The 288358-nt window shown below is 40.1% G+C and overlaps 2 protein-coding genes and 1 pseudogene across 5 annotated transcripts; 2 read left to right on the top strand and 1 right to left on the bottom strand.

Moving 5' to 3' along the window:
• Window positions 1–62470: 62470 nt before the first annotated feature.
• LOC126470208 (probable E3 ubiquitin-protein ligase MGRN1) lies at window positions 62471–230005 on the top strand. 4 transcript variants are annotated; one of them, XM_050097894.1, is made up of 14 exons: window positions 62471–62650; window positions 66991–67109; window positions 67352–67593; window positions 72695–72882; window positions 80883–81040; window positions 81404–81538; window positions 94000–94107; window positions 94577–94737; window positions 111682–111790; window positions 127635–127805; window positions 148673–148880; window positions 162467–162621; window positions 168762–168834; window positions 227065–227191. In XM_050097894.1, the coding sequence occupies exons 1-13, from the start codon at window positions 62563–62565 to the stop codon at window positions 168828–168830; spliced, it is 1911 nt and encodes a 636-aa protein (XP_049953851.1). In that variant the 5' UTR covers window positions 62471–62562; the 3' UTR covers window positions 168831–168834; window positions 227065–227191. The 4 variants fall into 4 exon arrangements, with proteins under 4 accessions (XP_049953851.1, XP_049953860.1, XP_049953843.1 ...); XM_050097903.1 differs by having other exon boundaries at window positions 168762–168841; window positions 227065–227176; XM_050097886.1 differs by lacking the exon at window positions 168762–168834 and having other exon boundaries at window positions 227065–230005.
• Window positions 102646–102763, top strand: LOC126419851 (5S ribosomal RNA; annotated as a pseudogene).
• Window positions 230006–266478: 36473 nt separating the features above from the next.
• LOC126470199 (60S ribosomal protein L10) lies at window positions 266479–287311 on the bottom strand. Its single transcript, XM_050097873.1, has 6 exons — window positions 287199–287311; window positions 287038–287066; window positions 284169–284367; window positions 283975–284081; window positions 266785–266947; window positions 266479–266697 (listed from the first exon to the last, which is right to left on the bottom strand). The coding sequence occupies exons 2-6, from the start codon at window positions 287058–287060 to the stop codon at window positions 266527–266529; spliced, it is 663 nt and encodes a 220-aa protein (XP_049953830.1). The 5' UTR covers window positions 287061–287066; window positions 287199–287311; the 3' UTR covers window positions 266479–266526.
• Between the last annotated feature and the right edge of the window lie 1047 nt (window positions 287312–288358).

Genomic DNA, 288358 nt, shown 5'->3' with positions numbered 1-288358 from the left:
TCATTTTGAAGCGCTGTGTGAAATACTGCTTCAAATGAACATTTTACATCAGATATTCTGCTGACTGCATACCTGGTAACTCCTGGGGTACTCTTGATGATGTTCGAAGCTGGTAGGCGACCATGTTGTGCTGGTGGATGCAACTGCCATTCTATATTCCCATTTTTAGAAAGAAAAGTCTCTACACTATTTTGTATGGGCTGTGGACTGTCGTAACTGTCATCGGAACACTCGCTTTCAGATGCATTGCTGATGTGATCTTCAAACTCAGAAAGTGATCCTTCATCTGGTGAGGCATTTACTATTTCTTCCAACTCACGATCATTCAATGGTCTCATCGCCATGGTGTCACAAGTCAAACTGGGCAGAAACAAAGCATTCCAATTATTGAGAACTGCCAATTATTATTTCCTGGGGAAAGCAACAAACAAGCCCATTGTTGTGAACGCATGGAGCTTTAGGTGATTGTTGAGAGTAAGTTGGAATGATGCAGTCACTATTCCCACACAACACAACAAAAATAATTTTCGCCATTTCCAGATTTTAGAAATAAATACGAGTTACACTAAACATATTTGTGTCGGGTCATTATGACCCGAACATTACATATGCAACTATTACAGTTGAAGCCCAAACTTCTTAAACTTTTTTAAAACCTTTTAAAACACATGCTGCTCATCCATTTTCAGACAAAGTCACAAAGTTTCATAAATATATATTGGTATTTACATAATGTAAAATAACGTTCATATTCGTTTCGGGTCATATAGACCCGAACAGAACAGCAGGGTTAAAGTAAAAGGCAAAACGCGTCTTGAACCAATAAAGTACACTGGATATAAAAAAAAACGTTTGCTACTTCCAAAGGAAATAATCAATAGCTATGATACTTAGCAAATTACATCTTATGACATACCAGCAAATTAGTCTCGGTTTAACTTCTCATTCCACATGCTATTAAATGCCGTTTAAAAAATTCATCTATCCCTTCTGAAAAACTGTGGTTACTTTCATATCTTGGTAGATAAACAGATTTTGGATATTTATCATGCGACGAAATACATGACTTTTTACAAGTTATCGTTTGCAAAAAAACGCGTTTCGATTTCTTGAACCGTTTACGAAATTTGCGGTTGATACAACCACATGGTTTACGACGAGCAGGACGAAGTATCGGTCGCGTCGCGAGCGATCCGCGCGCGGTCACCGCATAGCCCGTCCGCCGATATATCATTCAATATCTCGAGAACGGTGATAGCTATCGTTCTGCTCTCAGCTTTAGAAACAATTTCGATATGCTGACTAAATTTCATACGCAATAATGTATTACCTAAAATGAACTGTACGCAAAGTCCATGCAATGCGTTTTTACCTCTGCACACTCATTAAAATTTCGTGTAAAGGTTTACGTAAATGCGATACAGCAAGTAACCACGACGAATAACGAAAAGAAATTCGGTCCTTTATCGAGAGAAGATATCAGGATGTAACATGCCCAAGAATCAAATTTTTCTACCGAATAGTTTCCTTGGAATCGGATGATAAGTATTTCATAGCTGCCGCCGCGTCCGCGCCAGCGCTTCGGCGGAAGTTCGTGTGGCCCGGGGTGCCGTACCTGACGTCACGCTCAGCGCGTTCTGTGATTGGCGGCGCGCACCTGGAGCGCGGCACGCGGCAGCGGAAGCGGTTCGACGTGGTCAAACCGCGACGCAGAGCCCGCCGCGCCTTGCCGCTGACGCCGTTTCCATGGCAACCACGCCACTGACGCGCGGTTTTGACGCGCGGCAGCCCTAGTGGGAACCGGCCTTAACACAGATTAAGACCCGTGTGACTGCGGAGTTGCCAAATTGGCAACAGGAGGTCGTGCGGAGACTGTCTGCGTTGGAAAGCAATGTAAACAGTGTCGGACAGATCATGAATCCGACTCCGCGTACTGATTACTGTAATAACGCTGACGGTAGGCAGGGTGCGAGTGCGCAACCGCAACCTAATGCGAATTATGAGCACGAACAACATGCGATACCGTGCAGCGCACATCACGAAGTGATGAATGTCCCAGAATGTAGCAATCAGATGTGCAAAAAAGAGGACAATGTAATAAAACACAGGACATTCCAACCTTTCAATTGCGAAAACGAAATGTCCACCCTGTTGTATTTATTAAGAGCTTCAGGAATGTGTTTCCCAGGACATGGACAGAAAGACAAAGAATACAGTTCGTGGTCTCCTTTATTCAAGGTGACACGGTACTGTGGGCCACCGACGTGTCCGACAAATGTCTGACGATGTAACAGTTTGAAGGTGCATTCTTGCAAAAATTCTGGTCCGATAGTGTCCAAGAAAGACTACGAAAGGAGTTGTGCAGTCCAGAAATGTACAATCCTAAGATGGGAACGTTACGCAAATATTTTTAAAAGTATATAAACAAAACCAGGTACTGGGATGAGCCAATGTCCGATCGTGACATAGTCAGATTAATAAAAATGAAGTTGCCCAGTGAAATTAAAAGATATTTCATCAATGTGCCGAAATACGATATAGAACAATTCATGGAAATAGTGGATTCTGTTGACTTATTGATCGAAGATATGAAAACCGAAAACAAGTGGAACCATGCAGGCTGTAATCAACAAAAAGCCGATTACAATAGCAGCCACAGTAACGGTAGTAACTTAGTACCAAATGGTAACGGGAATAGGCAAGAGCACCGGCAACAGAATCAAGGCACAAACAATGGCAATGGTTATAACGGCAACGGTTATAATCGTCAAAATCGAAAGAGACATGATGATGGACGCACGAATAATGGATATAATGGTAACGGCAATCCGCAATGGCGGAACAACCGAAACCAGTGGCGTGGTAGTAATGAACCGACACCACAGTGGCAACAAAACACAGTGCCACAATGGAACGCCAACCCAGGTCCGTCACAGAACATGTCAGGGAGTTACAACCGACCACCACAAAACCAGAGCCAAACACAATATCAAAATACACCATCGGGGAGGCAGGGCGGCCAACCCAACAGTAGCAACAACAACAACCAGAACCACAATGTGAGGTTAGTGGAAGTGACAGACAACTGTCAACCCACTAATGCTCATCCGTTAAACTAAAGACAGCCACAATACGCTCTCCGTTGTTGGCTGCAGGATGGTGTAGTGAGGGCACATTCACGGATGACAGCCATAAACTTTGTATGCTGAGATACAATGAAGGAACAAAAATAGAAAAGGAACTTGTAGACATACCGCAGAAATGTAACCGAACCGACAAAAGTGTTGTGCAGGCTATATTGCAAGCAGATATGTACGGAGCACCAATACAGATAATAGTCGATACCGGTGCGTCAACCAATGTCATGAGTGCAAATTTTTACGAGTACTTGAGTCAAAATAATAGAATACCAGTATTGCCAGTGAAGAATTGTCGTGTAACAGGTGCAATAGGTGCACAATCTCATATCGTAAAGCACCAGGTGCAAGTCGAGTTTACGGTAGGAAACGAAGCAATGAAATGCTCGTTCCTAGTAGTTAAGGGATTAGGTGTTGCTTGCATCCTGGGGATGGAATTTTTACGCCAGAGGGACGCAAAAATCGACCTCTTGTGCGGGGAAATAAGCCTTATGAATGAGGGTAGACGGGTAATTTTGCCATTGTTGAGGACACGGGAAGTGCACGGTAAATATTGCCGGAACTTTCAGTCGAGATTCGAAGGAATACAGGTAATGAATTTATATTCTGACTTAAGTACAAGACAAGCATATTATAAAGAATTTATTACTGAAGATAAAGAGGAAAAAAGGAAACTGATAGCCATGAAAGTTAGGGAGTCAGAACATTTGACTGAAGCACAACAAAACGAATTGACTCAGCTACTTACAGATTATGAGAATGTGATTTCGGAAAAACCCGGTGTTATCGAGGGCTACACCTATAACATCGAATTGGTACCTCACGATACTTTCTGTCACGCAAACTACACCATCCCGTGGTCAAAGAAGGAGGCAGTTACGAAGGAAACAAGAAAAATACTTACAAAGACTTAAAGAAGTTTGCTCAGTAGAGCAACGTTTACATTTGTGTGTAGTAGGTTAAGTTTAGAGTGTATTTTTTTTTTGTGAGTAAATGTTCAGATTTTAGTGTAACATTTAAAGACAATGAGGCACACAAGATTAGTGCGATTCAATTTTGTAGATGTTAAGGAATAATAGTATTTTTAAACAATTGCATTTTGAAAAAAAAATGAACGTAGATTTAAGAATATTTTAAAAATTTCATGTTGAAAAATGATAAAAAAAAAATAAAAAAATTTCAATAGCTTGTAATGATGACAGAATTTTTCATTAGAGTGTCATGAATATTTTTGAACTGTAGTAGTAATGAAACTTATGAAAATTTAATATTATAATGTATATGTTGTTCCATGTATTTATGTCTATATCGATCTTGAAATATGCTTAATCATAATTTACTAAACAACATGAGTGCAGGGTGTACATCACGCAAGGTACCTCATGTGTTGTGGACAAGGTACAAACCAAATCAGTAAATGCGACTACCGCTAAGCACTGTTAAAATATATTGCCATCTGCTAAGGCAGAGATTTACACGAATTTATAGTGTAAACAAAAGTCACAAATCAAACACTAATCTAGGAACTTGCACGTTAGGCCTAGATTATAAAATGCGTACGATAATGCGAGAGGCAAAGTTTTGTAAAGTCGAGCCTGGCTCTGGAGGGCAAGTACGCAATGAGTGGGCAGACATGACATGGGGACTTACCTCAGATGAGACGGAAATACAATTGTATAGTCAAAAAAAAAAAAAAAATCTGAAGGCAAGTACGACTCTAAGTGGAAAATGAAAAGAGACAATTAGTGCGAGAGACTGGTAAAATCCAGCACGAGCCAAAATCCAGTTCAGACTGAATAAAATACATTAGTATTTGTGAACTAATCGAAACAGTTACTTTAAGCAGTGTGAAAAACTGTGAAGGTGAAACTGTGATATGGACAGTGAAGTGCTAGTATTGAACGTTCAACAGCGGTGAGGACGCCAAACGCCAATATTACGCACGAAAAACTGTGAATTTGCTTATAAATGTGAACTGTTAACGTGAAGTGAACCCACAGTCAATATTTTTGGGACAGACTGTAGTTTCAGTGAGCACAATAATGCGAGATTGGAATGCGATGCGTGGACTGTTGCAAAACAGCGACCGCAGAAACGGCGAATGTTTGTGCTAAGCTCGTACTGGGACACTCACCAGTGCCTGCGAGTGCGGCGAAAACATAAATAATTGTATCAAGACAAAAACTGACGTGTAATGGAAACAGTGGCGCAACAAAACTTCATTCACGGGAGAAGATCCATGTCATGTATTCTACAAGACAGTGCTAGCTTGACACTCGGAAACTGGCGAAAACTTAACAACTTCTGCCGCACTAATAAATGCTTCTTTCCCACTAGCGTAACCATCTGCAGCGGGAAACAAATATTACGTTGGTTGTGTGTATGTTTCATGTACTACGTCGGAGATGCGTAGCAGAGCTAACTCCTGCCAACAAGAGCGGGGGGCGAATATCATCCCACTCCGCCACGCTCGGGCGAGACAGAAGCGCATCACCAACGGTGCAGCCGATCAGCTGATTCTGACGTTCCGCGACGGCGAGAGACACGCTGGCGTCGAGCGGGCGTTGACCTCTCCGCAGCCGCCGCGACCGCCGAGCACCGAACACGCCAACCGACGCCGTCGCGAGCTCAACGTCGCGGCGTAGATCATCAACGACACCGCAATCAATTGTTATAATGACCTCATTTCTTTGCGTAGTGCAACAAAACATTATGTGCACATCCTGTACTCCAATGACATCCCAGAAACATTTAAGTGAAAGTGACCCAAGTAGTTAGTCTGTCGCTCCGCCGAGGTTTTCCCCAGGTTTCCCTACGGCCGCGCCAAATGGGGAGCGAACAGTTGACACCCCTGGGACTTCAAATATTCCGGACTAACTCGTGATTGTATATCTTTGAACACTGCGAAAGTTGCAACTCTAAAAAGAAGCAGCCAAAATGAAAGTAATTGTATTGTATGTCCTTTTGTACATGACTGTATACGTAACCAATTGTATATTATAATGTTATGTAGATAACTTCATCTGTATTACACTTTGTGTGCAACACACCTCAGTAATTACAACATACGATGTGACATATGTAAACTGTGAAAGAAAAATCTGCGTGTGGACACTGTGGACATGAAAGAGGAAATATTTATGTCAAAAAAAAAAAAAACACGAACATTTTTATGACATAAACATTTCGGGGGGCAATATAGCGTCCCCAGTGCCATATTACGAAAAGACTTAAAAACAATATTTATAAAGAAGACATTCATAATTTGTAAGAGATTTCTTTTTCATGTAGCCGTAAACTAATAATTTCTCTGTCCAAGTTTCAAATGCAAAGAAATAATTTATGACAAAATGATCTAAAGAGGTGACAAGATACACTCTTTTGTTAATTTTTTAGTCGTCTTCATTACTTCCTATCTTGTCTTTGTTGTATATAGACGGACATCTCTTGAGTGCTGGCAAATGTAAGCATATTTGTATGAGTTAAGCATATAATATACTGATTTAATATTATTGTGCACTTTTAATTTGTAAGAGGTGATCCCGATTTCATGTCCGCCTTCCTTGAATTAACCTGCATTCAAGTAATTCACAGCTCAACAATCGCAGCGGCCGATGCAGCCAACGACGCCATTACGTGGCGATGTTAACTTATGAAAATTTAGCGGAAGCGGAAAACTCGCCCGCTATTAGCATAATATTAATTTTTCTCCACAGCCGCACGAAGTTGCAGAAATACTTAGCTTTAAGATTCTTATTTTCAGTAACATAGCCGAGACCCAGAGCCAGGACTCTGACTACAATACAATGGTTAACGGAGGTAAGAAAAATACTCTCGCGCGTGTGTGGGCCGCAATTTTCATTAATAACTAAAGATTTCTTGCTTTAAAGTGAACTGACTAGCCGAGGAAATTAATATGAAAAGTTTATTACATTGTTCAACTTAAATATTTTTATTAAGGCCCACCACGTAAGTCGGCAACAATCAAAAAATAATAATAACAATAATAATATATACATTAAATTACGACGGCCGACGGACGCGAGATGGGGATGGAGTCATCAGGTAAGGATGGATTCTAAGAGCTTGCTGAACACCAAGGTGAGACATATAGGGCAGTAGGAAGAGGCATCAGACAGAGGCTTGTTAGGTTTGGGGAACATCAGGATATGGGAGATTTACCACAGATCAGTGTAGAAGTTGGTGGCAAGGATTATATTGTAGAGGGTGGCAAGGACTGCAAGGAAGGAGGGAGGGCAGTGTTTGTGGTGATGGTAGGTAGCATGGCTGTAGCCAGGGACAGTGTTACATTTAGTGCAGAGTGTCAGGATGATGTCTTGCGTAGTGATGGGACTGTTAAGTTCTGATGGTAGTGTGTGGCCCCAGTGCTGGAAGCTAGTAACAAGGGGAGGAGCGGAGGCATCCGTATGTTTGATGACATCAGGGAAGAGGGAATAATAAAATTGGGGATCATCTGGAATGAAAAAGACTTCACATAGGTGGGAGGCGAAGTGGTTGGCCTTACTGAGGTTGTCAGGAAAGGAACGGTCATCATGGAGGAGAGGGCATTGCGGGGTAGAACAATTCCCAGTAAGGTGTTGGAAAGCTGACCAATACTTGGAAGAGTTTATGGGGAGTGTGGCGTTGAGTTGTGTGCATGTCTGTCGCCAGGAATGGCGTTTCTTTGCAGTAAGCATATTACTGATGTGCCATTGTAATTGTTGGTGGCGAGTGAGAGTGTCCCAGTCGTGAGTGCAGAGGAAGGATCGGTAGATAATGCTGGCAGGGTCGCGATATCTAACATACCTCCACTTCTTCAATGGCGATTGATGGTGGAGACTTGCCATGAGTACATACAAATGATAATTTGCGCAACGGATATTTCAACGCTACTGAAGTCTCCCTGACACTTAAGAGGAGTACAGTATTTCATTAATTATGTAAATTGTCATGTGATAACCTACGCGTTTACTAATCTTATCCTGCGGATATGATACAGTATCAGGATAAGCAGACAAAATCCAGACCCCCTTTTAACGAATAAGTTATAAAATGTACACAAGATACAAGATTAAGTGGTACAGGAAAATACTATGTACTAAAGGATAAATGCCGTGATTTTAATACATTTATTCATCATAAAAACAATTTAAAGAAACTAAATAAGGATTACTAGTCTCAGGTTTTCCCTGTATTAATACTGGCTCTCAAACTGTCTGGCTGTGCCCTACAATGTACTCGCAATCTGTAATTAGGTGCGGAGTAACTGACATCCCCTGTGTACTAAACAGCAACGAGCAGTGTGAAGCCTCAGTGCAGAACGGAGTAGAACACGTGATTCACCAATGTAAAGTCACTTTCCCACACGCCGGTGCATAAGCAAGATCACCATAATAATCAGAAGCTGTAACCACAGAACTTCTTGCCTCAGCGAGATAATAGCAAAATTGTACTTCACCAAAATTACAGCCACAGACATCCATTGATTGCCGTGGACCTCCAAGAAGAATCTCGTGCTCCACAATCCTACGACCACTCTTTTTTCTTCACTCCTCTTTTCGCTGCTCAAACTCTTTTCTCCCCCTTAAATTTGGGTGGCGAATCATCTTTCCAGATGGCGCTCATTTCTGAATGCCGACCAGTCGCAGTTTAGAATCCAGATCGAAGTTTCTGGAAGTTCTTTCTATGTCCATAGGAAAGGATGCAGATATCTACTGCCATGTTTTTGGCCGACCAGGCCGCCTTCTCATGCCTGCCTGCCGGACACTCATTCCCGTTTTGCTGGTGGTCCAGCTCACAGGCGGGTCCCTTTATTAGCGCCGGAAGAGGGTGTGCCATCCTACTGTCCAAAGGAATGTGTGAGCTTCCTGTGTCCTTCTGTTCTACCACAAGTTTCACAGCTCTGCTTGTTCCCCATTTACCCAACATGCAGAAATTATAAAATAAATTAATTGTAATAGACGATGTCAGTCATACACATGTTTTTAATGAATGAGCACAAATTTCTCTTCTCTATCATTGAAGGGGCTTACTTACGTCATATTGGATGTGAATGCAGTTTGTAAGTTGTAAAATAACGCCACCTTACAATGTCATCTGGAGATTTGAGGGTAAGGTTGTGGCGTTCGACCTGGGTGTGTATGGAGTCCCAGTAGGCATACCAGTTGGCGCAGGAGTAATCAAGGACAAGTTTAGGAGGAATGTCAGGTCGAGGAATGGGGCGGGGATGGTGACATCAGAGATAGTGAGGAGGACAGGGGCGTGGTCACTGCCAATGAGGTCAAGGACTTCTGTGGTGATGCGCCCAAGGAGGTTGGGAGAGGCTAGGATCACGTGAAGAGTGGTGTTGGATTTGAGTCAGATGTGTTGTGGGAAGAGAACCAGGTCGGCCTGGATGTTTGCAATAAACCGATGCCACCACTGGAGGTTGGCAGGAGCACGGCTGTGGATCTTGAGGTCTGCAGCAATCATGTAGGTGGAGAAGGTGTGGTCAATGTGGGCTAGGGAATCGTACAGGATGGGAGTGCGAGAGCGGATGGAGATGTTGGCATGTGTGATGGTAAGGGTAGAGAAGAAGAGGCTGAGGGTGAGATGCTCGGCAGGATTGTTGAGGAGAGGCTGGAGCTGAACAGGGAGGTGTTTAAGGTGGCCAATAGCAACCCCTGCTATGCCAGAAGTGGTGGAGGGTTTAAGGGGCTGTGGAGTTGGAGAGATGGGGTTGGAGGAAGGTTCCACTTAGTATGAAGGCACTCACACGGTGTTGATTGAGGGTGTGGAGGAAGAGGTGTTTATGTGTGGGCAGGGAGAAGATATTATGGTAAAGGATACTGTGATGTTGTCGTGTCATGGTAGGGGAGATTTAGATGAGAGTGGTGATGGGGGCAAAGGTGAAGTGGGCCTGGTTGTGAGAGTTGGTGGCGTAGGTGGTGAAGTGAAAGAAGGAATTGGCAGTGAGGGCGATTTGGGAAAGGGTGTGGGCGCATTGGAAAGGGTGGATGCTTTGTAGGACAATGGTGAGAAAATGGATGATGTCCTCTGCAGAGGGCGGAGGGAGTTGTTGGGGTGGATGGGATTGTCTTCTGGATGGATGGGGATGGTGAGCTCTGGGGTGATGGGAGGAGGCTTTGCTTTGCATTTATATGAGTGGGTAGGGGGACTCATAATCGGCAGTGACAAGAACTTTATATTTAAGACATCCTTGGTAGTGGTAGGACTGGAGAGGAGAACAGGGAGGGGTCAACTTTGTGTTAAACATGAAGGCTTCCTCTGTAAGGAGGCAGTCAATGGAGGAGGAGGATTTGGTGAAGATTCTCCTAAGGCAAGTCCGCCCGGCATAATTAATGATGATATGGGCGAAGTGGATTTCAAGGATGGGGTGGGAACTGAGTTCCACCAGCACCTCAGTCCCTGTGACCATGTGATTAGCTTCATGATCACAGCAATGAAGGTCGGCAGATGATGGGGACATTGAGACTGTCGGGGAGAGGAGGGAGTGTGGAAGGGGTAAGGGTGACTCGTGGGCTAAAGTGGACATGTGGGATTTTTGAAAGGAGATCGATGTGGAAGGATGCATTAAGGGATTTAAAGAGGACCGAATCATTGTGAGGAATGATAAGGGAGATGGGGGCATTGGGGAAGTATTTATAGATGGCCAGGATGAGGGTGCTGGTGGCGAGGAATTGAGGGACAGGATTTGAGAGGCTGAAGGTATAGGTCAAAGGAGATGTAGTGGTGGGGGATGGAGTCATGTCCATGGTGGTGGGTGGATCGTGGGGATCAGGAGATTTCTTTGTGGATGGTGTGGTGGTAGGGTCAACATTAGGGCGTTTGGTAGGCTTCTTGGATAGGACAAATGGGAAATGGGGCTGGTGATGGGTTGGAGGAGTAGGTGTCAGGTGGCAGGTCCTCCCTGAGGGGCAAGTGAATCAGGGGGTGGGGTGTGGGTGTGGCAGGGACTGTGGTGCAGAGTACTGATATTCTTGCTGGCTGAGAGCCTGATGTAGGTGGTGTAGAGTGTGGCGGGAATTCCAAAGATGACGATGTGGTGGCAGCTAAAGGTGGGGCAGAGTTGGGGGAAGTGACGGCTGAAAACAGAACAGTAGTAGGGCGAACAGGGATGGAAGAGATAATGGGGGCGGGGTATGGTGATGAACTTCATGTGATGGTGGTTGGAGCAGCAGAAGGGGAGGTGGAAATGATGGAGGTGGTAGGTGGGCCATGTTGGTGGTGAGCAAGTGGGGTGTGAAGATGGCGACGGTTGTGATGGCGACAGCAGCACGGACGAGAAGCGTCGTCGGCGGCGGCGGCAGCGAAGACGGCAGTGGCGGCAGCGGCAGCGGTGACGAGGTAGACCTCAGTGAGGAGGGGCAGCGGCAGCTCGACCAGGGCGGGGTGGCAGCCCCTCTGACAGCCAGTGAAGGCAGTCTGGCGACTCCCTCCGGGCAGGGGCTCGTCGATGATGACAACAGGGGCGGCGGGTCGACACCTCGGCGACTCCTAGGAGTAGGTAGGCAGCAGCTCCTGTAGGTGACACTGGCAGTGATGAAGCGACGACAGTCTGTAAGATCACACAGGTACAATTATTCCCTGTAAACAAGTGGATCTGGATCGATGGTGCTGTTGTAAATCCATGCTACCTATATACAGGGGACATGAAACAATATCATCAGGGAGTGAAACAATCTTATAGCTATTTATGAGTTAATGGTCGCATCCTAGCTAACAGAAATGAGCGAAATGCATCGTATAATATTTTTTATGAGTGTAGTATTCTTTATCTTTCTTGAACACTGCATCTCAAGAAAAAGGTGTGGCCAGTCACTTCCAGTCTAGTCCATTTCTCGGTTAATAGGAGACAACGATCTTCTGTGAGTTTTGTGTGCCTATAAATGGATGGACTGGCATCTTAACAGGTAGACTAAATTTTCCATTTACATCTGTATGCATACTTCGCAAGCCATCATACAGAACGTGGCTGAGAGTGCCCTTACCAGTGCTGGTCACTTCCTTTCGTAGTCCACTCGCAAAAAGAGCGAGAGAAAAGAGACTGCCTATATGCCTCCATATGAGCGTTTTTTTTTATCTTATCTTTGTGGTCCTCACGCGAAATGTATGTTGGCAGCAGTGAAATCTGTCTGTAGGCAGCTTCAAATGTCTCTTTTCTAAATTGGTCGAAACGTACATTACCTTCCCTCCTCATGCTCCCATTTGTGTTCTCGAAACATCTACCCACTAGTTTGGTGGGAGGCTTTCTGGCAATCGTTCTTCCCGCGAACCATACGCGACTGGATCAGAAAAGGGAGGTAATGACAGTGGCACGTAAAGTGCCCTCCGCCACGCACCGTTGGGTGGCTTGCGGAGTATACATGTAGATGTGTAGATGTAGAACGCTTCTACAGGACTGTACTCTAAGAGAAACTCAGTTCGCGCAGGCTCAGAAACGTTTGGGATGGAGTGGTCGGCAAAGAGGTATATTGCTATTTTTCACTGGGTCAGCCTCTCTGGCACATCTCGAAAATACGTCTCAGAATGTTTCTGGTCGCAGGTGGGAGAAGAGGAAGCATACGGTTCAATATCCTGGTGTCTACCCCGGCGACATTTAAACGGTCAGTGCTCCTGAGAAGGATAGGACAACTTTGGCGCGTCTGGAATCGTTAAACAGCTGCCTGGCACAGTGAGCCGTGCCTTACCAGCCATGATCGGTACAGGCCTGACGTGCAGGTGCAGCTTTGTGACCTGGTGGCGGTGGTGGCAGCTATTCACATGCGAGCCAGTGGTGGCAGTGGGGACAGAGGCAGACGTGTTGCAGGGGCGGAGAAGAGAGTGAAACGTCCTACTGTCCCACATCATTTACCTCCACTAACATGACAAGGCAGTCGACAGACAGAACGTAATTAGTGTTGGATATCTTCAGGTAACTGACGATGCTTACCACCCATTTTGGTATCAGAGGAAGTGACTACCTAATCTGTGGGAAGTCTCCAGAGACGTCACAGGAGTGCTTCTAACAGTTACCTGGTGAGTGAAATACGACTGCAGGAAAGAAAATACTTACAACGCAAAGGTATTCTCTCGATTAATTTCATCAGTTGAGAGTATCCCAGATATCGTTCTCGAGTTGGAGCAGTAATCAGGTGGTTTTTCGTTGTGGCGATGTCTTTCAACGAAATTTCTAACTCCTCCCTACATGGGGAGAAAAGGCCAACGTAATAAAATCAACTATATTACCAAACTGAGAAACTGATACGTAGAATTAACCTGATATTTGCAGCTCCTCTGTGCTGTTATTTGGCTACGTTAAGAGACTTCATAGGTGGCGAGGCATCCTGTGACAGAGGTGGAGCACACACTTAGCACTCCGTCATGAGTTAAAATAGAGTTTAATATTCTAGCCCTGTGATGCATGAGGTAACACATATTAAGCTTATAAGAACAGGTTTTTGTAACACATGAGGGAATACTCAAAAGAAATATAGCCTATGCCATACTGTTGTACAGGATTTTCACACTAAGAATCAGCAAGTAACGATACTTAAGCGATGTGAAAACGAGTGTATGCTACGATTTCTTCTGTCTTCTAAAATAACGCACATGAAAGCGAGTAATTTGTATTTCGTATGAGGTGTATGGACAACAAAACCACCATCTCAGACTGTGTAAAGTGGATTTTTTATGTTGGGGAGTCTTCGCTGGGGTGGAATTGCAGTAAGACCTTTGTGTCCATGCCGCACACTGTACTAGGAGATAGCGATGCCGAGCTGCAGCCAGCGGCAAGCATGGTTGGAAGCCACAGCCTAGCATGTTGCGACTATGTACAAGCAGAGGCTCCACTGGTCGGCTGGTCGGCTCTTTAGGTACACTGATGGGTAGAGAGCTATCACAACCAGAAAAATTGCATACTAACTTACAGGAAGTAATTCACAACTATCAGAATATACGACGGCTGCACAAAAAAATTCGGAAGCGTAACACCAATAATTCATCGATATCAAATGATTAACCATAAATTTTCCTTTGTATGTGTCCTAATCTCTTTTACGGTATTTTTTTGATTACTATGCTAGTAATATGACAGTGTAAAGGTGTCAGAGTATTCATTGACAGCATAATGTTTTGAGACAAATACATCACCTTTCTTTCAAATAGAACATACCTCCATAATACGAATCTAACAGTATCACAGTGCTTCCAATACACTATCCACTGAATCATTTACATTGGTGCAACAGCCTCACACCTCTATGCATTATTCAGAGGTACTGTAAGAATAGCAGGGAAATACGGTACCAATCACAGCATTCTTCATTTTTACCCCCACGCGCTATTCGACAGTGGACCAACCATGATACTGCATTCCATCTAGAGCAAAGTATATCCACATTGATAATATGTAAATGGATAGTGATAGTTATTCATTTAGAAGCAAATGCAGTACTTAAGCACTTATCTAACTGTCGTACATCGAGAACCTATTAACTAACAAGAACAAGCCAGATCAAATCTATGTCAATGTTTCCCTCAGCTACAGGTTATCTTCAGTACCTCTTATACTTTGATTCGAATTGCAGTGCAGTGGTCTCTAGGTGACATGCCAATGCGTCTGGCCTCCTACACTGACACTTCTTAGTGGGCAGATTATACACCCCTTAAAAATCCACGAACATTAATTTGCACTTGATATATTCTTTTGCTTTAGCTCACCATCACTAGTAGGTAAATGAGGTTGCTCGTGCAGAGTGCATTGTTGCCAGATGTACCCAAGATGGTGGTGATGGTGTCATCCAAGATGGCGGCCTGTAGACTTCAACACCTGATGTCATACAAGATGGTGGTCATGACGTCAGCTGATGGCATGAGAACCATTATCCAACATGGTGGCCTTTGGCAGTAAAGTGCCATGCCCCATGCCAGAAGTTTGAATTTTGGTGGGAAATTGAATTGTTGGCTTCTATGGGTCACCTGGCAGTCCCCCACCCCCTTTTCCGACTTTTTGCATGATTACACGTTATCCTCTTGGAAAATGGGCGGGAATTTCGAATTTTGCAGGGCATTTTGTTCTAAGAGCTTACTCCTGCACCTGAAGAGAGACTGTTCACGATGTCATTTAATTCGAATATAGTTTGTTTGAATTTGTTTAAATTTGTTGAAATTTGTTTAAATTTACTATCCACCTACAGCATTAGTAGCTTACTGTGGTGATACCACCGCAAGAAGCTGAGATATCAGTGCTTGTTGAGCTGTCGGTGTGGAGGGAGCATGTGTTCAATTAGTGAAATGTTGGTGCCAGACAAGGAAAGTTTTAATAGCTGTATTACATGCATTCATTCAGCTGAGCAGTTCATCCACAGCTCATTGCATGAAGAATGGAAGCGAGCATTAATGCTTGACTTGATGAAGAGGATGAATACAGTCTTGCAAATAAATGCTTTGCATTGAGATGTATTAAAGATGCATTACACAGCACATGGAAACATCTGTCACTGCTGGAACTGGCTGTAATTTCTAAAACCTACATATAAGCTCCCACCACACTAGAGACAACTGCCTCCATCTTCATGATGACATCATGTGTTTTTCTCAGCTGCACATATGCCCGAGCTTCCTCATCCCCCCAGCAGTCAGGAGGGGAAAAATGGCAGGAAACGGACTCAGCCTGTTCTGTGCTGTTGGAGAGAGGAAGGAGTGTACTCTCTTGATTTTTGGAACAATTTATTTAAGGACGGCTTTCACATTGTTTATTTATTACACTGATACAAAACACTCATCCTGATGTGCTTGGGGTCACAATATACAGTTTACAGACCTGGAAACTACTCGTAAATAATGCAGTACACTGATGTGCAGAGACGCAAACAACTCTTAAATTACCGAAATAATCCAGTACACAGCATAGAGCATAGACACGTACAGACTACTCGTAGATCACCGAAATAATGCATGTGTAATGCTATGCAAACACACCCACAATGGTTAAACACCCGAAAATAATGCAGTGCACAATCACTCAGTGCACGTAAAAAACGCAACTTATCAGTGAGTCAACCCTGATTCTACTGGATGGAAAGCCTAAGTACACCTGCTAATACATGGAAACTGTCCAGATGCGGGAGGGAAGGTTACTTTAGTGTACTTGATTTATTTTGGTCGGGAAGCTAAAGCAAATATCGATCCTAAACACGTAATTAATCTCAAAGATCGGGCCTAATTACACAACTATATGCATAGCGCTACACAAGGACGGCATAAAATCGCAATACAGCAAAAAAACAAACGATACCATACAACTGGTGTTATCCTGCTAGGACAAAATTTCACAATACCACTCGAACCAATGACAGAAACACTCAAACTCTACCCTACACCTACGAGCTGGCGGGAAAAATGCTGGGGTGTAAGGTACTATCTTTGCTCTTTTTGGCGGGAAATATGTTCAGCTGACAAGATACTGCTGTCGAACAGAGAGGAGTTAATAATGCATATTAGCTGTAAGCATACAGCATCTATCGCTGTTTGACATCAGAGTTTGCTGCAGAGCCTACTAAAAATCACCCTACAGCCTAGGTAATCGAAGCCAATTCACGCAATCACAGCTGATAGAAAAAATGCGTCACAGTTCTAATTACACTTCGGAATTGTCGTGAAAAAACCAGCACTTGTAACGAACTGGTGATAATGCAGCACATGTACAGTAAAAAATCGTCATCCTAAAAGACTGCAGAGGAGGCGGTAGTTCCTCGATGAACGATCACAAACTGCCGAAGATCGAGGCCCTCTCTCCACCTACAGGGTGGGTGGACTGAGGGAGGTAGCTACTCCGCCAGCAGCCTCGCAACACGTTCTGGCCTCTGTCTGCCTTGAGACGGTGGTCCTTCGCCAACACAAAAGCAGGTTGTTGTTGTTGTGGTCTTCAGTCCTGAGACTGGTTTGATGCAGCTTTCCATGCTACTGCATCCTGTACAAGCCTCTTCATCTCCCAGTACCTACCGCAACCTACATCCTTCTCAATCTGCTTTGTGTATTCATCTCTTGGTCTCCCTCTACGATTTTTACCCTCCACGCTGCCCTCCAGTACCAAATTGGTGATCCCTTGATGCCTCAGAACATGTCCTACCAACCGATCCCTTCTTCTAGTCAAGTTGTGCCACAAACTTCTCTTTTCCCCAATCCTATTCAATACTTCCTCATTAGTTATGTGATCTGCCCATCTAATCTTCAGCATTCTTCTGTGGCACCATATTTCAAAAGCTTCTATTCTCCTCTTGTCCAAACTATTTATCGTCCATGTTTCACTTCCATAAAATGGAAATGTCGTGTGGCTAGGGCCTCCCGTCAGGTAGACTGTTCGCCTGGTGCAGGTCTTTCGATTTGACGCCACTTCGGCGACCTGCGCGTCGATGGGGACGAAATGATGATGATTAGGACAACACAACACCCAGTCCCTGAGCGGAGAAAATCTCCGACCCAGCCGGGAATCGAACCCGGGCCCTTACGATTGACAGTCTGTCACGCTGACCACTCAGCTACCGCGGCGGACACTTCCATACATGGCTACACTCCATATAAATACTTTCAGAAATGACTTCCTGACACTTAAATCTATACTCGATGTTAACAAATTTCTCTTCTTCAGAAACGCTTTCCTTGCCATTGCCAGTCTACATTTTATATCCTCTCTACTTCGACCATAATCAGTTATTTTGCTCCCCAAATAGCAAAACTCCTTTACTACTTTAAGTGTCTCATTTCCTAATCTAATTCCCTCAGCATCACCCGACTTAATTCGACTACATTCTATTATCCTCGTTTTGCTTTTGTTGATGTTCATCTTATATCCTCCTTTCAAGACACTATCCATTCCGTTCAACTGCTCTTGCAAGTCCTTTGCTGTCTCTGACAGAATTATAATGTCATCGGCGAACCTCAAAGTTTTTATTTCTTCACCATGGTTTTAATACCTACTCCGAATTTTTCTTTTGTTTCCTTCACTGCTTGCTCAATATACAGATTGAATAACATCGGGGATAGGCTACAGCCCTGTCTCACTCCCTTCCCAACCACTGCTTCCCTTTCATGCCCCTCAACTCTTATAACTGCCATCTGGTTTCTGTACAAATTGTAAATAGCCTTTTGCTCCTTGTATTTTACCCCTGCCACCTTCAGAATTTGAAAGAGAGTATTGCAGTCAACATTGTCAAAAGTTTTCTCTAAGTCTACAAATGCTAGAAACGTAGGTTTGCCCTTCCTTAATCTAGCTTCTGAGTCGTAGGGTCAGTATTGCCTCACGTGTTCCAACATTTCTACGGAGTCCAAACTGATCTTCCCCGAGGTCGGCTTCTACTAGTTTTTCCATTCTTCTGTAAAGAATTCGCGTTAGTATTTTGCAGCTGTGACTTATTAAACTGATAGTTCGGTAATTTTCACATCTGTCAACACCTGCTTTCTTTGGGATTGGAATTATTATATTCTTCTTGAAGTCTGAGGGTATTTCGCCTGTTTCATACATCTTGCTCACCAGATGGTAGTGTTTTGTCAGGACTGGCTCTCCCAAGGCCGTCAGTAGTCCTAATGGAATGTTGTCTACTCCGGGGGCCTTGTTTCGACTCAGGTCTTTCAGTGCTCTGTCAAACTCTTCACGTAGTATCGTATCTCCCATTTCATCTTCATCTACATCCTCTTCCATTTCCATAATATTGTCCTCAAGTACATCGCCCTTGTACAGACCTTCTTTATACTCCTCCCACCTCTCTGTTTTCCCTTATTTGCTTAGAACTGGGTTTCCATCTGAGCTCTTGATATTCATACAAGTGGTTCTCTTATCTCCAAAGCTCTCTTTAATTTTCCTGTAGGCAGTATCTGTCTTACACCTAGTGAGATAAGCCTCTACATCCTTACATTTGTCCTCTAGCCATGCCTGCTTAGCCATTTTGCACTTCCTGTCGATCTCATTTTTGAGACGTTTGTATTCATTTTTGCCTGCTTCATTTACTGCATTTTTATATTTTCTCCTTTCATCAATTAAATTCAATATATCTTCCGTTACCCAAGGATTTCTACCAGCCCTCGTCTTTTTAGCTACTTGATCGTCTGCTGCCTTCACTACTTCATCCCTCAGAGCTACCCATTCTTCTTCTACTGTATTTCTTTCCCCCATTCCTGTCAATTGTTCCCTTATGCTCTCCCTGCAACTCTGTACAACCTCTGGTTCTTTCAGTTTATCCACGTCCCATCTCCTTAAATTCCCACCTTTTTGCAGTTTCTTCAGTTTTAATCTACAGGTCATAACCAATAGATTGTGGTCAGAGTCCACATCTGCCCCTGGAAATGTGTTATAATTTAAAACCTGGTTCCTAAATCTCTGCCTTACCATTAGATAATCTATCTGAAACATGTCTTCCATGTATACAGCCTTCTTTTATGATTCTTGAACCAAGTGTTAGCTAGGATTAAGTTGTGCTCTGTGCAAAATTCTAACAAACGGCTTCCTCTTTCATTTCTTAGCCCCAATCCATATTCATCTACTACGTTTCCTTCTCTCCCTTTTCCTACTACCGAATTCCAGTCACCCATGACTATTAAATTTTCGTCACCCTTCACTATCTGAATAATTTCTTTTATTTCATCATACATTTCTTCAATTTCTTCGTCATCTGCAGAGCTAGTTGGCATATAAACCTGTACTGCTGTAGTAGGCGTGGGCTTCGTATCTACCTTTGCCATAATAATGCGTTCACTATGCTGTTTGTAGTAGCTTACCCGAATTCCTATTTTCCTATTCATTATTAAACCTACTCCTGCATTACCCCTATTTGATTTTGTGTTTATAACCCTGTATTCACCTGACCAGAATTCTTGTTCCTGCTACCACCGAACTTCACTAATTCCCACTATATCTAACTTTAGCCTATCCATTTCCCTTTTTAAATTTTCTAACCTACCTGCCCGATTAAGGGATCTGACATTCCACGCTCCGATACATAGAACGCCAGTTTACTTTCTCCTGATAACGACATACTCTTGAGTAGTCCCCACCCGGAGATCCGAATGGGGGACTATTTTACCTCCGGAATATTTTACCCAAGAGGACGCCATCATCACTTAACCATACAGTAAAGCTGCATGCCCTCGGGAAAAATTCGGCCATAGTTTCCCCTTGCTTTCAGCTGTTCGCAGTACCAGCACAGCAAGGCCGTTTTGGTTAGTGTTACAAGGCCACATCAATCAGTCATCTAGACTGTTGCCCTTGCAACTACTGATAAGGCTGCTGTCCCTCTTCAGGAACCACACGTTTGTCTGGCCTCTCAACAGATACCCCTCCGTTGTGGTTGCACCTACGGTACGGCTATCTGTATCGCTGAGGCACTCAAGCCTCCCCACCAACAGCAAGGTCCATGGTTCATGGGGGGAGGACAAAAGCAGGTATAGTTAACTAAACAATGGGAGATAAAAGAACGGCTGTCCCGAATACATCTTGGTCGTCTAAAGTATAGTGCCACAGCTGCCACTAATGGTTAGGGGGCGCACCTGTGGCGACGAGCTGCCACAGACTAGACAGGTCCTCAACGCCTCCAATAGGCCTCTCGTTCTGGGATGGAAAACACTTTTGTTTAACATCACTTAGGACGCTCCAACTGGGACCATGGGAGAGCCGCAGTCCCATAGAGAAATCGCCCACTGTTCTGTGCTGGACTATCTAACATCAACTCGACTCCTATAATAAAGCAACTATTAAAACATTCACGACGATAATAAATGTTCTCTTTCCACGAAAATAGACAAAGTCAATTTTCATTTAGTTTTTTGAGCAAAATCGGTATAGTTTTTTGCGTTCGACTGCACTCGCATCTCATTAATTTGTGTCGTCCAGCGAAGTTTGCCTCCACCGATCACAAATGATCAGCAGAGTCATACCCACCCTACGTAAAATAAAAAAAAAATAATAAAAAGACTTCGACTATTTTGATGCGAAAACTACCGATCACCACAGAATATCCTCGTTATTTCGAAATTAAATTGATCATAAGAGTCACTTTGCATGGCGAGTAATTTTTGGTTTTGTTTTTTCTGTAGTCGGATTACACTCACCAGGTAGGTCAACTGGGAATCCATCCAAGGAACACGATGTTCTTTTCGAGGAACACTATTGAGAAACGACATCTGAAGCTGACCACAGAGTCTTCAGGTACACACACGAGCCGCTGATAGTGTTGCGCTTTCTGGTAGAAATGCTGTCAGCGATTTGGAATCAAGCCTATCCATTCAACCACTTCATGCGTTGGATCCTGTAGAGACATCTTTTAATGATTACAGCCACTGGTGAATCATATTCGTGTCGCTCTCATATCTCGAAATGAGTCACTTTTTGTCTCTCAGGGAGCATTCTTGACTATCACCCAAACATATGTGGCTGTCCTATTAAATATACACATATTGGTTCATTGGAGCATGTGGATTGGAATCGATGTCGCTTCCACAGACCGGTGTAAAGATTCATCACCTGTACAGTAAGATGACCATATCCAACAAACTATCAATCACACGAGAGGGTTCCTGTATTGCTCCTTCATAAGCCGTTTAATACATCGTATTTTTTGACTGTAACACATGCAGTCAGTGTACACCGCCAAACACTTGGTTTTATCTACCATGACTTAAAGACCCATGTCTGCTGCTGCTAAACTGACATTAACACGCTTCGATCCTCTGGCTCTCACAGAAAACTGAGCATCTGTACAGCTACCACACCACAGGCTGGTAGAAATAAAACACGGAAACAATGTTCCCCATTGACAAAAATGTGGAAGACATTGAAACATAGGGAAACTGGAAGAGTCTGCGATATTGAACAGCACTTACAACAACTATTCGAAGGTGATTAACTCTACAGTTAATCTCATGTTCCAGTCTAAACGGTAACAGATGTCTCAGTACTCCGTTTCGAAAAGCATTGTTTGTTCATTTTGCAGTCATGTATATGATTACTGATCCAGTGTTGACCATCACCGGAAGGTGCTGTTCACAAAATGCATGAGATAGTACAAATAAAAAGAGGTACTGTTATCTTATTGGTGAAAAGAAAATGAAATAAAAAAAACATTTTACAGGTTACAGGTAATATATTTTACAGATTACAGGTACTATACTCTATTAACTCCTCTTTATTCCACACCAATATCTTGTCAGTTGAACATACTTCCTACCAAAAAGAACAAAGATTGTACCTTACACCCCGCCAGCTCGTAGGTGTGGGGTAGAGTCTGAGTGTTTCTGTCATTGTTTCGAGTGGTACTGCGAAATTTTTTCCCAGCAGGATAACACCCGTTGTATGGTAACTTCAGTTTTTGCTCTGTAGTGCGATTTTATGCCGTCCTTGTGCAGAGCTATGCATATACACTCCTGGAAATTGAAATAAGAACACCGTGAATTCATTGTCCCAGGAAGGGGAAACTTTATTGACACATTCCTGGGGTCAGATACATCACATGATCACACTGACAGAACCACAGGCACATAGACACAGGCAACAGAGCATGCACAATGTCGGCACTAGTACAGTGTATATCCACCTTTCGCAGCAATGCAGGCTGCTATTCTCCCATGGAGACGATCGTAGAGATGCTGGATGTAGTCCTGTGGAACGGCTTGCCATGCCATTTCCACCTGGCGCCTCAGTTGGATCAGCGTTCGTGCTGGACGTGCAGACCGCGTGAGACGACGCTTCATCCAGTCCCAAACATGCTCAATGGGGGACAGATCTTGCTGGCCAGGGTAGTTGACTTACACCTTCTAGAGCACGTTGGGTGGCACGGGATACATGCGGACGTGCATTGTCCTGTTGGAACAGCAAGTTCCCTTGCCGGTCTAGGAATGGTAGAACGATGGGTTCGATGACGGTTTGGATGTACCGTGCACTATTCAGTGTCCCCTCGACGATCACCAGTGGTGTACGGCCAGTGTAGGAGATCGCTCCCCACACCATGATGCCGGGTGTTGGCCCTGTGTGCCTCGGTCGTATGCAGTCCTGATTGTGGCGCTCACCTGCACGGCGCCAAACACGCATACGACCATCATTGGCACCAAGGCAGAAGCGACTCTCATCGCTGAAGACGACACGTCTCCATTCGTCCCTCCATTCACGCCTGTCGCGACACCACTGGAGGCGGGCTGCACGATGTTGGGGCGTGAGCGGAAGACGGCCTAACGGTGTGCGGGACCGTAGCCCAGCTTCATGGAGACGGTTGCGAATGGTCCTCGCCGATACCCCAGGAGCAACAGTGTCCCTAATTTGCTGGGAAGTGGCGGTGCGGTCCCCTGCGGCACTGCGTAGGATCCTACGGTCTTGGTGTGCATCCGTGCGTCGCTGCGGTCCGGTCCCAGGTCGACAGGCACGTGCACCTTCCGCCGACCACTGGCGACAACATCGATGTACTGTGGAGACCTCACGCCCCACGTGTTGAGCAATTCGGCGGTACGTCCACCCGGCCTCCCGCATGCCCACTATACGCCCTCGCTCAAAGTCCGTCAACTGCACATACGGTTCACGTCCACGCTGTCGCGGCATGCTACCAGTGTTAAAGACTGCGATGGAGCTCCGTAAGCCACGGCAAACTGGCTGACACTGACAGCGGCGGTGCACAAATGCTGCGCAGCTAGCGCCATTCGACGGCCAACACCGCGGTTCCTGGTGTGTCCGCTGTGCCGTGCGTGTGATCATTGCTTGTACAGCCCTCTCGCAGTGTCTGGAGCAAGTATGGTGGGTCTGACACACCGGTGTCAGTGTGTTCTTTTTTCCATTTCCAGGAGTGTAGTTGTGTAATTAGGCCTGATCATTGTGATTTATTACATAATTAGGATCGATATTTGCATCAGCTTCCCGACCAAAACAAATAAAGTACACTAAACTAACCTTCCCTCCCACATCTTGACAGTTTCCATGTATTAGCAGATGTACTTGAGCTTTCCATTCAATAGAATCAGGGTTTGAGTCACTGATAAGTTGCGTTTTTTATGTGCACTGAGTGATTGTGCACTGCATTATTTTCGGGTGTTTAACCATTGTGAGTGTGTTTACATAGCATTACACATGCATTATTTCTGTGATCCACGAGTAGTCTGCATGTCTGTATGCTGTGTACTGAACTCATGAACTAGCTCAGTTCTTTGGTCTGCTGGATCAGAGGCAGTTGTCTCTTGTGTGGTGGGAGCTTATATGTAGGTTTTAGAAATGACAGCCAGTTCCAGCAGAGAGATGTTTCCATGTGTTGTGTAATGCATCTTAGTGCAAAGCATTTATTTGCAGGACTGTATTATTCCTCTTCATGTAGTCAAGCATTAATGCCCGCTTCCATTCTTCATGCAATGAGCTGTGGATGCACTCCTCGGCCGAATGAGTGCGTGTAATACAGCTATTAAAACTCCCCTTATTTGGCACCAACATCTCACTAATTGAACACATGCTCCTTCCACACTAACAGCTCGACACGCACTGATATCTCAGCCTCTTGGGGTGGTAACACCACACTAAGCCTCTAATGCTATACGTAGATAATAAATTTAAACAAATTTAAACAAACTGTATTCGTTTTGAATGACTTCATGAGCAGTTTCTAGTGGGGGCAACACCATACTGACTCCCCTCAGCTGCAGGAGTAAGCTCTTAGAGCAAAATGCCTTCCAAAATTCGAAATTCCAGCCTATTTTCTAAGAGGATAACGCACCATCATACAAAAAGTCACAACGTTGAGGCAAGGAACTGCCAGGTGACTCGTAGAAGCACATAATTCAATTTCCCACCAAAATTCAAACTTCTCGTCAGGGGGCGTGGCATGGGGCATGAGACTTTCTCGTCAAAGGCCGCCATCTTGGATAATGGTAATCGCGTCATCAGCTGACGTCATGACCACCATCTTGTATGACATCATGTGTTGTTGCGAAGTCTCCAGGCCCCCATCTTGGATGACATCATCGCCGCCATCTTGGATACATCTGGCAACAATGCACTCTGCACCAGCAACTCTGTCTCCCTACTACTACTGACTTGTAAGTTCTTCGTGCTACATTAAAAGAAAACCGCTACAAGCTGCTATACAATGATTCACTGAGTGTAGATCGCACTAATATTATAGATTACCCTTGCATCCCAATCTCATACTATGATCGATTAGAGAAATGAGTGTCTATAGATTTGAATACATATGCTAACCCAGCAGTATGCGAGTCTTCTTTTCTAGAGGTTTTTTTTTTTAAACGTGTACTTAAGATGAAAAGATGTGGGTTCACCCGATTGGTGAACAGCAACTATGTACTTTCGAATTGGCCAGTCGATGTTACTGTGCAACGATACATATAATTTAACCACAAATGGATTTATGCATATTAATATCGAGATAGCAGCTTTGTTGTTGATAATTAGATCTCTCCCTTCTAGCAGTTCTTCTAGACGAGAGCGTTCGGGGATTTTAATTTTACCTTTTATTTCTTCCATGACACTGTTGTTTAAAGCACTCCACATCTTATTGTGTGTAAGCCAACGTTTCTTCTCCTACACATTCTTACGGAATTTCTGTGTAGAGCTTGAAGTTTACAAGTTTTGCAAATGGATGTCTGTCGCTAAGCACAATGGATACGAGGCTGCGTCTTAAGGTGGATTCACACTTGACGGAACGTCACCGTCACGTCACTCACATCAAAAGATTCTCATCTGTAGTTCAAACGGTGGCATTCACGCACGCCTTCAACGGAACGTCATCGACACGTCACGTCACGTCAGCAGCATGTCGGGGTTTCTCAGGAAGAATGTTTTGACGAGCCATTGACGGAGTCACGTGATATTTTCCTTTTGCTGCCTGCAAGTAGCACCCCCAAATATGTTTCATTTAGCTCAGCAAAACGGCCAACGTAGACGAACCTTAAGCAAACCATCAGCTTCTGCCATGGTGATATTGGACTCCTAATTCTTGAATTCTCTTCGTAATTTTTGCTTGTAGCCTGCTTAACAGACAAAAAAAAATGTTGTTTAGACAGTCTGAAATATTTACAGAACGATGACTCCTCCCCTTCCAGCTCGTTATAAAGAGTGTGGAACTCCACAGTCTCCATTTTTTAACAATTTTTTATGACACAGACTCTTTTTGCTCGCTGTTCCTGTTCCTCATTATCAAGTGCAACAACAATAATTGGAAACTGCTTTAAACTAAATTTCGGTGTTTTATGACGATCTACCATGAACTACGAAATAGCGCCTCCAGTGGGTATTTTATGAAGCAGTTGTAACGTCCGGACGCTCTTTCGATGTTGAAGTGTCGTGTAGTTAGCCGTGGGACTAAGGGGTCTTTTAACCTACTGTCCACTGCAACGACAGGCTTGGGTTTTGCAACAGTCATGACAAACATAGTAGTGTTGTTTGTGATTTCGGGGCCAGCAAATATCAGCTCAGTGGAAGAATAATCATAGGCATTGGTTGCAGGCGTTGAATGGTGGGAGGTGAGCGGTGATTCTTCTTGGCAGATGTGCTGATCGTGGTCTCTGCGCATGAGGTATTGCGGTACTCGCAAATTGTGCAAGTTGGGCAGAAAGCTGATTTAACCTGACCACCTATGCAGATCAGAAGGCGCGAAGTGTTTTGCACTGAACTGTTTGTTCCGCATGGGTGCTCATAATGTTAATGCATCTATCCGCTCAGCAAGTGTTGTCCATCTATAGCAAGGAGGGCCATGACTTCAGTGGCTGTCTTGGTCAAAGACAGAATAAAGCATCCTACGAAAATTGCCCTGTAGTGGTCACTACCGCCAGTTGGTGCCTGATCTCGTTGGGAAATGACGAGTGTTTCAGAGTGGAAACTACGCTGACTAATATGCTGTGCCCTAGCACTGCCAATTTAATATTTAAGGGCCAGTCAGGGGGCTGAGAAGCAGACTCTCCAAAGGGACTAAACAGGCAAGAGTTGACCGCAGCACATGAGCTACTAAATGCGTGCAAATATATCTAGTTCTGTGTAAGAGAGTTGAGCGCCTGCTTAACTGGTTGACATAAACGCAAGGCAGGGCTGATTTACTGGAGAATTCGCTCGATATCATCGGCACGACCCTCGGTAACTATATCGAAGCACTTGTATCCACACTTGTGTCCTTCACTTTCCAACCGCACGTCACTAAGACACAGGAGCGAAAGACTGCTTCGCACATGGATAGAACTTTCCTCTCCGCAACTTGACTGGGCTTGTTGAGAGGGGAAGGATAAGGTCAACCCTACCAAGTAAGGTACGTCGTACCGCGAGCACCCAGTAGAGTACCGTCCGCTAGCAAGACTGTTCAGCTCGCGTATCATGCACACAGTACCAACAACAGTGTTTCTGTGGAATACAGTACATAGAGTGCTGCTGTCTACACTCTGTTTCACACACATATTTAACATATTAAGTTCAGCTTTCACTTTCTGTTGTATAATTAATATTTAATTTTTAAATTTGTAATCTCGTTTATTAGCACTGATATGATCTCTTCAGCGTTCCCTTTGCTTCTAAGTGTTATCTGTAGTTTGAAGATGTCACATTTGTTCATATCCAGATTTTCTGCTTGGCGTTTCCATTAATACAGATATAGCGAAAAAAGCTCTAGAACTTTTGCATTTTGTGCACACGATACCTTTAACAGCACGCTTTTCACAGGAGCAGATGTTCGAGTCCTAAATTTCTTGCAAGCAGTCATAAGACAACGAGGCTCCTGCACAGATGTCCTCATTTACATGTTTTGTTCTTCTTGTCATATAAAAAACTCGAAATGCCATTTGGATTTTAAAAGGGATAAATCAATGTACAGTAATTCCCCAGTAATACTACTTTTATGGGACCAAGTGTAAACGATATTTTAGATTAGATCAAGGACATCAAAAAAATACTTGTGTAAGCACAGTGTAATTTATCTGCAAGACCAATATGTGGTTTTAAAAGCACATTGTAGCTATATTACTGTACCTCAGCTGTGTGGTAACCTCTGAACTCCTTCCATCTTTGAATCTGAAGAAGACATTTCACCAGTGGAACTGCCGTCTTCAACACTGATAAGTAGCTGATCAACACGATTTATGAAACCATGCAAGTGCTACATTTTGTCTTCTTCTCTTATTACACGTTGTTTTGCATCCCACCAGCATTTGGCCGTGACGTGCGACAGACCTTCGTTTATTAATTTAAGCATGTCTGGAAGCTTAAATGTTGCATTATTTCTTATGACGAATCCATTACCTTGGCTCCAAATAAATTCCATGTGGTTCAAACTGCAGTGGTACGGCGGTAAACTAATAAAATATGACCCACAGACTGCGTTATTTCATTTATTATGTACTGATCTACAACACGAGCTTCAACCTGTTTCAGCAAGTCTAGCTGAATCGCGGTAGGATCAACAAGTTCTCTCTTTCTCATCAGCCAATTTACAATGTCTTCCTGCTGTCAAGGTTTTTGTGGTCTTCACTCAACCTCAACACTGTGATATGAATCATTGTCCATAGTTATAGCACTGTTGGGCTCTATCTTGGGTAGAATATCTTTGAACCATTTTATGAGTATTTCACCATATATGTCTCCATGATTATCTCCAGTCTTTTTATTTTTTATTCAAAAATCAGTTCAGCACCTTCCACAAAACCGCAGTTACTTCCTATAAGCGCTATAATTGGCCTTTTTTCCTTTTCCCATCGAATTTTTTAACCTGTGGTAGAAGTGCAGCAAAAGCTTGTCTCATACCAGTCACTGTTTTGTCAGTCCACACTTCTTGCGTCACATGTCCTGCACTAACCCATGTTTCCTCAAGGTAACAAATCTTCCATTTCTCGCATCTGAACTGTTGAATCTGCCAAACATAAAGCCAGTAGTGGGCAATGGCGGTTGTACACCACTTTTGATATTAAACTGAAATGCAAATTAATTAAATTGTGACAGCTGATTGATTTATGACCTTAACCTATTGTTCAGCTAAGTGTTTTATGACTCTGCGATGTAGATACTTGACCCCCTGGGAATAATCTGTCCTTACAAAAAATCCTTCCCCTCTCCTTATAAAATTCAATTTGCAGGTGTTGGATCTTTCTTGCTCATCATTCTCTGCTGTATTGGAACATGTAGGTCTTGTAAAATTGATCGAAAAGAAATAATTAAATAGATGGATTTTTTCTTATTGCAAAAAGAATACCGTCAATGTATCTCACCACACGTAATTACACTGTTAACAATCTTTCACACCGACCGCAGAGAACTGTGTGCGCATGCCCTGAGAGCTACACCAAGCTGGCCACTTCGCAATTTTCTACAGGTGCATGCTGCATTATGCCCCCTCAGAGCACACAAATGCTGTCGGCCACAGCATACACCACCCACCTCACATGACACATTGACCGATGTCCCGCCAACCCACAAACAAAAGCTTCAGGTGGCAACAACTCTTTAATATCTGGTACCTGAGAAATTCCTCTTGAAACACATGCTCTCTTTCTCTCTCTCTCTCTCTGTCTCTCAAATGGTTACTTCCTGTTTGTGAGTGTGTCGACCAATCTGTTCAAACCTGTCGCCCAAGGTATACCCAAATACTGCAACCTGATTGTTCCTGTCAAATTAGTGGGCAGAGCTTGAGTCAATATAAACCCTACTCCTTCCACCCCCGGCCTCATTCTCCCATCGTTCGCTGGTGTCTCAGGTTGTTTTCTTGCTCGTGTGTGTGTGCTACCAGTTTATTTGGAAAAATGAAGCTATCAGTGGCATCAAGCAGTGGTGGCAATGCCAGTGGTGTCAAATGTCCGAGGCAATAGGAATTACCTGGTAAGTTAATATTCAAATCGGCAATTGCAACTTTTTCTTCGACTGAGAATTCTAGAGTACAGTATTGAATATATTTCACCTTATTGTTTCATTATACATCCACCAAATTTTGGAGAAAATGAATGCTGTGATGAATCAGCAGCAGCAGCTTCGCAAATAGTATAGACTTTTTCTTTGTATACGTAATATAATGATATTATTTAGTAGTCAGTCAGTGAGTCTGTTGTACATGATTTAGAAAATCAAAATCGGTAATTGTAACTTTTCACTAAGAATTTCGTAGTATTGAATACACGTCGTCTTATAGTTTCAGTATTTGGGCAACAAATAAATAGTGAGCTGGCTGCTGAAAGCCAGGAACAGCAGCAGCATCATCATCGGCATAGCAAGTGGTGCATATATTTTACTTATTTATAGTACTGTATATATGTAATACGTTGCTATTTGACAAAAATTTCATCATATATGTAATATGGTGCTTATTCTTTGTTGTTGTTGTTGTTGTTGTTGTTGTTGTAGTCGACTTCCTGGCAGAAGAAAATGATAGGGAGGGGTATGTGTTGAGGACAAGCAGGACCTATTGCAGATCTCCTGTACATTTAAATTCTAAAAAAAAAAGTTTCTGTTTTCGTATTTTTTCGAGTGTTTGTATTTTATTCTTAAAAAAAATTAATATGTGGTTTTAGGTGATATCAGTGAGATGGACAGATGGCTCTTCCACAATTCAGGAGAGGACGAAATGCCACAGTGGGTTGAGGAGATGGAGGAAAGCCTTTGTTGGTGTGAGGAGATACCGGATAACCTGAGAGAGATACCAAGGATCCAGAGTTAAATGGGTAATACATACTCACTCTGCTTATAAATAACTTCTTGTAGCACTTGGCGATGTCTGGAATGTTATACTTAATTTTAGTTGTTCTCTCTCTATTCTACAGTGGCTACGTTAGGGAACAATTTCCACAACAGACCTTGGCATGGGTAATGGATGCGGCGGCAGCAGCGCTGGCGGCGGCTTCTCCCACGACGATTAGCGGCGTCCTTGCCAACAAGGCATGCCTCACCAGTCCCCGCTTTGGCAAAGCTGGTTTCACCACCCGCAGTACCCATGTCATGGCGTATTTTGGAAGTTGTTCCCCTAACGCAGCCTTTGTAGAAGAGAGAGAGAACAACGAAAATGGAAGTACACCACGCCAAACATCGCCAGCTGCCGCAAGGAAGAAAAAATAAATAAATAAATAAAAATAAAAAACATGGGTGATACGAGGGTAATCCCAAAAGTAAGGTCTCCTATTTTTTTTATAAGCACATAGACCCGTTATTTCTACAATGGTTTACATCAGTTTACAGCTAGAACATTTAACTATTTTTCGACATAATCACCAATTACGTCGACGCATTTTTGTAGACGCTGTGGCAGTTTTTGTATGCCCATGTCTTACCAGCTCGCCGCCATACTGTTTAGAAAGTTATGAACCTCTCTTCTTTCACCTCGTCGTCGGAGCTGAATCGCTGGGACCGCAATTAACGCCGACAGGTACTGTGAGACTCTGAAAAAGCTCAAACGGGCAATTCAGAACCGGAGAAGAGGAATGTTGAGTAAGGGCGTACACATTGTCCATGACAACGCTCGCCCACACATCACTCGGCAAACCGTTGCTCCCCTGCAACAGTTTCAGTGGAACATAATCACCCACCCACGCTTTAGTTCTGACTTGGCACCCAGTGACTATCAGCTGTTCCCTAGGTTAAAAGAACATTTGGCCGGAAAGCGATTCAGCTCCGACGACGAGGTGAAAGAAGAGGTTCATAACTTTCTGAACAACATGGCGACGAGCTGGTAAGACATGGGCATACAAAAACAGCCACAGCGTTTACAAAAATGCACGTACAGAAATGGTGATTACGTCGAAAAATAGCTAAATGTTCAAGCTGTAAATTGATGCAAAGCATTGTAGAAATAAACAGGTCTATGTACTTATAAAAAATAGGAGACCTTACTTTTGGGATTACCCTCGTGTGTAAGCAGAGTGAGTATGTATTACCTATTTCACTCTGGTTCGTTGGTATCTCTCTCAGGTTATCCAGCATCTCCCCACGCCGACAAACGTTATCCTCCATCTCCTCCACCCACCGTGGTATTTTATCACCTAAAACCACATATTAATTTTTTAATAATAAAATATATATACAGACGCCAAAAACTGCGGGAAAAAATTGTCTTTTTTAGAATGTTAACGTGCAGAAGATCTGTAATGGCTCCCGCTTGTCCTTGGCAGATGCCCCTTCCTATTCATTTCCTGCATTCAAGAAATCCCAGCTCACCAATTACATATTGGCCATATACTGAAACAATTAGACGACATATATTCACTACTACAAGATTCTTGATGAAAAAGTTACATTTATCGATTTTGATTTTCGAAATCATGTACGACAGCAAAAACTCACTGACTGGCCACTAAATAGTATCAGTGTTTCACATATACAAAGGAAAAAATATGCTACTTACAATGCTGTTGCTGCTGCTGCTGCCGCTGGTGTACCTCAGCATGCATGTAATCCAAAATTTAGCGTATGTATGCTGAGACAGTATGACTAAATGTATTTAATACTGCTACTACGGAATTCTTAGTCGAAAAAAAAGTTGCAGCTGCCAATTTGAATGTTAACTTACCCGGTAATTTCCTTTGACTCGGGCACTTTCTGCCACTGGTATTGTCGCCACTGCTTGATGCCGCTGATCACTTCATTTTTCCGTGTAGACTTGCAGCTCACACATACGAGCAAGAAGACAATCTGAGAAACCGGCTTGTGATGGCAAAGTGAGGCCAGCCTTGGAGGGGGTTGGGTTTATATAGGCAAGCTCTGCCCCGCCAGTTTGGCGGGAATCAGTCAGACTGCCTTACTTGTATTCCACCTTTCTTTACGTGCACACATTACATTTGTCAACGAGACCCGTGTAAACTCCGATGTCATTGTTGCAAGTTCCTTTACCGGTAGCGTTGGATGTTTTTCCGACTACTTTTCAAGAACATTGAGAACTATCAGTTTTTCACTGCTTTTTAACGGTGTTCCCCTTCCATGTGGAGGGAAGGGCAGCGTGCTGCCATGATCTTCAGAAGTCATGCTGGGAGAGGTTCTTTGCACTCTCCCACCCTCCGGATGATTCTTAACAATAATTGACACAACTTAACGTTCCCGCATGGAAAGATCGCTATTTACAAACTGAGAAAAGGCTAGCAGTGCATTTTCACACATGAAAGTTGATTTTACCCTGCATACTCCATTTACACTCTAGTGTACAACACAGGGTGTCATTTCGATCAACATAAAAGGAATAACTTGGAGTGGAATGCAGCCTATGACCTAGTGAAGTCAATTACCAGACTATATCCACTACACAACCACAATTATGTAGATTTGGTGATATATGTATAAATACTGTACCACATATCTCAAGTTTATTAAAAAGGAGCTTAAACGTTTTGACATTTCATATTGAAAGGAGAAATAGAGAGTATTTACAAACTCAGCCAACGTGTGCCGATCAGAGCTAGCCATAACATCGTGCACAGAATTGTTCAGGGATAGCGACTGTACACCGAGATTTGAAATAAGAAATGCACGGCGTAAGCATATAGCATATTGATCGGCAAAAGTATTCCCGTCTGTTAGTGCTTAAGAACCCCTTAAAGTTTCATTAGCGGTAGCGTAACAAAATATCTAATACTTAACCAGGTTTTACTTTCAATGGTGTAACAATACCCATAAACGTGTGCTACGACCACTCACCAGTCGTCGCGCATACGTTTGTTTACATCAAGATCGTTCTTACGATGAATATACATATTGATCGTACACTTTTACTTTGCTCCTGTGTGGAGGCTGCTGGGAATGGAAGCTTGCAATGGGGCCAGCACACAGGCTCCTGAAGCAAGCCCCACCTCCTCCTCCCAGAGCAGACAGCTTGTAGCTTATAAAACAAACTAACAGGAAATTAACTAATGCGTTGCAGAAACAAAAGTTTGTGACGAGTTGCTAGGAGGACCAGGTACAGCCTTTTCGCTCATTTCTGTAAATAATATTGACAATCAGTATGCACAACACTGCATATGGATCAACACTATGTTCACAATGGTTGCTCATATTGTTATGTCACACTGTTATGTCATACTGTTACATAGCAAAGGTTGGCAACGAGTGTAAACATTCTGGAATGGCACGAAGTCAGACAACTTCCACAGACCACAAAGAGGCCAAATAAAAGTGTGTGACAGTACAGTAACTGTGGTGTCAAGTCTAGAACATGAGTTGTGTGTGTATTGTTGTAGCCAATTTCTATCACATTTCAACCAAAGCATGTTTTAAATGTACAGGGTGATTATTTTTTTTTAATTATGAATTTTGCCAGCTATGGACCGCATGCAACTTAAAACTTATGGTGTTTCTTTTTCTTCCGTTCTTCCCAGTACTTCTTCATTTTCTCGCCAACTGCTCGTCTCTGCTCATCTGTCCACACTCTCTTGGGTCGAGGTTTTGGCGCATCTTCTTCGTAGTTTGCGTTTTCTATAAGTAGCCTAAAGTTATTCCTGTCACGTATTATTTCTTCTGTAGCACCTATTTTGTTGGCGTCTTTCTTTACTGCTTCTATCCATCCTACGGTGTTTTTCAGCTTACTAACGTAATTAAAAATTTTCTTTGTAATTCGTGTTTCTTCCATTCTTTTTAAATGTCCATAAAATTTTAGCCGTCTCTTCCTCATTGTATCTGTGATCTTTTCTGTATTTTTGTATAGGTCTTCATTTCTCCTTTTAATCCACCTGTTTTCCTTGTTTTTCTCAGGACCTAGAATTTTTCTTGATATTTTTCTCTCTCTTTTTTCAAGTTCTCTTAATTCGCCTTTCTTATTCAATGTTAGGCACTCTGATCCATTTGTTGCTTGTGTCCTAATAACTGAATTATAATGTTTAATCTTTGCTTGTATGGATATTGATTTCTTGTTGTAGTAGTTTTGTGTTAATTTATATTCAAATTCCAACTTTTTTATTCTTTCTTTATTTGTTGTGTTATCCAGTCCATTGGCTTCGATCCACTCCCACAGGTATTTGAATCTTTCAACTCTTTTAATTTTTCCATACTTTGTTTTCATAAACTTTTCTGTATTATCTTTGTGTTCTATGTACTCGGTTTTTTCGTAGGATATTTTTAGCCCAGTCTTTTCAGCAACCTCGTGTAACATATCAAGCATAACTGTTGCGTCTGTTCGGTTTTCAGTTATCAATGCCATATCATCCGCAAAGGCTAAACATTTTACTTCAAATTTGTTCTTTCCTTGGCCCAAGCTTATACCCTTTGTGCCTCTGTTTTTTAATGTGTTTTCCCATGTTTTTACTACTTTATCTAAAACCAAGTTAAAGAGAATTGGGGACAGTCCGTCACCTTGTTGAACTCCTGTTTTGATTTTGAATGGTTCAGAAATTTCGCCTTGAAACTTAATTCTTGATGTTGTATCTGTGAGCGTTCGTTCAACAAGTCTTCTGGTGTTTTCATCTATCCCTGATTCATGAAGTATCTGGAATATTGTTTGTCTGTCAACTGAGTCGTAGGCCTTCTTGAAGTCTACGAAAGTAACTACTGTATTTTTATTTTGTATAGCTCTCACTCTCAAAATTGTTTTTAAATTAAGAATCTGTTCTGCACATGATCTACCTTTTCTAAATCCTGCTTGATAATCTCCTATATTAGGTCCTGCTTGTTCCTCTATTCTATTTAAAAGTGCTTTAGAAAGTAGTTTGCATGTCACTGGTAACAAGGATATGCCCCTGTAATTGTTGGTGTCTGTTTTATCTCCTTTTTTATGGAGAGGGCGGATCAATGCTTGTTTCCAGTCACTGGGTATGATTCCTTTTGTCCAAATGTCTTTAATTACTTTGTGAATTTTCTGATATGCGGATAAGCCCCCTAGTTTCCACATTTCTGCCACTATCCCATCCTCACCTGGTGCTTTGTTATTCTTCAATGCTTTGATAATCTTTTCTATTTCTTCTACTGTAGGTGGTTCCTACGGTGGATTTTCATGTTGTGGTTTTTGAAATTGTAACCTGTCATTAGGCTCCTCACAATTTAACAGATTTTCAAAGTATTCAGCTAAGATTTGGCAGTTCTCTTTATTGCTTAAAACCATTTTTCCATTTTTATCTTTAAAATGTAAACTTGGTGACTGGAATCCTGTTAAAAATTCTCTGAAAGTCTTATAGAAGTCTCTAGTGTTGTTCCTTTTGAAATCAGAATCCATTTCTTCTAATCTGTCTTTGTCATATTTTCTTTTCACTGATCTGATGATTTTTGCTGTCTTTTTCCTTTCTTCCTTAATCTCTTCCCAGTATTCGTGTTTCTTATTGCTGTTCCATTTTTTCCATGCCTTTAGTCGATTGTCAATTGCTTCATCACACAGCTCATTCCACCATCTGTGTTTTGGTATTCTTCGTGGCTGTCCCATTTCTTTAACTGACTCTATCATTGTTTCTTTAATTTCTTCCCAATTATCCATTTTTCTTGTGTTTAGTATATGACAGAATTTGTCCTGCTTTTGCAGGAGAAATTTAGTGTTTACTCTTGGAAATCTTCTTGGTTTTCGTTTAGGTTTGTTTGGTTGGAACATGGTCTTTATTTCTGTCAGATAATGATCTGAGTCTATGTTTAGGCCCTTCCTCACTCTGACATCCAAGATTTCCTTGTAGTTGCGAGTCGTTATTGCCACATGGTTCAACTGATATTCACCTTGATTTGGATTAGGTGATACCCACGTTTTTTTCTTTCTTGCAAGTTTCCTGAAACATGTCGACATTAATTTTAGATTAAACTGTCTACAAAAATCTATAAGTCTTTCCCCGTTTCTGTTGGCTCTTGCATGCGCTGGATAATCTCCAACTACTGATTTAAATTTTATTTCTTTGCCAACTTGTGCATTAAAGTCTCCCACTAAAATTTTTATATGTTCTTTTGGTAATATGGATGTTTCGTGTTCAAGCATTTCCCAGAAATCTTCCACTTTGTCAACATTTGTTCTGTTATGTTGGTTAATAGGTGCATGTGCATTTATAATAGTGTAGCGTTTATTGCCTGACTTGAACGTCAGAAATGAAATTCGTTCTGATGGGGAGCTAAAATTAGTTATTGATTCCGTAAGTTGCTGTTTGACCATAAATGCGGTCCCTAATATAGTCGTATTATTGGAATTTTTAATGGCTGGTTTTCCTTTGTAGATCCTGTATCCACCTGATTCAAATGCATTTTCATCCAGATATCTTGTTTCTTGAAGAGCTAATATAAGTATGTTGCGTTGATTGAGAGCGTCCGTTAGGTGTTTTAGTTTTCCAACTTTCATAAGTGTGTTGATATTCAGAGTCCCCAGTAGATGTTTTTTCTTGGGTCTTATCTTTGAAGAAGTACTCGGAAGCTCCGACTCTTCCTTACATGATGTTCTAGGCTCTCCAGAATCCAAAGGCCTAGTTGCACCGCCATGAATAGCGATGGAAGATTGGTTACTTCCTGGAGTAGTTTCCATTTTGAAATTTACCATCATGTCTTAGGTTAAAATTTGGTTTGGGGAAAGGTAGTTGAACCTTTCGATGATAAAAATTCAAGCATTTAGCTTAGAATTATAAGTGAGGCCGCCACTAACACGTGGGACAGGCGCCTTTTGCAGCCGCCCACTGTGGGAACAGACGCTACAGTCTGGTGCTTTTATACAAAAGCCTGCCTCTTCCGCCAGTTCCGCCGTTCTGATGATCTTCATCGCCGCCTTCACTGCCGTTGAGGTCTTCACCGTTTCCCTGGCTAGGGACCCTCACGAGGTACTATCACCCGGGCCAGGTGAACCAAGGTTTTTTAACGAGGTGTTACTCCTCCCCCTCCTCCTTTTTCAACCGGGCTTGGGACCGGCTTTGGCGGAGTTACAGGGTGATTATAATTAATGTTAAACATTAAACAGGGTGATTATAATTAATGTTAAACATTCAAACTGCTGTAGAAATAACACTACTGGTCAGAATGACGTCAAATTGCAACGGAATATTAACGGAGATGAGGAGAAACGTATCGCAGAAGAAAAATAAATATTTGCAAAATGTAGCATCATAATTTAGCAGTGGTCGACTACAAATGACAAATGAATAACACAACAATGTTACAAACTGTACTACTCAGTGTGCATGGGCGTACAGGTGTGATACTGTTAGTTACATAAGCCCATCAACCACAGCTAGGTCATATCACACTGGAAGGGAAAAATCGGTATTTAGTTGATCTGAGGCCAAAAACGGCATAAAAATCAGATCGGATTATTAATTTCCCTGTGACTGGTGCAAAACATGGTCAATATTTTTCCGGGTTCACGTTCATAATGTGTTGCGCAACGCGTGCCTTCAATGCCGCTAAGTTTGCAATCGGAACACTGAACAAAACATCTTTCAGATAGTCCCACAGCCAGAAGCCACATGGATTAAGATCAGGTGATCGCGACGGCCAGGCTGTAGGGAAACGCTGGTAATTTTACCATTTCCGAAATGGCGCTTCAGCGCCTGCTTAACTGGATTTGTAATGTGCGGAGGTGCGCCATCTTGCATAAAAATGATCCCATCCACACTGTTGGAGAGCTGGAATGACGTGGTTGGGCAAAAGACACTCATACCGCTTACCAGAGACGGTACAGGTAACAGGACCATAAGCACCTGTCTCTTCGAAAATACCCATGATAAATGATGCAGTAAACCCGCTCATCGCAATGACCTTTCCAGGATGAAGTGGTACTGGTTGATTTGCGTGTGACTTTTCCATTGCCCATATTCGACAATTCTTGTATTGACATATCCTGTCAGATGGAAGTGGGCTTCGTCTATCCGCAAAATCTCCCACGGCCAATCAGTGTCCACTTCCATGCGAGCAAGAAATTCTGAAGCAAAGGTCTCTGTTGCTGGCAGGGCAACAGGACGGTGCAGTAGTGCAATTCCTTAACTCAGCTCTCATGCTATTTCTAGCTTTATGTCTGATACTATTGACATTTATTAACACCATTTTCCCTTATTTATGACATAGGCACTATCCTTAAACCATTTTCTCGATTCATTAATTGTCTTACAAATTTTATACTGTGCATCATCTTCAATGCCTCTTTCTATAAGAATGATTGTGTCACTGGCAAAGAACAATGCATCTGATGTCACCTAGAATTTGACAAATCATTTTAATATACTAGGAATGACAGAGAACCTAACCTGAAATCCTAGGGCATACCATAACTAACTTCTCGTTATCTGAAAGATATTCCCTGTCTTTAGGGCAAATTTGTAGTCTTTGTTGTCTGTTAGAGGAATTAGACCAATTGTAGGCCAATCACAATATCCCTTAACAATCTAGTTTCATAAACAAAAAGTCATGGGTGAATAGATCAAACTCATTGGATTAATATGAGAATACCTCCCACCCCTCCACACTTAATGTATTCCTAACCAAGGCTCTTAGGACCTTTAACATGCACTGAAAGGTTGCTGGCTGTTTGATGTGTTTTGGCTAAAACCTTTTTTGAGTATTAGTCAATAATTTATTTTTATTCAGAAAATCAACTAGCCTTGTAGACATTACTCTTTCTACTACATTAGAAACATTTACTAGTTGCAACACTCAACTACAATTATTAGTAGCAGATATTTTCTCGTTTTAATGGAATGGATTTTATATGGATGGTTTTACTTTTGGAGCCGGCCGGAGTAGTTGAGCGGTTCTAGGCGCTACAGTCTGGAGCTACGTGACTGCTACAGATGAAGGTTCCAATCCTGCCTTGGGCATGGATGTGTGTGATGTCCTTAGGTTAGTTAGGTTTAAGTAGATCTAAGTTCTAGGGGACTGATGACCTCAGAAGTTAAGTCCCATAGTGCTCAGAGCCATTTGAACCGTTTTTGTTTTACTTTTAATGGAAACGTACCTGTCCTGAAAGAGGTATTACTGTCAGTAAGCTGAGAGTCTGTGCCAGTGAAATTGTGTTTGATTACCTTGTCTGGAATTTCATTAATGTCACTGGACATTTTACTTTTTAATTTATTAATAGCTTCTCTCACCTCACATTCTGCTTATGGATTCAGAAAAGTTTTCTTTTAATTAACTGACATTTTTTCATTGTTTAAATTTCATTCATTTTAATCAGCTTTTGTGGTATGTTTTCTCAATGAATATACTGGCAATCTACTTAGCATCTCCTGTTACCTTACCTTCACTTTTCTTCTTCTTGCTTCTTTTTCTTGTTGTGCCATCTAAGGCACCTGGGCGCCAGTTTCAATTCTTTCTTATTTGATATTCTTGCTTCTCCCTCCAATATTCTTTCATACTCTCACTACGTGTCCTTTTTCTCTCCTCAGACCATTTTGACCCTGTCTTCTGCTACTTCCTTCATTAGAATCCTTCCATTTTTAACACTTTCCTCTTAAAAGTTTCTCTTTCCATCTCATCTTTTACATTTGTATTGTCTTCTTTTCATGAAGATCTGGAAATTGTTGCTTAAAGTTCGGTTTTTCACAGTTCAAGGTATTTTCTTAGTGTTTCACAGTTCTGGGTATTACTTAGGCCTATTTTACCATTTTCATCTCTTTAGCAAATACTTGGAGTTTTTATAGCTATTTAGATGATTTTTAAATATTTGATAGACATTCTGGGAGCTATTTTTAACAGAGGTGTTTTGTATGAGAAGCAATTGTGACTTCTCAAAAGATTGTTTAGCATTATTTATTATTCCTATTGTTTCTTTACTTTGCATTTTAAATTCATCAAGGTGTTCATTCTTCCCAGAACATTCCAATTTTTTCCAATGTTTTGTTCTTCCTGCAACAATCTTTTCACAGGTGTCATTTGACTAGACTTTCTTCTTCATTTTTGTTGATCCAAACACATTCTTCGCTGCCCTATTGATTTATTTGTATAACCCTTTCCATTTCCCTGATGTAGCTATTTTAATTTCTTCTTGAAGATATTTAGTGCCTCTTTTGTGATGTTCAGCCTGTCTGTGTTATATATAATCAATTTTTGCTGTCTCTTTTGGTTTTTACTAGGAGGAAGTTTCAGTTTCCGTAGACAGGTAATGATCAGAGATAAATACAGTTTATTGTTACTTTTACATTCATGATTTCTTTAATATTACTTCGAGAAACAGCCACATGATATAATTGGAATTCCCATATTATCGTATTTGGAGTTATCCAGGTTTTTGCTTTTCTCATACATTTTTTAAATGAAGCTGACAGTAATACAGGCTGAAGATTCTCCTAGTACTTTTCGAAAAGTTTTATCCCTCCCTATTTTTGCGTTAAAATCCGCCAGTTATCACAATATTTGATTTTGGAATTTATGATATTTCGTCTTCCAAAATTCCCAGGAAGATTCCACTTTACTCGTATTTTTCTTATTGTCATCATTAATTGGAGCACAGCATTTAAGAAAGGTATACTGTTTATTTTTGCATTTCACTGTGGGACGAGATAGTCCTTCTGTACTGGATTTGAATTCTGTAACGTTATCTGCTGCATTTTGATGAGTATGGAAGGTGGTACCAAGTATTGACACTCCTTACATAATTTTTATTGCCGGTTTACCCTTAAAAATTCTGTGTTTGTTGGTTCCTGCAACATTTTCTTCAAAAAATCTTATTTCTTATACCACTAAAATTTGTATTTCATGTTTGACTATGAGAAATTTCAAGTTTTTTCTGCTTACCAATTTTTAGCAATGAGTTTGCATCCACAGTATCTGCCAAGAATTTCCTTTTGAACATGAGTTTGGAAGGATACCAAGGTTGCTCCAACTCATCCTTACTACAGATGCTGGTTCCCCCCACAATACTAGGCCCCAATGCATTGCACAAAGCAGTGGTGAATTCCTCTTTTGTGTTACCGTATGGGGTATTGCTTACTTTTAGCAGACTTTCCATTCTGCAGTTGAAATTGTACTTTGTACATTGCAGAAAATAAATTCTAGGATAAGATTGGATTATTAGTCTGAAATGATAATTTTTCATGGCTCTCTCCATTAGGTTCTTGTGCTCTTTCTGTCGTTGGGAACATTTAATTATGAAGTTATCGGTTTTAGTTTTGCATTTTCGCATTTTAATACTTAAAGCTACCAAATGGATTTTGTTTTGTTGCTTCCCCTGATGATGTAACGAATCGTTTTTTAGTCTTTTACCTGTCAGTAAAACTTTCCTTTAACATTTCTGTATCATCTAAGATATAGTTTTATTATTATATTCATTTTGGCTTGTCTGCTTATATTTCTAAGGGTGGCTACCGATTTTTATTACCTGATGTTACCATGAGGTTTTATTTCTCACTGACATATTTAGTAGGAATACCACATCATCGACACTGTACGTCATCACGATTTTTGTCTTTGTCCCAGTGCATCCATTCAGCATACTGTTAGAGATCTTGTTCATGTAATCATTAACAGTAAGTCGACCCACATGTACAACATTCAAAATAATGTGTAGCACACTTCACCTTATTAAGTTCTACCTCCTTCGAGTGAACACCACTCCTAACGTAGGTGCATAAGCCCCCTGCCACTCCCCTCACATTTATAAATTTCCTTGCAAAATCGACCTTTCAGGTTAAAGTCTGGTACGCTAAATTGGGTTTCCACAAGCATGAATTTCATACAGATGTATCCTCCCACCACTACACTTAACTGCACGTTGGTGTTTTCACGTGAAATGCTACTGATGCGACTTTCAAGATGGCGACAAGTGAAATTATTCAGAAGGGACGCTGACGAACAAAAATCAAGACACACAGATGCACGACATTAGAATGAGCATCTCAGAGGAATTATTTGGGTTCTTCCAATACACTAATAAGGGAATTATCTGTCAAGAACGACGTTTTGTTCGAAAACTATTCTCGATTGACTATGTCCAATTTTGAAATATTTTTGAGCCATATTTCTGGCTCTGTGCAAAGTCTAACACACATGTGTAAGATGTTGTGCAAGCTCACATTTATTTATAAGTTACTCTGAAATATCTGGCAACAAGAGTCACTGCTCTATATCTACTGTGTTTGGAACAGCACTGCTACTAAATTTTTATTTTATCTGCGACCGGAAAAAATGGTTTTTACCTCGACAGTTCACCTTTGGTTTTATTTTCACGGTTAGTACCAGCTGCTTGTTAGTACCAGGTGTTCAGAAATTAACTATGCAGTGCCATGTTGTGGTGTGCTAAGTAAAGACTGATGATATTGAAAATTATTAATGTAACATTTTCTATTGTTCAACGCATTTGAACCACATTTGACCAGGTATTTGTATTTGTTCACAGGTCTGCTTTGATTGAAGACATCATTGTGATCCAGGTCATCGTGCTGACGATTGAACAAAGAGTGTTTCTTGTGGAGAATGTGCACCAAAATGGACAAGTTTACCTCAGCAGTAGAAGGTGCATTTGCAGCGAAGTTCCCAGGAATGAGGATGCCTAACCACAATGCTGTAAGCAACCTCATCACCAAATTTCGAAAGACCGGAAGCATTCATAATGCTCCATAATCAGGCAGGCTCTCTACCAATATAAAGAACATTTCCTAATTTGTCTACTATGGATTATAAAATGACGCTAGATTTGCACACACACACACACACACACACACACACACACACACACACACATATATATATATATATATATATGTGTGTGTGTGTATGTTTGCATTACTACTGATGTATTACCATTGAGAAAAACAAAAACTCTCCTCCCTGGAAAAAGTTTTAGATTTATTCACAAAGATATCAAGTAGAATAAAAACAAAAAAACTTCACAAGTTCATATTTATTTCATACTATACCACAAAAAGTGCCTACATGTAATTTATGCACCGTTTACTTCCAACTGATAGTCTTTAAAACATTTGGTGCACAAAGACCAACGCTGCAACCTTTGCTCCACCATCTGCTTTCTTTCCTCATCCAGTTGACAATCCTCTTCTTTCTTCTGTCAGAGCAAACCTTGCAGTACCACGTGACATTAACCTTTTTGGTAGTGGGTGGTAAATTTCTCGAAAATGGCGAGCAAAATTTCTATTTCCATCTAGGCTAATGTTTGTGAAGCGGCGACATGTGGTATCACCGCTTACGGTCGTCAACATGCGGTGAACCGGCTTTATTGCCGTGCCCACGCACTATGTTCAAAAGGGGGGGGCTTGGTGACGGAATGACTACAGCAGTTTTGTCGTGACACATTTATTCTTTGGAAGACTTACACTACGTTACAAATGCAATGCACCATTTACGTTCGTCTGTACAGGCGTGTTGCCCTAGCGGTACGGCTCGATCACAGATCCCGGTGGGTGTATACTCCAATTATCAGCCGTGGCGCGATCGCGTGGACCGAGCGAGATAAAGGCCGCGTCGCCGAATGTCCAGTTCCTGGCGCGAGCGGAAGCGCCGCGATGTCCATGGAAGGGAGGACGGTACTGTCAAACGGAAGGGTGCACTCCGCGAAACGAGCGACTGCGTTTCAGACTGCGCGCACGCGTTTGCGGGGAGTCGCGTTGATTCGACGCACGTGGTCCGCGACGGCGAAGTCCGTGGAGAGGGGACGTGTGTCGCGTTGCGTTGACCGGCTCGCACTGTCCACTTGCTTTGTTCTGTGCGTCCGGTGCGCGACGCATCGTTGCCAAAATTCGGCGTAGCGGTATAGCTGCACTCGTGAATGCCGGGCATCGCTTACTTGCGTCGGTTGTGCCGTAGTTCAGCCCTTCGCGTGTTTGAATGGTGCGGCTGCCATATTTGGTGTTGGCTCCACTGACTGGATGTCTCTTGCTGCAGCTATTAATGCTAAACGACTTTTTTTATATATTCCACTAGTGATATTCACAGATGATATTAAGAAAAAGCCACAAAAAATTTTTTTCCACCATATCATTGATTTGCTTGTAAATAGGTAGTAGCTGTTTATTTTACGATCTATGACAATGTTTGGCTTTTTGTTCGTGTAAATCCTCCTTTAGAAGGCGCAGAAACCTCTTTGGTTGTAGTCTGATGTTTTGTGGAAAGAAAATATACATTACATTTATTTTTCCATTTGAGCATTAAAGCAGGTCGTTTCCTTACAATAAAAAAAATCTGCTTCGGCTTCCTTGTTTTGAAGCTTGTTGTTAGGCACTTCCTGTTCGTCTCCTGCTGCACCTAGTGGGCTGAATATGGATTACTACGATTACAGATTATACTGACAGTTGTGTAGTATATGGGCAAACACGTTTCAGCAAACGGAAAAGCTGCATCCATACGGAATACAGGCATCGCTCACACAGCCGATACATGTGCGCCTGTATAACATACAGCATAGCGCTGAATGTGTTAATGGACAGTTTACTATTTTGCCAGAAATTTCATTTAAATGCTGATTGAGAGGGCTACTATATTACTGTGTTAATTTAAAAGTGGTCAATCGCATGTACTAACTGATCCCACAAGTGAAATGAGAAACTAAAGACGTATCTATCAAGAAGGCATAAATAATTGTTTAAAAAATATTTAACAATAATCTGTTTTCATTAATCATGAGCATACTTGTGGAACAATGTTGGCTTATTTCATTGATGATCCAGTATTATTTATATTTGTTGTAAGTGATCTGAGTGTGACCAAATGTTTATGACGTTACCTTATTTAAGTTTTATAATAGTTAAGTATGGGAATTGATCGAGTTAAATCATGTCTGTACAACTTAAGAACAATGTATTTTTAGTGGGGACAACCTTCAGCCTATGGGAAAGCAGACGGTAGTGGAAGACTACTGGAGTAAAGTGGAGACTGGGACTTTCTGAATTAAGAGCTTGAGGGAGCTATTATGGGAAAACACATTTCTGGAAGAAAACAGACCTGCTTGTGGTAACGAGTGGTATCAGTCATGGAAGTATTTGGTTCTGGGCAAACAGCTCCTATCATACTGTAACTTCTGAAGGGATTTTATATTTCAAGGGGTCTGAATGTGATCAAGAGCAGGACTCTAACTTTTCCCACTTGTATTACAGAACTGAGGACAGACAGAGTATGAGATACTATTCCATGTATTTGCATATGGTAATTTGTAACTCATCATGTTGAATTGAGAACTGTTTCGAATTAGTAAATATTTCATGTACTGTGATTATGAAATGCACTTAGTTTTTGTTTATATTTGATAAGAATTTAGTCTGGAGATTTTGCTTCCATTCTTATGATGATCTGAGTGTAGCTTTACTGCATTTGACAAGAATATTTCCCCTCTGTATTTTAACTGAATATCATAGTATCACCCCCCTTTTATTTGAGATGCCCTTTCTTGAATAAACATTATTCCACATAATTCTCTGTCATCTGCATCAATCACAGACGTTAGAACAGAAGCATTGTTGTTAAATTATCCATTTTACTTTTATTTTGTGTTTCTGCGTATTTTATTAACCAGCAGTTCTAGCCAAAATGTAAAATATTTGACTGTAGAATCACAGCTGAATTAGCGGTGGTGCATGAAAGCAGGTATGCGTGGCTCGACCCTATGACTATACTGATCTATTGTTTTTAAACAGACCTGTGCATAGACAAAGTACATAAAGTACAGGTAACCACAAGTAAAGATGCAACTGCTTTGTTTGTATGTGATGCTGTTTAGAGGAGCAACAGTTGGTTAGTGTCGTGAGTTGTATGGCATATTGTATGGTGGCAAGCGAATTACTTTGTGACCCTTGCTTGTTTCCAATATGTCAGCTGTATTTGATTTCACAGCCGCTCTATTCTCCTGATCAGGGAGTGCAGAGCCTCCTTTGACATGCTATTACGTTGGATTTTTCTCTTCCACAGCAACTCCATCATGGATACCTTAATTCTATATCTCTTGGGCGTTTTGTTGTCTTGAATGTTTTGATACAATGCATCGTCCATGATTATTACAGAACAGGGCGGAAAATATGGTAACACAACACATTCAAACCATTTTTTGAAATTAGGAGAATTTATGCCAGCATGGTTGTCTCCCTGGATTGATCTGGCCCAGAATTTTAATTCTGCTTGCTTAATGAATCTATTTTTGGAACCAACACTTCCAACTAATGGTCGTTTGGAGACGCTTCCCTATGCAGTGACACCCACAACATCTTTTTTGTCAGTATTTGAAGCATGCTAAATTACTGTTCAAATAAAGTATTTCTCTGCCACCTCCCAAATATTTTTCGTTTTAACAAGGAATCTGGACTGCAAATGCTCAATGTCTCCATGTTCCAGTAATACAGTTCTCTTGTTTTCAGCCTTTCTCGAAACGAAACCAATGCACTTCCACAATTTTCTCATATAAGTACTACTTCATCTTCAGAAATATTCAAGAAGTGGCAGAAATTTTTGCTCACTGGTCATTATTTTCTGCACAGAGTACACCTTTTGTATTATATGATATTGAAATGTCTGTGTTATTCTGATTACAATGCAAAACACGTGAAATGAATGTGAAATTGCGAATAAGAACTACCATCAGCTGTAGGATGGAATGACGACAGTGAAAACTTGAACCAGACTGGAACTATAACTTGGATTTCCCGCTTATTGCGTGCGGTCGCCTTATCATTTGGCTATCCGTTCACGACTCACGGCCAGACCCCAGCTTCCATATGTCATCGACCATGCATCTACGACCTGTTCTCGTACTTCCATTATGTATATTACCGTACGGGTCAGACATTGTACTTGAAAGTCACTATTTAGTGAGTAGTAAGTAGTAATGATGTTCCATACTCTGAGGAGCATAGTGGCTGATGCGGGAGACCCACCCTGCTGACTAGGCGAGGTCCTAGCAGAGGTGGTTTGTCGTTGCGTTTCTCCGACCATAATGGGGATGAATGATGGTGCTGAAGACGACACAACACCACCTTGTCATATTGAGGCACAGAAAATCCCTGACCCCCGGGAATTGAACCCGGGACCCTATGTGCAGAAAGAAGGAACGCTACCGCAAGACCACAAGCTGCTGACATTTAGTGAGTATTTTGTACTAAACTAACTGTTATTACAATGTAAATCACCTATCTTCACGAGAGTGCAAAAGCTCGCACATCTCACCTGGCGTAGGGCTGCCAGCCTGTAGCATGACTGCACTCCAGTGCAAACTTGTTGATAACTCAAATATAAAAATTTCTGTGTGTGCATCTCGGATATATAGCATAACTTTTTCGTGAAAATGTTAGGACGAAATTATACTCATATATCGTATTATTATGTAATTTAATCATCAATCTCTTTAAGGGGAGACGGTGGCAGAAATAATGAAAAATTTACAAATTATTTTTATTTGCTTATTTGATAGTAAATATAATTGAGATTATTATCCCAAATTTTTTCCTTGAAATTCGAGCTACAAATGGCATAACAAAATTAAAACCCTTAATGCCAAGCCCGCTTTTCAGTGTACCAAATGGAGGAAAAAATTTATTGCAGAAATTGACCTGTGAACCTGGAAAATATAGATTTAGAAGGCTGTGACTTTTTGTATACATAACAGCAGTGTTGTAAAAAAGGCTGTGGATCCATTTTCTGGTTCAATCAGTGGGGTACAGAAGGCTGTGGAGTGTTGTAAACAAGTTTTGTGCTGTTCAGTGGAATTCGAGTGATGTTTGATTTATTTTGCATGGTAAAGTATTTAAAAAATATAGTAAGTCCCATATTACCAATATAAAGCGAAAAACTGACATTGAGGTTAGGGTCAGGCCTGCAGATGCAAACATTAACTTGTCTCCAAGTGCATCTAAAATAAAACTTGGAACAGGGATTGTGTCAGAAGAAACAAATCATGACAGAAATACAGGTTTCAGAATTGTGGATCTGGAAATGGTGGCAGAAGCTCTTAGAAAAGCCTGTAAGTGCTCTGTTTGTGGGAGAAACGAGGATTTGCTTGATGATGGAAAGAGAGAAGGTTTGGTTTGCACATTGCACATTTTGTGTCAAAACTGTGATGCTGACAGACCATTCAAGACATCAAAGGTCAGTAATAGAATCTATGAAGCCAATATGAGATTTGCTTATGGACTAAGATGTATAGGGATTGTAAGAGATGGTGGAAACGTTTTATGTGGTATTATTATGAACATGCCTGGTCCTCCCCTAAAATGTTCTGCTCTCTTCAATGCAGTTGCAGAAGGAAGTGAAGAGACCATGAAAATGGCAGTCCTGGAGGCAATTCAAGGAAACTGTGAAGCAACTAATAGCAACGATATAGCAGTTTCCTGTGACAGTTCCTGGATGAAGAGGGGGCATACTTCACTGCATGGAGTTTCAACAATCATTAGTGTCGACACTGGAAAAGTATTAGACTTAGAGGTGATGTCTAAATATTGTTCTGCATGTTCCTTGCACAAGAAATATATTGACGCAGGTAAAGAAACAGAATGGCAAGAAGCTCATAAACCTGTTTGTAGCAGAAATTATGCAGGCTCCAGTGGTAGGATGGAAGCTGCTGGTATAAAATTCATTTTCCACAGATCTTTGCAAAAGTATGGAGTAAGATACGTACAGTATTTAGGAGATGGAGACTCTAGTGCTTTCAAGAATGTAGTTGAAAGTCAGCCCTATGGAAAAGATTGCACTATTGAGAAACTGGAGTGCTTAGGCCATATTCAGAAGAGGATGGGTGGACTACTCTGAAGAGTTGTTGCAGACAATAAAGGCAAGTGACTAGAAGATGGGAAGCCACTGGGAGGTAAAAACAGACTAACAAAGAAGAGAATTGACAGCCTACAAGTCTATTATTGTGCTGCAATTACAAGTAATCTCACAAGCTTAGACAGTATAAGGAAAGCGTATGGGCCATTTGGTTTCATTACTTGTCGACAGACACTACACCTCAACATCGCCTCTGTTCTAATGAATGGTGCAAATTTTTGAAAAGTAAGGAAAGTGGGGAAGCTTATACCCATAAAAATAACCTTCCTTATGAGGCTTCAATGGCCATTAAACCAAATTTTGGAGCACTGGCTTCACCAGAACTGCTAGAAAAATGTCTGCATGGGGAAACACAGAACCCAAATGAAAGTTTCAATGCTCTGATTTGGAAAAGATGTCCAAAGACTGTGTTTGTTTCCAATTTGGTGGTGAAGATTTTTGCTTTGGAAGCTGCAGCAGTGTTTAATGATGGTAATGTGGCAAGACTTCACATTCTCAGCAAGTTGGGCTTTACACCTGGATTCTTTACTGAGCAGATACTGCAGATCATTGATAAGCAAAGAATCGCGAAGGCGGAGACTTCAGTCCAGAACATACAAAAAATTGCTAGGCAAAGGAGCAGAGAAGCTAAAAGAGCTGTAGAGGATGATGAGGAAGAAATGGAATATGAATATGGGCAGTTTTAGCTAAGGTATGATAGATTTTTTTTTTTTTTTTACATTTCATCCAAACTTTAAAATGATTTTTCTCCAATTTAAGGTTTTCTGCTTTCAGGAACACATATGTCAGAAACTACTGAAGGGATTGCAATAAAATTTGGAACACCTATTCTTTTACTTTGAAGCAATATTTAAATGGAACAAAATTTTAATCGAGATATTATACATAGTTTTGTGGTTGATAATATATTGAAAAGTTTGCTTGTAAAGAAGTTCGAATCCAAAATATCACAGAAAACAATAGCATTAATTTACCAAAAAGTTACTGCACTTAATTGTACACCTATTAGTGTAGATTATATTACCATTGAAAAAACTTGCCTTGAAATTATGAAAAAGTGTACCTTAAAGTAATAATGCAATAAAAAATTCAAAATTGTCTCACTGCATTAGATTGTTATTAAAAATTCTGAATTTAAAAAAATCATATTAGATCTCTGTACATAAGTGTGCAAAATTTCAATGGGATTGAACAAAAAATGGCAAAGATATGGATTTACAAAAATATCAGTGCAAGTCTGCCACTGTCTACCCTTAATCTAATGGGTACACAAAATAGTGTGCTGATACAGAATAGATAAATCAGAAATTTTGGCTGTCAGTGACCGCTGTATGCCCAATGGGCCATCTAGGTAACCGCTTTTCGAAACTTTTTCATTTCTTTTACAAGCTGATGTAGGTATCACATTTGCCTGGAATTCGACTTTTTAGGCTTTTTGGATTTATTTCAATGTGAGCTTTCCTTTGATATGAGATTTTCTATAATTCTGACCATATTTGCGAGTCATATGACACGAAATCTTTCATTATATGTTTCTTAATTTTCAATTTAATACCAATTTTCATTTATATTACGGTCAGTAGTTTTATTGTCTCACTTTGGGTCCTAGCAGAGCTCTGCAAGCTCTTCCCAAAAACATCCAAACAAATGTCCAAACTAAATGCCTTCCCATGCTACGCCAATTTATAATTTTACACAAATCTAATTCATTACAATTATGTGCATGCATCTACACCAGAACGATGACATCACAGACAGAACAAATACTATGCAATGAACAGAGGCAGACAAGACTTGTAGTTATTAGTGAATGAAATCTACCTGTATTTTGTCATAGGAGAAAGTTTGACTCATGTGCGAACAAACATTTAATTGTAACTTACATTGGCAATGAAACTGAATATATATATATATATATATATATATATATATATATATATATATATATATATATATATATATATGTGTGTGTGTGTGTGTGTGTGTGTGTGTGTGTTTGTGCTTGTGTGGGTGGGTGTGAATGTGTGTCTACAATTTTTATGAATATTTGACAAAATATATAAATATATTAATTGTTACAGAGTGAATGAGTAATTTGAACTGAATTAAGACCATTCACAATCATCTTGTACACAAGCTTCTCTAGGACTTCAGAAAGACTTGTCGGTATTGGAACTGTATGGTACTACTGATGTAATGATGTCTAAAACAACACAACTCTTGTGGGCTAATCTTACAATGTATCAATTTCACATGACTTGGCAGGTATTGTATGGTGGCAACAAAATTCTGTTCTGCCCATCTGAATGCTCAGTCAACAGATTTTTTTATCCTATGGATACAACCACAGTACAACACTAGTGCTCACAGTCCCATAAGTGGTCTACTGTTAACAGTGCATAGTTAGATAGCTGCTTAGACAGCCATTGGGGTGGTGAACTTACATGGATTTGGATATAACACGTATTCCTTTGAGTTACATCACAAACATAATAGTTCACTTACGTATATAAATACAAGGTGACAATTTCATTTATAAACAAATGGCAACCACTCACTGTTCACCGATTTTTATATAATATACTACAAGAAATTCGAAATAACTGTTCACAACTAAGCACAGCATATTACACTGACATGAGTGCGAATTGCAGTATTTCATTGTTTAGTGCTCCTGATTTTGAAGTGAAATGTATTTAAAATCAAATACTTTTTCTGGTATGTGGTACACTATATTATCACCATTAGTCTCATAGCTGATGCACAGACGAATTCTGATACCTAACTGCGTGGTGTTCTCGCCAACATCTGACCTGTTTTACAGCGTGACATAATCAAATGTTCTGAGCCTCATGTAGACCAGTACTCTCAAAAACAGCAGCAACTGAAAAAAAAGGAACTGTAAAGTCAATGAGGTATACTTTCTGAAAACGTAAGCACTATGATCTAAATTCCGTAATATAAAGCGTCTAAACATATCTAGGTATCTGTGAAAGGTAATATTGGTTCCCGTCTCGAATTTATACATGCAGTTCAGCGCTGTGCACCTCTTCACCATTTTTCCTCATAATGGCATACACTGCTATAAGTAGACAGCACAGTTACGACTAACAAATACTGTATCTGTGTCCTTATAAGCCACAATATACTTTAACTTACCAACTCTACAGAACAACAGTTACTTTTTTCTTTTTATTGTCTTCTAGCATACAAACTTTTTAGCCATCACAAATTAATGTACAGACACACATAACAAGGTAACATTTTTTCTTCGCCATACATACTGTTTAGGGCATACATTCATATGTTTTCAGATCAAAATTTTTGTAATCAGATTACGAAACAAAGTTGACTGCTAAATATTTATTTGTTAATTAAGTTCTTTAGTTAAGTTAAATTCATTTTAGATTTTTATGTCTTCTTTCTCTAGGAACTGGGATATGGCACCATATTGTAATACCTAATTGTAGAATCCATAATGAACACCCTTTTGTTGCAAAAAGAAATAGAAAAATCAGTCATCCTGACAATGATGACAGCTACTGACAACAAAATTTATACTCTTGACAGTTTGATTAACAGGAATGTTACGTAAATACTAATGCTTATCATAAAGAAAAGACTGAATGAAGGTATACCATATGATACAAAACAGAAACTTTAAAGAAAGAATGTAAAAAAATGTTATTTAGGAAGTTTTAAGACCAGGCCATAAATTGACCATAGATAACATTTATCCTAGAAGAGAGTTGCAGCCGCATCGAGCTGTAAGTTCGCTGTGACTACAATGTAACTCGGTAATGGAGGTGTTAACTTCACTTCTCTTTTGTACTCTTGCAATGTTAAGCGCTACTAGATTATTTTAAAACCGATCTGAGGTTTAAAAGTTTTATGGATGGAAGTATTAGCCAGAAGTCAGACTGAAGTAATATCATCTTTACCGTTTGGACAGATAGCAAGATAGCTCATATATGTGACAGAAAAATAATTTGTGTGATTGTTGATTTGTGATGAGAATTAACCTTCATGATACTTAATGGTCATGAACGTCAAAGGACACAGAAATAGACTGATCGCGGACATAAACTAAATTATTGGACTTGACTAGGAATCAGATAAATGCACGAAGAACTTACAATTGCGCTGTGTTGTCAGAAGTTTTCGCAAAGTCAGAAACGCTGATGCTAACAGACGCAATTCCCTGAATGAAAAATCGGTGTGTGTGCTCAGTGTATGGACAAATAATTACGAAGAACAATCAACTTTGCTTCCGGCCATCCTGATTTAGGTTTTCCGTGATTTCCCTAAATCACTCCAGGCAAATGCCGGGATAGTTCCTTTCAAAGGGCACGGCCAACTTCCTTCCCTGTCCTTCCCTAATCCGATAAGACCGATGACCTCACTGTCTGGTCTCCTTCTCCAAAACAACCGAACCCAACCAACCAACAATCAACTTTAATTCAGCTTTAATTCTTTGTGTCGCATACATCATTTAATGGACATTTAAATTGTATTTGTGAAATTAACTGATTCTTCGGATAACATAAAAGTGAAAAGTGATTTAGTGACAATTTAACTGCAAACAGCAATAAGTTTACACCCAAATACAACGCATTCTCAACATTGTTCAAGGGTATGTTATCTCTGGAATTACGTCATGTAGTTATTGAATACGCGACGTTGCGACCCTTTGACGACGGAATAATAATTAACAGCTCAATTCCCTAGCAAAAATCATGGTGTGAAATCGGTTGAGTGATAGATTGATGATTCAAGACATTATATTTTCAACGTTTGAATACCCATTCTCAAACTGGGCATAAGAACTGCAGTCAGCAAGTTCGCGTAGAATGAAAAGTCTGTCGCGAACACCCAAAGGACTTTTGGTTATCATTTCAGATCAAGGGAGTCATCGCGTTGTCGAATGGTGCAGTCGCTATATTTATAAGTGGAGAAGATCGATAGACATCGAACACCATTGCTTTAATTACAAGCAAGGGCGGCGCACACACTCCGGCGTGCTGCTCCATCAAGGTGTTGATATCAGTTCTGAGAGACAGTATCTGAAAAATAACCAAATCGCGCGAAGAGTTTATTTTTCTAATAGTTACCGATTGGCGTTGTCGTGATCGACGGACGCCGTTCCACGTAATCTCGACTGGGACAACCATCACCATCGAGCCGAGACAAAACGAGACGTCACAGTATGTACTCCTGCTTGTCTCCCAGAATTGGGATCGTGCAAAGCGGCTGGCTGTGACCAAGTCTTAAGAGCTCCTTTAAAAAGTTGATTCTGACTCTCTCTTAGCGTCTACAATGAAATAAGATGTGATTTACATCACCAATTGTTTCCTCTTCACATTGACAGTAGGGTGTCTCCGATACGCCGATTCTATGTAAGTGGGCAGTGAAAGGTCCATGAATGAGATGCATTCTCACAATAGACGTTATAATTTTCCTTGAATGTTTGAAGTTCGCAAACATGTCTGTCTTGGTATGAATGTCTGTATACGAGCTAGCTTTTACCTCTTTTTTGTTGACTTTCATTCCATTCTTCCTGCCATGAGAAAACCGCTTGTTTTATTTTTAGGAGGTATTCTGTGTATGGGAGTTTCATGTCCATAGGTCTTCCACTGTTAATCGCATCTCTCGCTAGTTGATCTGCTTTGTCATTGCATAGAATGCCGGAATGTGATTTGACCCATACAAATTCTATAATATGGCCAGTCTTCTTAGCTTTGTGATAGTGATCCAGTATGTCGAGGGTGTATTTACTAGCTTTTTTTCCAATTCCTGTAACTAATGGGTTTGAAAACGCTTTGAGAGTCAGTGATTATTACTGCCTAGGGTATTCTGAGAGATCTTGCATATTTTATTGCCTCTATAATAGCGAAAGTTTCAGCAAGAAATGTGGAAGCATCACCTAGTAGTTGAAACTTCCTTTCTTCTGCAGATTCTGGACAGAAGAAAGCACATCCGGTATGATTTTACGTCCCCATTTTTGAGACATCTGTATATAGTTTAAGATATCCTGCCCACTTTTCGGCCCGTGTGATGTACGTGAAAACTGCCCATATCCTTTTCCTTTGCTGCAATACACGACTTATGCTACAAGAATATCGTGATAAGAGCTGTAATAGTCATATAAGAACTTTGGAAGAAATTGACTTCGATATACTTTTTTTGGAGATATTTCCAGTCTTCTCACCGCTTGTAGATATAAAACTTCTGTTTCCTGACATTTCTGTTATTTCCCACTTGAGAGAGCCTTTCACACGTTTTTATCAGTGGATGTTTAGTATCAGCCATCCGCTGTAAGATTGTTCTGCGAATATGTTGAGGCATTTCTGATGCTTCCTGGAGAAGGGCGTTGGTGTGAAACATGCATAGCTCCGAGGCAGATGCGTAAGCTTCTGTACTGCAGTTTATCCAGTAGTGCTAGGTACCTGTTAGCAGCAGTGTGACAGACTGTGCATCCATAGTCTACACGGGAATGTATCAACGTGTAGTAGAGAGTGAGCAGAGAGTTTGGATGTGCCTCCAGCCACACTTTTGTAACTGATCTCATAAGATTCAATGCTTTTTCACATGTACTGACGACGGTTTGAATATGAGGTATCCAACTCATTCAGGAAACGAAGAGAACGCCAAGAAACATCACCCAGGATTTTAGTGGTATTTATGACTAGAAAGTCTTACTCTATTTAAGCAGCCTGGCATAGTTTGGTTCGTAAAAGGAACGAGTACCGATTTTTCTCCCGAAATCTGTAACCTACAGCTACGTAATGTTTGGCCCATTGTGCCCATCGCTTTTGATAATTCACACACAGCCTGATCCATTCCTTTGGTCGACACATACAAACAAATATCATCTGCATACTGGAGGATTTTAACTGGAAAAGGGATAATCCTCGCCAGCTCGTTAGTGTATAGTGCAAAGAGTAGGGGGCTGAGGATAGCTCCTTGTGGAACACCTGTTGTAAGACGACGTGGATCAATTAATTTATTTTGGAACTGAACCCATATGGGTCTTTGAGTGAGGAAAGTGCTGATTCCATAAATCAGTTCTACATCTACATCCATACCACGCAAGCCAATTGACGGTGTGTGGCGGAGGGTACCTTGAGTACCTCTATCGGTTCTCCCTTCTATTCCAGTCTTGTATTGTTTGTGGAAAGAAGGATTGTGGGTATGCCTCTGTGTGGGCTTTAATCTCTCTGATTTTATCCTCATGGTCTCTTCGTGACATATACTTAGGAGGGAGCAATATACTGCTTGACTCCTCGGTGAAGGTATGTTCTCGAAACTTTAACAAAAGCCCGTACCGAGCTACTGAGCGTCTCTCCTGCAGAGTCTTCCACTGGAGTTTATCTATCATCTCCGTAACGCTTTCATGATTACTAAATGATCCTGTAACAAAGCACACTGCTTTCCATTGGATCTTAGCTATCTCTTCTATCAACCCTATCTGGTACGGATCCCACACTGCTGAGCAGTATTGAAGCACTGGGCAAACAAGCGTACTGTAACCTACTTCCTTTGTTTTCGGATTGCATTTCCTTAGGATTCTTCCAGTGAATCTCAGTCTGGCATCTGCTTTATCGACGATCAACCTTACATGATCATTCCATTTTAAATCACTCCTACTGCATACTCCCAGATAATTTATGGAATTAACTGCTTCCAGTTGCTGACCTGCTGTATTGTAGCTAAATGATAAGGGATCTTTCTTTCTATGTATTCGCAGCACATTACACTTGTCTACATTGAGATTCAATTGCCATTCCCAGCACCATGTGCAATTCGCCGCAGATCCTCCTGCATTTCAGTACCATTTTCCATTGTTACAACCTCTCGATATACCACAGCATCATCTGCAAAAAGCCTTAGTGAACTTCCAACGTCATCCACAAGGTCATTTATGTATATTGTGAATAGCAACGGTCCTACGACACTCCCCTGCGGCACACCTGAAATCACTCTTACTTTGGAAGACTTCTCTCCATTGAGAACATGCTGCGTTCTGTTATGTAGGAACTCTTCAATCCAGTCACACAATTGGTCTGATAGTCCATATGCTCTTACTTTATTCATTAAACGACTGTGGGGAACTGTATAGAATGCCTTGCAGAAGAAACACTGCATCTACCTGGGAACCTGTGTCTATGGCCCTCTGAGTCTCGTGGACGAACAGCGCGAGCTGGGTTTCACACGATCCTCTTTTTTGAAACCCATGCTGATTCCTACAGAGTAGATTTCTAGTCTCCAGAAAAGTCATTATACTCGAACATAATACGTGTTCCAAAATTCTACAACTGATAGACCTTAGAGATATAGGTCTATAGTTCTGCACATCTGTTCGACGTCCCTTCTTGAAAACGGGGATGACCTGTGCCCTTTTCCAATCCTTTGGAACGCTACGCTCTTCTAGAGACCTACGGTACACCGCTGCAAGAAGGGGGGCAAGTTCCTTCGCTTACTCTGTGTATAATCGAACTGGTATCCCATCAGGTCCAACGGCCTATCCTCTTTTGAGCGATTTTAATCGTTTTTCTATCCCTCGATCGTCTATTTCGATTCTAACATTTTATCATCTGTGTGACAATCTAGAGAAGGAACTACAGTGCAGTCTTCCTCTGTGAAACAGCTTTGGAAAAAGACATTTAGTATTTCGCCCTTTAGTCTGTCATCCTCTGTTTCAGTTGTGGCAGGATTCCAATGGTTCCCAAGTCCCGTAGCAACACAGGTATAAGAACATTATCGTATGCTCCAACTATATGCATGAGTATAACTGTTATATTCTCTTTTCTTGTTGATGCATCATAGATCTCTGAGGTTAAGATATTTAAATTATCTGTTGTTCCCTTGCCTTTTCTAAACCCATACCGACTCTTGACTGGGTCTGATTTGATTCCATCATTCCAAGCGATTTTTTACCAAGTTTTCTAGAGTTTTGCCGATACAGCAAGAAAGAGAAATAGGTATATGGTTTGGCCTGCTCGTCATCCTTATGTGGTTTCAGTATGGGTACCATTACGTGAGTTGTCCAATCTTCTATTAGCGTGTCATTCATCCATATTTGGTTAAATATCTGGAACAGTTATTCTGAGTGCTATGTCTGAAAGATTTTCTATCATCTGATAGTGTATACCGTCCTTACTGGGTGTGGAAGTTACGCTCTTTTTAACGCCATTTATCGGTTCTTCATACGAAAGCGGTACCACGAACAGATGATTGTAATCCCGTTGCTCCGGGGGGCAATATGGCTGCTCGGCTGCAAAAGCTGGTGAGATTAAATTCACAAAGTCTTCAAGCCATGCGTCACTTAACGGCTGACGCATAGTGGAGTTTCTGTTTTTGAAAAATCTTAATTTCTCCCAAACATCAGTGAGACTAACATTGTTATTTAAAGATTCACAGAAATTTTGCCAGCTAGTATTCTTTTTACGGTCTTTTAACCACCTTCGAACTTTCGCTGCTATTTTCCGATATGGAATGAAGTTTTCTACATTTTGTTGTTTACAGAAGATACTGTACGCAAGTTTGCGCTGTGCTATGGCTCTAGAGCACTCTGGTGTACACTGGTCTGGGGGCAGTTACTTCAAAACGATGACTTACTTTTTTCTTGGAATGGAAATTGTTGCAGCGTCTTTAATAATTGAAATTAGCTGTTGATAGGCTTCTTTCGGAGCTAAAAATTGTTAAAAGATTGAAACTTCACCTGGACTGTTGCAATATACTTTGGCCAGTCAGTATCCTTTATTTTACACCTGCTGTTTCAGTAGATAATTTCTACTGTATTTATAGGTAAGTCTATTGTGATTTCCAGAGGGAAATGATCTGAGCCAAGAGGGTCTCGTTTGACCATCCACTATGATACATGGTTTAAGTCAACAGAGCACAATGTCAAATCGACGGTCGACGGTCATAGTAGGAGAAACATCTTTTAGAAGAATCAAATTGAACTTTTCAAAAAGTGTAACTAACTGTCTGCCATCCGCATCATCTATTACACAACCCGATAGTGAGTGGTGTGCGCTGAAGTCTGCACAAAGGAGAAATGGCGTTTGAAGCTGGGTTACAATCTGATCCAGTGAAAGATGTTGTATTTTACACTCAGGTGTTTTTTTGTTTAATGGTGAGGATTCCGAATGTGCCGTTAGGAGTGTAGATCACAGCAGCAACCACCTAGCATTCTGTTGTCCTAATAGTGATGTCCAATTTTTTAAACTTAACCGTCTCTCTAATCAAAATGGCTACTCCCCCTCCTTTTCCATCGTCTCTGTCGTTTCTGAGAACAGCATATCATTTGAATTGTATTCGTTGGGTTGGCTGAAACCAAGTTTCGCAAATACAAGCTCCCGATAAAGACTTTCTCTGTTCGAGATTGCTGACCGTGCATTCCAATAGAGTATTTTAAAAGCCATTGTCAGATTTGCACAAGTCTTCAACAGCATGATATATAAGAGCCTGTGTCGTTACCACGTCTGTTTCACTTTTAAGAGAAAGAATGTTGTGCGTAATTAAAGCACAAAGGCTGTTAATAGTAGTTTCTCGACCAGTATAAGATGTTGCCAGAGGAGTGGAAGGATATGGATTGTTTTGTATTGAGTTCTGAGGATCCTGAAATTCGTATAACATATCAGAATAACCCTGCTTGTATGAACTGCAAGTAAATGGTTTATTTTTGTAAGACCCGGGAGCTGGAACCGATATAACTGCATGCTTAGGTCCCTGTTGTAGCCCTTTGTCCGTCACGTTCAAACCTTTTTGTTTCTCACATATTTTAGGCCAGTCACTAGGAGAGAGCTCTCGTGTTGTAGAAACACCAGCAGTAGTCTGCCCAAGTGATGGTCGCAATGACGAGACGGCAGTTGCGTAAGGAGCGCCATAGGCTTTGCTGCTCTTTGCTTCCATGTGCTGCTGATATGTTGGGCAACAGTGATCCATAGCGAGGTAGTTTCCGTTGCAATGCAAACCCCTGGGCTCTCCGACATGTGAGCAGTGTGAGGTCTCATGTGCTCCCGTGCATTTGGCACAGCGGGCACTACTACGACATTGCAAACTTAAATGGAAATATCTAAGGCAATTGTGACATGGCAAAACTGACTGGACACATGGTACAAAAGGGCATCGCATACTGCACAAATATACATACTGGGGAAGTTGTTGAGATTTAAATGTTACAACACATTTCTGTGTGGGAAGTACTTTCAACTCTCCATTTTCTATTACTTTCTTTGTGAACCTTCATATGTCGATTACTAAAAATTTCGACTTTATTTCTACAAGGATGTCTTGGTGGGATAATGCAATATCAACATCACAGATAACTCTCCTTCTCTTTGTCAGAAAATTTGGAATATAAGCCACCATATTCTTCAGCCGAAAAACATCAAGCAACCGCAACCTGCCATGTTTTGGTTTCAATTTTATACCAGTTTCTACCAATAGCTGAGATATTAAATATGTCATTGGATGTAACTTTCCTACATTACCATTTTCTCCCTCTACAAAGACGACGTGAGAACCATGTCTGTTGATTGATATGTATTATCTTTGCTAGCATATTTTTTGTTACTAGGAAACGTGTTGTTTCCGTAAGAGGTACCGTTGTGGTCACCGAATTGTCCAAATTTTCACGACTAACATACTTTTGGGAAGCAGGCTGCTCATCGCAATTCCTGTCCCCTATATTTAAACTCAAGTTACTGTCTACCCCTAGAACTTCCACAGTGCATGCAACATTATCAACATCTACAATATCTACTTCCTCTTCAACATTACTACTGTGCTTTTCACTTGCCTTTGCCTTCTTCGGACCATTTGCTCAAATGGGTCAAAGGGCTCTGAACATTATGGGACTTAACGTCTGATGTCATCAGCCCCCCAGAACTCAGAACTACTTAAAACCTAACCTACCTAAGGATATCACACACATCCATGCCCGAGACAGGATTCGAACCTGCGACCGTAGTAGTCGCGCGGTTCCGGACTGAATCACCTAGAATTGCTCGGCCACAGCGGCCGGTGGAACATTTGCATCAGGAGCTGCTGCCTGTTGGTGTGATGGTGATCGGTGTCTTGCCTTTTGTCGCTGGGTGTTGTTTGTCAGACACTGCGACAAGCCAGCTGAACTTGGTGAATGTTGATCCATCTCCATCTGATCATTCTGAGGACAGTGATCTTGTGAGTACATATCGATGGCACCCAGTTGATGCTTATTTGTAATTAACACTGTTGAAGGAGGGTGCGACATGATAGTCTCGATGTTGTGACTCGTATGCAAAGCGATAGCCGACCCTTGGCCGGTGCCGACTGGGATTTCGTCATTAGTTTCCATTTTAAAAATAGCCGATGAGAGAAATCTCCCAGCGACGATGCTTTGAATCTCGTTGTGAACTATTTGTAGCTAAAATATCCAGTAGGTTACACTAAAAAAAACTTGATAACAGTTCAATGAAACACCTGATGGAATCCGTGCCAGCCACCGCTCGAAGCACAAACGACGGCACAGCGCGGCTGCCGTATCTGCATGCAACAATTTGTTGTTACCACTCGTCGAAAAGTTTTTCACTGCAAGCAACACTAGAGTCGAAGTGTTAATAATGAATCACCCTTTCTCAATATTCTTGAGAGCGATCGGAAAAACAGCGTTATTTATTTCGTTGCTAACCAAAGATCCAGAGCAACGAATAGAATGGCATACAGGCGGAGTGCACGCAGGTAGAAAATATACTGCGCAAGCATCGATTGTTATAACATCTTTGGTACAACCACAAATTATATTAACTTTGATTTACTGTTGACATAATTTGACGTTTTGGTATGCACAGTGGTATAACACATTGAAAATTTGTGTTTATTGTTTGTAGGGATATAGTTACAACAGTCGTGATGGGAGCATTTACGAGTAGACAACATGCAGGCGTTGAAGAAGTTGATATTGTATCGAATCACGCATATAAATACCCACCTAGATCAGGTGAAGTGAAAAATTACTTATCGTGATGAATGTGTACGAAACATCCACAAATAATCTGTTTGCGCTAACTTGTTGTCATGTTGATGTGCAATAGCAGGAGTTATTGTTAAAACCAGCTGTTAAGGTTTGAATCGCAGGTAGACAAATTATAGTGTAGACATGTGTTACGCTGTAGATTCAGAATGTGCATATACTACGTTGATGATTACTACCAGACTCCCGAAAATTTCGAATAATGTTACACTTATTGCCTTATATTTGGATGTGTGATCACGTTGCAGTTATCTCCAACTTTCCACTGTTTCAAGTAATTCTTTTCGATGCCGTATCGTTGACAGTACCATGTACTCCCTTATGTATCTTTCCCAGTATTGTGACGTTAAATTTGAATTCTTGTAGAGTTTGTCACGTGAACTTTGTTACTTGCACTTTGGCTTCAATTCAATGATTTGTTTTCAGCTAGATGAATTTTTCTGCAAAAAACGACTTTCTCTGCTATGCCACCATCATATCCTTTCCTCAAGTAGGTTGTCTTTTCAAGACATAAGAAAACACCTTCTCCACACTTTCCTTATTTATACAGTGGTAAATTAATATGACGCATTCGTTTTCACAGTGGGCTAATCCTTGAAATTATTCTGAAGGTGTTAACGAATTGAAACACTGTAGTGTTGCATTATGTTCAAAGTTAAATGAATTTGTTAGTTTATGAAGATATTCAAAAGTACAATGTAAATACTTTGACTTCATTGTGGTTGAATCAAGAAGATAACAGATCCTTGCCCATTACAGAATCCATCGGTTGACATGAGTCCTTGAACAGCCACCTTGTTACACAAAATCCGTTGCAATAAGTTGTTGTTGATATCTCAAATTTATCATGCTCACTAGGTATGGAGCCCAGTCAACACAGAATATAGAAGTACTCAGGACAACAGTGACAATTTTCTCATTAGAAATATATTTGATATAGATAACTAATGGGACACCCAGGAGCATTTAGGAGTTTCGGACAGACACACACTTTACAAATATATCTCCTCAGCCTCAAAATGATCAAATTAATAAAAAAGTCTATTAAAATCAAATTACATACCTACCATCCATGAAAAAACAATATTCACAAATAAACCAAATATTCCCTCCCTCCGAAACAAGCACTTGTACTTATCCCCCCCCCCCCACAAAAAAAAAGAAAACTGAAAATCTTCTTCTCCAGTAAAAAGCAATAACCAGAAAATATGTGAAAAACATAAAACTTCCTACTTCATAACTTTCCAACCAATAAATAACTGAATTATCAGTCACTTCCTTTCTAGTGGACACAAAACTACACAGATGAGAAGAAACAAAAATAATAAGTCAGATTGACAATAATGGTGGTTACCTTCCTAGATTCATGCAGTCCGGTTCCCTGCCTACCACCAATCACCATGGTTTGTCCCTCTGATAGTGCAATACAAAACTGTCACTGATACAGGAAGGACCCACTATAGTAATTTCCATAGGATCTCTACATTTTTGACATTTAGCACATCCCACAAGTACAGCATACTTCTGAGGGAAAGTTATGATGCTACGCATATCACACATCTGTTCTGTATTGAACAAGGTGGAGTGGTGGTTAGCAAATGACTTGAATTTGGGAGAACAGTGGTTCAAATCCCGTCTGGCCATCCAGTTTTAGGTTTTCCCTGATTTCCCTAAATTGCTCCAGGAAGATGCTGGGATGGTTCCTTTGAGAAAGGCACTGGCAATTGCCTTTCCCATCCTTTTGTAATCTGAGCTTGTGCTCCTTCTCAAATGACTGCATTCTTGATGGGACGTTAAACTCTAATCACCCTTCCTTCCTTCTCCCCCATCAACATATGGCTGTTAAATTTCACTGTTGGATCCACCACACAACCAGCACTCACAATAATGTTTTACAAATAACAACAGGGTCGTGATTCTTCTGAAAAACTTGGAATTATTAGAGAATTAGATTTTATCTGGAAAAATCATGGAAATGTTAGGGAATTTCAGGAATTTGATAAAATCACAGGGAATTCTGCATTTTTAATCTAGCATTGAAATTGGATTTTATTGAGTTTTGTAAATTATCAGTTATAAAAGTATTTATTATCTTGAAGTGTGTTAATTATATGAACATTATTCCACATAAATTATCAGTGTTTAAAAACTGCAGTCAAACTACTGCTTGTGGCTGGTATGTAGCTCAGCTGAGAGGAAAGAAAGGTCATCATTGTGGTATGATTCCCACCCCCTCTCAGCTCACCATTAATTAATCAGGATCTTCTTGACACAAGCTTCCTACTCTCAAGTGGTTTTCTTAGGGATATTCTCTCTCTCTCTCTCTCTCTCTCTCTCTCTCTCTCTCCCCCTCTCCCCCTCTCCCTCTCTCCCTCTCTCCCTCCCTCCCTCCCTCCCTCCCTCCCTCCCTCCCTCCCTCTCTCTCCCTCTCCCCCCCCTCCCCCCTGCTTCAGGTTTGAGTAGCCATCCTGAATAACTTCACTGACGTCAAAATTTATCACGAGAGTACCACTTCAAGCCATGCACCCGTGTCGAACCACCTTCTTCTCACATAGAAACTTACAAATACTGTCCATATATGATGTCATAGGCAACAGTATCGTTGTCATGGGCCAAAGCTGACTATCAATTTTGAAAGCTTCAAGTGACTCCTTGTTATTGTTGTTGAGCCATGTGTTGTCTTACTCTGCCATTAGCTATCAGTTTATCAGAAAAAGCTTTAATCGAGCATAGCAGATTTCTGGTTATGTTATTATTACGCTTCAGTGTCTTGATGTCTCCTTGGTACAGAAGCTTTGAAACGCTGTCACCGATGTGGTGTACATTTGCAAAGTATTTTTCTTTGTCTTTGCCACTTTTTATGCAAGTCCCATGTTGTTACCAAATGACTCCATTGCTCTGAAGCTTGACATAGCTTTTGTAATCCAGGTGGCAGACTAATAAATATGAAAGTCATAGAAATAACCGTATTAAAAAGAAAAAAGTCAAGACAAAAACAAGGCATTCCTCTCAAGCACTTATTTGTGTTTAACTTTATAGAAAATGTGCAATGGAGATGGCTACACTTCTAGAACTTGTTTTCCGTGCACTGTTCAAGCAGTGATATAAGTGTCAGTTCATGCTAGAATTTTGGAGTATGTTCATTGTTAGACATGAGATTTCGTTAAGCTAAACAACTTTTCTTCTGAAATTGCCATGTGAGTTTGTGTACTTCAGTTAAAGTAGCTTTGTGAATGGACATTCCAGTGGGTGATAGAAGCCAGAAATCAGTCAAACATAGCTCTTTTTCAGTTTCTACATGCTTGTTTTGTTCTTACATGCCGAGACTTTATAATTGAGTTGAGTTATACAAGGTAGAGGGGAAAAACATGACACAAGATGATTTATATCGATTGCATGAACATGTGGCATGCTGTGTACTAGCTAGCAACACTATTGCCTACCACTAATTTGTGTCAGTCATGAAGCTATTACATTGTAGGTAGAGGCTTCTACGTATAAACCATTGAACTTGTGTTTGGGATAAGTATCTGTTTGCATTTCTGGTTAAGATTTCCATGATTTTTGTAAATCAGTGAAGGTGAAAGCTGGCATAGTTCCTTTGGCAAGACTGCTTTACTATCTTTGTCCATCTAAGGAAGTGTTCCATTTGTAAAATTGATGGGCTGTAAACTCTGACACACTTTCCTCCCTTACTCTGCCAAAACTAACATATATTGCAATAGCTATGTGAAACTTAACTAGCCCATTTCACTCTGAATACCCAGAAGGCTATGGCTGATGAGAGTCAGGTAGACACAACAGACATTATGTACGGAACTTTGTTGTTTAGTGTACAAAAACAAGTGCATTTTCCTTGCACATACCTACAACTGTGTTTCTGCTGGAAAGTGAAGTATGAATTGATCATTGCACATATACTACAGTGGGCATTGACACATCAGCAGTCATTTTAACAATATCACAAACTGTTACAGTTACTAACAGAAAAATGCCTTAATCCTCTGTGATCATCAGACAAGACTTTTTGTGTGAGTGCTTATAAAAAGGAAATAAAATCAAATAAATGAGCTGATTGAGAATAAGAGGCTACTCATCTTACATGCCTTAATTTTACTTCTTCATTATTACCCTAAAATGTTCAAGGAGGCATCACAGTAAATTCGTAAACAATCCTGTAGTTTGTTCTTGCCCTAACCTTTCCCACATAACAGATTGTTTGTATGAAATGTGTTTATTCTCACTGGAAAGTTGACTTCATATATTGTTTTCAAAATTAGTTGTTTCTAATGAGCAATGTTTTGTAGGTAATTATTTTGGCAGTCACTTCATAATGGGTGGAGAAAGATTTGACACTCCTCAGCCAGAAGCTTATCTGTTTGGAGAAAATGCAGATTTGAATTTCCTTGGCAGCAAACCAACACCTGTAAGTAGGCCACTGTGTTAGGCAATCTCATACTTTTGTCAACTATTACTTTTTGCATGAGTGCTTATAACAAAGAAATAAAATGAAATAAATGATTTATTTGCTAAAATAGCCTGAAAAAATTGTTTTTAATGGTATTGATAACAATACTTGTTCTGTTCTTGTTTGGGCAACATCATATGTGTTGTAGTATTAATTGCACTATACTATATTGCCCATTAACAGAAATATTTGCTTTGTAGTTTCCATATCCACCTCCACAAGCCAATGAACCAACAAAAACTCTGAAGTGCTTGGTGAACATCCGCAAAGAATCTCTTCGATTTGTACGTTCTCCAGAAAGTATTGGTAAATGTGGGGATGTAGATATTGAAGCAGCAAAATCATCCCTTTTCAACATAGAATTTACTTTTGATTGTGATACAAGGTGTGCCATAACTATCTACTACTTCTGTACAGAAGAAGTAACACCAAATGGCATAGTGTGAGTACTTTGAGTATTTTGTCTTTCGTAATTAGGTACCCCTAACATTTATGTATGGCACATGCCAACAGAATTTTGTAATACATACTCATATTTTTCTGTACCAGCATTCCGTAATGAAAAAGAATTACTAACAAAACAGCTAGATCTAAATGTGCATAAAATTTATTTTATAACTGTACTGTCATATCAACATTGTTTATTGGTCAACATGAGTTGTTGTCTAGAAACAATAAGGTGAAAATGTGAAAGATAACAAACAATATTCAACAATAGCATTGAACACATATTGTAAGAAGTGAAAAGCACTATCAGAATCAGGTTATACCATAAATTGTCATACAAACAGACGGTCAGTAGAACACCATAGTGAATGACTGATGAATTAAACAAGCACACAAACATTTGGTTGGCCTTTTTACTATTTCAGGTGATCACGTGAGTGATCACATACTAGGGACAAAATGTGGCTGCTTTGGTATCAGCTGCAGAATGAAGACAACCCCTACACATCACCAGACGTGCCTTGTTGAGATGAGATGTACTCTTTTATATTGTTGATGGCTTTTATCACATGCTGCCCCATGCCTCCCTCCTCCAGAAAAGTTGAATCAGCATGAGTGGCGATAGTCGGGAAGTGATCACGGTGCCACAGAGGCGCCCAAGTTGTTGCTGGGATATTGATCACAAAATGAGGAGATTTTTAAAATGGTCTGTTTTGGTGTCTGTGCACATGATTACATTGTTGCTGGTACGAGATCACAGCTTAGAGCCAATAGCTGCAAGAGCTGTATCTTCTACAGCAGAGAGTGAAGGCTGTTGCATTTCTCTTTACAGTGCACATTTGATTTGTGCTCTGGTGTTGATGAGACCTGGGTAAAAAAAGCTTTTTTTAATGAACATTGTTTCATCAATGAAGAAGAGTCTCTTGTTGAGGGAGAAAAATTCAGTTATTTTTCCCCCTTGGCAGTTAAATAGCAACCAAGATAAAAAAAAAAATAAAATAAAGAGGTACTATGTAGTTCCTTGTAAATATCGTTTGACATGTTGGTATGTATATATTTTTTGTCCAAATAAATGTTGATGTTTTTAAATATTTGGACAGCATTTTTCATAGTCTTTCATTTCTCATTATAACCCTATGACTGACAGTGTCTGAAATTGAAATTGGGCCAAATGTCGAGAATGACTAAAGAAATCTGATGAGGCCAGATCAAATGATCTGGAGCCATCAACATTGGATCACCGAGTGGATACAGAGAAGACAAGCACTGAGGAAAAGGACAATTGGAGATGGCACTGCAGATAAAAAAACTCTAACAAGTAATCTAGAGAAAGAGAGAGAGAGACAACATGATACATAGTGAAAAATGAGACCAACAACCAATGGTGCATTGTGACAGTGAGGCAGTAGCAAAGCGAGTATACCACTGAGTTCCTTACATGCTGCACAATGGAACTTCTAAGGCAGCCGCGAGCTCCAGGTGGCTGGCAGAATGGCGTGTGACACTTCAGCTGCGTATGCTAGCGCTCACAGATGTAACATCTTCACTAAGCCAAAAGTCTCAGGTTAGCATATTAGATCCCTCCCCCCTAAAATGAACATGTAAGGCCAGAACATCCTGGATGATCTTTTGGAAGGTGAACTAGTGTGTACTTGGTGCCTTGGCACATAAACCTACTTGCTGGGTTGGTGTTCCAGCACTTACTCCCAGCGGCTGGTGTTAGAGACTGGAAACATCTGGCATCGTGCTGGGACACAACAATGTGGGCATCATCGGCTGTAGCTTATGAGAACACAGAAACCTCTGTCCAATGAAACTGCCCCTGGTTTCCTTGGGTGCAGGTTGTATCTGGGAGTTTGTGGGACTGGCAGTGATAGGCTTTCTACTTCAGGGTGTACCACTGGTGCTACTGCAGTTGTAGGCACAGACACGGTTTGTACATGGTGCTCCAAACCCTTTGGTGTGTCGACTCAACGTGAAGAGCTGCTTGTGAGTATTTATCACCATTGCTGGTGCCCCTATGTCCTTTGCTCTGTAAAATGTGCCTGACTGCTGTTTCTAATGGTATTGGTCCAAGTGCCGAATTGGGCTTGCCTGGAGCTGTGGGGCCAGGAGATGAATTAGCATTTGCAGTTGTCTCCCGTGGAAGAGCTCCATCAAGCTATAATCCTTGATAGGGGTGGTCCTGTAGGTGTTCAGGAACAGTGTGAGTGTGACTGTTGCAATGGTGGCTCCCACTGCATTCAAAGTTTGCTGTTCAAACATGCCACTATCCACTGCACAGCACCATTGGAGAATGGGTAAAATGGTGTTCTATGAAGGTGTTTCATATCATTTGATGTGCAGAATTATGTGAAAGCTTTTGCCATGAATGGGGGCCTATTGTCCGATATTGTATTTAGGGAAGCCCTTTGATGGCTAGAATCTGGACTAGGGTATATATTGTGGCTTTTGTTGTGGAGGGATTGTGCTTACCACATTTGAATATTTAGAATAGGTGGTGATGACTGTTAGCCACATAGAGCCCAGAAGTGTACAGTGCTTCCATAAATGATAACAGGATTTTGGAAATATCTAATTTTTATTATTTTTTTCTTAACATATTTCAAAAAAATTGTGAATATCAGTGTTACAATTTTAAGGCCCTTAATGCTGTATGCTTGAATTTAGGGTTACCAAAGGGGAGGTCATTTCTGAAACCAACCCATGCCAAATGAGTATAGCAAAGCATTTCTAATGTAAACTAGACAGACATGATCAACTGTCTTGATGAGGCATTATTTGTGTCAACTGTTATTTCAAACATATTTTGTTCTCTTCACAGTAAAATTTTATCGGTGACCTACATTGTTTTTGCTTCCGTGCATAATTTGGCCGTTACATTTGCAGTTCCTCTTATCATCATGATATCAGCTTGCATGTAAAATTTTGTTTCTGTTCATGAGAATAATGATTTTACCAACACGTGTGAACTTCTGTATTGCCTTAAACTGATACGGGCTGAGATGGCACAGTGCTTACAACACTGTACCTACATTTGAGAGAAGTGGGGACCATCTAGTTATAGGTTTCCTGTTGTTTTCCTAAGTCACATAAAGGTAATGCTGGGGTGGATCCTTTTGAAAGAACATAATCAGTCTCCTTCCCCATTCTTATCCAATCTTAACTTTTCGCCTGCCTCTAATAAATCAATCGTTGAAGGCATTTAATACCTGGTCTTCCTTCCTACTTAAAGATAGTCACCCCTGCATTTAATACAAATGCTCTAGAATGGTCTTATTACAACGACTCGCTCCTAGCACGTGTTTTCAGAGTTTGTAGGTGTATGTTTAAGAGTATATAAACATACTGTGGAGTGATACTGATTTGTCGTAACTTTCAGCTATTGCACCTGAAACATATTTATCACGTGTCAAACACTTGCAAAGAAGCATGCTTACTGGGAAGCAGTTCTTCGTACCAATATACACTCCTGGAAATTGAAATAAGAACACCGTGAATTCATTGTCCCAGGAAGGGGAAACTTTATTGACACATTCCTGGGGTCAGATACATCACATGATCACACTGACAGAACCACAGGCACATAGACACAGGCAACAGAGCATGCACAATGTTGGCACTAGTACAGTGTATATCCACCTTTCGCAGCAATGCAGGCTGCTATTCTCCCATGGAGACGATCGTAGAGATGCTGGATGTAGTCCTGTGGAACGGCTTGCCATGCCATTTCCACCTAGCGCCTCAGTTGGACCAGCGTTCGTGCTGGACGTGCAGACCGCGTGAGACGACGCTTCATCCAGTCCCAAACATGCTCAATGGGGGACAGATCCAGAGATCTTGCTGGCCAGGGTAGTTGACTTACACCTTCTAGAGCACGTTGGGTGGCACGGGATACATGCGGACGTGCATTGTCCTGTTGGAACAGCAAGTTCCCTTGCCGGTCTAGGAATGGTAGAACGATGGGTTCGATGACGGTTTGGATGTACCGTGCACTATTCAGTGTCCCCTCGACGATCACCAGTGGTGTACGGCCAGTGTAGGAGATCGCTCCCCACACCATGATGCCGGGTGTTGGCCCTGTGTGCCTCGGTCGTATGCAGTCCTGATTGTGGCGCTCACCTGCACGGCGCCAAACACGCATACGACCATCATTGGCACCAAGGCAGAAGCGACTCTCATCGCTGAAGACGACATGTCTCCATTCGTCCCTCCATTCACGCCTGTCGCGACACCACTGGAGGCGGGCTGCACGATGCTGGGGCGTGAGCGGAAGACGGCCTAACGGTGTGCGGGACCGTAGCCCAGCTTCATGGAGACGGTTGCGAATGGTCCTCGCCGATACCCCAGGAGCAACAGTGTCCCTAATTTGCTGGGAAGTGGCGGTGCGGTCCCCTACGGCACTGCGTAGGATCCTACGGTCTTGGCGTGCATCCGTGCGTCGCTGTGGTCCGGTCCGGTCCCAGGTCGACGGGCACGTGCACCTTCCGCCGACCACTGGCGACAACATCGATGTACTGTGGAGACCTCACACCCCACGTGTTGAGCAATTCGGCGGTACGTCCACCCGGCCTCCCGCATGCCCACTATACGCCCTCGCTCAAAGTCCGTCAACTGCACATACGGTTCACGTCCACGCTGTCGCGGCATGCTACCAGTGTTAAAGACTGCGATGGAGTTCCGTATGCCACGGCAAACTGGCTGACACAGACGGCGGCGGTGCACAAATGCTGCGCAGCTAGCGCCATTCGACGGCCAACACCGCGCTTCCTGGTGTATCCGCTGTGCCGTGCGTGTGATCATTGCTTGTACAGCCCTCTCGCAGTGTCCGGAGCAAGTATGGTGGGTCTGACACACCGGTGTCAATGTGTTCTTTTTTCCATTTCCAGGAGTGTAGAATGAAAAGTTTGTTTGAATTATAATATTGGACCATGTTAAATGAAATTAAATGTTTAAATTTAAAAAAAAATGTAATTCATTTGTAGATAGTACACTGTTATTTTTACATTTTGTGTCAGCTCAGTATGTTTGATTTTTCATACTTATTGAAGTGAAAAAAAATTAGTAAACATAAATGTCTGATATTATTTTTCCAGTTTTCATCCTCGGAACCCAGGAATGAATTCAGAAACATTTCATTACAAACGTGGAAGCAACCAATTGTTCAGCCAAGCAACTCATGTATTTGACCCCAGCTGTTATTCGGATGAAGAACTTACATACAACACTGACAAAGAAGTTATTCCAATTGCAATTCATTGTGTCGCAGAAGATGGGAGTGATGGTAATTACATAATACTTAACAAAATGTTATTTTAATATTGTAGGGAAGTTGACGCAAAAATGAAATATTTTAGGATTAAAGGCGACCACTCACTGAAAAGCAGAAGCATCAAATTGTTGACAGGTACATGAAAAAGATAGAAAACATGCTAGCTTTTGGAGTTATCCTTTGACTGGCTGGAGCAAAACAGACACACATATGCACGCATGTGCACACACACAGATATGCTTGTACATGGTGCCAGCTAAATTAATGGTGCCAATGCTACTTTGTAGCAGGTGGACTGGTTGTGGTGAGAGTAGAGTTGGGTGGGGTGGGTATAGGGACAGGGAAATGGGAGGCAGAGAGATGGACTGGGGTTGGACGGCTATTGGCTCGAAGGGAGACATCCAGGAGGATTGCGGGAGGGAGGGGAACAGCTATATGGGCTGACATAATCTTAGCAGCCAGTAGTAAGTGGCCCATGCTGAAGGCAGTGTGGGGATATGAATTGGGAGGGGCTGACAGGACAGAGGAAGGGGAAACTGTAGGGTGCAGGGTGTGGAGACAGCGGGTTACCTGAGATCGATGCCAGTACGATTATGGGAGTGGAGGATGTGTTGTAAGAATAATTCCCATCTGCACAGTTTAGAGAAGCTAGTTGCGGAGGGGATCTAGATGGCTTGGGTTGTGAAACAGCCATTGAAACTGAGCATGTTGTGCCACAACATGGTCAGCTTTTTTCTTGGGAAAAAAAATGGTTGTTTTATTAGTGTGAAACTGTCATTATCTGTCGTCTCCTTTAATTGGTTTTAGTAGTGTTACAGATGTATTTACTCAGTGGCATTTGTTGTTGTACTTGTTCCTAGATATGATAAGCAGACATCCATTTTGACACACTCCTCTTTCTAAGACAACATTTTGTGTGTAGCATTTCTTGTTTGTAGTTATTATGTCATCTAATTAACAACAATGGGCTTTCTTTCTGGTTTAGAAACATACGGGCTCATAAATTTATGTATTATCAATGTGGAAAGGAACTAAAAACTGTGCAGTACATGGGAATGAAAGCAGTGCTTTATATGAGTGGAGAAATTTTCTATTTCATCCCCTTATAAATTTCAATACAGGAATGAAATACAAGAAGATCAATAAGTATGTAATTGGTCCTGGTACAGCTATCCCTCAACTCTAAGCCTGGTTTGAGTACTGCAATAAACTGCTATTCTTTGTATGGCAAAAAAAGATCCCAGGTAGTTCAAAGTGGCCTTAGTTTCACATGCCTACCCCAACTAATCACACATCATGATTTTGTTTACTTTTCTATGACAACATCATAGTTACAGATGACTTTGGCTTTTAAGCAGTACTAATGATAGTCTTTTGCACCTCATACTTGAAAGCTGATACTCTAATTTCAGAGATCTTGTTTCATCAAATGGAGTATAGCCATGGTCCTATTGTAGGCAGTATGCCTTTGCCTTCTGAACTTTGAACTGACTTACCAGTTAGTTATAGAGAACTTCCAATTTAATGTAAATAATAGTGCAAGTTGAAATTTACCAGAAGTGAAGGAAGCAATTATTGAAAGAAAAAATTGTAGGACCAACTGTGGATTGAAACCTGGACTTCAGGATTCAGAGTTCAGTACCTTTAAGGAAAATTCGGATGAAAGTCTTACTTATTTTCCATTTTTTTTAACGAGTAGGAGCAGGAATAGGAGGAGGAGCAGGATGAGGAGAAGAAGAAGAAGGTGGCTATAGTAACTCCAAGCTCAAGTCTATATTTAATGCATCACGTCCATTGTATTTGTAAAATTACTAACATTTCACAATCATGAAAATCAAAAGTTAATATTAACAATATTATGAGAAGGAAAGTTGCTACTCACCATATAGTGGAGATTCACCCAACAGATAAAGACTTGCAAACAATACACAATATATATGACTACGGTCAAATCAGCTTAATGTGACTTTATCCAAACAGACTCTGTTGGTGCGTAGGAACAAGGGCTTTCACCATTTCAGTGTGGATCTCAAAGTTTCAGATCCACAACTGACCTATTTTTATGACTGGCATCTGCTGTCAAGGAGACTTTCATACTTTGTCAGCACATGATAGTGGTCTTCCTTGACATACGAAATGCACACAATTCAGCGCTGTGTCACCATCTGTTACGTTACCTGGATGGGGCTTCTAAGGCAGTCTACCAATTTTTGTTAAAAAATCCTGTACCTAGTAGGAGCTGGTACAGGATTCTTAGGGTTCAGTCTCTTCGCACTACTTTCTTCACATTTACTGTAAATCAAATTGGTGCCATTGCAGAATCAAATTTATTGCTGGAGTTGTCTGTCACTAACTCAGCAGAATGTCGTCTTCATGCAACCCTTCAGAAGACATGGGTATGGGTCAGTGATGATGATTATAGTTTTTTGTCCACAAAATTTACAGCTACATATGCATGAGTACTCTGCAAATCACACTTAAGTGCTTGGCCGAGGTTTCGTAGAACTTTTTAAGACTATATCTTTGCCACTCCACTCATGAATAGCACCTGTAAAAATAAACACCAAAATCTTTATTTAATATCCAGGATGGAAAGTAATTATTTGTGACTCTTTTTGTTGTGCTTATGTGCGACACATCATCTCCACCATATGCCGAGTAGCAACTTTTCGCAATATAGTTAAATATTTTATGTAGAAACAAAGATTTATCATGTTTTATTATAATGGTCATTTCTCCCAATATAGGTGGGAGTCTACAAATTATCATTGCATTCAGAGGAGAAAGTTGGGTGACTGATGTTTTGTGGAAAGATCTCACCGCAACGAAAAACGCCTTTGTTTTTTTGCCAACTTTCTTATCATGTCCACGACACTCTCTCCCCTAATACAAAAGAACTTTTTCAACATCCTCTGTTAATCGTATTTGGTAAGGATCGTATATCACTCAGCAGTATTCCAGAAGAGGGTGGATGAGTGTAGTGTAGGCAGTGTCTTTAGTAGATTTGTTGGATTTTCTAAGCATTCTACAGTAAAACAACAGTTTTTGATTCACCTTGCCCACAACATTTTCTGTGTGATGGTTCCAATTTAAGTTTTTCATAATCGTAATTTCCAAGTACTTGTTGAATCAACAACCTTTAAATTTATGTGATTTAAAGGATTTTTTTATTTACTATGTTGAGGAGCTCACACTTTTTTTGTTGTTTATTATCAGTGTGCCACTTTTTGTATCATAAAGGTATCTTGACTAAATAATTTTGATCTTCTGATGATTTTACTAGAGGGTAAACAAAAGCACATCTGCAAACAATCTAAGAGGTCTGCTCAGATTGTCTCCTGAATTGTTTATATAGATTAGAACCAGCAGAGAGCCCATAACATTTATTTGGGGAACTCCAGATATCACTTCTGTTTCACTAGATGACTTACTGTCCGTTACTGCAGACTGTGGCCTTACTGACAAGAAATCCAACCCTACACCTGGGACAATTCACCATAGCCACACAATTTGATTAGAAGCTGGTTGTGAGGAATGAAGCCAAAAACATTCTGGGAATCTAGAAGTACAGAATCAACTTGAGATACCCTGTTGATAACATTTATTACTTCTTGTGAATGAAGAGCCAGTTATGTTTCACAAGAATAATGTTTTATGAATCTGTTCTGACTATATGTCAATAGATCATTTTCTTTGAAGTATTTCATAATGTTCAAACACAGTATATGTTCCAAAATCCTACTGCAAATTGACGTCAGTTATATGAATCTATAATTCAGCACATTATTTCTATTTTCTTCCAAGTGCATCAATATGACCTGTGCAACTACTCAGTTTTTAGATGTAGAGCTTTTGTTGAGCAAGTGGTTATGTGTTACTGCTAAAAATGGAGCTATACCATTAGCATACTCCAGAAAGGACTTAATTGGCATACAGTCTGGCTCTTATGGTAGTTAGTCTCACTATGACTATCTTGTGGCCACTAATCCCTGCATCCATTATGACTCTTTACTCATGATTGCTTGTTGTTAACAGGCTAAATATCTCGTTACCATCATTTACACTTTCTGTGGGATCCTGAACTAATGGCTCAGAATAATGTTCATATAATTTCAGATGATGTTTTATTCCTACCATCTACATGCATTTTCACCAACATACCAAGGGTGGATTGAAGCTGTTAGCAACTGTCACTGCATGTTTCGGTACCTATTTGAAATAAGACTCAATTTTCTTTGAATATTTCAATTACAACAACATCTAGTTGGGAGGCTTGGTGAAAGGAACTCCCAGTCATGCACTTCTACAGACCTCAGTCCACCCACCCACAGGATGACCAATGTGTATAAATTAAACTCCCTATGGCTCCTTAGAAATGCTTTTAGGGAGCAGTCTGCGCAGGTTCTAGTAAAAGTCTCCTTGTGGAAGCTGGTATTCCACTAGTAAAGAGACACTTCCAACAACTCTTAAATTATGTTCTTAGGATTTATTATAGACTCTAATATCCCTGTTATGTACACTTTTCTGGATCCTCAACATCTTTAGTTGTTTGAATCATTTGAAAACAGTGAGAACAGTAACAATAATAGTAAAAGACATTCATCGGGAGCTCTTTTTCCTCTCACAATAACTAGTCTCTCTACCACACCAATGGAGCTCTCATCATGGTGTATTTCTCAACATGTAATATGAGTGGGCCTCCAGCATGGCATCAAGGTTCACATAAATCCTAATAATCATCACTATAGTTTCTGTTTAGTCCTCTGTGGCTGTGCAATCTTTAGCCTGATATATAGTGCTCTCTCCAAGGATGATGAGAAAGTCAGCTTTGCATTTATTGATACAAATGTTTGTGAACAACACTCCCTTTTCACGGTATGCAGTGTGCACAGTGAAATTAGTGATAGCACAAAGCGCTGTTACACACATAAAACTTCAGCCTGTCAAAAACATTCTCCAGTGCATTGACTCTCTTAGTAGTTTGAAGGTGACTGAAAATTACTCTCTTATTCATCTGTTGGTGTCCACCATTTCCAAACTTTTATATGACCTTGACAGTGCTGGAACCCCATGGTATTCCTCTGGACACTGGACCATATAGGCATTTCTGACAAGCCGGCCGTGGTGGCCGAGCGGTTCTAGGCGCTTCAGTCCGGAACCACGCGACTGCTACGGTTGCAGGTTCGAATCCTGCCTCGGCCATGGATGTGTGTGATGTCCTTAGGTTAGTTAGGTTTAAGTAGTTCTAAGTTCTAGGGGACTGATGACCACAGATGTTAAGTCCCATAGTGCTCAGAGCCATTTCTGACAATGGTTGTTCTGGTACATTAGGTAAGGAAGCCTCCTTGATGGACCTTTTGCCAACAAATTCCAAAAGCCAACTTATGGACACATATCAGACAGTGTATCGTACAAAAATGGGAAAAATAATGGGTGATCAACATCTGACTCAAAAAACTTCTAATGATAAAAGCTTCCATCATTGAAATGGAAGATGGCACTTTTCTCCTCTCAAACAGATGTAATCTTATGTGAAATCCCTATTGATTATACTTACCTCACATATGACTACATTCTGTGGCGAGAGAATCTTCCTCAGCACACCTGAGGAGTGACACTGATAGTCATCACATTGCATACCCATGTGCAGACTCACCTGAGGTACAGCGTACTTTGTATCTTTATGAGATACTGCTACAGGTCCTAGTTGATAGTATGGGAAAGTAGGTATTACTCCTTGATTTAATACTCTCATTTTTATAGTTGACTTACGGGGTGGAGTTGGGAAGGGGATCACTCCTGCTGCTTGTTTTAGCCCGTGGATGGTCCCGAAATAACTCTACCCAGGCCCAGACATAAACTCCAAATCTTACCTCCCAATACTTGAAATTTATGTATCCCTTATTTGTCCTTATCACTGATAATACACTTGTTGGTCACTGTCCTCACCCATCCAGCCCTTTCCCTGTTCCCATTCCAGCATTACACAGCTGTCATTCCACCACCACACCCATTCTTTTTGTTTCTCTTCTTTTCCACTACTACTCCCCTCCCCCTCCCCACCTCTCTGCTGCCCACAGCCTAAACTGCAGCACTTCGCTGTCTGCCATCCCCACCATACTATCCCTCCTCCTCCATGCTCCAGCATCCTCCTTACCCCCACCCAGTCACCACTCCCATCATGCACTGATGCTGCTGCTTGCAGTGTGGTTTTTAGTTGCCTGAGACTGCAGTCGTGTGTGTGAGTTGCATTTGCTTGAGAGAGAGAGAGAGAGAGAGAGAGAGAGAGAGAGTATTGTTGACAAAGCCCTTAATGGCTGAAAGCTATAATTGTGAGTGTTGTCTTTTTGTTGTGCCTATCTGCGACTCAGCATCTCCGCTATATGATGAGTAGCAACTTTGCTTCTCATAAAATTGTTACATTCCATCCTGGATTTTCCATTTTTTGAAGAACTTGTTCCATTCTTTTGGTGTCCTTTCCAGGTATTGCTACAGAGAGGGTAGTGGTGGGGTACATATTCCACACCAGCTCTTACGCTAGATTAATCTTTATCTTCTCTACCTTCATCTGTGCATGTCTTATGTCCTATTTATCAGTACCCTCAATCCACTGTTCTCAGTAAGTCATTTTTTGTGACAGTGTCACAACTCTAGACACAACTGTCTCTACACTTCTCATAAAACTCTCTTATTGGTTAATTGATTACGAGGATAAAAAGACTAATAGGTTGAGTCTTGAAAACCCCAGTCATCATCGTCGTCATCATCATCATCACTATGCAGATGACAGCAATAATTATGCATATAGTGATTTCCATCATGCTCATGACACTGCAGTATACAGAGAAATGCGTATGCTGGACTGTTGGACAATGTAGATGTTGTTTTGCTAGTGCATACCTTCTGTCTACTCCAGCTAACGGTCTTAAGTTAGTACATTTGACAGGTGATATAGTTGTAAAGGTGTTATGTGTTTGTGGTTGAGCAGCACAGTTCCTGTTTTGTCTCGCATGGAAACAGTATTGGCCAGGTTTTACCTTTTGATGTGATTACAGTAAAAGTTGAAATATCAGGTTTTCCTGAAAGAACAAAAAAATGCTTGTTCACTGTCTTTGTACTTCTTATATAAGAAGCACAACAGTTAACAAATGTGGATGGTGTAGACGATTTTTGGGAACTGATTTGCTACTTTTCTCATAAAAGTAGTAATTTAGGAACTTAATCTCTTCTCCAATTTTTAGTCTGGTTGTGTGATTTCTAGGTCTGTTTTGCTGGTCATAAAGTTTTGCTTATCACCTTGAAAAAATGAAGTTATGCAGTTAATTTTTTGTTTTTACTGGTATATAGTGAAATTTCTGTGACACAGTAGCATAGCATGCTACTAGAGGAACCAGAAAATAAAAAAAACCTTGTCCAAGAAAAGGAGTCGTGACAGTATTTGTTTCCTTAACAAACTCAAAACTATTTAATTACCATTTTTAACAGTCAAGACAGTAATAGTGATAGAGTACCTCTTGGGGAGGGGGGATACAACAACAACATGTATAATGATTACTAGTTACTCTAGTTATGGAATGTAAATATCTTTAAGATTGCTAGGCATACTCAAAGCAAACATTGAACTACGTTAATGTCAGCAAGAAAATGCAAGTTCTTGGGAGTTTAAAAGAAGCAGACTGAGATGCTATCAGTGGGAAGAATGATTGATTCATACTCACACTGGCAGGGATAAAAATTGTGTATCTGACTATATGAACTCACTGTTGCATTAGAGCAAAATTACTCTTTTCAAAATGTGTATATTATTATTTTCTTCTTAGCACTTATAATTTTAATATGTTGTATTTTGATAGATATGGAGTTCCAATGTCATTTTAGTAAGTTGAAGGGAATCATTCCAAATATTCACTGAGAGTTGTGTCCTTTCTGTGACATTTGTATTTCAGATGATAGCCAGGAATGTTATGTTATTGGACCCTGACTAACATTTCTCCTAAAATTTTGTTTTACAGAACCACATCAATCACACACGACAATAGCTGTTGTAGATCACCATTCAGATGGCACGTATGTTTTGAAAGCACTCAAGCAAAAGCTGTATGTTGATGGCCTATGTTACCTATTGCAAGAAATATATGGAATTGAAAACAAAAATAATGACACTGCAAAGGTCTGTATCATTGTTCACTGCTCAACTACAAGAATAAAATTATCTTTTTAAGATAAAAATTATACACACAGTTCATTATATCATATTTAATGTATATCAAAGAAATAAGTTTATTGCAAATACGTGATAAGATTAACAACTAGCAAATAGTAATGAGTAGTTTACTAATAGCAGTTAATAGTGGATGCTATGGAATGCTACAGTTAGACTTTTAATAAAATCTGCAATAGGAAGTATTTATGTCACTGTTTAGAAGGCAATAGATAATTCTTTTTATGTTAAGCTTTTTTTTTTTTTTTTTGGGGGGGGGGGGGGGCACTTAATACACTGTAATTTCATGGAAGTGGCACTTTATTCTTTCAGGCAGCTGGAGATGAAGACACAGAAGATAATGGATCTGAATGTGTAATATGTATGTGTGATGTTAGAGACACTTTAATCTTACCTTGTAGACATTTATGTCTTTGTAACTCTTGTGCAGATTCTCTTCGCTATCAGGTAAGTGCCCTCATACTTTAAATCAAGCCCAGAACTCATGAGATATTCCCTTCCAGCAAGTGCTTCCCTCTTCAAGTGTACTCGTGGTCTTGCCACAGCCATACTGGCCAACCACAAGGATGACTGCTAGTCATCATGAGCTGTGTCTAGTCCCTACACGTAAAAGGTGTAAGATATAAATTGCTAAAACCTTGATTTTTATTTAGTTATTTGTCTCAATGAGGCAAATCAATGAGATATTTAAATACTTACATTAGATTTATTTCACTTAGTACTGACAAGTTCTGAATTATCGATTTCACTCTGCATTGTAGTGAAACAAAGTTGATGCTCCAATGACGCATTGATCACTGCATTAGGCTGAAGAGATTTAATTGACTTAATCGATGAAAATGTACTTGCACAAATATATGTTGGTCCAAAAAAATATTGTGTTGTAAGAGCGAAGTTTGCGAGTTTCGGTTACCGATATTTTGGCATGACCAAAACTGCAACAGCTCTTTCTATTATCAATAGCATGAATTGGTCATTTTGTAAACCACACACTTCTTGAAGCTCACTTTTAACAATTCCAAGACTGGTTTTCATTGAATTGTTAACGAAAATGATACCCTGCTGTAGAAATTTAAAATGTTTAAAGTGACTATGAAACTCATTGAAGACATCATCAATAATGAAAGTAAATCTTGAAACTTTTTCTTCCATGTGTTCTCATTTCAGTTCAGAGTAACTCAGAAAATTGCAAATATTTTCCTTGTTTAGTTGCAAATTAAATTGTGTAAGTTTCCATTAATATCTATAAACATATCAGAAACAGTGCTTTCCTTTCCTCTGCAAATGCAAATTCAAATTATTAGATGACTTGTAAAATCTGTTAAAAATGCCAAGTTAATAAAAGAAAAGTGAAATCTGCTGCTTATTTTCAAATTTCTTAGTATCTGATTTGACTTCTTCACTCAAAAACTAGAAAAGCTCTTTTCTCTAAGTGCAAATAGTGAGCTGAACATGTTTGCGCGGTCAACCAACAAACTTTTGAATAATGAAGTATGTCTCCATAATCTGCGCCAACTTCTTTCACAAACTGTTTAAATTTTTGTTGAGGTAGTGATTGATTTTCTTCGCATATTGTATTGGTACTTTTTGTCACTTCGTTCACTGCGGCAAGTGTTCAGACACTTTTTGCACATAGTGTGCCCAGATGATCAATGTATTGAAAAGTTAAACAATTTATTCAGTTGTTTCTTAATTTACCAGTGAATCGTCTTAACTATGACCACAGCTGGTGCAGCATTGGCACAAATTGCAGAGCATTTTTTAAAACTACCAATTTTGTTAACAAACTTTGTAACAGTGTTAAAATTTCCAATTCACTGTATGAAATACTACAACTAGCCACAAGTGTTTTTTAAATGATTTTATTGTACTGTCAGTACACTATATGATCAAAAATATCTAGACACTCCCAAAAACATACGTTTTTCGTATTAGGTGCATTGTGCTGCCACTTACTGCCAGGTACTCCATATCAGTGACCTCAGTAGTCATTAGTAATCATGAGAGAGCAGAATGGGGCACTCTGTGGAACTCACAGACTTCAAACATGGTCAGGTGATTGGGTGTCACTTGTCATATGTCTGTACGCGAGATTTCCACACTCCTAGACATCCCTACGTCCACTGTTTCTGATGTGATAGTGAAGTGGAAATGTGAAGGGATACATACAGCACAAAAGTGTATAGGCCGACCTCGTCTGTTGACTGACAGAGACCACCGACAATTGAAGAGTGTCATAATGTGTAATAGGCAGACATCTATCTAGACCATCACACAGGAATTCCAAAATTGCACCAGGATTCACTGCAAATACTATGACAATTAGGCGGGAAGTGAGAAAACTTGGATTTCATGGTCGAGCTGCTACTCATAAGCCACACATCACGCCGGTAAAGGCCAAACGACGTCTCACTTGGTGTAAGGAGCATAAACATTGGATGATTGAACAGTGGAAAAACGTTGTGTGGAGTGACAAATCACGGTAAACAATGTGTCAATCTGATGGCACCGTGTGGGTATGTTGAATGCCCGGTGAACGTCATCTGCTAGTGTGTGTAGTGCCAACAGTAAAATTCGGAGGTGGTGGTGTTATGGTGTGGACATGTTTTTTATGGAGGGGGCTTGCACCCCATGTTGTTTTGCGTGTCACTATCACAGCACAGGCCTACATTGATATTTGAAGCACCTTTTTGCTTCCCATTGTTGAAGAGCTTTTTGGGGATGACGGTGGTATCTTTCAACACGACTGAGTACCTGTTTATAATGCACAGCCTGTGGCAGAGTGGCTATATGACAGTAACATCCCTGTAATGCACTGGCCTGCACAGAGTCCTAACCTGGATCCTAAGAACACCTTTGGGATGTTTTGGAATGCTGACTTCGTGCCAGGCCTCACCGATTGGCATTGATACCTCTCCTCAGTACAGCACTCCATGAAGAGCGGGCTGCCATTCCGCAAGAAACCTTCCAGCACCTTTTTGAACGTATGCTTGTGAGAGTGGAAGCTGTCATCAGGACTAAGGGTGGGCCAATACCATATTGAATTCCAGCATTACCAGTGGAGGGCGCCACAAACTTGTAAGCAATTTTCAGCCAGGTGTCCGGATACGTTTGATCACATAGTGTAGTTTTGGGCCTGAACCCATCATCAGATGGTAATGTTGACTTCATTGCAAGTTTTACAACTGTGTCTTCATAAAAAGCTCTCATTTATATCAGTCAGCTGAACTAAATCCAAGATGGATCAAAAACTTTCCAAACCTGTTGTACTTGGCAACATAGTGAAAGTGAGTAACTCTTCATGTACAGGAAAGTCGTCCATTATTTACTGAATAACAATTAGTAGTTATTTAGGATCTGCTTGATCATTACTCTTGTTTGTGCACGAAGAATAGTGCCAACAGTTTTCAATTAAATTATTTAGCTGTTTTTTTATGCTGTGTCCTATATCAAGAATTTTTTACTCTGTTACATGAAAAGGCAGCTGTTTTATAGTTGACATCATAACCAAATGCTTTTGCCATTTCTGCTGCTCATGCACGATTAAGCCATTGCTGAAACATTTCTTGAGCTTGCTAATTTGAAGCATACCACATAAAATGCAGTTAAAACTCCCTTGGTTCATTCAGCTCTTGTATCTCTATTTTTATGTTATCCATTAAAATGCAAAATTTGTTTTGAGAGTGATCCGTGTATTACTTCATGGACTGGAGAGAGATGTCCAGCAAGGCTACTACATTTGTTTTGACAGAAGCATTTTTTGTGTTTTAAACATGGTTTTTTTCTGGGAAGTGTGTACAAACAAGTACTTAATTTCCCACTCCTCATTGGAAACATGGCAATCAGTATTCTTCCTTTTCGACTTACTTAAGAACCACAATAGAAAAATAACCACAGTTATAACCAGAATTGAAACCAGATCGATAGGCACAGTAGTAACCATAGTATCAACCTGGGCAACAGCACAACAATAAGGAGAGTAAATGTGAATAAAACATTGAGAGAAACAGTGATGCCTCTTCAGAGTTGGACAGCAAGCGAAGGTATTAGAGCCCATGGTTTGAGGAAGCAGTTGAAGAGATACTGCCCCAATTGATTGCTGATAACAAAACTAACAGAAAGTTGTGGCCAGGCAGTGACGACATCATGCCAGTAGAGGTGGAGGGGGAAGTTTCTCTGGAGAGGAATGGCTCATGAGTCACACTTTGCCATATCTGCTTTACACTGAAGACCCCTGAAGTACTTGTCATGGTTTTCCTTGTTGTTTGAAGTAAACATTGAATTGCCTGATAAAGAATCTATTATTTGTGTAAAATATGTTCAGTAAGCGTGTTCAGCCCTCGTACTATTTGGAGATAAATGGATTTACCACTGCCGCATATTTTCCACAGTTACTAATTGCTTGAAATTATCTGTATACCTCAAATTGAAAAAAAAACTGTACAGGAATGTCATCTGTATTCTTGTAATAGTGCTACCATGGATGGAGCTTTTGTAGTATGCATTTCTACCACTAATGATGTGACAGACAACTCGTTGAGAATTCAGTCTGCCTATGGTATAACCCGAGATTTTTGTCTGCCCGTAGTGAATTTTTGACTGCAGTTCTTTTGTCCCACATGGGAAAATGATACAGAAATTTTTAAGACATTGAAAACTGTTTATAAGGATTACACTTCGGGAAAGCTGATGTGTACAAGTACTTTTCTTGTTTTAAAAATTGTTGACATATTGACTGATGGTAAACCTCATTTTGCACGTCCGTCGTCATTCCGGACAGACAAAAATGTTGGGAATGTTTCTGAACTTCTGATTGAAAACATATGACAGGAAGTTCAATGTGAAGTGAAATAAATTGAATTGCCTTGCAGCTCAATTTACTGAATTTTTATCAGAAGATTTGGTTTGAAAATGGTTGCTGCCAAATATGTGTCCAGGTTCTGATTGAACATTAAAAAGGGGATTAATTGGAAGTATGCTATGTTTTGATATAACAGTCCAAACTGAATGATTTGCCCAAAAAATTCTTGTCAAATGAAGTGGGACTTCAAGATTTGATTTCATCAGATAAGAGTTATGTGAATGTAATATATGAAAATAAATTCAACTCTTCAATCACCATTTTTAGAAATGGCACAATTTCTAGAAGATGAAAGTTGAATGTCTGAAACTGCTTTGCTGTCGTTGTTACACATCAGACCTTAACCAAATGAACATCATTTTTCAAGCATCAGTTGTTTTACACGAATAGTATCTGGAAATCCACTGTTTATATGTGGTCAACACTATATAGTGAAGTTATCCATAGTTTAGTAATGGTTTCAAAAGAAAGCGACTAGTTTCGTGATGGATGTTGGTGAACTTGGGTGGAGGGGGTGATTGTTCTAGAAGGTGTATTAAAAAAAAAATCTTACTCATGTGAATTAATGTGTGTGAGACTTCTTGGATACATCCAGTTACATAATATGCATTATGGAAAAAAGTGTGAAGCGATTTCACCTGTGCTCCAACATTTAGGGAACTGGGAGTAGCCATAAAACTTCTGAATGAGGAAAGAGAGATCTCTCTTCCTGGGCACAAAATTAGTATTTTGTCACTAATGTTTTGCCATCTGTACAGATTACAGGGTTGTTGCCAGTCAGTTAGGTTTTGCTAATTCAATGAATATATCAACATTTCTGTATCTCTTTCCTCCGAATAAAGTTAGAAGGCACAACAAAAAGACAACCAAACAAAGCTTCAAAGCTTTTGACTATACAGGCCTTCATCAGAAAACACACACACACACACACACACACACACACACACACACACACACACACACACAGAGGCTGTAGTCGTGTGTGTGTGTGTGTGTGTGTGTGTGTGTGTGTGTGTGTGTGTGTGTGTGTGTGTGTTTTGTATTTGTGTGTGTATGTGTGTTTGTATGTATGCTGTCTGTTCTGATGAAGCCCTGTTTGGTCAAAAGCTTTGCTTGATAGTCTTTTTGTTGTGCCTATCTGCATCTCTACTATATGGTGAGTAGCAATGATCCTTTGCATAATATAGTCGTTATTCCATCCTGGATTTTCCATTGTTTAATAAAGATAAAATTTACTTTTCCTCAGTTAAGTAAAGGAAATGAATAACTTACTAATCATTTCAATAGTTCTTATTTTCCGTACTCCACACAGAAGTGAATTGTCCATTTTTACCAACATTTTGAAGGCATGTAGCAATGTGACAACCAATCACTACTCAAATTCAGTATGATGTTGGCATGTAGTGAATACTTATTGTCGGAACTGAAAAATGGCAGCGAAGTGCACAACCAGAATCAATAGTAAAATTTTTACATGTCAGCCAGCTGGAGGGGGTACTGAGATAATGGTTCACAGAACTCCAGATTTAGGAGTTCATGTGAATGTACTGAATGAAATTCAGTATCATATTTTCACTCTTGAGTCCAGATGATGGAAATGTCACCAGATGAGGGGCAGGTAATCCCTGCTCTGCAGGAAAGTTGTCTTTAAAAGTGGCCAATCAGAAGCCATAAGGGAGAGGTGTCATAGTTCCCATCACAAAGATCCAGATTGCATTTGTTGCTGGCCTTCAGAATTGTTTTTGGTGATGAGGAGCTGATTAAATTGATTATGGAGGCATTATTTTCTGTTCTTTGTAAGAACTTCTCTGCTGCAAACAGTCATTAGCTTAAGGAATGTTAAAATGGAGGTAAGTGGCACAGGAGTGATTTACAAGGTGTGCATCGGCAGCAGCAGTAGACACACACCCTCCTATGGACCTTGCCGTTGTTGGGAAGGCTTGTGTGCCTCAGTGATACAGATAGCAGTACTGTCGATGGAACCAAAATGTAGGGGTATCTGTTGAGAGACCAGACAAACGTGTGGTTCCTGAAGAGGAGCAGCAGTCTTTTCAGTTGTTCCAGGGGCAACAGTCTGGACGACTGACTGATTTGGCCTTGTAACATCAACCAAAATGGCCTTGCTGTGCTGGTACTGCGAACAACAGAAAGCAAGGGGAAAGTACAGCCATAATTTTTCCTGAGATGTGCAGCTTTACTGTATGGTTAAATGATGATGGCATCCTCTTGGGTAAAATATTCTGGAGGTAAAATAATCCCCCATTTGGATCTCAGGGCGGGGAATACTCAGGGGGACATCATTATCAGCAGAAACAAAACTGACGTTCTACGGATCGGAGTGTGGAATGTCAGATCCCTTAATCGAGCAGATAGGTTAGAAAATTTAAAAAGGGAAATCGATATGTTACAGTTAAATATAGTGGGAATTAGTGAAGCTCAGTGGCAGGAGGAACAAGACTTCTGGTCAGTTGAATAAAGGGTTATAAATACAAAATCAAATAAGGGTAATGCAGCAGTAGGTTTAATAATGAATAAGATACTATGAACAGCTTAGTGAATGCATTATTGTAACTAAGATAGACAGAAAGTACAAGTTTACATGCCAACTAGCTCCATAGACGATGAAGAGATTGAAGAAATGTATGATGCGATAAAATCAATTTTTCAAATAGTTAAGGGAGATGAAAATTTAATAGTCATGGGGGATTGGAAATAGATTGTAGGAAAAGGAAGAGAAGGAAAAGTAGTAAGTGAATAAGGACTGAGGGTAATGAATGAAAGAGGAAGCTGCCTGATAGAATTTTGCACAGAGCATAACTGATCATAGCTAGCACTCAGTTTAAGAATCATGAAAGAAGGTTGTATACATGGAAGAGGCCTGGAGACACTGGAAAGTTTCAGATTGATTATATAATGGTAAGACAGATTTAGGAACCAGGTTTTAAATTGTAAGACATTTCCAGAGGCAGATGTGGACTCTGACTACAATGTATTGGTTATGAACTGTAGACTAAAACTGAAGAAACTGCAAAAAGGTAGGAATTTAAGGATATGGGACCTGGATAAACTGAAAGAACCAGAGACTGTAGAGAGTTTCAGAGGGATCATTAGGGAATGATTGACAAGAACAGGAGAAATATATACAGTAGAAGGAGAATGGGTAGCTTTGAAAGATGAAATAGTCAAGGTAGCAGAGGATCAAGTATGTAAAAAGATGAGGGCTAGTAGAAATCCATGGGTAACAGTAGAGAGATTGAATTTAATAAGTGAAAGGTGAAAATATAAAAACGCATTAAATGAAGCAGGCGAAAAGGAATACAAATGTCTCAAAAACGAGATCGGCAGGAAGTGCAAAATGGTTAAGCAGGGATGGCTAGAGGACAAATGTAAGGCTGTAGAAACATGTATCACTAGGGGTAAGATTGATACTGCCTTCAGGAAAATTAGACACACCTTTGGAGAAAAGAGAACCACCTGTATGAACATCAAGAGCTCAGATGGAAAACCAGTCCTAAGCAAAGAAGGGAAAGCAGAAAGGTGGAAGGAGTAGGTAGAGGGTCTTTACAAGGGCGATGTGCTTGAGGGTAGTATTATGGAAATGGAAGAGGATGTAGATGAAGATGCAATGGGAGATATGGTACTGTGTGAAGAATCTGACAGAGCACTGAAAGACCTAAGTTGAAACAAGTCCTCAGGAATTGACAACATTCCTTTAGAACTATTGATAGCCCAACCCAAAGAAAGCAGGTGCTAACAAGTGTGAAAATTATTGAACTATCAGTTTAATAGGTCACAGTTGCAAAATACTAACACTAATTCTTTACAGATGAATGGAAAAACTGGTAAAAACCGACCTTGGTGAAGATAGTTTGGATTCTGTAGAAATGTGGGAACATGCGAGGCAGTATTGACCGTATGACTTCTCATAGGAGATATATTAAGGAAGGGCAAACCTGCGTTTCTAGCATTTGTAGACTTAGATAAAGCTTTTGATATTGTTGACTGGAATACTCTCTTTCAAATTCTAAAGCTGGCAGGGGTAAAATACTGGGAGCAAAAGGCTATTTACAATTTGTACAGAAACCAGATGGCAGTTATAAGAGTTGAGGGGCATGAAAGGAAAGTAGTGATTGGGAAAGGAGTGACACAGGATTGTTGCCTGTCTCCGATATTATTCAGTCTGTATATTGAGCAAGCAGTAAAGGAAACAAAAGAAAAATTTGAAGTAGGAATTAAAATCCGTGGAGAAGAAATAAAAACTTTGAGGTTTGCAGATGACATTGTAATTTTGTCAGAGACAGCAAAGGACCTGGGAGAGCAGCTAAATGGAATGGACAGTGTCTTGGACACAGGATATAAGATGAACATCAACAGTAGCAAAACAAGGGTAATGCAAAGTAGTCGAATTAAATCAGGTGATGTTGGTATTAGATTAGGAAATGAGACACTTAAAGTATTAAATGAGTTTTGTTATTTGGGGAGCAAAATAACTGATGATGGTCGGAGCAGAAGGATATAAAATGTAGGCTGGCTATGGCAAGGAAAGTGTTTCTGAAGAATAGAAACTTGTTAACATCAAGTATAGATCTAAGTGTCGGGAAGTCTTTTCTGGAAGTATTTGTATGGAGTGTAGCCATGTATGGAAGTGAAACATGGACGATAAATACACTCCTGGAAATGGAAAAAAGAACACATTGACACCGGTGTGTCAGACCCACCATACTTGCTCCGGACACTGCGAGAGGGCAGTACAAGCAATGATCACACGCATGGCACAGCGCACACACACCAGGAAGCGCGGTGTTGGCCGTCGAATGGCGCTAGCTGCGCAGCATTTGTGCACCGCCGCCGTCAGTGTCAGCCAGTTTGCCGTGGCATACGGAGCTCCATCGCAGTCTTTAACACTGGTAGCATGCCGCGACAGCGTGGACGTGAACCGTATGTGCAGTTGACGGACTTTGAGCGAGGGCGTATAGTGGGCATGCGGGAGGCCGGGTGGACGTACCGCCGAATTGCTCAACACGTGGGGCGTGAGGTCTCCACAGTACATCGATGTTGTCGCCAGTGGTCGGCGGAAGGTGCACGTGCCCGTCGACCTGGGACCGGACTGCAGGGACGCACGGATGCACACCAAGACCGTAGGATCCTACGCAGTGCCGTAGGGGACCGCACCGCCACTTCCCAGCAAATTAGGGACACTGTTGCTCCTGGGGTATCGGCGAGGACCATTCGCAACCGTCTCCATGAAGCTGGGCTACGGTCCCGCACACTGTTAGGCCGTCTTCCGCTCACGCCCCAACATCGTGCAGCCCGCCTCCAGTGGTGTCGCGACAGGCGTGAATGGAGGGACGAATGGAGACGTGTCGTCTTCAGCGATGAGAGTCGCTTCTGCCTTGGTGCCAATGATGGTCGTATGCGTGTTTGGCGCCGTGCAGGTGAGCGCCACAATCAGGACTGCATACGACCGAGGCACACAGGGCCAACACCCGGCATCATGGTGTGGGGAGCGATCTCCTACACTGGCCGTACACCACTGGTGATCGTCGAGGGGACACTGAATAGTGCACGGTACATCCAAACTGTCATTGAACCCATCGTTCTACCATTCCTAGACCGGCAAGGGAACTTGCTGTTCCAACAGGACAATGCACGTCCGCATGTATCCCGTGCCACCCAACGTGCTCTAGAAGGTGTAAGTCAACTACCCTGGCCAGCAAGATCTCCGGATCTGTCCCCCATTGAGCATGCTTGGGACTGGATGAAGCGTCGTCTCACGCGGTCTGCACATCCAGCACGAATGCTGGCCCAACTGAGGCGCCAGGTGGAAATGGCATGGCAAGCCGTTCCACAGGACTACATCCAGCATCTCTACGATCGTCTCCATGGGAGAATAGCAGCCTGCATTGCTGCGAAAGGTGGATATACACTGTACTAGTGCCGACATTGTGCATGCTCTGTTGCCTGTGTCTATGTGCCTGTGGTTCTGTCAGTGTGATCATGTGATGTGTCTGACCCCAGGAATGTGTCAATAAAGTTTCCCCTTCCTGGGACAATGAATTCACGGTGTTCTTATTTCAATTTCCAGGAGTGTAGTTTGGACAAGAAGAGAATAGAAGCTTTTGAAATGTGGTGCTACAGAAGAGTGCTGAAGATTAGATGGGTAGATCACTTAACTAATGAGGAGGTACAGAAGAGGATTGGGGAGAAGAGGAATTTGTGGCACAACTTGACTTGAAGAAGGGATTGGCTGATAGGACATATTCTGAGGAATCGAAGTATCACCAAGTTAGTATTGGAGGGCAGCGTGGAGAGTAAAAATCGCAGAGGGAGACCAAGAGATGAATACACTAAGCAGATTCAGAAGGATGTAGGTTGCAGTAATTATTCGGAGATAAGAGGCTTGCACAGGGTAGAGTGGCATGGAGAGCTGCATCAAACCAGTCTCTGGACCGAAGACAACGATAACAGCAATAAGTGTCACAGTAGTGATTTGCAAGGTGTGTAGCAGCAGCAGCAGCAGCAGCAGCAGCAGTGGTAGAGACACAGATTTCAGACAGCAGAAATTGTATTTAGTGTTCTTAATGTATAAACGAAGTTTTACGGTAAATTTGTTTGTGTGTCAGTTACCTCCCCTCCTCCGTCCCCCTCCTTCCTTCTCTTCTGGCAATATTTGGTATTTTCTGTCTGGTACTCCATATTTATGAAATATATGTGAAATTTATGTTTCTATTTTCATTTCTCATTTATAATATGTTGTGGGGTCTTGCCCGTTCCTTGCTAATAGGGTGCCTAAGGGATGCAGTGTTCTCAATATGTTATACAACAATTCAAACAAATAACGTTAGTAGTTTTATTTCTAGAAAGCCAATTGATCACAGCAAATGTTGCTAATGAGAGGTGATATGAAAAACTTAAGTTCTTGCTATACACAAAGTCCTAGTAAGGATCACGACAATCTGATAGCGTACCACTAATGTCCATTGCAGGCTCGACTGATCTGAGCGGCCGAGGCTGGCAGGAACGGTCCTTTTATTCACGCCTTTCAGATGTCGCGCCTGGCGCTGTGTGGTCCAATTCCGCACACCATTGGCCAACGTTTTCTCACTGCCTTCTCTGGCCTTCCATTCGTCTTCACTCTGGAGCTTGTGGCTTTGCCAGAACATTTGTGGTTTTTTTGTTTGTCTCTTATTTCCTCTGGCTTCTTCCAAACTTCATTTTTCTCCTCCTTTATTGCTCTTCTTTATCTTACCTATGCTTTCAATCGTAATTTCTCTGATTTGTTGCTTCTCCTCTGTTCCATTTTATGTTCCTCAGTTTTTGAAACATCATTTTTCTTCTCCTCATGAACTACCTGAAATCTGATTGACCAGAGGGCCTAAGACTTCCCTACTTAGTCTCTAAATTGTTACATCTGCTCTCAAATGTTGTTCCCTGTTGCCAGAAAAAGAAATCTTTGTTTCTAAAACCCGGCATTTTTGTTATTTTTTATCATACTTGTATTTAATAAGTAGAAGCTTTCTTCCAATTTTTTTTCAGATGATCCTTTTCTTTAAAAAAGATTCATGCAACAAAATAATGAATGAGAGGGAAAGTTGGTGATAGTGGCACATGAGATGCAATATATTAATAACATCAAGGCAAGAAATCGCAATGTCATATTGTATAGCTCAGGCTAATTGATGCCTTCTTGTCCTGTCATATTTAATTACCTGATGTCATTTTGTTTTTGCTGAAGAGAGAATAAATTTCACAGCATCTTCAGGCATGTTCCTTTCTCTAAGATTTCCAGAGAAAGCTCTTGTTGTTCAAGGAACATAAGTCACAGTATTAATTTGTTTTGTGCCAGGCGTCTTTGTGAAATGTGCAACAATGAGCATGATTTGTGAGTACACCATCTTATTTATGTACATATGTAATAAAGGATAGGACGGGCAATGGAAAAATCAAATACTGCGAGAAGTAGTGCTTTCAATGTGTCTCATAAAGTAGGTGTCAGTATACCTAATTTTATCTGTGTTTCGTTAATAACGCACGTGATATGTTTCAGGCAAACAATTGTCCAATATGTCGAGCACCTTTTCGTGCACTGTTGCAAATTAGAGCTCTGCAGAAATCTTGTACTGTGCCACAGCCAGCAGCTATTCTTCCACCAGAGGTTGGTAATTGATCCTAACTTTCACTGTTGTGCAATATCCACTGTAGACAGTTGATGAGTAGTGGTGATTGATATTGGAAACTGATTACAGAACTGTGTGTATGTTAGTTTTAGCAAGGAGGAAAATTAATAAGCTAACCAGTTTATTAGCTCAGTTTGTTTACAAGGCATATTAATGTAAGTTTTCATATTAAAAAACATACTACTGCCCCAAAGAATTTTCTTGTTAGATATGCCACTTTAGAAATTTTCAGGGCTTCACAAGACATGATGTGTTTATTGCAAGTTTCCTACATTTGTGAAGGACAGCTACATGTTGTAAAAGATCCCAGTGATGTCACTACCTTATTCTAAAACTGATATTTGAAGTGTCTGTATGTTTTAATTCATGCTACATTTCACAAAATAACAAGTAAATACAATTGACTTGTTGAATTATTGCAACTACTTATCAGTTTTGATGTTACAGGGGAGTTGTGAGAACATACCAGCTGGATATGAGGCTGTTTCTTTAATAGAAGCCTTAAATGGACCTCCTATTTTACGAGCTCTCCCAATAGCACCTGTTATGGATCTGGCAGAAACTCCTGACCAGGAAGTAGCTGTTCAAGCAGCAGAGGTTCTTAACAGGTATGAAGTGTAACATGTCAAACTTTATTTTTTAAATTGAATCCTATTGCTTCAAGTTCTCTGTGTTCAATGAAGAGAACAGCTACCATTGTCTTCTTTATGGATTGAGATGTTCAGACTGTGACATACAATTATTCTTCTGTGAATGGTTGGTGTGCTGTGCAGATGTAAGGTGAACGTCTTCTAGTCCCATTTCAGGAATTGGTTGAGACTTGAGTACTGTGGTGGGAGAGAGAGAGGTTGGTGAGCATCAAAGTGCAGCATAATGTGTGTGGCTCAAGCTCACTGTGAATGAGACTTCCGTGTTCACCGTGGCACTGGGGAAGGGTGGGTCGCAGGCGGGCCATGCAGTACTGCAAGCCAGCAGTGAACTTGGGGATCACATCATCTGTGGGCAGCAAGCAATTGGCTGTAAACAATATTGGCAGCTGATATCTCAATATCGGCCTTGTAAGTGACGCGGAGGCTGAGAAGTACCAGTGGCAGGGCAGCGGTCCTCCTGCTGTGGCAGGCGAGGACAGCTTTTAGGGTGTGATGTAGCTGTTTCACCATCCATTGGTGGCTGGATTGTGGCTTGATGTCAGGTGCAGGTCAGTCCTGCACAGATCGGTCAGTGCACAAAATAGGGCTGATGTAAATTGGTGTCTGCGGTCCATAGTGATGTGGAATGGGAAGCCGAAACGGGCAATTCATGTGGAGACAAATGTGACCGGTACTGTGGTGGCAATAACATTGGATATTTGCATTGCTCTGCCAGTGGGTGATCGAGTCCACTGTGCTAAGAAGGTAGCGGCAGCCATCAGATGAAGTTAGGGAGCTAACAATGTCCAGATGAACGTGGGTGAAGCGATGCCCAACACCTGGGAAAGCCGTGATGGTGTCGTGTACATGGTGATCAATCTTGGCGCACTCACAGGCAGGCAAGTGCTGGGAAGTACATCTGAACACTTGGCCACACGAAGCACTGCATTACTAGAATGGCGGTTGCTCGCATGCTGGTATGCAACAGGCTATGTAATCGGTTGAATGCGGCATTGTGGAAGGCAGCGGATAGGAAGGGGCATGGTGAGCTGCTGGATACTATGCACGAGATATTGCTGTCTGAGCCAGAAGCCAGTGAGTGCTGAATGCAGAGTCTGCAGATGGTGCCCTTGTGGATTTGGGCACGTTCTTGGTTGTGGGAAGTGCCTCATAGTCCGTTGATGAAGCATTGGCACAGGTGCAACTGAGACAGTCAGCAGTGACATTGTCGGTTCCAGTGATGCGACATGTCAGTTGTAAATTCTGATGTAAATGACAGCTGCCGGAACTGATGTCTGGAGTGCCAGGCAGTGTCTTTCGTAAGGGCAAACGTTATTAGTTTGAGGTTGGTGACGACCATGAGATGATGGGCCTCCACCACCAGCTGAATGTATGTGATAGACTCGTAGACGGCGAGGAGCTCTCTGTTGTATGTGCTCCAGCATTACTGAGGAGGAGAGAATTTGCTGGAGAAGAAAGCAAGTTGCTTCCAGGTGTTGCCCACTTACTGTTGCACGACAGTGCCAATGGCCGTCTGGCTGGCGTTGACCACGACAGCAAGCGGAACAGTTGGATGGGGGTGGGCAAGCAACGTGATGTCTGCTAAGTTGTGCTTGGTGGCCAAGAAGCTGTCTTCCATTTGCAGCGTCCGTGGCACCAGCTTGTTCTCTTTTGTTTTCATACTGCAAAGGGCAGCAGTGAGCAGCATATTTGTGTCAGTGTGATTCCTTAGATGGTGGCGGAAAAAGTTTGACATGCTGAGGAAATGGCATAGGTCCTTGAATGTCTTTGGACATGGAAAATTGAGTATAGCTTGTATCTTGCTGGGCAAGGGACGTGAATTGGTGACAGAGATGGTGTGGCCCACGAATTCCTCCTCGCTGACGCCGAGCATGCATTCTGCTGCATTGACAATGATGCCTGCATCCTGGAGGTATTCAAAATTACTGCAGAGAGGCTTGTGGTGTTTCTCTGGCGTTGCGGAAAAAATGAGTATGTTGTCCAGGTATGCGATACAGCAGCTCAAGCCTTGCAGGATGTTGCCCAGGAACTGCTGCCATATTTGGGCAGCATTACAGAGGCTAGAGTTCATAAATGGGCTGTCGTGGAGTCCGAATGTCATGATGATGGCTGTCATCTGGATGTTCTCGGATGCGACTGGAATCTGGGTGAAAGCCTTGATGCAGTCTGTCATGCTGAAAATTGTAGCTCCAGCCAGAGCATTTTTGCAGCTGCAGAGAAATGGCAACAGGTACCAGTCACGGATAGTGCATGCATTTAGCTATCTGGTAATACCCACATGGGCACCAGCAGCCATCCTTTTTCTTGGCAAGGGGATAGAAAGATGTCCGTTTGCTCTTCAGTGGATGACGTATGCCCGCAGTGAGCAGCTAGTCAAATTCGGCCTAGGTGATCTTCAGTTTATGCAGCACCAGGATACATGGTCGGCAGAAGACCATGATCTTGGGGTGGTATTGATAATGTGTACTGTTCAATGGCAGACCTCGTGAGGCATGCTGGATGGGCATTTGAGAGAAGGGAATTGCACCAGGAGGTCAGAATATGGGCCAAATACGCCACATGCTTCACATTGAAGAGAACAGGGAAACGAGTGGTGCACTTTGTTGACCTCCCAGTGTCACTGTCAATCAGGTGTCAGCCGGCAATGTCAGGGAGTCGGTGATAGTGTTTGATGAAGTACACTCCAATAATGGGAGTGACACTGGTGACTAGTGACGGTGAAGGTCCAGGGCATTTCCTGTTGCAGGTCAAGATCGAGGACGCGATGATGAATGCTGTACCTAGTGACGGTGGAATTATTTGCTGCCATCAGGAGAATGGCTAAGGCAGCACCAGTGTTCCACATGAGATGATATAGAAAGACAGACAACTCAGAGCCAGTGTCTATGAGGAATGGCATGGAGGAATGGGCGTTGCAGATGAACAGGCATTGGGAGACCAAGTAGCAGCCAGGCACATGTAATCCCAGTGGTTGGTGGCATTTTGGTGCCAAGAACAGGGTTATCTGCGGTTCATGGCATCTGAGCCGAAGCATTTATGATACCTGCAGAGGTCGACCCTGTTGTGTGGAGCAGTGGCAGGGAGGCTGGAGCTGCAACATTGGTATTGGTCATTGCGCTGAAGGCTGGGCTGAGTGGGCTGCAGCAGTCAGAGTTGAGTCGGGCCACGATTGCTTGCAACATTGCCACGTCAGCACTGAGGCAGGCGAGCATGTCATTTACTCCCAGCTGCTGAGCGTTGTGCTGTGGCCGGTGGGGAGATGAGGGGCCGGCGATGTCATTGGTGGCGCATCAAGCGGCGAGGGTAAGCACATGGCAGGGTGGCTGGCAAGGTGATGACCACCAGTTTGTACTGAGTGGGGATGAGGTTGGTGCACGGTGGCGGTGGTTGCAGGTAGGGAGGCCAGCATCTCGTGCCCACTGTTGGCGAGGCTGGCAGTATCAATAAGGGAAAGATCAGCATGCGATGCCACTGTTGTCAGTATTGGGGCTGGGAGGCATGCCATCCAGATGTTATAAAGAAAACCGTCTGAGACCATGTGTGGCTCCATTGGCAGCAGAGGCCAGGGTCAGTGCTGGCAGCAAGGCGGAGTCCAGCATAAGGGGCAGGGCCACTGGCATTCGCTTTGCCCCGAGTTGTGCACAGGTCGGCATTACAGCAGTCCAGTTCTGCAAGGTGCATCAGCAATAATGTCATGTGGTGCTGTGGCAACAGCTGCATGTGGTGGGCTGTCGGTTGGGCAGGTGACGGTAGCCGTTGGTTGCTAGATTGCACAAGAGGTGGTAAAACATGCATAAAGGAATGAGTTCATGGTGCAAAGCACACTAGCGTCCATAGCATGATAATAGAAGATGCTGGGTGTACACATGCGGGATTGAGACCATGCGCCTAACATGGCAAGGTAGCCCGTAACATGACGAAATACAATATTAAGTTGACTGAGTAAATCATCAGGTCACCAGTGTAGGAATGTTCCATACTTTATTGAACTAAGTAATACACAAAGCTAAAAACACATAAAGGTCAGGTCTGCACATGGCTGTAGTAACGCAAACGACCTCAAGTTCAAAATGTAATCAGTCCCTTACTCGAGACATGAATGCACTAACCGAGCATGGCACAGCAGAAGTGGCGGAGTCGGAGAAATTGTTGCATCATTCCACTGTTGATGGCATGATATCTGCATTTACAACACCCGCACTAAGACAACGGAAGCGAAATTTATATTCTGCACAGGAGTGTGACACAAAAACACAATGTGCTCGGTGATTGTGTGCCAAGTGTAAAGACGACGTGTTGCGGGTATCTTGCAGCGCCGTGAAGGCACCAGCATCATTGCCACTTGACCAGCTCCTCACTGCATTGGCGTGCAGTAGCAACTACATCGGATGCTATGAGGGACAGACAAAGGCTGTTAAAACTTGGTCGGCGGAAGCCTCACTAGCTTCAGCTGTTGTTCTGCACCTATAGTAAGCAACAAAATGGTGAAGTGCCCTGCCACACAGCAAGATCGTCAGCCATGAACAGAAGTACTGCGTGAGGGTTGAAACTCGCAGTCGTAGCAGATGGCTGTAGCGAGGCGGAGCATATGGAACAGCTAACACAGCTGTGTGGTGAAAGGCCAGCACACTGTTGTTAGACACGTTTGTAAACCTTTTTAAATTACTCTTTCGTTTGTGAAATGCATTTCAACTAATGAGCACTCACTATGTGAAAGTATTCAGTTTGAGAGCCCTATTCAATGATAGTCAGTGTCATGTTTCCATTTTATAAACATCCTCTCATGTCAGTAGGGTCCCAACAGTGTGAAGATAACGAGCCAGTTCATACTCAGACTTTTACTTAAAATGCACTTCACCTGAGGAAGTCTGTTTTGTAAAAGTGAGTTACAAATAATAAAATGTTCTGGGTTATTATACCATGGTCGAATGGATTTCGCCTGTATGGACGGTGAAATCCATTCAAACACGGCATAACAGCCCAGAACATTTTGTTAATTGTGACATTTCTGGCCGTGAAAGTTTACGTTTTACAAAATGTGAGTTAATACAAGCTAGGCGGCACTCACTGTTTTTCATTTACAAGGGATATGTTTAGGAAGCTTCTTGGAAGCAGTCAAAATTCCAAACCAAAGTCCAGTCCACATTGTACCATAGTTCCACTAATGACTAACAGAGCCCACAACATTAACACCTGTACCAAACAAATAGCACACTTGCTGCTCAGATCACAGGTTGCATCAACAGCTAAGTCAGACTGGCACATGCTGCCTTATGCGCACAATTCTGGTGTGGTCTTGTCAGTGAGCACTCCTGATGACAAAGCACCATCTGATTATGGCTCCACAGTGGTTGACCAGGTACTCAGTTTACATAGTAACATTAGGTGGTGCACCTGCAACCCAGTCTCCCTCAACAGCAACCACCAGGGGAGAAGAAGGTAGCTGATGTGTAGTCCAGAGGAGCCATTACTGGTGGTTAAGGCGGCAGATCAATTACCTTGGGCATCAGTGTAAATACCGTAGCAGAATGACACTCATTGGGAGTTGCACAAGTCATCCTGGGATGGAAGAGTATGGAAAACAAGCAGTTGCTGACCAGGATGACAGAGGCGAAATTGATGTCAATGTATGACGATACAGGATCCCTCCCTAATTGATCTTCACCAGTAATGACTGTGTTCTTAAAAAATGTTATGAAATTTAATTGATCTGTTAAATAAAAGTGACATCTGGCAAATAATGTTAAAGAAAGAGAAATAAACCCAGTTCCTCATAAATGTAACAGGTACAAAATCTGTTGTATGTAATTTTTGAATACCTAAAAAAAGGCTATTCCCAGAATTTACTAAGTAGTATTCTCAAGTACTCTCGCTTGAACTAACATATTTATTGATGCTCATCAGCTCAAGCAGGCAAATTACCAAAGTGGCTCTGGAGTACTGCAGTGTAACAAGTTTTTATATGTAAACAAACTTTGTTCAGTGTGAACCTGTTGTCTACTCAGATTGGTCAAAGCTAATTGCCTTAGTAACAAACACTTTAGGGTACCCATATTTTACAAGCGCTTTGAATAAAATATTGTAGAATCAACTGTCTCGGTTGCACATTTTTAATTAGAGCACATGTTTTGATCAGTCAGGATCAGCTTGAGATCTGAAACAAAGTAATACTGAGTATGTACTATCTAATATTTTACAATAAATAGAAAAAAAGAATTGTACATAAATGTTGAATTTACCTAAGCAGTTGTGTCAGTTACTGTCTTCTCCATTCTAAGCCTGTAATTTTAATATTTTAAATAAAAATATTTATACAATGTTATTATTTATACATTCTGGCAGAGTAAGACCTTATGGTTTTATACTTTCAAAATTTGACACTTTTGGTAATATGAGATACTAATTCAGGTTTCACTACTTTATTTCTACTTTTATAATCTACTGTTCTATCCCATTTTATAGTTTTGCTCATCCATTGGTGTATGCTTCTGGTATTTTAACAGGATGCTTTCTTATGTAATTGACTTTTTGCAATTTTAGTATAGACCTTATGTTGTTAAACTCATAACATCCCTGCCATTATACCTCCCTCCTCCCAACCTTCTTTCCCAGCTTGCAATCCCCCTCACTCCATTTTATAAATTAACTATTTTATGCTGTTTTACATTTTGCATGCCCATAGTTCTACACTATTAGTATTGTAACAAGAATGTTTACATAATTATATGTTCTGTAATTTTAGCAAGAGTCCTTGTTAGTGATCAAAATATGTAATCTAAGTAAAAATGTGCAATTGAAACTGAGCAATAAATGAGAATTATCTTAAATATCAATACAGTTGCTGACTCTCACAAGACAAATATGATGGCTGTAACAAGAAGTGTTGCTAATCTGATTTTTACTGAAAGAGACTGCTAAAAATTTAAGCTTCTTCTGAGTCAGGCCCCAATGCCTTGAGACAGTGGCTGGGTATGAATGAATTGTGCTAGTGTGTGTGTGTGTGTGTGTGTGTGTGTGTGTGTGTGTGTTTGTTTCTATTGTGCCTGTCTGTGACTCAGTGCTTCCTCTATGTTGTGGATAGCTATCTATCCTTTTCATATTGTTGTTATTCCATCCTGGACTTTTCATTCTTTGTTTTAATCCAGATTTATGTATAAGGAGATAATAAAACAATGAAATAGATTCTTTCTTATTGCTGTAGGAAGTCAGGAATGTGTTACACACAATAATGCTAAAAGAATTTAACATAGAGAGATACCATTGTCACTGTAAAAGTGTTGCTCATTGAATTTAGTTTTATTTCAGTTTTTGAAAAAGAACTACAAGAATTATTTAAATGATTTGGTAACAAAGTGTCACATCCCAAGCTTGAATTTTGCCACATATTGAGTGACAGCCTTTTCGCGTTCAAGGCAATTCAGTTGGCTGACCTGAGTGAGAGGGAGACTTTACTGTCTGATGTAAATTCCATGAGAGGACACATTTGAATGGAGGATGACAAAGAGAATAAGTAGTCAAAAGGTGCAATGAACCTTTAACTTTATTCTGAATCTTGACTCACAGAGTAACTTTCATGACTGAGGTGCCGCCACGCTAAGGATAAGTCCTTACAAAGAGACAGTGAATGCTTATCACTGTTCCATCTGCTAACTGAAATCCTCGTGTAAATCTAAGATCAACAGAGCTCTGCAGCTATCTGATTCCAGCCTGTAATTCCGACTACTACTGTCTGACTTCTGCTGATTTGTATAATAGCTGAATTTCCCTTCATGCTAGGTCTGCAAGTTTTATTTTGCTTTTCCCTTTGACCGTGCCTGTCCCTGACACCCTGACGTGATGTGATATCAAAGGGCTTCATATTGCCTTGCCAACGGCCTTGCCACAGTGGTAACACGGGTTCCCATCAGATCACCAAAGTTAAGCACTGTCGAGCTGGGCTAGCACTTGTATGGGTGACCATCCGGTCTGCCGAGTGCTGTTTGCAAGCTGGGTGCACTCAGCCCTTGTGAGGCAAATTGGGGAGCTGCTTGATTGAAAAGTAGTGGCTCCGGTCTCGGAAACTGACATACAGCCGGGAGCGCGGTGTGCTGACCACATGCCCCTCCGTATCCGCATCCAGTGACGCCTATGAGCTGAGGATGAAATGGCGGCCGGTCAGTATCGTTGGGCCTTCATGGCCTGTTTGGGAGGAGTTTAGTTTTAGTTCATATTGTCTTACTGAGTGACTTGATTAGTTATTTGCCTGAAATGTGTCAGAGGCTGAGTAGAGGGTATAGGAAGTTCCAAATGGCTTTGGAATATGCCGTAAGGTCACATTGGCTTTTCATGACGTAGTGTAGTCCCTGCCACAAGCCCCTCTCTGTTTCTCTCTTACAGCTTTTGCTTTCTGTCTAACAATTATTACCCTTTTATTGCCTATGGACCTTGCTTTGTAATTTTGTCACCTTATTTATCCTGTACTATCCAGATACTTCGCCTGATAGATTCTGCCACCATATTAATTCATTTATCATATGAGGACTTCACGTCACATGTCTTGTCGAAAAACTTATTTTTATAAGCCTCCCCCACATTGGCCTCCTGCTCGTTTGGCTGACACTAATGACCTTCGTGCTGTCTTCTGCCATGCCAAAACTTCGTCTTTATTTTGCCAAGTGGGCACAACATAAGTTACATGAAGTGGATAACAATGCACCATGCATATGTATTCAGCAAAACAAAGCTTGGTTTTATGTAACAGAGAATTTCAGAAAATTGTATTTGTGAGAGTAGAGATCTCAGACATTCTCATTAGGAATGGATTTTTATGTCATAAAAAACTTTAAAATATTTTATTTTTTAGGCAGGAAAAATTTAAAAAGTGTGCATAAAATGCAAAAATATTTTGTTTCACATTACATGATAACAGTCTTGTGTATTTCACCAAAGCAATGTCACTGGGACACACATTTTCAATTTCACCATCATCTACTTCTCCTGCCAAAACCTTGACAATTTTATGAATTGTATGAAATCCACTATTTGTTTTTCAAGCAAATTTTTAAATTTCTGTTTAATAGCTAATGCTTTTGGACCTTTGATTGAATTAATTTTTTCTCAATGTCATGCAATCCATTATGTCTCAATTAACAAGTTGGTTGACGTTTCTAATTTTTTTGATAGAGTGAAACAAAAACTCAAATTTCCGGATATGTAAGGCAATTCATTTTTTAGTGTACTAATGTTGAGTAAGTTCCAAAGAATTTCAGTCAAAGAAGCATCATATTTATTTATTCATCCATCATCAATTTAAAATTTTCAGAATTTTATGCATAATACAGTACACCGCTGCTTCCCTCCATGTTCCCCCAATGAGCAATTATGGGTCTAGGTGGAAACTCCAGGTTTTTGCCTCTGAACAAATCAGTTTTTGTTGGTGCTTTCACAGACAGCTTTTGCCATTCGAGATCAATTTGTCCACTTTATGATCTGCTCACATATTCTGTATAAACCATTTACTATACAAATTACGCACGTCACGTGTGAGAAGCTTACAGAAAAGCATTGGCTGCCTTCTTTACATATGGAGCAGCACCCATAAGTATAACACTATCAAATTTCACCCCATTCGGCCATAACAACGGCAGACATTCATCGAATAAGTGAGCCATTGTTACGTTATTGGCTGCTGATATTTCTTTACATCCTAATAGAAAACACGGCATAGGAACTATTTATTAGCACACCTACCTCAATATTTCCCACTTTCCTGGTCTGGTGATGTGTCAGTGCTTACCCATTTTGTTTTACATTCTGCTCTTACCTTTCTTAGCTTTTCTTCGTAACAGGCACATATAATTTTCATAATGTTGATTCTTGTGTTGTTTCAAAATTTTTGTATTTTCTAAGAAGTGTGCTGTTTCGGTAATTTCTGCCTTTCTTACAGATTTTTTTTAATGCTTTCTTACAGATTTTTTTTTATAAAAAAGAAAATTACATAAAAATATGTTCCCTAGTCATAATATTCAATGAAAGAAACTTACGTTGTTAGCTGTGACAAACAGCGAGTCATCATCAGAACCTGGTAGCCCACATGTACAGTTCAGTTGGAAATTTGTGATAAGTTCCTATGGGATCAAGCTCCTGAGGTCATCGGTCCCTACGCTTACACACTACTTAATCTAACTTGAACTAACTTATGCTAAGGACAACACACATGCACCCATGCCAGAGGGAGGACTTGAATCTCCAACAGGGGGAAACGCACAAACTATAGCAAGGTGTCTCAGACCGCACGGCTACCACGTCCAGTGGCAGTTTAGTAATGCGATCTTTATTAACTAGAAATTGAAAATACTGCTTCAGTTGTAAATTTCTTTTATTATCACGACTGGTTTCAGGCTCTCATAAGCCCATCCTCAGGTGTTGCAACTGTGCTGTGGCCCCCGAGCCCACAGTGCGTGCAGTACACGTTCACCATGGTGCTCAGGGGCCACGGCACAATTGCGACACCTGAGGATGCACTTATGAGACCCCGAAACCAGTTGTGATAATAAAAGAAATTTACAACTGAAACGGTATTTTCAAACTCTACTACAATGCTCAGTTGCGGATGTTCTTCCAACAGGATTGTTTGATCTTTATTAATTTATGTTTTCCTCTTACAAGTGGTCCTTAGTCTGAAGATGCTGTAAAAATGCATATGCCCCCTTGATGGTTGAAGTGTTAGTGGTCGACAGTGTAGAACAAAGGGGATGCGTTCTTGTAGCCACTGTTTGAATCTTGTAGTTTTTGCATATGGTGCACGGTTCAGATACATGCTCAATATTGAAGTCAGTTCACTCAGTAATCCTGTCTTTCTCACACTATTATTAGTTCAGAATAAAAGATGAACATCATCTCTGGTACGCAGTTCGGAGCAGTGGCTGAATGCTTAAATCAGTTCATGCAATAAGTCTGTCTTTCTACAGTCCTTGCTTTCGTATTACTCCACAATATGTTAATTCACAATGAGAGACACATCAACACATTCGAATTTTAACCTGGCAGTCCACATTGTGCTTCAGAATCAGTGCTGCTAATAGATGGACATCTGCAATATTCATTGTATCAGCTCTTATAGTATTGCATGGAAAATTAACTCAGGATGAGTTAAATCCACTTTGCTCATTGTTTTCACAGTCCACAATATACCAAAAACAATCTACACACTGTAATCTTACCCTCCCACACATCACTGTTAAAATTCTCTGTCTTTGCTGCACAAATTTTGAAAGCTTCAAGAGGCGTAAGATATGCAAAAGATAAACTTTTTATTTATATTCATTATCTCATTGTTATTGGCTCAAAGTCTTGCGTCTAGGGTACATTCTTGAGGCTGTAATTTTTATAACGTTGCCGGTTCTTGTTGAACTGAATATCTGATGAAGATTTGCCTGTTGCTATGAATATCTTTTTATTTTATCCCATTCTTTTATATCACACCGACTTTACCATTCCACATCAGAACATTCACATTGTTGTTGACAAGATTAGAAATTCATTACTTCCATCAGAGGCATGCCCACTACTACTAACATTCTGTGCTACTCACAATATTCCAAAGAGCTTACAAAGCAAAAGAGTTTACAAACATTCTTAACAAAAGAAGAATCTTCACAAAAATATGTCATTATTTTATAAATGAGTCCAGAAATAAATTTAATAATTATTGTCAGATTGTGCAATTTATAATATGAATTTTAAATGTGCCAGAAATTTTGTAATTTCAAATATTTTTGAAAGAAGAGTAATTTTATCCGCACATACAGAGTAGTAAATAACGACTGTAACAAATTAATTTCTTTTTTTATACATTTTAACCCAAAATATAATACATCGTATACAAAATCATATGAAGTTCATTCAGTTAAACAGCCAAGAATGCTCACATATATCAGAATCAATAGTATACATGGTGTTGGTTATTTCTGTTCAAAAAAAAAAAAAAAAGAAGGGGGGGGGGGGAGGTAATGTTAGAGGAGGGTGACACATTGCAATATCCCCCTCACAAAATTTGAAAACAGAATGTTTACAATATTTTGTGACAGACAATAAGGTTTGCCAAAAGGTGTACAAAATAATGCACAGGATAGCAGATGGATGTGTGTATATATATCCGAACTCCGGAGATGGGAACTTGCCCTTCAGTACATCCTCTCTTCTCGTCATCCGCCAGGCCTCAATCTCCGCTAATTTCAAGTTGCCGCCACTCATACCTCACCTGTCTTTCAAAAACTTCTTTGACTCTACACTTCTGCCTCGACTGACATCTCTGCCCAAACTCTTTGTCTTTAAATATGTCTGCTTGTGTCTGTATGTGTGGATGGATATGTGCGTGTGTGCGAGTGTATACCTGTCCTTTTTTCCCCCTAAGGTAAGTCTTTCCGCTCCCGGGATTGGAATGACTCCTTACCCTCTCCTTTAAAACCCACTTCCTTTCGTCTTCCCCTCTCCTTCCCTCTTTCCTGATGAGGCAACAATTTGTTGCGAAAGCTTGAATTTTGTGTGTATGTTTGTGTTTGTTTGTGTGTCTATCGACCTGCCAGCGTTTTTGTTCGGTAAGTCACCTCATCTTTGTTTTTATATATAATTTTTCCCACGTGGAATGTTTCCTTCCATTATATATATATATAACAGATAACGTGAAAAAATATCCACTATACAAATCAGAATATTTACATATATCAGAATATGTCATTCAGATTTGTGGAACATACTGTCACAAGACAATAATACAAGGTCAAAACTACAACATTACACCACTTAACTATAGAAATAATTACAGAGACAATGTAAATTACTAGAACTTATAAATTTTAAGTTACGATCTATACAATCACACCTTAAAAATCTTCAAAAGCAAAGAGAAAAAATTTCAGGGCCTAAGTGTACGATGAGTGAGCCGACTTGAAAAACTCATGATGCTGGGTACATACCAGAAGAATATACTCAATAATGAGTAGGATTCAATCAGCTACATAAACTATAGTATTTAGGGATATGTTGACTCATGAAGGAACAAACTACTGGAAAAATTTTAGGGCCTAAGTTTATGATGTGGGGATCGACCCATGAATCCAACCCACAAACGAGCAAAAAAAATGTTTTGGCACAACAAAATGAATAAAGTTCATAATCAATAAGTTCAGTTATATGCAACGAGTAATCGTGAGAAGCATCGAGCTCCAATCAATGGCTGTACGTTCTCCTTGAGTACATACAAACAGTTGCGATGACCAGGTGTACCCAGTACAGAGTTAAGCATGAGTCTGTCCACAACTCAAGATCTTTGACGGATGACACAATGTAGTAACTTGAGATCCAAAATCAATGTATGAAAGCAGACATGACTACTATCATGTTATATTGTTTATACTATAGATGTCGTCCACACTAGTTCCTAATTGACCTTACAACTAACCTATGTACATTAAGACCTAGAAGATTCATTTACAATTCATAAAAAACAATTACATATTGATTTAAAGTTCCATAATGTTTAGGAAAGTCAATCCCCCTACGTGCATTTATGCTGAATAACACTGTCTTTAGTAGTCTTGGTTAATAGTTCACAAATATCAGTCACAACACAGATCCAATCAACAGATGCTCAAGTACATTACCCAGCACACACGATCTCTTGGAAGTTGACTGGTCCAGCAGGGTACAGCCATACAGCAGTGTGGGATGTGGATCTGTCCACATATTTCAGTTTTCTCCATGGAGTTCTCATAACATGCTCCAACGGATAGGTAACTTCCTGTCTAGCATTCACATCAAATTCTGAAACATTGTTTTGTGTACTAAATATGGTGTTCGATATCTCCTTCATATCACACAAGATGTGTTCCCCTTGGTAACTTTGAAAGTCAGGTGTACGGGATTTATGTCAGTTGAGATTAAAAAGTGTTCACTTATGAAACATTAATAAACAGAGTTAAATGCAATGAAAAGAATGGGCTAATAAGGTAATAAACTGATGTGCTCAGATACTATTCCTAATCTTTGCAGTACAAGTTATGAATATTGTCCCATTTCAAAATTGTAAACGGATATACTCATTTAGATTCTAAAGCACAAATCTATTATAGAACATAATTATATAGTGTACCACAGGCTTTAACTCAGTCAACAGATAAGACAGAACTACAAAATTCACATCATCTTACCTACTAAACCCCAAACAAATGAAACACAGTTATACTAGTATAGTCATATGAATCTACAGAAATATTTAAACTCAGTCAATGTATAAGACAGAACCCTTGAAATTACAGGATCTTACATATTAAACTTGTACTACGTGATCTTACATACCACATTCATGGCAAACAAAACACAATTATATAGTCTTAAAAATCTACAAACATAATGAATATTTTGTTCTAGACTAGGTATCATTATGCATCCATGTTCAAAGGTTTTCCCTTCTATACTAAACATTAAAAATACCAGAGATTTTACCAATTGCCTGTAGCTCCTCTTATCTTTACACCTACGACAGGCATTTCCACAAAATTCTTACTATATTTAACCTTGTCTCTAAATTGTTTAGATGTGCCACAAATCAGACTACCTGTATCAATCAAACAGTTCCCTTCCCACTAATCAATCTTAATTTTAATGTAAGGACATCCAAAACGTGAATCATCATGTCTGTTATTAGACACTCCATGTAAAACATCACTTTCAGATTCATCAAATGCTACATCCACACTGTCCTTGCAGGGTTTTATCAACTTTAGTGGTATAATAGCATTACTTTGGTTGCATATGTTCTCAGGGAAAGATTGAAAATACTGAATGGGTTCCATAGCCCAACTAACATCATTTATTACAGGAGGAACACATGCATGCAGCGTGTGCTGGAGTCACTCGGTGTGGTGCCAGTATGACCCCCAATCCAGGGTTTTAACCATATGCCACCCTGGTTACTGGAGAGGCCCAGGGTGACCTTAGATTTGGTGCTATTGAGGAGAGAGAGCTCTCCTGCTTCCATTTTTAATGTGGTATCTTCTGACTATCTGTCTGAGTACCACAACCATGTAGCTGTTTTTATGGGTGGGTCTAAGCAGGGGAACTATGTTGGTTGCTGTGTCATCTTCCCGTATCGTGTCCTCAAGGTTAGACTGCCTTTAGAATTTACTGTCTTCAACGCAGAATTATATGCGATCTTACAGGCACTGGAGCAGATGAAATGTTCTCCCAGTGTTAGATTTCTCATCTGTTCAGATTCTCTGAGCACCTTTCACTCTCTCCAACGTTTGTACCCAGCAGATAAAGTAACCCAGAATATGCAGGATACCCGCCTCCAACTACAATGACTGAGGAAGGAGATGTCTTTATGCTGGGTACCAGGGCACATGGATATTGCGGGGAATGAAAGGGCAGATCGAGCAGCCAAGGAGGCATTTCGTGACCCTCAGGTATTTCAGTGTGCTGTCCCCCTGTATGCTCTTACCTCGCTGTTGAGTTAAAGTCCTGTGTCAATGGGGAGGTGAGTGGCTAAAAGTGACCGACAACAAGCTCTGTGTTGATAAACCCACAACTAGTCCGTGTAGTACTTCCTTCCATCCACATCAGTGGGACAAGATCCTTCTTACTCATCTTTGCATGTGCTACAGCCCTGTGACACATGGATTCTTACTCCAACGAGAGGACCCCCCAATGTGTGGTGCTTGTGGCATACAGATTCCGGTGTGCCACATTTCATTGGACTGCAGTTTATTTACCGACCAGTGGACTATCACGGATTTGCCGTCTTATTTTATGTAATGATCTAGTGAATGTGGTTTGAGTTTTAAAGTTTCATTAATTGTCCAATATTTTAACAATATTTTAGGGAGATTTTTTAAACGTGTCAGCAGGGTGGCTCGTCCAAGTTTTTTGTAAGTGGCCAGCCAATTATATTTCCCTGTGCTTTTCTTTTAGCTCATCTGTGTTTTGTTCTCCTTGTGTTTTAATTTCTTGATTAGTTATCTCCACATTTGTTTGTTTTAATAAGTGTAAGGGTGCTGATGACCCTGCCGTTGGGTGCCCATGAGATTAAAAAAAACCCACACACACACACACACACACACACACACACACACACACACACACCTGGCAGGATTCCTTGGAATTGTACTAGCTCGCATGTTGGCGAGGAGTAACAGACTTTCCATAGTGCAGCTGTATATTTTGGTCTACTTTCTTTTCTCATATTTCTGATCAGTCAGTTAATTTTCTTCTGTGAAAGATAATGTAGACAGTCTGGAAGGTGTCTAAACTACTTAAAATATGAATTGGGATGGAGCTCATTTATATAAGTTCACTAAAGGAAAGTTGTACTAGGTCAGCATTATGTGGACCAACTTGAACTCACTCATCTGTTGGGACCCAAATGGCTAGGAACACTAGCCAGTACCTGTACTACCATTACCATAGCTTCACTGAACGTATTATGGAAACTCAAACAGGCTCAATTTCTGTTAGTTGTGCAGATCGAAAGAATCTCATTTTAGAGCTACGTCCATAGAATCTTGTGTCCCATGACTGTGCTTTTTATCTGTTTGCGAAGTCATGGTAAATGCCTTTCTCACTCTGTGGCAACATTTACTAACTGGCATGCCAATACCATTGGTGGAGAATAATGTCAAACTATCAGTTGTTTTTGTTTTTTCTAGATGTGAAACTTCTACTTTGTTAAGCTGACGGATGTATCCCTTTTTGTGCCCAATGATAACTCGTGCTATTTTCTTCATGGTAACTGGGCCTGCAACTGCTTTTAGCAAAGTATTTTTGTTTATAGTGTCACATAACTTTTCATTCTTAACTGTCTTTACTGTAAAAGAAAAAATGAATACCTAATCAGTTATTATTTTCTTACTTATATTTTTCCAGATCTAGTCAGGAGCAGATACAGTGCACAAAACAAATTCTGGAACATGAAGAAAACAGTCCTAGAGACCGTACTAGCCGTGAAGGTTCTGTTTCATGTACAACTCCAGAAGTAAGTATCTTTATCTTAATATTGGAATGTAAAACTGGCATCTTATTAATGTAGAATTTATTAGTATGAAAGAGATGCTGAGTTGCAGAGAGGCACAACAAAAAGACTAATAATTATAGCTTTCGGCCATTAAGTCTTTCGTCAACGATACACACACACACACACACACACACACACACACACACACACAAAAACTGCGGTATCCCTCCCCCCCTCTCCCTCCCCATCTCTCCACTGCCTTCAGTCTAACCTGCAGCACTTCGCTGTCCGCCACCCCCACCATACCATCCCTCCCCCTCCCCACTCCAGCCTCACCCTCTCGCCACTCCCATCATGCACTGGTGCTGCTGCTCGCAGAGTGGTTTTAGTTGCCTGAGGCTGCATTCATGTGTGTGTGTTACATTTGCTTGAGAGAGAGAGAGAGAGAGAGAGAGAGAGAGAGAGAGAGAGAGAGAGAGTGTGTGTGTGTGTGTGTGTGTGTATTGTTGACGAAGGCCTTAACAGCCAAAAGCTATAATTGTGAGAGTCTTTTTGTTGTGCCTACCTGTGAATCAGCATCTTCGCTGTATTGTGAGTAGCAACTTTCCTTCTCATAATATTGTTACATTCCTTCCTTCGATTTTCCATTGTTTGATGATTAGTATGAAAGTGATTCAGCAGCGAATAAACTACATAACAACACTTGGTAATACATTGGAAAGAAGAAAACGTAAAAACGAACTATTAAAGTGCACACTATACGTACATAAATCAAAAGTACATATTTACCAGTCACAGCAATTGGAATGGTTATATTGATGATGAGATAAATACAAACAAGCTGTCTCTAGTATACACTTTAGTGCAAAACTTAAGGGGCTCCGGAACGCCCTATACTTGCAATGTTAAAATAACGCTTATAAATTACATCTTTCCTCACAAAGTATTTGAGGTAGGAAGTTGAACTTTTTACAGATTATTTATTGGAATATGGGCTACAACTTAACGCAGGGATTTTACAAAATTTTAGTTCAGTTATTAAAGATGATTTTTTTTTCAATTGTAATGAAAATTCACAACATTTTTTTGCAATTTTTTATTTATATATTCAAAAATATACAGTTTTTTGGAAAAAGGCTGTGTTAAATTATGCAGAAGGTACTGTGTAACATTTACTGAAAGTTTGAAACAAATATGTTTGGAAGATCCTTAGAAAACATGTAATTAGTATGAGAAAATAAAAGTTTTGGGAATCGAGCGACAAAGATTGGATTAACTTTTTAGTGCATTCCAGGTCCATAGGATGGATTATCTTCATCCTCTGCAAACTCCTCCTCCAGCTTCCTCTTGTTCCTCCTCCTGTTTACTCTTGCTTGTATTTCTAGACTCTTTACAGCCCTGTCTGCAGCCCGAAGGCGTTCCTTGTCTAAAGCAAGAATCGCTCGTTGTTGTGTTCGTAGATTTTGCTACCATTTTCTTCAGTTGCAGTTACTGCAACACTGTTCCAAAAGGTGGTCATGTATGAACACTTATCACATTTCAGTTGTATTTCACTAGCAAGTCCTACGTGCTTTATTATGGAGAGTTCCAGACAAACTTCACTACAATGAATACATCTTACACAGATTGAAAAAATTCCTTTGAGAACCGACATATCAAATATTTCATTCACATCCGATTCACCCATAAAACATTCATAGTTTTCACTCATTGAACCAAGCTTCTTCTGTGAAGTATTTTCTTTCTCACTTTGACTGCTATGGGCAGGTGTACTTGAGAGGTTAGGTTCACTCACTTGGTTATCGTCTTTGTTGTTTACAGTAATAACACATACCTTTGGCTTTCCAACATTTCTCCTTTTCTTAAAAGCCTTCAGAGGATTTCTAATAACTTTACTTTTACTCATTATTATACTTCAACAAAACAGAGACTCAAGAAACAGAATTAATTACGAATATTTTCGAGATAACGACAGAGTAAATAAACATGAAACAATCGACAATCACACCAGCGATATATACTGAACCATCACAGGTTAGCCACAACACATACTTTATCTAACATCACTAAAATGTACCTGATGAACACGGATGTTAATAATAACACCATTTGACAGCAGTTTAACAGCGCCACAGTGGGTCATGCCCATGTAGAACACATTTCAAAAAAAATTTAAAAATAGTTGTAGTCTTCGGAATTGAATAAATTATATATCTATTAAAAGGTAATAGTCTGCATATTCAGAAAACGCAAAAAAGTAAAAATTGAACTTTTCGTGATTTTGAGCCTTTCCGGAGCCCCTTAAGCATGAAAGTAACATTCGCATGTTATGTCACTACCAAAAAAAAAATAGCTCAGTGAAACTTGGGCCATACGTAAAATATATAGTACAGGAGGTAACTGAAAGAAACATGCAATGAGATGAACACAAGTGACACTTTTATACAAAGACAGTAATTAAATTGAAGTCACTGTGATTTATGATGGTCCCCTGGACATTACAAAAGACAGGATATCGTTCGTAATAAGGTGTGTGATCACCACAAACGGCACTACATGCTGTGCAATGTGCTCCCATTCTTGCCGCAAGGATTTTAAGGAGTTCTTTCAGTAGTTCATTACATACACCTACCAGTGCAGTTGACAACTGCTGGATGTCCGTTAATGCATGCGGGTGTGCTGCAATACATCTCCCCGTGTCATTGCACATGTGCTCTGTGAGATCTAAGTTGGGGGCAGGGGGAAGTAGGGGCGATGAGACAGGCAGAGCAGTTCATTTGCCAAATGTCTTCCTCATTCCAAGAGCTGCTTCACCTCCCATTGTCCTTCATAGAAATGTAGTCAGGGCCAAATACACCACCGAAAAGATGCATGTGGGGAAGGAGTACAGTGTCCCAATAATGTTGGCTCGTGAGTGTATCGTGTTCAAAGATTTGCGATGGTATGAAGAACATAGGGACTGGATAAACAAGGAATGGGATTGTGTGCTTTTCTCAGATGAGAACAAGTTGTCTGCATATTTATTCTAGCTGTACCCTTGTATGGTGAGAGATGGGAACATGTAATGCACCCAGAAACAATGACACTGTAGTCTTTCCCCACATGTCTCTCTTCAGGAGTGTATTCGGCCTGACTTTGCAACTGCATTGAACATTGGAGGTGAAGGAGGAATTGGAATGACAGGATATTTAGCAAATGGACTGCCTCCCCTCCCCCTCCTAGTTGAATCTTGAATCCCATCAGCACATGTGAGATATGTTAAGGAAATGTATTGTAGCACGTCCACATGCATCAACAACCGTACAGCAGTTGGCAACCATGATGGTGGAGGGATGGAACACAGTAACACACGAACTTCTTACCAACCTTGTGGCCAGGAAGGGAGCATGTTACAGAGCATTCATTGCTGTCTGTCATGATCACCCACAATGTCCCACCTTTTGTAATGTCCCCAGTGAACCAATATAAATCATGATAACTTAAGTGTAATTATTGTTTTTGAATAAAGGTGTTATTTCTGTTGAGCTCATTGTGTATTTCTTTCAGTTATCGTCTGCTATACTGTAACAGTTTTTTGTATGTATGGTCCAAGTTTCATTCAGCTAAGTTACTTGACAGTGAGGCATCATGTGAAAGTTATTTTGCTGGCCGCTGTGGCTGAGCGGTTCTAGGCGCTTCAGTATGGAACGACACTGCTGCTGCGGTCGCAGGTTCGAATCTTGCCTCGGCCGTGGCTGTGTGTGATGTCCTTAGGTTAGTTAGGTTTAAGTAGTTCTCAGTCTAGAGGACTGATGACCTCAGATGTCTCATAGTGCTTAGAGCCATTTGAATTTTTGAAATTTATTTTCATCCTTAAGTTTTGCACACTGTTTTTTTCAGTATTGTAGTACTAAAAATGTTTTCACTGTGAGCCAGAGACAATATTAAAAATAGTTTCCAATAAAAGAGTTCCAAGGGCAGTGTACAAGATTAGTTGCGGAGGTAATATGCTCAATTGTTTAGGTGCCCATTTCTGTAAGACTTTTTATAGTATGAGCGTGTTAAAAAAAAACCTGTCTTTAGAGAGATATTAGTTTACAATAACAGAGATTTCAGTCTGGAAGTAATAGACGAAATGAGAGCAGGCAATCATTATGGGTGGTACATAGGCTTGCCCAGAAAATCAAATACTGTATTAGCTCTTCTGCCATCCACATTTCCGTACATTTAGACATCACGCCCCCACAGCTGTGACAGCACACTTTTTTCATTGTGCTTTGTATATATTATGTGAGCAGAAAACTGTAGCGACCTTTCTACTGTAGACAAGGATATCTAGACTGTGTTCTGAGCTACGAAAGGTGGACTTGTTTGTTCATGAATTATTGTCTTAAGTGACTATCAAAAAAGGGCTGATGGTGGTGAAATAGCTGGTAGATAACAGTTTATTAGACAGGCATATGTCATACAGAATGCATATTTCAAATACTTAGTTGTTCCAAATGTGGATGCATAACACATGACACAAAGTTGTGCTGCTATTGACCCAGTGATATCTCCAATAGCCATTTAGGAGGTTTGATGATATCATACTTGATGTATGAAAATTTCTGTTTAGTTGGCCCACATTCACATAATTACAGTTTTGAAGTTTCAGGGACTCACACCTAGTGAATACGTGGCTGGCGACCACGGGGTCCCGAGCTGAGTACTGGCATTGCTTCCACTTATTTATGCCAGGCTCCTCACTTTTATCTTTCCTATTTGGCCACCCTCGGCCAACTCTTGTTCTTTTCCGACCCTGACACTATTAGGTTTCGAGGGCTAGGGGTCTTCCATTTCCAACCAATACTTCTACTGAGCCGAATATCTCCCGGGATAAGGAGATTACCTTCTATCAAGTGCCAACGGCCTTCTAGGAGGGCGGATGAGCAGCTAGAAGGAAGGGCACTCTCTTGCCCTTGAGGTGGGAAACTGCTCCTAAAGGCGGAGGAGCCACAAGGTGGCCAACGACATAGAATGGAGAAGGCAACGGGAAGCCACTCCATTAAAGACCCGGGCGGGTATCCCAAGTATCAACAGCTTATGATGGAAAGCTCTTTGGTTAAATTCTCCGGAGGTAAAATAGTCCCCCATTCGGATCTCCGGGCGGGGACAACAATCCAAAAGCATTAATGTGAGAAGGATAGCAACATGGAACATCAACTCACTTCTTAAATGTGGTAAACTGGAAAACTTGAAAATGGAAATGAAACGAATGGATATTGATGTACTGGGAGTCTCAGAAATGAGGTGGCCAAACGCTGGCGACTTTTGGTCAGGGGATTACAGAATCATACACACTGGAACAGCACAAGACAGTCCCGGGATTGCAGGAGTGGGAATTATCCTCAATAAAGAGATGGGGTTAAGAGTAAAAGGATTTGTTCAACATAGTGAGAGGATAATTTATGTCCGATTGGAAACTAAACCAAGAGACACAATCATAATCCAAGTATACATGCCAACTACGAGGCACGAGGATGATGAAATCGACATGATGTATGACCACCTTGAAGAAGTAATTGGCTGATTTAAAGGAGCTGGAAACCTTGTCATCATGGGAGATATGAATGCCGTTGTTGGGAAAGGTGAAGAAGAGGATGTGGCAGGGAATTTTGGATTAGGATTAAGAAATGAAAGAGGGGCAAAACTTGTAGAATTCTGCCAAGGAAATAAACTTTGCATTACAAATACCTTCTTTAATCATCATCCAAGAAGAAGATATTCTTGGAAAATGCCTGGTGACATTAACAGATATCAAATTGACTTCATATTAGTGAAGCAGAGATTTAAAAACCAAGTTAAGGACAGCAGATCATACCCAGGCTGTGATGTGGAAAGTGACCATATACTCGTTATGATGACGACTGAACTAAAATTCAAGAACATTAAAAAAAGTAGTACATGTAAATGGGATTTGACAAACCAGAAAAACGGAAGTACACTGAAGCACTATCATCTAGAAACAGACAAGAAAACAAATACACAGGGCTGCAATGACATCCAAAGCAGCTGGGAAAAAATAAAAACTGGTATTTTAGAAGCAGCAGAAGAAGTAATAGGAAAAGAAAGGACAGAGAAAAGGAAGGAATGGATCACTAATGACCTACTAAATATGATGGAAGAAAGAAGGAAATTAAAAAATTCTGTGAAGAAGGAAGACCAAGAGAAATACAAGAGTCTGAAAAACAGAATCAACAGAGAGGCAAAACAAGCAAGAGAAAAATACCTTGATGATCTCTGTATTTCAGTTGAGGACAACATGAGCAAGGGAAATATCGACAAGGCCTATAAATGTGTGAGAGATTGCTTTGGAGACAGAAGAAACAAATGTAGGGCTGTGATGGATGAAAATGGCAATATGTTGGATGACGACGATGAAGTTGCAAGAAGATGGAAACAATATATAGGAAAACTGTACAGCGGACCAGACCTGTCTGAAAACATCATGGAAGAAGAAACAGAAGTAGATGCACACAACATAGGTGAACCTATATTAAAAGCAGAGTTTGAACTAGCTCTGAAAAAATTGAAAAACAACAAATCGCCTGCTATAGATAATATCCCAGCCGAACTTCTGAAATCTGGAGGAGCAAAACTGAATCAGGAGTTGTATAATCTTGTTTTCAACATGTACGAGCAGGGTAAAATTCCTACAGACTTTGAGAAAAACATTATGGTCCCCATTCCAAAGAAGGCAAATGCTACAAGATGTGAAAATTATAGGACACTCAGCCTAGTTACTCACGCCTCTAAAATATTAACCTCAATTATCCTAAAATGCATAGAACAAAAAGTCGAAGCTACACTCTCCGAAGACCAGTTTGGATTCCGGAAAGATAGAGGAACCAGAGAAGCAATATTTGCTCTAAAACTAATAATAGAGAAACGACTAGATAAGAACCTGAAAACATACATAGCTTTCGTAGATGTAGAGAAAGCCTTTGATAATGTTAAATGGGATAAGATGTGTGAGGTACTCAAAAAAGTAGGAATAGACCATAAAGATAGAAAAATGATATGGAACCTGTACAAAAACGAGACAGCAATTATCTGTGGACGGACAAAACAAGAAGAGGTGCAGATACGGAAAGGTGTCCAGCAAGGTTGCGCACTATCCCCTGTTATCTTTAAACTATACATTGAAGAGGGCGCTGAAAAAAGTAAGGGAAAATTCACAGACAGGTATAGTAATTCATGGCCAACGAATAGATATGATAAGATATGCCGATGATATAGCTGTCCTGGCTGAAAGTGAAGAAGATCTTGTAGTCCTACTGAATAGAATGGATAAAGTTATGGGTGAAGAATATAATATGAGAATTAATAAAGCAAAAACAAAAGTAATGGAATGCGACAAAGAAGATCAAGTGAAAGTCCAAGTTCATGTAGGCAATGAACTGCTTGAACAAGTTGATAAATTTACTTATCTGGGCAGTAATATTACCAGGGATGGAAGGAGCAAGGCAGAAGTGAGAAGTAGCATAGCTCAAGCAAAGGCTGCTTTTAACAAGAAGAAAAACGTATTAACATCTAAGAGCATCAGCCTTGAAACCAGGAAAAGATTTTTGAAATCATATGTGTGGAGTGTGGCATGCTATGGATGTGAAACATGGACTCTCGGGACAGAGGAACAGCAGAAGCTAAATTCTTTTGAAATGTGGTGCTATAGACGCATGCTCAAAATAAAATGGATCGACAAGGTCACAAACGAAGTGGTTCTGGAAAGAGCAGGTGAGAAGAGAAGCTTCTGGAGTTTCATTGTTAAAAGAAGAGTACAATTTACAGGCCATCTATTAAGACATAAAGGACTCCTGAACACAATCATAGAGGGATATGTCGAGGGAAAAAGACCAAGAGGAAGACCACGACTGAGGTACATGGATCAAATCGTGAAAGATGTGGGATGTAACACCTATAAAGAAATGAAGAGAAAAGCTGAAAGACGCACAGAATGGAGACAAGCTGCCATTGTAGCTGTTGCAAACCAATCCTTGGATTGACCACTACAGAAGAAGAAGACATAGCACTAACTGTAGGTACATGATCATGTTTGGAGAGCAGTCACAAGTTATTTCTGCTAAGATACAGTACTTGCAAAAGTGTGGAGGCAGTACAGCAACAGTAAGCATGTTTTTACAGCGCCTGTGCTTGTTTCCATCCAGCTTATAAAACTTAAACCTTCATAATGCCTTGTCTGACAGGTAACTCTATTTGTCATTTACTGATTACTTTTGCAATGTAGTACACTACTGGGCATTAAAATTGCTACACCAAGAAGAAATGCAGATGATAAACGGGTATTCATTCGAGAAATATATTATACTAGAACTGACATGTGATTACATTTTCATGCAATTTGGGTGCATAGATCCTGAGAAATCAGTACCCAGAACAACCACCTCTGGCTGTAATAATGGCCTTGATATGCCTGGGCATTGAGTCAAACAGAGCTTGGATGGTGTGTACAGGTACAGCTGTCCATGCAGCTTCAACATGATACCACAGTTCATCAAGAGTCGTAACTGGCGTATTGTGACTAGCCAGTTGCTTGGCCACCATTGACCAGACGTTTTCAGTTGGTGAGAGATCTGAAGAATGTGGTGGCCAAGGCAGCAGTCGAACATTTTCCGTATCCAGAAAGGCCCGTACAGGACCTGCAACATGCGGTTGTGCGTTATCCTGCTGAAATGTAGAGTACCGCAGGGATCGAATGAAGGGTAGACCCATGGGTCGTAACACATCTGAAATGTAACGTCCACTGTTCAAAGTACTGCCAATGCGAACAAGAGGTGATCGAGACGTGTAACCAGTGGCACCCCATACAATCACGCCGGGTGATATGCCAGTATGGCGATGACAAATACACGCTCCAATGTGCGTTCACCACAATGTCGCTAAACAAGGATGCGACTATCATGGTGCTGTAAATAGAACCTGGATTTATCCGAAAAAATTACGTTTTGCCATTTGCGCACCCATGTTCATCATTGAGTACACCATCACAGGCGCTCCTGTCTGTGATGCAGCGTCGAGGGTAACTGCAGCCATGGTCTCCGAGCTGATAGTCCATGCTGCTGCAAACATCGTCGAACTGTTCGTGCAGGTGGTTGTTGTCTTGCAAACGTCCCCGTCTGTTGACTCAGGGATCGAGACATGGCTGCACGATCCGTTACAGCCATGCGGATAAGATGCCTGTCATCTCGACTGCTAGTGATATGAGGCCGTTGGGATCCAGCACAGCATTCTGTATTTCCCTCCTGAACCCACTGATTCCATATTCTGCTAACAATCATTGGATCTCGACCAATGTGAGCAGCATTGTCACGATACGATAAACTGCAATCGCGACACAATAAACCACAATCGCGATAGGCTACACTCTGACCTTCACCAAAGTCGGAAACGTGATGGTACGCATTTCTCCTCCTTACACGAGGCATAACAACAACGTTTCACCAGGCAACGCCGGTCAACTGCTGTTTGTGTATGAGAAATCGGTTGGAAACTTTCCTCATGTCAGCACGTAGTAGGTGTCGCCACCGGCGACAACCTTGTGTGAATGCTCTGAAAAGCTAATCATTTTCATATCACAGCATCTTCTTCGTGTCAGTTAAATTTTGCATCTGTAGTACATCATGTTCGTGGTGTTGCAATTTTAATGGCCAGTAGTATAGTTGGTTATCTTCGCCATCTGTACCTGTTCACAGCTCATTGGTCATTCTAGCCAACTGGTTATATGTTTTTCTGCACACTACTTTAATTTTGCATGTTGGCGTGCCTCATCACATGACTCATGCTGTAGCTGTGAGACGACGACACTGCAGATTGAGTTGTACATTCAGTAAGACATTTATTGTGAAGAAAGAAAAAAATAGTCCTGGGTTGTGGTATAATCCCATGAACCATGGACCTTGCCGTTGGTGGAGAGGCTTGCGTGCCTCAGCGATACAGATAGCCATACCGAAGGTGCAACCACAACGGAGGGGTATCTGTTGAGAGGCCAGACAAACGTGTGGTTCCTGAGGAGGGGCAGCAGCCTTTTCAGTAATTGCAGGGGCAACAGTCTGGGTGATTGACTGATCTGGCCTTGTAACACTAACCAAAACGGCCTTGCTGTGTTGTTACTGCGAACGGTTGAAAGCAAGGGGAAACTACAGCCGTAATTTTTCCCGAGGGCATGCAGCTTTACTGTATGGTTAATGATGATGGCGTCCTCTTGGGTAAAATATTCCGGAGGTAAAATAGTCGCCCATTCGGATCTCTGGCCGGGGACTCGTTATCAGGAGAAAGAAAACTGGCGTTCTATGGATTGGAGCGTGGAATGTCAGATACCTTAATCGGGCAGATAGGTTAGAAAATTTAAAAAGGGAAATGGATAGGTTAAATTTAGATATAGTGCGAATTAGTGAAGTTCGGTGGCAGAAGGAACAAGACTTTTGGGCAGGCGAATACAGGGCCATAAATATAAAATCAAATAGGGGTAATGCAGGAATAGGTTTAATAATGAATAAAAAAATAGGAGTGCGGGTAAGCTACTACAAACAGCATAGGGAATGCATTATTGTGGCCAAGATAGACACGAAGCCCATGCCTACTACAGTAGTACAAGTTTATATGCCAACTAGCTCTGTAGATGACGAAGAAATTGAAGAAATGTATGATAAAATAAAAGAAATTATTCAGATTGTGAAGGGAGACGAAAATTTAATAGTCATGGGTGACTGGAATTCGGTAGTAGGAAAAGGGAGAGAAGGAAACGTAGTAGGTGAATGTGGATTGGGGCTAAGAAATGAAAGAGGAAGCCGCCTGGTAGAATTTTGCACTGAGCACAACTTAATCATAGCTAACACTTGGTTCAAGAATCATAAAGGAAGGTTTTACACATGGAAGAAGCCTGGAGATACTGACAGATTTCAGATAGATTATATAATGGTAAGACAGAGATTTAGGCACCAGGTTTTAAATTGTAAGACATTTCCAGGGGCAGATGTGGACTCTGGCCGCAATCTATTGGTTATGACCTGTAGATTAAAACTGAAGAAACTGCAAAAAGTTGGGAATTTAAGGAGATGGGACCTGGATAAACTGAAAGAACCAGAGGTTGTACAGAGTTTCAGGGAGAGCGTAAGGGAACAAATGGCAGGAATGGGGGAAAGAAATACAGTAGAAGAAGAATGGGTAGCTTTGAGGGATGAAATAGTGAAGGCAGCAGAGGATCAAGTAGGTAAAAAGACGAGGGCTAGTAGAAATCCTTGGGTAACAGAATTCGGAGTAGGTATTAAAATTCATGGAGAAGAAATAAAAACTTTGAGGTTCGCCGATGACGTTGTAATTCTGTCAGAGACAGCAAAGGACTTGGAAGAGCAGCTGAACGGAATGGATAGTGTCTTGACAGGAGGATATAGGATGAACATCAACAAAAGCAAAACGAGGATAATGGAATGTAGTCGGGTGATGCTGAGGGTATTAGATTAGGAAATGAGACACTTAAAGTAGTAAAGGAGTTTTGCTATTTGGGGAGCAAAATAACTGATGTTGGTCGAAGTAGAGAGGATATAAAATGTAGACTGGCAATGGGAAGGAGAGTGTTTCTGAAGAAGAGAAATTTGTTAACATCAAGTATAGATTTAAGTGTCAGGAAGTCGTTTCTGAAAGTATTTGTATGGAGTGTAGCCATGTATGGAAGTGAAACATGGACGATAAATAGTTTAGACTAGAAGAGAATAGAAGCTTTCGAAGTGTGGTGCTACAGAAGAATGCTGAAGATTAGATGGGTAGATCACACAACTAATGAGGAGGTATTGAATAGAATTGGGGAGAAGAGGAGTTTGTGGCACAACTTGACAATAAGAAGGGACCGGTTGGTAGGACATGTTCTGAGGCATCAAGTTATCACAAATTGAGCAGTGGAGGGCAGCGTGGAGGGTAAAAATCGTAGAGGGAGACCAAGAGATGAATACATTAAGGAGATTCAGAAGGATGTAGGTTGCAGTAGGTACTGGGAGATGAAGAAGCTTGCACCGGATAGAGTAGCATGGAGAGCTGCATCAAACCAGTCTCAGGACTGAAGACAACAACAGCAACAATGTGGTGTAATTTATTTGTTTGGTGTTGTTTTTTATTGTTAGATGATTTTGAGAGAATTTTGATGTCTGTGTGAACATTTGGAAAAAAGATGAGAAGAAGAAAATGCAAGTGAACAATTTTAGCTAAACTGTGCAATACAAAAATTACATAAAGCAACTAAAGATAATCAAAAAGAGGTGAGTTTGGTACTGTTTCAAATGGAATACATATCGTTAGGGAAGAAAGAATACCCCATCCCTGACAGATTGTTGATTTTGCATCTTTCAGTCAGGTGATATCCTTGACTTCAGCGCATCTGCTCTTACCACTAAAATGCCAGTTTTTTTAATTATCGACAAATAAAATTAACTAAAACAATACTGTGCATGTGGCACAGTGAAAAAATAGATGGAAATATTGCGTAAGTGCAAAAGAATGAAGTACTGCACAACTAGATTGTTTTGGATGTAGTAAACAATACCATGTAAATTCAAAAGCGCACACAGCCACAGCACATTGTTATTGCTTACAGTGTATCTTCCAGTCTTTGAAAGTGGTTCCTTGGTACTATCTTCAATTAATGAAAATGGACAGCATTTTGCAAGATGATCCCTTCTCTGAGGAAAAAATAGTTTTTCAGCTGAACTTAGCACATGAAAGCGAAGAATCCTTCTTGTGAGTGATTGACAGTGGTAAGAAAATTGTTTTGTTATTTACCTCACATTAACAGCAGTCTTCTAAAACTCTAAAATTTATTAGTACCACTACCACAGCTGCTATGTTGTAATGCTACACTTCACTTATTGTGCGCTTCAGTCCTTTCTGCTAAAGATGTTTTGAATACCCGCTTTATTATATGTTCTGATGTAAATCCAGAATGAACATCAGGTGATAATAGTAGTAACAGTGAAGTCACATGCACAGAAGAAGAATTAATTTCATATGTGGGTTCTCAGTCACTTTTCCTCAGCCATCTAATGACACAGGTAATTTTTATTGAGACTGTTAGTGATATTAATGATATTGTAATCATTGTTATCATAAAGACATGAATTTGAAATTCAACTTTGGTCTTCTGAAGTTGATTTACAGATATTTGTTGTATATAAACTTCGCTGACTGTGTCCAAGAATGGTTAGAATTATAAAGCAGTAACAGTTGCTACTGCAGACAATAGTACTTTTTCACATTTATTGCCATGTGATTGATTTTTTACCAGCCATTTTCATATAACTTACCAGAAGTTGACGGAAACAAGGATGTTGAAGGTAGAGTCCGAGAATGTTGTGGTGACTCAAGCAGTGACAGGAAAAGGAAATCTAAAGCCTGCCCTGAAGTCTGAAAGAAAAATGCCAACAGTACTCTGAGAATATGTGGACAAGCATATTTTGGATATAAAGAAGTCGAAGTGTCGAAATTACTCATAATAGTCCAAGAGAGCCATGAAACTTAGGCCCGATGTGTACTTCAAAGAAGTGTCAGGGCCCGATGTGTACTTCAAAGAAGTGTCAGAAATCTGTTCAAAGGAAGTGTCATCAAATTTCTGCTGGTGACAGATAGGCAATTTTTAACACTTTCTGGGAAGTGATGTCACGGAATCGGAGGAAGATTTATGTAATCAATTTTGTGGACATAATTCCAACTAAACAGTCAGGGAAGATCACTGATGAATGCAAGAGAATTGGCACGCTGGTTTATTATGTGAGGAATGATACAGGAAAACATCAGGTATGCAAAAAAAAAAAAAAAAGTTTCTCAATACTCTTGGCTTTAAAGAATGGACAGTGAAATACTGGCTGGATAATTCCACACAAAAGATGAGCCCTGATTCAGATACAAAGCAAAGAACAGCTGTATAGACTCTACACGGAAAAATGTAGTAAGAAACGGGTTTCATTGCTAAGTTATGCTACTTCTAATTTGATTTTTGGTGAGGCTAACCGTAACTTATTTTCCCCCAAAAAAGTGAAGACTCATGGAAGCAGCCATACAATGGAAAAAGCAGGCAAGGTAAGAAAGCTGCCCAGGCCTTGAACAGTCACCATGGGCTTACAGGCTGTGAAAGTAGTACCACTTTTACAGGCAAGTGAGTTTATTATAGAACAAAATTGGCTGTCCATAACTATACACTGTATAATTTAGAAAATCATGATGTCGTGTGTCACTGGTTTGATGAAAAACAAGGTGAATTGGTTGGATCAAGTTGTACCCCATGTATCATGGATGTACTGTTCAAAACGATTAAGGAAAATCTTCACCCATACATTCTATATTCTGACGTTTGCACATTTCAGAGTAGAAACGTGATTTCATTAAATGTCCTTTTAAGGTTAGTAATTGATTCTGGAGTATTTATTACACAAAAATTTTTGGAAAAAGGTCCTACTCAGATGGAACAGTTCCATTGAGTGCAAGCTCAAAGGACATGAAGTTACACTTCCTAGCCAATATGCCTTGATATCCAAAGAGGCAAGAAGAAAACCACGACCTTATGAAGTCTTTTACTCCTTTTTCACTAACTGTGGAGAAAAAAGTTTGTGGTTGTATGTCTCATTTAGGCCTGGAAGAGATGCAAAGAATGAGCCAACAGTTACAGACCTTAGGGCAATACAGTACCGTCCAAATGCTATTATTTGCTACAAGTCCACTTTCGACAAAGTGGGTCAAGAAATACCAAGATGTTAGAGAAAAATTTCTGGAGAATTTTGCTTCCCAAAACTATACAAAGAAAAACTGAAAATCAAGAAAAACAAATGGGATCATTTACAAATTAAAGTCATTGTTCTTAAGGATTGTCATTACTATTATGACTACATTCCATATGAATGATTGTCATCTTGGATGTTACTGTTTCAGGAGTGACAGTGCGGTGTAGTTCTTTGTTAGGCAGTTTTTTCCTTGAAGAAATCTGCAGAAATTATCAGACCTGTGTGAACCGTGTGTATATTTGAAATTCTTTCTGTAAAGTCTTTTCAAACTGATGTTGTTACCACTTTTTCAGCACCAAAAGCAACATAAATGTGGTAAGTTGTACAGGAGACGGGCAAACAAATACCCCGTGAAATAATATTGTGTGTCACTTTGTGTTACAACCTAGAATATCATTATAGTGCATCAACGGAGATTTTGTGTCCTTATGAAATGTATCAGGTATTCTAGACTGTTTTGTGTGTCCCCTGTAAAATTCGTGTTTTGCTACTTATGCGGTATTGTTTCTTCTCCAATGATATTCAAAAAAGGATTTAGTCAGAATCTTATTTTTTATCACCTGCAGCTTCGTGTGATATTGGGATATCACTAAGTGCTTTAATGTATTTAGAAACCTGCCAGACAAAATTCTACAAATTTATTTGTGGTAGGATTCCCACTATTTAAATACTCACTTTAATTCCTGTCTAACAACGGAAAAATGGTAGCTGCAACACTCTCAAGTTCTTTGATGTGACCTTTTCAGTCAGTTGGCTTTTTTTTTGTGATATAACCTTAATCTCAAGTAGGTAAAATAATTATCTTACTGCCTGTAATTGTTTAGGACATTGTTAAAAAAAAAAAAAAAAGAGAAAAAAAAGCAGATGTATCTTTTGAAAAGAGAAAAGGCAACTTTCTAGTCAAGGAAAATGTTCCAAGACAAAATCCAGCTAATTCAGAGAATTAGTATGGTGATATGTAAAGTAAGAGTGCTTAATTTTATTACTGTTCCAAGCAAATTAATTTTTGTTTCATTAATAGACAATAAACCATTACTCTCATTGATTATAACTATTTTCTTGTATAGTTCCGTATGTCAGTCTTGCTAGCCAGAGAGGATGAAAATCACAAAGAACAATCGAAATCACCACTTCTTGTCCGGCACAGTGTGCGTCCTCACAGTAGAGAAAAGAACTCTACAAGACCTCGTGACACAGTCAGACTGGTTAATGAAAAGACAGTGGATCAAACTGAGGAAGTAAGTGCTTCTGTTCTTTTAAACCTAAAGTGTAGACTTAATGTTTACTTTTTGGGCTGTTGTAAGAATTTTAGAATATGTATTAAGTATCTACATTCCACATGTGTTTTTGATTGATAATTTATGCTAAGAACCACATATTCCTCTCTTGTTTGACTTTGCCCTTACATTATATTACTGCCACTAATAAAACAATTAAATCAAATACCTATTCCATAACAGCAAACATAAGTGGCTATTAGATGAGGTTCAGGGACCACTGAGGTCATCACAAGTTCCATTTGATTAAGAACAGGGTACCCTTATGTGCACTCCAAACGTTATCTGAAAAGCATAGCTAATTTTTGTATTACATGCAGTCACATAATTGAAATATTTAAAGGATTAAAGTTTCAAATAGAAATTAAAAATGGCAAGCATGTAAAATGTAAAGTTGCAATGTAATAATGAGAGAACTGATTTAGATCATTTTGATTTGCATTTTTTTTATTATGGAGTGGTGCTTTCTGTTAACAGTTATTTTTCATTAACGTAATTGATACAAATGAGGAGCATATACTTACCTATTCCTGCAGATGGAACAATTGGAGGTGGACTGACAAACATTTAGAACAGCAGACACGCAGTTTTGTCTTTTTGAACATTTATAGTTTTTATATATTCAGAAAACATTTTTAAATATTTCATAGCAAGCCTAAAACAACAGTTCTGTAGGTTTCACTTCTGGAGGAGGTCCAGTGGTGGTTACAACATATGTAGAATATTAGTTCAGTTCCAGGAAAATCCTTTAATACAGAATACTTATCTTTGAGACACAGGAAACTCCAGGTAGGAATATCAACAATGTAGAAAAAGATATGCTGCTACTTACCGTAAAGAATATACGTCAAGTTGCAGACAGGCACGACACACACACACACACACACACACACACACACGCACACACACAAAAACCAAGCACACCTTAATGCACACACGACTGCAAACTCCAGCATCTCAGGCCAGAAAGCAATGTCGCATGATATGCAGTCAGCTATCTGGAGGAGGTGGGGAAGGGATAGTAGTGTACAGGTGGGGGAAGAGAGACGGACGCTGTCTTGTGGAGTTTGCTGCTTGCGTCCAACGTCATCTCGCATTCCGGCCCAAGATGCTGGAGTTGGCGGCCATGTGTGTGGGAGGTGTGCTTGCTTTTTTGTGTGTGTGTGGTCGCGCACATGTGTGCACACACACTGTGAATGTTGTATGTGTGTCCTCGCTTTACTGACGAAGGTGGTGGCCGAAAGCTATATGTGGGTGTCTTTTAATTGTGCCTGTCTGCAACTTGACGTGTCTTCTTTACGGTAAGTAGTAATCTGTCCTTTACTACGTACTTATCTTTAGTAGAAACCTGTGTCCATAAGATGGACGATATACATTACGATCACAGAACACAGTGATAACTGTTATTGTACTGTAGAATTCTGTAATGTAACATCGTGACAGTTTTTGTCTTGTACTGAATGTCAGCCAACTGTCGCTTTCATGTAACTATGAACTTTGGTACTCGGCTCTGGCTAATGACACTAGCTTGCTGCCAGATCTGAACTACAGTGATGCCAGAGTAGGCTGTCAGAGAGTGAACCAAGTTGTGCAGACTTGCAGCAGCAGCAGCAGCAACATAGGGAAACTCATGAGGGCTTGTCTTTGTCAACGTCTTGCATTCGTGGCTGTGCCCGACAGTGACTGTGTTCTGTTGTGGGGTACCAACTTTAACATGGGACCTCACTTTTCTTACAACACCTTACTCCCCCTCCCCCATACCTTGTACTATCATCATGTAGTCCTGGGTCATGTGACAATGCGAGGGAGGGAGACGGGGGGGGGGGGGGGGGAGGAGGCCTGAATGTGCACATTGATGAGGAGACAGGGACAGTAGTGATGACCAATGGCAGCTCCCTGTCTGCAACCCCGATATCCACCTGTGAGTGACCAGGAACACCAGCCAAAAAACCGGCGAAGCTGATTGATATGCTTGAATGTTCAAAAGTTACATGGAGAAACTCTTTCCCTTCCACACAAGGGAGCAAATCTAAAAGTTTTCTTTCTTTGTATCACTCCTTGCTGCATGATGGGAAATCGTCGGCAGAATTATCACATGGTCATCATCACTGTACCCTGTTGCATCTCATGTGGCCACTATGGAAACAGTTCATTCTTCCAAGCCAGACAAAGTACTGACTGCAGAACACAGTTTTCTTCAGAGGTTTTGGCAAGGGACAGTGTTGGAAGCATGGTGTCATCACACAAGTATCAGATTGTTCGTCTTATGTCATACAATGTTCTTCTAGGCTGCACCAGTGTCTTAATGGCTATCTGGATGCACTGCCTCCGCTGACGTCAGCTGCAGCAGCTGCGGCAAACTGACAACGGCGGCTCCATTGGCATCACACTGGACAGCAGAGATGATTGTTATTGCGGACTCCAGTGGTGTGCTGTCTCTGTGGACAAGCAGATTGTCGCAGAATCATAATTGTGCCACGGATGATTAGGGTGACACTGGTGCAGCCTAGAAGAACATTGTATGACATAAGATGAACAATCTGATACTCGTGTGATGACACCATGCTTCCAACACTGTCCCTTGCCAAAACCTTTGAAGAAAACTGTGTTCTGCAGTCAGTACTTTGTCTGGCTTGGAAGAATGAACTGTTTCCATAGTGGCCACATGAGATGCAACAGGGTACAGTGATGATGACCATGTAATAATTCTGCCGACGATTTCCCATCATGCAGCAAGGAGTGATACAAAGAAAGAAAACTTTTAGATTTGCTCCCTTGTGTGGAAGGGAAAGAGTTTCTCCATGTAACTTTTGAACATTCAAGCATATCAATCAGCTTCGCCATTAGACCGAGGGTGAAACGCCATTGTCGGTACAAAACTCTTGAAAACTGGCTTATGTGAACTGTGGTCCATTGTCAGATACAAGGAACTTGAGAAGACCTTTGAGGCAAAAAGGGCGGGGGGGGGGGGGGGGGGGGGGGGGGAGAGAGAGAGAGAGAGAGAGAGAGAGAGAGAGAGAGAGAGAGAGAGAGATGTTACTGCACTAGCAGGTAGAGGTTGGAGAGGTGAGCCAAAATGGAGTGTAATTTATTTATATTGGTTTTACTCCCCCTCATAGTAAAATCAGGATAACCATGCTTCTGCACATGTTAGTGGACTACTTTTCCTTTGCAGTGTCTTCGGTGCTAGAGGCTGGAAGAAACCTGGAATAATCTCTGATTTTATGTATTGACCAACAATATTTCTTCTTTCAGCACCAATCTGTATAAGCTTCTTTAAATAATTAGCTAATTGCCATCAGATATGTATATTACAATCATATCACTAATTGTTGCAAGAGATGTCTTGTACAATGAGAATACTTTTTGACAAGCAAAATAACCAAGAATGTAAGATAGAATGATGGTTGTAAATCTTATTGTGTTTTTATTTCTGTAACATCGCTATTGTTTTTTAAAGAAATTTTTTATAGCCAGGATTGAGCTCAAAATTATTTTTTATTGATTAGTTTCAACAGGTAATACTATTATCTTCAGATCTTCAAAAACTTTTTTGGTTGTGTATATGTTCCATTGTGCGTTAATTACTCATGCCATGTTAACATTTTTGGAGGCAGCATGTTGCACAGAGCACACAGATGTGGTTGCACATAGCACACAGGTTTGTCAAAAATAAAATTACAATCAAGTTTCTCGCAAGTATGTCTATATATGTAGCGTTCCTTTGACACTTGTCAGTTGTTAAAATCCACAATATATAGTGAATGTGCATATTAACACAAATTTTTGCATTGACATGATGACTGAAGTGCAGCACAGCACTGGTCAATAAAAAATAGTTTTGAACTTGATTTTTGCAGTAAAAATTTTCTTTAAAGTACAGACAGATTGCTCCTTCTCATTTCTTAGTGTTCGAAACTTCAGTCACTATTGTATTGTGAGTGCTGTTCTTCCATGGCTGCAACACATGTCCATTGTGCCCACAACAGGCTGCTAAACTCGTCGTCCTGCCTTCCAGAAATGCTGTGTCGATATACTTTGCATTACCTACACATTATAATAAACCGTTTCGCCAACAATATGCCACCTGAAACTTATCTACTAATAAAAATGTTTATTAAATGTCACTAACATCTTTCATTGTTTATGAGGGCCACGGGTGTTATCCATCATTTTCTGTAAAATGATATGTTATTTCTCATATCCCCCCATTGAAATGTAAGAGGTCATGAAAGTTACTTTCTTAAAATAACTCTTAACAACTTTTTGATTCTTTTCGTGCTGCTTAATATAATAAATAAATGTTAGCACTTTTTTTCTAGTAATCCTTACATATTTTCAACTGAGAAGAAAAAAAAACTTACATTACAGTATAAGAAAAAGAAACAAGAGCTAAGATCTCCTTTCAGTTAGCAATTCCTGCTAATCTCTATTCCTCTCTCCAGTTTGATGATTTGCTCTACAGAGTGCATTTATGTGATTAACCTTATTTTAACCTCTATTAATTTCAGTGTTTCTTTTATAAGTTTTACTTATTTTTATTTAGAACTTATTGTTAATTATTTGTGTAAAATCTCAACTTTACTTTACAAATTATGATAAGATTAATCATTCACCTTATGTATGTAAACAGTTAATCGGTACCATTTCCACTTGTTAAGTAATTGTTCCATCAATAACATTGCAGTATACGAGAGAACACACATGAGAAAAAAAAATCTTATTTTTAGTTTTGTACCGCATATAGAATTATCTGTGTTGCATTTTTATGTTTAATGAGTTAATCACTGACGTATTGCATAAGCAATGTCTACTTCTTTTAAACGAGGCTTGCTCCATTGTATCTGGGCAGATACGTGCTCTGAGGGAGTCATAAGCCCATTTTATCAGTAGCAAAGTGCTGACACTTGCTTTTTATGTTCGTGCAGACATGGACACATTTCTTTCACTATAAAGGTAATTCACCCAATACTGTACTAGTTCCGAGAACTCTTCCCAAATGGCAAACGAAATTCACTGCTGTTCCTTATTCCAGTAAGAACTTGTTAGAGTCCTTCTTCCATAGGATGGTACTTCTCAACCATTTACAATCCTTAAAGTGCTATAGCTGGAATCATGAATGATAGAAGTTGAGTTTGGGCGTGTTCTGTGCACCTATGTCATGCATTCTCTGACAACCAATAAGCATTCAGTACTGTTCTCAGCACTCTGCTGGGAATGTCGTAGCCAATGTGAGCATTAAACGTGACTATAGTGAGTTGTTTAGTGAAAGTTTAATCCATTTGTTGTGAGCTGTCATGGCTGATGGTGGCAGTAAGTGACAAATTCTGCACTAGCAAGCAAGAGACGTAATTTTCAGTATACACATCATTCTTCACGTGCAACACACTTGTACGCACTTACCACAACTGTCGCTGGAATCAGCACCAATGCGATCCCTGTCTTCGTCTCGAGCTGTGCAAACAGCCATCATTTGTGGATCAGTCGATAGTGTTTCTCTCAAAATCTACCTCCTTAACATCTCTTTTATGAGTCCACCTAACTTCGATATAGGTCCTCCCTTTCCTGTGTCCAACTAACCCTTTGATCCAACATACAATTTATATGAGGCACACTATGCCAATTAAAAAAAATTGTATCCTTTTCCTTCCGTATTTACATAATTTGAAGAAATTTCTCCTTGTAGGTATGACTTCACCTGATCAATTGAACCTATTTAGAACCGACATTGTCCTCTCTCTTTTGTACTAGGAAAGCTCCTACCAATGTTGCTCTGTTAATGTTCTGGGTGGATAGTCGTACCATTTTATGTTAATTTTCCGCTTTTGTCACACTCTTATTGTACTCCTTGACCAATTGCAACCATTTTGCCTGGATGTTAACATGTAATAACTAAATTTAGGGAATGGGTGTAATTCCCTTCCGTTTCCCCGTTGACATTGCTGACATGCCAAACATTACATTGATATGATTTATTGCAATTTTCATGCCTTTGATGCCTTAAAAATCCTAGAATGGTACCTAAAGATGTGAATGGGTGTAATTTGAGCTACTATGGAGTGTGTGTGTGTGTGTGTGTGTGTGTGTGTGTGTGTGTGTGTGTGTGTGTGTGTGTGTGTGTGTGTGTGTTTTATTCCTTATGCATTCATGTAAGCACAGAAAGTGAAACGGAACTGAGAAGGGTTTCTGCCATAGAAATGTTGAATACGGTCAGAGGTATAATAGAGCCAGTAGTCTTGTTGGAGAAGAAAGAAAGAAAGAAAAAGAATGATTAGAAGTGTTAGGACTAGAAAAGATGGGAGACAGTCCCCAGAGACTCATTCCCATACATCTCCACGCACCAGGATTCCCTTCCTGAAAGGTTCTTCGCCGAGGAGACAGAGGATGAAGATGTTTGGCATAGCCTACAGAAGAGACTTCCTGACTTCACCCATGAAGGTGCCAAAATTGGTCCTGACATCCCCCTAGTGACAGAGTATCAACATAAAAAGAAATGTTCTTGCTAATAGAATATGGTTGGTGTAGTTGTATGCTTACCACCATAAATATTTTTTTGCAGCAGATAAGATCATCTAGGGGGTTAGAGTTACCTGATTACTTACAGTACTTAACCTCCTCCACAAAAATGGTTACAAACCCAATAATAATATCTGTAACAGGAAATGAAAATTATCAAATTTATTTGTTATAAAATATTATAATTATATTATATGATATGATGTTATGTTATGTTGTTGTTGTTGTTGTTGTTGTTGTGGTCTTCAGTCCTGAGACTGGTTTGATTCAGCTCTCCATGCTACTCTATCCTGTGCAACCTTCATCTCCCAGTGCCTACTGCAGCCTATGTTATATTATTATAAAATATCTTATGCCATTTACTAAGTTTCCATTCAAGAACCTAGTCAAGTCATTTTCTCATAAAATTATTTTCAGGGCTCTGTATTTATTGACCCATCATGTAGTATTTAACTGCATGAAAGTAATTTAATTCCTCATTTTCACAATGAACTTGATGCTCCACTTGATGACTGCGGCATGAATTAACTTATTACATTGTAAACACCAATAAATTACTAGCTATTTGTAATCAAAGATAGATAATAAAATAAATAATGTTTACTCACTAATTAATGAAATTTTACTTTTGTGATTGTGTGTAATAGTCTTTGACAGAATAATCACTTTTGTGATTCTAATTCTCTGCACGTTATGTATGGTTTATCTTCCCAGTGTAGTATAGTGGAAGGAAGTTTATTCATGGACGATAGGCAAGGCAAGAATAAAGAAAAGTGCAAAAGGGAAAACGAGATGTGTACTCGGAAGCTGGCAGTCATCAACCTATTGAACCTGCGTAATTTGCAGAGTCCCCTGAGGGTTTAAATCTTTTTACCATATCAATATTATATAAACATTTCTCTTGACCCTTCTGGGATCTAGGAGAAACAAAGCTTTACGATGGGTTGTGCCAATTATTTTATATGGTCCATTGTAATGTGGGAAGAACTTGCTGGTTTCCTTTTTCGAGTTGGAATTAGGATGATACTCCCTGACTAATACCAGGTCATCAATGTCAAATACAGGCATAATTGCCCCTCTGTAATGTTTTTGCACTCCAGAGTTCTGTCTGCTTGCTCTGATGTTCTTGCACAAGATTCTGTACGTTGTCAGGTTTTATGTCTTGGTTCATTAATAGTGGTTCCTCAACAAATATCCTGTTAATTATTTCTACCATAGACAAATTTGGTAATTCATTCAAGATTACCTGAAATTTCTGAATCAACTGTGCTCATGTAGTGTGTTTCATTGAGCAATATGTTCAACGTAATCTCCCTATTTCCTATTTACAATCCTTACAATGCTAATGTTTCTCTCAAAATCTAACTCCCTAACATGATATAGGTTACCATTCTGTGGGTCGACCTAATGCTCTCACAGGGGTCTGATTGTGGATAATGTTTTGAAATGATTGTATGCCTAATGGCTTCCCAAGCCATGAATTCCTTGACATTATTACTAGCATACTGTGATTCATTATCTTTTAACACCCTCTTAATTTTGCCTATTTCTATAAAATAAACTCTCAAACAGTTTATAACAGCAGCTGTATTTTATAGGGTAAAGTTTTATGTAGTTTGACCAACATTCCATTAATACAAGAATATAAGTAGCCCCCAACCTCTACCTTTTGACGGATAGGTGATGTAATGCCTTCGGTATAATTGGATATAATTGATGTAACACATAACTGTCGTCTTCCTTTATCTTTTGACTTGTTTCACATGTTCTTATCACACTTGTAATCTTCCTACTTAGATTTTTAAGGTAGTAAGAATTGTTCATATGTGTAATGCATTTATGAAGGTCAAAATGGTCATAAGTATATATATAAAAAAAAAAAAAAAAAAAAAAAAAACAAAGATGAGGTGACTTACCGAACAAAAGCGCTGGCAGGTCGATAGACACACAAACAAACACAAACATACACACAAAATTCAAGCTTTCGCAACAAACTGTTGCCTCGTCAGGAAAGAGGGAAGGAGAGGGGAAGACGAAAGGAAGTGGGTTTTAAGGGAGAGAGTAAGGAGTCATTCCAATCCCGGGAGCGGAAAGACTTACCTTAGGGGGAAAAAAGGACAGGTATACACTCGCACACACGCACATATCCATCCACACATACAGACACAAGCAGACATATTTCAATGGTCATAAGCTTTAAGTGGGAGATGCACAGTTTCTAGTGTACTGAATTTTCATTTGATTCCCAAAATAAGGCATCTTCTTATATAATCCACAAGTGCTTTTCATTAGAAGGAAACAAAGCTCACTCACATAACTGTAGTTTTTCCCCAAAATAGTTATCTGTATGGAGGTCATGTTTTGCTTTTGAAGCTAACTTCCTTACTCCATTGTTAGTGAAACTAATCAATAGAAAATTTATAGCAAAAACAATTCCTGATCCATTTGTCCCCTTAATTTCATTTATTACTAACGAGTCTTGTTTTGTGACCCTTTTATATAGTTTACCTCTGTATGAAATCTTGTAAGAATAAAGCCCATCACATTGATCTACTGTGCAGCAATTGGCTTTCCATAAGAAGTGCTTGTGCTTGATGTTTGTTACAATTAATGAACTTTGTCCCCAGACTTTTAAGTGCGATTTTTTTTTTTTTTCCCACACAATAGCCAATAACTGTTATCGGTTGCTGTATAAGTTAGTTCATGTTTATTTAAACTTTTGGTTGCAAAAGCAATTGCGTTGTGTTCTCCTAGTTCTGGGTCCCATTCACCTTGAAATAATTTGCATGCTATCCCATTTATAGACTGGTTGTGAACTTGAATGTTTCCTGCATTACTGGGTATTTTGGCATGGGTACAGCTACCGAAGCTTGTTTAACATTCTGAAATGCCTCTTATGTCCCTCATCCCATGTCCATTTCGATCTTTGTTTTAAAAGGGATAATAATTGTGGATCATTAATGGGTTGACCTCTTATGAAATGCCTATAGAATTCCTCTAGCCTGAGAAATTTCACAGTTCAGGACAATCTATGATGGCTCTTATACTTTCAGGATCAGGCTCCAACCCTTGTATTCCTACAACATGGAAAAAAAAATTCTGTTTGTCCTGGCCAAAGTATGATTTTGATAATTTAATTGTGATGGCAATTTTGTAAAATTTATGCAATGTTTTGGTTAGTAAAGAGCAGTGCTCTCCTGATGTTTTCTAAAAAATCAAAATGTCATCCACATACATGCACCAGGTCGTTCTGCCAGAAATTTCTCTAGTGCTTGTGTGAGTACCACTACTGAGATGTACAAACCAAAGAGAAGTATTAAAAAATGGTACAGTTTACCCTCAAATAAAAGCATGGTACATGGTGTAGAATATTCATGAAGACATACCTGCCAATGTTGGGTTATCAGATCCATCGAGCTAAAATATTTAGCTTACGCAAATCTCAACAGCAATTCTCCGATGCAGACCATTGTATTTCTTTCAGTTTCTTCATGGTTATTAAGGGTATGAGTGTCAGATTCAAGTCACATGCCTCCAGAAAATTTTCTCACATGTAGTAGAGGATTGTTGCATATGCTTACATTATGTTCTATGATTCCATTCTCAACCATTTTCTGGATTTCTCCCTGCACTGCAGATCTAAACTTAATGGTGCTGGATAAGGTTTACAAAAGAAAGGTATATTATCTTTTACTTTAAATTTACAGATACACTGACTAATTACTCTGGTCTTATCAAAAAATATGTCTCTCTATTGTAGTAAAATATCGTGCAGTTCCTGTTTTTGTTTAGTCATTAACTATTTGACTAACAAGCTTTTATCTTAGGGTGTTCCAGGCTATCATCAACGTTCTCGTATCTAGCCGTTGCTAGTAACTGAGCATTATCCACTGATAAATTTGGCTTAATTGTTAGCTATTATTCTTGAAGGACACCCTATATATGGAAACTCCACTTGTCCAGTACAGCTCATTCGTTTTGAAACTTAACAATACTTTGTGAGTAAGTAACCAATCTATCCCAAGTAGTATATGCGGATTTATATTAGGTACCACTAATATGATTTACAAAAACTTAAAATTATTTATTGTTTGTTCTGGATTTTTACTAGGAAACCTTGGGATATTGGTGAAACTTCACTTCCAGAATGTATATAAATATCTGTGTTACACCAAATACATTTCGGACTACTATTGTTTTAATTTGCTCTTCATATTTTATTTCACCTTCTTCCAGTGACCACTTGTGTCCCACAACAGTATGGATAAATGCAATTAGCCTCCCCACGGGCCTAAGGCTGCATTGTAACTTCTTGGATCCTGATTGTTACACCATGATGTTCCTTGTTTTCTGAATCTGGAATAGGATAGGATCCATTTGAGGAAACCTGATTTTGAAAAAACATACTAAAGGATACATGGTTCTGTAGGTTATTTGTTGTATTGGATATAAATACCTGTGAATAATTATTTGGTTGGCCATTTCTTGTTTTGTTCCCTCAATTATTATTCCTTTTATCTGCAAGACAGAAGTTACTCTCTTTTCTCTGTTGAAATTTTGATGGGTGGCGATCACCGTGATTGTTTTCTTTGGGCAGTTCCCCACCTTCTCACCCCCTCACCCCCCGCCCACCTGTTCCCATTCTTTATTAGGTATATCCAGGCCTCCTATAAAGGCTCATAGATCGTCAGTAGTGGTCCAGCTCCAGTATCATGTTTCTTTCCTCACATAGCAAAATAGTCTCCTAATGAGGGCCTTCGCCAAAATGTGTTTCAGTGGGTTATCTAAATATTTGTATTTAGTTAAGTGCCATTCAGTGTATTACTTGCAACTATCCTATGTACCATTATAGTATTTGGGATCACGTAATCGTACAGTCAAATTCTCCTTTGTACTAGGTGAACAGTATTTCCTTTTGAATTTTTTCTGGAAATTGTTCAGATATTTGAACTCTTCTGAATGAGTGGTTCCCCATTCTGCTGTGTCACCTGCCAAGTAACTGAGTGCTAAATCTATTTTTTAAAGAATATTCACACCTCTTTAGTAAAGATATAGTGAACACTCTTAAGAAATAGGTGAGATGTACATCACCGTCTGGTTTACATTTAGGACTCTGTATCGACAAGTTCATCCCATTTCCACGTTGAAATTCCTCTATTAAGTCTTGTGCTAATCCATTACTCTTTTAATCTGCCTTGTGCTTAATTCTTGTTTTGTTTTCTTCATTTCCACCCAGAGTTTTTGAAATTCCCCATCATTTTTAACTGACTCTCCTGCAGGATTAAGAGTACCTACAGTTGAGTCATTTCTCTCTTGCACCTTCTGCTCAACTAGGTCATGTATTTGTTGCTTCAAACTAGTAAAAGTAGAATGGGCACTAATTGTTACCTTCGAATTCCTATTCTCTATACATTCAGCCTTATTGGGACGTCTGAGATTTACTCATTACTATTGTTAAATTTCAGCTCACTTAATTCTTTTATTATTGCAAGTTTCTGTTCACCTCTCTAAATTGCTCATTAACTTCATTTTGCACTAGATCACATTGATTGGTTACCTCTGTTTGTAATTCTACTTCTACATCTACATCCATACTCCGCAAGCCACCTGACGGTGTGTGGCGGAGGGTACCTTGAGTACCTCTATCGGTTCTCCCTTCTATTCCAGTCTCGTATTGTTCGTGGAAAGAAGGATTGTCGGTATGCCTCTGTGTGGGCTCTAATCTCTCTGATTTTATCCTCATGGTCTCTTCGCGAGATATACGTAGGAGGGAGCAATATACTGCTTGACTCTTCGGTGAAGGTATGTTCTCGAAACTTTGACAAAAGCCTGTACCGAACTACTGAGCGTCTCTACTGCAGAGTCTTCCACTGGAGTTTATCTATCATCTCCGTAACGCTTTCGCGATTACTAAATGATCCTGTAACGAAGCGCGCTGCTATCCGTTGGATCTTCTCTATATCTTCTATCAACCCTATCTGGTACGGATCCCACACTGCTGAGCAGTATTCAAGCAGTGGGCGAACAAGCGTACTGTAACCTACTTCCTTTGTTTTCAGATTGCATTTCTTTAGGGTTCTTCCAATGAATTTCAGTCTGGTATCTGCTTTACTGACAATCAACATTATATGATCATTCCATTTTAAATCACTCCTAATGCGTACTCCCAGATAATTTATGGTATTAACTGCTTCCAGTTGCTGACCTGCTATTTTGTAGCTAAATGATAAAGGATCTATCTTTCTGTGTATTCGCAGCACATTACACTTGTCTACATTGAGATTCAATTGCCATTGCCTGCACCATGCGTCAATTCGCTGCAGATCCTCCTGCATTTCAGTACAATTTTCCATTGTTACAACCTCTCGATACACCAAAGCATCATCCGCAAAAAGCCTCAGTGAACTTCCGATGTCATCCACAAGGTCATTTATGTATATTGTGAATAGCAACGGTCCTATGACACTCCCCTGTGGCACACCTGAAATCACTCTTACTTCGGAAGACTTATCTCCATTGAGAATGACATGCTGCGTCCTGTTATCTAGGAACTCCTCAATCCAATCACACAATTGGTCTGATAGTCCATATGCTCTTACTTTGTTCATTAAACGGCTGTGGGGAACTGTATCGAACGCCTTGCGGAAGTCAAGAAACACGGCATCTACCTGGGAACCCGTGTCTATGGCCCTCTGAGTCTCGTGGACGAATAGTGCGAGCTGGGTTTCACATGACCGTCTTTTTCGAAACCCATGCTGATTCCTACAGAGTAGATTTCTAGTCTCCAGAAAAGTCATTATACTCGAACACAATATGTGTTCCAAAATTCTACAACTGATCAACGTTAGAGATATAGGTCTATGGTTCTGCACATCTGCTCGACGTCCCTTCTTGAAAACGGGGATGACCTGTGCCCTTTTCCAATCCTTTGGAACGCTACGCTCTTCTAGAGACCTACGGTACACCGCTGCAAGAAGGGGGGCAAGTTCCTTCGCGTACTCTGTGTAAAATTGAATTGGTATCCCATCAGGTCCAGAGGCCTTTCCTCTTATGAGCGATTTTAATTGTTTCTCTGTCCCTCTGTCGTCTATTTCGATATCTACCATTTTGTCATCTGTGCGACAATCTAGAGAAGGAACTACAGTGCAATCTTCCTCTGTGAAACAACTTTGGAAAAAGACATTTAGTATTTCGGCCTTTAGTCTGTCATCCTCTGTTTCAGTACCATTTTGGTCACAGAGTGTCTGGACATTTTGTTTTGATCCACCTACCGCTTTGACATAAGACCAAAATTTCTTAGGATTTTCTGCCAAGTCAGTACATAGAACTTTCCTCGGGTAGAGATGCTATGCTTGTTTGTAAACTTTTTCACTCTTTCCCTTGGGTTTAATACCATTAACAACTCTTCCCCTTGGGTTTTAATACTATTAAAAAAAACTTCCTGGGTGGCTTTAATACTATTAGATAAATCATCTAATTTTTTTAAATATTTGTTGTAAACTGCTTTCCTTGCTGCGGGCAACCACAGGCACACAGTTAATTCAACAATACACTTTTAAGAAGAATTAGTTTATTCTTGTAGCAGTACCAAATCACTCATTGTTAAATTGCCCCATGTTGAGGTACTGTCACACAACCACACTCAAAATAACATAGAAAAACAAATCGTTTATCACAGGTACTGCTCACCTTAGTTGTATAGGAGTGCATCTTGTTCGGGTGAACTACTGGTGTGAGGATAACCCATTACTGTGTACATCTTGCTAGCTGACTCAAATGCGTTGTCGAAGCTGGAGTGACAGCGATTTGTAGCGAGGCGGTACTTTAGGACTCTACCGTTGAGTCATAACAAAAGTTATGGCATTTGGAGGTTGTATGAACTGCTGTCATTGCTCTTCCAAATCATGGACTGATCAGGCTTGTTCCGAGTTTGAATCTGTCATTGTAGTCAAGAATAATTGTTAACTGATTGACTATATATAATTTCCACTCTTCATTGAACAGGGTTTTTTAATAGCACCTGCACTGCAAATTATTGGTGGCTGTTGAGACTCATTGTGAAGGACAACCACGTATAGCTCTAATTTCATCTCACTAAATTTCTTAAAATCTGCTTATTATTGGTCTGTAGCGGCCACTATTTTGCATCCTGTCACTGCTGCCAAAGTAGAGTGTATGATTGTTACTCAGCCCTGTCACGAAACTGAGCCAAAGTGGAGTGTAATTTATTTATTTTGGTTTTACTCCATTGTGTAACATTCTCCATGGTTGCCCATTTCATAAAATTCACTACTATCCAGACATGCTAGTAAAATCCAAATAACTGTGCTTCTGCTCTTGCTAGTGGATTACTACTCCTCAACAGCATCTTCAGTGCTAGAGACTGGAAGAAAGCTGGAATCCTCCTGGATTTTAAATATTGACCAACAATATTTCTTCTTTCAACACTAATCTAATTAAGCTTCTTTATGCATTGAAGTAACTGTCATTAGATATGGATATTATGACCATATCACAAATTTTTGAACACAAATATCTTGTACAACAAGAATACTTTTTGACAAGCAGAACAACCAAGAAAGTAAGACACAATGATAGTTTAAAAATTTCACTTGTTTTTGCTTCTGTGATGATATTGTTTTTGTTGAGAGACAAATTGACGGAGTCTCAAAATCAACCGTGGTTGTGGCCACTATACTTTGAGACTCTACAATTGACAGAATTGTTTTCGGATCTGGGTGTGGCAATTTAGGATAGCAGTGCTTATGTGTGCATGTGATAAATTTTGCGTGGTTGCATCACATAACTTAATATCACTATAATTCTCTTGACAAGAACACTTGCAATTTCTTGTTAGCTCTTGAAATTCAGCAATCCATTGTTTTAATGATTGGTCAGGGTGCGTCTTAAGTTGGAAAAATTTCAATCTTGCCACAGTGACATGAAACTGCATCTTGTAATGCTCATTGATTTCACAATCAACATCTTCCAAAGTCAGGAAACAATTTGAGACACAGGCAGTACACATTGGCTCTGACAGTGAACAGAAAGAATGCATTGCATGCTACACTTTTATTTCTGTAAGTAGTGTAATGAGCTTCCAGTTGAGCATGATGTTCCAACCAATCCTCTTCTGCGCTGCTAAACTGGTGAAACTCGAGTCCAGCATCTGGATGTGGTGCTGCTTGTTTCAACAGTAAGTTTGTCATCTGTTGAACACTTAGAGCAGTCGTACAGTCTGCTGTGCCTGAAACTGAACAGTTTGCCTTAGTGGTAGTTCATTTGAGGGCTTAGATATGGTCAAGCACTTTATACTAAATAGAATACACAAAAACATTACTCCCACTATGACTAGCAGTACACCGAGCACTTCCACACAGGCAGACTGAACATATATGAGAACGTACTTGTCACCATTTTTATATATATTGTAGCAAGCCTAGACAACAATTCAATAAGTTTGACTTCTGGAGGAAGTCAAGTGGGGTGTACAACATGAATAGAATATTAATTCAGTTTCAGGAAAACTCTTTAATACAGAATACTTATCTTTAGTAGAAATCCAAGTCCATATGAGGGTCAATATACGATTACAATCACAGTACACGTTAGTAACTGTTCTTGCACTGAATAATACTGTCATGTAATGCTGCAACAGTTTTTGTATTGTACTGAATGACAGTCAAATACTACTTTCATTTAGCTATAAACTTCGGTACACAGTTCTGACTAATGACACTAGCTCGCTACTGGATGTGAACTACGATGACGCTGCTACCAGAGCAGGCTATCGAAGAGGAGGGGCCGACGTGTGCTGTGCTCTGACATAAGATAAGTAGACTTCCAGCAGTGGAGACATGCAGAACCTCACAAGGCTGTGTCTTCGTTGATGTCTCTCATTCGTGGCTGTTTCTGACAGCGACTGTCCTTAGCTTGTGGTTCTGTAGTGAGGGACCTCACTCTTCAGATGACACCACAAATGTAGGAGACAAATATGCTGGGGAAAAGCATATGTTACTCTAAACACTGGATAAACAGAAAAACAAGGTGCATGAATATAAGTAACAGCCAAAAAACAGTGGAATTTAAATTCCAGAGTGCAGATTGCTGATTAAGATCTGCAAGAATTGAACTAACATTTGAAAGATGTTACTTCTGCAGTCAGAGAATACTATCACTCCATAAGTCAGTGTTTTAGGTGGAAAAAATTTTGGGGCCTTAGTGTGCCACTAAGGGGACTGTGCACCACCACAATTTAAGAGCAACAATCTAAAATCTTCACCACATAGTCTCTCTCTCTCTCTCTCTCTCTCTCTCTCTCTCTCTCCATAATTTCCCCCATGTTGTTGTTGTTGTGGTCTTCAGTCCTGAGACTGGTTTGATGAAGCTCTCCATGCTATTCTATCCTGCGCAAGCTTCATCATCTCCCAGTACCTACTGCAGCCTACATCCTTCTGAATCTGCTTAGTGTATTCATCTCTTGGTCTCCCTCTATGGTTTTTACCCTCCACGCTGCCCTCCAGTACTAAATTGGTGATCCCTTGATGCCTCAGAACATGTTCTACCAACCGATCCCTTCTTCTAGTCAAGTTGTGCCACAAACTCCTCTTCTCCCCAATTTGGTTCAATACCTCCTCATTAGTTATGTGATCTACCCATCTAATCTTCAGCATTCTTCTGTAGCACCACATTTTGAAAGCTTCTATTCTCTTCTTGTCCAAACTATTTATTGTCCATGTTTCACTTCCATACATGGCTACACTCCATACAAATACTATCAGAAACGACTTCCTGACACTTAGATCAATACTCGATGTTAACAAATTTCTCTTCTTCAGAAATGCTTTCCTTGCCATTGCCAATGTCTACATTTTATATCCTCTATACTTCGACCATCATCAGTTATTTTGCTCCCCAAATAGCAAAACTCCTTTACTACTTTAAGTGTCTCATTTCCTAAACTAATTCCCTCAGCATTACCCGATTTAATTCGACTACATTCCATTATCCTCGTTTTGCTTTTGTTGATGTTCATCTTATACCCTCCTTTCAAGACACTGTCCATTCCATTCAACTGCTCTTCCAAGTTCTTTGCTGTGTCTGACAGAATTACGATGTCATTGGCGAACCTCAAAGTTTTTATTTCTTCTCCATGGATTTTAATGCCTACTCCAATCTTTTCTTTTGTTTCCTTTACTGCTTGCTCAATATACAGATTGAATAGTATTGGGGAGAGGCTACAACCCTGTCTCACTCCCTTCCCAACCACTGCTTCCCTTTCATGTCCCTCGACTCTTATAACTGCCATCTGGTTTCTGTACAAATTGTAAATAGCCTTTCGCTCCCTGTATTTTACCCCTGCCACCTTCAGAATTTGAAAGAGAGTATTGCAGTCAACATTGTCAAAAGCTTTCTCTAAGTCTACAAATGCTAGGAATGTAGGTTTGCCTTTCCTTACTCTATTTTCTAAGATAAGTCATAGGTTCATTATTGCCTCACGTGTTCCAATGTTTCTACGGAATCCAAACTGATCTCCCCCGAGATCGGCTTCAACCAGTTTTTCCAATCGTCTGTAAAGAATTTGCGTTAGTATTTTGCAACTGTGACTTATTAAACTGATAGTTCGGTAATGTTCACATCTGTCAACACCTGCTTTCTTTGGGATTGGAATTATTACATTCTTCTTGAAGTCTGAGGGAATTTCGCCTGTCTCATACATCTTGCTCACCAGACGGTAGAGTTTTGTCAGGACTGGCTCTCCCAAGGCCATCAGTAGTTCTCATGGAATGTTGTCTACTTCTAGGGCCTTCTTTCGACTTAGGTCTTTCAGTGCTCTGTCAAAGTCTTCACGCAGTATCATATCTACCATTTCATCTTCATCTACATCCTCTTCCATTTCCATATTATTGTCCTCAAGAACATCGCCCCTGTATGGACCCTCTATATACTCCTTCCACCTTTCTGATTTCCCTTCTTTGCTTAGAACTGGGTTTCCATCTGAGCTCTTGATATTCATACAAGTGGTTCTCTTTTCTCCAAAGGTCTCTTTAATTTTCCTGTAGGCAGTTATCTATCTTACCCCTCCGTGAGATAAGCCTCTACATCCTTACATTTGTCCTCTAACTATGCCTGCTTAGCCATTTTGCACTTCCTGTCGATCTAATTTTTGAGACGTTTGTATTCCCTTTTGCCTGCTTCATTTAGTGCATTTTTGTATTTTCTCCTTTCCTCAATTAAATTCAGTATCTCTTCTGTTACCCAAGGATTTCTACTAGCTCTCGTATTTTTACCTACTTGATCCTCTGCTGCCTTCACTATTTCATCCCTCAAAGCTACCCATTCTTCTTCTACTGTATTTCTTTCCCCCATTCCTGTCAATTGTTCCCTTATGCTCTCCTTGAAACTCTGTACAACCTCTGGTTCTTTCAGTTTATCCAGGTCCTATCCCCTCAAATTCCCACCTTTTTGCAGTTTCTTTGGTTTTAATCTACAGTTCATAACCAATAGATTGTGGTCAGAGTCCACATCTGCCCCTGGAAATGACTTACAATTTAAAACCTGGTTCCTAAATCTCTGCCTTACCATTATATAATCTGCCTGAAACCTTTTAGTATCTCCAGGGTTCTTCCATGTGTACAACCTTCTTTCATGATTCTTGAACCAAGTGTTAGCTATGATCAAGTTATGCTCTGTGCAAAATTCTACCAGGCAGCTTCCTCTTTCATTTCTTAGCCCTAATCCATATTCACCTACTATGTATCCTTCTCTTCCTTTTCCTACTGTTGAATTCCAGTCACCCATGACTATTAAATTTTTGTCTCCCTTCACTACCTGAATAATTTCTGTTATTTCATCATACATTTCATCAATTTGTTCATCATCTGCAGAGCTAGTTGGCATATAAACTTGTACTACTGTATAGGCGTGGGCTTCATGTCTATCTTGGCCACAGTAATACGTTCACTATGCTGTTTGTAGTAGCTTACCTGCAATCATATTTTTTTATTCATTATTAAACCTACTCCTGCATTACCCCTTTTTGATTTTGTATTTATAACCCTGTATTCACCTGACCAAAAGTCTTGTTCCTCCTGCCACCGAACTTCACTAATTCCCACTATATCTTAGTTTAACCTATCCATTTCCCATTTTAAATTTTCTAACCTACCTGCTCCTATTCTTCTTTGGCAATTTACATATTGCTAATTCAGATGACAAAACTGTTCACTGACTTGTAGAGCAGCTGCATGCACTCCACTACTTTGTTCAGAGGAACAAGAGGTGGTTCTTTATATCCCTCCCCCCTGCCCTGCCTCTCTCTCTGTAAACCAAAATAATTTCTCACAGAACACAGAAATTCATGTGACTGACAGTATACAGGGTATCCCAAAATGTTGGACTTGCGACTTACACAGGGTGTCCAAAATAATAGTAATCAGCATACTTTAGTGACACTTTCTTTTCAGCAAAACAAGAAAAAAAGTCTAGTAAACAAGGCCACTAAAGTGCATAACTTAAGACATATGAGCATTTGTTCGTCTTCGATACTATGACACACATCTCTTCCACTCTTTACTTTTCATATTTTGGGAAGAGGTATTAGGGTCCAAAGCAAGCAAAAAATATCTAGTAAACATAGGCTGTAAAATGCATACCTTAGCAGGTATGTGTTTCACATTACCGAAGATGAACAAGTGCTCATAGCTCTTACAGTACGCATTTTAGACCCCATGTTTACAAGGCATTTATTTCCTTTTTTGGTCAACACTTCCTCCTCCCAAAATATGGAAAGTGAAAACCTTGGCTTAGTGGAGATCTGCTTCATAGTATTGAAAATGAACGGATGCTCATACCTCATAAGGTATACATTGTAGAGCCTGTGTTTACTAGGCGTTTTTACTTATTCCTGTATAAGGAACGTGTTCCTAAAGTTTTTGGCACCCTGTGTAAGCCACAAGAAGTCCAACATTTTGGAAAGGAGTGAAACCTGGGTGTGCCCCTCTTTCAGCTACTTTCACCACACATTGTATGGAATGCAAAATTAAACATTACATGAATCTCTTACCACAATGACTTACTGAGAACTGGCAGGCACAATGTTTTACCCAGAAGAAGTGGCAGCACAGAAGCTGACAGTACCAGACTCTTGTTGGTGGATTTGTGGCGGGAGTAGTTCAGCTCGCTAGCTGTAAAATGGAAACTGCTTTAAATGAGACTGTATTGACTTGATCATTTTTAATTTCTAATTCATCAGAGTATCTGAAGTGTGGCCTTTACCTGGATTTTTATTTTTGTTTGTTTGTACTTTGCAGAACGTTGATGATGATAGTGAAGCAGAGAAGCTTTCACCTTTACTTGAAGTGGCAGGTGTTGTGAGTCCACCAGCTACTGTTTCAATAATTGGAAATAATTTGGATGATGAAGATGAAGAAGAAGATGAGGAGGAAGAAGAGGAAGTCATTCATGTTGACAGTCTGCGAACTAAGGATGATCTAGCTACAACGAACGACATGCCAACAAGTAACTATTTTGAGATAATGTCAATTATCACACCTTTCAACTAATTTAAGAAAGAAATAAGTTGATTTGTGTTGTGATAGTTCTTAGTTGATTTTGTTTAATATTAACAAGCATTTAATATGTGTGTTTGTGTTTGTGTGTGTGTGTGTGTGTGTGTGTGTGTGTGTGTGTGTTTTCAGTGAGTCAATTATTCAATAATTCTAATTTGTTAATTTGGTCTGTCTTTTATTCTTCCTGAGGAGATGGATGCCCTGTTAACAAAATCGAATGTCATAATACTTGTCTTTGCTTGCTTGTGTGAATGAATATGTGTGTGTGTGTGTGTGTGTGTGTGTGTGTGTGTGTGTGTGTGTGTGTTTCCTTTACTGAAGATGGTTTCATGGCCAAAAGCTAAATGCATATAAGTCTTTTCATTGTTCCTGTCTGCAACTCAATGTATCATCTTTATGGCGAGTAATGATCTATCTTTTTTCTTATATTGTTACTGAACATATATACAGTACAGCCCCGCTTTTACATTCCCGGACTCAACGTTTTCCCGCAGTTTACGACATTTTTTATCGCTCCTGTCCAATTTCCTGTCCACAGTGTTAGTTTGAACTCAAATTTGCATCAGCATATTTATAATTTTCCCGAGATAACCGCATTACGAAAAAATATTTGTCAAGAAAAAAAAAATGATGCTGGCATGTTGTCCGTCCAGTAGTGTTTAAAATATTACATGGTTAAGTTTCTTGACTCCAGGGCACTCTACTCAACAGATTTGAACCAGTAAATGTGTAAAAGTTACAACAATTTGTGCTGTATCTCCCGCTACTGCCAAGCACTACTTGTTGTGATGGCTGATGGGGGTAACTAGGCTCATTCGAATAAAGATATCATGACCATTCACAATCATTTCCAAACATTCTACTGCGCAAATGCAGTTTCATGATTGTAGTGAACATTGTGACACCTTTGTTGAACCATATTTAATGTGTTTCGATGTTTGGCCTCTTGTAGTTGACACCGTCATTTGCTTTGCATTGCTCAAATGTTTTTAGTTTAAACACAACACTGGTTACGTTTTTTCCATGCTGAACAAAATGTGTTTCAAGAATTTATTCTCATTGTCAATTTTCTATGTAACTGGGGAGGCACAATACCTGATGGCTGATAACCTCAAAAACACAATTACAGTGCATGAGAGGCAGAATAACACGTACTCAAGTACCACACAAAATATTTATGTACATATTTGCCCTTGACAATGAGAAAAATTTTTGGAACGTATCATTAAACATTAAAAAATACGTAACTACTGCAGTATTTCATTATTTAAATAATGAATGAGAGCTGCAGGCTTTCAAAGCCGTCGATTATGACGTTTGAAATTAAGTCAGACGTTTCTGCTTCCCAGACAGTTACCAATTCCATTTGCATCAATGGTTTTCATTAGATGATAAACATTTATTAGATAATAAAAAAGTCTCTGACAAGACTTTTGACGCCTGTTATGTACATATATCATACACAAAGTGCGAAAATGCAAGGGGTAATCCTACACATAGTGTAAAAGTGGGATTTCACTGTATCTTGCTACTTGTTTTGGTTGTTCTTTGTACTTTGATAATCATTGGTGCCACAACTGCATCATGGTCACTTATAATAGTTTGCACACGGACATCCTCAAAGAGGTCGTATCTACTTGTTGTTCCGAACTACATGTTGAAGGTAGTTTTGGGAGAAGGCATTTAGTAATGTTTCGGAGGATGCCGTGTCGTGGTCTCCACTAACAAAACTGTAATTTTTCCAGTTGATTTTTGGATGATTGAAGTCCCCTCCAGTGATTGCAGTATAATTGGGGAACTTATGTTCAAAAGAACTGATGTTTCCTCTGAAGTTTTCAGTTACATCAGGAGGTGATTTTGGTGGTCGATATAAGGATCCAATTACCATTTTATGCCAACCTCTAACATTGAGTCTTGCCCACACAATCTCACATGGAGTTTCAATTTCTGTCTCGGTGGATCTGAGTTTCTTGTCTAATGTGTCAAATGCACCATGTCCATTTCCTGCTAGCTATCCTTTTCGTAAACACTTAAATTTTCTCTAAAAATCTCAGTGTTATCAGTTTCAGTTTCAACCATCTTTCTGTACCTAGCTTATGTGAGTGTCACTGCTTTTCAGAGTGCTTCAAACTCTGTCACTTTGTTGTGAATGCTTCAGCAGTTAACTACCAGGATTTTAATACTCTTGCCTCTAGGAGTCATTTTCTTGGACCTTACACTGATACTTCTACAGCTCTCAGCACTATGGCACAAGTCCAAGAAGTCTCGGTGTTGCTGCTCACGGAACCCTTGAAATCTCTTGTTCAGTCCTTCCACTCAACTCAGAAACACAGGACTAAAATCAGTTCTGGGGACAATGGTGCAAATTGTGAACTTTGTTGAAACTCCATGTGCAAGGTTTATCAGCTGTCTCTGCCTCAGAGTCCAGATGACAGGCATAATTTGTTCCAGTGTTCATCATAACCAGCAGTGTTGCACCGTGTTCCCTCAGTGGCTGCCGAAATAGCTTCTTCAGCATGAATGAGGCCTCCAAGCATACACACTGAGTACACCTGTTGTCCCTTCCTGTCCCTTGCTGCCTTTGCCGTAAGGGGTACTATTATTCATTGTTTGTTTGAGCTGCCAACGATTAGTAGGTCCATATTCTTTTGCGTTTCCTTCCTCTTGGCATGAGACTAAGCAGGTTTCCCCAAAACAGGTGAAGTGATCTCTCTCGCTCAGTTTCCGTTTCAGTAAAAGACATCACCTTGAAATTGTTGTTTTTTGGGGGATCCATATAACAACCTGAGTCCTCCCTGGTGCTTGTCTAACCTGTACAGGACGACAAGATTTACCATTGACATGCCACTTGCAGTCAAGTGGATGAGTAATGACAGGTCCCATACTTCCCCCAGAGGAGACAGAATCCACAGGAGAGAATAACCTTTGGTATTACAGGTACATGATTCTCAGGAGCTCTTTCAACAAAGCGATTCGCAGCAGCTACCAATAGTTTGACAGTAGTCAGGGCAACTTCCAGCTGCTTATGAATATCAGCTGACTAACCCCATGTTCAAGAACAGCATTCACATTGTGGCAGCATTGTGACTGCTGCAGTGTTTTAAAGAGCAGTGAACATTAAACTAAGCCTGCTGACTATATTTTAATCAGTTGAGCTAAAAAATTACTAATTCCTCATAAGAATTGAAGCAAAAAAACACAAAACAAGATTTCTATTAAGACAGCAGAAAAACATATGGTAAAAATTACTGGTTTCCTAAAACTTTCTGAAGTTAACTTGAAAATTTACGATAAATATAGATAGTACATGCTCCTCTTGAAAAGGAAAGTTAATGTAATGCAATATGCTCATTACGATATCTGATACAGTAACTAAACCGCAAATGTCAGTTTAATGCTACAGATTAGTTTATGCACAGGACAATGATAACCTGTGAAAATTCTCAAAAGTATTTGTGTATTTGCATTCATATATGCCAAAATTCATGATGATCTATTCTTTGGCAGTAATTATCATTTACAGATGCTGATTTGCTATGAAATAAATTATTTACAACTTCTGTAACTTAAAAAAAATTATGAAAATTTTCAAAAATATAGTTTTGAGTCCAAAAATTCTCAGAAATAACCTATTTCTCATGTAGTTATAGAATGAAATTAGCAAATGATTGTTTTCAATGAGGGTAGGCCTACTGTTCTCAAAAATTGTAAAAGAACACAAATAAGTTTTAGCCTACAGTTGACAATAACAGTACAAGTTTATCGCAGTACTCACAAATGTTTGAAATATCACAGTTTATCACTGTACAAACAACTATTGATACAAATAATGAAAGATTATGTTGAAGTGACACAAACAATAAAATATGTGAATTTAGAATTTCAAATCAGTACACAAATCTGGCACACATGATCTCATACAAAGGAAAATTCCAAAGTTGGTTTTTACATGTAAATAAAAAGGAAAATTGCACGAATTTTTTACTTACAGTTAACTGATTCTGTGACAACTTATACACAGACGTGCCAGAGGTGAACACTTGGGTGTCATTTTACCTCAGTCAAAATTATGAAAATGTGCAGAACCAACAAAGCACATCTTTTGCCTGGAGCAGCTAGTAGTGCAAAATGCTGGTTAACTTAGGGTATACGCTGATTTGTAGCAGCGAAGAAAAAAAATGATATTACAGGAAGTTCATGACATAAGTTTCCCTTTAAATTTATTGAAAAATAAATGTCACTGTGGCAAAGTGTCCATCATACATTGTTCAATACACAAGAACAATTTATGTTACTAACGTTTCTTTGAATAACAATAATGAAACTTCCTTAATGGAGCAATAGGTAAAAAACCTATAGTGGACTGTTTGTTGAGACATGTAACAGGAAATAGTATTCACCCAAGCTTTCAAGCTCTTGCTCTTTTCCTGGCAAAAGTACGGAATTTCAAACACACACAACAACACACATGCCCAAAAGCGCACTGATACTTGTCGATACTTGGTTATTGAAGGCAGTTGCCTGAGCTGACAGAAGAGGGGAGAGGGTAGGGAAGGCCATAAGAAGGGGTAGTGAGAAAGGTGCAGGTGTTTGCAGAGATGACTTCGGGCCATGCAGCAAGACAAAAGGAGTTCAGAGGGTGGCAGAGGGCGGAGTGAAAAAAAGTTAAAGAAAGAGGAAGAGGGGGAAAGGGGTGCGGAGGTGAAGAAAGTGAAAGTGTACTCCATTCATCTTGTTGTTCAACTGCAGACTTATCTGTGCAAAGACCTGCCTTTTTCCCGTTACCCTTTCTTTTGTCCTTCCCTACCCCCCTCCCCTCCCCCCCCCCCCCCCCCTCACCATCAACTCAGGCAATTGCTGTCAGTAATCGAAAATCAATCCTCAGTCCCACCGTGACCATGCGAGTGCGCATTTGGCTGTCTGTGTGGTTGTATGTGTGAATGTGTGTACTGTTGCTAGAGAAAGAGCAAAATCTCAAAAGCCAGTGTGAATGCTGTTTCCTGTTACATGTGTCTATACTGCTCATATCAGTCTGCTGTAGGTAGGTGGTTACCTCACTGTAAAAATTATAAATCATAATATAATAAATAAATTTGTATGCAGATGCTCCATATTAAATTAAAAAAAAGTGGTTATATGTGTGAATGTGTGTACTTTTGATTGAGAAAGGGCAAGAGATTGAAAGCTAATGTGGGTGCTGTTTCCAGTTATGTGTGTCTATGCTCCATGCATCAGTCTGCTATGGTTGAGTAGTAATCTTTCCCTTATTTTAAGTAATGTTCCTATGGTGACTATCACACTAGAAATTATAAATCATAATGTAATTAAAAATTAATGATATCAATATAATAGAGGGAAACATTCCACGTGGGAAAAATTATATATAAAAACAAAGATGAGGTGACTTACCGAACGAAAGCGCTGGCAGGTCGATAGACACACAAACAAACACAAACATACACACAAAATTCAAGCCTTCCCAACAAACTTTTGCCTCATCAGGAAAGAGAGAAGGAGAGGGAAAGACGAAAGGATGTGGGTCCCAAGGGAGAGGGCAAGGAGCCACCCCAATCCCGGGAGCGGAAAGACCCACCCCAGGGGGAAAAAAGGACGGGTACACACTCGCGCACACACACACACATCCATCCACACATACACAGACACAAGCAGACATATTTAAAGACAAAGAGTTTGGGCAGAGATGTCAGTCGAGGCAGAAGTGCAGAGGCAAAGATGTTGTTGAATGACAGGTGAGGTATGAGTGGCGGCAACTTGAAATTAGCGGAGATTGAGGCCTGGTGGATAACCGTCTGGGTTATCTGGATACTTCCCACTAACACCAACGTATCCGAACTCCGGAGATGGGAACTTGCTCTTCAGTATATCCTCTCTTCCCGTTATCCACCAGGCCCCAATCTCCGCTAATTTCAAGTTGCCGCCACTCATACCTCACCTGTCATTGAACAACATCTTTGCCTCTGCACTTCTGCCTCGACTGACATCTCTGCCCAAACTCTTTGTTTTTAAATATGTCTGCTTGTGTCTGTGTATGTGTGGATGGATGTGTGTGTGTGTGCGAGTGTGTATCCGTCCTTTTTTCCCCCTGGGGTGGGTCTTTCCGCTCCCGGGATTGCGGTGGCTCCTTGCCCTCTCCCTTGGGACCCACATCCTTTCGTCTTTCCCTCTCCTTCTCTCTTTCCTGATGAGGCAACAGTTTGTTGCGAAGGCTTGAATTTTGTGTGTATGTTTGTGTTTGTTTGTGTGTCTATCGACCTGCCAGCGCTTTCGTTCGGTAAGTCACCTCATCTTTGTAATTAAAAATTTGTAGACACCTGCTGCATATTAAAGAAATAAAAAAAATATTTTACTGCTTTATCATCTATTTTGTAACAAATTTAATGAATACACTTCCCAAAAATTAAAGTAGGATGGAAGTAAAGAAAAAGAGGAAAGAAAATTGAAATTCGTATATGATCTGGATCAAAACATGGCCCACAGTGTGAAAGCCTGGAGCTTTACGGACTATGCTGCCATGCTTTTTCTGTATTCAGTGTTATTTCAGTGAGTTTTAAACTGATGTCATCCAACTTCTGAGGATGCTGTCTCCTGAACGAAGTCCCACCAGGCAAATGATTTTGGAGTGAAGAAACCTAGCACCTTAAAACTCATCATCATTCAGTTTGACCACTGTGCCCTTCCCTTGGCAGAGCTTTTTTGTTAGCCTTGAAATCAAATTGGGGGAGACATTAGCTGTGAAGTTCTCACAAAGTTGTTATTCCTTTGTACTGTCCATAATGTCACAGAATTTTCTGCCCCAAACCACATTTATCCATATCTTTAATAGTGCATGTATTGTGTGCACTTTCCTGTTTTTCTTTTAAATACCGAAACATGGCTGTACTGAGTCATGTGACCTAGTTAGTTCCTGCAGCTGCTGGCTCTAGGGTTTGCTTTGCTGCATTATACTTTTTATGGCATAATAACAAAATTACTCAAATTTAATTTTTATGTTTATAAATAAGATGGTGTAACATTATTTGTAATTGAAGTACTGTAGTGAATTACGTAAACAAAACATCTTAATTTCTTTGTTTCTTCCATCTCTAATGATCTCATTGTGAATGAGACATTAGACTCTAATCTTCCTGCTTGCCTTCCTTCCTTTCTTCTTTTTCCCTTTTCACTTCTATAACTTTACCCTCCTCTGCTGCACCTATCACAGGTAGAGTGTTGTAAACTTTGGTTGCTCAATATTCTAAAAGCCAGTTGCACAAACAGCTGCCATCCTGCATCATCTTGAACCCTTTGTCATAGTTCTTGTTTCATCACTGGGATCTGTTTCTCCTGTATTTTCCATCTATTTATTTTCACATTTAATTCTCCTGTGAATACAAACATCACTTACATTTCTTTTTAACCTTCTGTCCTTCCCTCCCAACCTTACAAATTTGAGTCCTTTTTGTATATTTAAATAGATTTAGATTATCAGTTCGTTTGAAATTAACTCCATTGCTGGTTTTTCATATTCGTTTCCTCTTTCACGACCAGTGTCATATCATTCTCATGAGAGTCACTAATTATTATACACCTCCCAGTTCAGAAGACTCACCTTCATCCTATCAAAACTCTAGTCCCATACACTCTTCCCAAACTCCTGCCTGCCACTTTGTGTCCCTCCTAATGGAATTACCATAAAATTTGGGAATGATAAGTTGTGGTAAAATGTAAGTAATTTGGGAATAAATATAACAATTGACTGAATATTAGAAATATTGAGTCATCTAGAGAACTGAAAACTTTGGTGGACAAATTCTTTTTTTAAGTTAGCATACGCACACAAGCATGTTCATGTACACAAGCACAGGCGTCTTTGCCCTCCTCCCCCCACCCCCCACCCCCCACTACCACGCACACACACACACACACAACTTCTTGACATCTAAATACACTGTCAGCTGGTAAAATGTTGCTCTCTCTCTCTCTCTCTCTCTCTCTCTCTCTCTCTCTCTCTCTCTCTCTGTGTGTGTGTGTGTGTGTGTGTGTGTGTGTGTGTGTGTGTGTGTGTGTGTGTACTGTATCTTCAAAAGGATTCATCTGAAAGGTGGCAGAGTTTTCAATCATATTTGTGTGTGTATCAAAAATTCAGTGCCTTTACTATTCAGTGAGTTGTCACTTTACTGTAAAAGTATACAGTTTACCATAAAAATTTATAGTCATTGGATGCTACCCATTCTTTAACAAAGATTTTGACTTTTTTGATTCCGTCAGTCCATATCCCTAACTACTCTAGTATTACATAATGACACAATTTTTTGTCCAGGTCTTATTTAACTCCATATTTCTTTAGCAGAATTCTTTCCCCGTGGTATTAAGTTCCTGCATCACATCTCTGAGAGAGAGAGATCCTTGTTCTCCAGCAGCTGAAATAACATTTTTAATGCCATATGAGGGAACACTATGAGCCTAGTTATTTCTTACTCTTCCCTGAGGGGACAACAATGCATAAAAAGATGCATCACTCTATCCATCATCCCACAATCTCCTGATTTCTATCTTACTGCTCTCTTCTGCCTCTCACATCCCCAGAAACTTTCTTCACCCTCCATAAGATGCATTATTACTGAAAACTGTTATCAGATTCTCTCAACACTGGTGTTGACGTATGCCCAAAAGAACCTAATTACTGAAGAAGTCTGTCTCGAAAGGCCTGCTCTGGGCTAGACTTGTTAAGAATGTGCTTTCTGTTGTTCTTTGCCTTCAGTGCAAGTATTTCTTCATTATTCATCCTACAGAGCATAGCCAACCAATAACACACATTAAACAATATCTCAAATAGTTCTGACCTACCTCAATCACTGGAACCCCCCCCCCCCCCTCCCACATACACACACACACACACACACACACACACACACACACATTGCACTTATCATCTAGGAATTCCTCACCTCCAACCTGTTGTCACCCTCCTTTCTCATATCACTTCCTAGTGATCCCAAGATCACAGTCATTGAATTCACAGCAATCTTTCCACATACTGTACTTCACTACCATCACACCATCATTAACCATAGTGATTATGTGACCAGTGGTCTCCACTAGCTTTCCAGAAATCTCTGCTTACAAATATTACCATTGTGATCCTATCCTAAAAATTGAGCATAACTCAGTAGCTTCTCAGAATATTGTTTTCGTCCCCTGACCCTGTCTCCATCCTAACATCAGCAACACCTCTCCCACCCCCATACAACAGCCATTTACCTGCTGCCCCAGCCCCAACTTCACTGTTTCGCTACTGATCCACTTTATGTATGATTTGTGTGTGTGTGTGTGTGTGTGTGTGTGTGTGTGTGTGTGTGTGTGTAAGAATACATCAGGTACCACTGTCATTACTGTTTTTTCTGTTCCATTCACAAATAGTGCATGAGAAGAATGAATGTCAGTAAAACTCTAGGTGTGAACTTGGATTTCTACAATTTTACCGTGATGGTCACACCACAAAATGTATACAGGAGAAAATAATATGTCACCTGACTGTTTCTGGAACATAACCCTCCTGGGGTTTTAAAGGATATCTCTTCATGATGTACAACACCTCTCTTGAAGCATCATTAATGGGCTATGAGGAACAACTTTGTGTCAATCTCACACCTCACTAATTTCCATTATTAAGCGTGGCAAGTGATATTTAATGAGGATTTTATATTACTATCTCTGCCGTTTATGAATTGCATTTCATTGTAGTTGTTCTAGCGAATCTCAGTCTGGTATTACAATAACTTAAGATGACTCTGTATCCATTCTCCAAAATATTTTGTGAGGTTGATACTGTTTTCTGTGCTTAATCAAGAAACATGTATCAAGAAGTGATTGGTCATTCTACGTCTTTATGATTTTTAAAGTGGGAGTTTTCTACGTCTTTATGATTTTTAAAGTGAGAGTTTATGTGCCCATTCAATAGAGCAGTCCCAGATTAGTTTAATCTGATATTCATTTTACTGATATGTATTGAAGGGACAGTAAAATTCGAAGAATAACCAGTATTCTAGCAGCAAAAGCACTGTCCTGACCCGCACTGACTTCTGCAGTCAAGCTTGCAGCCCTACTGAATTGCTGCTGGAGCACTGGTTATTCTTCATGTTTTACTGTCCCTGTTAATACATATTGATGAAATGAATTTCAGACTAGATTAATTTGGAAGTTTTCTATCAAATGGGCATGTAAAATTCCAATTTAAAAATTATTTTGTTTGTAATGGGAAACAAAATGACACTATCTGTTGACTCTGGGCATCACATGAAGAGGTGATGAGCAATATTTGTTTGAGGTGACTCCAACTACAAAATGCAAAACCAAAATTGTAAATATCTGCTGAAATACTTGAGAAAATGTGCTTGATGACTCGCAGGATAGACATCCAGTATATATCATGAACAATAACAACACTGTTTCTCTCATTTGCTATAGTCTCAATTTATATCTTTATTCTGCACTGTTAAGAAGATGTTGACCATTGTCTCAAACAAATTGTCTGCAATCACCCTTCTGAAATCTAAGACATTAATCACTTCCTGTACGTCTTTCAAATTTTTTTGTCCTGTTGCCATCAGATTCCTTGCTTGCCAGTGTAAATTCTATGTCCCTGTACAGCCATGCTCCCACTCCCGTGAAATTGCTACCATGGGATATTATGTGGACCATTGTCCTCCAGGCACCAAAACTACCACCTCCCCCCTAATACTTTTGAATAGCAACACATTGACTCATAAGCATGTCACCTTTGAAAGCCAAATCATCAAACAAATCCTTGGAACAACGTTTGTTATCCTACCCAGATACCTACACTCATCGTCCAAAGCAGTGTTATTTGGTTCCATAAAGCTGCAAGAATTCAAATCTAACCAAACTTCGTCTTCTGCTCATATTTTGGCAGTAAATTGTTCAGCCATCTTTGGAGCTAGCTGTAAAGTCTGATGGTAAAATACTCCCATTTACCTTATATACTGGAGTGTGAGCCAATCATGCATATGTACAGGGAAAATCATAGTGGAAGAAACGGCACGAGGGCTACAGATATATGCTACAAAGGTACCCTCTGTGTAGGATGTTGTGTCGCAAATTCTGGTCAATAGAGGGGCAGCACCATTCCTGTGACAGGTAACTATTCACAGTGTTGGATTCCACACTTTATTGTGGTTGAACCCATCATCACCACTAATTGAATCAACCATAAAATGATTTCCATTGGCTTCCTTGAATCCCAGAAGATCCTTATGTGGATGTTCCTTATCAATAACCTAGATGCGAGTCCTGTCCCATAAGATTTGTCTGCTATCCCCTATTGCATTCTGGTAACAGTTAAAGATATACTAGTATGGCAGCAGCTGCACCTTATTCTGATTGTGCTGCAATTACTGTGCAACTTTCTGTGTGGACATGATGACTAACCGACTCTCTACCCACATGTATGAGCGTCACCCAGCCTTTAAACCACAAAATCAACCATCTAGTTTCTGAATCAGCTGAACACCATACCACCAATACCTTTAAGAGTTGCCACGGTATCCATGCTATTTGGATTCCTCCATCACCCCCTTCCTCACATGTGAAAACTTTGTACTCCCACTTCCCTGGAATCTCCCTCCCTCCCTCCCTCCCTCCCTCCCTCCCTCCCTCCCTCCCTCCCTCCCTCCCTCCCTCCCTCCCTCCCTCGTCTCTCCTCCTCCCTCCCCCTCCACTCTCATGTGAATAACCTTTACTTAAATCAACTGATAGTGAGTGGTTGTCTGTCCTTTCTTTTTTTCACAAATGTATGTATCACAGTTTCTGGAGCTGAAGTATAAGGAGTAATCAAAAAAGTTCCAGTTTGAGGGCATTGCTGTAGCATATGTGTGTGCGGTAAATGCAGAACTGTGAACTTTGGTGACATTATTACCAAATGTGCTCAAAACAGGACCAACATTTTGTTTTCTTGTTTGGGCTGCCAAAGAACAAACACCAGTAGATATCCATCAGAGAATGAAGAATGCGTGTGGAACAGCATGTGTTGAAAACCACCATTGTGGAATGGTGTGCCAAGTTCTATGCTGGTCGCGATTTGACAGAAAACACTCACCTGTCACAAATATCGTAACGCAGAAGTTACACCAACGCACGAGGGAGACACTTGTGTGCCGTCCTATAGTTCTGATCTTTACCCATGTGATTAGCATGCATTCAGGCCCCTAAAAAAGACCTTCGTAGGTCAGTGATTCCTGATGGACGAGGATGTGCAGCAGGCTGTTGCAGACTTCTACACACAGCAAGACACGGTGTTTTACCAAATTGGTATCTTCAACAAGGTTTATTGGTGAGAATGTTTGCTTCAGTGTTCAAAGTGATTGTGTCTGGTTGGTCATACGGATTCTGGACTGTAAGGCCTTCAAACAGAAATTTTTTGATTGCCTCTTATAATTAAGACATTCTTAAAGCTTAAATTGCTGGCTTCTGTATCTTTAATAGTGGTTTCAGGTGTGGGAGTTTGAAACTTCGTATGTCACTGATAGAAATATCTTCTGTAATTCTTTCAGACTCCTTGAGCTTCAATTTACCTGAGTCATCATTTATGATATATGCATAGGATGTACACACAATAGTTTGTTTCAGTAAATAGTACAGTCTTGCAGCACTGTGACTATATTCGCATGAGTTTCTCCAGATAAATTGTAGTTGTGAAAATAACAATCTGGAAATATGATATGTTAGCAGAATGATAACATTCATGACTATATGTTCTTGTCTCACAGTGACATTTCTTGTTTGGTTGTTCGTATGGTGTAATTTTTTATGTACAGTTATTTTGGCATGGTAGCGTGAGTGGAAGTTTATATGTGCAATTCAGTGCTTTATTTAGGAAAGGCATATTAAGCCATTAAAATATTTTTATCCAGGGAAATTTTTTAGGAGGCAGGTGTCTTTAAATGTGGTGAGATGGTGGTAGTCTCTATGTATAAAGCATAAGAACACAGTACTTGTCTGTAATGGAAGTTGATTTTAGTTTTTTGACATAACAAGGCAATCTATGGATTAAAAATTTAATGAGAAATATGATATGTCAAAATACAGCTCTTCCTTTATTGTAAGAATGTGCTATTGTATCACTAAAATAACAGGTTCTGGAGTATGGCGTGCTGTGCAATCCACGCTGTCCAATATCTGAAGCCCATGTAAATTTTCTTTTATTTATATAACTAAAACGAATTCTTTGTGGTTGCAAAATTTTCTTAAACAAATAATATAATTGGTCATAGTACTGACCGTTTTTCTTAGCAACAACTTTCAAGAAATGTATGGTATTGATGAATAAATATATAAATCAACAAAAAAGCTTAAAAATTATTAAGAGGCTGCAGTTGTATGGTTTAGATTTTAGGCATCAGTTTTTTTCATTTGTTCTCATAGCTATGCCACATTTAACAGTTTTCTTGTTTGAATGGCGAGTGTTAAATATTTGTTCAAATGTTCTGAATCTGTATTCAGCTTGCATACATGTTTAAGGTTTTGTAAGTGATGCTGCTCTGCCCACTGATATGGATGGATGTGTAGTTGCTGGTACTGGTGGTGGTGGTGGTGGTGGTGGTGGTGAAGATTCAGACTATTACACACCAGAAGACCCAGCAACAACAATACTCAGTCCTTTGCATTCAGAAAAGGTAAGCCATCTTATACAGAGCAACAGTGTTGCTAGAGTGGGAAAGGGGGCAGGGAGATAGAATGTAATTGGTTTCACAGTACAATTACTTGAATTTACAAATTTAGGTACATGAAATGTAAAACTGGTAACTGTGTAGTACTGTAACAATAATAATGTACCTTGATGATTTTCACGGGCTTGCAGCCGGGTTCCATCGTCCTGACGACAACACGATATTTCGGCGGACCATCTGGCCGCCATCTTCAGGTGAGATTGAGTGCACAATCACGCCGGAACTGAAGAGACCTCAGATTTGGCGACTCCTTTATACAGCGCTGTATAAAGGAGTCACCGAATCTGAGGTCTCTTCAGCTCCGGTGGGATTGTGCACTCAATCTCACCTGAAGATGGTGGCCAGATGGTCCGCCGAAATATCGTGTTGTCGTCAGGACGATGTAACCCGGCTGTAAACCCGTGAAAATCATCAGTATTTGATACGCCGGGAAAATCTACGCTATCACATAATGTACCTTGCATAACTGCTAGTTGATTCTGTACTTCTGTTTTTATGTAATTTTTGTACACATGTATTTCTTTGGGGAATGTAGTAACGATACTTGGTGATTTTGAAAACAGCCTCTTAGACAGGGCTGGTTATCTTTCAGATTCACATAAAAATTTTGCTATCACTATTTAGAGGTATAACAGGTTCTGAAGGCCATATAATAATTTGTTGTGCTTTTATGTTTGTGGCTGTACACATGGTTTGCCTACTCTGAAGTAGAAGTAACCTTCGTCAGTGATACATGTCGCCTCTGTGGTTTACTGGTAGGGATCTAGCGCCACTGATACAGACATTCTGGCTTACATTCCTGACAATCACCTTTTGCTTGTAGTGGAACAGAATACACTGAGCCTTGGGAGCCTAAATAAGAAGCTTAAATGACCTTTGTCTGTAGTGGAACAGAATACACTCTGTCTTAGAGCCCAAATGAGAAGCTTAAATAAGTAGCAATTATCTCATTGATCTAGCAGCTATTCACGGTAATTATTTATACAATCTTTTCAAGGTTACCTTATTATCAGTTTCTCTCTCTCTCTCTCTCACACACACACACACACACACACACACACACACCAACAAACACATTGTAACACACCTTTTGTACATGCATGATCTTAATCTTTCCCAGTGAATCAGTTGTTTGTGTTGCTCGGAGGTGTCCAGCCAGATACAGTTGTTTACATAAATGACTGCACTCAGACAGCTGAAATGCAAGTTCATTAGTTACACTGAAGGCAACGCCTCTTTGTTTAAATGCTCTTATCCACTGCTCAGTGGTAATCCTAACAAGAATCAGCACATGAGCAGGCACTGCCGTTATACGTGCCCACTGTGCTGGTACATCTGTTGTGGAAGTGTGTGTGTGTGTGTGTGTGTGTGTGTGTGTGTGTGTGTGTGTGCGCGCGCGCACGCGTTCATGCACACATCCACACACACACACAACACACACACTCATACACACACAGAGAGTAACTGAGTACTTTGACTACCGACAATTAACTGAAATACAATTTTGATGTCAAATAATTCCACACACTTTCACCAGCTTGTAGTCATTCACAATTTTATCTTTAAAATGCTATTACCCAACTTCACATCGAAGTGTGAGTGATTTATTTATTTATAGGTGCTCCTTTCCAATTACTGTCATTTGTTTATACTTGGACCTTTCCAGTTACTATCATTTCTTTGCTGTAACTGTTTATGTCAGGTCTTACCCCTCATCATTATGTGAGAAACTTATTTCAGTAAAGGCACTCCACACTGCTAGTGACAGTTGCTCATTGTTTCTGAGAGCAAGTGAAAATATTTTTCTCATGGATGTGAAGCCTTGCTGACTGTGATTACAAAGTTTAGTTTAAATGATTGTGAGCAGAATACTACTATCTAAAGTAAATTGTAACTTATTAAAAATAAAAGAGTTAGCTATACTGTAAAGAGACCTTTCACAAGTAGATTTTTTTCTTCATAGATGTGTTTACATGCCATTCACGAAATTTGATTATCGTTTAATTAAACTTAAGTTAGATTTCATATCTGGCACAACATAGTTAAGGCTAACCCTGTGTTCTAACAGTGTATATTTGGAATGTTTTAAATTATTTCAAGAGAAGTATCAGATCACTGTTATGCAATTGTACATTGTTAACTGGATGACAGTCTAACTATAGACCCACATTTTGTGTATAACTCATGATCCTACCAGAATGTCGTTGGTGCTCTGCAGCTTGGAGAAAAAGTACAAAAATGTCATGTTAATAATTATATAGTTGACATAAGCTGCTTTTTGGTGGTAGTTTTTCATTGGCAGTGTCTTGTATATACTGCTATTCTGTGTATGCCAAAGATAATGTGTCATCGTAAGCATATAATAATATGATTAAAGTAAGCGTATTCATGCAATCAGTACAAGAAATTTTTATGAGAATATGTAGTTGTCATTGGCAATTGCTGTACATCAATTGCCATTGGCAACTACATATCCTCATAAAAATGTTTTCTTGATTGCAGGCCTGTTAAAAAAATTCTGGAACTTTGTCAACAATTTTTTGCTGCACATACCTTTTACTGATTGTGCATGGTCTCCTTTGAAAAACGCCCATCCACAACTGATACATCATTCCCAACAGCATTTTCACTTCCAGAAGCAGTCTTGGTATGGCTCTTGCTGGATCGCGTGAAATGCTGTCTGTGAATTTTCTTTTATCTGATCTATCGTTGCAAATCTTTGTCCTTTCAACAGAGTTTTCAAAGAGTATGAAGGGTGAGGTAACACAATGATTTTGTTTTTTGTGCGGTCATCACACACCAACGGGGATGAATGTATGGGTGCGTCCTGAATTGTCTCGCAATGTTTGTGGCCGTTTCCTTCTCGCCTTTTTGCACAGGCGTCACAACACTTTGCATTAGTACCATTGCTTAACAGTTTGTGCCTGTGGCACAATTCATGATGATCTAGTCCTTCAAAGTCAAAGAAAACAATCAGCACAGCTTTAACATTTTACCTGATCTGACAAGCTTTTTTTGGTCTTGGAGAGCCCTTCCTGACCCATTGTGAAGATTGAACCTCAGTCTCAATATCATAACCATAGGCTTATGTCTCATCACCAGTTATGATTCTCTTAAGGAACATCTCGCTCTCATTTGCATGATCCAAAAGCCCTTCACAGATTGTGAGGCAAAGGTCTTTTTGGCCTTGACTCATGAGCTATGGGACAAACTTGGCATGCACAATTTCATTGACATTGCTGACATGAGCGTCATCAGTAGACGTCGAAGGGCATCCTGAGCAATGATCATCTTTAACTTCTGTCTGGCCATTCTTAAACTATGTGAACCACTCATGACACTGAATACAGCTTAAGCGTTTATCACTGTAGGCTTCCTGCATCATTTAAAGTGTCTCTGTAAATGTTTTCTTCAGTTTAACGCAAAACGTAATGCAGACGTATTGCTCTTTTAACTCTGCCATCTCGAAATTTGCAAACTGTGTGACACAACATTCTACTTAATACAGCACATAACAATAACTAACAGACACACAACAACAACAATGAAATTTCTGGCACTTACACATTAAACAAAAGCATGTGCAGGGATGCCAACTGCACTTTGCTCTAACGCACCACCGGTGCAAAATTATGAATGTTCCAGAACTCTTTGAACAGACTTTCTATAGTCATACAGGCATATATAAATCATATAATCATATTATTATGAAAAATAGTCTTTGGCATATGCTAAAAAGCAGTACATGTAAGATACTGCCGATGATGGGTGAATGCCCGAAATTAATCTGACGAAATATGCTGCCATCAAAAAGCAGCTTGCAAATACATAATTATTAATATGACATATTTTCAAATCCTTCCTACAAGTTATGACAAGTGACTTTTGTATTTGCATGGGCTTTCCAGCGCAAGAAGTTACTTCTGCTCTTGCAGTGTAACAGAATGAACTATTCTTACCAATAAATTTTCCAAGGTAAAGATTACAGGTACATAACTGTTACATAGTAACTGACTTCTGCCATGAGTAACCATAGTTAAACTGATAAGCTAAGTTCAAACGATTCAAAGCTTAGAATTTAAAGTGAACAACCATTTTGATACAATACTGGTTTTGCAATCCCAGTGAACTACTATTGAATCGATACAGTTGGGAAAACTGTCACCTTGTAACTGCTTGATTGATCCTTTATATTCACCCTTTTTTGCCTAAAAGCATCATCAGTGGTTTAATGAAAAATTTGCAAGTAATCAGTTTTGTAATTAAATGTTAATGGGGATATCCATCATTAATTTAGTACTTATACAGGAAACTCAGTTTTGCTGCTCCTATTTTTACTCTCTTTCTGTTCTAATCCTGTTTCCACAGAGAAAGTCAACTTAAAGTATTCGTATATACATGCCAGTTGCGATTGTTTTTATCTGAGAGGAGGTGCAATGTATTCATCATAATTTCATGTCTTCTCCTGTGGTAGTCCTGTTGTTGAATTATTTTATTAATGGCATGCTACTGAGTTTCCAAGATTTTTTTTAATGCAACAACAGTCTGCTATGTAGGATTGTCTCTGTGTGTCTAATCATTGTGTCCTTATTTCTATTGGGTTATAACTGTGTACCTGCAACACACGCACAAGCACAAGCACAAGCACAACTCACCCACACATGGCCACTGTCTCTGACCACAGAGACCAGACATCTGGTCCTCGGTCCAGCCTCAGTGGTCAGAGACAGTGGTCACCTGTGTATGAGTTGTGCTTGTGTGTCTGTGTATGTGTTATCTGCTTTAGACGAAGGCCTTTGGGGTGGAAGCTCACATATTTAGGAGTCTTTTTGTTGTGCCGTGACTCAATATCTCCTCTGTATGGTGAGTATCCTTTTCAAAAAATTGTCGTTATTCCATCCTGGATTTTACATTGTTTGATTCCACAGATCCAGTTAATATTAATTAAACTGTGTAAATAATCCATGAAAAGGCATTTTTTTCTTTTATTAGACAAAATCTGTATTCTTTTTATTGTTAATGATATGAGTAAAGGCAATAAGCAACAACAAAGTATGTGCAGTGAGTAGCAACATAAAAACAAAGTTTAACACTGTGGCTTGACTTTTGAATATGTGCAGTGCACAAATATAGCACACCCACACTGTGCACATCAATACCCTATATGTTCCCATTCTCTCCTCCCTCCACTCTGTTCCTTCTCCTCCTCCTCTCTTCCCCTCCTACTCTCTCCCTATTGCTGTCCACCCTTCCCCATCTTTCCTCCACCTTTACCACCCCCCGCCCCCACAACACACACATAGGCGAACGAACTTGCGTGTGTGCACGAGCGCGCCCACACACACACACACACACACACACACACACACACACACACACACACACACACACACAGGGAGAGAGGGGGGGGGGGAGAGGTGGGAGACCTATTTTCATTCAACACTGTGAAAAGACTTGTATTAATTGGTATGAGCTGTTGTCTTGTACTGCCTTGATAAACATGAAAGAAATGAAGGACAAGAACAGCAAAGTCTTGCCAGTGGTGCAGGTGTGGGTAGTTGCAGCTGTTTAAAAGTTTAGCTACACTGTTTGGATTCGTGTTTATGTTGATATCTATTTCTCAACATTTTCTCCATATGATGAGGGTTTGTCTTTGTTCAAACCAGTATCTGTATTCTTCTTAGGATTTTCAGTTATTGCATGTATATTGTTAATGCTTCTTGTGAGAAGGTTTTACAGTGGCAAACTGTAGAGGGAAAGCTATTGTTACTAACCCTTTTTAATGTACGATTAGGAAGACATTTGCATGTGAAGAAAACTTTATCTTCGTACATTAAAAAAAAATAACTTTTTTTACCATACGATAAGATTTATAAATATTGGTGATGTTCTCTTATGGTTTTTCATAGTTGGTGGATTACCTATTTTTACTATATGATAAAATTTGTAAATATTGGTACAGTCCACGGCTGGTTTTTCACAGTTGGTGAAATACATCCATGTTCAGACACAAACAGCCTATCACTTCTACTCATATTATTTAGTATTGTTGTGGACCACCTAACAACCATCATTAAAACTTCTAGGTACACTTATTCAATGCAGGGTCATCAGACTACTGGCCTGAGACGAACCTGCCAAATGTCAGTTGTTAACAGGGTGAGAAGTATGTGCAGATTTCTGCTTGATTAATGATTATTTTATTCCTCCTAATGTTTGTTTTCCTGTATGTTGATGCACACATGCTTTCCCAGTGAAATATTTCTGTGTGCTCCTCATTTTAATGCTGAACCTCAAAATATGTCCTGAATGTAAAGTGATATGTTGCTTACAGCATGGTGTGTGTGTGTATCTTGTTTTTCACAACTGTGTTTTTGTTTCCTTTTCTGTCACAGACTAATGCAATCCATTCCCAATCATGTCATTCTGGACAGCTAACACAAATACATAGTAATGAATTACAGTTCCTTATTTTTCCTAAAAATGTAGTGGATCCACACTACTCTTTTGTTACCAGATGATTTTTTTTTTTTTTATTTAATGACTGATATTCAGCTGAAATATGTTATTGTGTAGTTCAAGATGTTGTTTCTTTGGATCAATTTTTGCATTTCGAACTATCAACAGCATAAACTTGTTTCTATGTTACTTCTTAAAGTTCATGAAATGTAGACACTGGATCCACTACAATATCTTGCACTGTTGCATCATATCCATTCCCTTGGACTTCATCCTGGCTGACATTTGAAAGCATGAGCTACATATATCTGGGTGTGTGTAATATGCTATTTGAAATGTTTGAGTTGTTTTTGGCTAGTTTGTCACTTGTTTGCATATGCATGAGTTCATGCTGTGGCGCAAATGAGAAACATTATGAAAGTGAAGAAAACAGTAAGGTGTGAGAAGGGGACAGAAGGGTGCAGACAGAAGGAGAACAAATAAAAATGAAAAAGTATCTGTTGTTCTTACTGTCTTGCTGGTGGGCTAATCTTATTAATGCTGGAGAGCAGTTCAAATACTCATGTGTCTCAACATAATTCAGTGTATTGTAAAATACATTGCTTTCATACTAGGATTAAATATCATGTATAATAATACTCTGTGGAACCATTGTGTTATAAATTTTCTTTGTTATCAGTTTCAAAAACCAAGAGTAGATAAAAATGAAATAATTTTGTGATCTCTCAATTTTTTTGGCACCCGTAATTAAAGGTGCACTTCCAGGTGAATTGCATTTACATCTGCATGACTACTGTGCAGTTCACATTTAAGTGCTTGGCAGAGGGTTCTTAGAATCGCTTTCAGACCATTTCTCGACCATATCACTCTCAAACCCCACATGGGGAAAATGAATGTCTAAATCTTTCCATGCAAGCTCTGCTTTCTCTTATTTTATCACTATGGTCATTTCTTCCTGTGTAATATGAGTCAGCAAAATATTTTGGCATTTTTAGGATGAAGTTGGTGAACAAAATTTTGTGCAGAGATCTCGCCGCAGTGAAACTCTCTTGTCATGTCCGTGATGCTCTGTCCCCTATTTCATAATAATGCAAAACAAGCTGCCCTGCTTTGAACTTTTTCAGTGTCTTTCGTCAATTCTATCTGGCAAGAACCACATACTGCACAGCTATATTCCAGAAGAGGATGGACAAATATAGTGTTGGCAGCCTCTTCACTAGATTTGTTGCATCTTCTAACTGTTCTGCCAATAAAAGGCAGTTGTTGATTCCTCTTCCCCTTAACATTTTCTGTGTGATGGTTCCAATAAAAGTTGTTTGTAAGTGTAATCCACAGTTATTTAGGTGCATTGAATACCTTTAAATTTGTGTGATTTACAGGGTAACCAAAATTTAAAAGAATTATTTTTAGTAAGCATGTGGAGGACCTCACACATTTTATTGTTCTACGCCAATTGCCACTTCTTGCACCATTTAGATATCAGTTTGTTATCATATTGATATTCCGATAAGTTTACTAGGTAGTAAATGACAGCATCATCTGCAGACAATCTAAGAGGGCTTCTCGATCATCTCCTAAATTGTTTGAATAGATTAAGAACAGCAGCGGGACTATAAGACCTCCTTGGGGGACCTCAGCCATCACTTCTGTTTCACTCTTACTATGAATTGGGACCTTTCTGAAAGGAAATCATGAATACAATCGCACAAGTGTTGAAATACTCCATAGGAACACAATTTGATCAGAATACGCATGTGAAGAATGGTATCAAAATACTTCTGCAAATCTATAAGTATGGAATCTACTTGAGATTTCCTATTGATTGCACTCATTACTTCTTCCAAGGTTCTCAAGTGTACTGCTGGATCAAATTGTTGAATGTTCACAATATTTCAGCAAATAACTTTTCTGCTGTAGGAGCAGAGCATACACCTGGAAAGCCTCAGATCACATACTCATTACTTTGTGTGAACAAAAAAAAAAAGCCAGTTGCATTTCACAAGAATGATATTTTCTATCTCCATGTTTGCTGTGTGGCAAGATCATTTACTTCAAGGTATTTTGTAATGTTTAAACACAGTATGTATTCCAAAACTCTACTGCAAACTGATGTCAGTGATATGGGTCTATAATTCAATGGACTAATTCTGCTTTCTTTCTTGTCTATTGGTGTGACCTCTGCAATCTCCCAGTCTTTAGATACAAATCTGCCCTCAAGTGATTGGTTAATATGATTGCTAAGTATGGAGTTATTGTAACAGCAGCCTCTGAAAGGAACCTGACTGATTTACAAACTATACTGAAGGCCTTTATTAAGGGATTTATGCTGCTTTGCTAAATCAATTACGCGTGTTGACAGCTGTTCTTGGTTCAAATTCTGGAATATTTACTGCATCTTCTTTGGTGAAGAAATTTCAGTAAGTTGTGTTCAGTAACTTCCTTTTAGTTGCATTTTTGCCAATAACATTATGACTGCTATGTTCAGAGAAGGTATTGATTGTGTCTTGTCACTGGTATATTTCACATATGATTAGAATCTCTTTGGATTTTCCACCAGATTTTGAGGTAGAGTTTCATTGTGGAAACCATTAAAAGCATCTCACATTGAAGCCGATGCTTTATTTTTAGCTTAAAACATTTCTACTTTTGAAGATTTCTCTTTCCCTTGAATCTGGCATGCTTTATTTGCTCTTTCTTCAACAGTGTCCTGACCTGTTTTGTGTACTGTGGGGGATCTGTTCCATCTCATATTAATTTACTTGGTATAACTCTTTCAATTACCATCGATACTTTTTCGTTGAATTTGAGCCACATTTGGCCAGAGCTCACATAATTAATTTGGTAGGAGTGGAGTCTGTCCCTTAGAAAGGCAACAAGAAATTTTTTATGGGCTTTCTTAAGTGGATATGTTTTACATTTATTTTTGATGTGATCCATCAGGTTTTCTCTGCTTGATTAATTAATATTGTGCTTTCAGGTATTCAGCTGAGTTTTGAAAAATGGAACCAGCTAGACTGAACACCCAAAAGAAAACTATTGTTTTTGATATATTTGGATTGTATGGTATTCAGTCATGCTGCAATGACCTTGTGGTCACTAATCCTTATATCCATCACAGCACTCAGGACCGTTTTAGGCTAAGCATTCTAGTTTAGCACAACCGTTTACACTTTGTGTGGGCTCCTTAGCTAATTGCTCAAAATAGTTTTCAGAGAAACCATTTAGTACAAGTTCAGACGATGTTTTGTGCCCACCACCTGCTTTAAACATGTATTTTTGCAAACATTTCAAGGGTAGATTGAATCCACACTCACTATAATTTTATGAGTTGGGTACCTATTTGTGGGGCGGCGTAACCTCCACCCTTACTAAATCATAGCAACTATCTACTTCAATCAAACTACAAGATAAACTGCTTCTCATAGCAAAAAACTCACCACCACCAACTGAATTTATTCTGTCCTTTCTGACACTGTCAGGTTCTATGTACCTTCAGTTGGTTGCACCCCGTGCTCTTCATGGTCTCAGGAGAGACCAATTACACATCTAGCACGAAACACTCCTCTTCTCCTGGTTTGTGTACTGAGTTCCCACTGAATTTCTTTCCTCATTGGTAGCCATACACCTTCGGAACTACAGCATGTGCATAACATTGAAGCCCCAACTACCAATAATCCCACACTCTGTGAATGCCCAGACTTTGCAGGTGAAGGGACTTTCTCGGAAACAGGAGAAGCAACTGCAACTGGCTGAGGATATTTATCAGCCACAGTTACTGCCTGAAACTTGTTTGTCAAACAAACCAGGAGGGCTTTTTGATTGGACCCCATAAAGTCTTTTGTTACCTGTCATACCTTGAAATGACCCTGCATTTGACCACAGGTGAGGCATCAACCTCAATGTGGACTGTAACCAGGCTGATGACAATAGTTGACTGTTCAGAAAATGTGTGGGACCTATTGGACGTCCCTTGGATACTCATGTCTGGCTCCCCTCAGTGGTGCCCATTGGCAGCAGCCTCAAAACTGCTTGACTGAAGCCAGCATCGTCTACAGCTGTAAACCAAGAGTCTCCAATCTAGCTTGCATCCAAATGCAGCATTCACATTCCCTATCCATACTGAAGACAGTGAACTGTACAGTACACACACACACACACACACACACACACACACACACACACACACAAACATATATGATAAATTTAGGCCTAAACCACGAAAACAAATCGAAATCGCTAAATAATTAACTAACTTCTACTTGGAAGCTCATAATATAATACCCAAATAAATTATCTATTTAACTGGTGCTTTATAAATATTAGCTGCCACCAAACTGGCATTATTGCTTCTGTTTTATACCCAATATTAGGACAACTGATCCCCTCGCCTTACTAAGGTGCTATGAGTTATGTTGTTATGTGCGCCTGTTGCCTGGACTCTTAACCATACTGAACTACTGTTGGTCTTGCACTACTATTGATAGATGAGTTTTACCCTCAACTCCCATTACAGCCATTTAGCTCTCGTTTTTCAAAAGCGGCACTGATATTCTGTGAAGCACACACTCTTCACCACTTCCCAACTCAGGTGTGTGATGGTCAGTGAGATCTTACTGAAATAATTGCTGGACCACAAGCCATATTTAAATAGACACCTTTACCCCTAGTCGTTAGGTTTTCCAACATATTTATTTCAGTAGACTCCTTAATTATGCTGTCCAGAAACCTGACATTTTCACCACGGTACTGATGTTGTCGTATTTCATTTCATGATTATATTTGAGGCAGTGCTTTGCGACAACTGATTACTTCATTCTTCGTTCTTTTAGTCGGGTTTTTCGCTGATGTTCCTTGCACCTGTCTTCGACTGTTCTAATGGTCTGCTCATGTGAGACTCCCAAATTTGCATGGAATGCGGTACACAACTGGCTTTTAGAGGCCTACATTATCTTTAAAATTACAAAGAGAGCTTTTATTTCAGTACACAGGAATAAAATACAATTGATACCATGTTTCCATATGAGTCAACCAATCTTCCTGGGTAGTGGACCAGTTTAAGGTAGATAACTGATTCTTGTCTTCTTTTCCTGCGTCTTAGTCTCAGCCACTTTTCTGGGTGTTCTTAATTTTGACTGCAAAATCAGCTCAATTTGATGACGTGAATACCCATTCCGTTGAAACACTATTCGCAGGTGTTGTAATTCTTTGTGAATCTCTCTCTGTCTGTAAGTCTGCAGATCAAACTCTTTAGCATCAGATTCCTTTATGATGGATGATGATGGCCCAAAGCATACAGAGAGAGATCAGTGTGTGTGGGATTCCAATATACTCCGTGTTTCAGAGATCCATCTGGTGATTTCACAACTAACACATTGAGGATAAGTAGCTGGCTCTCTTTTTCCAGTTTCATCATGAATTTTGTGTTTGGATGGATAGAGTTTAAATGCTCCATGAACTCTTCAAATTTTTCTGTTCTATACAGACCTCTGGGACAACCTGTTATGGAAATAATACACACATTGAACTCTGTCTGCATATTGTGAGTCACCACCACCATCACAACCATCACAAAAGAATTCAGTGCTAAAGAGGAGTATTAAGAAAGAAATGGTAGAAGAGTGCTTGTTTTTACAGTGAGCAACTGTAGTATCCTCCATTGCCATTAGTGTGGTTTTTCAGTTTCTATGGCTTCTGCATGCAACATAAGAGCATTAAAATGGACTTGTAATGAAACAATCTGTTTCCCACTTAAGGTTTCTTCATCTGTGCATTTATTTATTTATTTATTTATTTTTTAATCCAATCCTTACTGATGAGCACAGTCAGATAGTTGTTAATTGTGTGGAAACATCTTTTACAGCCTATCAATCAACAGAGAAGCAGGAGAAAGCCATAAAGTTTTTATCCAGACCTGATATATACTTAGATTCTATTATTAATAGCAACAACTTGTAGATTCTATATGTTATAAGTTTGTAGGCAAGTCTGTTTCAATGAAAAAAGTTTCACATTTAGGAAGTACTATTTCTAGTACAGTGACTAAAAAATATGCAGTACTCCTATGTTTGGAAATATGGGTTCTTCAGAGTAGGAGAGTGCAAATAGTTTGGAGTGACTGAGATTTTTGGGAGTGGTAGCAAAGGATGGCAAGTCATTCAAGCCATGTTAAGAGGAACACATCCTGTCTGAAGTAGGAATGGGAAAGGTGGCGGAAAGTAGTTAGAAGTCAAAAAATAGTACTTCAGTGAGAAGTATGTCATATTCAGTTTAAATGTGATAGAAGGAAGAGATAGTATGGGGAGTAAAGATGAAAAGTTGAGAAATTAAATAAGCAAGGTGTAATAGATTGAAGAAGGGGGAGATGGATGGTAGTACCTAAACATTTTTTAAAAATTGGAATAATATCGTAAAGTGGAAAACAAAAAATAAAAAGTAACACCAGTGGAGATAGAAAACGAAAGAGGATAGGCTGACATAAGATGAGTGTGGAGGGCTTCGGTTCACTGGAGTTAATAAAAACTGGTGCCATGTATAAAGATCCAAGTAGACCTTGTGGTGTGGCAGGCACTAAAGTCTTGTGAGCTGTGCTGCAGAACATAATCAGCAGCAAGGTGGTGGATATTCCATAAAAATAAAAAAATAGAAAAAAAAAAATTAAAAAAAACAGTTTATACATTTCTGTTCTCACTTTCTGTTATTTAGTGGTGCTCATTCATACATAGAAAGCTTTGCAATAAATATTTCAGTTGGTAAAAGCCAAGAGTTGATACAAATGGAACTCTCCCTCTAATGTTGTATATCTTGGCAGATGTGTGGCTGGATTAGGTAGTAGTGGATGAAGGCATGAGGCAGATTTTACAACATGAATATTTGAGAGTGTAAAAACTTCAGGGAAGTGGTCTGAAAATCTCATATAATTCAGCAAACATGTTGGGAATGTTAGCAAGATTATGGGATATAATGCTGGGTGGTATCAGGAGAAAATTTAGGATGGACAATCTCGTTTCAAGACTTGCCTTGAGAATGCTGTAGCTCTTGCTCAGTGATCTGTTAAAGTCACAAGGCCTGGATGGTAATGGATAGTGAAGGAGTTGGTTTCAAGTTGTTTTTGAAAATAGAAACCCCACTGCCAGGATGTGTAAGGTAAGGAGATTATTAATGTGATTTCATTTTGGATGGTCAATATTATAGTTAGTTGTAAGTTTGGGGAGGTTATCAATCTGTGTGGAGCGAATTCATTTTCCATAGATACTTAACTGAGAGGAAAAGAAACATTTGCTGTGGGTGTGGCAGTTTTCAGAGTGGAAAATTGTTGCTTATACAGCCATGGAGCCTTTTCACTACAGATGTGCTGTGTAAACTGTTCTCGGTGCACGTGTCACGTTAATTCTCTATGAAAATCCAAGTAAAGAAACATTTTTCTTCTTTGATTGTCAACTGCTTTCATGATGAAGACAATGTAAGACATCATGAAAATATTGAATTTTGATAGAGAATTGACACTAGAAGTGCACCAAGAATAGTTTATGTGATATTGGTACTTCTTGCTTGGTTTTAATTAGGCAGAAGTATGAATATGAGCTGTACTGAGTTTGAGGCCAATGTCAGGGAGGTAGTTTGGTATCTGGAAAATGACCCAGCACATTTCAACTGAGAGAGAGAGCCTAACTCTTGCAGGAAGTGAAGCTGTTAGTCTACATTGTGAGTCCAGACCAAAAAGATATGTGGGCGAATCAAGAAGTCATTGCCCATTATTTTTTAGCCGTATTATGGTTGTAAATGCAAAGTCAACATATCTGTTTCCAATGGTGGACCATTCCTGGACCAACAAGCCTTATTGGCTGGTAGCTCCATGCCATCGTGCTGCTGTCAGGTGTTGAAGATAACAGTTTTACCTCACTCATCCATGACGTATGAGCAATGAAGTTTGATTAGCTTTCCCAAGAGCAAGAGACAAACACCCATAAAAATCCACAGGCAAATGTAGCACACATATGGGGGAAAATGTCTCGCTTTGAGAAGTGTGAGGCGGTGGTGTTGTGATTTCATAAAAGGCTGTGAAGACTTGCATGATAATGAGCATTTTGAGAAGTCTTGTATGTCACTGACAGATGAAAACATTTCCCACGTAGATGCAATGGTGGGAGCAAATTGGTGTATGTACCTCAGGGGCACTTCCCGGGCGCTCGATATTTCATCTGGGAGTGTTTATGACATCGTTCATTGGTCCTTAGGGTACCAGGAGCTTTCAGTCAGTGGGTGTTAAAGAATTTGGATGATGTGATGAAAGGCAAGCAAAAGAGTGCTTCATTGAATCAACCGCTGCAGTATGACGAGGGAGGTGACAGTTCTCTGGACTGTATTGTTACATGTGATGAGACGTGAATACTGCATTTGACACCAAAATCAAAGCAGAGAGCGTCATGTGGAAACATCTGGGTTCACCTGTGACAAGAAAGTTCTGTTCAGTACCCTCTGTTGGGAAAATGATGCTAATGGTCCTGTGGGATTGCATGTACTTCTTGTGGTGGACTTTGAAATATGCTCACTATTTTTTATTTACTTAAATTTGGCATATTTCGTGACAGTACCTTTTCTGTGAAATGGTTACAAGATATTTGTCTTGGCTTCAGTTGTCTAGTGGAAGTATGATTCTCTTATGCAGTTTTTGTCGGCTGCAGAATTGACCTGATTCAATGCATTTGCCTTGTTTTTGGTGCTTCAAATACCATTTCTTCGAATGTGGTTTCTTCTTAAAGTTTATATAAAACAAGTAGTAACATAATTCTCTTTTTTTTCTTTGTTCACTAGTAAATTATTTATTACGGCGACCTGCACATTGTTCTACCGTCAACACACACCAAGAGTTAACTGCCGACTGACTACAGTCAAAGACGACTTCAGCGTCAAAGACATTTTACACAACACACAAGCTTCCACTTGTAACCAGTTTCTTGATATTCTTCGTCACATCTACTAATAGTAATCAATATGCTGTCACTCTCAAAAATATAAGTAAATTAACATAAGATAAGGCAAATTACAATAAAAAAATTCAGACAAAAATATAAGAAAACATTTATAATTTGGTATCGACAAATCCTGTAGAAAATAACACATCTCCCAGATCCATTACAACTTCATGCCACTAGGTGCAACCATCAATGCAAACAGTTATTGTTCCACACTGTCACATCTGTGGACTATCATCAGGAAGAAGTGCTGAGGGATTCTTGATGTGGACAGCATGGTTATCCTCTACGACAATGTGAGCCCACATGCGGCAATCAGAACTGCCGATAAAGAATGTTTTTCCACTTAATCCACAAAGCACAGGGCCTGTAGTGGTTTCCATAGCTGTCCAACTTACTTGTTTGTAGGTCTGGTTTTCAAATTTGAAGAAGTTATGATCAAGTACTAAGTTGCCTTATGTAACAATGTACAGGATTTTGAACAACTTTCAATTAGACATTGAGAAAAATTGTGTTTGAGAACAAAGGAGGCAGGTGTGCGTAGTTTGTGAAGGGTGCAAATAAATTTTAGCTCTTCCAGAAAGGGGTAGTGGTTCTGTAGGATGGGAGGGTACCAGTGGTAGGTTGGAGGTATCATCTACCTGTATGCTAGATACTGAGCTGTGATCACAAAACACAGAACTTTGATCTGTTCAAGTCTAGCAATTACATTTAAAATTGCTTTGAAAACTAAGGTATGTCAAAGATACCTAAACCCAAACTCATAAACTGTCTAGAGGACAGTGTAACATAAGACCCCAAGTGCCCCTACTGACCAGGAACACCTAAATCAAAAGAAACATGCAAAGGGAAAACATTTATTTGATGTAAGAATGTCATTTTCAAAAAAGTATCCACCAAGGTTGCTTTATACAGGGTGGTGCAGAAAGAATGTGTGGATTTCAAACTTGTGTAATTGGCTCTATTTTGATCACATACAAAATTTACTCACATCACTACAACTAGTAATGTATACAGTTTATGAATTATCATGTTTCTTGAAGTCTTAAAGATGTCAACCAGATAGCGGCCTTCTTCGTAAGTACATGTTATAACTCTTCTATCCAAGTTCGCCATCACTTTCATCAACATGTCATGTAAACATCAGCAATTTCGTAACATATTGCAACTTTCAGGTCATTGAGTGTACGAGGTTTGTTGCAATAGACTTTACTTTTTAGGTAATCCTATAAGAAGATGACACAAATCGACAATTGTGCTGGCCAGTAGACGTCACGTTGGGGAAACATTTCTCAAACAATTGCGATGGAATCATTAGCTGTGTGGACTGTGGCTCCTTCTACCATGTTCATCCCCAAAGCATCAAGTTTGGCCACACAAAATTCGAAATTGCGTAGCATTGCAACATAACATGCAGCATTCACTGTTACATGAACATCACCTTCTTCAAAAAAGTAAGCCCACTGATTCCCATTTTGGACACTCCCCACCACACTTGTCACTTTTGCAATGTGCAGTAGTTTTTGATGCACTTCTTGTGGATTGTCTGCTGCCCAACAGTGACAGTTTTGTTTGTTTACGTAACTGTCTAAATGAAAGTGCCCTTCATTGCTCATCAACAACATGTCATCAGCAGCAAGAACATCAAGCATTCTCCCACAAAATTACCTCTGTTCATCATTATCATGGCCGTGAATCGTCTGTATGATTGTAATTTTGTAAGGATGAAAATGTAACTCATCCTTCAGGTTCCACTGTAATGAATGACAAGACAAGCCCAGAGTTGGGGTACACCACATAGTGGATTGGTGAGGGCTTTGAAGAACAGATATTCCTACTCCATCAACATTTTCCTGTGTTCACACTGTGTGAGAATGACCAGGCAACATCTAATTCATGAATGACCCAGTTGTGAGGAAAAAGAGGCAACCGAACGCAGTATTGTCTTGCAATCAAATATCGAACAATTTCTGAAACATTGATGTATGCACATTAAAGCCATTCAACTGTGATCACAGAGTCATTACTTTTGAAGAAATGTTCAACAGTGAAAATGTGATGATGCACAGTCCACTGTTCCTTTGCAATTGAAACTGGACACTCTAACTTACAAAACAACAGACACCCATCCCGCCATTCCACTCCCATCATCAATACTATGCAAGTCAAATCCATGCATTCTTTTTGCACCAATCTGTATGTGTCATATACAGAGTATTTCAGTGGGAATAGTTAATATTTTAGGAGGTGGTAGTATGAATTACTTTGAACAATACATTCCATAGTACTAGTGTTGAATTTTCATGGGTTACAGAGATGAGTTTTCATTTCACATGTGTACTCCAGTTGCTATTGATGGTCATTTTTGTCTTGTGCTTCAAGTTGTGAAGTTGTGTTCGAGTTTACATTATTAAATTTTTCAACTATTATTTTGATTTGTTGGCTAACTCTGTTGTATCATTTAAGCATACTGCGCATACTTACAAATTCTGGGTATGCCAATATGGTGTTTGTGTGCAGTGGAAAAACTGATCACTGATGCTAATAATAGAGAATGTGGTAGCCAATTTTCTAACTGCAGAGTACTAGATTCAGGGGTGTTTACTAATTTTTTTCACTGAACTACATAAGACCATTGTGGTGCCCAGCAGTCATATTTCATCTCAATGTGGAAATGAACAGAGATTGGATGAAGTACAAGACATTATTAAGTTGCTAGAATTAGTCCTTGAAGAAGGAGAGTTCCTATGCACATCTGTGTTCCATGTACAAGAATATGGTGGACGTTACATATGTACAGCATTTACACTTATCATTTAGAGTGGATAGAGCTTGGAGAAGGAGAAGGTAGGCAACTGCTATTTTGTTCTTAGTTAATTGCAAATGGCTAACTAATCCCAATAATACTGTTTACTGATGAAACCATTTACACTCCTGATGGTATCAATGACACTCATAACTCACATTTGTGGTCAGTGAAAAGCCACATGCGTTTTGAGTACGTATTTTCAAGTATGCTGCTCTGTAAATTCATGATGTGATATGATGGACAGTTAGGTGATTGGGGCTGTTGTGTTGCCACATCATCTTACAGTGCTCCTTTATCCAAACTTTCTTAAAAACAAGCCTCCAGAATTATTTGAATAGATTCCTTTGGCTGCAAGGATGGGTATGTTCTTCCAGTATGATGGGACCCTGCCAATTCTAGTTTCAGGCAACACAAACTTTCCACGAATGATGAGTTGGGAAAAATGGTCACTTTTCATGGCCACCCAGGTCTCAGAACCTGCTCGTTCGGATTTTTGCCTCTGTGGAAAGCAAATTCCATAAAGAAAAGGTAAACATGAGAGACATATTGATAACATAGATTATGAATAGTGCTGCCCTCGAAAAAGAATGCCAAGACAATCTCAGAAAAGAATTCGAAAGTGATTTGAAGTAGGAGGTGAAATTTATGTAAATCATTGCAGATCTTAACCATTTGCGTTTACTTAACACCTTCTGTATTTGTTTGGGTTAAATTCTAACAACTCTATCTTTATGACCAGCAAAAATTGAATGCATGCTATACAAGGTAAACATTAATAAAACTGACAAACCAGGCACAGATTCCAACTGTAAACGGAGGAAAAAAAAGGTGCAATGAACATATGTCCAGAAATGCATTGTAGGCATGGTAGATGGCATTGGCGAATGAAAGTTCCTCTGACCACGTATGGTGTGTTCCTTGTGTGTTGCAGGCTCTGTGGATGATGCAGTGTATGGTAAGCAGCAGAATGATCAGCTATTCATGTTGAAATGAGCTGAGATGGTGTTTGTATAGGGCCAAGCAGTTGGAAATAGTCTAGAGACAGAACTCAGTCCTCCAAGTCTAGTGTTCACACAGTCCGCTACCTCCTTGCACAATCATTTGTATGAAAGGAGCCATGACACACAAACAACCAAAAAGGGCTTGAAATGTTGTGTGATGCAATTGGTATCTGAGGGTACTTGTTTTGGTATAGCCGTGCTGCCTCTCTACCATTTCCATAAAACCAAATTGAACATTTGACAGCAAATTATGTGAATTTAAGTGCTCCAGTAACCTTGTATATACAACCTTCTCGATAACTTTAGCAAACACCGATGGCATAGAAATAGGTCTATAATTGTCAATATTATCCCTGTCTCCCTTTTTATAAAGTGGCTTCACTACCGAGTACTTTAATCGGTCAGGAAACCGACCACTCCTAAAGGAAAAGTTACAGATATGGCTAAGTACTGGGCTAACATACATAGAACAATACTTCAGTATTCTGCTAGATACCCCGTCATATCCATGAGAGTTCTTGGTCTTTAGTGATTTAATTATTAACTCAATCTCCCTCTTGTCAGTATCATGGAGGAGCATTTCAGGTAACAGTCTCGAAACACTTTTTTCTAAGAGCGCTATATGATTCCCTGTTGGGACTAGGTTTCTATTTAGTTCACCTGCTATATTCAGAAAGTGATGATTAAATACTGTACATATATGCGACTTATCAGTAACACGGACATTCCCACTGCGCACTGATTCTATATCCTCGACCTGTCTCTGCAGACCAGCCACTTCCTTTATGACTGACCATATGGTTTTAATTTTATCCTGAGACTTAGCTATTCTATCTGCATACCACATACTTTTTGCCTTCCTAATAACAGTTTTAAGCACCTTACAATACTGTTTGTAATGGGCTGCTGCATTTAGATTCTGACTGTTTCTAACGTTTTGATATAATTGCCACTTTGTTCTACAAGATATTCTTATCCCTCTAGTCAGCCACCCAGGCTGCCTGTTTGTGCTAGTACCCTGTTTTGAACGTTCTAACAGAAAGCAACTTTCAAAGAGCACGAGAAAAGTCTTGAGAAAAGCATTATATTTATCGTCTACTGTATCAGTGCTATAAACATCTTGCCACTCTTACTCCTTGATAAGGTTTATAAAGGTCTCTACAGCAACTGGATCAGCTTTCCTAAGCTGCTGATGACTATATTTAACACATGTTGCAGCACAAAAATCTTTTAGAGTTAAAATTTGTGCATCATGATCTGAAAGCCCATTCACCTTTTTGCTAACAGAATGCCCTTCTAGTAATGAGGAATGAACAAAAATGTTGTCTATGGTTGTTCTACTGTTCCCTTGCACTCTCGTTGGAAAGAATACGGTTTGCATAAGATTATATGAATTAAGGAGGTCTACCAGCATCCTCTTCCTTGCACAATCACTTATACAATTAATATTGAAGTCACCAAATATAACTAACTTTTTGTATTTCCTATAAAGTGAACGAAGAACCTCTTCTAGCTTTAGCAAAAATGTTGTGAAATCGGAGTCTGGGGATCTATAAATAACAACAGTTAGAAGTTTAGCTCCATTAAATTTAACCACACCTGCACTTACATGGCTACTCCCCCACACAGACAAAGGTTCCACCACTGTTATGAATCACAGTGACTATTTGGCAGAAAGCCTCTGCCAATTATCTGGCTCCTCCACTTGCAAACTCTGCCAGAGTGATCCTATCCCAAAAGTCCAAAACATCCACCAAACCCTATTTAAAGCCATAGGCCCTTCCCAGAACCTCTCCCCTCACCCCCCATGACACCCCACACAATCTTCTACATGCTCCCCAAAATCCACAAACTCAGCAGCCCTGGATGCCCATTGTGGCTGGTTGTTGTGTCTCACTGAAAGAATTTTGGCCCTCGTTGACCAATACCTCCAACCAATTGACTGTAATGTAGCTTCCCACATCAAAAAATACCACTTCCTACTCTCCACCATCCTCATTCCTTTACATCCTGGAGTCCTACTCATAACTGTTGATGCCACCTCCCTATACACCAATGTCCTTCATGCCCGTGGTCTTGCTGCTATTGAACACCACCTTTCCCAATGTCCTTCACACTCCAAACCCACGACCTCATTCCTCAAACACCTTACTAACTTTATCGTAACCCACAATTACTTCTCCTTTGAAGGGAAGGTATACAACACTTCTATGCCGACCTGTTTGTGGACCATCTAGAGGATATTTTCCTAGGCTCCAAAAAGCGAAATCCCTAGTCCGGTTCAGGTTCAGTGATAATAACCTCATCATCTGGACTCAGGAGCAAGACATACTATCTTCATCCCTTCACAACATCAACACCTTCTCTCCTATCCGCTTCAGTTGGTTTTCCTCGACCCAATGTGCCACCTTCCTAGATGTTGACTTCCTCCCATCTGATGGCTCCGTCCACGCTTTTGTCCATATTAAACCCATTAACCACCAACAGTACCTGCATTTTTGACAGCTGTCATCCCTTTCACACCAAAAATCCTTCACATACAGCCTGGTCACCTGGGGACAGCACTCCATACAAATACTTTCAGAAACGAATTCCTAACACGTAAATCTATACTCGATGTTAACAAAATTCTCTTCTTCAGAAATGCTTTCCTTCTCATTGCCAGTATACATGTTATATCCTCTCTACTTCGACCATCATCAGTTATTTTCCTCCCCAAATGGCAAAACTCATTTTCTACTTTAAGTGTCTCATTTCCTAATCTAATTCCCGCAGCATCACCCGATTTAATTCGACTACATTCCATTATCCTCATTTTGCTTTTGTTGATGTTCATCTTATACCCTCCTTCCAAGACACTGTCCATTCCATTCAACTGCTCTTCCAAGTCCTTTGCTGTCTCTGACAGAATTACAATGTCATCAGCAAACCTGAAAGTTTTTATTTCTTCTCCATGGATTTTAATACCTACTCTGAATTTTTCTTTTGTTTCCTTTACCTCTTGCTCAATATACAGATTGAATAGCATCAGGGTGAGGCTACAACTCTGTCTCACTCCCTTCCCAACCAATGCTTCCCTTTCATACCCCCCGACTCTTATAATTGCCATCTGTTTTCTGTACAAATTGTAAATAGCCTTTCGCTCCCTGTATTTTAACCCTGCCACCTTCAGAATTTGAAAGAGAGTACTCCAGTCGACATTGTCAAAAGCTTTCTCTAAGTTTACAAATGCTAGGAATGTAGGTTTGCCTTTCCTTAATCTATTTTCTAAGATAAGTCGTAGGGTCAGTATTGCCTCACGTGTTCCAACATTTCTACAGAGTCCCAACTGATCTTCCTCGAGGTCGGCTCCTACCAGTTTTTCCATTCATCTGTAAAGAATTCATGTTAGTATTTTGCATCCATGGCTTATTAGACTGATAGTTCAGTAATTTACACATCTGTCAACGCTTGCTTTCTTTGGGATTGGAATTATTATATTCTTCTTGAAGTCTGAGGGTATTTCACCAGTCTCATACATCTTGCTCACTAGATGGTAGAGTTTTGTTAGGCCTGGCTCTCCCAAGGCTTTCAGTAGTTCTAATGGAATGTTGTCTACTCCCGGGGCCTTTTTTCGACTTAGGTCTTTCAGTGCTCTGTCAAACTCTTCACACAGTATCATATCTCCTATTTCTTCATCATCTACATTCTCTTCCATTTCTATAATATTGTACTCAAAAACATCACCCTTGTATAGACCCTCTATATACTCCTTCCACCTTTCTACTTTCCCTTCTTTGCTTAGATCAGGGTTTCCATCTGAGCTCTCGATATTAATGCAAATGGTTCTCTTTTCTCCAAAGGTCTCTTTAATTTTCTGTAGGCAGTATCTATCTTACCCCTAGTGATGTGCCTCTACATTCTTACATTTGTCCTCTAGCCATCCCTTCTTAGCCATTTAGGACTTCCTGTCTATCTCATTTTTGAGATGTTTGTTTTCCTTTTTGCCTGCTTCATTTACTACATTTTTATGTTTCCACCTTTCATCAATTAAGTTCAATACATCTTCTGTTACCCAAGGATTTCTACTACCCCTCAACTTTTAACCTACTTGATCCTCTACTACCTTAACTGTTTCATCTTTCAAAGCTACCCATTCTTCTTCTACTGTATTTCTTTCCCCCATTCTTGTCAATTGTTCCCTAATGCTCTCCCTGAAGCTCTCTACAACCTCTGGTTCTTTCAGAGGTCCTGTCTCCTCAAATTCCCACCTTTTTGCAATTTATCCAGTTTTAATCTACAGTTCATAACCAATAGATTGTGGTCAGAGTCCACATCTGCCCCTGAAAATGTCTTACAGTTTAAAACCTGGTTCCTGAATCTCTGTCTTACCATTATATAATCTATCTGAGACCTTCCAGTATCTCCAGGCTTCTTCCACGTATACAGCCTTCTTTTATGATTCTTGAACCAAGTGTTAGCTATGATTAAATTACGCTGTGTGCAAAATTCTACCAGGCGGCTTCCTTTTTCATTCCTTACTCCCATTCCGTATTCACCTACTACATTTCCCTCTCTTCCTTTTCCTACTATCGAGTTCCTGTCACCCATGACTATTAAATTTTCGTCTCCCTTCACTATCTGAATAATTTCTTTTATCTCATCATACATTTGATCAATCTCTTCATCACCTGCGGAGCTAGTTGGCATATAAACTTGTAGTACTGTGGTAGGTGTGGGCTTCGTATCTATCTTGGCCACAATAATGCGTTCACTATGCTGTTTGTGGTAGCTTACCTGCATTCCTATTCATTATTATTTTGTATCTATAACCCTGTATTCACCTGACCAGAAGTCTTGTTCCTCCTGCCACTGAACTTCACTAATTCCCACTATATCTAACGCTAACCTATCAATTTCCCATTTTAAATTTTCTAACCTACGTGCTCGATTAAGGGATCTGACATTCCACGCTCCGATCCATAGAATGCCAGTTTTCTTTCTCCTGATAACTATGTCCTCCTGAGTAGTCCCCGCCCAGAGATCCGAATGGGGGACTATTTAACCTCCCGTATATTTTACCCAAGAGGATGCCATCATCATTTAACCATACAGTAAATCTACATGCCCTCGGGAAAAATCACGGCTTTCAGCCGTTCACAGTACCAGCACAGCAAGGCTGTTTTGGTTAGTGTTACAAGGCCATATCAGTCAATCATCCAGACTGTTGCACCTGCAACTACTAAAAAGGCTGCTGCCCCTCTTCAGGATATCAACATAGTGTTATAAAATGTAACTCAGCCAAATTTTTGACTCCTTCCTCCTCTAATTTTTTCATTTCCTCACAACATGTTTTGAGTGAAGTAATATATTATCAGATTACTGATGTACGTCTTAAGCAGGGTAAATCATTTAAGTATTTGGACATAATAAAGAACATTATGAAACAAAATCTTAATGTAAAATCAGTCTTAGGAAAATTGAATAAGAGACATAGATTTGTTGGAAGGGTAGTGGGAAAATGTAGTACAATATGATGTGTCTGTAAAAGTAGTGCATAAAAAAAGCTAGTGTGACCAATTCTAAAGTATTAGTATAGTGGTTGGAGTCCTTGTCAAGTATGCATGACAACAGTTATTGAATGGATCCAGAGCTGCACAGCTATGCTTGTATATCCCACATGAAAGTGTAACAGAAATGTGTGAGGAACTTCAGTGGGAATCCTTAGAAGCAAGGCAGCATTGTCGTCACAAAACCTGTTGCTCTAATTTAGGGAACATGTATTGAAAGGTGACTTTGCAACAGTAATATACCTTGTGTAGGGATCAATATCTTATGGTAAGGGCTATTAAGGCAAGTACATAGGCAGAGTTGTTGTTCTCTCCCTCGATACACAATGGAATAGAAAAAACAATTGATAATACTGGTGTGTTCCATGCCATGCACTGCACTGTGGTTTATTGAGTATATTTGTAGATCAACGTATAACTGGAGCAGATTGTTAAAAAGATAACTGAAGTGGTAGCTGGCGTACAGTTACATACTGCCAAGTACCCAGAATGGCTTCAAAAAGGGAGGGGAACTTATGATTATCAAGTAATATCAGCCACTAACACCTTTGTCATTTTCATTCAGCACAGCTTCCTTACAACAGTCTTCTTCGATATTTCAGCTACATATAATAATGTAGAAATTGTTATAGATCTCACAGGCAGTCATTCTAAAATAAATCAATTCCTCTTGTCAGAGCTATTTGTAAGATGTTCACATATTTAGTTCTTTGCATAAACCATTTTTGTGGGTATTGCAAAATAGGAAGAATGATAGGGTTTAGTGATGCTGATATTAGAGATGGGAGGCAAGCTTAGTGTAAACAAGGATTAGAAGAAATTGCCAATTTGCTTTTCAAAGGAACCATTTCAACATGCCTTTAGAGATTTAGAGGAACTGTGATAAACCTAAATCTGGATGGCCATGTGGGTAATTGAATCCCATTCGTTCTCAATGGAGGTCCAGTGCCTTAACCACTGTGCCACCACGCACACTGCTTGAGTCGTGAAATAATGTCACAAGTGTGTATGATGAAATGAAATGTCATGTGGTGAGCGCCTCCCAGCGAGTAGACCTGTCTGCCAGGTGCAAGCCTTTTGAGGTGACACCACTTCAGCGACTTGCGCGTCGATGAGGCTGAAATGATGATGGTGAAATGACGTGATTGTACACATTTTGCTTTGCAAAAATTTCTCAGATTTCTTCAATGTTATGTCCAAGTTATCATTTGAGATTAAGCATAATGTTACAATCCATTTATAACATATAGGGAAAAATATAGATTGCTACTCACCATAAAGATGACACGTTGACCTGCAGACAGGTGCAACGAAAAGACAGTTATACATTTAGCTTTCAGAGGAAGCCGTCTTTAGGAAAGGTCACACACACACACACACACACACACATATTCATTCGTACAAGGAAGCACAACTCACCACACACATCTCTAGCAGCTCGGATCAGAATGCAGCTGTCATGTTGTATGGAAGCAGCATTCTGGAGGGGTATAGAAGGGGAAAGGATAGCAGGATATGGGTGGGCAGAGAGAAGAGCAATGTTTGGCAGAGTGTACAAGGGATAGAAGGAGCCATAACCAGATTGCCAGCAGGCGCAGCATTGGGAGACTGTGGAGCCGAGAGTTGAGGGAGGGATGGGTTGGGAATGGGAAGCAGAATAAGAGATGAGCGGGGAAGGGGCAATATGGGCAGTTGCGTTGGTTAGGGCAGTACACAAAGAGGGTGACGGGACGGGAATAGGGAGGAGGTGATAGGATCAATGGAGTGGAGACCGTGTTTAGAGTGTGGGGTCAGTAGGTTACCATAGGTTGAGGCAGGCATTTCAGGAGTGGAGAATGTGTTGTGCAGATAACTCCCATATGTGCGGTTGAGAAAAGCTGGTGTTGTGTGTGTGGCGGGGATCCAGATGGCCTGGGTTTTGAAGCAACCACTGAAATCAGGCTTGCTACTCAGCTGTATATTGTGCCACAGGGTGGTCTACTTTGCTCTTGTCTACAGTTTTACAGTGACAGTTGATCATGGTGGACAGCTGGTTGGTACTCATATCAATGTAAAAAACTGTGCAATGATTACAGCAGAGCTGCAGGGATACAATCTATGTGGAAAGGGATTCGTATTACGAGTGGCATAGGGATGGACTGGATGTTGTGGAGGTTGGGTGGGCAATGAAACTCCACTTTTGGAGGGGTGGGAAGGATCCTGAATAGGATGTGCCTCATTTCAGGGCTTGATGATGGGTAATCAAAGCCCTGATACAGAATGTGGTTGATATTTTCCAGTTAAGAGCAAAGTAAACCATCCTGTGGAACAACATGGAGCTACAAATAGTGTGCTTTATTTCAGTGGCTGTTTCAAAACCTGAGCCATGTGGATCCTCCCCTCCACAACCAGCTTTTCTGAATTGTGCAGATGGAAGTTATCCTGAAAATACATTATCCACTTCTGAAATTATTCTGGCCTCAACCTGCGATAATCTACTATCCCCACATCCTCCAAACAACTGTTTCTGCCCTCTCTATTGTATCATCGCCTCCCTATTCTCGTTCCCTCACCCACTTTGTGTGCTGCCGCTGCCAATGCACCCATCCGTCTTTCCCTTTCATCACTCCTCTCCTTTTCCACTCCCCCCTCCCTCCTCTCTCTCCCTGCCCCACAGCCTCCTGATGTTGTGCTGTTTGGCAGACTGGTCGTACCTTCTTCTAGTACCTGCACTATCCGCAAGACAGCACTCTTCTCTCCAACATCCTGTAAGCTGCTATCCCTTCCCCTTTCCTGCCTCCTCCAGATTGCTTCTTCCATTCAATGTAACTGTTGCATTCTGGTCTGAACTGCTGGAGATGTGTGTGGTGCGGCATGCTTGCTTGTGTGAATGAATGTGTGTGTTTCCTTTTCTGAAGAAGGCAGTTTTCAAACGCTAAATGCGTAACTTTCTCTTCATTGAGCATGTCTGCAAGTTGACATGTTGTCTTTACAATGAGTAGCAGTCCATCTTTTTCCTTATATTGTTGTAATTCCAAACCTGGAGTTTCCACTGCTCAGTCTTTTTGTAAGCCATTAGATTCTTAGTGGTAAGATTTCAGTATGGTATTTAATTTCTGGCAGAATGTAAATACTGCAGGTGCTTCACTATCTAGTGAGTTGTTACCTTTACCCCTAAAGTAGTTAAGGATTTCATATACAAATTAACCTCGCACTGTTTTCACTCCATCTATCATTACTCCCAGTGGCAGTGTTAGAGCATATTTGTGGAGTATGAAATGAAGAAAATATGTGATGACACATTGAAAGCTTTGCGGATGAGTTTATTTGGTTCATATTGCATAGGATTTGTACGGTTATGGTTTAGATCCCAATCCAAGTTTGCTGTCCACATACGTAGGGTATGTAGAACCCATACAACAATGAATTGCTAAAATAAAACAAACAAAATATCTAGTTAATGTGGCTGTGCTTGGCAGGGAGAATTTAACATTTTTTCTTCTTTTTATTTAAAAATAAATTCAATTTTTAACTACAAATTAGATTTCATCCATCAAAGCTTGAAAAACTTGCAAGATACCAGATTAAATATGCTGTTATACATGAAACAGTTAAATGAATCAATTTTTAAACTGCCATGACATTCCTGAGTCATAGTCATTGCCATTTCAGTTCCTGGAATGGGAAGAAATTTTCTAGGGGTTACAGTTTTGTGCTGTTGTTTACAGTGTGTAAAAATTTTTCAGATAATATGATAATAAAATAGTAATTTCATTGCTGGTATTTTTTTGCTCTGAAATATTGGGCTTGAGGATGAAGAGAGATTGATACTGCTTTTATAAATGATAGTTTTTAATTGGATAAGTATTAATGTAACACTTAACTGTTTGTCTGTAAAACGTGCAGTGCAAAATAAATACCCACAGTAACAAGCTGTTCAAAAGAAAGAACAAACTACCAAATAAAAGAACTAAATAGTATTGTTCTTGAAATAAGTGGTTTCCATTTGTTAAGAAAGAACCTCTTACCTGAGCAGTTTTGAGCCTGTTGTCATCAGCATGTATGTTGGGTGCTTGCCAACTCAATCATTGTTTTATGTTAAATTTATTGTGATTTACTTTAAGCAGGATAACTATTATAGCTATGTGCAAGAGCAGATGGAAGTTAAAAGGACTGTTTTATAAATACTGGGAACTACAACCATTACAATATTTCCAAACTCGTGATATTCTCATTGTTCATGTGTGGAATTTAGTCTCAACTAATATATATATATATATATATATATATATATATATATATATATATATATATATATATATATATATATATTGTTGTGGTCTTCAGTCCTGAGACTGGTTTGATGCAGCTCTCCATGCTACTCTATCCTGTGCAAGCTTCTTCATCTCCCAGTACCTACTGCAACCTACATCCTTCTGAATCTGCTTACTGTATTCATCTCTTGGTCTCCCTCTACGATTTTTACCCTCCACGGTGCCCTCCAATGCTAAATTTGTGATCCCTCGATGCCTCAAAACATGTCCTACCAACCGATCCCTTCTTCTAGTCAAGTTGTGCCACAAAATTCTCTTCTCCCCCACCCTATTCAATACCTCCTCATTAGTTACGTGATCTACCCACCTTATCTTCAGCATTCTTCTGTAGCACCACATTTCGAAAGCTTCTATTCTCTTCTTGTCCAAACTAGTTATCGTCCATGTTTCACTTCCATACATGGCTACACTCCATACAAATACTTTCAGAAACGACTTCCTGGCACTTAAATCTATACTCGATATATATATATATATATATATATATATATATATATATATATATATATATATATACACACAGATGATGTGACTTACCGAACGAAAGTGCTGGCAGGTCGATAGACACACAAACACACACACAAAATTCAAGCTTTCGCAACAAACTGTTGCCTCATCAGGAAAGAGGGAAGGAGAGGGAAAGACAAAAGGATGTGGGTTTTAAGGGAGAAGGTAAGGAGTCATTCCAATCCCGGGAGCGGAAAGACTTACCTTAGGGGGAAAAAAGTACAGGTATACACTCGCGCGCGCACACACACACACATCCATCCGCACATACACAGACAGAAGCAGACATTTGTCTATATATATTTCTCATAAATAATTTAATTTTAAGCAGTTTTTTTATTGCTTTAACTGTCTGCAAAATTATTCATTTCATCCTTTCCAATCTATTGTATTGCATTGTTTTGTGAATCACATGAAATGGTGATACTTTCCCTCCTTATTAAAGCCACAGACACGAATGTCCCGATCGTGTATACAGCTTGTGACATTTTAATGTGATTCTTATTATATATAATCAACATCCATGATAAAAACAGTCTGTTTTATGCATATGGATTTTTGAATTGTGCTGTATTATCAAATTAACCTTTAAAAGTTTTCTATGTCATCTGTGAGCTAAGAAAGAGTGTGTTATTTGTTGTTTAACTATTTATGTGGAAATGGGGTCTAGCTTAGCAGTTGCCTGAATGAGTTGTGGAATATTAAATGAAAATCACAACCAGTTTATTGGTTAATAATGCCAAGTCAACAATTCTTAACCTGACGCATGGATTACATTGTCTGACTGGCCTTATTGGCTTACAGGTCTTTTTATATGTAATTCCGTTTAAGCAACTTACAAAAGAATATTTGGTATTACTTGCAGTGATGTTTTACTTTTAGGGCACTCAGTAACAGTTTGCATATTCATAGTAATTATTAATTTCTATGATATGTATTTTTTGTGCTATACTGAGTTTCGAATTATATCTTGTAGATATTTTGGAAATGTGGGTTAATGAGAGTAATTATTTGCCCTTTTTTCTTGTAAACATTAATGTATGCACCTGAATTTGGAATTTGCTTTGAGCTGAGATTATTATCTACTGAACTTTGAATTAAAAGCTTTATTGTGAATGTTGTCTCATCTTTCCAAGCATGCTTATTTAGCTGCATGTGACAAACCTGTACTGTTGTTTAGCTGTCATATGTGTAAGAGTATTATGTAGTATTAATCCATCAAGTAATACCATTATATCTGGCATTTCATGAAGGCAGATACACTGATGACATATACGAGAAATTGGAATGTTATGGTCACTTGCAGTAGCTTTGTGTTTTTGTTTGAGGGGCATATTATGATGGAGTGATGTTTCTCAATTGCCTTTACTATCTCTGATGGTATTCTGACTCAGTTGGCCCTGTGGCCATCTTAATAGAACTGTGAACTGCTATGGAAATATGCAAAGTTCTTATTCAGCAATGATTTTATTTCATATACTGTTCACATAAATATTTTAAAAACCTTAATAATGAACAATCAAATACACAAGGAAGAGTATGCAAACTTTTATACGTAATATCATTTATCTGTAGTGCTTTTGGGGGGAGGGGGGGGGGGGGGGGGGGAAACCACAGATAACCTAATTCTGATGACTGAATGAAGATTTGAACCTTGACCCCTTCTGTCTGAATCCAGTGTCTTACTATGTGCAACAGTTCACTCGAGATGAGGTTGCACAAAATAATGTGGCTCATATCAGCACAGCACAGTAGGGGAAGGGATAATGGTGCTCGGGAGGTGAACAGCCATGCGTGGCAGGGGAGATTGTAATCTACCCCCTTCTTCCTACTTCCATCTGTAGTTCACAGTACACAGTGTCTTTTATGAAGATTTGGGAGGAGCGAAGATTACAATAAACTTTCTAGTTTTCTTAGCTTGTCATGTTGAGTTAGCTCCAGTTCTTCTTGTCTAGGGGTCTGATTCTTGAATCTGAAAAATGTCACATCAGGTCCTCAGTTTGTGTTGAACTAAATGAATCTGAAGATTGTTGTTGCAGAATATTTTTTTACATAAATATATTTTCTCATATTTTAGTATATAATACACTATTTTGATGTTTCACATTAACAAACCTGAAATTACATTGTTCGCACAAAAATGCAAAAATACATCCATCACACTCTGTGGCAATAACAATATTCCAAAGGGTTTACCATTTTTCTTAACAAATGAATTTGTATTAGCTTCAGTTATATTATTAATTTTGATTATTGTTTCATAAATGAATCCAAAAATAAAGATAGTAAACAGTACAGCATTGTAAAGTAATACCTTTTCATAAATTTAGCTCGGAATATAACACACTGTGTATAAAGTTGTATGAAAGTTTTCAGAAAAGCGATTGAGATAATATTGATCTGTCCAATATTTGAAAAATAATACTGGTTTCGACAACTACTGTTGAGGAAAAGTAGTACTAGAGGAGGATGTCGTGTTACAAGATGTAGTTACAACAGCTGAAGCCTTTGCCCAAAGTGTATCTCATAACTTGTAAGCTACAGCTATATGGTCTGTAAACAATTGTATTAAATTTTAGGTTAGTACAACCAACAATTTGACAAACACAAAATTTCGTAACAGCACATTAAGAGACCCACTGGGAAATTTGAGTATTGATTTCTGTTCCAGCCACCTGATACAAAAAAGACAATAATTCAGTCAAACTGAAATATTGCTTTATGGATGTATTTGAAGTTTTAGCTCAAATAATTTCCATGAAAAATTTACAGCAGTTGTCTCTTCGAGCTAATCTGCCATTTTACTCCTTGACTTGAACATCAAAAGAGCACTTGGTAAAACCAAATTTTTCTCCTGAAGAATCATTTACTTATTTTCAAGTTGCGAATAAATTTCTTGTATTCTGCACAACTACAACAGTCTGAAAAGCTTGTAAGTGTGTTGCAGGGTAGATCGTGCTGAGAAATAATTGTAAAGAAAAAGTTTGATTTGTTGTGCCAAGTCTGAGTTAATTAGATTGTAGTCAGTCTATCAGGTTGTTATGCCTGCAAATTGAAGCGGCCCGCCAGATACAATTAGTTTCAGTTGTTCTCATTGTGTAGATGATAGTGCACGAGACTACTAAGCCTTCAGCTCGGATTCGATCCTTACTATCGTTCCATGTCAGATTTTTTTATTGCTCTCTTGTTTGATTTTAGGAAACCAAGCAAGGAATATGTTTGGTGATGCTGTCTCCGGCAAGCAGTTTGAATTTGTGTGTGCAACAGCCTGATTGATTAACTGGAATGGTAATTAACTCTTAAATAGCACATCGTACCTTTTTCTTAACAGTTATTTCTCAGCACAACCTGCCCCACAGCACCCTTACGAGCTTTTCAGACTGTTTCTGACCACCAGGTACATTCACATGATATATGATTTTTACCTATGTATACTCCAGTCAGGAGTTGTTTTGAAAGTGGCACTCTTATGTTTTCCCTTGATCCAGCTGACTACTCATTGCATCTCATGTGAGACTCATGAATATGATGTGTGATTGGAAAGTTTTAAGAATGGGCTTGTAATTGTACAATAGTGATACTTACATGCTACTGTGATGCATCTCCTTCAAAACAGTCCCCTTCTGACTGAACACACTGACTCCAACGGTGTCTCCACTTTTGGAAACATTCCTGGAATTTTTTTCCTGAAGTTTGTTAAGGATGCTCTCCGTATTTGCCTGGATGTCTTCAATTGAGTCAAATCGCTTTTCTTTCAGTGAAAATTTCAGTTTAGGAAACAGCTAGAAGTCCACAGGGGCCAAATCATGGGAATATGGCAGTTGTGGAAGCACAAGAATTTCGAATTTAGTCAAAAATTCAATGATGGAGAAGGTACGATGAGCCGGAGCATTGTCATGGTGTAGCATCCAACTCCTGTCTTTCTACAGTGCAGGCCTTTTCTTCTGCACATTTTTGCGCAAATGCTCAAGGACACATTTGTAGTATTCCTGGTTAATTGTCTGTCCTCTATGGGCAAATTCAGGATGCACAATACCAGTAGAATAAAAAAAAAAAATCACCAAAATTGTCTTCACCTTCAACGGACTTTGCCGTGCTTTTCTCGGTCGTGGTGAACGTGGAGCCTTCCACTGCGAAGACTGCACTTCGGTTTCAGGATCATATCCATATACCCACTATTCATCACCTGTAATTACTCTATTTAACAAATCTGGGCCATTTTTAGTCCAATTGATCAGTTCTTGGCACACTAAAAGTCGGTATTGTCTCTGGTCACTTGACAACACTTTTGGAATGAATTTTGTGGACACTTGGCGTATGTTCAGATCTTCAGTTAAAATTTCCTGACTTGCATAGAAACTTAAATTAAGTTCATCAGTCATCTTCCCAATTGTAAGTCCACAATCAGAGCACACTAAGTCATGAAGTTTCACAACATTTTCATTCGTTTTTGAGGTGGAAGGACAGCTGGACTGTGGTTCATCTTCAAATGATTCACGACCATTTTTAAATCTGTGAACCAGACAGACACATTTCACTGGCTCTTACAATTATCTCCAAAAGCTGTTTTTAATAGTTCATAAGTCTCAGAAGCTGATTTCTCAGTTTTAAAACAAAATTTCACACAGACAGCCCTAACAGACCAACACTCAACCAGCTGCCACAATGAAGTGAATAAAGGAAATGCAGTTTCCTGTCGGAGGGCATTCAAGGATAAGGCAATGGCTCACTCCCCACTCTCCGTGTACCTGCCCACCAAACCAGTAAACAGTAGCGGATCCATTCTTAAAACTTTCCAATCACACGTTGTATATCTTTGATCAACATCAATCAGCCTTCTTTATGGTAATTTCTCACCTTATTACCTCATATATCTAAATATTCAACTTATACCTTCCTGTTTCTAATTATCTTCTCTGCCTGGTAAATTATATAAAGTGTGATTTATATGAACATTTAAATATACAAATAGGATAGCATTATCTTAAGAATAATCATTGTTAGCTGCTCCAAGCAGAAGACATAATTTGTTGGTGTTCCACAATTTTCGCAGTTTTTTCCTGACTCTCCATTGTTCATCTTCGGTGTGCCAGTGTAGAAGTTGTCACAGATGCAGCTAAAAATAATAATAATAATAATAATAACAAAAAAGAACCATGCAATTCACTAATTCAGTTACATATTTAAGCAGACTTCTGAATTTTCCTTTGTGTGAAACAGTGTGTGCCAGATTCGGGTGGTGATTTGAAATTACTGGATTCTAGTATTTTACCCTTTGTTCATTTGTATTATACATTTGCAAGTGCTGAGATACTCTCGTACTATTATTGTTAATTGTCAGCCTAAACTTAAATTGTGCTCTGTTAGAAATCTTTGACAGCAGTAGGCTTATCCTCATTCACAAACAGATGTTCCCTAATTTCTGTGTATAATTACGTGGGAAATAGGTATGTCTTTGAGAATTTTCTGATGCGTACAAAAGTATATTTTTGGAAATCTTTGTCAGTTATTAGTGTTGTGGGTAACTTATTTTGTAGAAAGTAATGTTTTTAGCTCAACAGATAAAAAAGAAAATCAGCAGGCGTACTTTAAAATTGTTTGTTGTTTTTGTTGTCTTCAGTCCTGAGACTGGTTTGATGCAGCTCTCCATGCTACTCTATCCTGTGCAAGCTTCTTCATCTCCCAGTACTTAGTGCAACCTACATCCTTCTGAATCTGCTTAGTGTATTCATCTCTTGGTCTCCCTCTACGATTTTTACCCTCCACGGTGCCCTCCAATGCTAAATTTGTGATCCCTTGATGCCTCAGAACTTGTCCTACCAACCGGTCCCTTCTTCTTGTCAAGTTGTGCCACAAACTCCTCTTCTCCCCAATTGTATTCAATACCTCCTTGTTAGTTATGTGATCTACCCATCTAATCTTCAGCATTCTTCTGTAGCACCACATTTCGAAAGTTATTCTCTTCTTGTCCATGTTTCACTTTCATACATGGATACACTCCATACAAATACTTTCAGAAACGACTTCCTGACACTTAAATCTATATTTTATGTTAACAAATTTCTCTTCTTCAGAAACACTTTCCTTGCCATTGCCAGTGTACATTTTATATCCTCTCTACTTCACCCATCATCAGTTATTTTGCTCCCCAAATAGCAAAACTCCTTTACTACTTTAAGTGTCTCATTTCCTAATCTAATTCCCTCAGCATCACCCGACTTAATTTGACTACATTTCATTATTGTCGTTTTGCTTTTTTTGATGTTCATCTTACATCCTCCTTTCAAGACACTGTCCATTCCGTTCAACTGCTCTTCCAAGTCCTTTGCTGTCGCTGACAGAATTACAATGCCATCGGTGAACCTCAACGTTTTTATTTCTTCGCCATGGTCTTTAATACCTACTCCGAATTTTTCTTTTGTTTCCTTTACTGCTTGCTCAATATACAGATTGAATAACATTGGGGACAGGCTACAACCCTGTCTCACTCCCTTCCCAACCACTGCTTCCCTTTCATGCCCCTCGACTCTTATAACTACCATCTGGTTTCTGTACAAATTGTAAATGGCCTTTCGCTCCCTGTATTTTACCCCTGCCACCGTTTGAATTTGAAAGAGAGTATTGCAGTCAACATTGTCAAAAGCTTTCTCTAAGTCTACAAATGCTAGAAATGTAGGTTTGCCTTTCCTTAATCTATTTTCTAAGATAAGTCGTAGGGTCAGTATTACCTCACGTGTTCCAACATTTCTGCAGACTCCAAACTGATCTTCGCCGAGGTCGGCTTCTACCAGTTTTTCCATTCGTCTGTAAAGAATTCGCGTTAGTATTTTGCAGCTGTGACTTATTAAACTGATAGTTCAGTAATGTTCACATCTGTCAACACCTGCTTTCTTTGGGATTGGAATTATTATATTCTTCTTGAAGTCTGAGGGTATTTCGCCTGTCTCATACATCTTGCTCACCAGATGGTAGAGTTTTGTCAGGACTGGCTCTCCCAAGGCTTTCAGTAGTTGTAATGGAATGTTGTCTACTCCCGGGGCCTCGTTTCGACTCAGGTCTTTCAGTGCTCTATCAAACTCTTCACGCAGTATCGTATCTCCCATTTCATCTTCATCTACATCCTCTTCCATTTCCATAATATTGTCCTCAAGTACATTGCCCTTGTATAGACCCTCTATATATGCTTTCCACCTTTCTGCTTTCCCTTCTTTCCTTAGAAGTGGGTTTCCATCTGAGTTCTTGATATTCATACAAGTGGCTCTCTAGCCATTTTGCACTGCCTGTCGATCTCATTTTTGAAACGTTTGTATTCGCTTTTGCCTGCTTCATTTACTGTGTTTTTATATTTTCTCCTTTCTTCAATTAAATTCAATATTTCTTCTGTTACCCAAGGATTTCTACTAGCCCTCGTCTTTTTACCTACTTGATCCTCTGCTGCCTTCACTACTTCATCCCTCAGAGCTACCCATTCTTCTTCTACTGTATTTCTTTCTCTCATTCCTGTCAATTGTTCCCTTATGCTCTCCCTGAAACTCTGTACAACGTCTGGTTTAGTCAGTTTATCCAGGTCCCATCTCCTGAAATTCTCACCTTTTTGCAGTTTCTTCAGTTTTAATCTACAGTTCATAACCAATAGGTTGTGGTCAGAGTCCACATCTGCCCCTGGAAATGTCTTACAATTTAAAACCTGGTTCCTAAATCTCTGTCTTACCATTATATAATATATCTGATACCTTCTATTATCTCCAGGGTTCTTCCATGTATACAACCTTCTTTTATGATTCTTGAACCAAGTGTTAGCTATGATTAAGTTATGCTCTGTGCAAAATTCTACCAGACGGCTTCCTCTTTCATTTCTCTCCCCCAATCCATATTCACCCACTATGTTTCCTTCTCTCCCTTTTCCTACTCTCGAATTCCAGTCACCCATGACTATTAAATTTTCGTCTCCCTTCACTACCTGAATAATTTCTTTTATCTCATCATACATTTCATCAATTTCTTCATCATCTGCAGAGCTAGTTGGCATATAAACTTGTACTACTGTAGTAGGCATGGCCTTCATGTCTATCGTGGCCACAATAATGCGTTCACTATGCTGTTTGTAGTAGCTTACCCGCACTCCTATTTTTTTTTATTCATTATTAAACCTACTCCTGCATTACCCCTATTTGATTTTGTATTTATAACCCTGTATTCACCTGACCAAAAGTCTTGTTCCTCCTGCCACCGAACTTCACTAATTCGCAATATATCTAAATTTAACCTATCCATTTCCCTTTTTAAATTTTCTAACCTACCTGCCTGATTAAGGGATCTGACATTCCATGCTCCGATCCGTAGAACGCCAGTTTTCTTTCTCCTGATAACGACGTCCTCTTGAGTAGTCCCCGCCCGGAGATCCGAATGGGGGACTATTTTACCTCCGGGATATTTTACCCAAGAGGACGCCATCATCATTTAACCACACAGTAAAGCTGCGTGCCCTCGGGAAAAATTACGGCTGTAGTTTCCCCTTGCTTTAAGCCGTTCACAGTACCAGCACAGCAAGGTCGTTTCGGTTGGTGTTGCAAGGCCATATCAGTCAATCATCCAGACTGTTGCCCCTGCAACTACTGAAAAGGCTGCTGCCCCTCTTCAGGAACCACACGTTTGTCTGTCCTCTCAACAGATACCCCTCCGTTGTGGTTGCACCTACGATATGGCCATCTGTATCGCTGAGGCACGCAAGCGTCCCCACCAAGGGCAAGGTCCATGGCTCATGGGGGTAGGATTATTTGTTTACTGTCCCATAAAACATTGCACCAGCTGCAATGTAGCCCCACAGTGAATGCTGTTCTCGAATGGAGAAAGTATGGAACCTGTCACCAATCACCCAATTGACTGTGAGTGTTAAATCCAGCCTAGTTGTCAAATATGGGGTGTCTAGGAAACCTTTCTCAGATTGCTAGACAACATTCAGACAAATGATATTAATGAGTTTTATTACAAATTGAAAAAATACAATACCTAACTTTGTGTTACACAAATGTGTTGCAAGCAAAGTGCGACAGACAAAATAAGAAATTTCTTCAGTATAAAATATCTCAAGTCCGTGTTACATAGACAGTACAAGTAAGTGATTAGAGTTGACGCTTCTACCCAAGTTGCTGGTCTTGAAGCTGCTGTAGAACTGGTGTGTGACCAGTCGGGTGCGGCGTTTATGTCCTCTTCAACTAGGGTTGCTGCTGTCACGTTGTCGTCCTGAAGAGGGGTCAGTCGCCGTGCAATTGGCTGTCGTCTTCTCACGGCCCTCTCTGCTCTATCATCCCCGACTGGCGTGCTGGCGCTTGACTTTACGCCGTAACAGTGAGTCTCATGTAAGTGGTAGGGCAAGGTGCTTTGAACAGAGAAGGTGGTGACCAATGAGAATTCGGGGCGTTATACCAATCCCCCAAACTAGCAAGTTTGAGATGCTGTCCTTCTGTGAAACTGAGCCAGTGGGATTCACTTCACATGTTGGGAAACCTGGTGCATCCTGTGTAAAGAGGAAACACCAGGTGCACTCTCAGTCCAGTATGGGTAATGACAGCTGTAGGAGACCTAGAAGTATTAGTGTCAGATTCAAAGGAGCACCCTCCAAGGGTGAGAGCATTAAAATCGTAGTAGTTACTGCCTAATCATTCAGAAGAAAGTGCTAATGAAGATAGTTACAGGAAGCTGGTTAAAACCTGAAGTTGATAACTGTGAGATATTTGGGTAAAACTGAAGCCTATGTTGAAAAGATAGCCTAATAGGGAATGGAGATGGTGTCTTTGTCAGAGTAGACAAGAAATTCGAACCCACTGAGATAGAAACTGAAACTCCATGTGAGAATTGGGCAAACTTTAGTGTCAGGGGGCATAAAATTGTAATTGGATCCTTCTGTCATTAACCAGAATCGCTGTCTGGTGTAACCAAAAACTTCAGAGAAAACCTCAGTTCACTAGTGTGTAAATTCCCCCATCATACTGTAATCATCAGTGGATTCTTTAGTCATCCAATAATCACTTGGAAAAATTACACCTTTGTTAGTAGTGGACATGATGAAACAACCAGTGAAACATTGCTAAGTGCCTTCTCTGAAAACTAATTAGAGCAGATAACTTGGAACCCAGCTCAAGATGGAAAAACATTAGAGTTACCAGCAACAAATAGACCTGATATCTTTGAGGATGTCCACTTAAAACTGGTACCAGTGACCATGAGACAGTTGTAGCAGCAATGATCATCAAAGTAGAAAGGACACCTAAAACTAATAGAAAGACTTATATGCAAACTAGATTTTAGAAAAGCAGCAGTGTCATACCTCAATGAGTAACTTAAAACTTTCAGCACAGGACAGTAGCATCTAAAGAAACTGTAGCTTAAGTTTAAAAAAATAGTTTACTGTGCTCTGAATAGACATGTATACATTGTCCTTGTTCCAGATAGATATTCTAATATTTTTCAGATGACACGAGGCAGTATGGTACTGAGGTGCAAGACTCACGTGTCTCTCACAGTTGACTTACATGTTGTGTGCAGACAATTCTCTTCTCTGGGTAATCAGCTACATCGATCTCCCAATACATGAATGTGCATAGAAATCTATATTCAATTGTTCATTAGTCTTTTTTACAATCACCAGAGACACTAACACATCAAAGAATACTACATAATTATTACCTGAGTTTTCATCACATCTTCTGTGGCGCTGGCGGGAAACTCCTGTCGTCATCAGTGACTCGTCCTTCTTACAGTCTTCTAATAACAAACTTCCGACCTGCACATAGAAACAGGTGGATCGGTAGAAACAGTCTCACTCTCCCACACTCGCACCTAAAATATCGGGTGTTCGTGATGGTTCAAGGCCGAGTGTTTCCAGAATTTACACTGAAATTCTTGAGGCGCTACATATCCCTCCCCTTAACTCAAACCTGCTATATTTTATACATATTCATTATGTACAATAATATCCCACAAGATAATTCTTTATCTTTTAACAGTACATCTCTTTCTACTAGTAACTGTGCATATTTTACCACAATTATAAAACTTGAACCTTTCAATCCATGTTGGAATTAGCTCTTTTCAATCTCCAAAAATTCACGAGTACCAAATTTTTGTTTTCTATTCCTCCTCCAATCTTAAATTGCAGGTGTACATAACTCATGAATTCTCTACTGCTTTGTTCTTACTTCCTGTACTACTTTTCCTATGTATGTACTTATTCATTACTTATTGTAATCTGGAGGTGCTCTGGATAGAATAAAAGTGTTTGCTTCTTCTGAACTTGTAAATATAAAATTTAAAAATGCTAGTGCTGCATAGAATTCAAACCTACCAGACTCAGCCCTTGAAACATGTGACTTGTCACGATACTGCCCTTGCTCCCTTTAGGTGCAGTACCTATATCTTGCATGGGCTGATCCTAGGAGTACCCTTTCTCCTTCCGTTTTGGTAGGTACGCCCCTTTCTTATTCCTATCCTCCTATGGTACAGGTCAATCCCCTTCTTGGTGCCCCTGTCCATGCAGTATAGGTCAGCCATTCATAGGTCTGCCTATCTGCCCTTTTTCTCATCCAATAAATGTCGAGTGCACCCTCTGTATCCTTCTTGAGTAGACCTCCTGGTTAATTGCCCTTGCATACATATTTATGAATACTATTCTTAAATATTCTCTTGTAAAGTTACAACTCTACTTTACACCTTAACTCCACTTTCCAATACTTCCCCTAATACCGTAGAGTCCTCTGTTCACTCCTCACTCCTACTATATAGACAGATACCATGCCCACACATAGTAGATGCTATGTCTACCTGTATTTACCAACTCCCAGAAGATACTTTGCGTTTTCTCAAAGGACTAGCACAGCACGTGCATTGATGTTAATCTCATGTCTTTACATACATGTAAATATATATTTGAGAGCAACAAAAAAAAACAAAAAAAAAACTCCACACCCGATGCAGAACCGTCACATATCAACAATATAATATGTGCATATATCTTTATTCCCCTATATCCCTTGGCAGTTTTGACATCACTTCAGGTTTCTAATTTGTAATTCTCCTGTTTGTGTTTAAGTATATCTTTGATGCATGGAGATGTGTGTTTGTGTATTCTGATTCTTCGGCCTACTTATATGAAATAAGTTGAAGGTTATTGGAACCCACGGAAAATAAGAAGGACTTCAGTGATGGAAGTATATGCATATGGAAAGAGGGAAAGATAGACCGGTACTCAGATGAGAAGGAAAAACTAGAAATGGTTGCTAAGATCGAAGAAGAGAAAGAAGATAGCCCCAAACACCGGAAAACCCTTCCCACCCCCCTTCCCCAGGATCCCTACTTCACCAGTACTTGAATGAGAAGCCAGAGGAGGTATGATGTTAAACATCTCCTACAGAACGGACATTCTCACCTTCACCTTTGAAGCCCCCAAAGAAAAAATCTTAGCAACACCTGTGGAATGGCAAATGGTGAAGAATCAGTTACACTTGTCTGCAAGGGTTGTCTGACAGGTGGGGTGTGTGATTAGTGTTAGTCATGCTTGTACTTACACTACCCACCAGTTCCAAAAGTGATACAAACCCTCCCATTTACGTTATATCTTACAAAGGGTTAAAATTATGTATCATGTTATCACAATTATGTAATGATTCATATAAAATTCCATTTTCTATTAATCTAATATGCCTTGATTCCTCTCCAAGAATAGCTTAGCCCAAATTAAGACCTAACTATACGCTGATGCTGGGATTTGAGACCACCGCTGCCTAGAGCGGAGTGTGTAGGCGACTTAAATACTTATCGGCCACTAACAACTGAGTACTGAGAACCCAGACTGTTCTGGATGTAATTGTAGATATATCAAATCGGAATCCATCTGCTTCGAAGCAGCATATTATAACAACAGTAATAGGTGCTTCAATCCTGACTCAATATAACAACAAAATTTATCGAGTTAATGAATAGTGTGGAACAGAAGCCCACATATCCCATTTGAGACCACGAATAGTGATATTATCACTTATTGATATTACTATAAGAAGCACTATGACCTTGATATCAATGACATCCAATAGCCATTGCTTGTCAGCCAAGTAAAGACAAGGATGTAAAAGCAAGAGAAAACTGATCAACTTATATGGCTTTCTAAAGGTGGGTAATAGGATAGTATAAGAATTTGAGAATAAATTACAGAATAGTTTTAAGATTTGAAGGGCATTCAGTGCAGGACAAATAGTAAAGAACAAACATCGAAAACAACTAGGGATCCAACGGTCGTCACTCTGCCCATTAACACATAACGTTAACGTCCCTGGGAGACAGATGTGACTGCCCCCGGATCCCATGGATCTGATATTAACCTCACTTGAGCAAGTGCAAACCAGTACTTCTCGTTGTATGAAAGTCTGCCCACGACAAAACAATCACCACTTTACTAGGTAACACAACATCAGATAAAGTTATTCTGTTTTCTACTTTGTCATGGACAAATTTGAGTTCCTCGCGCAAGTCATCTATAATCTTGTTAGTATCATTAGGTTTGGAAAAAACAAGAGGCGTAACATTTCTGGAGATTATACTCTTGGAAATTTCTCGATCTATAATTAGCTCAAAAGGTGCCCTCCAGACTACTTACATTTATAATGTTCAAGTTGACTATTTTTTCTTTGAACATTATTTACTCACAAACTGACAGCTCGTGTAGTAACAGCTTGTATACTAACAAGTGGAATTTTCGATTGAATAATTGGTATTAATTCCTTAGGCTGGTCTGTGCTCTCTTTCAAGATATTCATTTCCTGTCTTACGGAATTAAACTTAATATTACATACATTTTCACAAGATTCTAATTTTTCATTAAGCTCGGGTTCCTTATTATTACTTTTGGCATCAAATTCTAGTTTCTTTGTAAAATTCTGAAACCTCTCATTCTGTCTATAGTTAAGTTCAGTAAATAGTCGATTAACGTGAGTATTGAAAGAACTAGTCAGTTCACTTTTTAAATCTAACTTCAGATCTTCTGCCTTATTATTTAAAGAGTCAAATTCAGTCTTTAATTTAACTATATTTGCAGCCTGACTGTTCAAGGTTTCACTTTGAGCATTTAATTTTTCACTTAGTGTGGCTGAATCAGACTTCTGGTCATCCAACTTAGCACTTTGGTCATCTAATCTAGCATTTAACTGAGTCTAGCTTTAGACTTAGTCCATTGGTTAAATTTGCCATTTCAGCCCAGTCTGGTGTGTCCCTATTCACTGCCATGGCCATTGCTGGTCCTGAAGTTTGTTGCTGTTCTTGATCCATAATTTTATTGATCTGAGACCTAGTAATCATCTAAAAGAAAATTCACCACCAAGTACAGTAACTATAATAACAGTTTATCATTCAACCGTCCCCTCAACTTTTACCAAATAATTATTGGTTTTCACTCACCCAGCATAGAGTTCTAACTGTGTCGATAAGGGAATGTATAATCAGCGCCGGTGAACAGCACTGGCACAGGCGGCGTCGAACGTCAGTTTCAGCATCGTCGTCAGCGAGCGGACGCGGAGTCAGCACCGGTGAGCAGCACCTGGTGCAGTCGGCGACGGTGGCTAGTTATTGTGTCAGCGTCAGCACGATGTGCGTGTGTGAAGATTGCTTACTCTCCACACCCAATCTTCTTAGTCGAAAAATTGAGGTCTTCTCTCCAGTTTTCTCTGCTATTACTTTCTCAAGTCTTTTACTGCATTGCACTCGCAACTTTCTTCCATTGGTTTATTGGAGTCAATACGATTATTGGAAACAGTTCTCGTATCGTGTTAGACCTGGTTGCTATGGCAACACCTAATATCTTCTTTCCATTTTTGTCTTGAAATTCCCGTTTTCTTTGGGTCCTGTCACGGTCGCCATGTTCTGACGTTTTTTGGACGACACGAGACAGTGTGGTACTGAGGTGCAAGACTCACATGTCTCTCGCAGTTGACTTACATATTGTGTGCAGTCAATTCTCTTCTCTGGGCAATCAGCTGCGTCGATCTCCCAAAGCTTCTGCTCCGAAGACTATAGCAGATTACAGGAATTTATTAAGCTACTTTTCTGTTCTTGAAATAATTTGTGTACTCGTGGAACACTTTCAGTTCATTCTAGGTATATTTTCATCTCTCAACACAAAGCAACATTTACTCTTTTTCACATAAGTAAGTAAACTCTGACAAGCCAACTGGTGTCACTAAACATCAGACTCGATAAAACACAAGTTCAATATCATATTTGTTGTTGTTGTTGTTGTTGTTGTGGTCTTCAGTCCTGAGACTGGTTTGATGCAGCTCTCCATGCTACTCTATCCTGTGCAAGCTTCTTCATCTCCCAGTACCTACTGCACCCTACATCCTTCTGAATCTGCATAGTGTATTCATCTCTTGGTCTCCCTCTACGATTTTTACCCTCCACGCTGCCCTCCAATACTAAATTGGTGATCCCTTGATGCCTCAGAACATGTCCTACCAACCGATCCCTTCTTCTAGTCAAATTGTGCCACAAACTTCTCTTCTCCCCAATCCTATTCAATACTTCCTCATTAGTTATGTGATCTATGCATCTAATCTTCAGCATTCTTCTGTAGCACCACATTTTGAAAGCTTCTATTCCATTCTTGTCCAAACTATTTATCGTCCATGTTTCACTTCCATACATGGCTACACTCCATACAAATACTTTCAGAAATGACTTCCTGACACTTAAATCTATACTCGATGTTAACAAATTTCTCTTCTTCGGAAACGCTTTCCTTGCCATTGCCAATCTACATTTTATATCCTCTCTACTTCGACCATCATCAGTTATTGCGCTCCCCAAATAGCAAAACTCCTTTACTACTTTAAGTGTCTCATTACCTAATCTAATTCCCTCAGCAACACCTGGCTTAATTCGACTACATTCCATTATCCTCATTTTGCTTTTGTTGATGTTCATCTTATATCCTCCTTTCAAGACGCTATCCATTCCGTTCAACTGCTCTTCCAAGTCCTTTGCTGTCTCTGACAGAATTACAATGTCATCAGCAAACCTCAAAGTTTGTATTTCTTTTCCATGGATTTTAATACCTGCTCCGAATTTTTCTTTTGTTTCCTTCACTGCTTGCTCAATATACAGATTGAATAACATCAGGGAGAGACTACAACCCCGTCTCACTCCCTTCCCAACCACTGCTTCCCTTTCATGTCCCTCGACTCTTATAACTACCATCTGGTTTCTGTACAAATTGTAAATAGCCTTTCTCTCCCTGTATTTTACCCCTGCCACCTTCAGAATTTGAAAGAGAGTATTCCAGTCAACATTGTAAAAAGCTTTCTCTAAGTCTACAAATGCTAAAAACGTAGGTTTGCCCTTCCTTAATCTAGCTTCTAAGATAAGTCGTAGGGTCAGTATTGCCTCACGTGTTCCAACATTTCTACGGAATCCAAACTGATCTTCCCCGTGGTCGGCTTCTACTTGTTTTTCCATTCGTCTGTAAAGAATATCATAGTAACAATCCAATAATTTATGGGCATCACATGTGTTCTGCCTCATGCAGAGCTAAGACGTGAAAAAAAAAATAAAAGTCTCTAGTCTTAGTGCTTAGAAATCTATATTCAGTTGTTCATTAGTCTTTTTTACAATCACCATACACACTAACACATCAAAGAATGCTACATAATTATTCCCTGAGTTTTAATCACGTTTTCTGTGGCACTGGCGGGAAATGCCTATCTTTGTCAGTGACTCATCCTCCTTACAGTCTTCTAATAACAACCTCCGACCTGCACATATAAACAGGTGGATCAGTAGAAACGTTCTCACTCTCGCACACTCGTACCTAAAATATCGAGTGTTCGTGAAGGTTGAAGGCCGAGTGTTACTAGAATTTACAGCAAAATTCTTGAGGCACTACAGTATGTACACAGTAGAACAGTTCATGGTGGGAGGGATCATCCATGGTATACAATCACTGCAGAAAAAACTTCTAAAGAAGCAGAGACTGCTGCATAATAGGTTTAAAACAAAGCATAGGGGTATGGAGAGACAAAAGCTAACTGAAACACATTTGGCCATCAAGAAAGCAAAGTGCGTAGCCTTCAGTGACTACTTAGCAGGATATTGTCAGATGATCTATCACGAAATCCAAAGAAATTTTGGTTATACGTAAAGGCTGTTAGTGGCACCTAAATTAGCATCCATTCACTCATGGATGAGACAGGAACTGAAAGTGAGTGTAGCAGAAGAAAAGCAGAAATGCTTAACTCCATTTTCAAATGTTGCTTTACAAAGCAAAACTCAGGACTGTTGCCACAATTTAATTCTCGTTGCACTGAAAAGATGACTGAAATGGAAATTAATATCAGTGGTGTTGAGAAACAGCAAAAATTGTCAAAATTGATCAAAGCTCCAGGGCCTGATGGAATCTCTGTCAGATTCTGTGCTGAGTTTGCAATTGAATTACCTCCTCTTCTAACTGTATTCTGTCGTAGATATTGCAAACAAAAAATTGTTCTGTCACAGATACCTCGAACAAAAAATCGTGCCCATTACTTGGAAAAAAGGACAGGTCACACCCATCTTCAAGAAGAATAGTAGAAGTCATCCTCAAAACTACCATTCAATATCCTTGACTTCAATTTGTTGTAGAATGTAGAAGATATTCGGAGCTCAAATATAAAGATGTATCTTGAATAAAATGACCTCCTGCATGCCAACCAACATGGATTTCAAAGGCATCGATCATGTGCAACCCAATTCACAATTTTCTCACATGACCAAGGCAGTGAGGTAGATGCAGTATTTATGAATTTCCAAAAAATGTTTGACTCAGTACCAGTCCTTTGCTTATTATCAAAAGGACATTCGTATGGAGTATCAAGCAAAATTGTTGACTAGACTGTGAATTTTTTGATAGGGTGGGTGCAGGAAGTAATCTCAGATGGAGGGTCGTCAAAAGACGTAGAAGTAATTTTGGGTGTGTCTTAGGACCCTTGTTCATTTTCATGTTACTGACTACACAGACAATATTAAAAGTAACATCAAACCTTTCACAAGTGATCCAGTTATGTATAGTGAAGTACTGTCTGAAATAAACTGCATAAATATTCAGTCAGGTATTGATAAGATTGCAAAGTGGTCCAAAGATTGACAACTTGCTTTAAATGTCCAAATATTTAAAATTGTGCACTTCACAAAATGAAATAGTAGTAATATCTGATGGCTATAATATCAGTGAGTCACAACTGGGCTCGGCCAACTCATACAAATACCTAGGTGTAACACTTTGTAGGGATATGAAATTGAATGATCACATAAAGTATCGCTCAACCGAATTTTGTTGTTGAACTAGACTAGAATGGTAGGCATGTTTGTCAATACACAGAATCAAAACAAACTGATTCTTCAGGGAAAAAACCACTTGACCTTGCCATGGTTACATGTATTGATTGCTGACGGCTTTAGAAAAAAAGTAGGGTGATTATCGGATCATCCGAAGGCAATCGATGGCTGATCCCAAAAAATCAGCCCAAGTAATACGTGATGACCTACAGGTAAAATACGGAATGAAGGCCCATATTTCGACAGTTAAATGTTACTTAGCAGTTGGAGAACTGAAAAGCAGGTGACCTTCTCAGATACCTACAAAAAGTGTGAAAAATAGGAAGGCCAGACTACAGTTTGCTAAGAAGTATGTGTCCTGGACCACTGAAGAGTGGTCAAAACTTCTGTAGAATGATGAAAGCAAGTTTCATCTCTTCTCCTCAGACAGGATACAATATGTTAAAAAAAAAAAAACCCCAGAGGAATAACAGAAAGTAATAAGTACCCACCATGAAGTATGGAGGAGGAGGTGCAATACTGTGGGGCTGTTTTTCAAGAAGTGGTGTAGGACCTCTCGTCAAAATCCATCGGATAATGTACATTCTGAACTATGATGAATTATTAATGTTAATAGACCATATGACACCTTGGGAAAGACTAAATATGCCTCGTGACTGGCAATTCCAGCATCACAATGATCGGAAGCATTCTTGTCACAATGTGAAAATGGTTCTGTAGCAGCACAAGTAAAGGTATTCAAATGGCCAAGCCAAAGTCCAAACTTAAAACCCTGCAGAACATATTTGGGGCAAGATGTTTGCCAGCAAAACTGCACTAGTAAGGAGGCTTTCTACAAAGAATTGTGTGAGCAATGGAAGAAGATTCCTCGGGTGCAAGTGGCAAAACTCCTGGATTCTATACCATCCAATTGTGCTACAGTAATACACACAAAGGGCAGTGCAACCAACTCTTAAGCTGAGAACATGATGGGTCAAGACTTCATTATTCTTTTTCTTCTGTTTAGTTTTAAGACTATTTAAGTGGTGTTTTATGCAAAGATCAGTATTGTATAAAGGATGTAAGAGAATAAAGTACACATTATAGAGATTTGGTAATTAAGTTCTTTCATTTAAATTTTCTGCCAAAGAATTTGTTTTCCAATCACCACGGAAGACCATAACACTGTCCCTCCTCTCAAGTATCAGGTGAATATTCAAATGGCAGATATTGAGATAACCGATCATGAAACTGAAAAGCAGCTACAATCGCTTAGTAGTGGAAAGGCATCAGGACCAGATGAGATACCAATAAGATTCTATAAAGATTATGCAAAAGAACTTGCTCCCCTTCTAGCAGTAATTTATCATAGATCGCTTGAGCAACGAAAGGTACCTAACGACTGGAAAAAAGCACAGGTCATTCCCGTTTTTAAGAAAGGCCATAGGACAGATTCACACAATTACAGACCTATATCATTGACTAAGGAAGATGTTTTATGCTCAAGAATTATGACATTCTTGGAAAATGAACATATCTATAAAAATCAACATGCATTCTGAAAACAGAGATCCTGCAAAAAACACCTCGCTCTGTTCCTCCATGAGATCCACAGCACAGTGGACAACGGTGCTCAGGTTGATGCTGTGTTCCTTGACTTCAATGAGGCATTTAACAATGTCCCACATTGCCGTTTAATGAAAAAAATATGAGCTTACAGAGTATTGTAGCAGACATGTGATTGGATTCAAGAGTTTCTTGCAGACAGAACTCAACACGTTGTTCTTAACGGAACTACATTGACAGATGTAAAGGTAATATCTAGAGTAGCACAGGGAAGTGTGATTGAACTGTTGCTGTTTATAATATATATAAATGATCTACTAGAAAGCACTGGATGCTCTTTAAGGATTCGCAGATGATGCAGTTGTTTATACCAAAGTAGCAATGCCAGAAGATAGTAAGAATTTGCAGAACGACCTCCAGAGAAGTGATGGATGGTGCAGACACTGACAGTTGACCCAGAATGTAAATAAATGTAACATATTACGCATACATAGGAAAAGTGTGAAACTACACTATTGATGACAAACAGTTGGAGTCAGCGTCTGCCATAAAATATCCAGACATAACTATCCAGACCGACCTTAAGTGGAATGACCATATAAAACAGATAGTGGAAAAAGCAGGCACCAGACTCAGATTCATCGGAAGAATCTTAAGGAAATGTAACTCATCCACGAAAGAAGTGGCTTATAAGGTGCTTGTTCACCCTATTCTTGAGTATTGTTCATCTATCTGGGACCCCTATCAGGTGGACTGATAGAGGAGACAGAGAAGATCCAAAAAAGAGCGACGCATTTCGTCACTGGATCATTTAGCTGGCGAGAAAGCGTTACGGAGATGCTAAACAAACTCCATTGGCAGACATTACAAGAGAGGTGTTGTGCATCACAGAGAGGTTTACTTTTGAAGTTTCGGGACAGCACTTTTCAGGAGGAGTGAGACAACATATTACTTCCCCCAACATACACTCCTGGAAATTGAAATAAGAACACCGTGAATTCATTGTCCCAGGAAGGGGAAACTTTATTGACACATTCCTGGGGTCAGATACATCACATGATCACACTGACAGAACCACAGGCACATAGACACAGGCAACAGAGCATGCACAATGTCGGCACTAGTACAGTGTATATCCACCTTTCGCAGCAATGCAGGCTGCTATTCTCCCATGGAGACGATCGTAGAGATGCTGGACGTAGTCCTGTGGAACGGATTGCCATGCCATTTCCACCTGGCGCCTCAGTTGGACCAGCATTCGTGCTGGAAGTGCGGACCGCGTGAGACGACGCTTCATCCAGTCCCAAACATGCTCAATGGGGGACAGATCCGGAGATCTTGCTGGCCAGGGTAGTTGACTTACACCTTCTAGAGCATGTTGGGTGGCACGGGATACATGCGGACGTGCATTGTCCTGTTGGAACAGCAAGTTCCCTTGCTGGTCTAGGAATGGTAGAACGATGGGTTCGATGACGGTTTGGATGTACCGTGCACTATTCAGTGTCCCCTCGACGATCACCAGTGGTGTACGGCCAGTGTAGGAGATCGCTCCCCACACCATGATGCCGGGTGTTGGCCCTGTGTGCCTCGGTCGTATGCAGTCCTGATTGTGGCGCTCACCTGCACGGCGCCAAACACGCATACGACCATCATTGGCACCAAGGCAGAAGCGACTCTCATCGCTGAAGACGACACGTCTCCATTCGTCCCTCCATTCACGCCTGTCGCGACACCACTGGAGGCGGGCTGCACGATGTTGGGGCGTGAGCGGAAGACGGCCTAACGGTGTGCGGGACCATAGCCCAGCTTCATGGAGACGGTTGCGAATGGTCCTCGCCGATACCCCAGGAGCAACAGTGTCCCTAATTTGCTGGGAAGTGGCGGTGCGGTCCCCTACGGCACTGCGTAGGATCCTACGGTCTTGGCGTGCATCCGTGCGTCGCTGCGATCCGGTCCCAGGTCGACGGGCACGTGCACCTTCCGCCGACCACTGGCGACAACATCGATGTACTGTGGAGACCTCACGCCCCACGTGTTGAGCAATTCGGCGGTACGTCCACCCGGCCTCCCGCATGCCCACTACACGCCCTCGCTCAAAGTCCGTCAACTGCACATACGGTTCACGTCCACGCTGTCGCGGCATGCTACCAGTGTTAAAGACTGCGATGGAGCTCCGTATGCCACGGCAAACTGGTTGACACTGACGGCGGCGGTGCACAAATGCTGCGCAGCTAGCGCCATTCGACGGCCAATACCGCGGTTCCTGGTGTGTCCACTGTGCCGTGCGTGTGATCATTGCTTGTACAGCCCTCTCGCAGTGTCCGGAGCAAGTATGGTGGGTCTGACACACCGGTGTCAATGTGTTCTTTTTTCCATTTCCAGGAGTGTACATCTTGCGTATTGACCACAAGAAGAAAATTTGAGAAATTAGAGCCAATACAGAGGCTTACCGACAGTCATTCTTCCCACACACTATTCATGAGTGGAACAGGGTTGGAGGAATCAGAAAGTGGTAACGATAGTACCATCCATCACACACCATGAGGTGGCTTGCAGAGTGTGATGTGGATGTAGATTTCATTATCTCTACAAAATACTTTTCAGCAATAATGTATGCCCAGTCATGGGGAAAGCAGCTGGCAGACTTCATGAAAGAAATGTAATCATTCTACAAAGTAAATTGCTTGCCTATCACTTGTACAACACATCCTAGAATATTTCTCAAGTGTGTGGATCCTGTGCCAAATTGAACTAATGGGAGATATTGAATGTGTACAGAGAGAATGGCAATATGAATGGTCAAAGATTTTTTTGACCCATGGGAGAGGATCAGAAAGATAGTGAAGAAAAATTGAGCTGGCATATTTCTGAAGATGATGGAAACTATCCCAAGAAAGCCTACTTACAAAGTTTCAAGAACAGCCAGTAAATAAGGACTATAAGAATATACTACAACCCTCTATGTGCCACTCCCGTAGGAATTGCGAGGACAAAATGAGATTAATTATGCACAGCAAAATTTAAACGATCATTCTTCCCATGCTCCATATGTGAATGGGATGGCCCAAAAAACCTAATAAATGGTACAATGTAATGTGCCCCCTGCCATGCACTTCACTGTGGTTTGCAGAGTGTTGATGTACAGAGGAACAAAAAAAATTGACATACCTGTAGCCTAATTTGTGTAGCAAGCATTTAATGATGAAATCCCTCCTTCAAATGACATAAATTTCCTTGATTAATTGAACTAGTGACTTTAATGTCGAGCACTGTTTATATGTCATACAGAAATTATGTATTAGTCTGCTGACAGCCTGTTTATCAAAATTACCGAAATACAAAATTTTCTTTTCTCTCTTCTGCATCTTTCCTGAAGTAGAGAAGCCTTGCTAATTACCTATAACGGTGTCTTCTCCTTCATTTTTTATTCTGTGTATTGTGTGATTAGAAATACCAGTTGCTGCTGTAGTCCTCTGTAGTACACTTGTTAATTGGACTTTGACTCTCTCATTTGTCTCTTCTGACATAAATGTTATGATACTGCACAAAATCTCCCATCCATGATATGAAAAACTTTCCTTCTATCTGCAGTGCACGGAGAGTCTGATGCCATAGTGTGTAGATCAGAGTTATCAACGCGAATGTTTGAAGTACATTGGTCAGCAAACCATTGACATTTAGGTAGCCAGTACTAGCAGGTGAAGCGCACAACTCAGCTGATGACACACTTCTAAGGCAGTCACTCTTTTACAACAGGAATGGGACTCGCCCAGTAGCCACAAAGAGAATGCATTTCTTTGCAGGAGCCATATTATCATGTGCAACATCTACACAAGAATTTTGCAAGTTGCTGTAAAGCATTCTGGAGTGTAGTTACAAACTGGTGGAAAAGAAATGAAGATGAAGTATTTGAATGTTTACTGGTGACAATATGTTTATGCTAGTATATTACAGGTGAAGCTGAAGTCTGCTACACACAACACACCCATTTAGATGCAGGCACAGATACAAGGAGTGGGAAAGGGGGGGTGATGACACCCTCACGGGCCACCCACAGAATAGGTTACTAATAGTGCTTATATTTGTACATATATCAATTTCCAAGTGTCTCTGATAACATTCAGAAAATAAAGTAGCACAAAAACTAAGTGTCTCAAATATGGCAAGGAATGCCAGCAGTTAAAAAAACTGAATAACATCCTGTATTAAGACAGGATGTTAGTCAGTTTTTTGCACAAGGACCAGCTATGTGCATGAACTTGTGGCCTGACTGCCTGCAGAGAATATTGTAGCCAGATAGAGACCATTGACAGGCCGCTGGTATCTGCTGCGAATAACAAACCCAACACTGTTCTTGTGTCCACAGATACACCCAGTAAAACAGGAAGAGACTGAAGAAAGAAAGAAAGGAGGAAAGTGTCCAGTAAGGCAGAAAAGGGGGGAGGGGGGACCTACAGAAAGACTGAATTTCTCAAACAGAAATGTAAAGGACACAAGCAGGATTTCCTCACTTTCACACTCGCATAACCGTAGTCTACAAATGTGTATTCACAATCACGCTGCTAAGTGAAATCGTGATAATGGTGATTGTACACATCAGTGATATTATATAGATTAGACTGTTGTTGAAGAATGTGAATGTTTGTTGCTATTGTAGTGTTTAGAGTAAATGAGTGACAAGAACTTCTCAAGTTTTCAGACAATTACTTTTGAAATTATATATTTTTATGAACTGCAATTTCTTGAAAGTTAAATCAAAGCAATGCACTGAACACAAATAATAATAATAATTTTTATTATTATTATATTTGAAGCATTTCATTGCATCTAAGATCGGAGTTGTATGTTAAAAGTAATGGTGACGTCAAATTACATTTGAGGGAGAGGGCAGAGGAGGAGGAAAACGCGAGAAACTGTGACATCCCACCCCAGAATCCAACCCTTAATTGGCAACTGTTTTGAAGAGTTTTCTCTTACTAGTTGTGGGGCACTCTAAAGTATCATTTCCAGAAATATTTTGGTCACGTAAAAAGGTGGTAAAATGTCTTAGCCATTTCAAATCATGTGGAAGGATATAGTGTTAGTGAGGCACTGCTTTGCAGAATCACATAAATTACATATCTAGATGTAACATTTCAAAGCGGTATGAAATGCAATGTGCACATAAGGTCACTTGTAGGAAAGGCGAATAGTTGACTTCAGTTTACTGGGAGAACTTCTAGGAAAGTACATGCATAGAATATGATTGCAACCAATTCTTGAATATTGCAAGAGGTTGGGATCCCCAGGAGGTTGGATTAAAGGAAGACACCGAAACAATACAGAGGCTTGTTGTTAGGTTTGTTACTGGTAGGTTTATCAATACATGGTATTATGGAGATGCTTTAATAACTCAGGTGGGAATCACTGGAGGGAAGATGACATGCTTTTTGCAAAACATGATAAAGATAGTTTAGGGAACAAGCATTTGCGACAGATGTGGAATGATTCTACTGCCACCAACATACATCTCATGTAACAACAACAAAGCAAGACAAATCATGTGTCATGCAGCATATGGACAGTCATTTTTCCATCACTTCAGTTGTGAGTGTAACAGGAAAGGGAATGACTAGCAGTGTTACAAGATTCCTTCTACCATGTACCATGTGGTGGCTTGCGGAATTTGTATGTAAATTTAAATCGAGATCATTAGAAAACTCAAAAATAAGAAAATTGTATTTATACATATCAGGCATGTAACATAATAATTTCCAAGGAATTGAAAAATTCATTTTTTCAGATCATAACAGATATACCAAGTGTGAAAATTACCGAACTATCAGTTTAATAAGTCAAATACTAACACGAATTCTTTACAGACAAATATAAAAGCTGGTAGTTAAGCTGACCTGACCTCAGGGAAGATCAGTTTGGATTCTGTACAAATGTTGGAACTCACAAGGCAATACTGACCCTATGACTTACCTTAGAAGATAGGTTAAGGAAAGGCAAAACTTCTGAAGGTGGCAGGGGTAAAATACAAGGAGCAAAAGGCTATTTACAATTTGTACAGAAACCAGATGGCAGTTATAAGAGCTGAGGGACATGAAAGTGAAGCAGTGGTTGGGAAGGGAGTGAGACAGGGTTGTAGCCTCTCCCCGATGCTATTCAATCTGTATATTGAGCAAGCAGTAAAGGAAACAAAAGAAAAATTCAGAGTAGGAATTAAAATCCATGGAGAAGAAATAAAAAATTTGAGGTTTGCCAGTGACATTGTAATTCTATCAGACAGCAAAGGACCTGGAAGAGCAGCTGAACAGAATGGACAGTGTCTTGAAAGGAGAATAGAAGGATATAAGAAGAACATCAACAAAAGCAAAATGAGGATAATGGAATGTAGTCGAATTAAATCAGGTGATGCTGAGGGTATTAGATTAGGAAATGAGACACTTAAAGTTTTAAATGAGTTTTGTTATTTGGGGAGCAAAATAACTGATTATGGTTGGAGCAGGAAGGATATAAAATGTAGACTGGCTGTGGCAAGGAAAGCGTTTCAGACGAAGAGAAATTTCTTAACATCAAGTATAGATTTAAGTGTCGGGAAGTCTTTTCTGGAAGTATTTGTATGGAGTGTAGCCATGTATAGAAGTGAAACATGGACGATAAACAGTTCAGACAAGAAGAGAATAGAAGCTTTTGAATGTGGTGCTACAGAAGAATGCTCAAGATTAGGTAGATATATCACTTAACTAATGAGGAAGTACTGAATAGAATTGGGGAGAAGAGGAATTTGTGGCACAACTTGACAAGAAGAAGGGATCGGTTGGTAGGACACGTTGTGAGGCATGAAGGTGTCACCAGTTTAGTACTGGAGGGAAGTGTGGAGGTTAAAAATAATAGAGGGAGACCAAAAGATGAATACACTAAGCAGATTCAGAAGGATGTAAATTGCAGTAGTTATTTGGAGGTGGAGAGGCTTACACAGGGTAGAGTAGCATGGAGAGCAGCATCAAACCAGTCTCTGGACTGAAGACAACAACAACAACAACAACAACAGATATACTTGAAAACTCCTGCTAACTAGAGTAGTGGCCAAGTGTAACTAGAGTGGTGGCCAAGTGTTGTAAAGCCCGTGTTATGATAACATTCATTTATATGGGTTAGATTTGCCCTCTTAGAGTGTCTTATAATGAGCTGTCAAATCCAAAATTTCACATAATGTTGTTATAGGAATGGTAAGCATGAAATTATTTGCCAAGAGAGGCACGCGCGTGCGCACATGCAGGAAAATGACTTTCACACAATGTGCTTGGTGTGGACAATTTCCTTACTTTTCTTTCTCCTCTAATGAATACTGTCTGATGCAGTGTGAATGCTTACCACAATAGGAAGAAAATAAGTGAGCCCTTGATGAAGAGAAGGAGAGAGTAAGTTTTCAGCAATAACTGCATGACACTTTTAGATGGTTTTTCATCTTCACATTCCCCTACAAAAGATATACTTTTTTTAGCTGCTGTTGGTAAGGGGGGGGGGGGGGGGCAGTGTCTGCAGTAAACGTGAACCATTTGTTTTAGTTAAAAGTTTGTGGGCACATATGCTGATCACTTTAAAATTTATTTAATTTAAAGTAACAATATATAAATTTCACTTCCCAAAGAATAAAAAATATTGCAAGAAGTATGATCTGAAACTATGTGCCATGGAAGTTGACAGTGGCCTAAATACCTTGTACAATATGGTTACCTCCTCAGATAGCAGGGGCCTCTTCTCCTTAGGTATATCTGCAATCGATCAAAATCAATAATACTTCAACATCTTGGAAATCATAAAATTATAGGCCTGAGGTGTAAAAATGAAATTTCCTATCTTCATAAACGCACTCAATTCCATCAAGTCTAAATCATTCCAGCATCCTATATCTGACTCTGATTTTGCACAGTTAATTAGTTAGTTACTTGTTCCATACATAAAATTCACAAAACATGTTATGATGTGAAATGTGTCAACAGAACAAATTTAGAAGACTTATATACAACTTACAATTAAAACAAAATTACAAAATATTTATATGGCTACATGCTCACCATTGACAGACTTTTTATGATTAATGATCCCCAATTAAGAAGTCCCCTGTGACAAATAAGAAGCTGTCAGGAAGAAACATATTTATCTACATTTGAAAACACTTCTGCTATCTGTCACACACAGTTTATTTCCATTGGGAGATTGCCAGAGATTGCTGCAGCTACATACTTCACTTCTCTCTGTGCCAAAGTTAGATTCATTAGGCCATTTTTCTGTATATTGCTATACTTGTGGTTATCACTGTTACTCTCAAACTCAGATGGATTGTTGCTAACATATTTCGTGAATGAATCAATATACTGTGAGGCTATGGTTAGCTTTCCCAGCTGCTTAAAGAGATATATGTGAACTCTGCACATAATTCTAATTTCTTTCTTCTCTGCAGGGGATACTTTTCATCCAACAAGGATTTGCCCCAGTACATTATCTCATAAGACATCAATGAATGAAGATATGCAAAATACGCTAACTTACTAACTTCTTTATCCCCAAAGTTGGCAATTATTCTTATGTCAAAAGTAACCAAACCTAAATGTTTCAGCAGGTCTGCTATACAATTTTTCCATTTTAAGTTTTCATCAATAGGCACACCTAAGAACTTACGATTTGCTATCTGCTTTATTATTTCCTGTTGGTATGCAAGAATAATAAGGGGTGGGATATTTTTGACAACACCAAACTGGATGAACTGTGTCTTTTCAAAGCTTAAAGCTAATCTATTTGTGCAAAACCAATCAGTAACCATTACATAACTGACTAAAAGTATTACATATTATATAGGTTCATAACTTTTTAGTGTCTTTTGGATATATAAAGCTCCCCATATGAACGTTTACTTTTTAGGCATGATGATCTTATTTCTGATTGGGATCTGAGATTACTTTTAAAATGTAATTGTTAAAAACATCTGCTACACATTCTCGGTCTTTTATAATGTTCACCATTCTCTTAACAGAAGCAGGGTCATCTTCTATGGCTTCTTTCCCTGTCTCTCTCTCTGTTAACAGTATTCATAATGATGTTATTTTACTATCTGATCTCTCAGTTTCAGACAAAATGGGCACGTTCTCAGTTTTTTTTACAACTTCTCTTAGCATGTTACAGTGCTGTTTGTAATAAGAAAGTCTTTGTGGGTCATTACTTGTTATTTCTGTTTTGTACAAGTCCTTTTTTACATTGTGAAGAGACACTGACACCTGTAGTGATCAAAGGTTTCTTTAATGTCTTGTCATTATTACATTTAATTATCTTTTTAGGAAAATTACTTTCAAAAACGGATATAAACTGATTAAGAAATGTATTAAAATTAGAGTTAACATTTCATTCATAGTAAATTTCACCTCAGTCAACATTTTAAATCTTAAGTGATTTCGTCATTAATCAGCCTCTTAGAGTTTTCAAATTGAACACGGGGTTAACTGTACATTGTGATCTGGCAGCCCATTTACCGTTGGGCAGGCTTGTGTCTCTTTAAATTCTGGTTGTTGAATGAGTACATTACCTGTACTACCATCTTGAGCAACTCATGTGGGGAAGTTTATAACTGATACCAAATTATAAGTGGCTAAAAGTACCTCTAAATCATTTGCCTTGTCAGATTCTACAAGGAATTTACATTAAAATCATGACAAACCAATAATCCCTTCATTCTGCGTGACAGAGACCAGCAAAATTTTCATGAAAATTCCCCACAGAGGAAAAATGAATACTATAATAATTACAAATATTACATTTCCCACCAGCAACTCACAAGCACATTTTTATTTATCCTGATCTATACATAATTTACTTGTTTCTACATTTTTGTATTCATATTTCATTTTTGTGAATGTGACAATTCCTTTATCCAGACTGGTTTATATATTATGCTTACATAAAGATTTTTTTCTATCTCTGTGGTTATATAGTGTTCAATCAGACAAATGACATCAGTTTCCTTCTAGCCAGTAAGATCTTGCAGACAAATTAACAACTTCTTTACTTTATTTTTACACCCTGCTAGTATTCTGATGGCACGAAGTTAGTTTCATTTCTTTGTTCATTATTATAAAGTGGACTTGGAGTCTCTGTCAATTTCATTTCCTTCAATGTAGTCTGTCTGAATTTGTCCGAAAGTCAATATCTCACCTGATCCCATTAAGCACAGAAACTTGCCTTTGTGTGTTGGTGGCCCCTCTTATGTTTTCTGCTAACAAATCCGCTAACTTGTCCTAACCTCTGAGAAGTGTATCAGCATCTTCCTATAACAGCTAACAGAATAGCACCAATATCCGTCTAAAGGAGCCCTCTCACCTCCATGTGTATTCACTTTACAGCAGAGTTAATCCAGGCCTGATCATGGCGCCACAGAAGCTCCACAAAACCCACACTTATGTGCTCAATAGCTGCTCCTGTTTTGGCCAGATCAACCCTAATACTGTATTTTTCATTCTTAGTCAGGCTGTTTCCAGCTCCCCCATCTAGCAACTCCTGATCTTCTTTGTGAAAATCCTTATGCATTGGCTCTAAGTATTCTGTTACATGGCCAAGACTAGCACTTGGTTTCACAAAACTTGTGCCCTGGTATGTGGAAGAAAAGTTTTTCTGTAGCTGCTGGCCTACACACCTCCCACAACTGCTACCTAGCAGCAGAACTATTCATCTTCTATTCTGTTTTTCCACCCAACGTATCTGTAAGTTCCTTACCATTATCTGCTGCACCTTAGCTTATTCTACATATAGTAGCAAGCAAAATGTATTGATAAACTGAATTTCAAATTTGTTCTCAGAATTTTTCCCTGAACGCCCTTTGCTTGGAACCTTTTTCTTTCCCCTTGCCTCTGCATACTACAGTTTTTGCAATTTCCAACTCTGCCTGAAGGGCACAAATCTTCGCCTCCTGTTTCTTGATTTTCTGGTATTTCTGGCCTAACCTACAATTCCACGGAAGAGTGACACTGATTACCCCATTCTCTTTCCCCTCTGCAATCACCTCAGTGAAACCGCAACTTACACTTTTCGCAAAACGCTCCCTGTTTAGCTAATATGCAGCAACATCTGCACAACACATAGATGATTGATTTCAAGGCTAAATACAATGAAGCAAATGAAAAAGAAATTTATGTTAGACTTTTTGTACGAGTATCATGTGTAAATGTACATCTAAAATTACAACTGTAGATGCAATATGAAAAATACATTTTTACACCAATTTACCTTATTTCACATGACACTAACACTTACACTAACGTAATTACTCTCCTATTATGGAAACCTATTGACCCCAACCCTTTCAGAGGAGTTATTTTAGAGTGCCTGTGGCTAGTAATACCAAAGCTAGCTGAAATCAGTAGGTTGCAGGATCTGGCCTCTCCTTGTTACTGATAAAGTAGTGTTAAAGAATTTTAGTGTTATGACTCTGGTAAAAACTATGAATCACCGAATTTCTTACGTATCCAATGTTTCCTTTGTGAATGATGATTAGAGTTCCTGAAGTCATTTACCTGAACATTGGAAAGTAGCTAGCACTAGTAGTAGGAAAAAGTTTTCAGACCTCTGCAGTGTTCCCAACATGTACCAACTATTTGCTGTCTAGCTTAATTTTATGAATTTTCATAGGAGTATGTGAGTAACGATATAAAGTGGACACTTTCTAAAAACCGGTATTACTCTATGTTTGGATGTAACAGGTTGTGAAAAGCACATGTTTTCAGATCCGACTTATCTGCTTTTCTTCTTTTGTAAATATGGAACACATGACCACTCGTTTGCTTTTCATGGTGTGTAAAACTTGTAATAACGTGGTAAAATACTTATACAAGTTCTTTTTCATGAACTGTAATTTGATTACATGTTGGCAAGAATATTTGTGTAAAAAATGTTGATGAAATATAATTGCTATCGAAGTGACCAGACAGATGTCAGCAGTAGATGATGCACGAGATATTACTCATTATGTCCTTTTTTGTAAATACATCAACCTTCAGGCAACAAGCAAAAACAAAGTTGGGCTCAACAGTTGTGGTAAACAAAGTAGGCATGCAACTAGACATTTTCTATTAAAATATGCCATTAGAGGTATTGTTTCTTTAATCCGTATCTTTCCTTTCTTCTGTGTGCATCCTCTTTCAACCCTATATGTTTCATTGCCCCTAACATATTCACTTGATTAGGCATACACTTCCGTCACTATCTAACCAATGTATTGACCAAATATTTGGTGGTATGCAATAGTAGACCTGAGAATGGACAGCGATTTCTTTTTTCATGAGACTGCAGCAACAGTTAACTGATAACTAGGGTTTAAAGGTGATGTTTTGAAGTGAAGTGGTACAACTAAGTTTCATTTTCATGCCTTGGGTATACAAATCTTTATCTTGGTTAGCCTGTACTTACTCACCCAAAGTAAAAATTGTTGCAAGATTTCACTTGGAATGCATCAAGCAATTGTTTGAAAGATTCCATTATAGTGCCGTTTAGAAAGTTAGAAGAAAATCACTATCACAAAACATCCCAACAAGACTCAAATAATACTAGTGTGTGTAAAACTTAAGGATGATGAAAGTAAATTTCACATTATGTGTTACTGCCAAGTAACATAGCTTGATTAAACTTGTATCATACATAGAAAGAACTTCTACAGTGTATTGCAGAAGGTAACTGAAAGAAATATGGTGTGAGATGAACATAAATGACACCTTTATTCAAAGAGAATTATTACACTTAAGTCACCACATTTTATGATGGTCCTCTGGACATTACAAAAGGTAGGACATGTTTCCTTATAGATTGTGTGATGCATCCTCTGCAACTTGCTCCCATGCTGGCCATAAGGTTGATAAGGAGTTCGTATGGCAGGTTGTTCCATTCCTCCACCAGCATTGTTGATAACTGCTGGATGATCAGTGGTGCATGTGTGTGTACATGATACAATTGTCTCCCCAGTGCAGCTCTCTTGCGCTTGATGGAATTTAAGTCTGGGGAATGGGCGGACCAGACCATTTCCTGAATATCCTCTCATTTCAAGAGCTCCTCCACCTGCACTGGTCAATGCTGTAATGCTTTGTCATCCATAAAAATGAAGTCAGGGCGGAATGCACCCCTGAAAAGATGCAGTTGGGGAAATAATACAGTGTCACAGTAACTTTGACCAGTGAGTGTACTGTGTTCAAAGATTTCGAGATCAGTAGTTCCATACAACATAATGCCCCACCACACCATAACATACGGTTCACCAAAATGATAGTGTTTAACAAGGTTTCTTTCTGGGTTCGTTATGTGTTCCCACCTCTTGCCATATAAGGTTATATCCAGCACTGTCAAACCTAATATGATCATTCTGGAGGTACCTCTTTTTGATTACCTGCATTAATCATTTTGCTTTCTCTTCACAACCATTCAGCTCTTTTGGCTTCCTAGCTTTCATATTGCCTCTTGAGATAGAAATCTGTACTTCTGAAACCTCACATTTTAGTGTGCAATCTTGCTTATTGCTGTCATTAATCGATTGTGCTCTCATGAAGCTTCATCATTTGCATATGCTGCTGTAATATTGATATGTTTGTATTTGAAAATAAAATGACAGTGTAAATGTTCTTGGTGCATAATGGAGATTTGTGAGATATGATTATGATAAGGATATATTGTTACCATACAGCAGAGCTGAATTTGCAGAAAGGGAAAGGCAGTCAAATAAGTAAGCTTTCGGCCGAAAAGGCCTTCATCAGAATTAGACACCATAGAGATACACATATACACTCCTCATGCAAACACAACTCGCACACGCACGCACACACACACACACACACACACACACACACACACACACACACACACACACGTGTGCATTTGGCTATTTTGGCCGAAAGCTTACTTCTTTGACAGTTTTTTATTGTGCCTGTCTCCGACTCGGCACCTCCCTATATGGTGAATAACGATCTATCATTTTCATAATATTGTCAGCATTCCATCCTGGATTTCCCATTGTTAGAAATGTAAGATATGTATACAGGTGGAAATATAATATTGCAAATTTGCTTATAGAGAACACAAGTGGAGTTATATGCTTTTTTGTAGCTTGTAAAGGTGCTCTATGGAACTTCAAGTTTTGTAAAGTTCTATGCTGCTTTCATTCTTAAGGCACTAAAATGATGCTACGGAATTAGTTTCTACAATGTATACCAATTCCATAGTGTTCATTTTAGTTCTGTTTGTCGTTATGCTCTTGATAAATTATGACCCTGTTAGTACAGTTTAAGTTTACAATAGCATTGTCTCAAACAACTCTGCCTGTTGTCACATTTGTTCAGATGAAGCTATCCGACATTCATTTTTTAATTACTTTGGGGTATCATTAATTGTTAGATTGAGTAGTCTGAAGGCTGTGCCGGCCGAAGTGGCCGCGCGGTTCTGGCGCTGCAGTCTGGATCCGCGAGACCGCTACGGTCGCAGGTTCGAATCCTGCCTCGGGCATGGATGTGTGTGATGTCCTTAGGTTAGTTAGGTTTAACTAGTTCTAAGTTCTAGGGGACTAATGACCTAAGCAGTTGAGTCCCATAGTGCTCAGAGCCATTTGAATCTGAAGGCTGTGCATACATATGGGAAGTTGGGTATAATCTACACTTTTTTCCTGCTGTTACGCTTATGACATTTTACTGTGAAGTTTCTGGTGTAAATCTGAACTGTTACACATTTCATAAATCGTAATAATAGTCTAGTCATTCATTCTTCATTCCACTTATTACTGAATTATAAAATATCAACAAAAAAATTACAGCCATCACATTGATGTTCACAAAAACATATTGAAAGTACTTTTTTGTTATTTTCTGTGACTAGGAACGACCACTGACAAACTCTGATGTAATATCATCTGTAGAGAGCACACCTGGACGTTGGACAGGCATTGGTATTTCACTTCCTGGTACGCCTATCAGTCACCTGAGTCACAGATCCAGTGGTGACAGCTACAGTTCCAGCAGCTCAACAAGGCAACTTTTGAATGGTGGTAACCATTGTAGCAGAGAAAAGCAAGACTCTTAGTTCATAAGTCTCTGTGTTAATGAACATTCCAACTTTTATGTTGTGTTTTAATGGGGAGGTCATCAAGTGTAATATATTTCATGGAGTTACCCGAGGGAATATTTGAGTGGGCACTGCATTACACGCACAATTCTCGAGTAACTCTTCAAGAACACACTAACATTTGCTTCTGGTCAAATTTTCTGTTACACTTGTATTTTTTCCCCTCCTTTGTGTTAATGGGAATGAACATCGTGCCCATAGTTCTCTGTTGAGTAATTTGTTCCCGTAAATAACATATTTCAGCTGCTTTAGTACTGGTTGAGGCTTCTAAACTAATTACCACACATTTAAAGATTGAGTAGCAAGGAAGTTAAAACAAGGATATGTCAGTGATTCCATTCAGTGCAAAAGTAATGGTATGAGCTATGATTAATAAAAAATTCAGAATATTGCCAGTCAAAGGTAGTCCAAACTATTATCATAATGTAATCTGTATAAAGTAAGTGAATGTGGTTTTTCTCTTCTTTTCCCATGACGGGGAACCATGTTTTTATCACGTTTTGGTATAGTAAACATTCATCTCTGCAGTAGTAAAAATTGTCAAAGATGATGTGTAATAGGATTGTTAATATTTGAACCCTATAGTTTCCAAGTTTGTGACTAGCATACTGGCAGTAATTTTCGCAGCCATCGTGTACAGGAGTTTAACATGTAATTGCAATTGCTCTAGCATCAGGACTATTTATAAAAATTTACTGAAATTTTCGGAATTATTAACAGTTAATCTTTATTGTGTTTAAAACAGACATGAACACTCAAAACAGACTATGAATCTGGTGTCTTTAATGCTACCTTTGAACCAGAGTCCTACCTCTCGGTATCATCTTATGAGTTTCAAACTGTTCTGTTATGAGAGACAGCCTGAAATTAATTTACAAAGATCTTAACTGTGTCAGCACAGAAATCCCTACACTTACAAGAGGAGGCCATGACGTTGGGGATCACAGATTTACTTGAAACTTTGTGTGCCTTTAGTAGGCCATTAAAATAACATAATGCGCAAGTAGTAAGGTGCACTATGGCAGTTTTGAAAAAAACTCGCAAAAGAAGTTTTATGCGTCTATTATGTGGCGTATGTACCTGTGCGTGGTCAACTGGTTAGTGCTCAAGCAGCGTAAGACGAACTTCTATCAGGCAAAAAATGTATTTTTTTCATCACTGGTCATATATTTAGTTTACATGATGTTTGAGAGATAATACAATGAAAGATCACTTGTGTTTGTATGTATGAAGTTTCAATTTATGTTTTCCATGTCTATGACAAATATCATCCAGCATCGTGTGATGTCGCAAGCACATCTGACGCGTAATTGTACATTACTCTTATGGTCTGGCACATTATGACTCACTATATTACCGATGGTGAATAACTTCAATTGCATCATTATTTATTGAGGTTTGACTTGGGCTTTCCAACCCTGTCTCTCATCCTCAAAAATTTAATTACAAATAGTAAATAGTTAAATAACATGAAATTCAATACAACTTTATAAAAATGCATGTGGGTTTTTCTCATTATATTACCTCTCAAATATCATGTAAATTAAATAATGTGATAAGTGGTGAAAAAATATAGATTAGCAAGTAAATGCTACAGAGATTTGAACTGCCGCCTCCTCCTCAACTCACTTCCCACTCGCGAACACTAATTGCTTGACCACAGTGACATTTTATGACTGGCACCTTCGCACCGATACATCACTTATGTAATAGACACGTAAAATGTCTCTTGTTATTTTCACAGAATTTCCAGAGTAGTGCACCTAATTACTTGCACAGTTTTAATATCCTCGTAAAGGTGTAAAAAGTTTGAACTAAATCTGTGATTCCAGTGTTGTGGCCTTCCCTTGTTAGTTAAAATAAACTGATGGCAGAGCAATATTGTTTTATCTGTGTGATTGCAACTGGCGAGTGTATAGTTAGGTCACTGCCATACTTCCCGCCTTGAAGGATAAGTTAATAATGATAAAACTGGTAGCAATTTTTGAAAGATTTAGAAATGTACATTCCAATTGCCTTATTAGAAATAAGTGTGGGAATAAATGCTGTGCTATGTAGTCACAGGGAATGACGGGCTGTCCACATTTGTATGTGCTTACCTATATCTTCGAATGCTAATATAGTCTCAGTGATCACTTAATCAAAATTCATTTAGATTGAAGAGCAAATGTGGTTTTGTAAAATGCTTATCACTACTCTTGTAACGTTAAGTTACTGTCATGTAAACTTGATTTTACTTTACATATCGAGGTGTTCTGATTTCGTACACAAACACATTCCATAAATGTATTCCAGCTAACTTCTCTCATGTTTATATTTAAGTCCATATTGGATATAAATCTCCATAATACAGTATTAGTTTATACATCCAGAGGTTAAGTGCAAGTAATCCTTAAATATCATTTTTCATTTTAGTGTATGTGTACATACAGAATTTACAAACTGAAAAACCTGTATGCTGTAAAAGAAAGGAAAAGAAACCAAACAATGCCATTGACAAATGAAATAAATGAAGTTTTATTTTGAGTGTATAATTGACTTGAATGGCATTCTTCTCCACAAGATACTTTCTCAGTACCCTTTTTGGCATTGTATCAAAGATTCTGAACTTTGTAGATAATTGTTGTGTAAATTGAAGATTAATACTGTTATAATAAAGCACGGTTATGGTACACACATAACTGAATAAAATGAATAGTTTTTGTCTTATTCAACTAATATTTTCCTGTAGTAGATAATTACGTTTTCTCCAACCTCATGTTGTACGTATTATAAGACAGTATCATGACAAATGTTCCAGTGTTTAATCAATTCAGTTCAAACATAATGAGTTGATAATGGATTAGATTTCAGTTTTGCTGAATGACTACAAGCAATATGGAGCTCCTAATAAATCTACAAGAATGCTGCCAGTATATCTGACGCAGAGTGTCCACGTCTCTCTCTCTCTCTCTCTCTCTCTCTCTCTCTCTCTGTGTGTGTGCGTGTGTGTGTGTGTGTGTGTGTGTGTGTGTGTGTGTGTGTGTGTTGCCTTCTCCTTCATCTTAAGGCCAGTTCGCTATAAAATGTTTAGCAGCTCTCAAGATCTTTATTTACTTATTACACCAGAATTTCAACATGTGCCCCACTCATCAGTCATAGAACATATTCAAATTCTGTCAATGTGTGGGTCAACATTGCAGCATCAACAGTTCTGATAGTTGCATTGACTGACTTGTGCAGGAAGGGTAGCAATATCATGACTGGTGTACACACAAACCTTGACTCAACTCCACAAAAAGAAGTATAATGGCATGACATTGGGAGAGTGTGGGGGCTATGTCATGGGGCCATCACAAACTACCCACCTCTCAGGAAAAGTCATCCGGCACATTCCACGCATTCAGACTCCAATGGTGGGATGCACCATCATGTTGGAAGATGGTCGAGGCTGCAGCTCTTCGATCTTTAGTAACAGGAAATGTTCGAGGATGTCCAGGTAAATATTTTTCATTGTGGTCTTCTATGCAAAGAAAAACAGACCTATCACCCCATCAGCATCAGCTCACACAAAACATTGGTGTTTGAATTATTGTGGATGTGTTCTTGTGTGTGTCGTGTGGAAAATCCCAAATTCTAATGTTGTTGCGATTCACATGTCCAGAAATGTGAAACATTGCTTCATCTGAAAACTGACACTTTCTCAAGTTGTCAGCATCTGTTGATGATGATCATTTGACTGAAATGCTTGGACCATTGGCACTTTGTATGTAAAATGATGTAACTGCTTATGTAACACCTTATGGACAATTGATATTGCTTTCTGCAATCCACTTGATGCACAACGAATTGGCTCCTGGGGGGCCACACTAAATTGCAGCGTGCTCTTGAGACACACATGCGGACATCCACTTTGAGGAAGATCTTTGACAGTGTCTATCTCGTTACAGTTTTTGAATCTGCAACAAAGGACAAAGGGGAAAAATTGAGAGCTGCTAAACATTTTACAAAACAACACGATCCTGTCTCTAATAATTTCCAAGTTATGATTTTTCTGCCAAGGAAAGTGTAGGAGTAGTTTAGAGCATTCAGTGTGAAAGAAATAGTCCTAAACAAAGTGTAAACTGAGCCTAAAATATAAAATACACCTAGGAGGGTTAACACGGAAACAGCATGGTGGTGGGGAGAGGGAGGGGAGTTATAGGTTTGGGCAAGGGATGGAGAGAGAGCACAGAGGCAAGTACAGTATAGGGACTGGCAGATACTATTGCTGGAGGTTTGCAGGATTGAATGCTTTGTCAAGGGAGTTACAGCCTGCACAGCTGTATTGTCAATGTTGCATTTGGCCACAATTTTACAGTTTGGTGCTTTCATTACTTTAGAGTGACAGGTGGTTCATGATAGCACTCTGCCAAAAAGCTGCAGAGTGCCAGCAGCAAATGTGGTGTGTTACCTGGTGGCTTTCACAAGTGTCATTTGTCTTTTAACTACAAAATTATGATTACTTTACATATTTAATTATGAAAAGTTGATGCATACTGATGGTTCCCATGCTCGAAGAGGTGTACTGAGAAAAATTCGATGAAGACTGCTTCCAGCAGCATCCAGCTCCCTTTATGGCTCTCATTAACTATATGGTGACCACTCAGTAACAAAATAGATACGCACTATAACAATATTAGGAAAAGGGTAGATTGCTACTCACTGTAAAGATGACACATTGAGTTGCATCGGTCTCATCAGATTAGGGAAGGAAATCGGCCATGCCCTTTCAAAGGAACCATCCTGGCATTTGCCTGAAGCAATGTGGGGAAATCACGAAAACCTAAATCAGGATGGCCGGACGGGGACTGAGCCATCGTCCTCCCGAATACCACTGCGCCACCTCGCTTGGTATTCAGTTGCAGACAGGCACAACGAAAAGTCTTTTTGTTCTGCTTGTTTATAACCCAATGGATCATCTTTACGGTGAATAGCAATCTATCCTTTTCCTAATACTGATGATAATTGATGATCTCTCTCTCTCTCTCTCTCTCTCTCTCTCTCTCTCTCTCTCTCTCTGTCTCTCTCTCTGTTCCCCCCACCCCCCCACCCCACCCCACCCCACCCCACCCCTGTCAGTGGTATTCTAGCAGTTTTACTCCTTGTCCACCCATGGAAGTTGCTACATACATTGTAAAAATTCAAGAAACAAATGTACTAAATTTAACATAACATCGAGCTATTTACTCACACATTACGACATATTACTTCCTCTTTAAACCATCTTTACTCCTCAGCCTCTTCTATCATCTCTAAACTAAAGCTGACACAATGCTTATCAGTAAATTTATTTGACCTTCTACTCTCTCTGTTGCCTCGGTGCGCAAAACACTCTGTGGCAAAGCTCCATATTACGGTTTTTACATGTCAAACAGGTGTTAACTGCCATGTGCTACAGTGGAGGTCCACATTGCCAGACACAGAATGTGCTGAGCATGATATCAGCTGTGTCCACAGCATCTATGCATATTCTCAGTGAAAAGCTGTATGAACTAGCCAGCTGCTCCGAAACACATACTATTTAGTTTTAAGAAAACTAATTCTTTTGTATTTCACAGCCTGATATCTTTGCTCTGTTAGAGGTCTGAATTTCTTTTTGTTATTTGTCATAGATATTATGTTGTATCAGTGTTAAGTAACATATTGCATGAAATTTCAAGAGTTTGTAATAGTAAAAACACATTGTGTAGACCTTGTGATTGGTTCATTATAGGTCATACATTGCTTTGTATGAAATGTAGCCAATGTATCAAAATTGTATTTAAAATTGAGAGCAGAGTGAGATCTCCTCCAGTTCTTGAGATATTGAAGTTTGTATCTAATGAACAGGTCATGTGCAACGCCCTGGTCTACTACTCCAAATCAACCCAACCCAACCCACTCCACTCTTCTGAGATCCAAACAACATGTATAGTCACTTATGTTGAAGTATTAATACTAGTAGTAAATTGCTCTAATACCATAAAAAGAGGTAGGAGACTGATAATGGAAGGTAGTGGAATATGACCATTTCCATTTCTACCTATGGCAACATCGAGTAATCTATCTGATCGGAAAGTGTTCAGTATCCTAATGAAATTACACACTGGATGAAGCAACAATGCTTCACATAAGAGTGAATAGGCAGAACTGAAGGTGAACTCTGAAAAAGACAAAATCATCAAGTGTGGCATCAGGCTGCCAATTAGACATAGAATAACCTAACATGACAGAGAACATCATTAGTTCATAATATTATACTGTGGCTCCCAGTGGCCTTATATACGCAATATTAAGAAAACGTAACAGTAAAATCAAGACTTGAACAGCTCCAAATGGCCTTGTACTTGGAATACATGCAAATCTTAATAACTAAAACAAGTGCAGAGAAAATATCAAACAGAGGCCGAAGCGGCCTTTCTACATACATAAATGCTGATCTTAGTAGCTATAAAAATGACTGGAGCTTGAAGTGGCCTAGTTTTATATGAAGTAAATGCTGACCTTAATAACTAAAAGGTGACAAAATCTTCTTTGAGGCTCATAGTGGCCTGGTTGTTCCATGAAATAAATGCTGATCTTAATAGCAAATGTGACAGGAAACATTTTTGTGGCTCAAGGTGGCCTAGTTTTACATAGAATAAACATCAAAGCTGAGAAAGTATCATAAAATATCATTTACTTATAACTTTATATGGCACTCAGAGGCCTTTGCATAATTCATAATAAGAATACATAACTCGGAAGACTTTTAAAAGAACAAAGTGCATAAATAGCAGTATTATATAAAAGTGCAGCTCTGCATGGCCTGTATGAATACCTTTTAGACAACTAGAAACATAGAATCAAAGTATGGTACCATGTGAGTAAAGACACAATATTTATAGGTTGTGTAGCACCCTCAGGGCATCATAAAACTTATCTGTTAAATGACCTATATCTCTAACAATGCGCATATCTACAGGGAATGATATGGGAATGATTGATAAGGGCAGTGTGCTTTATCTGTAAAGAAAACGATTAACAGTCAATCGTGTTGCGTCAAGAACTGCTATGGCCACATCAAAGAAAAATTGTGATTATAGTACATGCAAGCATAAAGACACGAGTACTAAGGCCAATATACCTTAGTGACTAGATACATTTAACATTACACCGTAAATAAAGAGATAAATATACAAAGTTGAGGGCGAACTGCAGAAATAGTGGAACCTGTAAAAGTGACCTGAAAAAAGGCAGTCAATGCAAGCTAACATAAGAAGGCAGTATCATATGCAATTTTATAAGGAATGGTGAAAAAAAAATGTTTTTTGGTGTAACGCTTCTGTGACAGTCTCCCACAAACATCTCCAATTCTGTGTCACCAGGTAAGACAGATTTTCCTAGAAAGAAAACAAACAAAATATACAGGGTATCCCAGCTATCTTGTCCACCCAAAATATCTCTGGAACAATAACAGCTATTGGAAAATGACTTTCACCGGTATCAATGTAGAGCTGGGGTCCATGAATGTACATATTTGGAAACATTCTAAAACGAAAGCATGTATGTTTTTTAACACAAACTTACGTTTTTTTAAATGGACCTCCTATATTTTTTCTTCAGCAATCCATAGCATGACAAAGCACACACACAATGGCGTTGATTGCATCGCAATATTCCCATTACATCCCGAGATATTAAGACGCGAAGTTGACGCTTGAAACACCCGACATGCGCTGCTATCGCACGTCCTGAGGCTCAGGCATGAACCCCATGCTGCCCGTAATCACAATGTGATTGACATGCGTAATCACACTTCCATACTTATCAAGAGGTCCGAAACGAATGATACGGTCTGCTGCCATCCTGCATTAACGTCGTACATTCCAGCAGGTATTTATCCCATAGGCTAGGGGTGATGCTGTTCTGTAACATATCTGTGTACCGCAACGTTAGTCACAAAGTTAACTTCGCTTATCGTTAATCCGTTACTAAAAAGGTAATGCTGTTCAACGTGAAAACTTTACTTTACTGTAGATCTAGCGCAAGTGACAGTTAATCATTCACTCGTAATAGTAAAATTCATGTTGATGGTTTTAGTGAAACGAGCAAGTGGACTAAAAGTTTTACCGTTGTTTAGGTACAAATTTTTTGATTTGGGAAGTTCAGGTAGGACATAGAAGATGAATGTAAACATGTTTAACCAATTAGTTTTATTATCACATAATTATCAATGTTATGTTTATCTAATGCGTTAAATGACAAATTGTTGCAAACAAATGTTTCTTAACATCACTGGGTAAAATGGCCCTTTGTAGAAACTTCCACTGTGATACCAGCAGTACATACTAAACATAGCGTTCACATCTCATGCTCAAGGTGACGCCCATTGGCTTGCATACATAGGGTCACTCTGGGGATGAAGGATGCCCTACTTCGTGCTACTGTTTCCTCTTTGATGGCTGTACAAGCATCATTAATGCGTTTCTTCATGTCCTCTGGTGTTGTTGGTTCATGTTGGTAAACAGCATCCTTCACTGCTCCCCAAAAAAAAATAATCCAGCGGTGTAAGGTCCGGAGATCAGGCAGGCCACCTAACTGGGCCACCTCGTCCAATCCACCTACCAGGGAACTTAAGGTTCAGAAGTCGTCGTGCTCGTAAGGCGTTATGTGCAGGGCATCCGTCATGCTGATACCACATGACCATTCTCCGGTTCAGAGGTACGGTGTCCAAGAGAAGAGGAAGATTGTGTCGTATAAATCTGGAGTATTGTCTGCCATTTTGGATGCCATTTATGAAGAAAGTTCCGATAATGGTATCTCCAATAATCCCACACCAAACATTAACTTTTCACGGACGTTGATGCTCTACCTGACGGAGCCATTTTGGATTGTCTGCGGACCAATAATGTATATTCCTCATATTGACAATTCCTTTGTTGGAGAATGATGCCTTGTCGGTAAAGAGAACATCTGCAAAAAAATTTGGATTAATCAGAAGTTTTTGCTGAGCCCACCAACAAAATGTTACCCTATTGCAGAAGTCATTTCCATGAAGATCCTGGTGTAAACAAACATGGTAAGGATGAAATTTATGACGTTTAAGAATACGCTGTGCACTTGATTTCGACACACCAACTTCACGTTCAATTTGACATGTGCTGATTTGAGGATTCACAGCTATGGTAGTGAGCACAGCAACTTCAGCATGTTCATCTGTGCGTGTTCTAGGACAATGTCGAGGACTTGGATTTAAGCTTCCCATTTCACGTAGACGAGATGTGAGACGACCAAACATCCGGTGCGAAGGCGATGGCTTGTCAGGGAATCGTCTTCTGTACAGTCGTCCTGCCTGAACAGCATTTCGTCCACCTACAACAGGATACAGTACACGTAGGTAGAGTAGGGTAGAAAACAGACATATTAACTTAATAATCATAATGTTCGCTAGCAGTACTATCAACAAACAAGCAATCTCATAATGTATTTCCCGTCAACGTACATTCTCCATAGATCAGCAGCATTTCTACCATATCTTCATGTGTGTACATTATACTGTACAGTATAAGTTGCACAACACAACGTTTATTCACAGTGTGTACTACCTCCGTGCCGTCACTAGATTACTCTGATGCACGACTACACTGGCAAGCAGTGTACTGCACGCCAAAGCAACAACAAATGGGATGCTCGGAGGGTGGTGGAGTACAGGAGTTTGCATGGGTCGCAAATCATAAACAAGGCGAAGTGGTAACTGTGGTAGTAGTGGGAACTACGTTGGACACTTGACTAGGTAGAGACAGGCCCTACGCGACAGGCACAATGGGTCATATAACGCATTAGATAAACCTTATTTTGGGTGTGCAGGATAAATAAGGCAACGTGACGGGTGTACACCAATCGGTACTGGTTCATATTGTGTACGTAGATACGTAAAACGTGCAAGAGGGAAACCATTATGTGCTTATGAGAGTTGATGGCAGCAGACCGTATTATTCGTTTCGGACCTCTTGATAAGTATGGAGGTGTGATTACACATGTCAATCACATCGTGATTACGGGTAGCATGGGGTTCACGCCTGAGCCTCAGGACGTGCGATAGCAGCGCATGTCGGGTGTTTCAAGCGTCAACTTTGCGTCTCAATATCTCGGGATGTAATGGGAATATTGCGATGCAATCAACGCCATTGTGTATGTGCTTTGTCATGCTATGGATTGCTGAAGAAAAAATATAGGAGGTCCATTTAAAAAAACATAAGTTTGTGTTAAAAAACACATATGCTTTCGTTTTAGAATGTTTCCAAATATGTACATTCATGGGCCCCAGCCCTACATTGATACCGGTGAAAGTCATTTTCCAATAGCTGTTATTGTTCCAGAGATATTTTGGGTGGACAAGATAGCTGGGACACCCTGTATATTAACATCATAGAATACCATTAAGAATAATCATCAATATATGAATATAATCCTCATTATGGAAGTGCAGCTCAAGGCATGAACACTTATTAAACATCAATGTTCCATCACTATTTAAAAAAAAAAAAAAAAAAATGGGTGCTGCTCAGAGCGTAAACACTCATTAAATATTTCAATAATACTCTTACATCTAAGACAAAATGCAGAGGAACAAATATCCTTAATCCTAAATCTTTATAGGCAATCTGCCTAATTTACCTAGTACACTAAGAGAAAGCGTCTATAAAAGGTGTGCTAAGGAAAGAGTGTGAGAAGCGTCAGAGGTGTTTAGAATTCCATATAAGTTGCTTATGTCTTGCTTTCTGTGTACTGCATTTCCTGCACTTTCATGTGCTTCTGTTTATGAGCATAATGTCTTGTTTGAATACAATGAGACTTTGGTACATTGGTTCTGCAAAATATACAAAATGGATGAGTGCATTTTGGACATGTCTTACAGGGAACATTGATTTCTTAAATCTACATAGGTGAAAGCAAGTAAACTAGTGACATCATCAAGTAAAAGAGATATAGCAAATTAGGGCACAAGACTGAGGATAAATGATACATGGCAAAATTATAAAGTGCAAAGAGTGATTAACCTAACTAAAAATGTAATGATAATTCATTAGACAATAGCATCAGAAATAAATGAACATAAGACATATAGAGGCTATATACAAAAAGAACACAAATTCTTATTATATAAAAAAATGTATGAGTTACAGTTTGCAGTGGTCAGACCATCCAAGGAATGTGATATGCTGGACACATGTCAAAATAAAAGTTGTCTCTTTCAGTTGTTGTTTTCATGTACACCCGTATGGAAACAGAAAAATGCGCAAGGCCAAAGCTTACAGTAAGAAAACCGACCTGCAAGATTCTTCCTGCCAGGCACGTCGCCACCTAATGAAATGCCGAATAATCGAGGAAACGTGAAAACTAGGTACCAATAGAATTTGTACGATGAACATGGAAAATGTATCAGGTAAAAAGATCTGTGTTGCATCATATTATAAATATATAAATCAGAATAAGCATATATAAAATCTGTTGTTGTGGTCTTCAGTCCTGAGACTGGTTTGATGCAGCTCTCCATGCTACTCTATCCTGTGCAAGCTTCTTCATCTCCCAGTACCTATTACAGCCTACATCCTTCTAAATCTGCTTAGTGTATTCATCTCTTGGTCTCCCTCTACGATTTTTAACCTCCACGCTGCCCTCCAGTACTAAATTGGTGATCCCTTGATGCCACAGAACATGTCCTACCAACTGATCCCTTCTTCTAGTCAAGTTGTGCCACAAACTCCTCCCCAATTCTATTCAATAGCTCCTCATTAGTTAAGTGATCTACCCATCGAATCTTCAGCATTCTTCTGTAGCACCACATTTCGAAAGCTTCTATCCTCTTCTTGTCTAAACTATTTATCGTACACTTTTCACTTCCATACATGGCTACACTCCATACAAATACTTTCAGAAACGACTTCCTGACACTTAGATCAATACTCGATGTTAACGAATTTCTCTTCTTCAGAAACGCTTTCCTTGCCATTGCCAGTCTACATTTTATATCCTCTCTACTTCGGCCATCATCAGATAGTTTGCTCCCCAAATAGCAAAACTCCTTTACTACTTTAAGTGTCTTATTTCCTAATCTAATTCCCTCAGCATCACCCGACTTAATTCGACTACATTCCATTATCCTCATTTTGCTTTTGTTGATGTTCATCTTATACCCTCCTTTCAAGACACTGTCCATTCCATTCAACTGCTCTTCCAAGTCCTTTGCTGTCTCTGACAGAATTACAATGTCATCAGCAAACCTCAAAGCTTTTATTTCTTCTCCATGGATTTTAATACCTACTCCGAATTTTTCTTTTGTTTCCTTTACTGCTTGCTCAATATACAGATTGAATAGCATCAGGGTGAGGCTACAACCCTGTCTCACTCCCTTCCCAACCACTGCTTCCCTTTCATACCCCCCGACTCTTATAACTGCCATCTGCTTTCTGTACAAATTGTAAATAGCCTTTCGCTCCCTGTATTTTACCCCTGCCACCTTCAGAATTTGAAAGAGAGTATTCCAGTCAACATTGTCAAAAGCTTTCTCTAAGTCTACAAATGCTCAAAACGTAGTTTTGCCTTTCCTTAATCTAGCTTCTAAGATAAGTCTTAGGGTCAGTATTACCTCACGTGTTCCAACATTTCTACGGAATCCAAACTGATCTTCCCCGAGGTCGGCTTCTACCAGTTTTTCCATTCATCTGTAAAGAATTCGTGTTAGTATTTTGCAGCTGTGACTTATTAAACTGATAGTTCAGTAATTTTCACATCTGTCCACACCTGCTTTCTTTGTGATTGGACTTACTATATTCTTCTTGAAGTCTGAGGGTATTTCGCTTGTCTCATACATCTTGCTCACCAGATGGTAGAGTTTTCTCAGGACCGGCTCTCCCAAGGCTATCAGTAGTTCTAATGGAATGTTGTCTACTCCCGGGGCCTTGTTTCGACTCAGGTCTTTCAGTGCTCTGTCGAACTCTTGACGCAGTATCATATCTCCCATTTCATCTTCATCTACATCCTCTTCCATTTCCATAATATTGTCCTCAAGAACATCGCCCCTGTATAGACCCTCTATATAGTCCTTCCACCTTTCTGCTTTCCCTTCTTTGCTTAGAAATGGGTTTCCATCTGAGTTCTTGATATTCATGCAAGTGGTTCTCTTTTCTCCAAAGGTCTCTTTAATTTTCCTGTAGGCAGTATCTATCTTACCCCTCATGAGATAAGCCTCTACATCCTTACATTTGCCCTCTAGCCATCCCTGCTTAGCCATTTTGCACTTCCTGTCGATCTCATATTTGAGACGTTTGTATTCCTTTTTGCCTGCTTCATTTACTGCATTTTTGTTTTTTCTCCTTTCATCAATTAATTTCAGTATCTCTTCTGTTACCCAAGGATTTCTACTAGTCCTCGTCTTTTTACCTACTTGATCCTTTGCTGCCTTCACTATTTCATCCCTCAAAGCTACCCATTCTTCTTCTACTGTATTTCTTTCCCCCATTCCTGTCAATTGTTCCCTTATGCTCTCCCTGAAACTCTGTACAACCTCTGGTTCTTTCAGTTTATCCAGGTCCTATCTCCTCAAATTCCCACCTTTTTGCAGTTTCTTCGGTTTTAATCTACAGTTCATAACCAATAGATTATGGTCAGAGTCCACATCTGCCCCTGGAAATATCTTACAATTTAAAACCTGGTTCCTAAATCTCTGCCTTACCATTATATAATCTGCCTGAAACCTTCTAGTATCTCCAGGGCTCTTCCATGTGTACAACCTTCTTTCATGATTCTTGAACCAAGTGTTAGCTATGATTAAGTTATGCTCTGTGCAAAATTCTACCAGACGGCTTCCTCTTTCATTTCTTAGCCTCAATCCATATTCACCTACTATGTTTCCTTCTCTTCCTTTCCTACTGTCGAATTCCAGTCACCCATGACTATTAAATTTTCGTCTCCCTTCACTATCTGAACAATTTCTTTTATTTCATCATACATTTCTTCAATTTCTTCGTCATCTGCAGAGCTGGTTGGGATATACACTTGTACTATTGTGGCAGGTATGGGCTTCGTGTCTATCTTGGCCACAATAATGCATTCACTATGCTGTTTATGGTAGCTGACCCGCACTTCTATTTTCCTATTCATTATTAAAGCTACTGTTGAGTAGTCCCCGCACGGAGATCCGAATGGGGGACTATTTTACCTCCGGAATATTTTACCCAAGAGGACGCCATCATCATTTAATCATACAGTAAAGCTGCATGCCCTCGGGAAAAATGACAGCTGTAGTTTCCCCTTGCTTTCAGCCGTTCGCATTGCCACAACAGCAAGGCCATTTTGGTTAGTGTTGCAAGGCCAGATCAGTCAATCATCCAGACAGTTGCCCCTGCAACTACTGAAAAGGCTGTTACCCCTCTTAGGAACCACACGTTTGTCTGGCCTCTCAACAGATACTCCTCCATTGTGGTTGCATCTATGGTACGGCCATCTGTATCGTTGAGGCACGCAAGCCTCCCCACCAACGGCAAGGTCCATGGTTTGTGGGGGGGATATAAAAGCTAGCAATATAAATACGCACATCTGTAAAAAATTTGGTAGTTAGCAGAGTTGCTGAAAAATAGGAAAAAATGTTTATGCAAAGCTACAAGGCGAAAAAATAAATAGTTGTGGTATGTAATCATCAAAATTCCTTCTAGCTACTTGAAATAAACCTAAACAAAAGTTATTTTATAAGTATTTGATGTTGCTAATGTGATGATTGCCTCGCGATTTTCTCGTTCGTAAAGTTTTAATGTGAACCACACTGGGATGGGGAAGATTACATATCCTACAAGGTCCAGAATGCAAAAGTTCAAATTTACTGCATGACACTTTCCTCTGTTGGATAAGTAGTGAGTGTGTACCAATACTTTTTGTCCTATGCAAAATTTCTGGAGGTTACTCTCCTGTTTTTGTTGACTTTTGCGGCGCTGTGCTGCATGCTTTATATTGTTATCTGTGATGTCTATAATTTCATGGTGACGTAATCTTCTTGTAGTAGGAAAAGAAACAATGTCATGAATGTTATTAGGTGGACGTATATTTTTCAACACAAGATGCGGCAAGAGCATGGTGGAGTCGTTTGCTATTGAACTGATGATGTCCAGAAAATCTGAAATGTGCTTGTCCCAATCGATACGTATTTCTGACAGTAGATACAACAAAGTTTTCCAATGTCTTTCATGATGTGCTCTGATGGGCTGGAAGAAGCATGGTATCTGGAGATAAAAATGCTATAATATTTCTAGCTTGCAATGTGCGGTTCCATGTTACTGATCGAAATTGCAGTCCATTGTCGGAGATTACTTTCTGAACATGTCCAACATGAGGCAAAAAATGTTTAGTAAAAGCGTTAGAAACAGTTGTAGCAGTGGCTTTTCGTATCGGAGTGAAAGATACAAATTCCGAAATTAGTTCTACAGCAATGAATATGTAACAGAATCGTCTAGTAGTTCTTGGAATGGGTCCAAATAGATGTACAGCTGCCATCTGCCTTTTGCCTCCTTCATTTGCTGCCTTTTCTATATTTCCTCCTGTCAGTTACATTCAATATCTCATGTGTTATCCAAAGATTTCTACCTTTTTCCCCATTTTCACTCTCTGGTGCCTTCTATTTCACCTCTCAAAGCTATCAATTCGTCTTGCAGCAATTACTTTCCTCTGTTTCAGTCAGTCATCATGTAATGATGGCCTTTGAGATTCTTGATGACCTCCGTGTCTTCACTTAATCCAATTTTCTTCCTTTTTGCTATCTGCTTACTTGCAATCTGCAGTTCATAACCGATAAATTATCATTAGTCTACATCTGCCCTTGGAAATGTTTTACTGTTTAAAATCTGCTTTCAAAAACCTTTATCTTACCATTACATAAAGCATCAGAAACCTTCTAGTTTCTCCTCCAGATCTATTCCATGTATACAACCTTCTTTCATGATTTTTAAACCAAGAGTTAGCAATGATTCAATTATGCTCTGTGCAAAATACTGCCAGTTGGCTTCCCCTTTCATTCCTTTCCCTGGGTCCATGTTCTATTAGCACTGAAATCCAGTTTCTCATCACCATTAAATTTTTTCTTCCCTTAACTATCTGAATAATTTTCTTGTCATATATTCTTTCAGTTTCTTCACCATCTGTCGTGCTAGTAGGCATATAAACATGTACCACTGGGGTGGATGTTGGCTGTCTCTCTATCTTGGCTATGATAATACTAAAGCAGTTTTAAGATGGAGTAGGGTACTGTGTACTACTTCATTCATTGTTTTGATAACTAATCCTTGCAGATTGGTTAAAATACATGATTTTAATATAGCAATGCTGAGGAGCAACTTTACATTTTCAATTAAAATTAAATGCCTACTGTATAATAGTTAATATTCTAATGTTATAGTAAACTGGATTTAGGTACTGCAAATTGCTCTATTAAAAACTGTTATGAGAGTCAAAGCAAGTTGTTGTTCGAACCTATTGGTTTTCTAAATGCAGACTACATAATGAGATAGGGAACAATCATGAACAGTAATTCATTGAATATGGTGAGGGTAAAATTAGAAAACATGAATGATGAAATGAGTGAAAGAATGTCATGAAAACAATAAAAATCTGGTATGTTTTCACCCAACTGTCGGTGCCGTTTGGGAGGACAGCAGTTAAATCCCAGTCTGATGATCCACATTTAGGTTTTGTGTTGTTCCTGTTAATCATGTAAGCTAAAGACTTCCCAAACAGAAGCTTGTGCTCTGTGTCTAATGAGCTCATTGTCAGTTGTACGTTAAGCTATACTCTTCCTGTCCTCACTTACAAAGGATTGGTCTTTCTGAATCTGGGATCTAATCGACTTGTCCTTCTTTCCAGCCCTCACCAACATATCCCTCTTTCCTCCCTGATGAGCAAATATATTTTCCAAAAGATAGGACTCATGTTTCTATTTTTAAGTGTTTTGTTGGCAGAACTGGCACTCTTGAAGGTAAGTACTGACCAGCTATTGTCTTCTTCTTACTAATATTGTGCACATTTTCATTAATAATAAATGTCAGTTATATAAAGTACTAGAATGAGAGATAACTAGAAAAACCAGAAAGTACTAGGGACCCAAATTACTGTAATACTGAATTAAGATTTGTAAGTAGAAAAGCATGATTTACAATTCAGGCGCCACACTTGATGGCGTATGTAAGTGTATCTAAAGGTTAGCAAAGACACTGTTTTTTGTCAGCTGTAGTCTTATGCATACTTGTAGATTTGTTACAGTTATTTTTTGGATAGTATACTGCATCATAAGATATTCACCACCAGCACTGATCTCTTCACAATAAAAGATTATCTTAAAAATACACTCTCTACAACCGACACAGCCAGGACATCAGTAAAATAGTAGTAGCACAACTGAGGTGCATAGAGCAAGCTAAGCAACAACCAACATGGTTAACCGCTCAATATCGTATGAATCTTAATATAATTTTGAATTATTATGTCATTATACAATTCATTCATTCATTCATTACATCTAGATTGATACTCTGCAAATCACACTTACATGATTCATCAAATCACTTTCTCAATAATTCTGTATTATTCCACTCTCAAACAGTGCACGGAAAAAGCAAACACCTATATCTTTCTTTCCCTTATTATTTTATTATGATGATCATTTCTCTGTATGTAGGTCGGCATCAACAAAATATTTTCGTATCCGGAGGAGAAATTTGGTGATTGAAATTTCATGAGAAGATCCCTGCAGTGAGAAACACATTTGTTTTAATTATGTTCACCCCAAATCCCGTATCAGGTCCATGACACTTTCTCCCCTATTTCTCGATAATACAAAATATGCTGCTCTTCTTTGAATTTTCTCAATGTACTTCATTAATTTTGCCTGGTAAGGATCCCGCACCACACAAGAGTACTCCAAAAGAGGGCAGACAATCATAGTGTAGGCCATCTCTTTAGTAGAGCTGTTGCATCTTCAAAGTGTTCTGCCTGTAAATCACAGTCTTTGGTTAACCTTCCTGTCAACATTTTCGGTGTTCTTTCCAGTTCAAGTTGTTCATAATTGTAATTCTTAAGTATTTAGGTGAATTTGTGACCTTTAGATTTGAGTGATTTATCGTGTACCTGAAGTTTAATGAATTCCTTTTAGCACTCTTGGATGACCTCATACTTTTCATTATTTAAGGGCAATTACCAATTTTTGTACATACAGATATCTTTTCTAAATCTGTTTAGCAATTCGTTTTGGTCTTCTGAGGACTTTACTAGGTAATAAACGACAGCATCGTCTACAAACCACCTAAGACGACTGCTCAAGTTGTCTCCTAAATTGTTATATACATAAGGAACAGCAAAAGGCCTATAACGCTACCTTGGGGAATGACAAAAATCACTTCTGTTTTACTCAATGCCTTTTCATCAATTAGTACAAACTCTGACCTATCTGACAGAAAATCACAAATCCAGTGGCATAACTGAGACAATATTCCATAAGCACACAATTTGATTACACCCTGCTTGCGAGGTGTAGTGTCAAAAGCCTTTTCGAAATCTAAAAATAAAAACAATTTGAAATTCTTTTTGAATAGCACTTGACATACTGTGTGAGTAAAGCACTAGTTATATTCCACAAGAATGATGTTTTCTAAATCCATGTTGACTGTGTGTCAGTAGATCATTCTCTTCTAGGTAACTCACAAGGTTTGAACACAATATATGATCCAAAATTCTGCTGCATGTCAATGTTAATAATATGGGCTTATAATTTAGTGGATTACTCCCATTGCCTTTCTTGAATACTGGTGTTACCTGTGCAACTTTCCAGTCTTTGGGTACGCATCTTTTGTTGAGCAAGCAGTTGTATACGATTGTTAAGTATGGAGCAATTGCATCAGCATACTCTGAAAGGAATCAATTGGTGTACAGTCTGGACCGAAATACTTGCTTTTATTGAGTGATTTAAGTTGCTTCACTACTCCGATGTCATTTACTTCTAAGTTACTGATGTTGGCAGATGTTCTTCATTCAAAATCTGGAATATTTAGTTCGTTGCCTATGGTGAAGGAATTTTGTAAAGCTGTGTTCAGTAACTCTGCTTTTGCAGCCTGTCATAGATAGTTGCCATCCCACAGACAAGGCATCGACTGTGTCTTGCTGCTAGCATACTTTCTGTAAGACTAGAATCTCTTTGCACTTTCTGCTCATTTTCGATACAAAGTTTCATAATCCCTGTATCAGTTTCGATGCTCGTTATTAGCTCATGATTACTTGTTGCTAAGATATCAAGTGTGTTTTTGCAACTGTTTACTATTCATGGGGGCTCATGCACTGCTCGAAATAATTTTATTATTTCAGAGAATGTATTTAGCACAATTTTGGATTATGTTCTATGTGTACTTCCAGATTTAAACGTGTATTTTCACCAATGTGTCAAGGATAAATTGAAGCCACCACCTACTATAAATGGATTTAAACATGTATTCTCGCCAATGTGTCAAGGGTAAATTGAAGTCACCACCGACTATATATAATTGTTTGAAATTAGACTCAAGTTTTCTTTGAACCTTTCAGCAAGAGGATCGTCTGAGTTGCGAGGACAGTAAAAGTATCCAATTGTTGGTAAGATTGTTGGTAAGAATGACCTCTACTCTCACTAACTCACAGGAACTACCTACTCCAATTTTGCTACAAAATAAACTTCTTGTGGCCTATCCTTTCTTAACATTGTTAGGGCCTTCACAAAAATGTCAGCTGAACTTACCTCCAGCTTTAGCCAGTGCCAACGATTTGAACATGAGTACTTCCTATTAGCACTTGAAGCTCTGGTACTTTCCCAACACAGCTCTGATGGTTTACAACTCCTGTACTGATGGTTTCTAGATCTACGTTTTTCCTGAGTTCAACCTGAACTCTTTGAGACTGAAGCCCCCTTTTGTGTTCCCCAGGTCCTCTAACCTAAAAACCTGCTTTGTCCATGCCACACAGCCCTTTATCTCTATAGCCACCTCCTGGATAATTACTAGTTATGCATTTAATAACACTTGTTAATTTTAATTCACTGTAGAAAATAGTCATTTCTAATGCAAATATTAAACTAAATATCTGTATCCACACTGTCAATGTGATATCTGAACCTACTTAGCTGCACATTGACAACTGATTTGTGGTGAAATCTTCCATTTCATCACTGATGGATTTAAATCTCTCTCTCTCTCTCTGATGTTTTAATTTCAGGCAACATTGAGAAGCTCAGTTCACACAAATATGTAGTTGAAAATGCTGGTAACACATTAAGTGCTTTCTCAGATATAGCTGAGTATTCACAGCCTATTGACAACCAAATCCACAGGAACTTCGAAAATGTTGATTCCAATGCTCTGTCTGCTTTCAAATCTGTCAGTTCTATTTGTAAGCCTAAATCTAAATTAATTGGAATATTTTTTGAATCCACGAGTGGGTCACGAATCCAGTCCAAATCTTCAACATTTCCTCAAAATATCTTTTTTTTTTTTTTTTTTTTTTTTTTTTTTGCCACAAGAGTAATAAATGACCTTTAAGCCCATCAACTCATTATTATTATCAGTAAGGGGCCATACCGCACATTATTATTATCAGTAAGGGGCCATACCATTGGGAACATCTAACTTGATCCATTTTTAATTGTCTTTATCCACAAATTTAACTTATTAATAAACCCTTGAATATTATTAATACTAGTCAGAATATTTTTGTTTCTAATGAGAAAGATATGTCACATCATCATCATCAGCAAATAAATTCACATAGCCACGACTGTACTTACATATTTAAGTACCTCATCTTTAACTTCAAACATTCACATTAACACTTCCGAATAACCATCCCACGTCTGTATGTAGCAGAAGTGTACCGTTTTCTGATCCCATTTCTTCACATAGAACGTTATAAAGCCATAACATACACTACTGGCCATTAAAATTGCTACACCAAGAAGAAATGCAGATGATAAACGGGTATTCATTGGACAAATATATTATACTAGAACTGACATGTGATTACATTTGCACACAATTTGGGTGCATAGAACATGAGAAATCAGTACCCAGAAGAACCACCTCTGGCCGTAATAACAGTCTTGATACGCCTGGTCATTGAGCCAAACAGAGCTTGGATGGCGTGTACAGGTACAGCTGCCCATGCAGCTTCAACATGATACCACAGTTCATCAAGAGTAGTGACTGGCGTATTGTGACGAGCCAGTTGCTCGGCCACCATTGACCAGATGTTTTCAATTGGTGAGAGATCTGAAGAATGTGCTGGCCAGGGCAGCAGTCGAACATTTTCTGTATCCAGAAAGGCCCGTACATGACCTGCAACCTGCAGTCATGCATTATCCTGCTGAAATGTACGATTTCGCAGGGATCGAATGAAGGGTAGAGCCACGGTTTGTAACACATCTGAAATGTAACATCCACTGTTCAAAGTGCTGTCAATGCAAACCCAGACGTGTAATCAATGGCACCCCATACCATCATGCCGGGTGATACGCCAGTTTGGCGATGACGAATACACGCTTCCAATGTTCATTCACTACGATGTCGCCAAACACGGATGCGACCATTATGACGCTGTAAACAGAAACTGGATTCATCCGAAAAAATGACGTTTTGCCATTCGGGCACCCAGGTTTGTCGTTGAGTACACCATCACTGGGGCTCCTTCTGTGATGCTGCATCAAGGGTATCCACAGCCATGGTCTCCGAGCTGATAGTCCATGCTGCTGCAAACGTCGTCGAACTGTTCGTACAGATGGTTGTTGTCTTGCAAACGTCCCCGTCTGTTGACTCAGGGATCGAGACGTGGCTGCACGATCCGTTACAGCCATGCAGATAAGATGCCTGTCATCTCGACTGCTTGTGATACGAGGCCATTGGGATCCAGCACGGCGTTCCATATTACCCTCCTGAACACACCGATTCCATATTCTGCTAATAGTCATTGGATCTCAACCAACACAAGCAGCAACGTCGCGATACGATAACCCGCAATCATGATAGCCTACAATCTGACCTTTATCAAAGTTGGAAACGTGATGGTACGCATTTATCCTCCTTACACGAGGCATCACAACAACGTTTCACCAGGCAACGCCCGTCAACTGCTGTTTGTATATGACAAATTGGTTGGAAACTTTCCTCATATCAGCACATTGTAGGTGTCACCACCAGCACCAACCTTGTGAATGCTCTGAAAAGCTAATCATTTGCATATCACAGCATCTTCTTCCCGTAGGTTAAATTTCGCGTCTGTAGCACGTCATCCTCGTGGTGTAGCAATTTTAATGGCCAGTAGTGTATTTAGAGGCTGTGATTTGAGGAAGATTGTGGCTTTTGCTGTTTATGGTAAAGACTTAGCAACAATGGCTATGCAGTTACTGAGACGATGTTCAGTTCATAAGTTAGGGTTTACTTCACATACTTTACCCACAAATCCTTTCACTCTGCCTGTCATAGAAGAGGCTCTGTCTGTACCACCACTGACACAATCCTTCCACGTTAATTAATTACGGACCAAATATTCATTAGTTGCACGAAATATTTTTTTCGCAAGTTATTGGTTGTGATAATTCGTCGCAAGAAAATAAATTACTTGCAATTACATCCCCACTAACACATTTTATGAAGGAAAGAAGTTGTGCATGACTGGCACTATCAGTAGGCTCGTCGATATAAGTGAGAACTTACAACTGCTCTTTATGTTCTTCTTCAAAATGTCTTCGATAGCATTAACTTCGAGCTGATTGTGTCAACAGGGAGTTTTTGAAATTTTTGGAGCAGCTTCTGAACCAAGCACTATTTGTACCGCTTCTTTACATGTGGACATTAACGATTCTGCTATTGTGTGTGGTTTTTTGGCCTTTACGATAAGTTCAGCTATCATACAGCTAGCTTCTTTTTTGTGAAACACGTATTGATGTAGTCATGAACATAACTCTTTTTTATTTAGTTGCAACAACTGATGAAAATAATTCACATTTTTAGTAAATGGAGAGGTATGTTTTGTTGACAAATTTCATTTCAATTTACTGGGAAGCATAGCAGTATTACCATGTTTTTCACAACACACTCAGGAGGACTGGGAATGTTGTCACGTCTAAAGACCCATAAGATAAACAATTATCACTACATTGTCTTTGAACTACTTTCTTTTTTCTTTGCTTTTCTTCTTGGGATTAATGGTTCCACTACTTGCACGAGGACCATGGCCACGAGCACAACCACTCCGTATGATGAACTTAGCCACAGCAAGGGGGTGGGGGGTGGGGAGGGGCGGGGGGGGGGAACACTATAATAGAAAATATTGGTGTAGCAGTCACAATGTTCCCACTACTGGAGACCACAGTAGTGATAAAACTGAAATACTCAAACAACGGAAACTCCAGGATGGAATAACATTGTTGAACTGAAATACCGTATTGTTGTCTGACAACGTGTGGATCCTTCGGCTGTAAACGAAAATAGCACTCAAGTTTAAGAAACGACTATAAACTGGAGAAAACATCAACACAAGGCAATAAAAATAGGAGGTGGTCATTTTCGCTAATCCTTGGAAATTTAGGGAAAAGCACATACAGTCAGTCATACACAGAAGATCCAGTGTTACAGAGTAGTCTTACCCTTGCAGGACAGCCGGTGCAGTGGTGCAGGTGAGAATACAATTAAGATAAGCGAAGTATAACAAGCATATTGAGTAAGTAAATTACATGTAATTCTTATGAAAATGTAGCACTCACCAGCATGCATTAAAGAATAAACAAGCACCTTCTTATTTAAAATCAATTGAAATAAATTACGTCTAATTTATTTAGAAACATAATAATTCGTGGTGTGTCTAAAATCAAAACCCTTAATTGCTTACACTAATATGTGAACGTAGACTTCTGTAGTCAACGGCGGGAGAAGGTACTACTCACACACGACTCAACTTCGCTCGCAACTGCTAGAACGAATCTAATGTCAACAGTTGTGACTTCTTGCTCATCAGAGGCAATTTGTTGTTATGAAGCATTGTATAGTCTTCCTAAAGCCTTTGACATATTTTACAATCGGCAGACGCTTGTATGAGCACTGTGTTTTGTTGTTGTTGTATGTGGTGCAGTTTTTTGCAACTTAACCCTTGCATGGTATCAGCTCTGGAAAAACATATTGTGTGCCTGAGTCCCTTTCAACCCCAAAGTGATTTTAGCAACTTTATGGCAATAAAATTTGAAATACATCCACAAAAGTAATTATAATTTATTGAGAAAAATACGCACAATGTTGATATTTAGTTTCTTAATATAATATAATAATACATACATAGGTTGTAATTATTAACTACATTTGTTTGGAATATGAAAACATTTCATTTAGTTTGTTTCGTTCCAAAAATTATTTTAACCCTTTCATGGAAAAAATTCATTTTTTACATGATTTTTAAAATATTAAGGTGATGACGTTTTCTTTTCAGTCCCATTATTATATTTTCACCACCAAAATATTTTTTAAGTTCTCCATTTTTTCACAACAGCAAGTGGGACACATGTCCCATGAACCAACGCGAGATACCTTTTCTGCTGACTGATTTTGTAATTTTTTTTTTTATTTTATTTATTTATTTATTTTTTTTTTTTTTTTTAGCCATAAAGTGGATTTTGTGGAGAATAAAATACCTACAAATTATACATGCATGTAATCTTTTTATTTGTGTAGAGCCAGTATAAAAAATATTCATTACATTTCAGTTTTCATGATACATGACCAATACTTACAAAACTTTACATTCCATGAAACAAGGAAAAACATGGTGTGGCACAAAGTGGTACACCACAAGCAGTGCAAACAACTTTTGTTCTCAGAATGAGATTTTCACTCTGCAGCGGAGTGTGCGCCGATATGAAACTTCCTGGCAGATTAAAACTGTGTGCCGGACCGAGACTCGAACTCGGGACCTTTGCCTTTCGCGGGCAAGTGCTCTACCAACTGAGCTACCCAAGCAGGACTCGCGCCCCATCCCCACAGCGTTACTTCTGCCAGTATCTCGTCTCCTACCTTTCAATCTTTACAGAAGCTCTTCTGCGAACCTTGCAGAACTAGCACTCCTGCCTTTGCAGTGCAGTCCCGATTTTTTTCTCAGGTTCAGTACAGTCGTCCCTAGATGTCAGCACCGTCCAGAGCTGGGTAACATATATCCCAACACTCGAACTGGCGCTCAAAGTTAGTGGGACATATATGACCCATCAACCACGAAAGGGTTAACACAAAATATTCATAACCCACAAATCTACATCATACTCCGCAAGCCATCTAATGGTGTGAGGCGGAGGGTACTTTCGGTACCACTATCTGATCCCTCCAACCCTGTTCCACTTGTGAATAGAGCGTGGGAAGACTGAGCATCGGTAAACCTCTCTATTGGCTCTAATCTCTCGAATTTTCTCCTCGTGGTCAATACGTGAGATGTATATGGGGGAAGTGATGTGTTGTCTCACTCCTCCTGAAAAGTGCTGTCCCGAAATTTCAATAGTAAATGTCTCCGTGATGCACAACACCTCTCTTGTACCGTCTGTCAATGGAGTTTGTTTAGCATCTCCGTAACGCTCTCTTGCCAGGTAAACGATCCTGTGACGAAACACGGCGCTCTTCGTTGCATCTTCTCTATCTCCTCTGTCAGTCCTACCTGATAGGGATCCCAGACAGGTGAACAACACTCAAGAATCGGGGGGCGAACGAGTGCCTTATTAGCCACTTCTTTCGTGGATGAGTTGCATTTCCTTCAGATTTTTCCGATGAATCTGAATCTGGTGTCTGTTTTTCCCACTATCTGTTTCATATGGTCATTCCACTTAAGGTTGCTCTGGATAGTTTACGTCTAGATATTTTATGCCGGACGTTGTATCCAGCTGTTTGACATCAATAGTATAGCTGTACAGTAGTGGATTTCTTTTGCTATGTATTCGCAATGTGTAACATTTATTTACGTTCAAGGTCAACTGCCGGAGTCTGCACCATTCATCAATTCTCTGTAGGTCGTTATGCAAATTCTTGCTATCTTCTGGCGTTGCTGCTTTGGTATAGCCAACTGCATCATCTGCGTATAGCCTTAAAGAGCATCCGACACTTTCTGCTAGATCATTTATATATTTTGTAAGCAGCAGCGATCCTATCACACTTCCCTGTGGTACTCCGGATATTGCCTTTACATCTGTCGATTTAGTTCCATTAAGAGCGACGTGTTGAGTTCGATCTGGAAGAAAGTCTTGAATCCAATCGCAGATCTGCTCCGATACTCCGTAAGCTCGTATTTTTTTCTCCATTAAACGGCAATGCAGGACGGTGTCAAATGCCTTACTGAAATCAAGGAACACGTCATCAACCTGAGCGCCGTTGTCCACTGCACTGTGGATACCATGGGGGAACAGAGCAGACCGGGTTTCGCAGGATCTCTGTTTGCGGAATCCGTGTTGATTTTTATAGAGGAGATGTTCATTTTCCAAAAGCGTCATAATTTTTGAACAACCATTTCCACAATTCTAAAACAGATTGAGGTCAACGATGTATGTCTATAACTGTGCGGGTCTATCTTACGGCCGTTCTTAAAAACGGAAATTATCTGCGATTTTTTTCCAGTCGTCAGGTACCTTTCGTTGCTCAAGAGATCTACGATAAATTACTGCTAGAAGGGGAGCAAATTCTTTCGTATAATCTATAGAATCTTATAGGTATCTCGTCTGGTCCTGAAACCTTTCCACTACTAAGCGATTGTAGCTGCTTTTCAGTTCCGCTATCGGTTATCTCAATATCTGCCATTTCGATGTTGGTACTATGATCGAAAGGAGGGACAGTGTTACTATCTTCCGCGGTGAAACGACTTCGGAAGACCGAATTCAGTATTTCGACCTTCTCTCTGTTATCTTCCGTTTAGGTGCCGGTGTGGTCGCTGAGAGAATGAATAGATGATTTTGACCCACTTTAATGTTATGTGTAATCACTTACATGAAATTTTATTAGAAATACACACCTACTCGCTCTCTGTCATATGACGAGCAGTCATTACACAAAACACTTATCGTAGCATGTTCTTTAGACAAATTTGTGACACCCATCACATCCTTGATTCACTTCCTTGTCCTTGGGCAGGAGTCACTCCGACTTCTTTCAGATTTGGAACATCGACTTCCTGGTTATCGTGTTGTTTTTCCTTTAGAAGATCCTTGAAGCCTGAAGATGATATTGCTGAACGAATGCGTTGCGTTCTGCACTGGGGCGAGAGGATTCGTCATTCAATGTGAGGTTTGACTAGTTCTTTCCTTGTTATGTGAGGAATTCTCTTCTTGCGTTTTTACTTCTCATATGGAAAAATTTACACTACAGAACGTAAGCACTGGGACAAGCTAAAGCTCGTATATCAAAAAATATAGCGAGTTGCCACCTTGTTCCACGTTTCACTGAATAATGTTTAGCCATCTCATCAACCCCTGGCTTTGTTGTAGAACATTATTTCAACTTTTTTGTACTCATGCCTATTTACATCAAACGCTTGGTGTAGAGTGGACAACAAAATGATTTATTTTGTGCAGGAACATACGAAACAAACATTCTGTGCATAGCCAAAAGTGGTCGATAATGGATGCTTCTGTTTTGATGGCAACATTTCGATTGTTATCTCTTTTCAGTTGGTTTTGAAGGAACACCTTCAATGGACACCATCCCCTGAAAGTAACAGATGCTCATCAACTTTAATGTAATGTCCATGGATATAAGACGAAATGCATGCATCAACAATCATTTCTAACACAGCCCTCTAAGGGCTTTTGATACAGAAGCAGGTTTTCTTTCTTCCCTTGTAAGTTTTATCATCGAAACCGAGGCACATCAAAATATCACAAAATCTTGGAAAGCTCATTGTGGCTCGAAAAACAGGTAAGCCATACTCTTCTGACCAAAATTAACTCAAAGCCTTCCCAAATGCCTTATGCAAGCCAGCTACTAGCCATAGACCAAAGAATGCCTGCAGCTCTGTAGAATCAAGTTCAATCCAGCGTTCTAGACTTGGGTACAGATTATTGGTATGCATTACTATTGCACTCTGCATGTGACTGGTGATAAAAAGCCTGAAACAATCTGCTCGTCTGTAATTGTGGTCACAGGCGACATGGAATATGTCCAGTTTCATTTATTACATTCCTTGAAACCTGCTTGTGCACATCAGGTGGTACTGTGTTATATGTTATCTGTCCACTTCTAGACACAAAAGTAGGTGCACTCCTTGCTTGAACACCATTTTCTTTGTCACAATCACTCATATCCACTTCATCTCCGACGTGTATATCTTCCTCTGTCATATCTCCATCAGTATCACTGTCATTCTCGTTTTCCAAAAATTCACTATCACTCTTCTGTAAAGTTGGCAAAGCCTGCTCGAGGCTGTAGCCCCCTTACATGACGTATATCACCATCCATGACGAATAAACTATTACACAAAGACTTTCTTTCACAAAACTCAATTCCAAACTGAATTTGTCGTAAAATGCACATGAATGTACACTCCTGGAAATTGAAATAAGAACACCGTGAATTCATTGTCCCAGGAAGGGGAAACTTTATTGACACATTCCTGGGGTCAGATACATCACATGATCACACTGACAGAACCACAGGCACATAGATACAGGCAACAGAGCATGCACAATGTCGGCACTAGTACAGTGTATATCCACCTTTCGCAGCAATGCAGGCTGCTATTCTCCCATGGAGACGATCGTAGAGATGCTGGATGTAGTCCTGTGGAACGGCTTGCCATGCCATTTCCACCTGGCACCTCAGTTGGACCAGCGTTCGTGCTGGACGTGCAGACCGCGTGAGACGACGCTTCATCCAGTCCCAAACATGCTCAATGGGGGACAGATCCGGAGATCTTGCTGGCCAGGGTAGTTGACTTACACCTTCTAGAGCACGTTGGGTGGCACGGGATACATGTGGACGTGCATTGTCCTGTTGGAACAGCAAGTTCCCTTGCCGGTCTAGGAATGGTAGAACGATGGGTTCGATGACGGTTTGGATGTACCGTGCACTATTCAGTGTCCCCTCGATGATCACCAGTGGTGTACGGCCAGTGTAGGAGATCGCTCCCCACACCATGATGCCGGGTGTTGGCCCTGTGTGCCTCGGTCGTATGCAGTCCTGATTGTGGCGCTCACCTGCACGGCGCCAAACACGCATACGACCATCATTGGCACCAAGGCAGAAGCGACTCTCATCGCTGAAGACGACACGTCTCCATTCGTCCCTCCATTCACGCCTGTCGCGACACCACTGGAGGCGGGCTGCACGATGTTGGGGCGTGAGCGGAAGACGGCCTAACGGTGTGCGGGACCGTAGCCCAGCTTCATGGAGACGGTTGCGAATGGTCCTCGCCGATACCCCAGGAGCAACAGTGTCCCTAATTTGCTGGGAAGTGGCGGTGCGGTCCCCTACGGCACTGCGTAGGATCCTACGGTCTTGGCGTGCATCCGTGCGTCGCTGCGGTCCGGTCCCAGGTCGACAGGCACGTGCACCTTCCGCCGACCACTGGCGACAACATCGATGTACTGTGGAGACCTCACGCCCCACGTGTTGAGCAATTCGGCGGTACGTCCACCCGGCCTCCCGCATGCCCACTATACGCCCTCGCTCAAAGTCCGACAACTGCACATACGGTTCACGTCCACGCTGTCGCGGCATGCTACCAGTGTTAAAGACTGCGATGGAGCTCCGTATGCCACGGCAAACTGGCTGACACTGACGGCGGCGGTGCACAAATGCTGCGCAGCTAGCGCCATTCGACGGCCAACACCGCGGTTCCTGGTGTGTCTGCTGTGCCGTGCGTGTGATCATTGCTTGTACAGCCCTCTCGCAGCGTCCGGAGCAAGTATGGTGGGTCTGACACACCGGTGTCAATGTGTTCTTTTTTCCATTTCCAGGAGTGTATTTTCTATTCATAGTTTACAACAATGTACAAATGAATGTCGGTTTATAAGGTGCATTGTCGCCAAGATTTAGTTTCGTTACAAAACTTATAACTCTGCAAATTACATATTTACCTAAGGTACTTTCTGACCCCACTGCAAAAATTTCAAACTGTGGCAAATATTTTATCCAGTTACACTATTTCATCAAAAGTATCTGGACACCCCCAAAAACATACGTTTTCCATATTAGGTGCATTGTGCTGCTACCTACTGCCAGGTTCTCCACATCAGTGACATCAGTAATCATTAGATCTTGTGAGAGCAGAATGTGCACTCCGGAACTCACGGTCAGGTGGTTGGGTGTCACTTGTGTCATACGTCTGTATACCAGATATCCACACTCCTTAACATACCTAGGTCGACTGTTTCCGATGTGATTGTGAAGTGGAAATGTGAAGGGACACGTACAGCAGAAAAGTGTAAGGCTGACCGACTGCCGGCAGTGGAAGAGGGTCATAATGTGTAATAGGCAGACATTTCTCCAGACCATCGCATCGGAATTCCAGACTGCATCAGGATCCACTGCAAGTACTATGCCGCTTAGGCGGGGTGGGGGGGGGGGGGGTGGGGGTGGGTGGTGAGAAAACTGATTTCTTGGTTGAGCTGCTGCTCATAAGCTACACATCATGCCAGTAAATGCCAAACGTGCCTCGTTTTGTATAAGGAGCATAAACATTGGACGATTGAACAGTGGCAAAACGTTGTGTGGAGTGACGAATAACAGTACACATGTGGCGATCTGATGGCAGGGTGTCAGTACGACGAATGCCCGCTGGACGTCATCTGCCAGCGTGTGTAGCGCCAATAGTAAAATTGGGAGACGCTGATGATATGGTGTGATCGTGTTTTTTCCAAGAAGGGGGTTTGCACCCCTCGTTTTGCATGGCACTATCACAGCACAGACCTACATTGATGTTTTAAGCACCTTCTTGCTTCCCACTGTTGAAGAGCATCTTTCAACACGATCCAGCACCTGTTCATAATGAACAGTGTGACTGAGTATTTACACGACAATAACGTCCCTGTAATGGACTGGCATACACAGAGTCCTGACCTGAATCCTATAGAACACCTTAAGGATGTTTTGGAACGCCGACTTCGTGCCAGACTCCAGGGACAGACACGATACCTCTACTCAGTGCAGCACTTCGTGAAGAATGGGCTGCCATTCCCCAAGAAACCTTCCAGCACCTGACTGAACGTGTCCCTGCGAGAGTGGAAGCTGTCAAAGGCTAAGGATGGGCCAACACCATATTGAATTCCAGCATTACCGATGGATGGCGCCACGAATATAAGTCGTTTTCAGTCAGGTGTCCAGATACTTTTGATTGCATATCCTACAATAAAAAGTCAGTGAATAGTATATCTGGAAGATGAGTAGTCTACACCCATATTAAAAACTTTATTTGCAGTTCACTTATTTTCGTTGTCTCCCATCCATGTTTTATTGCTGCAGTATTATTCTGCAGTAGCGGAATACTGTAAGTATCCTTTTTGTTAGAGTATCAGTTCTTACCAGTCAAAATTACAAAAAATTTAACTGAACACTGAAAAATTCCCAGAATTCTAAAAACCGCGCGGGTTTTCCCGAGTATGAAAAAATTCGCAGGTTTTTCCTGGATCCTATACACCCTGCAACAAGAATAGCCATGACAACCAGTTTTGCATCTGCATGTGAGCCAGTTCAGAATTAACACCGTGTGCTGGCAGCTGAAGCATAGTGGCTGGAACCAGGTGATTTTTGGACCTCAGCAACTCCATTCCTCAGGATTTTATTTTCGCCCAGCCACTATTGTACTGGGTGATACACAAGACTGCTGGCAAGTAGCATCTTCAGTTGGTGGCACAGAGAAGCAATGTTGGCAGTTCTGAATGTTGATTTGATGTAGCTTCTGTACTGGATGTGGTTCAGATATTCTCCACTTAGTTCACTGTACAGCATTAAGGATCTTACCAAATTCACTACTACCTCTTTGACCACTTATGAAGTTTTAAATATTTGTATCTTCAGTTGCAATTCAGTTTTTCTTCAGCATAGTGATATGTTTCACTTTGCCTCGATTGTAAACAGCAGTAGTAGTAGCAGCAGCAGCTTCATAGCCATCCACAGCACGCAAAGACAGGCCACTTTCTTGAGCAGGGTGGCCCTGATGAGAATAAAAAACTGATTTTCCCTCTCCATCATTTCATCAATAGGCCTCCTAATGCATTACTTTGTTGGTCGAGATCTGTTTGGTGTGGGGGGGAAAAAATGGTGCCATGCTGACAGTTAAGCTACCAGCAACTTCCACACCTTGCCTGGAATGTCTGGTTTGGCAAATTTGTGCAGCAAAACCAATATCAAGCAGTCCTTGCTCTTTGAATTAGAGAGTAATTTCTCCTGAGCATCACATCATTGTTATTTTATTTCCACAGAGCTGTTTCTTCTGGGATCTTCACTCCCCTCTCCCCCCATAACTTTTTTGTTCATGTACTTTGACACAGTTCATGAACTTAACCATGGTTTTATCCTTCACTACTTTCAAGAACATTCTTGAAGCCCACTCCAGGACTACCTGATTAGACTCCCAATGTCCAGTACACCATCACACACTTCTCACTTGAACTCATTGTGGGACTATTTGATACATTTAAAATGAATTTACAGTCTAAGCAAATCTGGGGGTGAACACAACTGATGGCACAGAAGATTATCCAGTTAGTCTGGTAAAAAACTCAGAGATACAATTTGAAGGAAATTTTATCCTCTTTACCCTTACAGATAGTCAACTGTGCCAAAAATTGCGTTGTTTCAGAGTTATAGTCCCATTTTTCATGCATTTCTTTTTGACCCCTTTCCCAGCTGAAATTTTGGTCGGGCACTGAAAATTCAGTCGACACCCTAGAAAACTTTGTTATTTTACCTTTCTCATTACCATTTGACTGGACTAAGTGGTGCAGGGGGAACAAACCCATCGTCTCTCACAGGTCAGCCAGCCTGCACCCATGTTCTGTGAATTATGAATTGACAAGGAACACAGATCCCTTCTGGTGTCTAGAGAGTTATACTTAACCCAATGAAAGACCAGTTTAGTCTGTTTGCTTTTTTCAAAATAAGATGAGAAAAAACAAAGCAAATCATCATGGATAACATTCTATAACACCAAAAGTGCAGTTGCCTGCTTATTTTGCAACATTGTTGGTTCAGGCCCATTTCCAACCATCCCCTAAAATTGTTACATTATATAGTGTCCACAATTTTGCATAATGGCAACTAGCCAGCAGACAAATGTGTTTTTCCTAAGATGAGTTATGTTGCAATATGTGGCATGTATTTACAGACCTTTCTGTCACCCACTATTTGGTGTGGAGCCAAAGTGTAACTTACCTGCACATCGATATGTCATGTCATTCATGCATAGATGCACTGTTTTACTAAGTCATTCGTACATCAAATGATCTCTGGGTGCCATTTATGTAATAAATGTATGCACAGACAAGACAATCTCAAAGGTTCCCAGTTACAAACACTTTTTCCAAGAGAAAGTACATTTTTTCCATGTTAAGTGACATTTTCCCTTGAAGCTGTAAATCCTACCAATTCTTTGAATGGTCAAGGTCTTATACACCAGCTTCCCTGCACTTTAGGAAACGAACAAGTAAAAAAAACAATGTTTTGGAAAGATATTTGATGCATGGCTATGTACGAACTGTTTATTTTTGTATTATGAAAGTATACATACAAATTCAACTAAATACAACACAGCAGCTTCTGACTTCCAAAGCACTGAAAATGTAAACTCATGCAATTTTGTAAGCCAATCACACCTCATGTCACATGATCTCACAACCTGATGACAGCAGATATTCAGAGCATAGGACATGTCAGCCAATAGCTGTATCACCTAAGTAGTGCAAACACACAAATGGAAAAAGCTACAAGAAAAGCTAAGCTTTCACATATAATACTGGTAATAAAAATTTTATGATTTTTTCTGGGGGTGTGAGCGATTAGGTAGGATCCTATGTGGACAGCTTGAATTGCAGCAGATGAATGTTTCTTACAAGTATGATTACAAATATCACTGTTGCGCACTGAACATTTCACGAGTTACCTGGGGAATACATAGAAAAGCCAATTACATCTGAAATTGCTGAAGATCTCACCTCACACTTACTGTTTGAGGGATAATTAAACTTTTTCCATCATTATTGTGTAATTTATAATCTATGATAGAACTAAAATAAATATGGAAACTAACCTTTAAGCATGGTCTTATTTAGCTATGTGTTATCCTGTAAGGTATATCGAACAAATGTGCCAGAAAAATTTTAAATAATGGGATATGGCTGGTCTTCTGGGCTCAATTTTTCTGAGTGGCTATTCCACAAAGTATGTTTTGAATGAGAGTCAAACACTCCATTATTTAAGAAATTCACTGCGTCTTGTCACGTGTAACAATTTACTTTGAATAAAACGGATTTACTGTAAAATTAACACATATACCACCATTCACAATATTTTCCTGCAATCTATTAGACAACAGCGCATTTTTTGCAATAATTTTATTTTGGGTGTTATACTCTCATTTGTTTTATTGCTCCAGTATTATTCTGCAGCAGTGAGAAGTGAAATTCTTCATTAGAGTATCAGTTCTTGCTCAAAATTACAAAAATTGATCTGAAAACCAAAACAAAAATTCTCAGAATTCTAAAGATCCCCAGTTTGTAATAGGCATATACACACGAATTCTGCAACAAAATGTTTATTCAGAATTACTGGAAATGCAAATATTTTGCACTGTGATCGGCCACTTGGCTAAACAAGATGTTTAGCAGAATTATGGGAAATCATGTCTAGAAGTGTATGAGACTTATGTGATGAAAAAAACTTCCACCAGACTCCAAAGGGGCAAGTGCTCCCTCCTGTGGACACCTACTGATAAGTAAATGGCATCTAATTATAAAGCCACCTTTTCCAGTGTTCTCTATTTGTTTACATGGTAGCTCAACAGAATAATGACCCTCCATTTTGAAATTCTCTTACACCTGCTTAGTTTCGTAGCTACAAAGGGTACTCTACAGAGGAAGCAGTAAATGATCTTCCTAATGCAGATCTGAGAGTACTGAACACTTAAAATTATATTGTTACAATTTTTCTGAGAATTTGCCACCTGACTGCATACATCATTAAATACTGCTGCAGAAATTTAAAACATTACACCATCTCAGAACCTCATTAACAAATATCACAGGAATAAAACTAAATTCAAAGTGAGAAAACAAGTATGGAGTTCCATACAATTAAATACTTGGCAAGTTTACCCATGACATTTTCAGACCCATTCAAAAATTGACATTTGTATAGATTTATAAATAAAAGCTTTTGGTTAAGGGTCCAAACACAATCAGTATAATAATACAACATGGATACAAACAGTTAACAGCAACAGCCTAGTTAATCTTACAGACTTATCAAAAGAATTTGAGAAAACTAAAATTAGAACAAACAGAACGGCTATCCAGTACTCACCTATAGGATGTGAAAACTACCAGGCCACACACTCACAGGTAGAACAAAGCTTGCAATTTCCTTCCAAAGGAAATGGGAAGGTTAGAAAATGGGGGCAGCTGCCTCAGGAACCCACTTCGTATTGTGGTGCTCCGAACAAAAATTAACTACAGGCACCAGAAATAGTGATGGACATACTGCATGTGTGAAAAATGCTATCCACATTAGGGTAGCCCTTACTTTTCAGCAAGTTTTGTTCCCCTATATTAAGCCGATATGTTTAACACTAGCTCAACCAATGGCAATGCAACCCTTAACAAACATGGGAGTTCCGAAATTTTCAATGGGAAGATCATTCAATTTTTTAAATTTCATGTCATTACTTGTGCACCTTAGCAATGGAAATTAACAAAACTTACCATAAATTTAATTAGCATTAGCTTCATTTCTGGTAGAACATGTATATACAAATTGAAGTCTCCTACTGTGGTTCTTTAGTATGATCAGGCTAACCTCAAGAAATACTGTAGGGATTTTAATGTTTTTTACCTTAATAAACTGATCCACGAGTATTTCGTGCACATTGGCCAAACACGGATAACTGAAATCTTCTGCCACTGAAAACAATGTCGTTGCCCTCTAGCAGTGAATGTGCCATGCAAGGGGGTGCAAGCTCCTTCGTGAGAAACACGACCACACCATAACACCACCTTCTCTGAATTTTGCTATTGGCGCTACACACGCTAACCGATGACGTTCAGTAGGAATTCGCCATACCGACACCCTGCCATTCGATCGCCACATTGTGTACTGTGATTAGTCACTCCACAAAATGTTACGCCACTGTTCAACTGTCCAATGTTTATGCTCCTTACACCAATGAGGCATTGTTTGGCATTTAGCAACATGATGTTTAGCTTATAAGCAGCTGCTTGACCATGAAATCAAATCTTTTCTCGCCTCCCGCCTAAGTGGCATAGTACTTTCAGTGGATCCTGGTGCAGTCTGGAATTCCGGTGACTGACTGGAGAGATGTCTGCCTATTACACATTATGACCCTTTTCAACAGTCGGTGGTCTATCGGCCTGTACACTTTTGTGCTGTATGAAGGACGCAAGACCACTGAACATTGCCAGTTTTTTCTTCCCTCAGATCAGAGATCACAGTTCATATCCCCAGTTCACTGCAAATTTTTAGTTTTTTTAACCTTGAAGTATTGTAATTAATAACAAGAAGATAACCACATGTGATGGAAGACTTTAAAACACAAAGGAATATAACGTTTTTACCAAACAGTTTGAGAACAGATTGTAGCAAAATAACCAGTCAAAAACATGGTTTTTGATTTCTTATGCAAAAAGTAAAATGTTTTATTGGAAGCTACTTCAGCAACGAATGTAGTTTTGCTTTCTTTTTTTACAATGAAATATGGAGCAGGTAACAGTTGTGCCTCCTGAGTTCTGGTCATGCACTGTGTCAATTATTTTATTACATGAAAGTGATTCTGTTACGAAAACGTTCTATTTTTATTAATAACTCAACACAGTGAACCTTAAACACTACCGCTACAACTGACCCATCCACAGATACGTAAGTGCTACTTCTGCGAAATCAAGTCACGATGTTCACACATTTTTTAAAGAATTTCCTACTGCTTTGTTATGACAGCAGGAAATTACTCAGCAACAGTTGCAGGAAGTTTCAGTCTTTCTATTTTTTACTCTTGATCTGTGTTGTTTTAGGGCACAAAACCAACTAGGGTCATACGCACCATGTCAGAACCTTAGAATACCAAGACAAAAAAAGTTAAAACAACTACACCTTTACGCCTACTACTACACCTATAAGCCCAATCGACAGAAGGAAATACAGCTAAAAACAAGGACTTCTTTGCAGAGAGAGGTCCACAAGATATGCCGTAGAGACAACGGAGATCCTGAACTAAAGGTTAGATGTCCGTCATATTGCTACAATAGGAAAAATAAAACATAGTAAACAGCCCATGGATCAGCCAATAACTTAAGATAACAAACATGTATAAGAATGCCACCAGGAAATGGTGAACCACCAAGATTGATGACAATGAGCACAAAGTGGGGAGGGATCACCACTTACATGGCAATGGCTAAAACGACAGTGCCCAATACACAACCGAATTAAAATGATCTCTCAGCAAGGGGTGGTGGGCCAACCAATTGGGAGAGGTTTAATTCCCCACAGCTTGCTCCCACGAAGGAAGACCAATGCCAGCTGAAGGAGACGAACTAGCGAGTCGATGTAGGATGACTGCAGCCTTGACGGCAGCAGCATCAATGTCCTTGTTTCCCATCAGACTGACATGACCAGGGACCCAAATAATCACAGTGGCTTCCTGAAGAGTGAGGAAATGGATCCACTGCACTAAGGGATAGACTGTGTACACCACACACAGGCTCTGCAGAGCAGAGAATCTGAACAAATGTACTGCGTGATCTGATACTGGGCTAAGAGCTCTGCTGCTAATACTGAGCAGTGTTTCAGAAGCAGACCGCAAAAATAGTCGGTGCCAATGACGAAGGCACACCCGACACCATGGTCAGTCATCAGTGTACACAAAGGTATTTTTGCTTACAAATCACTCATGTGCACAGTTCTAGAATATTGCTCAAGTGTGTGGGACCTGTACCACATAGGACTAACAGGGGATACTGAACATACATAGAGAAGGTTTTATTTACTCCATGGGAGAGTTTCAGAGATACTGAAGGAAGTGAACTGAAAGATTCTTTAAGATAGTTTATGCCTCCCTTACTTATCATTGACATAGGGCTCATGAAGATTAATTACTGCACACACAAAAAGGTATTCAACCATTCTTCTTGAACTCCACATGTGAAAAAAACAGAAAGGATCTCTAATAACTGGTACAATCAGATGTACCCCCTGCCTTGCACTCACGGTGGTTGGCAGAGTATAGATGTAGATGTCCTCAATTCACAACTCAAAAGCCAGAAGCTGACACTGCAACAGAATTTAATATTTTTTAGGAGACTGCTCAAGTAAATGAGCATGCCTTATTATTTGAATACATCAACAAAAACAGTTTTTCTAAAATTTTTCACCTTTGATTTTTTGAAAAAGTCTGCTTATAACTTTAAAAAGTGATGTGGTGGTTTGCATAAGTCCCCATAAATTTATCTTAGCATAAAAGTAGAAATAGTGGAGGAGGAGGATATCAGTGTTTAACGTCCCGTCGACAACGAGGACATTAGAGACGGAGCGCAAGCTCGGGTGAGGGAAGGATGGGGAAGGAAATCGGCCGCCCTTTCAAAGGAACCATCCCGGCATTCGCCTGAAGCGATTTAGGGAAATCACGGAAAACCTAAATCAGGATGGCCGGAGACAGGATTGAACCGTCGTCCTCCCAGAAATAGTGGACATCGGGAAGATAATACCACTTCTGAACAAAAGTGATGCATGGTACTTTTCCAAACTTAAAGGTTTAATTTGACACCAACAACTCATCATATTCCACTTTTTAATTATATGTATTCTATTAAATCCCCATAACCATCACAATAAATTTGAACAATAACCTTAGTGTTTGTACTCAGATACAAATAAAAGATTGCAAACAAACAAAACATTTCAGGTTTCCAAAGATTTTAATCATTCAAGAATCATATAATTTGAGTTAAGCCATCTGTGCCAATTCTACTTGAACTTTCTTCCAAGCATCAAGTGGACCATGTTCCGGGCGGTATTTCACATTACATCCATCACTGGCAAGCCTTCCTGCATCTCTAAGTTTCTCATAGACTTCACGCTCATATTTAGTGAAACCCCATTTCTTGGAAACATAGATCTGCAAAGTTAAAAGGCATTTAGAACAAGAAACACAGATTATGGTATTAACAAAATGTCAACGTATCATTCAAGTTGTTTTGTTTACCTTCTGGCGACCAGGGAATTTAAATTTGGCACGGCGGAGTGCCTCAATCACGGCAGCTCTGTGACGATCACTTGTCCTCACACTCATTATGGGCTGACCAATTCTTACACGAGCCACTGTGCCCTGAGGTTTTCCAAATGCACCACGCATTCCAGTCTGGAGCCTAAATACAGTTGTTCAATAGTTAGCACATTTAGAGCCTTCTACAACCCAAACAGTGCAGTAAAATATAAGAGACTGCAAAATGTTATTGCCACCCTGCAAGTACGAACTGTAGTTGCCTCATTCACACAACTTCTTGTAAAGTCCATTTTGAAGTATGAATTCAGGACTGGCAGAAACAGCTATTTTGTAAGACTCCAGGGGAGTAAAGCTATTATTGTGATTTCCAAGCTCTTTTAATACATTCATTTTTCACAATTTCTTACACTACTTCCAAAATGAGATTACTAACGTCACAGTAATGCTTTAAAATTTCACAGTACTTGTAAATAATATTTCACAGCACGTACAACTCTATGGATAACTTTCTTAGGTTTCCCAAAAATGCATCAGTGAGAAATATAACCACACAATACTCACTAAAGTTGCCAAACAATATATAAATATTAAAAAATACGTCCCACTTCAAGAGTATGTACCTGCTCACATGAGAGTCTCAGCTTGCTACCACTTGTCAATTTAGTAGCCATTGATTGCAGCCTACATCCAGCTACCACATTTAATCCAGTATGTCTCATTACTTGATGTTACATTGTTTTTGCCCTATTATTACACACGTCCTGCCCCATTAGAACTACTGTCACAAAAATTTGACTATGTAATTAAACCACTCTCCTCATCGAAGAGAACATATCAAAACAGATTCTCTCCCATAGGTCTCAATTCTCTCCACACAATTTCAGCATTAAAACTGATACCTGCATACACTTGCTAGATAAATGTCTTATTACGGTTAAAGCATAAGAGCTCGGAAAATCAATAGCATTCAAATGTGTGTTCCACACATTTATTCTAATTTGTGGAATAGTTTTCTTAATTATGTACACTAGAGTGTTCAGTTGATTTTCCCTTTGCCCATTCCATTGCACACTTCCATATCAATATTTGTTTCAAAAGGTTCTTTTATTTTAATAAAGTAACACAGTGCAGCAAATACTGAGACATTGCACCTCTTACATTTGAGACTAGGAGGTAGTTTCAGGTTAGACAAACTGAGCAATTGTGTGATTCAGTTCAGATAAATACAGCCACCCTGAAATCATTTAACTCAAAGTCTATTCAATGTTGGAAAATAACATACAGCTAATAAATGTAAGTGGAACAAAGCTCATGCAAGGGCAGGGGAGAGTGAAAAATAAGTTCAGCAAGCTGCTACTCCTGACCTAATTTGATCCAGCTTTGCACTTAGTTTTTGGTGTAGAACACAAAAACCAATTGAGATGAAGCTTTGCTAATGCCACAATCTCTCAAAATTTGTAGAAAAACAATTGGTTGCGATAGCCTTACTCAAATGAATCTGATGTGAATTGGGAGGGGATGACAGGGTGGGGGGAAGGGGGGAACTTGCATGGAGGGTGCAGGGACAGTGGGTTACCTGAGACTGAGGTCAGGATGATTATGGGAGCATAGGAAATGCTGTATGGCCACATCATATGTTAAGTGACAGTGCTCAACAACTGGACATGCAAACTTCCAGCTACAAGCATGGACATGCAAACTTCCAGCTACAAGCATGGACATGCAAACTTCCAGCTACAAGCAGCAGCATCGAGCAATATGCATTGTCCCCTTTGTGCAAAGCACGAACTCCCACTAAATGACAGCTACCAGAGCCATCCAGTTTTACTAGTCAGCACCTATAAATTGTGGAATATTGTAACTCAGCAGTTAAGCAACAAAATAAACTTTACTTTGGAAAATAAGGTGATAAAGGAGCACTGTACAAGAAATTTAGGAGGATTCTTCATTGGGAACATAAATATATCGAACTACAAAGGCTACCAGTAAAGTACTTCAAACATACACATATGAGGGGAGATATGTTTGACTATCTCATCAATGAATTAAAAATAAGTGATCAAGAACTTTCAACATAAATGCAGAAAATGAATAATGTAAATACATAAAACAAGTCACTTTTGCCACAGGTTGTTCATGGCGTGGAGGCATGACTGGCGTTTAATTTGAATTTTAGGTCCCAAGTTTAGCCCAGCTACTTAAATTTTAAGTGACAAGTACAATCATTTGTTTTGTGTACTATGTTTTCCCAATACCCTTTACACGGCATCTTAAAGTATATTTTTAGTGTATATGCTACACAGTATTCACACATCAAATTTCTAATAAATCACACTGAACAACCATGAAATTTTACTGATTGTTGGGAATGTAATTCATCACCAGTCAATGTTCATGCCAAGTGTTTCAACTAATCTAAATGGTCAGCATAAATAAGACAATTTTTTTTTAAAAAAAAGACCAATCTTTTTCTTAAATCATTTCTCCAAAAGTGCGAAATAAAACTGATTAAAGAAACATTTGATGCACCTTATTTGATCTACACGATTTCAAGCATCATTCAAGAGACAAAATGTTTCTCTCTCTCTCTCTCTCTCTCTCTCTCTCTCTCTCTCTCTCTTTTTGACAAGTTATTTCACAAAATATTTGACCAATCTCTCATTTTTTATTTTCTAGTTTTATTCAAATACTATGATTTTACTGACCTCACTTGTCTTCCTAGAATCTTCCATTCTTGAAATGTCCTAAATGTAAGTGTTAATTCAAAGGAAGACTGACAGGTATATTTGATGCCCAAAATAGTGAGGCCCTGAAGAGACGAACTTTTTGACACTTCATTTACATAGCTAGCAGTAGCTGTTTGTGAATCAGTTTAGATCAAATGATAAAACCCACCCTCTCAAAACATAAAACTAAATCTGCTGATGTCAGATAAAAATTAGCGGCAACAAGTCTGGTAACCGAAGATTTCATCGCAGGGCTGTCAAAGTCAGACAGTGCACCAGAATATGGGCCACTGTCATTAGGTGATGTCAGATAAAATTAACGGCAACGAGTCTGGTAACCGAAGATTTCGTCGCAGGGCAGTCAGAGTCAGACAGTGCACCAGAATATGGGCCACTGTCAACTGGTCGCCACATCAACACTGAGGCGGGTCTTCACAGCACAAGAGATAGCCGTGGGTCACCCAAGTGTGGCCAATACAGAGCCGACAGAGACCCACAGTTCCTGTGAGAGACCCACATGGTGGACTGCCACACATTCATAGTCTCCTTAATGGCACATAGTTTGTTGTGCATACTGAGACTATGCCATTCCGTCACCAAAGTTAAAAAACCTGGCAGTGTAAAAACGAACGCATCTCAGTTGCTGGAATGCCAATCTCAATAAGCAGTTTCCATGTAGCCTGTTTGGCCAGCCTGTCAGCAAGTTCGTTGCCTGGGATTCCGACACGTCCTGGGTTCCATACGAACACCACTGAATGACCTGACTGCTCCAGGGCATAGATGAATTTCTGGATGGTTGTTACCAAAGGACGAGGGTAGCACTGGTTGATAGTTTGTAAGCTGCTCAAGGAGTCAGTACACAGAAGAAATGACTCCCCAGAGCATGAATGGATGTGCTCAAAAGCACAAGATACAGCCACCAGCACTGCAGTGAAAACACTGCAGCCACTGGGCAAGGAATGCTGTTCAATATGTCCTCCATGGACATACATGAAGTTGACGTGACCATCAGCCATTGAGCTGTCTGTGTAAACCACTTCATGGCCTTGGTACGTGTCAAGAATCAAGTGGAAGTTACAGTGGAGAGCTGCGGGGTGAATTGAGTCCTTTGGGCCATGTGAAAGGTCCAGGCAAAGCCCAGCCTAAGCATACATGAATGGACCTCAAGTATAGGTAATAAAGGCAAGGACACCAGTTCAGATAGTAGGGATCGGACAAAAACTGCAATTGTAAGCCCTGACCTGGGTTGTTTATGTGGGAGATGAACTGCTGTGGATGGGAAAAGGAGACAGTAATTTGGACGCACAGGTGCACTACAAACGTGTGCAACATGACTGGTGAACAGTTGCGCACACCTGACCTGCAATGGAGGGACTCCTAAAAGCTCCCGCCGCTAGTCGAACACCACAGTGGTGCAACCAAACCATAAACCACACTCCCATAGTCAAGGTGGGATTGATGAAGGGCTCTGTAGAGCTGCAGCAGCATAGAGCAATCTGCTCCACTTGATGTTGCTCAGGCAGCAGAGGCATTGAGGTGCTGCCAGCACTTCTGCTTAAGCTGACAGGTGGGGAAGCCAAGTCAATAAGGCGTCGAAAACCAGTTCTAAGAATCGATATGTCTCCACTACGGTGAGGAGATCGTCAGTAAGGTAGTTCTGGTTCCGGAGGAACAGTACAAGTGCCCAAAATGGGAAGCCGTCGGCTAGAGTCTGCGCCTTGTGGATGGCTCCATGTACATGCCACTAAGCAACACCAGTACTGGTGGAGCAGTACGAAATGCAGAAGTCGTCTGCATACAGAGAGGGTGAGACAGAGCCCTACAGCTGCTGCTAGACCATTAATGGCCACTAAAAGTAGAGATACACTCAATACACAGCCCTGCAGGAACCCATTCTCCTGGATATGAGGCGACCTATGGGAGGCACCAACTTAAGACACGGAAACTACGAAGCGACAGGAAATTCTCGATAAAAATCAGGAGTGGGCCTCAGAGACCCCACTAGTATAATGTGGCAAGGGTATGATGTCGCCAGGTGGTGTCATACGCTTTTCGTAATCAAAAAAGAAAGCAACAAGGTGTTGCTGTCCTGAAAAGGCTGTTCGGATGGCAGACTCGAGGGACGCAAGATTATCAGTGCGATGGAAAGATGCCATCACACCAAATCCAGTCAAAGATCACGAGGAGATGTCGCTTTTAGTAAGATGAGAGGTGTTCAATCATCTGACTGGATCTGATCTGGCCCAGGAGCTGTATCGTGGCAATGTGCAATAGCACTGAGGAGTTCCCAATCTGTAAATAGGGTGTTACAGGGTTCACTGTGGCGTGTAGTGAATGAAAGGACTTTCCTTTCCAGCTAAGCAGTCACATTTGGGGCGATAGATAACACGCCATTTATGGTAACACGGGGGGCACCTGTTGGGGACTGGTACCCAAAAAGACATTTGATCTATGCCCAGACCTGTGAAGGTGACGTATGGCACGTGATGGTCTCTCCCAACACTCCTGTTTCCGTCTTTTGTTAATCTGGTGAACACCGGCACACAGCTGTTTAAAGGCTACGAGGTGCTCCAGAGAAGTGTGTTGCTTATGCCACTGTAGAGCTCGCCGACACTCCTGAATTGTCTCAGCGACTTCCAGCAACCACCAAGGGACTGTCTCAGGCCAGGACACCCCAAAGAACGAGGGATAGCGTTTTCCATTGCCGAAATGATCATTGTAGTTACCCGCTCAACCACCACATTGATGTTACCACATAGGGGAGATTCAACGGTGACAGTAGAGGTGAAAGCAACCCAGTCTGCTTTGTTTAAAGCTCATCTGGGCATGTATCTGCGGGCCTGACACCGGGGCAGTGACAGGAAGATGAGGAAGTGGTCACTACCACACAGATCGTCATGTGCTCACCAGTGGATACAGATCGTCATGTGCTCACCAGTGGATATATGGGTTAAGACGAGGACTACAAACAGAGATCAATGGCCAAATATGTGCCATGTGCCACACTGAAATGTGTGGGGGCAGCTGTATTTAAGAGGCAGAGGTAGAGTTGGAACAGTAAATCTGACATTACTGCCTCTGAAAGTAAGCACCGTGCCACGCCACAAGGGGTCAACAGTGTTAAAATCTCCCAAAAGTAGGAAAGGTTTAGGGAGTTGATCAATCAGTGCAGCCAACGCCTTCAGGGTTACTGCACCATCAGAAGGAAGATATACGTTGCATACATTTATTTCCTGCATCGTCCTTATCCTGACAGCCACAGCTTCAAGAGGGGTTTGAAGGGACACAGGTTCACTGTATACTGTGTTCAGCACAGACACAAACTCGACCTGACACTATTACAGTCACTACGGTTCTTGTAATATCCCCTATAACCGTGGAGGGCAGGGATCCACATTTCCAGGAACCAGGTTTCCTGAAGGGCAATGCAGAAAGCAGGTGCAAAGTTTAAGAGTTGTCATAGCTCAACCAGGTCGTGGAAAAAACTGCCGCAATTCCACTGGAGGATGACATTATCGTGAGGCTGGGAAGGCATGAAGCACGCAAGGAGGCAGATTATGCCTCAGGGTCACCTGCTGCCACCGATTGAGTATTTGTAGCCATTTCTATGGTGGATGAGGTATCAGTGAGAATCAGGCCCGCAGGGGACACTAAGATCTCCACCGCATCCTCAATTGCAGAGTGGTAGGGAGTGGTTGTGTTTGGGGCCACCAGAGGTCCTGTTTCTTAGCAGACTGCTTCTTAGTTTGCTTGCTCTCTCACTTATTTAGGGGCTTACTGGGAAGATTTCTTCAAAGCAGCTTCAAGCATGAAGGAAGACCATGAAGCTCTTCATCCAGCAGCTTTTGGCTCCTTTAGCCACTGGCGAATGTCCGCCATGGCATTAATGGGGACCCTGGAATGGGGGAGTCTTCTTGTGGCCCAGTGGGCTCACTGTTCGTGGCACAGAATGAGGAACCATTGGCACTTGGGACAGCGTTGGTGAATTGGCTGCAGCCTATGTCGGCGTCAACCAAATGGGGTATAATCTTCCGAATTTACCTTTAGCCTCTGTATAAATCAACCAGTCCAGGGTCTTGTACTCCATGATTTTCTGCTCCTTTTGGAGACTGAGCAGTCTGGCGTGCAGGGGGAGTGCTCTCCACAGTTGATGCAAGTGGGAGGAGGCGCACAGAGTACTTGGGTGCAGTGGACGCCTGCAGTCTCGACATGCGGCACTGGAAGTGCAGCAGGAAGACGTGCCCAAACATCCAGCACTTAAAGCTCGGCATAGGGATGTATGGTTTGACATCACAGCGGTAAACTGTCACCTTGACCTTTTCAGGTAATGAATCACCCTCAAAGGCCAAGATGAAGGCACTAGTAGCAACACTGGGGAGTTTACAGCTCAGGCATCAGCAGTGCGATCCCTGTGTTATCAGGGGGCTACCATAGATATGTGTCGGCCCCACCACAACGTACTGGCTATCGTGTTGGATATTGGGCATACAGAAATCCAATATTGTCATGGGGGCAAAAAGAGGACAGGAGACAATGTAAGAAGATAAGTTACCCCGAAAAGTGTCCTCGCCCAAACAGTTGAATCGCAGGTGGTGATGCAAAGACATGACAAAGAGATTTAGGAGATCGAATCCAAGGACACTGGATAACTCGTGCACCATGTAAGGCATCCTTCCGCATATGGCCCCCACTTCTGTAGAATTTCGAGTGGTAGGTCAAACCATTGAACGGGACCTGAACTCGTAGGGCCGAAAAGTGAGAGACTCCTCAGGCCTATTCTAACCTCCAGACCTGCACGGGGTACTGGACAGGTCTTGCATATTGGTCTGGGGTTGGGAGCGGCAAACAAATGGACTAACAATATGTAGGTGGGTGATGGAGCACTAGTTTATGAGGGGTGGGAAGGATATTTGATGGAATGTCCCTCATTTCAGGGCATGATGATAGGGATTCCACAAGTTTAACCATCTGAAATTCCCTGATTTTCAGACAAGTTTTAGCATATTTCCCTGACAAATTTTGACAGTGATTGATTGAGAGGGTTTATGGGACCAAGATCATCAGTCCCATGATTCCATAGTTACTCACAGAAGAAAGAGGGTCTGCTAAAAGTAGATGGATCCAGTCAGGGGAGTCAAACTATAAAGCAAGTAAAAACTCACACGGTAAAAAGCATAAAATGTTAGACCAAATCTAAAAACTGGAAAAAAGAGCTTTCCATGGACGAGTGGTCATGGGGTCCCAAACTGAGAAAACGTGAAGAGGCTCCAACCACAACCAAATTACCCCTGCTCCAGGAGTACAGCAAAACCTTATACCTGGAATTAACCACTTTCATGGAAGAAACTGAGGACCAGTTCAACCGTCCATGAATTGTCAGCTACTATTTAAGAAGGACTATACATAGGACGAAGGGTCAGAAGAAGGGAACATTCCACCGATGTAGGGTACAATCAGTCTAGCTACACAAGCATATTGTGGGGGTGGTTTGTTGCACAGCAGGGGAAACAATGGGTGAGCCTGGTATGACCAATGCATAGATGGCATAAAGCAGTGCACTCCTCCCAAAATTAGAAGGAAGAGCACCAAATTGTAATAGTCTCCTGCATTGTGTGGAGTTTATTACTGAGAGCAGTAGCCAGCCAGTTTATTCCCTGATACCCACATCAGTTGGGACCCAGAGAAAGACAACTAAGCAGGCAGTACGGCCAAAGGAAGAGATAAGGTCATGGATAGCAGAAACCAAAGAATGAAAAGAGTAACAGGCTACTCAATGGGTCAGTACACATTAAATGTGAAGGGACACCTGAGTAACAAAATGGAGGACCCTGGTAACAGCTAGCAGTTCTACTGTAAACACACTACATGATTGTGGCAATAAATGGTGTTCTAAGCCAGAAGGTGTGGAAGCATATTCCACTTTATTTTCTTAGAACCATCAGATAGTAGCACTCACTCAAAGGATGGATGGGATGTACAAGATGCTGGAAGACCATAGGTGCAACAGACCTTAGGTCCCAAGAAGAGGTGACTCCTAATCCGTGGTCTAGGCACCATCCAAGGGGGGATGTGTGAGGAACTACATGGGGCAAATTTCAGTGAACAGATGGAGATCCTGACGGGGGGAAGTGAGACATTCCAACTGACAATCCCACCTGCGGGCAGTGATCAGGAGGGAGATGTCCCTCACTTGCTAAGAGGACAGAGAACACGGGGTGGTCAGGGAATCTGAATGTCAATTGCCTAAGAAACCAGGAGTTGGCTTCATCGTATTTGTAGAGGGGGAATCCCCACTTCCATGAGGAGATTGTCAAGGGGATTGGTGCGAAAGGCACCAATAGCCAGATGTACCCCAAAATGGTGAATAGGATCAAGTATTTTCAGAGTGGAAGGAGCTGCTGAGCCATAAATCTGACTTCCATAATCTAGTCTGGACAAGACCAAAGCCTGCTGAAGACGGAGAAGAGTAGCATAGTCTGCACTCCAAGATGTGTGGGCCAGGAAGTGGAGAGCACTAAGCTTCTGCATGCATGTTGTCCTCAGGTGGTGAATATGGGGCAGCCATGTCAGCTTTTCATAAAAAAAGGCCCAAAAAAACAGGACTGTGCTGCAACATCTAGGAGCAGGTTGCCTAAATAAAATTCTGGATCAGAGTATAATATGAATTGACGACAAAAATGCAAAACCTGTGTTTTGGAGGGAGAAAATTGAAAGCCTGGAGAGACAGCCCACGCAGAAGTCTGCCGGATGGCAGCTTGGAGCCAGCACTCAGCAGACGCTACCGAATGGGAGATGCAGCATATGCAAAAATTTTAGACATACAATTCCGGGGTAAACTGAGGGCCAACAGAGGTTACAAGCCCATTGATGAACATGAGAATTCCGGGGTAACCTGAGGGCCAACAGAGGTTACAAGCCCATTGATGAATGAGAATTCCGAGGTAACCTGAGGGCCAACAGAGGTTACAAGCCCATTGATGAATATGAGGAAGTGTGGGACACTTAATACGGAACCCTGTGGGATACTGTTCTCCTGAATCCGAGGTATGCTAAGTGAATGCCAACTGCACTCTGAAGAGTCGATGGGATAAAAATTCGTGAATAAAAATTTGAATGGGCCCACAAAAGCCCCAGACATGGAGGATAACTAATATGCGATGGTGCCAAGCCATGTCATATGCCTTACATAGGGCAAAGGAGACTGTTACAAGGTGCTGACAGTAAAAGCCTGTCAGATTGCAGTTTCAAATCTGAGTAAATGGTGAGTTGGCGATCGTCCTTCCCTGAAGCCACACTGATATGGTGACAAAAGGCCCCGAGATTCAAGAACCCAACAAAATCTGAAGCTAACCATCATCTCGAGCAGTTTACCAAGTAAATTCATCGTGCTAATTCGGTAGTAGCACTTGAGACATTGGGTTCTTCCCAGGCATAAGGACAGGGTAACTACAGTGTCTCATTATTGTGAGGGGAAGGCACCCGTGAGTCCAATGTGGTTGAAGACCCTGCATAGATATTGCCTATGTGTAATGTACAAGTGTTAAATCTGGTTGTGGACAGAATCTTGGCCTGGGGCTGTGTCATCTGAAGAAGTAAGAGCCTCCAAGATTTCCCATTCAGTGAAGGGTTTGTTATAGGATTCAGCTTGATGATGGTTGAAACAGGAGGGCCTGTTCAACTCTGTTTCTGTTGGAGAAAGATGGCAGTATACGAAGAGGACACTGATGCTGCCGCAAAGTGTCACGAGGTGTTCCGCAAGGATCAATGGATCAGTAGACAGAGCACCTTGGAGGATAAGATTCTTGACAGTTGACTGTTGCTGGTGGCCCAGAAGGCTACAGAGCTTGGACCAAACCTACAATGAAGAGCCATACGTCCCCAGGAAGGAAAAATAGCTCTCCCAGCACTCACTTCTACTCAACTCTACAAGGTAACGAACCTTGGCCTGGAGATGATTAAAGGGAGGAAGTTGGTCTTGAAGGGTGTTGTTTAAATCACTGCAGTGCCCGTCGGCAGTCCTTGGTCCACTGTGGTACTGGTCGATGGAGACCTGTGAATGGGGGCAGCAGTGTCAGCAGCATGAAGAATAATGGCAGAGATGCCCTGCAGGACCGCATCAATGGAATTATTGTCACAAGGTGACCAATGTAGGCAAGCCACGAAAGAAAGGGAGGAGATTGTGAGGTCGATAGTAGTAAAGGTGCCATGAGTGGCACTGAAGTGGGCACGGGAACTGTCATTGAGGAGACAAATCAAAGTCTGTAGCAAGTTGGTCAAGTAGAAGACAACCTACCCGACAAAGTGGCACTCATGGGGTGGTATGCACTTAAGTCCCCAAGGAGGAGATATAAAAGTGGGAGTTGCTGTATTAAGGTAAACAGTTCAATATGAGGAAATGCCTATTAGAGGGAGGTAGACACTGAAAACCGTGATTGCCCGAGTCGTCTACACACTAACCACTATTACTTCCCAGTTGGTATGAAGGGGGATACAGTCACTAGTGAAACTGGTGTGAACCAAGTGCAAACCCCTCCAGACACTACCCCAGCCAGCACAGTTCGAACAGAATGCCAACAACATGAAATGTTAAGAGAGTGGTCATCACGAAAGAGTTTCTTAAAGAGCAGGACAGAATAAAGAGTAGGAGGAAACTTTCCGTTGTTATTTCCAGGTGGCGGCGATAATATCCGTTGCAATTCTACAGGATTATCATGTGGTGAGAGTCCAGGTGAGAAAGAAGCCAAAGGGAGGTCACCTCCCTTGGACAGTGGTAGTCACCAATGAGGATGTGGTGAAATCCATAAAAACTGAGTGATTCAGGATGAGTTGGAAGGGGCAAAGCCCTATGAGAAGCCTCATCCTTTGACTTGTGCTGCTGCTGCTTCTCCTTCTCCCTCAGAGGGAGGGAGGAGGCATTATCAGTAAGGGAAAAGATTGCAATGATGTCGAGATCGGACAGAGAGCAAGTTTGATTTGGGGCCCTGAGTGCGGGTCTCCCCTCCAGCCCAAGGGTGCAAACTTCCTGTCCCAAGAATGCTGAGGAGGAGGAGGAGGAGGAGGAGGAGGAGGAGAAGCGGTTACTGGAGGTGGAAGGACAGGAGCCACCAAGGGTGCGAAAAGGGAAGGGCAGTAGGAAGGAGGGAAGGGGATGAGGAGGGGAAGTGTAACTGAGGCAAAGGTAGAGGCGAGATTTACAGGGTATGAGGTTTGTCAAATTTCTTCCAGGCCTCGAAGTAGCTGAGATGGTCAAGGTTCTTTATTTGCTGAAATTTTTTCCTTCATGCACACTGGACACATTGGTTAGTGGGGAGATTGGCAGCAACCAGTCCCCACAGATGGGAAAGGCATCGCATCGTGAGGACATGTGGCCGAACTTGAGGCAATGGAAGCAACGCAAAGGGAGTGGAATGTATGGCTTCACATCGCATTTGTACACTATTACGTTTACCATCTCAGGCAAGGTATCCCTCAGATATGAAGAAAGTGCCAGTGTCTACACAATGGTCCTTAGGGCCTTTATGGACACTCCAGACGAAATGAACACCGCATCATTCCAATTAGCCTTATGTTCATCATCGAACTCGAGGAGGAGTCCCCATTGAAAATTACATACTGTGTCATACTGAGTGACTTGTGAGGAGCGATAGCTGCAGGCACAGAGGTAGGCTGGCTGAAGTTGTCTTTATAAGGAGAGAGCCACATCTCATCTTAATGATTCAGCTTCACCGAACTTGTCCTCGGTATGTTCCACAAAGAAACGGGGTTTGGTGATGGCAAAAGTCCCCCTGCCGATCCTCGCACAGACGAGGAACCGCAGAAAGGGTTTCGTCCCAAGCCGGCATATCTGTCCCTCCTCCCAGGGTGTATCCAAGGATGGTAAGGCTGGAAAGGCAGAAACAGGAATCGAGACAGAACTACTTTAAGGACAAGATGCAGCTGCATATGAGTGGCCAGAGTTTAACACATTTACTGTGACAAACTTCTGCCCTGGTACCATCCACTCTGAACAGGGGCTTGTCTTGTGGCACCACCCAGCCACAGCAATGGCTGGCTAGCAGGACAGTCATAGCCAGTTCTGTTGCCTCGAAAAAATGGGCAACCCCTTCTATGCTTGCACAAAGCATTCACAGCACAGGTACCAGCTGTGTGATTCCTGTGGTATCAGGGGACTCAGCCACATGGGTACATAAGAGCCCCACCACACGGACTGGCTACCGAGCTGGTGACCTAACAAGGAGGCAAAAGGGCTTTGGCGGGATGAGAGGAAAGGAACCCACAGCAGACACTAAGGAGGGGGCCGTTCTCCATCTGGCTCACACAGCAAACTTCAAACTTGGAGATGGAGGTCAAACCTGACGAGGAGCAAAAAAGAAAAGCCAAAAATGAAGAGGAAAAGCAACCAACCAAAACTGCAAGATGAAGTAAAGCCATGAGGATAGCTAGGCCGACAAAGGACGCCAAGATAAGGAAAGGGAGGGGGACAAGTGAAAGAAAGGAGGACAAGGAAGGAAAAAGAAGGGCAAAGGAAAGCAGCCTGGAAAAGAATAAAGGCTGCAATAGCTCAGGGACCCGAGCACACCACACACATACCCATAAAAGAGCTGTTGGGCCCCTGGAGGGGCAAATTTTGAGATCTCAAGCACAAATAAAGACATACATTGACAAAAATGCAAGGACTTCTGTGGTTCTAAACATGTGAGCAAAAATCTTGAGTACTAACATCAATATCTTTTGCCGTGAACTGTTTTTAGACGGAGAAAGCAAGCCAAATGATATGTTTCATAAAGATCACCCATGTTATTTTATTTCAATAAAATGAAACATTTGATGACAAAAATACGTATTTCATTGGAGTCGCAAAACAAATTTAAAATACCTTATTTATTTCAGAAACAACCTTAGAAAAAAGTCGGCCACTTCAAAGAAGTGTGTAAGGTAGAGAAGTTGTGTAACCCAACACTATAGGTGACTGCCAATAAAATATTGATTCTATTATGTTCATTATTATCAGTTATTACCCACTGAGGTATGCTTGTTTCTTCTTCACGAAATATGTGAGTACATAGTGTACAAACTGCCAATGACTACCAAAATTTTCTTCATCTTATCCTCCATTTCTAATAAACAATCTACTTACAAAGTGCCAAAATGTACTAGAATAAATAAAATGTCTATAAAACACCGCACTGTACAACGTTCTTGCTGTAAGTCAGTCAGAATTCCTGAAATCCATTGCCAGTGGCCTCTGGCCTGCCAAGCAGCACTGCAGTCCCGCAAGTCCATGGATAAACCACGAAAATCTGTCTCATTTACACCACACACAGACCTGGCCTGCAGGCAGATCATTGAGACTACATCCAATGGGCAGGGCCTGCACATTAGTCGGGAATGTTGGGCTTCAGACTGGCAGTCCCAAACTGTCAGATACATGGCCTGCGGTTTTGGCCCATCACGAAAGCCCACTGGTGTGGCTAGCCATCTACATGTCACAGACAGCATGTTGATGAAATGAGGCTGCAGTGATCAATCCATGCAAAAGATAACTTGCTTCAATACTTTGAAAATCAATACTAATGAGGATAGGTAGCAACTCACCGTGAAGATGATCACTGAGCTGCAGACAGGCACATAAAAGACAATCACACTCTCCCAACTAAATTTTTGGCCATGGCCTTTGTCAGAAATCAAGAGCACACACCATTCACAAGCAACTCATGCACACGAGAGTTGTCTCCGGCCGCTGAGTCAAGTCTCTGAGAATCAGATACAAACAAACCACTCCTCACACCTCCCTGCCTCTCATCAGCAGCTGTTAGGCTAGCAGCACTGACTGCAAGCAAAGAGGAGTGGTACAGAAAGGGAAGAAGCAGTATGAATGAGGGAGCAGGGAAGCAGCTCACATACTCAGCTGCACCCAGCCAGTGACGATTCATGACATCTCAGTAAACAAATCATTTCAATCTAATGAGCCAAAAACAAGATTTTCCAGTGGTTAGAAGTAGTTAGAAGTTGTTCTAGGGGGGAATCGACAAGCCACTGGTATCATTTAGAGGCTGCTGTCCATTCAAACAGTACATCCCAAGCAAACAGCAAAATATGGGCTCAAGATACAGATTGTGTGTGACAGCAAATCACAAAGCCCAAATTTATACAGGAAATGAGAGTGGATTGGCACTGGAAAACATTAGGGAAGGAGAGTAGTTGCTGATCTTACCTCTGATTTTTGGGGTCAGAATGTAACATGTGAATTTCTTTACATCATTCAATTTGTGACAGCTGCTTCATAAAAGGAAACTGACAATGTTAGGAGCCACATGTTAAAATAAGCCAGAGCTTCCACAAAATATGACCAACAAGGAGGTTCACAGCTCTTCGTTTTACTTCGCAAATGACACTACACTTGTCAATTATATTCCTAAGAGAAATAAGAATGTTGTACTAATGAGCACTCTCCACCATGGTGGGGGAATAGGTGACATGGCTGATGAGAAGTAAAAAATGATTTTAGATTATAATTCAACCAAAGAGGCTGTAGACACCATCAACTAACAGGTACATCATATACGTGCAAACAAAAAACGACTAGTTGGTCCATGATAGTTTTCTACACTATTCTTGATATTGCTGCTTATAATGCATATGTCTTGTGGACTTCGACTGACCCAAGTGGAATGAAAGAAAATTGGCTAGATGGAGAACATTTTTGGAGGAACTTGGAAAGTCACTGGCTGCAAAGCACATTGCATCAAGGAAGCATTTTCCAAGAACAGAAGATTCTCGAGAATGATCAGGAGCGTCCAAGGCCCTGAAGGAGTGACAGGTGTGGCTAAATCAGTAACTACAAACCACTAAATGTGCGCATGCTAGAAGGTCTCTCCTTCAAGCAATGACAATAAAACTTTTGCCGAAAGTGTAATAAATGTGTATGTAAAACACATCACCACTTGTGTCCAAACTGCAGTCAGTAAGAAGAAAGGAAAGTTAATATGGGTAGATAGATGGTTGAGAAAGACTTTTGGTGGAAATGTTTGTTCCTAATATAACCTGCTTGAATAGTAAAATAATAAATTTTCTTTAGTGAACTTCTGTGTATTATTATCATTACTTTTGCTATCGTTATTATTATCACTACAATCATTAACAACCAACTGTAATAACAATGTTCATCGATTACAACTGCACGAAAAATACGTCTGAGTAGAAGCTTTTTTCAGCATTTTATTATGTCGGTTCATATTGACCCAAACAGGTACATTTGTGTAGCAAATGTGAACACAACAGTCCACTATTGATTCTTTATATCTGTGTGTGTGTGTATAGCTCATTGTAAACTGTTGCCAAAGCCAATTACAGACAATGCCTGTAACTAGTAACTTAATAGTCTGTTTTTGTTCTTTGCACTGCGTGTGGCATGTTTAATTGACGTACAGTGCCTAATTTGGTATGGAAATTTCACATGAAAGTGGCAAGACTAAAACCATACTCCTAAAAAAATACTGAATTTCAGATTTTTTATTCGAGCATGTTAACCGAAGTGGTGGTGGTGGTGGTGATGTTTGGTTTGTGGGGCATTTCAACTGCATGGTCATCAGCGCCTGTACGAAGCCCCAATTTTTACATAGTCCAATCCAGCCTGTCACGAATGATGAAATGATGAGGACAACACAAACACCCAGTCCCCGGGCAGGAATTGAAACAGAGACCCTATGATCCAGGGACAGCAACACTAGCCATGAGCTGTGGACCTTAACAAGTAACATTACAATGGAAAGTATTTCTAATGGACATAAATGACTCTTCAGTGGTTAATTATAAAGAGTGCTTGCAATGTTATGATACATATTGTTAAAGAGCCAAAAAAGTATAGCATTTCTGCCAAGTTCCCACGCTGATAACAATGAATATATATGTAAGGAAATGCATGTTACACCAAATATTCAACAGACAATGCACATACAGTGCTGTTTACTCACAACCTATTCCTTGTTAAGAGATGGAGAAAATCTGTCAAGACAAAAATTTTCAGTAAGTTTGAAAGTACAATGTGGCTTGGACATTGCTTCTTGATCTTCATTTATGATATTTCTGTATTCTGCACCAAAAGTTATGACAGTAAGCTGAAGGATAATAGTTGCATTATGTGGGCTTATAAAATATCAAACTTATTTTGTGTTTCCAATGTTGTAGACACTCACCCTAATTAAAATGACTAGTACCTACACCAAGCTACAGACAGTGCTGAATGCTGGCAGTCATTCATGCAGATTCCTTAGGTACATTTTCTACAAACTTAAAATGGAAGCTCATAGTATCTTCCATACTGAAGAACCCACAATGGCTAGTTCAAGTAAAAACTAGATAGCCTGCCTATTTAAGTTGCAAAGCAGAAGTAATCATTCACCAGACATTACCAATATTAACACCACAACACTAGTGAACTTACCTGTCAGCTCCAGCACATGACAACATTTTGTTTATACGAATTACATGGAAGGGGTGAAGCCGCATTCTGATGTGAAACTGGTCTTTACCACAGTTTTTCACCATGTACTGCAAAAGAAAGTTGCAAGTTAACCACTAGGCATTTCTGTAAATTTAGTTGAATTGAAGCCCCGTTGTAAAATTAATTCAGCAAACCTTATTTGCACAGATTCTACCAGCTTCAAGTGCCTCCGAGGACAGTTGCTCATATTCATCTGACACAAGATGCACACACAGTGGGAAGTCTTCAACTCTTGCTTTTTTCCTTCCCAAGTCAAATATTCTAATCTTGGGATCAGGAACACCTCTGCAAAACCTTGACTTTGGATACGGTTTATTTTTGCAGTAGCGATAGCTGTAATAAAGTCAAATTATTTGCATCATTAAAAGTACCAAAGAAAATTCATTATCATGTATCTGTAACTGTATTACATCACTAATGGACACATGTACCTCCAGGCAGAATGATAGCCAAGAACGAGGAAGGTAGAGTTGCTAGCATTAATCTTTCTTTCAAACTAGACTCTCAGATAGCTGGCACAAGGAACTATTCCTGATTTTAAAAAGGCATTTACTCATTTCCTATTGCTATCAAAACAAAGCAAAGTATATGTAGTGAACAATTTCCAAGTTCATCACACAATCTTTCACTCTGCTTGTTACATATGTTTTGTTTGTGAGTATGTAGGCACACTGAATCATGTTCTGCCCACCAGAACCATGGAGAATGTACTGAAGTTACACTCAAAACAGGCCATCTTCAATTAATTCAGCTACTCTGGCACCAGGCTAAGAACCAAGAAGTAGATGGAAGGGAAAAGGGGGTTGGGTCCTCTATGTAACTTGTACGCTTACAACTAGTATTGGAAATTACACTAATTTTGGGGAAAAAAATGAGGAATCTGGCTTACCACTGCCATTTTCAAAACGCTATCTCCCTCCCAAATAGGCTAAACAAAATTCACAAACTTTACTTACTCTGACAATTGCCTGAACGACAAGCAACACTTGATTGTACAAGAAAGTAAATAATCTGTGTAAACTACAGTAACTTCTCTTACACCATGAATTGTTTTCATGTAACTACTTCAAAATTACATTTTAATTTTGAATAACTTAACAATTATAACACTGACATTAAATACAGACAAAACGATGGAAACAATGCACCCACAACTCTGGAAACACTACAGTGGCCAAAGGAATTATCCAATTCCACCCATCCGATATGACCCGAGGTGTAGTGGTAGCGATGCATATGACATCAATGCACTGTGGAGTTTATGAGTTGGTTTTGTGTGTGTGTGTGTGTGTGTGTGTGTGTGTGTGTGCGCGCGCGCGCACACACACACGGGCGTGCACTTGCTGAATGTCAAGTTGTATTGGGTTCATCTGAGCTTGGATGTGTGAAGTAGTTCAGGATGTAAGGTTTAGAAGTGTTTTCAGTGAGTTATCAATTATTTTTTGTTTATGTGCTTCGAGTTTTCATTAGATGTTTTTGGTTTTCTGTCTATAGCGCAGTAAGACAGTTTGTTGTGTGGCTTTTGCTGTATGGATATGACAATGGAATATAACAGTGCAGTGTTGTAGTAGGAGATAGGGCAGGGCATGCCTGTCATTAAAATCCTCCAGTTATCTGGACTGATCATTGAGACTGAAGTGTAGCACTTGTGGCAACATGATGTTAAGCAGAGTTCCATCTTTTTTCTGGCTTTACATCCGAGTTGTGATGTTTTGTGTATTTATGGTGTACTGAATCTGCTTTAATTTATGTAGTGATGTTTGATTTTTGAGCTGTATTGGTTTTATTTCTCATAGTTGCAGGTCTTGGTTTTTTTGTATCAATAGCTGTGGTTGACATATATACATTTAACACAATTATAAAAACAATCCACAAGTTAAATTCAGGAACTATACATAAAATGGACAAGCCTTCAACATGTATTTTGATGCATATAGGGCTACTGTGCATAAATCATGAAAGAATACAGGGCTGGAGGGTTGTCCAATACGTAGCTTCTACCATGGAACTGTACAGCTACATCTCGTACACCCCACTGGGTAACAGTCAATCAAAACAACCAATTAATATGGTGTTACAAACCCAGGAACAGACCTGTGACACCACGAGTAAATCCTGCACGAACAAAAACTTATGGGGAGGACAGCTACCACATTTCTGTGCTCTGTGTAGCCTACCTAAACAAAAATCAGTGACTTAACAACCATAAGTAGATTAATTTGCCTGGCACTATAAATCTGCATTGTATACCAAGGTGGCTTAACACACGTCATTCAACAGCATAGTCCAACAATCCGTAAAGATATCAAGTTCCGTAACGATAAAGTTCCTATCTGAAAGCTTATCTCACACCCACTACTAAGCAAATTACAAAACACTAACAAAAGAGCTGCACATTGATACGTAACAAGTAAAATTTGAACAATGAAGGTATTCATGCTGTTACTGAAAGCCCTGCACTCTTGTTTAAAACCTGCAAAAAAGAGGCCACTGCTGAACACACAGAAGGACTTCAGTGTAAAAACGCAGCAAACATTATCTATCCACATGTTTAGCTAATAAACTGTGCCAGCTCAATGCAAACAGAACTATGTATTTTAGCACTGACTACGTTTATGTGCCAAACTAACAACACTTCCATCGCAATAACTCAACAGCAGGCTACTTATCACTGACAGTTTGGGAAGTTCCATATAAAGGGCCACACTACGATTACAACAGATATACATAAGGTAACGAAACTTAATAATAATTTGGCACCCTCGCAAGGCAGGCTAAACTATCTTCAAATGACGCAATGATAAATAATTATTGTGTGGTTACGCTTTATTGTGCAACATGCCATGGACTAAGGTTAAAACATCATCGGACAATAAATTTGGTAAATCAGTAGTTATTTCCTAAACGGTCACTAAAAAATTAGAACCTTTACGGTGATATTAAGATACAAATACTAATCCAACACAAGACTACAGTAATAATGACCATATCTTAAGCACTCACCATCTCGCTGGCCGCCGACCCATCTTGGTCTGAAAAACACAGAAAAAGGTTACTTTTTATCACTATAGCTAAAACTACAATAGGGGCACTGACCACAACATTTCTTTCATTTTTTAATAATACACAACAACGGATGCAAAACGATTACAAACATATCTTACCTCTTACAGCCACGCGTCCTACGGCCAAATGAACTAATGTAGAGGTCAGAGATAACGGAGTTACGATCCAAATGGGTGGTACCAAAGATGAAAAGAATTACGATGTTTCATTCACTCTGGCCGTTATATCACTTAAAAACATTCCACAACCCACTTCAAATCAAGACGTTTAAACTGGTCGTCAACGGGTCGTCAGGTCACGTTAAGTCAAGCTTTCTCGGGGAAAAAGTTTTGATGGTATCGTTGTCTGCTATCATTGTAAGTTAACCATTTTTCGACATTCTCACCTATTTTATAGTAGTGTATATCATTCTGTTGAGTCTTCTTTATGTTTATTTTACTGATTTACTTTGTATGCGTGAAAAAATACTAATTTTAATATTGTAGTGCGACTTGAATATTTTTCCCATTGAGCATCTCTCCAAAAGTAACGTCAGATACGTGGAAGTTTAAAGTGATTTGGGGTTTTCACTAACCTAACAGAGCTGACACCTACACGGCATACAAATGATAAGTTGATGAAGCAATTTTCATTAAATAACATTTTCATATGAAGAAGTCAGCACTAATGTAGGAGAAAATAAATTTGTTAACGTCGTTATAAGTTACATAAGAAAAAACATAGTTTATAAGGTAAAAGGGTTCTATTTATTTCCTACCAATATTGTTATTTTGTTAGTATCTATACAACCTCGCTAGCACATAAATAACGATGTTTTGAAATATTGATTCACTTCTCAGCGCTTTACCACACAAAACTAATCAAGAACATACGTACATTATGAAGTTGGATTTGGCTATTAATAAACTTTATCATTGTTAGTTCCCATATTCAGATACTACACTCTGACTTTTTCTGTTATGGGTAGTGTCCAAGTGTTACAAGGCTTAAGGCAATTGACATGACATGACGTACTGGCCCGTGTCTATTCTTTTAGTACTTCGAGTTCAGCACTGTGACAGTAAATTATCTCCTCTGCGAGAAAACATTTTTCGTATTGTTTGCTCTCCGTTTTGTTTAACTTCTGCCACGGAGGAAGGTCAAGTGTATTGGTACTTAATGTTATCATGCTGAAATGTTTTAAGAAATCATTTTTCTTAGCTATAACAGTTTGGAGAGAACCAAAGTCATGGGTGTGGCTGATGAGAGCTTACTGAGA

Source organism: Schistocerca serialis, chromosome 1, assembly GCF_023864345.2.
Source record: "Schistocerca serialis cubense isolate TAMUIC-IGC-003099 chromosome 1, iqSchSeri2.2, whole genome shotgun sequence".
Lineage (NCBI taxonomy): Eukaryota > Metazoa > Arthropoda > Insecta > Orthoptera > Acrididae > Schistocerca > Schistocerca serialis.
This window is presented reverse-complemented; position numbering and strand designations above follow the sequence as displayed.

What these genes read in the sequence shown, in the direction of transcription:
- LOC126470208 (XM_050097886.1), top strand. Translation starts at nt 62,563, where the DNA reads ATGGGAGCATTTACGAGTAGACAACATGCAGGCGTTGAAGAAGTTGAT. An exon ending in TTGGCAGCAAACCAACACCT is followed by an intron (nt 67,110 to 67,351) that starts GTAAGTAGGCCA and finishes TTTGCTTTGTAG; the next exon opens with TTTCCATATCCACCTCCACA. An exon ending in CAGTGGATCAAACTGAGGAA is followed by an intron (nt 127,806 to 148,672) that starts GTAAGTGCTTCT and finishes TGTACTTTGCAG; the next exon opens with AACGTTGATGATGATAGTGA.
- LOC126470199 (XM_050097873.1), bottom strand. Translation starts at nt 287,060, where the DNA reads ATGGGTCGGCGGCCAGCGAGATG. An exon ending in GGTCGGCGGCCAGCGAGATG is followed by an intron (nt 284,368 to 287,037) that starts GTGAGTGCTTAA and finishes ACTTTATTACAG; the next exon opens with CTATCGCTACTGCAAAAATA. An exon ending in TCATGTGCTGGAGCTGACAG is followed by an intron (nt 266,948 to 283,974) that starts GTAAGTTCACTA and finishes AACTGTATTTAG; the next exon opens with GCTCCAGACTGGAATGCGTG.